A 251,265-nucleotide genomic window follows, 5' to 3' on the forward strand; every position below is an offset into this window, starting at 1 on the left:
ATACTGGACCAAGTGGACCCGTTGGGCCCAAACATCTCCTGTATTGGTGCAGCACCCTCTCCTCCCCCCTCCCCTCTTCCCCCACCTCCCCCCTCTCCTCCTCCCCTCCCCCTCCCCCTCCCTCCTCTCCTTCCCCCTCCACCCCCTCCCCGTCCCCTCCCCCTCCACCGTCTTCCGCTCCCCTTCCCCTTCTCCATTCCCCTCCCCCCCACTCTATCCCCCTCAACTCCCCTTATCCTCCCTCCTCCTCCCTCCCTCCCCCTTCCCTCCACCCCCTCCCTCTCTCCCTCCCTCCCTAGGAGATAGATTTAAACATTAAAATGTGAATAACTTTAAAAATATAACACCGATTGCTTGCACCACCCTATCACTGGATTCTCGACCTGTAACATTGGTTCACCTTTCCTCTTCCCGCGGATGCTGCCTGATCTTCTGAGTATACCTAACATGCTCTTTCATTTCATATTTCCATCTATTGGTTACGCCTCTCACAAATCTATGATGATTTTAATCTCCTTTGCAACCGATTTTGAAGGTTAATCTGAGCAAGTAAGAAGTGTGCCACTTTGGAAGGTCAAATGTAAGGAAGAAGCATATAGTTAATGGCAAGTCCCTTAACACTGTTGATGTACAGAGAGATCTTAGCATCCAAGTTTCCACCTCCCTGAAAGTGGCAACATAAGTATATGGAATGGTTAAGCAATTTGTATGGCATCTTGTCTTTATTGGTTAGAGCATTGAGTATAAGAGTCAGGAAGTCATGGTATCGTTTCATAGGACTTTGGAGTATTGTGCGCAGTTCTGTTACACCTGTTACAGGAGGATGCAGAAGCTTTGGAGAGGGTGATGAAAACGTCTACTAGAAAGCCATATGGAATAGAAGGTATTAGCTATAAAGAGAGGTTGCACAGTTTATGGATTGGTGTTCGCTTCCCAATGAGTTCAGAATTTAGATCCAGTAATATGTGCTTATGCACATTAAAATCGTTATTTTCCTGTCCCTGATTCCTGCTGTATCCAGCAGTTCTTTTTTGAAACTGAAATCTTGCAAAAAAATGTAGTGATAGTGCACTGTCTGCAAATTTCTTTAGTGTTAATTTTTTCAAGATTTTTATTATCCATGAAGTATAGTCTAACTCAACCATTTGCATGACTACCAATGCAATATGCATTCCTTCAATAATACTGAATATGCTTATGCAATAATTGTAATGAAAAGTCTTTGTGTTGAATATCTGAAATATCTACAGTATTTAAACTGATTCACCTAAAACCGCTATGTATGTTGCTAGGCTTCATTGCTGTTAATTTAAAGCATATTGAATCTCATGATTGTGGCAGTGTGCAACATCATAAAATAAAGTCTACAAATAAAATTCAGATGTCACTTATATTTTATTACCCATTGATACTGGACTGTATAATTGATTATAGATGCATTTTGGTATAACATAGATGAATATGCATCTTCAATTCACTTTTAAACAACATTCAGCAACACCTACAAAGCATTTACACAGATTTTACATATATTGTTGCAATCGGCATTAAATCCAGAATATTTCCAATTTACCTTGAACTTCATGGCAAAAATCAGTATATTAGGTATTTTCTTCAATATAGAAATAGCATTTCATTCGAAATACTGGTTTAAAAATTCTCCAAAACCAGATTATGTGGTAATCTGTTGAAGTGAAAACACTCAATGCCAGAAATGATTTGTAAATGCTTGATCCTTGCTTTCAATCCATTTTAAATTGATGTGCAAGTCCTGAATCATTTAGACAGCTCACACAAATGAGCAGTTTTTAAGCAAAGTTAACATATAAACATGATGCCAATCAAATATTTGAGAGTACAAGACACATGAGGATTACACGTGGATCAAGTAAAGCTCTGCTTTCATTTCTGCGAAGCACATTTCAAAAGGTAAGGAGGATAACATATTGATTTAAGACTTCTGCAAGTGTAACTTGAAGGCTAAAGGGGGGTATTAGTTTCAGGTAAAATAGATATTTACTAAATAATGAAATATTTGAAATGCCAGGTGACCTTTAAGTATTTGGAATACCAAGTGACTAAGTAAAGAAAAGTTCAGAAAACACATTTCCTATTTTAACCAAGGCAATATTATTTCAAATGTTACGAAGCAGTGAGAATACTGAAGCAATATTATTAGTATAAATTAGACTGTAGACTTTAGAGATAAAGTGCGGAAATAGGCCCACCATAGGCCCACCAAGTCTGCGCTGGCCAGAAATCACCCCGTACACAAACACTATTCTACACACAAGGGACAATTGTTTCAACTTATCAAAACCAATTAAACTATAACCCTGTACGTCTTTGAAATGTGGGAGGAAAACCGGAACACCTGGAGGAAACCCATGCAGTCACAAGGTGAACGTACAAACTCCATACAGGCAGCACTCTAGTCAGGATCAAAATCCGGGTCTTTGGCGCTGAGACTCTACAGCTGCGCCACTGTGCCTCCCCGCTGCACCACCGTGCCTCTCTTATTATTAATAATGAAGGACAATCCAGTTAATTAAGTTATTCAATTTGTTTCGGTAGGTCAGAATTGTATACTGTTCAGAAAGTCTGCATCATATCTATGTTTACTTATTAGAAATATATTATACCAAACTGCCCATGGCACAGCCGTGATCAGTTAATGGATGTCAGAAGTTGTAAGACTGAACAAACTCAACCTTCAAAGACATCTAATGCAGTTGTGCAGGGCATTGGTGAGACCACACCTGGAGTATTGCGTACAGTTTTGGTCTCCTAATCTGAGAAAAGACATTCTTGCCATAGAGGGAGTACAGAGAAGGTTCACCAGATTGATTCCTGGGATGGCAGGACTTTCATATGAAGAAAGACTGGATAGACTCGGCTTGTACTCGCTGGAATTTAGAAGATTGAGGGGGGATCTTATAGAAACTTACAAAATTCTTAAGGGGTTGGACAGGCCAGATGCAGGAAGATTGTTCCCAATGTTGGGGAAGTCCAGAACAAGGGGTCACAGTTTAAGGATAAGGGGGAAGTCTTTTAGGACCGAGATGAGAAAGTGGTGAATCTCTGGAATTCTCTGCCACAGAAGGTAGTTGAGGCCAGTTCATTGGCTATATTTAAGAGGGAGTTAGATGTGGCCCTTGTGGCTAAAGGGATCAGGGGGTATGGAGAGAAGGCAGGTACAGGATACTGAGTTGGATGATCAGCCATGATCATATTGAATGGCGGTGCAGGCTTGAAGGGTCGAATGGCCTACTCCTGCACCTATTTTCTATGTTTCTATGTTTCTAATGGTCAGGATCTGCTACCAAATTGTGGAAGATAGCATTGCAAAATTGAATTAGGTGGAACTCGCAGAAGATATAAGTTCTTATAAGGCCCAGAATTATATTTTGCAGGCATACTAGCCATTCAGGCAGTGCATTTATAAAGATCCTCCGACTATTAACCAAAATAGTCTGTGAAACACAAGACTTCTCATAGGAGCAGAGCACTACATAGAAAATGTTATTCGATATGTTCTAAACATGAGAACATCACAAAATAGACATGTTATTTTTTTAAGATTGCATTTTCTACCTCTTTATAAATCATGCTTTCCTGGACCTGATGCTCTACATGTTCAATGAATAAGATGTTGCAAATAATAAAACAAATGGTACATCAATGGTACATGGATAGGACAGGTTTGGCCAAACGCGGGCAGGTGGGACTAGTGTAGCTGGGATATGTTGGCCGGTGTGGGCAAGTTGACCTGTTTCAATGATGTATGACTATGACTCTATGACTCTAAATAAGGTATTTAAGTCAGTGGTCAAACTCAAGGACAAACAGTAGAACACGGTGGTGTGTTCAGACTGCACCATGAGTAGTCATTTAGATTTTGTGATGAAGGAACTGTTCCACTGCTGGAATTAAGTGCAAGGATGGACTGGAGAAAAACATTCACTCTTGGATGAAAGATTTGATTGAGAAGAGTGTAGGCATATGTGCTATTTTCCCCTGGATATTACTTATTGAGCCAACCACGGAGAGTTATATAAGAGAATGCAATTCATGAGAAAGATAAATTAGAGCATTACTTTAAACGACATTGCAAAATATGATCAAGCAACAAGGTTATTGAGTGGGCAACTATTTGTAATTTATAAACATTTGGTAAGACATAGCCAATTTACTCAAGAGTTTTATTTAATTCTGGTGAGATATCACCAAAGACAATAGACAATAGACAATAGACAATAGGTGCAGGAGTAGGCCATTCAGCCCTTCGAGCCAGCACCGCCATTCAATGCGATCATGGCTGATCACTCTCAATCAGTACCCCGTTCCTGCCTTCTCCCCATACCCCCTCACTCCGCTATCCTTAAGAGCTCTATCCAGCTCTCTCTTGAAAGCATCCAACGAACTGGCCTCCACTGCCTTCTGAGGCAGAGAATTCCACACCTTCACCACCCTCTGACTGAAAAAGTTCTTCCTCATCTCCGTTCTAAATGGCCTACCCCTTATTCTCAAACTGTGGCCCCTTGTTCTGGACTCCCCCAACATTGGGAACATGTTATCTGCCTCTAATGTGTCCAATCCCCTAATTATCTTATATGTTTCAATAAGATCCCCCCTCATCCTTCTAAATTCCAGTGTATACAAGCCCAATCGCTCCAGCCTTTCAACATACGACAGTCCCGCCATTCTGCGATTACTGTTAATCTATGTTTATATAAGACCCAGCAATTAATGCCTACCTTCAACTGGGATCAATGAGATTGATCCATGCAATGGCAACTAATTTGGCATACTGGGCTCTTGGCATTCTGGCTAATTCATTTGCCTACGTTTGGCCCAGAACCCTCTGATAAATCATTCCTGTCCATATATCTGTTACATAGAAAAATAGGTGCACCGCCATTCAATATGATCATGGCTGATCATCCAACTCAGTATCCCCTACCTGCCTTCTCTCCATACCCCCTGATCCCTTTAGCCACAAGGGCCACATACAAATGATTTTTAAATGTTTTTTTAGTTTTAAAATCCTCTATCCTGGGAAAACGATTGTGAGTGTTCACTTTATTCATGCCCCTCCTGATATTATATATTTCAATTTGTATAGGATCTAAGACATTACAAATTCTATGCTACAATACCTTAGCTTCCATGATTTTCTCCTCCGTAAAAATGGATAACAAATATTAATTTAATATCTCCCCCATCTCTTGTGGCTCCACATAAAGATGGCCACGCTGATCTTTGAGGGGATCTATTTTTTTTCCAGCCACCCTTTTACTCTTAATATACTTGTAGAATCGCAGGATTTTCCTTTACCTTGGCTTCCAAATCCATTTCATGTCCTTTTTTGTCCTGCTGATTGCCTTCTTAAGTGTTCTTCCACACGTCTTACACTCGTGGAGGGATTTGGTTGATCCCGACTGCCTAAAGAATGATGTGAAGAAGGATCTGGACCCTAATTGTCACCTATCCATGTTCTCCAGAGATGCTGCCTAGTCCGCTGAGTTACTCCAGCAATTTGTATGGTGTTTGTTCTAGATTCCATCACATGCAGTTCCTTTGGCCACCTAACTAATTTTTTTCCTGTCCAGAGACTCAATTTCCCTCATCAATCAGGGTTGCATTAAACTTGCCAGCCTTGCCCCTCCCCCTACAGAAACATCGTACTCTTGCCATCTCACTTTTGAAAGCTTCGCATTTGCGAGCAGTCCGTTTATCTGTAAATAAACTCTTCCAATTGGCCTCTGCAAGCTCCCGTCTAATGCCTCCAAAATTGGACGCCCCAATTTTGAACCTTAACTCGTGGGCCAGTCCTATCCTTTTCGAAAACTACTTTAAAACTAATAGAATTATGGTGACTGGTTCCGAAGTGCTTCGCCCACTAAAGGTTTAGTCACTTGCCCAACCTTTTCCCTATGAGGAAGTCCTCTGCTTGAGCCTCACTGGACGACCTCCCAAGAATATCCTCTCTAAGCATTGTAGTCTTCCCTGATCAAAAAGGCAACCCTCTACCTCTCTGACCTGCATCTCTATCATATCTGTGTCCAGTTAATTACAACTTTCAAAAGACATTTGGACAGATGTATGGTTAGAAAGGGTTTACAGGGCTATGGGCCAAATGCAGGCAAATCCCATTATGCCAACCTGGTTAGAATAGACAAGGTGGGCCGACTGGCCTGTTTCTGAACTTTACAGCTCTATGACTCTTTGACTCCATGGCACTCCCAGTGAATGCCTCAACTTTAGCAGCTGATTGTACAGATATCCATTATTTCTCTGAAGAATCAGTCTGAAGAAGGGTCTCGACCCGAAATGTCACCCATTCCCTCTCTCCAGAGATGTTGCCTGACCCACTGTGTTACTCCAGCATTTTGTGTCTACCTTTGATTTAAACCAGCATCTTCAGTTATTTCCTATACATTATGTCTCATAACTAGTTTCACAGTTGAAGTTGATAAATACCACAATACTCTTCATATTTTGTTTCTTCCCTGTTTCATATCACACAGAAGAAATGCATTTAGTCAGAGCAATTTAATGACAAGAAGTTCCCATTAGAAACCTCGTCATGGTGACCAAGCCAATTCATTATTTTCTCCATTGTCCCTTTACCTGGCCTGAGTGCAGTTTATCGCTGCTATAATTGAGAGCAATACTTTGCTGAGAACAATTACGTCTCAGAGATTTTTTTAAATTTGCCAATATGTTTTTAATAGTGAGTTGAAATGCCAACCTTGGGGAAATCATTTAGATAGGGGCCCCCTTCTGAGAATTTATTGTCACTGATGTGCAATGACATTTACTCTCTTAAATAAAATAATGGCCTTTTGAAAGTAACTTTCAAAATCAAGTGTTTGGTAGCAATGTATTGCATATCTTATATGTTATAAACTGGCATTGATACTCTGATCAACTTTTCTTGAGACCTGAATACAAAGTTGTATTGTCAAGCCTGGTACTTAACACAGTACACCTTGTCCAAAATGTACCAAATCTCATTTAGCCTAAGAAGTAGGACAGGGGGATAAAAAGGAAACTAAAACCTCTAGCCGTACGTTAAATGGCAAGAAACATATCTGGTATTTTTGGCCATGTTACTTATAGTGGAAGATAACAGTGAAATCTATTCAGGAAACACCAAGAATTTAAGTTCATAAGTCCAAAGGGTGGCACAGCGGTAGAATTGCTGTCTTACAGCATCAGAGACCCAGGTTCGATCCTGATTACGGGTGCTGTCTGTATGGAGTTTGTACATTCTCCTCGTGACCTGCTCGGGTTTTCTCCAGGTGCTCTGGTTTCCTCCCACACTCCAAAGACATATAGGTTTGTAAGCGAATTGGCTTGGTAAAATTGTAAATTGTCCCTAATGTGTGTAGGATAGTGTTCGTGTGTGGGGATCGCTGGTTGGCGCTGACTCGATGGGCCTGTTTCCATGCTGTACCTCTAAACTAAACGAAAGTAATAGGAGCGGAATTAGGCCATTCGGCCCATCAAGTTCATTCCTCCATTCAATCATGGCTTCTAATTAAAGTGAAGGTATAAACTTGATCTGCACGGTTACGGGGGCCAAAGTCATGGTGTGGGAAAGGGGAAGACAACGCGGATGCAAGTGCTGCCTCTAGCTGCACGGAGCAGCGGCGGCAGCTGTGAACGGAACCAATATGTTTATGCTGTGCCAGATCAATCTTTACATCAATTTCTCCACAATGACCAAGTGCCACCAGGACACTGGGCTTCAAAGTGAGAAAATAAGAAATTCATATCTCAAGACTTAATATTTTCAAAGGCTTGGGACTCGGTAGATGCAACATGGCGCATGGGGTCTCTATGTGTGCTGTCCCAGAAGAGGATCTACTATTACTCACTGTATTCGTTGCACTCTTTTACTTGTGTATTATTCTATTTATGATATGATTTACTGGATAGCACACAAAACAAAGCTTTTCACAGTATCTCGCTCGGTACACGTGACAAGAATAAACTAAACTGAACTAAAGCACTTTAACTTCTTTTCGGAGATTCTTCAAGTAATTGTGGGTGCAATTTTGCACAGATTTCTGCCAATTCAGGATATCTATACAATTGTAAAGTTGATTGTTAAAGAAGTAACTGCAGATGATGAAGGGTCTTGACCCAAAACGTTGCCAATTCCTTTTCTCCAGAGATGCTGCCTAACCTGCTGAGTTACTCCAATATTTTGTATAAAATTGATTGGTTAAGTTCCTGTTTCTGTGCAACAACAGCTACAAGAATCTCAAGAGCCCACTGCACCGACTGTGAGGATGATAGTCTCTGAGCAGATGACTCAAACGCCATTTATTGTCACAGCAGAAGTAACTTGGATTTAAATTGCACCTCCGAATAGGAAAATGTCTTAAGGAATTTCTCAGGTGTAAATACAGAACAAAATGTTCTCACTAATGGATGGGATAAGAAAAAACATTGATCTTTGAACAAAGAGGAAGCACAGGTTGTGTTAGAAAAGTTTCAGGGAGGGAATTCCAGAATTTAGGCTCTGGGCAAATGAAAGGAATGTGATCCGCTACTCTGCTACAAGTTCAGAATTGAATCTTCTGTTTTATTCATCACAGCAAGCATCACAGGCAAGGCAAGCATGTAATGTCTATCCCTAAATCACAATGGGGGGAGCTGTTTTCTTGAACTGCTGAATTCTTGTGATGATGTTATTTTCATATTGGTTCTACGTTGGGAGTTTTAGGATTTTTACCCTGTAATGATCAGGGGATGGTGTTATACTTTTGGAGAAAGGATAAGGGCAGAGAAATGGCAGATAGACTTTAATCCGAGTAAGTGTGCAGCAGTGCACTTTGGGACGTCGAATGTAAGGGGATAGCATGCAGTTAATAGCAAGACTCTTAACAATCGTGCTGAACCGAGATATTGTGGTACACGACCATAGCTCAATGAAAGTGGCAGGAAGAGAGGTAAAGACGGTGTGTGATATGCTTGCCATCATTGGTTGGGCCATGAAGTATAAGTGTCAGGAAGTCATAATGCAGCTCTATGAGACAGTGGTTGGGCCACATTTGGAGTATTGCATACAGTTCTAGTCACCCCATTACAGGAAGGATGTGGAGCCTTTGGAGAGGGTGCACAAGAGGTTCACCAGACTGATGTCTGGATTAAAGAGTATTAGCTACAAGGAAAGGCGGGACGGACTTAGATTGCTTTCTCTGAAGCGCTGGAGATTGATGGGAGACCTGATAGAAATATATAACATTATGAGAGACATGGAGAGGGTAGACAGTCAGAATGTTTTTCACAGGGTGGAAATGTCAAAGATTAGAGGGCATAGCTTTAATGTGAGAGGACCATAAAGCTTCCCCAGAGCATAGAGCACAAAACAGAACATAAAACTGACTGGTCTCTTCAGTTAAAGGCAGCACAAGGGCACAGCTGGTCGGGCTGCAGCCTCACAGTGCTGGATACCCAAATTTGATCCTGGCTTTGGGTACTGTCTGTGTGGAGTTTGCATGTTCTCCCTGTGATCTGGTAGGTTGCCTCCGAGTGCTCCGGTTTCCTCCCACATCCCAAAACATGCGGGTTTGCAGTTTAATTGGCCTACATTGTAAGTATTAACTTGTGTGGGGAGAATACATGAGAAATTGGGACAACAGAACTAGTCTGAACGGGTGACGTTTTGGGTCGAGATTCCTTCTCTCCAGAGATGCTGCCTGTCCCGCTGAGTTACTCCAGCTTTTTGTGTCTATCTTTGGTTTAAAGCAGCATCTGCAGTTCCTTCTTACACATAGTCTGAACGGGTGATCAATGGTCGGCATGAACACGGTTGGGTGAAGGGCCTATTTCCATGTGGTGACTCTAAACTAAACTAAATACATGAAAGGTCTAAGATGCTTGTGCACTGAGGATAAAATAACCGCATTGTGTAAATACATTGGACTCTCCACACATTGCACTGTCTGGCAACAGAAAGCTGATGGAAGAGGGGCCTCTGCCTCTTGAAGAATGAGCATATTCAGTCTATAATTGGTTAACTAGATCTGTTTTCATTCCAATTGAGATTAAATGCAGACCGCTTGCATTAAAATCTCCTTTCTGTACAGGAGCCCAGTATTAACAATCACATCCGGATTCAGAACATTCAAGACCATTTATTACTTCAGCCCTTGACTTAACTTAATTTTGAATATAGAACATTAAACAGTACAGTGCAGGTTCAGGCCCTTGGGCCCATGATGTCTGTGCCGAACATGATGCCAAGAAACACTAATCTCATCTGCCTGCACATGATCCACATCCCTCCATTCCCTGCATATCAATGTGCCGAGCTAAAAGCATCCCAAATGTCACTGTTATATCTGCCTTCATCATCAATCCTGGCACCCTGTTCCAGGCTCCCACCAGTGAAACATTTGCCCTGTCTATCTCCCTTAAACTTTGCCCATTCACCTTAAAGCTATGCCGTGAAGCCTTTGACATTTTCACCCAAGGAAAAAGGTTCTGGCTGTACATTATCTATGTCTCTCGTTATCTCATTATCTTCTATCAGGTCTCCCCTCAACCTCCGGTGTTCTGGAGAAATCAATCCACGTTTGTCCAACTTCTTGTAACTAATATTGCTTATTTCAGGCATCATTCTCGTAAGCCTCTTTTGCACCTCTCCAATGCCTCCACATCCTCCCTGTTAAGAGACGACTAGAACTGCACACAATATTCCAAATGCGGCCTAACCAAAATCTTATAGACCTGCATCATGATTATTCACTCTTATAGTCAATATCCTGACCAATGAAGGCAAACATACCTTATTTAGTCTGAAGAAGGGTCTCGACACGAAAAGTCACCCATTCTTTCTCTTCAGAGTTACTCCAGCATTTTGTGTTTATTGTCGATTTAAACCAGCATCTGTGGTTCTTTCCTAGACCTTATTTACCATTCTATCCAGCCACTTTCAGGGAGCTATGGACTTGGACTCCAAGATCCCTCTGCACATCATGCTGTTAAGGGTATTCTCATCAACCATATATCTTCCCCTAACATTCAATCTCCCAAAGTGCAACTTGTCAACACATTCTGAGGCATTTCAGAATTCTAGGGACAGTAAAAGTTTAGGGTATTTTCTCTTTAGAAAAGCTAAGAATTTGAAATGATCTGATAGATATCTGTGTACTTATAAATGTGCTGGACAAAGCAGATAGGTTAAGAGACCCTTCTTCAGACTGAAGTCACAGGAAAGGGAAATGAGAGCTATTGACGATGATGTAGCGAGATAAAGAACAATGAGTGAAAGATATGCAAAAAAGTAACAATGATAATGGAAACAGGCCATTGTAAGCTGTTTGTTGGGTGAAAATGAGAAGCTGGTGTGACTTAGGGCAGGAGGGTGACCTGCAGAAGTTCCTCCCCCACCCAAGTCGCATCAGCTTTCATTGTTCTTTATCTCTCTACATCAGCTTCTATTTTTCTCATTTCCCTTTCCCGTGACTTCAGTCTGAAGCAGGGTCTTGACCTGAAACGGCACCCATTCCTTCTGTCCAGAGATGCTTCCTGTCCCGCTGAGTTACTCTAGCTTTTTGTGTCTATCTTCGGTTTAAACCAGCATCTGCAGTTCCTTGCTACACAAAGAATATTTCCACTGGTGACATGTTTTTAACCTGTGCCCATTTTTTGAATTGTAGTCTGGTTTGAATAAACCTCAGCTGTCCTCTGCGTGTTGAATTCGGTAGCCGACTGTTTTCAAGTATGTTCACTACTTTCTTCGTAGGAGCTCAGTTTGTTTTACTCATCTGCCTTTGCTGACAGAATCACTTCATGCTGTCTGGGAATTGCAATTCCCCCTTCACATATCAACCAGCTGAAGGTCATTGGATTCTTGCATTATATGGTTCTCACATGGAGAGAGAAACTCAAAATCTTTCAGGAATTGATAATTCTTTAGATACTTCATATCCGTTGAAAAGTAACATGTGTTAAATGATCAACACAAAAAGCCGGTGAAACCTCTTCCAATATTTTCCTCTATTTAGCAGATGGAGCTTTATAAATAAAATCATTGTTTTAATGCTCATTTTATTTCACACGGATTACAAATAAAATTCCAAATGCTCTTCGTGGTGTTACATTTATTACAGTGGATAGATTGTCTTAGATCATTCAATATCCCGTTGATTGAGCCTGTTGTATCTTTTCTTTGATTTTGCACAACTAGCACTCAAGTCAGATGTTTGGAATCTGTATTTCAATGTCAATTTAATTGAAAAATTTAACTGCTTTTGATCTCCTTACTGTTGATGCATTTTCACACTTTCACAGAGGTTCAGATGTTGTTGGAAATTCTTCTTTCCTTTCATCAATCCAATCATTGCATGTGGAATGAAATACGAGTGGCCTTAATGTGCACAATCTTTCTTTCATTTTTTATTCTGAGGTCTGAAAAAGTGAATGGTGATGGGCTATTTTTTCGCACTAGGGACCCCAGAACTAGAAGGCATGGCAAGTAAGAATTTGTCATTTAGAACAGAGGTGGCGAGAAATGTTTTTGACTTTTCAACACCCAGGCAGTCAGAAGATGTGGGGATTGGATAGGAAAGTAGACTTAAGGCTCAGAATCAGCTAGAGTATTTTTTCAATGGTGAAGCAGACTAGAAGGGTCACATGGCTTCCACCTGCTTCTATTTCTTGTACTTTTGTGATCTCCTGTGACCTCCCTTCGCAACATAGGGTGGCACAGTGGTGCAGCACCGGAGACCCGGGCTTGATCCTGACTACGGGTGCTGTCTGTATAGAGTTTGTATGTTCTCCCTGTGACAGCGTGGGTTTTCTCCGGGTGCTCCGGTTTCCTCCTTATTCCAAAGGCGTACAGGTTTGTAGGTTAATTGGCTTCGGTAAAGTTGTTAATTATCCCGAATGTGTAGGGTAGTGCTGGTGTACGGGGTGATTGCTGGTTAACGTGGACTCGGTGGGCCGAAGGGCCTATTTCCATTCAATATCCCTAAAGGATATTTTGATTGGAGGTCCTGCAGCAGCCTGGGATCCGGCTGGTCCGGGCGCTGCTCCAAGAGGCCGAGTACATGCGGCCTACAGTGGTGGAGCAGCGGCAGAGGACACCCTGACTACGCATGGCTAGGCCGACCCTACAACTCCACTTGGACAACAGTCCTTCATAGTCAGATCAAGATCTCTGAACTTACAACAATTGGGACTTGAAAATGGTGCCAAAATGGCGACGTTGTATATTGTATTATTGTACTACTGCTTTACATTTGAACTGTACCTGACGTGCTTAAATAATATGTATCTAAGTGCTTATGTTTAGTGAAACATGTACTGCACTGTATACAAAAATGAATTTCACTGTATCTCGGTACATGTGACAAATTATGTACCATACCATAGCAAAGTCTAAAATCTAAACATCTCAGCTCTTACATTATGAGCCACTATCTATGAAGGCAAGCATGCTATTTGCCTTATTTGCTCAAAATTCCAGCATCTGCAGTATCCTGTCTTTCTATTCCTTTAAGATTGTGTTTATATTCTAGCTCTTTCACCAAATTGCTCTGCTTCTGTCCTAATGTGTGTGTCACATTGAATTCTGTTTGAAAACCTTACCAGTATTGTTGCGGACAGCCAGGGAGATTGTCTAAGGCTGCAGCAAGATAATGATCAGGTGAAATGTTTGGCAGAGTGTATGCAGGTGGAATTTAATCCCAACGAGTATGAGGTATTTATTTTGAGAAGTCAAGTAGGGGTAGGACATGGATGGTAGGACACTGAGGAATGTCGATGAACAGGGAAACACAGGTGGCAAAAGTCCATTGGGGCATGAAAATAGCAACAAAGGTAACAAAGGTGAAGAAGGCAAATGGTCCCAGGGAGAACCTACAAACTCCGTACAGGCAGCACCCATCGTCGGGATTGAACCCGGGTCTCGGGCACTGTAAGGCAGCAACTCTACCACTCAGCTACTGTGCTACATGTTATGTGATAACTTGACAAGGTACTGATTAGGCTGCACTTGGAGTATTGTGCACAGTTCTGATCTCGCCTTAGGAAGGATATGATTATGCTGGAGAGAGTTCAGAGGAAATTCACCAGAACGTTGCATGGATTGATGGGCTTTAGGTATGGGGAGACAATGGATTGGCTTGGCTTCTTTTCCCTGGAGACTGAGGGGAAACCTGAGTGACGTATACAGATTATGAGATGCACATATAGCATTGACAGACAAAACCTTTTTCCAATGGTCAAGGTATCAAATCAAGAAGGCATTGGTTTATCATGAGAGGAAAGAGTTTTTAAAAAGATCTGAACAGTATGTTTTTTTACACAGAGAGTGGCTAATATTGGGAACACAATGTCAGAAGGTTTGGTGGAATCAGATGAAATTATTATGTTTAATTTAGATAGACACTTTAATAGGCTTTAATGGAAGGATACAGATCCAATGTGGATAAGTAGGATTAGTGTAGATGGACAAGAAGGTCAGTATGGATATGGTGGGCCAAAGGCCTGTTTATGTGCTGGATTACTCCATGACTCCATGACTCTATGATAACCTTCTTATCAAGCGCATCTGCTACACTGAAGTTGATTTTGTTGTTGATTAAAGATGCCCATCTGGATACCTTGTTGAGTCAAAGGAGGCCACTCGAATGACCTGAATTTAGGTAAGAGGTTGGGGAAATGTTGGGAGAGAGTTGAATTACATGGTGGCAGTGGAAGCTGAGACGGAGGCAGGGAGATCTCAACTGTCCCAGTGATCCCCAGGACAAATATGTTTCTCCTAAGGGGCAGCATATTGATGTATCCAGTAGAGATGCTGCCTCAGTGCCAGAGATCTTGGTTCGATCCTGACCTTGGGTGCTATCTGTGTGGAGTTTGCATGTTCTCCCTGTGGCTGCATGGGTATCCTCCGGGTGCTCCGGTTTCGTCCCACATCTCAAAGACATGTGGGTTTGTAGGTTAATAGGCCTCTGTAAAATTGGCCCTAATGTGTAGACTGTGGGATAACATAGAACCAGTGATCGATAGGTAAGATTGAAGGTCAGCGTGGACTAAGTGGGCCGAAGGGCCTGTTTCCATGCTATATATCTATCTAAATTAAACTAAAATAAGAATAGGAAAAAAGAAAAATTATTTCAGCCTATTATCTCGACTTCTTATAAAGTAAGAGTGGAGGGAAATCAGCAATCAACCTTCCTGCCAACCTGATATATTAATGTTTCTCTGTAATGTAAAAAGGCATGCAAAACAATATAAATCACAACCAACCTCAAAACATCCTACAGCTAATACGTTTATTGCATCTGATCTGAGACAGAATGTAAAAAAAATACAAATCACCACCAACTCTATCATTTGAAACCTCATCACCTATAGCCAACCCCTATTCCTTCTCTCCAGAGATGCTGCCTGTCCCGTTGAGTTACTCCAACATTTTGTGTCCATCCTTGGTTATAACCTACCATTCACTCCCTGGATTATTTTACCACTAAGCCTCATTCCTATATCCTATCACTCATTTCTCTTTGACTTACCCTCCTTATTTCATTATTCATGGCGTATCTCCTCTTATCTCAAGTCTACTCTTTAGATGGTCAGAATACTGAAGGAGATTTGCCGTTATTAATGAAATGAAAGTTATCTGTTGAAATGGAAGTACTCGTGTTTATCGATCAATTTGAAGGCATTTTTCAACCACTGCAATACAATTGAATTGCAGTCTTTGAAAAGTGCCTTCATGTTGATCTGTAAACATAAGCACTTTCGTTTCAGATAACTTTCATTTCATTAATAATGGCATATCTCCTTCAGTATTACTTATCACCTGAAGAGTAGACTTTTGAATTGCAGTCATTGTGTAAAAAAAAGACATCCTGTCAACTAATTTGCACAATGGATGATCACATAAACATTTCTTTGAAATTTTTACTTTATATATTGCCAATTTCTTCACTAAAATTTTAGAAATGATTAGAGATTATGATCTTATGGTGGTGTACAAAATCATGAGAAGAATAGATCCAGTAGACACACATAGGTTCTTGCCCAGAGTAGGAGAATCAAGAACCAGAGGACATAGGCTTAAGGTGAGAGGGGAAAGATTTAATAGGAATCTGAGGGGTAACTTTTCACGCAAATGGTGGTAGGCGTATGGAATGAGGTGCCGGAAGAGGTAGTTGAGGCGAGTAGTATCGCAACGTTTAAGAAAGATTTAGATAAATACATGGTAGGACAGGTTTAGAAGGATATGGGCCAAATACAGGACGGTGGGTCTAGTGTAGATGGGACATGTTGGCTGGTGAGGGCCGAAGGGCCTGTTTCCATGCTGTAAGACTCAGTGACTCCATTATTCTACAGAATATTTAATTTGATTCTATTGTTTTGTTCATTTTTTCACTTATTGTAAAGAGATACACATAGAAATTCTTCCCCATTGGATCAGGGTAAGTGTGCAAAGCATTACCAAGGACATGTGCGCTGTTCCGCCCTCCCCACCCCCCTCCCCCCCTCCCCCCCCCCCCTCCCCCTCCCCCCCTTCCCTCCTCCCTGAAATTTATACAGTTAACTTTAAAACATCCGACTGCTAATGTATAGCATGCTTAATGTAACTGATCTGGGACAGATGTCTAGCCAGTATTTCGTGCAAGATTTCAAAGTGACTTCCAGTCGTTTATGTCCACTCACTCTCTCCCTCTTGTGACATGCAGCCTCATTACAACAGCGCAAAGTAACCCTGGCAACTGTGGGTAATGAATACATCAGCCATGATTTTGAATAATGGAATGATTTTGAATAAGGAATCAGGCATCTTAATAAAGGATAAAGAGTTGTTCCTCTGTGTAAGATCCAGGCTCAAGACTTTTTATTCATTCTGCTACATTGCATGTCTCTGACAATTGCTTTCCGAAATTCTTGGCATCAAACCATTGATGCAGAACGCAGGCTTGAACAAAAGATCCAGAACTGGTGGAATGACACAGCATTGTTCATCAAGGTGGGCATCAGAGCTGTCAGTTTGCTGCCAAGGTTTCCCACTACAAATGATGCTTTTTTTAAAAAACAGAAGGATCGCTGGAAGGACTGACCATAACAATGACACAACATGAGGAAATATCCCCAGGACTCACCACACACCAAGCAAAGCCACCACCCCCCACCTGACCAATGCAACATCTCAAGCCTGTGCAGCATTTCTACGAGAGGCAGCAGAATGAGCAGGGCAAGCAGCTGGTGAATGCTCAACAACTCCATTTCCTCACTTATACTCAAATCCTCTTATGATTTTGTTTTTGCTTTAATAAGTTGGAAAGGGTACAGAGAAGATGTTCGAGGATGTTGCCAGGACTCAAGGGTCTGGTCTACAGGGAGAGGTTGAGGAGGCTGGGACTCTACTCCTTGGAATGCAGGGGGATGAGGGGTGATCTTGCAGAGATGTACAAAATCATGAGGGGAATATATTGGATAGACGTACAGAGTTTCTTGCCCAGAGTAGGGGAATCGAGAACCAAAGGGCATAGGATTAAGCTGAGGGGGGGAAAGATTTAAAGGAACCTGAGGGGTAACTTTTTCATACAGAAGGTGGGTGTATGGAATGACCTGCTGGGATAGGTAGTTGAGGCGGGTAGTATCGCAATTTTAAGAAGCATTTGGACAGGTTTGTGGATAGGGCAGGTTTAGAGGGATATGGGCAAAACACAGGCAGGTGGGACTAGATGGCATATGTTGGTCGGTGTGGGCAAGTTGGACCGAAGGGCCCGTTTCCACACTATGACTCTATGACTCTAGGAGATAGTTGAGGCAAGTACATGGATAGGAAAGGTTTAAAGTGAGGTGAGCCAAACATGAGCAAATGAGAATAGCTTAAATGGGGTACCTCAGTCAGTATGGACGAGTTGGGCCAAATGCTGTAAGATTCTATGACTCTATCAGACTGAAGTAATGTACTAATGTGTTAGACGAGTTTTGGTTTATATTTCTTCCCTTTGTAATATCACCTGTTATGTCTTGGTTAGCAAAATTCCAAGTGATAAACAGGAATACATGTCCTCTGATGCTGATAATCAGGTAAAGTAGCAAAAAGATATGTCAGAATCTGCATTAGGATTCAGTAGTGATGAATATATTTTTCAAATTCTGGCAAGAGAAATTTGAGAACAAATGTACTCACTGTTGCACGGGACGGTGGTACCATCTCCCAAAATGCCCCACCTCCTCCCGCCCCTGTCACCCTCCCCCAGCCTTGTCCAATCATCTCCCGTCTCTGAGTCCTCCCTTTCCCTTTTGTCCCAAATCTTTCCCTTCCCTCCTTGCTCCTTCCAAACACCCGACCTCTCCAGCTTTACATTTCACTCTACAATCAAGAGCCTAAAGTGTTCAATTGTCATATGTGCTAAAAAAAATAGAACAATTAAATTGTAACTTGCAACAGCATAACCACTGCACGCAAACACAGAACTCATAGATAACATAATAAACAAAGAACGTCCCTAGTGCAACCAAGATAGTTCGTAGTTCGCAGTTTAGTTCACCTCCTCTCCTTTTCTAATCTGACACACTTTTGTCTCTTTTTTACATCTAACCTTTCTCACTTACTCCACTCATCTACTGAAAACCTCCTCCCCCCCTCCCACTTATATCCATGTCAGTTGCAAGGGTTTGCTCTGCCACCACCACTCTTTTCCAGCTCCCCCCATCAGTAATTGTATTGTAATTAATTTTAATTGTAATTAATTTATTAGCTAAGTATGTAAAAACGTACAAGGAATTTGATTTGCCATAATCATACCAAAAAAGTGAGTGGGGTTGAGGGGTGGGGGAGGGAGGAATAGGGGTGGGGAGGGGGGAATGGGGGTGGAGGCAGGGCTGGGGGAGTGGGGGTGGGGGCAGGGGAGGGGCAAGTGGGGGTGGGGTAGGGGGGATGGGGTGGGTCAGTGGGGGGAGGAGTGGGGGTGGGGGCAGGGAAGGGACAAGTGGGGGTGGGGGTGGGGTAGGGGGGATGGAGTGGGTCAGTGGGGGGAGGAGGGGGGGATAAGGGTGATTGAGTGGGGGGGTTGAGGGTGCTACACCAATACAGGAGAGGCTTTGGGTCCACGGCTCACTCAGTCGCACCCTCTCCCCTTCCCTGTTCCCCCTCTACGAGGAATGGACCCAACGGGTCCACTTGGTCTAGTACAAAACTAAAGATACACTAAAACATACATTTAACAACAGACTAAAAACAACAAAATAAGAAAAGGACGAGACAGACCGTTGGCGAGGCTGCCATAGTACGGCGCCACCTGGTGGAATCAGTTTGAAGAAGTGTCCCAACAATCTGTCTGTCCCTTCCTTTGATGTGTTTTAATAGTATGTGTTAAATGTATGTTTTTAGTGTTCTTTAGCTTGTTTTATGTGGAGGGTTGGGGGAAACATTTTCTAATCTCTTACCTCGACGGAGATGCCATTTTTTTCTGCAGTTAATTTTGAGCATCATCGTGTTTTATTGCCGAATGCTCTGAATGGATGAGTATTAGAACACAATGAGATTATTTTCTCTTTTGAGCCTTTTCTGCCATTTGTTGTGATTGTCCCTGATCCACACTCAAACTTCGTGAGCTCAACTTCTCATCATATTGCCCAACACCTTCGGTTAATAGCAATATATTGAAAAGTGTGAAGCGTAATGGAGAGAAGCTCCATGATGAAAATAATTTACAACAAATCTCTTTTGAGACCTTTGTAGTGACATCACATGCTCTGTACTCAAGATGAACATCGTGTTGCTAGGATACCATTACAATGAAATTTTTTTTGAGCAGAGCTGAATCTGCCAAAAACTGTACGCAGCTCCAGTGGCCTACATAACTAAGAGGGCACTGTTATCTCTGTAGCAACAAATCACAATAATATAGAGTAGTTATTACCATTAAAATTTATGTTGATAATATTACCAAACGAGTACTCTGCTATAAACATTATTAAACTGACGTTTTTTTGTCTCTTGTTAACCTTGGAAAATTTAGCATGGGTATTAACTACATCCATGCTCGTGCTTTCCATATCCCGATACTTTTTCTTTTTAAACTTTTTGGTAGGGCAGACAGTTGTGAATGACAGAACAATACAGCAAGTTATTGGAGCCTTCTGGTTATACCTTGAATACGCATCAGTGTAAAATGGACGATAAAGGTTCAGTTACATTTTATACAGTGCTCTGGATTTCTCTGGCCTTAATGCTGATTGAAAATACAAGCCCACATGTTAGTGACTGGGTGATGTTCATTTTCACGCCGTCACACAAAGTTAAAATCTACTCCTGGGGATCTCTCAATTGTCTGGAAATTTCACTTAATTCAATGAAAAGATTTGTTGCTGTTCATGTTGATATTCTGCACATCAAACTGATGTCTGCAAGCGCCGAAAGAAACTCAGTAGCTTTTGTGTACTTTTTCATCCTAATTTGTTCAATTCTTTACGGCATTGCTTGCAAACGTCGTCACATTACGTAAATCTGTGCATGATTTCTGAGCGAATAATGCTCCAGTCCTTCGATGAATAGCTTGACGGTAGCTTCTCAGTCATGGTCTTATCGCTTTTCCTCGTGTGCTGCTCTGTATTTTTGGTGCTATTCACGAAGCAGTTGACTTTTTGACCTTAAATATCGAGCTGCTCCAACTGCTTCTCATTTGGTTTCACAGACGGATTCCCTGTAGAAGAAACATATGTACATTTAAATAGCCCATGAGATTCACTGTCCTTTAAACCCCCACCCCCCTTCTTCATCCACTAAATGTCCATTAGCCAGTTCCACACTTTGTAACTAGTATCCCTCTTGGGCTACCATCGGTCTCTTTCCAACAATCGGCCTATCAGATAAGCTCCCTGCTTGAGGTCATCTGTTACCACCCCTGATTTGTCCTTTTTTTTTGCTTCCATTTTTTTTCCCCACTCGCCCTGCTACAATCTGTCCAAAGAAGGGTCCCGACTCGAGACGTCACTTGTCCATTTTCTCCAGAGATGCTGCCTGGCCCGTCGAGTTACTCCAGCATTTTGTGTCTATCTCTGAAAGCACCATTTTTATTCCTACTGATGACTGTGACCCAACTGATATTTGTATTTTCCCTCCAGGAAGGCCACTTCCCCACTCCGACCCACATGCTAACTCTGCCACAGAGTGCAAGGATCAACCAAAGGAGATAGAATCATAGAGTCATACAGCACGGAAACAGGCCCTTTGATCCAACTCATCCAAGCCCACCAAGATCCCATCTAAGCTAGTCCCAAAAGATAGACACAAAATGCTGGAGTAACTCAGCGGGTCAGGCAGCATCTCTGGAGAGGAGTGGGTGACGTTTTGGGTCGAGACCCTTCTTCAGCGATTTCTTTTTGCCTGTGTTTGGCCCATATTGTTCTAAATCTTTCCAGTCCGTGTATCTGTTCAAGTGTCATTTAAATGCTGTTACAAAACCTGCCTCAACTATCTCCTCTGGTAGCTCCTCCCATATACCTACCACCATCTGAGTGCAAATTTACCCCTTAGGTTCATATTGACGTTTATCCCTCTTACCTTAAACATGGGTCCTCCGGTTTTTGATTCAACTATCCTGGGTAAAAGACTCCGTGCATTCACCTCATCTATTCCCCTCATGATTTCATACACCCCTTTCAGATAACCTCTCAACCTCCTGTGCTCCAAGGAATAAAGTCCCAGCCTGCCTAAACTCTCCCTTGAGCTCAGCCCCTCCAATCCTGACAACAGTCTCGTAAATCTTCCCTGCACTCGATTCTGCTTTATGACATCCTTCCTACACCAGGGTCACCAAAACTTAGCACAGTACTCCAATGTGGCCTTACCAATTCTTGTACAAAGTGCATGTTCCTTAGTGATAATAGGCGCCCACTCAGGCATTTGAATTAGCTGATGTTCTCATAACACCTAATGCTTAATTTTCAAAATAAATCTAATGTACCCAAATGAACCACTGAAGCCAATTTAAAATCCAACGACCATTTATACCCACTTTCACATTGAAGCCATTACATTACAAATATGACATTATTACAGTTAAATTGTAACTACAATTTCAGATTTACTATCTGGTTTCATTCAGTAAATTTGCCATCTGGACAAAAGTCTATTCATGTTTTACCTTTTACCTCAATTTATTGAATTTTCAAAGCCAATTTTCACATCAGGCAGTATTTATTTCCCTTGATCCATCTGTTGAAACTTTCCTCCGCAGTTGCAGGTGTGAATTGCTTTTGCCTTATGTGCACTGGGAATTTTGTAAATGCTACATCAATTGATTAAATGAACATAAGTAAGATCATTATGCAGCTTGAGAAGCAGGCAATGTATAACAATAGTTGCTGTACATTATTTGGAATTGGACATTAATATATACCCCCAAAATGGTCATTGCATCACTTGCTCCCTTTCAACTGTTAAGATGGAGAAAGATCACCGTAGGTTCACTTTAACGTGTAGGAAGGAACTGCAGATGCTGATTTGCACCGAAGATAGACACAAAATGCTGGAGTAACTAAGCGGGGTCAGTTGATGTTGGAGTTGATGTTGGATGTAGTAACATGTCCTTCTCAGTAGACCTTTGCTCTATCTGTCAAATCGGTTGCATCGTTGATGGCACTGGGCTTCTACTCGCTGGTTTAGAAGGTTGAAGGGGGACCTCATTGAAATTTACAGAATGATGAAAGGCATAGATGGAGTGGATAGGGAGAGGATGTTTCCACTGGTGGGAGAGTCTAGGACCATAGGTCATAGCCTCAGAATTAAAGGGCGTTATTTTAGAAAGGAGGTGAGGAGGAACTTCTTTAGTCAGAGAGTAGTTAATCTGTGGAACTCATTGCCGCAGAGGGCTGTGGAGGCCAAGTCAGTGGATATTTTTAAGGCAGAGATAGACAAATTCTTGATTAGAATGGGTGTCAAGGGTTATGGGGAGAATGCAGGAAAATGGGTTCAGGAGGCAGAGATCAGCCATGATTGAATGGGGAAGTGGCCTAATGGCCTAATGGCCTAATTCTACTCCTATAACTTGTGAACTTGTGAATCATCATGTGTTGCAAGTGAAAGATGCGGACAGCCCAATGGGGCTTCAGGCAAGCAGGGGATTCATGAATGGCTGCATTACCAATGTAGTTTCTTTATCCAAAGACATTGAAGGATCCAATTAAGCTGGATTTGAGACAAATTAGATAAAAGATAAGTAAATATAGGGCACAACCTTACAACCCAGCAGTATGAATGTTGAATTCTCTCATTTTAAGCAATTTATACAAACACTGATCATCAAACTACTGATTTTTGATGATCAGTCATGATCACATTGAACGGCGGCGCTGGCTCGCCGGGCTGAATGGCCTAATCCTGCACCTATTTTCTCTGTTTCTATGTTTCTACCCATGTTCTCTAGAGATGTTGCCTGATCAGCTGAGTCACTCCAGCAGTTTGTGTCTATCGCAGAGCACAAAATGTTGAATAAAAAAATAGAGAAGAGAATTAAAATAAAGGAAAGGTAGGAAAAACAATAGATATCAATAACATTCCATAATTTAAATTTATTTCTCTGTGGGCTGGAATGATTCATCGGCACTAACAACTACTATGTTGTTAAAAAGGAGCTTGTCCTCTTAAATTTTATCTTGAATCTTCTGTGTTTTATTTTACATTAACATTCAAATCCAGAGATGTTTCATGAATACCAGGGAGAGTAAATTGAAGAGCTTGTTTATGTGAATTTTAGTTTAGTTTAGTTTAGAGATACAGCATCGAAACTGGCCCCACAGCCTAAGTCCACACTAGCACTATCCTACACACTAGGAACTATTTTCAAATGTTACCGAAGCCAATTAACCTACAACCTGTACGTCTTTGGTGTGCGGGAGGAAACTGGAGCACCTGGGGAAAACCCATGCGGTAACAGGGATAATGTACAAACTCCGTACAAACAGCACCTGTAGTCAGGATCGAACCCGGATCACTGGCGCTGTGAGGCAGCAACTCTACGCCACGCCACTGTGAGGCAAAATGGGAAATGGTGTAAATCAACCTGTAGGTTTTAGAGATGAGAATCATTAAATACTAAGGCAAGTCTGGAGGCTTGTACTTTGTTAAATAAGTTTATTGCGGCAGCAATATTCAATTACAAAGGATAACAAACGAGATTACAGACAACCATTAACTCAAACTGTTCACATCGAAGTTCTCTTCCCACTGCCTGGATTTTGGGCCCCAAAACCACCACCTGACCTAGTTGGCCAATCAGCGGGTTCGACTCTCAGGACCAATCCCTATGGTTGCACCACCATGTGACCTTGCTGGCCAATCCGAGGGTTCGACTCTCAGGACCAATCCCTATGGTCGCTACAATATGCAGTTATTGATATATTTTCTCAGCATGTGTCATGAACTGCTGTACATGAATCAGGGGTACTGATTGAGAGTGATCAGTCAATCAGTGATTGAGAGTGATCGCATTGAATGGCGGTGCTGGCTCGAAGGGCTGAATGGCCTACTCCTGCACCTATTGTCTATTGTCTATTGTCTGCCTATCATTTTTCTTTTGTTGCAATTTTTATAAATCTCACTCCAAAAAATGACCGAATAACCAGACATGCACAGTTGTGGGCCACATATGCTGGAGCTCAAGTCAAAAGTCATACTATTAACTGTGTGGAGCCAAATTTTGCCAAGTCACCCAACCCCGCATAGAAGGCAAGATAATCTTTCTATGTTATATTAAACTAGTGGATCATTATGAAGTCAAGATGAATGTGCTGAAGAGCATCTCTAGCATATTTAATTAGAGGAACAACCAGTGCTTATTATGTGAAGGAGGAGATTGCAAGGAAGGGGAACATTGTTCCATTTTCCATCCATTGCAATTTGAAGAGCTGGATCGAATGTGATATCTGTTAGATGAAAAGATATTGTAAGAGCCATTTACGCTTAAATTAGTTAATGTCATTATATTATGGCTATGTTTAATATTTCTAGTTTCTGTCTTTTTTGCATGCTTGTGGGTGTGATTTGTTACGTAATGGGGAGTGTCTACACCTGAGGAGGCTAGCATAGCCACAGAGATGGGGGGGGGGTCAGTTTAGTCTCGGAGGATGGAGAGAATACAGTTTTTAACCACAACCACGCCAGCCACATCCACAACCACACCGACCATGACCACACGGTAATGACTATACGATCTTTACCGTACTTTTTGAAGAAGAAGCAGTTGATAAGAACGAAAAGTTATAAATTACTCTTTTGATTTGCGCTACTTTAGTAAAGACCAATTAATCAAGAAACAGCGTTTGGAAGATTCGTTTTTGTTATCTCAGAGTGTGGTGTGTGCGTAGGCTAGACTTCCATTCCATCCCCGAGCAGTAATGGCTATCGAAGTTGGACTTTGAGAAGGTATAGAAACTGCCATTACAGATATTGTACTGACAACAGTTGAGTACTAAGCACAGAAGAGAATCCTTAATGCCATCAATGTGACAGTCTTCCTTTTCCATATTCACTAAGTTGCTGCCCTGAAGGAGGGAAGCAGAATCACTGGAATTGTTCTGTTTTCCTTCATTAAATTTCAATTCGAACTGGGTTGAAAGTATTAAAAGTACTTGAAATTGTAATTAAAAGTGATTGAAAGTATCTGTATTAATTATAATACAGATTTTAATACAATTCAGCGAGAGTAATGTCCCAAGACTTGTAATTTATTAAAAATTCGTAAGGCCAATTATCGTGAATCCTGGATCTATAAAAGTATTTATTCCTCATGTCAAATTCCAAGATCCAAACTCTCTGATCTCTAGCACATTAAGGTGATCTTGACACATCTTAATTGTTCTAGGAGACAATTGTATGGAACTTGACAAGACATCTACGCAAATGGGACACTCCTGATGTAGCTGAGCTGTTTGAGGTAGAGTTGAATGTGCTCCGAGGTCAGAATGGGGAAAGAAATGGTAATCATAGAATATCTTGATCAGCAAATAACAAGTGACATTCCCCTGTATCCTGAACACATATCATCATATCATATATATACAGCCGGAAACAGGCCTTTTCGTCCCTCCAAGTCCGTGCCGCCCAGTGATCCCCGTACATTAACACTATCCTACACCCCACTAGGGACAATTTTTACATTTACCCAGCCAATTAACCTACATACCTGTACGTCTTTGGAGTGTGGGAGGAAACCGAAGATCTCGGAGAAAACCCACGCAGGTCACGGGGAGAACGTACAAACTCCTTACAGTGCAGCACCCGTAGTCAGGATCGAACCTGAGTCTCCGGCGCTGCATTCGCTGTAAAGCAGCAACTCTACCGCTGCGGTAGATCTCTGGTGGAAAGGTTGCAGTGTCCCTGTGACCAAACTCCCTGGGTTTTTTGTGGATGCTCCGGTTTCCTCCCACATCCTAAAAATGTGTGTGTTCACAGACGAATTGGCCACTGTAAATTATGCTTAATATGCAGATGAGTGGTAGAATCTTGTGGGAATTGAGGGGGAAATATGGAGACTAAAATGGGATCTAAATATTAAAGTCAAATGACATGAAAACAGACCATTCAGCCCACCAAATCCACAATGATTATCAAGCATTCATTATGGATTCTTGGCAATGATTGTAGATTTGGTGGCTGAATGGTGAGCAAAGATACTCGAGGAACAAGATGGACCACTCCATTGAAATCGCCTATACTGAAGTGTAGTGCGCAAAGGAGCGGAACATCCACCATTTTAGTAGGCAAAACACGCTGTTCGCTATGCCTCTCGCAGTGTAATCAGTGTTTTGGGGGAACAGTGTGTGTGATGATACCATTAAAATGCAGAAAATATCTCATCTATCAACTCACAGATTTTTGTTATTTTTCTTTTTAAATGTTTCTGCAAATTTCTGTCTACTAAAATGGCGCCATGACGTACTATGGTTTTTAGGGTTGAGTGGTCTATCTTGCTCTGCTCTAATTTTCTTTGATGGGGAGTAAATGTGACATAAAATTATGTTGGTTTCACGGCAACAAAATAAGCCATTTGGCACAATCAGTTTGTTCCAGTGCTGTTAAAACAAATGAGGTTCCTTTTACTCCAACTTATCTGACCTTAACAACATCATTATCTGCATTGTTCTCCCTCATATGTTTAAAGGCAGCTATTGTATTATTTTCAACTACTTGTAATGGTAGGATCCCTTGTCTGAAGAAAGGTCTCGACCCACCCTGACCTGCAGCACTTTATACCCCATTTTGTTACTATTTTCTGAAGTATATTGTTCCATGTTGTCTATTAGAATTACTAATAGCTACATCACATTTAAAGCTTAAAAAATAAAGATTAAAAAATAGCTGTATCACATATCACATGTTCACTTGCACCTCCTCCAACCTCATCTGCTGTATCCGCTGTTCCAGGTATGGGCTCGTGCATATCGGCGAGAACAAGCGCAGGCTCGGCGATCATTTCGCTGATCACCTCCATTCAGTCTGTCTAAACCTACCTGATCTCCCGATTGCTCAACACTTTAACTTCCCCTCCCATTCCCACACTGACCTTTCTGTCCTGGGCCTCGTCCACTGTCAGAGTGAGGCCCAGCGCAAATTGGAGGAACAGCACCTCATATTTTGCTTGGGTAGCTTGAACATTGACTCTCTAACTTCAAGTAGCCCTTGCTTTCCCTCTCTCCATCCCCTCCCCCTTCCCAGTTCTCTGACCAGTCTTACTGTCTCCGACTACATTTTATCTCTGTCCCGCCCACTTCCCTGACATCAGTATGAAGAAGGGTCTCGACCTGAAACGTCACCCATTCCTTCTCTCCAGAGATGCTGCCTGTCCTGCTGAGTTACTCCAGCATTTTGTGTCTATCTGCACATTTAAAGCTTCAACCCAGATTTAGATTTTATATTTTTGCAGTGATAAACACCAACTTGCTATTGCAACATGTAATGTTCACTGTACATTTTGGATTTAGTAAATGGCTTTCAAAGTACAGATATCATTCCTAAATCCCCACCTATAGTATTTATATGTGGGCATTTAATAAAATAGACTCGTTGGTGACAATGTTGGGTAGCGCAAGGAAGAAACATGAGATTAACAAAATAGCAGGTGGTGAAGTATGACTTTGAATGTACAGCTATTATAGAACATAGAACATAAAACAGTACAGCACAGGAACAGGACCTTCATCCACAAGGTCTGTGCCAAACATGATACTAAGTTAAACTAATCTCCTCTGTCTGCACGCGATCCATCTCCCTCTATTCCCTGCATATCCACGTATCAATCTAATAGCTTCTTAAATGCGCTATCGTGTCAGCATCCCCAAGCAGCGCATTCAAGGAACCCACTACTCTTTGTGTAGAAAGTTTCCACCCTGGAAAAAATGTTCTGAATGTCTACCCTATCTATGCCTATCTACCCTATCATTTATTGTCATTAGCAATTTACTTGCAATTTATCATAGAAATTGAAAGTTATTGCATTATTCTGACCATTGATCAGTTCTTCACACTAGTTCTATGTCATCCCATATTTGCATCCACTCACTACCCACTAAGGGCAATTTACAAAGGCCAATTAACCTACCAACCCGCACATCTTTGCAAAATGGGAGGAAGCCAGAGCATCTGGAGGAAAATACTCTGCGCATTCATCCTATCAACTTCCTTCATGATTTTATGCACCTCCATAAGATCATCCCCTACTACGCTCCAAAGAATAATGTCCAATCTAGTCCAATTTCTCCCTATAGCTCAGGCCCCTGAGTCCTGGCAATATCCTTGTAAATCCTCTCTTCACTCTTTTAAGCATAATTATATTCTTCCTAGAGTAGTGGCACGGTAGCGCAGCGGTAGAGTTGCTGCTTTACAGCGAATGCAGCGCCGGAAACTCAGGTTCGATCCTGACTACGGGTGCTGCACTGTAAGGAGTTTGTACGTTCTCCCCGTGACCTGCGTGGGTTTTCTCCGAGATCTTCGGTTTCCTCCCACACTCCAAAGACGTACAGGTATGTAGGTTAATTGGCCGGGTAAATGTAAAAATTGTCCTTAGTGGGTGTAGGATAGTGTTAATGTACGGGGATCACTGGGCAGCACGGACTTGGTGGGCCGAAAAGGCCTGTTTCCGGCTGTATATATATGATATGATGATATGATATGATAGTGTGACCAAACCTGCATGCATACCCCAAACCTCCTCAACGTCTTTTTAACTGTAACATAACATCTCAACTTCTACACTCAGTACTCTGAATGATGAAGGGCAATGGGGCAATGTACCAATAGCCATCTTTACCACCTTCCTGTGCTGCCACTTTCTGGGATCTGTGCACATGAGCAAGATCCCTTTGCTCTGCAACACTCCCCAGGGCTTTATAATTCACCATGAAGATCCTGCCTTGTTTTGACTTTCTAAATGCGACATCTCACACTTACCTGCACTGAAGTTCATTCATCATTCTTCAGCCCACTTGCCCTGCTGATCAAGAGCCTGGTGCAATTTTTGATAAGCCTCTTCACTATCTATAATACATTGGTGTCACTTGCAAACTTACTAATCACGCCTTTCACATTCTCGTCTAAACAGCAATGGGCCCAGCACCAATCCCTGAGGCACACCACTAGCCACAGGCCTCCAGTCTAAATAAAGAACCTTCCACCATCACCCTCTGCTTCCTTCAATTAATCCAGTTCTATATCCAGGCAGCTAGCTTTCCCTGGATACCATGTGCTCTAAGCTTCCAGAGCAATCCACCATGCGGGACCTTATCAAAGGCCTTATCCACTTTCTACTTTCAAAGGGAGCCCAGGAGATATCTCTTCATCTATGCTTTAGTCTTTCCTTTAACATTGCAAATGAGTTATTTATTCTGATGAAATAAAGCATTCTGCAACATTCATGCAGAGTATATTGCTGCCGTATTCAAGGAATTGTTAACTAATCGCTGACAGACTGTCAACACTGTTCAGCCCCATAAGTCTCTGACAACTGTGAAGGATATCCATTAGGCCTCAAAGACTCACTTATTCCCTTTAGATTAAAAATTATTTTTCACCATGTCTATAAAGCCCTGACGGACTCTGGCTCCACCACCTCACATGCATGTGTCCAGAGTAAATTGATTGTTTTCCTAAAAAATGTTGCTTTCTGGAACTCTCTTTCTTTGCCCATAACTGTGAATCAGCATCCCTGGCATTTCAACAAGTGCTTTTGGTTCTATGGGTGTTATTAAAAATGAACTGAAAGGTTGAGTTTGCCTCTGTTTGCATGATGCAATGGATAATAGAAAATCAGATATACACGCAAATGAGGCCTGACAAATTTTCCATCCATTTATATGAATACGCAACTAATTAGTGAGTTTCATTATAATATAATATAAATAATCCTCCCCAAGTACCTTGCCTTGATGTTCCGACGTATTCAAAGCACAGTAGGAGTGAATTCTTCAGGCAAACCTGATCGTGGGAATAAAGAATTGTCTGAGCTGTTATTAGTCAAGTAATTATAACTATGTATATGCACATTACACAACAAAAATATGAGGTAGAATCTACAATATTGTTTTAATGTTTTCAGGTTCACATTTGTAGTAGATCCACTGATGCCATTTGACTCCCAAATGAGTCAGACTATCAGAAGTGAGTTTCACAAACTCCATTTTAGTTTAGTTTGGAGGTCCAGCATGGAAACAGGCCCTTCGGCCCACCGAGCCCATGCCGACCGCCAATCACTCGTCCACACAAGTTCTACATCATCCCGTGTTCTTATCCACTTCCTACACACTAGGGATCATTTACAACGGCTAATTGACCTACAAATCTGCACAGCTTTGGGATGTGTGTGGAAAGCGGAGCACCCGGAGGAAACCCACGCAGTCACAGGGAGAACGTGCAAACTCCACACAGACAGCACCTGTTCCTTTTGAAAAGAGCATTTGGCACATTCATTTTCAGCAGGTTCGGCACTTATGACACTAAGAAGATGGTGGTGAGTAATATTGAACTGCTGTTGGCCTTCCGACAAAGGAGCTCCCTAAATGCCCTTGGGAGCGTGTGGTGGGGGATCTTCAATGACTTGGGGACTTAGACTGAAAGTAGCAATGAAAGAATGTCAAAATGTGTCTAAGACAGTTGTTGATGGCGTTCCCATGTGCTCGCTCTTCTTGCCCATCCATTTAGGAATGGACAAAAGGAACTGTGGATGCTGGAATCTTGAGTAAACCACAACATGCTGGAACAGCTTAGCAGGTCTGGCAGCATCTCTGGTGGCCATGAATAGGTGTTGTTTCAGACTGAAGAAAAAATATCTGTTCATGCCCTCCACAGATGCTGTCTGCCACTGAGTTACACCAACATTTACCTTTTTACACATTTACCCATTTAGGTGGCCTCAGTGAGAAAAATTAGGAACATAACATAAATTAGGAACATTTTGCAGATGGTATGCACTGCAACTAGTGGGCACTGGCAGTGGAAGGAAAGAATGTTTAGGATGGTGGATTGGGTATCATATGACAGTTGCTTTGCCTGGATGATGTAACCTCTAACCTCAAAAAGGTTGCTTTGCCTGGATGATGTGAGCTTCTGGAGTAAACAGCAAAAAAAAGAAATTGCGGATGCTGGAAATCTGAACCGAAAACAGAAAATGTTAGGAAAACTCAGCAATGGCAGGCAGCAGCCATGGAAAGAGAAACAGTCAATGTTTTAGTTCTGCAAATCTTTGTCAGGATTTGGAAAGAGAGATGCAATTTAATGTTTAGTAGGGCAGAAGATGGAGGGTGGGGGGAATGTCTAGAAACAAAGGGAGTGCCTCTAATGGCTAGAGCGATTTTGGCTATTCTTGCATTTCCATTCTTGCTATTGAGGGAGTGCAGCATAGGTTCACAAGGTTAATTCCCGGGATGGCTGGACTGTCATATGTTGAAAGAATGGATTGACTGGGCTTGTATACACTGGAATTTAGAAGGATGAGAGGGGATCTTATTGAAACATATAAGATTATTAATGTATTGGACGCGCTAGAGGCAGAAAACATGTCCTGGTGTTGAGGGAGTGTAGAACCAGGGGCCAGAGATAAAGAATAAAGGGTCGGACATTTAGAACGGAGATGAGGAAAAACTTTTTCACCCAGAGAGTTGTGAATATGTGGAATTCTCTGCCTCAGAAGGCTGTGGAGGCCAATTCTCTGGATGCTTTCAAGAGCGAGTTAGATCGAGTTCTTAAAGATAGCGGAGTCAAGGGATATGGGGAAAAGGCAGGGACTGGGTACTGATTGTGGATGACAGCCATGATCAGAGTGAATGGCAGTGCTGACTCAAAGGGCCGAATGGCCTAATCCTGCACCTATTGTCTGTTGTCTATTGTCATAGTAGAATACAGCACAGAAACAGGTCCTTCATCCCAGCTCATCCATACGGATCAAGATGCCCAGATAGATCCATTTACCTGTGCTTGGCCCATATCCTGTAATTTTCCTACCTGTCCAAATGACTTTTAAATATTGTTATTGTGCCTGTCTCAATCACTTTCTCTGGCGGCTTAATCCATGTATGTACCACTCTCTGTGCGAATAACGTTGCTTCTCACTTTCCGATTAAATCTTTTCCCTAGTATCTTATATCCTATGCCCTCTTGTTCTTGATTTCCCAACCTGGGGAGAAAGACTGTGTGCATTCACCCTATCTACATCCCTCATAACTTTATACAACTCGATAAGATCAGCTCTTAATCCTCGAGGAGTGAAGTCACAGCCTGCCCAAACTCTCCCTATAACACGCCCTCGAGTCCTGGCAATGTCCTTGTACATCTTTCCTGCACCCGTTCCATCATCGTGGCACCATTCCCTTCAGCAAGGCAACCATAACTGAACACAATACTGCAAGCACAACCTCACCAATGTCTTGTACAAATGCTTTTGCTTACTTAATGCTTGTGTGTTTGTGACACTGGCGCTGATGACACTCCGTGTAGAGTTGCTGAGCACTGCAGGTAAGCTGAATGTACCGATGGCAATGACATTTAAAGCACTGTCACCTGATAGCAATATGAATGCTGCTGCCTGAAACAAAGCCAACCTTTCCTGGTCCCTACTGAACTGACAAATCCATACTCACTTGCTAGCATAAGCCAAAGGTGCAGGTCCTTTCTCTCGGGCACGTCTGCAGTTATTCTCTGTGGATTTCTACAAGGATTTCAACTGCACCTTGTGACATTCTACATGTGGAGCTTTAGCTTTAGATAAAGGCAATTGGGGCAAACTCCATTCCAAGAAGAAATCAGAACAGGTTTGCTGCATAAATAATACACTAAACTGAATTCATGCCAGCATACTGACTGTAATTATGAATTATGGATAATTATAGAGATTTAGATGGCATATTTAAACATTTAAACGGACCATGGTGCCACACCTCAGCCCTGGCAGCAGACCTGGTTCATGCGACCCATGCCAAAGAGGCAGGTTGCCGAGCCCAACCCTACTCGTCCCCAAGGGCCGGAGAGATTCCAGATAGCATCCCTTCCAGATGCAAGGGAACAAAGGGATGGTAAGCAGAACCGGGGTCATACCTGGTCACAAAATGCAGGACATGCAGCATCTCTGGATAGAAAGAACGGGTGACGTTTCGGGTAGAGACCCTTCTTCAGTCTGACCCGAAACGCCACCCGTTCCTTCTGTGCAGAGATGCTGCCTCTCACACTGAGTTACCTCAGCATTTTGTGTCTATCTTTGGTTTTAACCAGCATCTGCAGTTCCTTCCTACATGGGGTCTTACCTCCCAAACTCTCAAAGTGCTCTGAATGCTACGATGTCCGATGTGTGGGTCCGTATCGAGGCAACGGTGGAGTAGGCCGCTGGAGGCCCTGTAGAAGCCTGGGGCTCGACTGGATCGGGCATCTCTCCAAGAGACCGAGTGCATGGACAGGACGTGACCTGCAGCGGCACAGAGCAGTGGAGCAGCAGTGGAGAACACCAATGGCTTTGCTTGGCCAGGCCACCTTGCAATGCCACAGGGCCTTTATGGCCAGGTTAAGAAACATAGAAACATTGACATAAACAATAGGTGCAGGAGTAGGCCATTCGGCCCTTCGAGCCAGCACCACCATTCAATATGATCATGGCTGATCATCCAAAATCAATACCGCATTCTTGCTTTCTCACCATATCCCTTGATTCCATTCATTATTGAAAAGAGAGTTAAGGGCCTGTCCCACTTTAGGTGATTTTAAGGCGACTGCCGGCGACTAGGCTGTCGCCGACAGTTCGCGGGCATGATTGTGAGGAGTCTTCCAAGAATCGTTGTGGATCTCAGCGCGTTGCTGAGAAATCATCCGGAGTGAAATTTCTCGGCCGCAGCTGGCTTGTCGCCGGGTATCGTTGCTTATTGCGGGCGCTGTCGCATGCTGTCTCCAGGTTTGCTAGGTTCTCTTAGATGCATTTAGAAGTACATTATATTAAAATAAGTAAAGTCATTTCAAAATACCATAAAATGCTTGTGTTTAACCAATTTATTTACCGCCAGGACATTTGACAGGTAGATTGGAGGCAACAGTTTGACGGTCAGTAAACATGGGAATTTTCGCGATGTTTATGGCCGTCAGCCATTACATTTAAAGTGGGCCCCAAACCCAGATATGCAACCCAGAAACCAGATATGTATCTCCCGTACATATTCAAAGAATGCCCACACACTTTTCACATAAATCCACTTAACCACTTTTAAAATCAATTTTTTTAATACAGCTATTAGTAAACTAGACGTCAATCCAGTATATGCCTTGTTACAGTGATGCTTGGTTTTTAAGTAACACATACAAGATGTTATAATTCAAAACTCTCAAGTACTTACCGACTTTGTCAGTGATTTCAGCGAAAATTAGGACGCCGGAGAAGCATTGACAGCGTGGGAATTTTGCGATGTTTCCGAAGACGGTTTAATCTCGACCTGACTCGGCATTATCGTGGTCATTGTCGTCGAGTAAAAGAAAAGTTCGGCGATCTGCTACGACTTTGACAGTCGCCGGCAGTCGCCTAAAGTGGGACAGGCCCTTAGCTCTTGGGGCTAGTGGAATCAAGGGATATGGGGAGAAGGCAGTCACAGGTTACTGATTGTGGATGATCAGCCACGATCACAATGTATGGCGGTGCTGGCTCGAAGGGCCTAATGGCCTCCTCCTGCACCTATTTTCCATGTTTCTATGTTTCTATGTTTTTATGCCCTAAAAGCTATATCGAACTCTCTCTTGAATACATCCAGTGAATTGGTCTCCTCTGCCTTCTTCGGCAGAGAATTCCACAGATTCACAACTCTCTGGGTAAAAAAGTTTCTCCTCATCTTAGTCCTAAATGGTCTACCCCTTATTTTTAAACTGTGACCCCTGGTTCTGGACTCCACTAACATTGGGAACATTTTTCCTGCATCTAACCTGTCCAATCCCTTAAGAACTTTATATGTTTCTATAACTCTGCACTGAAAGCAATTTGGATTTGATAATGGCACCAAAACCTGACGATTTGCATGCTGCCTCAGAGTACTATTCCTATATACTTGTACTTAATCTAAGATTGTGCTCATGTACAGTAATACTTTTACTGAACTGTCTGCAAAAAAAAAGAATTTCACTGTATCCCTGCATATGTGACAATAAAGTACCATTGAACCATTTATGTTTGTTGTGGAAGGTGAAAAGGTTCTCCAAGCAACAAGATCCGTTGCTTGTGAGGCTGTTTTGGTGCTCCAACCAGTAGTTTCCATGAGGCAGAATCATGGGACATTGGAACAGGCAAAGAGCTGGATCATTTGTCACAATGAAGATCATTTGTTTTGCACGATCACAGCCCTTGGGTCAAAAGTGCAGTGTCCTATTTTTTTTAAACAAAGGAAGCTTTTTAATTTGCAAGCCTAACTTTGCGAGGACCTTAAGTCTTTCATGCGGATTTATTATGCATTTGAAGGTTGACTTTGTTAATCACAATCACAGGAAAGAATTGTGCAGCCATTTGAGGCAATGGGTAAATGCAACTGTCTGTCAGATCTCAATTAGATGTACTTTGTGTACTGCCTTATCATGCTTATAACATCAGATTAGTAATTCTAAAATAAGCTAATGTCGCTGTAGGCAACACCACCATTACTTTCTGATTGAGTGAAATTACAGTGCCACAATTACATTTTTGCAAAATTGTGTGGTAAAATTGTTCGTTGGCACGATATCAAAAGTGAGAAACCTTCTGGTCTCTTGTAACGCTGCACATGACCCAGGTGGACAACCATTCATCAAGAACCAGAAGGCATAGGGTTACGGTGACAGGGGAATGATTTAATTGGAACCCGAGAGAAAATTAAATCAATTTACTTGTATTTCTTTCAATTTAGCACGATATTTGCACATCACGATGTCGATTTTTCCACTTTGAGGAGACTTGGAGACCTTTGTCGGGGCAGTGCAGAGGCACCTTTGCTAGAGGCCCATGTTTGATCATGACTGTGGGTGCTGTCTCTACAGAATTTGTACATTCTCCCTGTGACCATGTTTCTCCGGGTGCTCCGGTTTCATCCACACTCCAAAGACGTACAGGTTTGTAGGTTAATTGGGTTTGGTAAAACTGTAAATTGTCCCTAGCGTGTAGGATAATGTAGGATAATGCCAGTGTACAGAGTGATCAATGGTCGTCATACACGTGATGGGCCAAAAGGCCTGTTTCTACACTGTATCTCTAAAGTCTAAAGTAAAGTGAGAGGGGCAGGTTGAGTGACCCTTTTGCACAACATGAACCCAGCGTGTCCTAATCTTCTTGTCATGATATTTCTCTGAAAAGAAAACAGAATATTCTGAAAATACTCAGTTAGATAAAATTTGTGGAGAGAGAAACAAAGTTAACATTTTAGGCAATGATCTTTCTTCTGATAACTGTTCCAAAGTGAACCATCTTAACTTTATAAACACATCTTAACTTTATGACTAGTCCCTGTAACTGAAGCTCCCTCATCTCTGGGAATTTCTTGGTTTAGAGACTCAACCTCCTTTCTCAGACCTTCACATCTTGCCTGAATTATTGTCTCCAAGTATGTCACAAAATACCAAGATCATTGTCTACACAGTCATGGATGCAGGGAGAATAGAGAAGGGCCATTGCCAATTCGTAATATATGGCAAGGTGGTGGCAGATAGAAATGAATCCTGATAAATGTGATGTAATACACTTTGAGAAATTAAATTTTGGTTGGGCAGATAGAGTAAATGACAATGATTCTTAAAAATGCCGATACACAGAAAGACCTTGGGTTTCCTGTAAGTGATGACAAAGACGGATAGAGTATTGTGAAAGGACTTTGATATACAGTACTTGCATTAATAGGCTGAGACACTGAGTATAAGAGTCGGGATGGCATGTTGCAGCTGTATAAATATAGTTTTAACCATATTTGGAATATTGTCCACAGTTGCTGGTTGCCATATTTATGTTGTTATAAGGAGTGATTGGATAGATTCGATTTACTCGAGGCTGAGAGGTGACTTTCCAGAGGTTTATAAGATTAAGTGGAGCACAGATAGAACAGATGGTATCTTTTTCTTTGTCCCCGCAGATGCTTCCAGACTTACGATGTATTTCCAGTTTAATCTATTTTTACTTTTAAGTTCCAGGAATTATTTTGCTATTCAGTGATTAATAAGGTTTAATTCAGAATTGCAAAACTGAATGGAACTGAACTACGGAGACAGGGTGCAACGTCACCCCACTCCCCACCCCCTCCCCCATGCCAGGTGGCATGCTTAATGCTACTTAATAAGGATGACTGTCTTTCCATATTTGTTCTTCCAAGGTTCAGCAGTACACTTCACTTCAAAATACACTTCACATTTGTGTGTACAGTCATCCATCTGCCATAATTCTGACCATTTTGCCAGCCTGTCAATATATACTTGAAGTCAATAATTATCTTTGTCAGCTTGTACCAAGATGGCAACTTTAAGACCATCTGAAATAATGTAGTACAATCCCACAGCTTGGATAGAGTGGATGGTGAGAGGATGTTTCCACTAGTGGGAGAGTCTAGGACTGGAGGTCATAACCTCAAAATTAAAGGACCTTCTTTTAGGAAGGAGATGAGGAAGAATTTCTTTAGTCCGAGGGTGGTGAATCTGTGGAATTCTTTGCCACAGAAGGCTGTGGAGGATATACAGTATTTAAAGCAGAGATAGATTCTTGATTAGTACAGGTGTCAGAGGTTATAGGGAGAAGGCAGGAGAATGGGGTTAAGAGAGAGAGATAGATCAACCATGATTGAATGATGGAGTAGACTTGATGGGCCGAATGGCCTAATTCTGCTTCTATCACTTAATCTTATGATCTAGATGCAAGGCTGGGTCATTGATAAAGATTGGTCAGAATAAGTATTATTAGGATCTCCAGACACACCTTTGAAATCAGTTGGAGTTGAAGATAAAAATAGAAACTGAAAAACCGCAGCAGATTTATCAGTGATTAAGGCTGCAAATGAAGACCATTCATCATTACAAGAACGATGTATACGTGAAAAACATGGGGAGCTATAATTGAATCATGCTCCAAGAATTAAAGTATATTCATTTGTTTGATCTCTAAAACAACCTGCTAAAGTGTACACTGTTGAAATACCACCAAGACATAAGAAACATCTAACATAGCTGCAATGCTATATTTTTGTCAGACGCATTAAAAAAAATTATAATAGGCAATTTTAGTGGAAATTACGGAATATTTTTAATGGTTTTTTAACAAGTATCCTTGCAGAAATGAGAGCATAGGGAAATAGATGTTTAAAATGTAATTCTGCGTTTTTCTTAAAAATGTGTCTGTTTCCATCTCTCTGGGCTTGCAAATGTTGCAGTTACCATGCGGTGTCCTACTTACAGTACGCACTGCTGCATTTGACAGGAGCTTTCAAATTAGTAATGTTGGTGCTGTCAGTGCATATTAATCTGTATCGGATAGGTCAAAGGGAAATGTTCTCAACATACATTTTCTCTATAATAAGCAGTATATGAAACTTTCAGTTTTAAGAGAAGCATATTTTTGAATATTTAGTTTCAGTTTTAGTTTTAGCGGAACAGCATGGAAATGGGCTCTTTGGCCCAACAAGACCATTGATCACCCATTCACAATAGACAATAGACAATAGACAATAGGTGCAGGAGGAGGCCAGTCGGCCCTTCAAGCCAGCACCGCCATTCAATGTGATCATGGCTGATCATTCTCAATCAGTACCCCGTTCCTGCCTTCTCCCCATAACCCCTGACTCCGCTAACCTTAAAAGCTCTATCTAGTTTTTTCTTGAATGTATTCAGTGAATTGGCCTCCACTGCCTTCTGAGGCAGAGAATTCCACAGATTCACAACTCTCTGACTGAAAAAGTTTTTCCTCATCTCAGTTCTAAATGGCCTACCCCTTAATCTTAAACTGTGGCCCCTTGTTCTGAACTCCCCCAACATTGGGAATATGTTTCCTGCCTCTAACGTGTCCAACCCCTTAATAATCTTATACGTTTTCGATAAGATCTCCTCTCATCCTTCTAAATTCCAGTGTATACAAGCCTTGTCGATCCAGTCTTTCAACATACGACAGTCCCGCCATTCCGGGAATTAACCTAGTATTAACCCGGGAATTAGCACTAGTTCTATGTTATCCCACTTTCTCATACACTCCCACACACTGGGGGCAATTTATCACCTGGAGGAGACCTACGCAGTCACATGGAAAGTTGGAAAATCCACACATTTAGCGTTATTAGTCTGAATCAAATCTGGATCTTTGATGCTGTGAGGTAGCAGCTGTGCCACTGTGTTACTGTATTATTTTATTTTAAAGTTAATTTTTTTTGTTATGTATTGTTTCCACAGTTGAGCGACCTGCTAGCACAATCATGGAGTGGTTAAAAAATTACATTGGAGTGAACCTGGATAAAGGTATAAAAGAACAAATTAATTAGCTTTATAAATACTTACAGTGCCCTCCATAATGTTTGGGACAAAGACCCATCATTTATTTATTTGCCTCTGTGCTCCACAATTTGAGATTTGTAATAGAACAAATCACATGTGGTTAAAGTGCACTGTCAAATTTTAATAAACGCCATTTTTATACATTTTGGTTTCACCATGTAGAAATTACAGCAGTGTTTATATATCGTCCCCCCATTTCAGGGCACCATCATGTTTGGGACACAGCAATGTCATGTAAATGAAAGTAGTTATGTTTAGTATTTTGTTGCATATCCTTTACATGCAATGACTGCTTGGATTCATGGACATCACCAGTTGCTGGGTGTCTTCTCTGGTGATGCTCTGCCAGGCCTGTTTTGCAGCTATCTTTAGCTTATGCTTGTTTTGGGGGCTAGTCCCCTTTAGTTTTCTCTTCAGCATATAAAAGGCATGCTCAATTGGGTTCAGATCGGGTGATTGACTTGCCACTCAAGAATTTACCATTTTTTAGCTTTGAAAAACTCCTTTGTTGCTTTAGCAGTATGTTTGGGATCATTAGCTTGTTGCAAAATGAACCACTGGCCAATGAGTTTTGAGGCATTTGTTTGAACTTGAACAGATAGGATGTGTCTATACACTTCAGAATTCATTATGCTACTACCATCAGCAGTTGTATCATCAATGAAGATAAGTGAGCCAGTACCTTAAGTAGCCATACATGTCCAGGCCATAACACCCCCACCACCGTGTTTCACAGATGAGTTGGTATGCTTCAGATTTGGGCAGTTCCTTCCCTCCTCCATACTTTGCTCTTGCCATCACTCTGAGAAAAGTTAATCTTTGTCTCATCTGTCCACAAGACCTTTTTCCAGAACTGTGGTTGTTCTTTTAAATACTTCTTGGCAAACTGTAACCTGGCCATCGTATTTTTGCGGCTCACCGGTGGTTTGCATCTTGCAGTGTAGCCTCTGTATTTCTGTTCATGAAGTCTTCTGTGGACAGTGGTCATTGACAAATCCATATCTGACTCCTGAAGAGTGTTTCTGATGTTGGACAGGTGTTTGGGGATTTTTCTTTATTATAGAGAGAATTCTTCTGCCATCAGCTTTGGAGGTCTTCCTTGGCCTGCCAGTCCCTTTGCAATTAGTAAGCTCACCAGTGCTCTCTTCTTAATGTTGTTCCAAACCGTTGAATTTGGTAAGCCTAAGGTTTGGCTGATGTCTATAACAGTTTTCTTCCTGTTTCTCAGTCTTATAAAGGCTTATTTGACTTTCATCATGTTGATAAACTGCAATAAAAGTATCCCAAGGTGATTGAAAGCCTGGAGGAAAGACTAGGTGCTGAGAACTCTCTGGTACCTGCATGAAGGAGGCAATTAAACACAGCTGAGCAATTACAAACACCTGTGAAGTCATGTGTCCCAAACATTATGGTGCCCTGAAATGGGGGGACTATGTATAAACACAGCTGTAATTTCTACATGGTGAAACCAAAATGTATAAAAATACCCTTTAATAAAATCTGATAATGTGCAGTTTAACCACATGTGATTTTTTCTATTTGCAAATCTTAAATTGTGGAGTACAGAGGCAAATAAAGAAATGATGGGCCTTTGTCCCAACATTATGGAGGGCACTTTTCTACATCCAGATATTGTAAGATGAATTTAATTCTGCAAACCACTGTGTTTTTGGACATGAAATCGTTCTCAACCAGTTAACCTAACTTCTAGTAGACATAGGGAACTGCAGGTGCTGGAATCATGAGCAAAAAACACAAAATGCTGGAGTAACTCAACAGGTCAGACAGTATCTCCGAAGAACGTGGATAGGTGACGTTGCGGGTCAGAACCCTTCCTCACACTGAAGTAGGATTCCGACCTGAAACGGCACCTATCCATATTCTCCAGAGATTCTCCAGAGAAGCTTCAAAGATGACTTCAGCTCTTTGCATTTTTGTATGCCTGACCTAACCCCTACATCACTGAATCCATTGTTATGTAGAGAACAGTGATTCCTTTTCAAATTTATAATTATCTAGTACTTTACAATCTAGCAGGCTGCAGTAACTGGTAATTCTGAGGAATGGACCAGATGATGAATGTACTAGAATATATTTTATCAATAGAACCCAAGCAACTACACATGCAGTAATCTTAAGCAAACCTTAAGCAGTGTTGAAGGACCCTTTCAACTTGAAACACTATCTGTCCATTTGCCACCAAAGCCACTGACTGGCCTGTTGAGTATCTCCAGCACTTTGTTTTTAACTGATTGCTTAATAGGCACCAACCAATCCCTACATTAATCCTATTAGTTTTTCTCTCTCCACATTCACATCAACTACCACTAGTGGAAATTACAGTGGAAAAGAAACTTCCCAATCTTCAGGTAGACATAAAATGCTGGAGTAACTCAACGGGTCAGGCAGCATCTCTGAGAGAAGGAATGCATGACATTCCGGGTCGAGACCTTTCTTCAGACTCTGAAAAAGTATCTTGACCTGAAACGTCACCCATTCGTTCTCTCCAGAGACGCTGCCTGACCTGCCGAGTTACTCCAACATTTTATGTCTGCCTTCGATTTATACCAGCATCTGCAGTTTTTTCCTACACATCCTTCCCAATCTGCACCTCTTTTGAAAATTTGGAAGAAACCAGAGAACATTGGAGGGAATTAAATTGTCACAGCAACTAGTCAAGTCAAGTCAAAGTCAAAGTCAATTTTATTGTCAATCCTCAGCCAGTTTACACAGACAGAAAATCGAAATACCGTTTCCCACAATCCCGAGGAACAAAGTGCATAAAACAAAAGGCACAGCAAACAACAATCAACATAAAATATAAAATATAAAATATAGTCACTTCAAATTTTTTTTTAAAAAGTGTCTGGTGCTGGATGTGCGTGTGTGTGGGGTGTTAAAGTCCAGGTCCCATAGGGGCAGGGGAGAGAGGAGGAAGGGAGGGGAGAGAGTTCAGCATCCTGACAGCCTGGTGGAAAAAACTGTTCTTTAGTCGGGTGGTGCTTGACCTCAGGCTGCGAAACCTTCTCCCTGAAGGCAGGAGGGTGAAGAGGCTGTTGGAGGGGTGGGAGGGGTCACCCACAATGCTCAATGCTTTGCGGGTGAGGCGGGTGGTGTAAAGGACCAGGAGTGTTGGGAGTGAGGCGCCAGTGATCCTCTCAGCAGTGTTCACTATGCGCTGCAGGGTCTTACGGCTGGAGGCTGTGCAGCTTCCGAACCACACAGTGATGCAGCTGCTGAGGATGCTCTCGATGGCACCTCGGTAAAAAGTGTACATGATGGGTGTGGGGGCTCCCGCTCTCTTCGTTTGCGGAGGAAGTAGAGGCGCTGCTGGGCTTTCTTGGCGATGGACGTGATGTTGTTGCTCCAGGAGAGATCCTCGGTGATGTTCACCCCCAGAAATTTGGTGCTGCTCACCTGCTCCACAGCAGCACCATTGATGGTCAGTGGGTGGGGGTGTTGGGTGTGCGTTCTCCTGAAGTCGACAACAATCTCCTTTGTTTTCTCCACATTCAGGAAGAGATTGTTGTCTGTGCACCACGCGGCCAGCTGGTCCACCTCCTTCCTGTAGTGGGTCTCGTCGTTGTTGCTGATGAGACCCACCACTGTTGTGTCATCCGCAAACTTGACGAAGTGGTTGGAGCTGTAGGTGGGTGTGCAGTCGTGGGTCAGCAAGGTGAAGAGCAGGGGGCTTAGCACACATCCTTGTGGGGCACCCGTACTCAGCGTGATGGTGTCCGATGTGTTGCTGCCGACCCGTACGGACTGGGGTCTGGCAGTGAGGAAGTCCAGCAGCCAGTTGCAGAGAAGGGGGCTGAGGCCCAGATTTGTTAGTTTACAAACCAGCTGCTGGGGGATGATGGTGTTAAATGCTGAGCTAAAGTCTATGAACAGCATCCTAACATATGAGTTTTTAGTGTCCAAGTGGGTGAGGGCTGGGTGTAGAGCAGAGGAGATGGCATCCTCAGTGGACCGCTTAGCTCGATATGCAAACTGAAACGGGTCCAGGGAGGGGGGGAGGTTGGATCTGATCTGCTTCATGACCAGCCTCTCGAAGCACTTCATGATGGTTGAAGTCAGCGCTACAGGGCGGTAGTCATTGAAGCAGGATGGAGAAGACTTCTTGGGCACAGGTATGATGGTGGTTTCTTTGAAGCACAAGGGAACAACAGCCTGGCTCAGGGAGATGTTGAAGATGTCTGTGAGGACATCTGTGAGCTCAGCTGCGCAGTCTTTTAGCACACGACCAGGAATGTTGTCAGGTCCAGAAGCTTTCCGGGTGTTAATCCTTAACAGTGTGCTCCTCACACTGCCTGGAGACAGACAAATAGCCTGGTCGTTGGGGGGGGGAGTTGTTTTCTGCGCAGGTGTGTTGCTCTGTGCTTCAAAGCGTGCGAAGAAGCCGTTGAGGTCGTTCAAGAGAGAGGTGTCACTGTCACAGGTCTGTGGTAAGGGTTTGTAGTCCGTGATAGTCCTAATACCCTTCCACAGGCTCCGTGTGTCTCTGCTGTCACTGAAGTGGGCTGTGATGCGCCGGGTGTAGTGTTGTTTGGCTTTCCTGATGCCACTGGAAAGGTTGGCCCTGGCTGCTCTGAGACCGGCTGGATTGCCCTCTCTGAAGGCAGCGTTGCGGACCCTCAGCAGCCCATGGACCTCCCCTGTCAGCCATGGCTTCTGGTTAGCCCGGATGGTGATGGCTCTGGTGTGGGTCACATCGTCAATGCATTTGGTGATGTAGCCTGTAACTGTCTCTGTGTATTCCTGAATGTTGGTTGTGTTGTTGTATGTTGCTGCCTGCTTGAACATGTCCCAGTCTGTAGTCTCAAAGCAGTTTTGGAGTGCAGCTGTGCTGTCCTCTGACCACACACGTACCTCTTTTGAAACCGGTTTGGTGACTTTCACCCGGGGTCTGTATGCCGGTTTCAGCAGAACGGTGAGGTGATCAGAGAGGCCGATGTGGGGGAGGGGGGAAGCCTTGTATGCTCCTTTGATGGTCGTGTAGACAAGGTCCAAGGTGTTGTTTTCTCGTGTTGGGAAATCAACATGCTGGTATACTTTGGGCATGACAGTTTTTAGGTTAGCATGGTTGAAGTCCCCAGCTACGATGAGAAAGCCATCTGGGTGTGCTGTCTGCTGCTCAGAGATGGCCCGGTACAGTTCGCAGAGTGCCTCCTCTCTGTCCTTGTTGTTGGAACTGGGAGGGATGTAAACAGCGACTAACAGGATAGCTGTTAGCTCCCTCGGGAGGTAGAAAGGTCGGCACTTCACAACCATAAACTCCGCCAGCGGTGAACAGTGTTTGTAGACCAACACAGCGTCCCGACACCAAGCATCACTGATGTAAACAATCACACCGCCGCCGCGAGTCTTCCCCCCGCTAACCGTAGCTCTGTCCGATCGGTAGCATGTTAGCCGGTCGAGCTGAACAGCGGAGTCCGGGATGTTGTCATTAAGCCATGTTTCCATAAAAACGTAAACACAGCATTCCCTCACCTCACGCTGGGTCGACCGGAGAAGTCTTATAGTGTCCATTTTAGCCATTAGCATGCTCGGAATAGCCGGTCTGTGTGGGCTAGCCGCTAGCCTAGCCCGGATGCCTCCGCGCTTACCCCTCTTCTGCTTCCTCTCACACCGCCTGCGGCGTCTCCTTTCCAGCCGGGGGGCAGCACTCGAGGCCAAGGTCGAGGTCAGGCAGAGTATTCTGAGGCCGCTAAGTTCCTCTGCAAGCATAGCGTCCAGTGTTGATGATGTTGTTTTCTTGTCCAGCAAGAACTCACGACTATACTGTCTACTGCTGACTGTCCAGAGTTGTTGAAGTGACAAACATGACGAACTTGATAAAACATTAAAAACACTCGAAAAATCGGGAGAGTGTGGGGCCGCTGCGTCTGCACGCGCTGCCAACTATATACAAACTTCACAGAGGATCCAAGGGCAGGATTGAACCCAGGTCTCTGGTACTGTTAGGCAATGGCTCTACAGGCTGCACAAATGTATCATGCTATCTGAAAGAAAAAAACATTGAATCTTGAACGCTTACTCACACTCAAAAAGGTGTTTGTTTTGACAGCATAAACATGTGGCCTAATTTATGTCATGTTGCATTCAAAATATTTCAGAATACCGCAACCAGGGTTAAAATTAGAAACAAGGAACTACAGATGCTGGTTTGCAAAGAATGACATAAAGTGCTGGTGGTAAATCTACTTTATCTATTTATCTTGGGCCTTTGTTCAACCATCTGCCTATCAAAAATATCATTCACCTGTACCCACTTATTTCATGCCAGGATTTGTCCCCCCCAGCTCTCTTCCGGGACATTGTTGGCCGGTGTGGGACAAGTATCACTCTATCACTCTATGACTCTATGGCTCTATGACTCTATAATTAAATTACTGTGAATCTTGATTCTGTGATTTAATGAGAAAGAATTTACCGAGTAACTGGGGATGGGGGACACCTGGGATTGTAGTACGAAATGATCCTTATGAACACAAGTCTGGACAAACTGAACTCAATGGGATGAATAGCTCGTGATCTCTTGCGTTTGTCTGGAATCCTTCCTAAGCCCACACACTGCAGGTTCTTTAAAGAGAAAAGGAATGATGGCTCTGTTAAAGCAGTGCACAGTTGCATTTTTAAGAAGGAGAACAAGCTTATTAATGTGCACTGGAGGAAAATAAACTCCTGAAGAATTGAAAAAGATGAAATAGAGTCATCGAGTCTGTAATGGCAGTTTCTATACCATCTGAAAGTCCAACTTCAATGACCATTACTGCTCGGGGATGTGGTGGAGATATAACGTACGCACACACCGCACTGAGATAGCAAAGATGAATCCTCCAAATGCTGTTTCTTGATTAATTTTGTCTTTATTAAAGTAGCACAAATCAAAAGAATAATTCATAGCTTATTGTTCTTATCAACTGTTTCCTCTTCAAACAACACTGTCATTACCGTGTGGTTGTTACCGTGTGGTAAAAAACTGTTTTCTCTTCATCGTCCGACACTAAACTGACCCCCAATCTCTGTGCCTATGCTAGCCACCTCAGATGTAGACACGCTCCTCTATGTATCAAATCCCACCTTCCAAAGTACAGACAAGTAGAAACTAGAAATATTAAACGGCCATAATATAATAACAGTAAAACTAATTTAAGCGTAAATGGCTCCTACAGAGTCATAGAGAGTCATAGAGTGATACAGTGTGGAAACAGGCCCTTCGACCCAACTTGCCCACACCGGCCAACATGTCCCAACTACACTAGTCCCACCTGCCAGCATTTGGTCCATATCTCTCCAAACTTGTCCTATCCATGTACCTGTCTAACTATTTCTTAAATGTTGGGATAGTTCCTGCCTCAACTTCCTCCTCTGGCAGCTTGTTCCTACACCCACCACCCTTGGGTGAAAAGAGTCCTCCAGGAGATGGGAATTTTCAGGACACTTCAGGACAAAAGTTGTGCTGAAAGCTGAGGATTTAAAGGTTCAAGAGTTATTAGAGTTTACTGAAACAGCAGCGCAGAAAACAATTGTTGCCTAGTGACAGACGCATGATATAATAACTTGCAGGAAAAAGGCCTTTTAGGATCCATTAGACTGAAAGAAATATATCACAAACGGTACTTGGATCCTTCAAAATGTACAATAAACTATTAATTTGTGGTTTACTGCGCAGGATGGGATAATAATAGTGATAAAAGCATTTCTATGTTTTAACAGTTTAGTATATTTAAAGTCACCGCCGCATGAGATGAGTGTTACATGTTACAATTGTAAAGTGCTTCTATGATGCAGCTTTCACTTTAACACCTAGTCAAGTGTGCTGCAGGTGGGGGCTGAGGCAAACAGCAAACCCATGGGATCTGGTCTTACCTGAACCCCAGGGGAAGAGGTGGGTGGCTGGCAGCTGAGAGCAGGAGCCTGAGCCATGTCTCACTAACGTAACGCTGTTGCTAGGGACCCAAAGGAACATTTGTCAGCCTCTCACTGAGAATTTGGCAGGAACGGTTGGGTGAATATCATGGTCAGGGAGGGTGATAGAAGCCCATGGCAAGAGAGGGTCGATGTCTTTGTTATGGAGCTGGAGGAGAACAATTCATTTGGATTCACTGTGGCCAAAAACTAAATGACAGAACCAGCCGTTCATCAGTCCCACTCGTGGCCATTTAATTTTTCCTGGCATTTGAACCAGTGGATGCAGCAAGTTGGCATTACAAATACACCATGCTCCCAATGAGTAGTTGGGGCTTTGATTTGGTTTGGTTTATTATTGCCATATGTGCCGAGATACCATGAAAACCTTTTGTCTGTATGCTATCCAATTTAAATCAGATAATACTATACATGAATAGGTTTAGGTTTAAGTTCAGTTTATTAATTCTCACGCGAACCAAGGTACAACGACAAGCTTTGTTGTGCATGCTACCCAGTCAAATTTAATATTATACAGAAATACAATCAAGTCAAACTCAAGTACAATCGCTACAGTGAAGGAAAAATATACTGTTGAAAGACTGGAGCGACTAGGCTTGTATACACTGGAATTTAGAAGGATGAGAGGAGATCTTATCGAAACGTATAAGATTATTAAGGGGTTGGACACGTTAGAGGCAGGAAACATGTTCCCAATGTTGGGGGAGTCCAGAACAAGGGGCCACAGTTTAAGAATAAGGGGTAGGCCATTTAGAACTGAGATGAGGAAAAACTTTTTCAGTCAGAGAGTTGTGAATCTGTGGAATTCTCTGCCTCAGAAGGCAGTGGAGGCCAATTCTCTGAATGCATTCAAGAGAGAGCTGGATAGAGCTCTTAAGGATAGCGGAGTCAGGGGGTATGGGGAGAAAGCAGGAACGGGGTACTAATTGAGAATGATCAGCCATGATCACATTGAATGGCGGTGCTGGCTCGAATGGCCGAATGACCTCCTCCTGCACCTATTGTCTATTGTCTATTGTCTATACTGAACACAGAATATAGTTCTCAGCATTATATTGCCATAGTTCCAGAAACAAAGTCCAATGTCTGCAATGAGGCATAGGGAAATCGGACTGAGCCCTGCTTTATGGAAAGTCAATTCAGAAGCCTGATAACAGAGGGAAAGATGCTGTTCCTGACTCTGGTGGCATGCTCTTTCAAGCCACTATATCCTCTTCCCGATGGGAGCGGAGAGTAGAAGAAAAGACTGTAGTGGGAAATGTCCTTGATTTTGTTGTCTGCTTTCCTGAGGCTGCGTGAAGTATAGATTGAGTCGATGGTTGGGTGTCTGGTCTGTGTAACGGGCTGGGCTACATCCACACCTCACTGCAATTTATTGTGATGTTGGCCAGAGCTGTTCCCCAACCAAGCCGCGATGTTACCCGACAGTGTAGACTCAAGTCATACACAAGTACAATGGGTAGACAAAAAAAAGAAAAATATCAGATGCAGAATATAGTTTTCAATTTTGTAGTATTTCAGTTCTGAGAAAAAAATGCAACATCCACAATGAGGTAGCATGGAAGATTGAGACAGCATCAGTGAATAGGTTGCAACAGCAGTGCACCTCTTCAATTAATGACATCGGTGAGAATGCTGATATTTATTGCTTTATGAAATTATTCCACAGTGTTATTTCGGATATGGAATTCCAAGATTTGAGGGGGTTTTGGTCGAATACTTTTAAAACAGGATGGATGTAACTTGGAGAGTAAAATAACGATGATGCTGTTTTCTCGCTCTACTGTCTCTAGACAGTAGAGAACACTGGTTTGGGAAGCGATGGAAAGTAGGTAAGGTGTATGGGTTGTGTAGGAACAAATGGAAAGGCCATACAGAGTTGGCATTCACAGTAACGGGTGATTGATTAAAACCAGTGCTCACCAAGAGACTAGTCAAAGCTGATCTCCTGAGTATGACTTTGGTACAGCTTTTACATTCTCAGGTGACAAGATTACACATAAACTTGATTAACAGTAAAACTAGGACTGGATTACAGAATGGAGGTTACAAAAATACTTAATTGGGTAACAAACTAGGTCTTGATTACAGAAAGAAAGTTATAGAAAGACTTAATTAGATTACAGAATAAAATGATTATCACAAATCTAACATAGTTGACAGTAGATCTAATTTTCTGTTACAACAATGGGTGATGCTATAACATAATCAATTAAGTTCCTGAAATTGGGTGTCGTCAATATTGCATTCTATGTCTCTACTTTTAGGCTTCGTCTGCGGTTCCTTTCACCCCATTAGCACAATCCACATCCCTGTTTACTAGTTATTAACCTCACTGTTATTTCCCTTTCAACAGTTGTAAAGAGTACACATTGCAACCATATGCAGAGTGGTGGAAGGAATGAATGTTTAAAGTGGTAGATGGACTGTCAAACAAGTGGATAATGTTGAGCTTCCTTAGTCCTGTTGGAATAGCACAAGTCCATATTACTGTCCTGGGAGTTATGGATTAATTGGCTCTGAGGAGTCAGCGATGAGTCGCTCCCGATTGGATACCCAGCCTCTGATCTGTTCTTTTAGCCTCAAGGATACTCAGACTAATATCGAGAAGCTTGTTTGTTTAATAGAATCCATCTATTAAACAAAAAAGCTTCTCTATATTAGAGAGAATATTAGAGAGAATGCTGGTCAGCATTATCAGCAATTATTGCCTACTCTAATTCCCCTTGAGATGATGGTGAAAAGTGCTGCTTTGAACTGCTGCAGTCTTACAATTACTCCACCAGTACTGATCTAGGTTTAGGTTTAGGTTTATTATTGTCACGTGTACCGAGATACAGTGAAGCGTTTTGTTGTGCCTGCTATCCAATCAGATCAGATTATACTATTCATAAATACAATCGTCAAACTCAAGTACAATAGGCAGAGCAAAGGGGAAGATAGATTACGCAGGATATAGTTCTCGTCATTGTAGCGCATCAATTCCATAGACTAAATCCAATGTCCACATTGGAGTAGAGGTGAATTGGACAGTACCCTAGTTTATGAAAGGACTGATAACAGAGGGTCAAAAGCTCTTCCTGAGTCTGGTGGTGCACTCGTTCAGGCCTCTGTACCTTCTGCCAGACAGGAGCAGAGAGAAAAATGGAATGACTGGGGTGGGACAAGTCTTTAATTATGTTGGTTGCTTTTCCGAGGCAGTATGAGGTGTCGATGGAGTCAATGGTGGGAAGTCTGATCTGTGTCATCTGACTTCCCAGTTCCCAGTTCTAGAACCATTGACAACAAACAAACAAACAGCATTATGTTTTAAAGGCCGTGTGCTACTTGGAGAGGTACATGCAGATGGAATGATCCTATGTGCTTGAAACTGTTATCCCCTTTGATGGTGGAGTTTGGAGGTTTGGGATACCTGTGAGGGGAGCCTAAGAGAGTAAATAAAGTGACTTTTGTGGGTGGTATGAACTGCAGCCACTGGGGACTTGGTGTTGGATGGTGTAAATATTTAGAATAGTGTATACACTGGAATTTAGAAGGATGAGAGGGGATCTTATCGAAACATATAAGATTATTAAGGGGTTGGACACGTTAGAGGCAGGAAACATGTTCCCAATGTTGGGGGAGTCCAGAACCAGGGGCCACAGTTTAAGAATAAGGGGTAGGCCATTTAGAACGGAGATGAGGAAAAACTTTTTCAGTCAGAGAGTTGTAAATCTGTGGAATTCTGTGCCTCAGAAAGCAGTGGAGGCCAATTCTCTGAATGCATTCAAGAGAGAACTAGATAGAGCTCTTAAGGATAGCGGAGTCAGGGGGTATGGGGAGAAGGCAGGAACAGGGTACTGATTGAGAATGATCAGCCATGATCACATTGAATGGCGGTGCTGGCTCGAAGGGCCGGATGGCCTACTCCTACACCTATTTTCTATGTTTCTATGTCAATAGTCAATAGTCGTTTATTTGTCACATACACATAAATGTGTAGTGAAATGAAACATTACCCGCAGTTGAACAATAAGACCAATAAGATTAATCAATAAAAATGCAATAACACATACAATCACAACTAACACCAAACAAAAAGAAACATCCATCACAGTGAGTCTCCTCCAGTCCCTCCTCACTGTGATGGAAGGCCAGAATGTCTTTTTCTCTTCCCTGCCGTCTTGTCCCGCGGTCAGGCTGTTGGAGTTGCCACGTCGGGGCGGTCGGGGCTCCCGATATTGAAGCCCCCACTGGGCGGTGAAAAATCCCGCGGCCTATTCCAGGCCGCGCCGGATGGTGAAAGGTCCGTGGCGGGCCGACCCAAGCCCCGCGATTCGGGGCGGGCGAACACGCTGCCTCTGCCGCTGCCGGAGCTCCCGATGTCGGCCCCCATCCAGGGGCCTGCGGGCTTCCGACATCCACGCGGCCCGCGCCGGAGCCTCCGGAGACGAATCGCAGCCGTTCCCGCAGCATCCGCAGGCAGCCAGCGCCGCAGGTGGTGAGTCCGGGCCGCGGGCTCTGCGAACCAGAGCCCCAGGTGGTCCCAGGTGCATGGCCGGTGGTAGGCCGCAACGGGAACGGAGACACGACACAGAACAAAGGTCGCGTCTCCGTTCGGGAGAGAGAATGTTACAGTTCCCGTTCCCTCCCACCCCCCCCCCCCCAAAACATAACATACAACACTACATCATATTAAAACTACAATTCAGACAAAAACAACAAAAAACACAAAAGACAGACGGACTGCAGGCAAGCCGCAGCTGCGACGGCAGCGCTGGCTCCTACCACTATGTTTCTATGTTTCTACTCATGCACCTATTGTCTATTGTCTATTGTCTATTGTGTGGGGTACAAAGCAAACACTTTGCTCTGCCCTGGATTGTGCCAAGCTTCTGAAGTTTTGCTGAAACTACATGTGTCCAGGCAAATGGAGATTGCTGCATTATGCTACTTGTAGATGTTGGAAATATTTTGAGGTGAAAGAAGGTGAATCACTCACGACAGCATCTGAGCTGCTTCTGTTACCATGATATCTATATGGCTGGTCCAATTAAGTTTATGACCAATAAAGATGGATGGGATTATGATGGTGGGACTTAACATTTGGAGGGGAGCCTAGAACTTGGTGTTCTTCTGCATCTGCTACTCTTGTCCTTTTTATTATGGTCGATATTTGAGAAGTGAAATCAACATAACCTGGACAAGTAGCTGCAGTCCATTTTGTAGATGGTGCATTCAACAGCCATTGTGATACAGGTAATGAATGTGTTGGATGATGGATCAGGTACCAGTGAAGTCAGATGTCTTGTCCTGGGTAGTGTTCAGCTTTTGTTTTTATCTGCATAGTGCTTCTGATGAATATATCGCTCCTCCAAATGCACAGGTTGCGTAACTGTTAACTGGTGTTCCTCAGGAGGGCAGGAATGCTTTGAGGTGTGCAGTCGCGAGGCCACATTGGAAGTAGTGAGATTTGGCAGAGGCAGCAGTTAAACGGGGAAAAAAAACTCTGACCAGATTTTCCTGAGGTTGGACAAGAGGACAGCTAAGTGCTCCCAGGCAAAGAGTAGGCATTTAACAAAAACATTAATGAAGCTGGCAGTGTCTGAATTAAGCTGTTGCTTTTGGCAAAGTTTTCCAAGCCGCTGAGAACACAATGGTCAGTATCAGGAGAGGACAGTTTTGGGGAGAATAAGCCTCCCAGCACAGCTGTACTTCCACTTGGTTTTCAGCTCCTTTACAATTAACCCTCCCATGCAGAAGCCCCACTCTCAGGGTTCCAAGGTTCACACAATCCCGCCCAAATCTCCCCAGATACCCACAATCTGAGTTCCAGCTTCTCAGTGGCGTCAGGTATTGGAATACAGTGAAGATTAAACCCTGCACCAGATGCACCAGAATTTCCCCTGGACCTCTGGATGGGACCTATATGGTCCTGTGGCCTCTTCAGGAGCACTCAGGAGCACTGAGCTGTCACATAGGCAGGCATCTCAGTGGATCAATTGGCATCTCAACAGGTTCAATTGAAGTACGTTGCTAAATATCCATAGCACATTCTGTTTCATTTTTAGATTCAGTTTAGTTTATTATTATATACACCAGGGTCAATGAAATTCCTTGTTTGCGTGAAACTGATAGAATAAATGGCAACCCTACAGTCAGGGCCGTCTTAACGCATGGGCCTGATGGGCACTTGCCCGGGGGCCCACGAGCATAGGGGCCCCATGCTGATCTGTGTATGTTAAGTGACTTGCAATAAATAAATACTACTTTAAAAATGTAGGTTCAATAAGTGCTTTTTTCGCAACATTTTCGGTCACTAAATGCTTCTCACAGCGATCTGTAAGTGCTTTTCACAACAATGTAGCACCCTAAGTCCATCGCTAAGTGCTTTTCGGTAAGTGCTTTTCGCCGGCACGACAGGGGGGGGCTGGTAGGGAAAGGGGGGTGGGGGAGAGTAACGGTAGGGGCCCCAGTACACTGCTTTGCCCGGGGGCCCATAATGCTGTAAAAACGGCCCTGCCTACAGTGCTATGTTCCGTTTTGGTCTCCCTACCTAGGGAAGAATGGAGGGAAGGCAACAAATGTTCACCAGATTGATTCCTGGGACAACAAAATTGTACAGGCGGATAGATGGGGTCAATGAGGTCTGTATTCACAAATGTTCAGAAGAATAGGAGGAGACCTCATTGGAAAGTACAGATGTCTGACAGGCTAGATAGAAGGGATGCAGGGAAGATGTTTCACTGGCTGGAAAGAGGATATAGAAAGGGGCACAATCTCAAAGTATGGGGGTAAGCAATTTTAGACTGAGATGAGAAGAAATGACTTCACTCAGAAGTTAAAATAACTTGTGAAATTGTCTACCAGTGAAAGCTTTGGAAATCAACATACTAAATATATTTAAGAACAAGTATGGTTTTGTTCGTGGAAGATCCTATCTCACAAATTTAATTGAGTTTTTTGAAGAAATAATCAAATACATTGATGAGGGCAGAGCCATAGATGTTGTCTATATGGATTTCAGCAAGGCATTTGATAAGGTTCTGTATAGTAGGCTGCTCTGGAAGGTTAGATTGTAATGGATTCAGAGAGAGCCAGTTGACTGGATAGAAAATTGGCTCTATGAAAGGAAGCAGTGGGTGATGGTAGACGGTTGTTTCTCGGAGTGGAGGACTGTGACTAGTGGTGTGCCTCAGGGATCGGTGCTAGGCCCATTGCTGTTTGCCGTTTATACTCGATGAAAATGTACAAGGTTTGATTATTAAGTTTGCAGATGATACTAAATTGGGTGATATTGTAGACAATGAAGATGGTTATCACAAATTACAGCAGGATCTTTATCAGTTGGGCAAGTGGGCTGAGGAATGGTCAATAGAGTTTAAGGCAGATTAATACAAGGTGTTGCATTTTGTGAGGTCAAACCAGGGCAGGACCTTCACAGTGAATGGGGAGTGTTGCGGAGCAGAGGGATCTAGAAGTGTAGGTACATTGTTCCTTGAAAGCAGTGTCATGGGTAGATATGGTGGTAAAGAAGGTTTTTGGGTACATTGGCTTTTATCAGTCAGGGTAGTGAGCATAAAAGTTAAGATGTTAATTTACAGTTGTACAAGACATTGGTGGGGCCACATTTGCAACAATGGAGTAGGAAAGATGTTGTGAAGCTAGAAAAAGTGCAGAGAAGATTTATGAGGATGTTGCCAAGGCTGATGGTCTGAGATATAGGGAAAAATGGGCAGGCTAAGACTCGATGACACTATGACTCCAAGGAGACGATTAAGAGTTCTGCACACTAAAGAGACCAACAGCTTATGGAGAAACAGAAAAAAATATGCATTGAGATAGAGGATCGACCACATTTATTTTGAAGGCACAAGAGGCTGTAGATGCTGGAATAATAGCCTCTTAAATGCCACCAGCGTATCTACTTCCATCAGCACACCTGACATGTTCCAGTCATCCACTACCCTCTGTGTAAACTTGCCCTGTGTATCACCTTTAAACTTTGCCCCTCTCACCTTCAAGCTATGCCCTCTACGGAGTGCAAGGATTTTAGAAAATCACATATTTAGGAACAGTCAATGTATCGATTAGGGCGACAGCAGGATGTGATAGGCAGTCTAATACTGTCCTGGTTGTGATCATATGTCATATTCTATGCCATTAAAAAGATAATCAATAAACTCAATTTCATTAGTGTATGCCCGTAAGCAAAATGTAACAAAAAACAGTCTTTTTTTTTTCATTTACCAAATCTATTTATTGAAGCTTGACTTTGTATAATGCATTACGTAATTATAATTAAAACATTGAAGAGAACATTTGAAACAGTTGGCCTCATTGCATATGCAAAAGCATATGCTGCGATGCTGTGCACAACGACAGGGAAAGTACCAATTTTAGACATCTCAAGAAGTAGGACAACTATTGAGGTCAGCCCTCCTACTTGTAATAAGAAGGATATAAACAACTGTGTTTAGAGTGCTACTTACCATAGAAAGTATACTGTTGGGTTGTATCACAGCTTGGTTTGGGAACAGCTCTGACAAAAGACCGCAAAAAATTGCAGAGAGTACTTGATGTAGCCCAGTCCATCACACAGACCAGACTTCTCACCATTGACTCCACCTACACTTGATGCTGCCTCAGAAAAGCAGCCAAATAACCAAAGATTTGTCCCACCCAGGCCATTCGTTTCTCTTCCTGCTTTCGTCCGGCAGAAGGTACAGGAGCTTGAATGTGTACACCACCAGACTCAGGAACAGCTTCTTCCCCTCTGTTTTCAGTATTATGAACGGTCCTTCCAGAAGCTGAGATACGGTCCAAATCACCTCGACCCTGTTGCCAACATTGGACTTTCTTTATGAAACCGATGATCTACAATGCTGAGAACTATTCTCGGCACTCTGCATCTTCTCCTTTGTTCTATCTATTGTACAGGTACTTGGGCTTGACAATTGTATTTATTTAAAGTACTATCTCATCTAATTGGATGGCATGCATAACAAAGCTTATCAATGTACCTTGGTACATGTAACAATAATATACCTAAACCTAAACCTAGACAAATGTAGTTTGAAAAGACAGTAAATAAAGCGTGACAGTGCTGGGATCATTTATCAGATCGGATAGGTTCTGTGGAGAAAGTTGTCATGTTGGGTTGGGTTGGATTGTTAGTCCTCTTACCGCTGTCTCGTGAAGTAGTTTCCAGTTACTGTAGAAGCTTACTGATGGCTAAGCCAGCCACATAGAAACATAGAAACATAGAAAATAGGTGCAGGAGTAGGCCATTCGGCCCTTCGAGCCTGCACCGCCATTCAATATGATCATGGCTGATCATCCAACTCAGTATCCCGTACCTGCCTTCTCTCCATACCCCCTGATCCCTTTAGCCACAAGGGCCACATCTAACTCCCTCTTAAATATAGCCAATGAACTGGCCTCAACTACCTTCTGTAGCAGAGAATTCCACAGATTCACCACTCTCTGTGTGAAAAACCACCTTGGCTGCTCTCTGAAAAAAGCTGTCCTTCTCTGGGTTGCTGGAGGTGGATATTCCCAGCCTTTCCATGCAAACCGCTGGAGAAACTCAGCAGTTTGACCAGCACTGTTGGGGGGAGAAAATTGTCCATGTTTTGGGATGAGATCCTGTGTCAGGATTCTTTCCCCATCATTCCTTTCCCTCTCGACATTCCTATCTCCCCCACCCCTCATAGATGCTGCTTCATCTGCGGTGGCACATTGGTAGAGTTGCTGCCTTACAGCGGTTACAGCGCCAGAGACCTAGGTTCGATTCTGGCTACGGGTGCTGTCTGTACGGAGTTCGTACGTTCTCCCCGTGGCCTGCGTGGGTTTTCTCAGAGAACTTCGGCTTCCTCCCACACTCCAAAGACATACAGATTTGTAGGTTAATTGGCATGGTGTAAATGTAAAAATTGCTCCTAGTGTAGGATAGTGATAGTGTTAATGTGCGGGGATCGCTGGTTGGTGATCGCTGGCGCACCGCTGAGATGCGGTGCCACTCGATGGCACGAAGGGCCTGTTTCTGCTTTTTATCTCTAAACTAAACTAAACTAAACTAAACTAAACTAAACTAAACTAAACTAAACTAAACTAAATTAAACTAAACTAAGATTCTCCAGCAGTTTGCTTTCTTCTGCAGATTCCAGCAACTGAAGTCTCTTGTTTCTTTCTATTAGCAGCGTGCCTCACCTTTCAGTTATCCAGCTCCGTGGAGATTTTCCAGGGGAAGTGTTAGGTTATCTCTGGCTCAGGCGTCTACCTGCATTCAATAGACAATAGACAACAGACAATAGGTGCAGGAGTGGGCCAGTCAGCCCTTCGAGCCAGCACCACCATTCAATGTGATCATGGCTGATCATTCTGAATCAGTACCCCTTTCCTGCCTTCTCCCCATACCCCCTGACTCCGCTAACTTTAAGAGCTCTATCTAGTTCTCTCTTGAATGCATTCAGAGACTTGGCCTCCACTGCCTTCTGAGGCACAGAATTCCACAGATTTACAACTCTCTGACTGAAAAAGTTTTTCCTCATCTCCGTTCTAAATGGCCTACCCCTTATTCTTAAAGTGTGGCCCCTGGTTCTGGACTCCCCCAACATTGGGAACATGTTTCCTGCCTCTAACGGGTCCAACCCCTTAATAATCTTATATGTTTCGATAAGATCCCCTCTCATCCTTCTAAATTCCAGTGTATACAAGCCTAGCCGCTCCAGTCTTTCAACATACGACAGTCCCGCCATTCAGAGAATTAACCTAGTAAACCTACGCTGCACGCCCTCAATAGCAAGAATATCCTTCCTCAAATTTGGAGACCAAAACTGCACACAGTACTCCAGGGCCCTGTACAACTGCAGAAGGACCTCTTTGGTCCTATACTCAACTCCTCTTGTTATGAAGGCCAACATTCGTAAGATCATTGACTCAGTCTTGCACTCTGGGCATTGTTGGGGAGGAGGCAATGGAAGTATATTTGCTTGAAAATTCTCATCAGTTTAGAGATCCAAAATAAAAGCTAACAAGGCTGTTTTAAGTAAACAATTAAATGAAGGCAGAAGCTGGCCCAGTAAACATTTTCTGTGATATCTTTAAAATCTTTTGCACAATCAAACCATATACAACAGTTAGTGCTAAGGGGAAAAAAAAAGATACAGGAAAAGTCAGGTACAATTACACTGTTTAAAATACATTTATACAGATACATGAATAAAAGTTTAGAGAAATATGAGCCAAATACAGGCAGATGAGACTAGTTCAGATAGACATCATGGTCAGCATGATGATTTGGGATGAAGTGCTTGTTTCCTTGCTGTGTAACTCCATGACTCTATGACATACCAACCAATCGTCCTCTGATTTCCTCCACAGGCACTCTCCTTTTGTAGCTCAGTGGCATTCAGAACAGTGACAGTGAAAATGTAATTATTACCCACAGTTGACACTAATTGTTTAACATTTTGAAGTAAATTACAGCTGGTCAACCATAATTACTGAGCGGATAGAGAGTTTGAATTGGTACCAGACGGAGGGTACCAAATGAGCGGTGAAAGTCAAAGGTTGCGGAGAAAGAGCACACGGTAAGTGTAAAAGGAAATAATATGTAGGTTGAACCCTGATGATGTCAATGAGGCTTGGCTGCAATCTTAACCTTAGCTTGGTAATTGTTTATCAGAAGATTTCCTTGCCAAGCTATGTGTCAGGTGGTCCATCTCTGGTCACAGGAGGGACAACAAAATTAGTTTAGTTTAGAGAGATACAGCATGGAAACAGGCTCTTTGACCTGTTGAGTCCATACTAACCATCTATCATCAGTTCAAACTAGTTCTATGTTATCCCACTTTCTCATCGACTAGGGGCAATTTACAGAGGCCAATTAACCTGCAAACCCGCATGTCTTTGGGATGTGGGAGGAAACCAGAGCATCCAGGGGAAACCTGTGGAGTCGCACGGAGAAAGTGCAAACTCCACACAGTCAGTACGCAAGGTCAGGATCGAACTTGCGTCTCTGGCACTGTGAGACAGCAGCTCTAGCTCTAGCAGCTGCACCACTGTGCCACCTTTAAGAAAGTTTTGTTTTGTATTTCAATTATAGTCCAAGTGTAATACAAGCTCAGATATGCTGAGGTAAAAAATTAGCCTTTTAATGGCAGAGGAAGCACAAGGAGCTAAATGGCCTGGTCTTTCCTCTATTTCTCCTGTTCTTATACCACACGGAAAATTATCTGGCCTTCCCTGTCTTTGGTCGGAGGGTGGTGGGTCTCATAAGGTCATAAGGATTAGGAGTAGAATTAGACCATTCGGCCCATCGAGTCTACTCCGTCATTCGATCATGACCGATCTATCTCTCCCTCCTAACCCCATTCTCCTGCCTTCTCCCCATAACCTCTGACACCTGTACTAATCAAGAATCCATCTGTCTCTGCCTTTAAAATATCCACTGACGGCCTCCACAGCTTTCTGTGGCAAAGAATTCCACAGATTCACCGCCCTCTGACTAAATAAATTTCTCCTCATCTCCTTTCTAAAAGAAAGTCCTTTAATTCTGAAAGAACGTCCTTTAATTCTGATGGGTCTGTGGGGATTGCTGCCGTGGAGGGTTGTGGAGGCAGTCAATGGATATTTTTAAAGCAAGAGATAGATAGATTCTTGATTAGTATGGGTGTCAGGGGTTATGGGGAGAAGGCAGGAAAATGGGATTAGGAGGGAGAGATATATCATAATCATCACCATAATCATAATCATACTTTATTAGCCAAGTATGTTTTGCAACATACGAGGAATTTGTTTTGCCTTACAGTCATACCAATAAAAAGCAACAGAACACACAAAATACGTTTTGATATAAACATCGGAGTAGACTTGATGGGCCAAATGGCCAAATTCTGCTCCTATCACTTACTAACTTACGACATATGTAAAGAGGATGCCACTGGATCAGGATTGCTTCCACATTACCTGCATGATGACCATTCAGAAAAGATTTGATAATTCTGCCATTTCAATTTAACTAGCTCCCTGACAGCTTTCAGCATGCTTGAAAATGAAATAATGGAACGCCTAGAGTGGATGTGGAGAGAATGTTTCCAGTAGTGTGAGAGTCTAGGACCAGAGGGCACAGCCTCAGAATAAAAGGACCTATCTTTAGAATGGAAATGAGGAGGAATTTCTTTAGCCAGGGGGTGGTGAACCTGTGGAATTTATCGCCATAGGCCAAGTCATTGTGTATTTTTACACTGGAGATTGATAGGTTTTTGATTAATAAGGGTGTTTAAGATCATGGGGAGAAGACAGGAGAATGGGGTTGAGAGGGAAAAATAGATCAGCCATAATCGATAAGATACGATACGATAAAACTTTATTTATCCCAGGAGAGAAATTGATCTGCCAACAGTCATAAAAACACAAAATAAATGATACATGAAATTAAAGTGATGAGCGGAAAGGATTGGGGATGTGCAATCATTGGGGGGGGGGGGGGGGGGGGGGGGGAGGATCACTTGGTCTACCCCATGATAGAAGGGGGAGGAGTTGTATAGTTTGATAACCACGGGGAAGAAGAATCTTCTGTGGCGTTCTGTCCTTCATCTTGGTGGAACTACTCTTTTGCCGAAGGTACTCCTCAGGTTGACCAGTGTGTCATGGAGGGGGTGAGCTGCATTGTCCAGGATGCTCTGCAGTTTGAGGAGCATCCTCCCCTCCAAGACCACATCCCATGAATCCAACTCCGTCCCCAGGATGGAGCCAGCCTTCCTGATGAGTTTGTTAATCCTATTGGCGATCCTGTTGATCGAATGGCGGACAGACCCGATGGGGCCCAGTGATTTAATTCTTCATCTATGACATGAGCTTTTGCAGCAGATTTTTCTGATCTTTGCCTTGGCCCAGCAAGCACACACCACAAAATGGCAAGGAATACAGCCTAGACACAAAATGCTGGAGTTACTCAGCGGGACAGGCAGAAACTCTGGAGAGGAATGGGTGACGTTTTGGGTCGAGACCCTTCTGCAGCTCATTCCGACACAAGGAATACAGCCTTCCAAGAACAGCAGACAGATACACTGTTGAGAGCTCTCTAATGCACATTGATATATATGAGATTATCCACTGCCAACAGATATTTGCAAAAAATTATCAGGAGCCTCTTGAAGTAAGGAGGTAAGGGCATTTATTTAATTCCAGAAAATTAAAAAAACTCACCTTAGATAAATATATTTTATTATGTTCTACACCAAAAGAATTATATTTTAAAAACATTATTTGGCATGACCGATCAAACAGAATAATTTGATGACTACTGAAATTAGAAATTAATATGAGACTTTATTCTTAAGAAATAGCCAAATATATTAATATTGTACTCGCTGTTATTTTTTTGCAACATACTAATTCTTACCACAGTTATTTTGTTTCAAATATGACAAATCAAGTTTAGCAAATGAAACAATTTATGAGTGAAGTTATCACAAATGCTGCTAAGTATTCAGTAAAACTGTTTCAAATTCTTGTGATTAAAATTGTTTGTGAGAAACAATTGCGAAATAATTGTTACATGTTAGTGATCATTTCCACGCTTTGTATTATTATACTTCCCAGTCGCTCTAACATTTGCCTTTAGATTCATTTGAAATTGGTGGCTTATTTGAAATTTTAGCCATTTATTCTTGCTAATGGAGAGCACTTGAGATAAAATTACAGAATCAGTTTGTGTTCAAAAAGAGCAAGAAGCAGAAGGCAAGACCATCCTAGAATCAATCCAACGTTCTGAAAGATGAACAGCAACCAGGGCTGTGTTGTTTGTACATGTGTCATCTCAGGAAGCTGTTGGAAATGAAAAAAAAACATAGTTGCAGTTAACTTCTAAATGTCATTAATATGATAATGCAAAGGGTTTTTCTTTGCATTCAAAAAAACATAGTAGTGCATGCTTGAAATATGAAATGAAAACAAAGAAATCCTGGATAGACTCAGCAGGTCAGGCAGAAACTGCAGAGAGAGAAAGTGAGTTATCAAGTCAGTTTATTGACCTTGTTACTGCAATCTTTTCAGTTTGATTTCTACTCGGTACATTACCGCTCAGCCAAAACTACAAAAGTGGTGAATGCCAGTCTCTGGCAGTCTGCAATCAACTCAGGAGTGGTTTCTTGCCTTCCAAAAGGCCACACATGTGTTCTATTATACCAATGTCGATCTTTGGACAATTCAAGAAGCTGTTTCACTGTAATAACATTTTAAACGAGCAATAATAATAATAATAATAATACATTTTATTTATATAGCGCTTTTCATATACTCAAAGACGCTTTACAGAGATTTTGAGAACATAGGGGAAATGAATAAATAGATAAATAAGTAAATAAATAAATGAACAGAGAAAGGAGACAGAAAGTGAGGTGACCTTCAGTGGTTGAAGGCAGTACTGAACAGGTGAGACTTCAGCGATGTTTTGAATGTGGTGAGTGTGGGGGAGTCTCTAACGGTTTGGGGTAGTGAGTTCCATAGGGTGGGAGCAGCGATGGAGAAAGCCCTGTCCCCCCAGGATCTGAGTTTAGTCCGGATGTGGGGGGATAGGAGATTGGCAGCGGCAGAGCGGAGGGTGCAGGTGGGAGTGTGCCTGTGGAGGAGGTCGGTCAGGTAGGATGGGGCCAGGTTATGGAGGGCTTTGTAGGTTATGAGGAGGATTTTGTACTGGATTTTGTACTGCAATCTAATTTCTTCATAGATAACATCTTTTACATATTGCTAGAAGGCACCAATTGCAATTGCTTAACATCAGAAATTTGGGGAAATCCAGGAATGCTTGTTTCTCATAGAGTACAGTATTTTAGTGATACTCTACATGTACTATTTCTACCACTGCTATAGATTAGTACCACGAGACCGCAAATGACAATAGTTAGATTATTTTGTGCAGGTTCTGAGGTAGGAATCTCTGTTTTTGCTCTAACAGGGACATGCACTTCAGCCCGCACTATCAGTGCCGAACGTGATGCCAAGATGTACATGTCTCGTCTACCTACAAAGATCCAAACCCCTCTATTCCGAGCATATCCATGTGTCTATCTGAAGGTGACGATGAGACGGATGACAAGCTGAATCACGAATGGCCCGTTAATCTCTACTAACTTCAGGGTTAATGACCAAAGACAAATTTCAATCCCATACGAAGCAAAATTTCAATTAAGAATCAAGTCAAGGGTGTTTTATTGTCATACAGTATGTCACATCGTCATTACAGCATCATGAGCAAAACACAACATGGTGCAGGAACTCAGCAGATCAGGCAGCACCTGTGGAGGGAATGGGCAGATTATATGTTTGGGTCGGGACGCTTCTTCAGACTGGGAGAAGGGGATCATGGTTGGCTTTAATGAAATTTAGGAGAAAAGTGCCATTGTTCAGATGTTGTTTGAGGCAGTATAGTTATGAGGGAGCTAATATTGCATTTCCATAACGTGTCTTTTGAGACTGAATAACAAAAATATCTTCTTGCCAGAATTGCTATTGAACATGGATTAGTACTGCACTCAGACTGTATTTCTGTTACATTTACAATTCATTATTCATGTCAGGCCAAACACTGTTACAAACCTTAGGGAAGGAACTGCAGATGCTGGGTTAAACTGAAGATAAGACATAAAAAGCTGGAGTAACTCAGCAGGACAGGTAGTCTCTCTGGAGAGAAGGAAGGGGTGACGTTTCGGGTCTCGACCTGAGTTACTCCAGCTTTTTGTGTCTATCTCCTGTTACAAACCTGTTGTGCTGCTGCAACTTCAGACTCAAACCCAAAAAACGGAAACTATCCGTGTTCTCCTAGGATGCTGTCTGACCCATTGTGTTACTCCAGCATTTTGTGTCTTTCCTTGGTAAACCTCATCTGTAGTTCCTTGTTTCTCAAATTTCATCATCCCATTTTGGTACACCTGACAATAAAGCACTCCTGACTCTCCCTTGAACAGATGTCATCAACACGTGGTCGGTACATTATGTTATAAGGTGAGTAAATGTAAACGTAATGTAAAATGTAAAGGAAATGCAAAATGAGTCCAGGAAACCCACTGAACAGTCTGAAGAAGGGTCTCGACCCGAAACGTCACCCATTCCTTCTCTCCTGAGATGCTGCCTGACCTGCTGAGTTACTCCAGCATTTTGTGAATAAATACCTTCGATTTGTACCAGCATCTGCAGTTATTTTCTTAATATACTTTCATAAATGAGTAGCAGGCTCCCGTGCGGTTAAATAAAAAATAAATAATCCCCCCTGCCCAGTTTTCACCGCTAGGGTTTCCCTGGAGACAAGCTGGGTAAGGATGTTGGAAATGGAACATAATGTGGGAAAACGTGAGATTATTCATGGTTGCTAGGGAGAGATAATAAAACTGAGTCTTTTTCATAATTGAGCATACAAAGATCCTCTGCTGCAGTGGCTCACAGCATGCAGAAAGCTAACATGCAATTATCATAAGCAACTTTGAATGCAGCAAGCACATTCGTCTTCATCAAAGGAGGCTTAAACATTAGAATAAAGCAATTGTGTTCTGGGTGTGCTCTCACGACAGCATATAGGCTTCATGTCCTTCCAAGGAAGGACATACCTGGCCTAGAGTCTTTGATTCATTAAATTGATTTCTGGAATGAGGAATGAGTCCCAATTGAGAATGAGTAGGGTACTTCCTTACGAAATAGGGAATGGCCCATCACGTTTATGCCGACTTTCAAGACAATTCCGTCAATCTCATTCCCCCACTTATTTCCCAGTAACATGTTCTCTCTCAAACTATTAAACTCCCCCTTAAATCTCCTACCATCCATAAATACACACGAGTAAGTATTTACCGTGTAGGAAGGAACTGCAGATGCTGGTTTACACCGAAGATAGACACAAAATGCTGGAGTAACTCAGTGGGACAGGCAGCATCTCTGGAGCGAAGGAATAGGTGATCTTTCATGTCAAGACCCTTCTTCAGACCCACAAATCAGATTGGGAGATGATCACATTGAAATATTCTGAGAGGGAATAAGGGGCAAGAGGTTGTTTCTTCATACTGCAGAACATAGAATTAGGGGGCATATCTTCAGAATAATGAATGAAATATAGATACGTGTCATTGCCCTGAGAGTTTGGAAATGTCTGGAATTGGAAAGTATATGTTCAATAACAGAGCGACGCGGTGGCGCAGCGGTAGAGTTGCTGCCTTACAGCACTTGCAGCGCCGGAGACCTGGGTTCAATCCCAATTACAGGTGCTGTCTTTTCGGAGTTTGTATGTTCTCCCCGTGACCAATGTGGGTTTTCTCCGAGATCTCCGGTTTCCTCCCACACTCCAAAGACATGCAGATTTGTAGGTTAATTGGCTTGGTGTATGTGTAAATTGTCCCTCGTGTGTGTAGGGTAGTGTTAATGTGCTGGGATTGCTGCCGGAGCGGACTCGGTGGGCTGAAGGGCCTGTTTTAGATTTAGATTTAGAGATACACCGCGGAAACAGGCCCTTCGGCCCACCGAGTCCGCGCCGCCCAGCGATCCCGCACATTAACACTATCCTACACACACTAGGGGCAATTTTTACATTTACCCAGTCAATTAACCTACATACCTGTGCGTCTTTGGAGTGTGGGAGGAAACCGAAGATCTCGGAGAAAACCCACGCAGGTCACGGGGAGAACGTACAAACTCCGTACAGACGGCACCCATAGTCAGGATCGAACCTGAGTCTCTGGCGCTGCATTCGCTGTAAGGCAGCAACTCTACCGCTGCGCCACCGTGCTGCTTTTCTCGCTGTATCTCTAAACTAAACTAAACTAAACAAAAAAATAACTCAATATATTTAAGACCAAGACTGAGAGACTTTTGGGGACTGAATAAATCAAATAAAGTAAAGACAATGCTTTTGCAGTGGACTCGTAAGAGAAATAAAACTCAGGCTGCTATGAGTAGCATTGAAACGGATCCTGGCAAGCTGAAAGAAAAGGTTGACAAAGAGATCTTTAAGGCATCATACCGGGGATAGTGTCTATGTCCTGATGATCTTTTTAAGGCAGAAATTGCAGTTATCTCTTTCTGTCAAAGACAAGGATACAAGGAAGAGCTATCAACATTAGAAGCTGGTGAGCATGGTGTTAAAATAAGTAGTCATTTATACAGGCTTGATTCGATACTGGATAAAGGACTTCTGAGAGTAGGTGGTCCCCTGAATAAACTAGCGATGCCTGAAGAGGCTAAGCACCCTATTATTCTCTCGAAGGACTTTCATATTTCAACATTGCTGTTACGACATATTCATGAACAGATTGGACATGGAGGAAGAAATTATATCCTGTCGAAACCGTAAAAAATACTGGATTGTTAATGCTAACTCCGCTGCAAGAGAGGTCATAAGGAATTGTGTTGTGTGTAGACGACAGCGTGGAAAAGTTGGAGAACAAAAAATGGCTGACTTGCCTCTGGAAAGGATTCAACCTGATAACCAAGATGTGTCTGCTTCTAGAAGGTGAAGGTGAAGGAAAAGATTGAAGAATCGCTAAAGAAGTCTGAATGCCAACATGTAATGCATATTACTTTTGTTTTTGATATATGTTAAGCTTTTATAGCTCCTTTTAATGTCTATTGATAATTGCTTCGTTATATACATAGAACAATTAGGGGCCGGTGTGTAGGAGCCATTTACGCTTAAAATAGTTACTGTCATTATATTATGGCCATGCTTAATATTTCCAGTTTTTGACTTTTTTGCATGCTTGTGGGTGTGATTTGATACGTAATGGGGAATGTCTACATCTGAGGAGGCTAGCGTAGCCACAGAGATTGGGGTCAGTTTAGTCTCGGAGGATGGAGAGAATACAGTTTTTTACCACACGGTAACGACCACACGGTAACGGCCACACGGTAACGGCCACACGGTCTCGACTGTATTGTTTGAAGAAGAAACCGTTTATAAGAACGAAAAGTTATGAATTACTCTTTTGATTTGTGCTACTTTAATGCAGACTAATTAATCAAGAGACAGCGTTTGGAAGATTCGTTTTTGTTATCTCAGAGTGTGATGTGTGCGTAAGTTATATCTCCACCACATCCCCGAGCAGTAATGGCTATCGAAGTTGGACTTTGAGAAGATATAGAAACTGCCATTAAACTTAATAAACAACACATTTTCTAAAATATTTCTTTACAAGAAAATATACAATTTTAAAGAAAAGAATGCCTATAATATGAAATGAATGTATCTTTGACTAAAATATGTTTTCTTGCTTATAACGATCAAGCAAAGATTAAAATTATCCTTTTGCAATTTGAGGTCAAGGCATTTCAAATTGAATTGTGTGTTAATAGCATGAACAGTGTGTTCATTCCATTAAAGACATAATGTGATTTTTAAATTCCTTTATCTTATCACTGGATATCCTAGCTTGATCAACAATGGCTGACTCCAGCCCTCTTCACCATTTGTCATGACAGATTGCATTCCCAAAGCCTGCACGGGCTGGAGCTGTTTGTGCTGATGTGTAAGAACTAATCTGAGACAGACTGTTCTGTGATCACCATCAGGAACAGTCTGCAGGTAAATGGTCAGATCCAGAAAATTTATAATTGTGAATAGTTGCCAACAGGGTGAAAGACTGAGCAGTTTTAAAGCAATGTTTCTTTGACTGGATTTTGTCTTACAAATTAATTTGTTTTGCTGTGTAAGCTTCCTTGTATGACCTTTATGAGTTTTCCCTTCTCCGATATTTTAATTATTTTCCTCGTTTTTTGTTTGCTTTGAAATGGCAGTTAAAATAGATGAGGGATGTATATATAGATATATTTAGTTTAGTATCTTTGGACATTCCAATCTTGCTAAATTAATTGAAATGGGTAAGATGTTGCTGATGTCCTCACATAGGTGATGCAATGACTTGCATGTTTTTACAACATGCCTGGGATCTGCATCTGGGCATGTTAAAGGAATGCTACATTCACATTCTCCACCATGGAACTTCCCTATTATAGTGAACTGCAGCATTTTACAGCTATCTGTGTGTGTAGTGTTGTAAACTCCAAAGAAGAATGCTGCACCGAACATATCCTGTAGACTAATCAAAATGGTACTGCAGATTCCATGAGAAAGTTGGCAACTAACTGCCTCCTTCTCCATGTCCACACCCAGCTGCACAGCACAATGATTTTTTTATTGGAAATCACATCTGCTGTATCAATGAGAAGTACTTGCATTTATAAAATGCATAACATGCTGTGGTAGAGTTGCTGCCTAACAGTGCCAGAGACCCGGGTTCGATCCTGACTGCGGGTGCTGTCTGTACGGAATATGTATGTTCTCCCCATGACCTGCATGGGTTTTCTCCGAGATCTCCGGTTTCCCCCCACACATAGAAACATAGAAAATAGGTGCAGGAGGAGGCCATTCAGCCCTTTGAGCCAACACCACCATTCATTGTGATACAATCAATAACCCGTGCCTGCCTTCTCCCCATATCCCTTGATTCCACTAGCCCCTAGAGCTCTATCTAACTCTCTCTTAAATCCATCCAGTGATTTGGCCTCCACTGCCCTCTGTGGCAGAGAATTCCACAAATTCACTTCTTTCTAGGTGAAAAAGTTCCTTCTCACCTCAGTTTTAAATGGCCTCCCCTTTATTCTAAGACTGTGGCCCCTGGTTCTGGATTCGCCCAACATTGGGAACATTTTTCCTGCATCTAGCTTGCCCAGTCCTTTTATAATTTTATATGTCTCTATAAGATCCCCTCTCATCCTTCTAAACTTCAGTGAATACAAGTATAGTCTTTTCAATCTTTCCTTATATGACAGTCCCGCCATCCCAGGGATCAATCTCGTGAACCTACGCTGCACTGCCTCAATTACAAGGATGTCCTTCCTCAAATTAGGAGACCAAAACTGTACACAAGCTCCAGATGTGGTCTTACCAGGGCCCTATACAACTGCAGAAGAACCTCTTTACTCCTATACTGAAATCCTCTCGTTATGAAGGCCAACATGCCATTAGTTTTCTTCACTGCCTGCTGTACCTGCACGCCAACTTTCAGTTTGAACATTTCTTAACTCATGGATGATGAACCTAGAATTCTCTACCCCAAAGGGCAGTGGAGGCTCAATCATTGATGGTAAGAAGAAGAAAATAGTGCTAAAAGAGTAGAGCAGCCATGATGTTATAGAATGGCCGTTCAGGCTTGTGAAGCCAAATACTCTACAACTGCTTCTATTACTTATGTTCATATGCTAAATTGATTGAACTCTTTCAGATGAATTGCATATGAATGAATAGGAATATGCATATGAATTGCATATGAATGAAGCTCCTCTGTAGAAATAAGGAATTGCAGATGCTGGTTTACAAAAGAAGACACAAAGTGCTGGCAGCATCTCTGGAGAACATGGATAGGTAGGTTTTGGTTGGGACCCTTCTTCAGACTGATGCTACCTAACCCGTTGAGTTATTCCAGCACTTTAAAACTCCTCTGTAGATTGATATATTCTGAAACATTTCATACAAAGGGAATATTTGTTTGATTAAACCTGTGTCCTCTGGTCCTCGATTCCCCTACTCTGGGCAAGAGTTTCTGTGCATCTACCTGATCTATTCCTCATACTTTTATACACCTGTATAAGATCACCCCTCATCCTCCTGTGCTCCAAGAAATAAAGACCCAGCCTACTCAACCTCTCCCTACAGCTCACTCTGTATGACCACATGGGTTTCCTCCGGATGCCTGATTTTATCACAAATCGCGGGGACATGCTGGTGGCCAGGTTAAATGGCTGCTGTAAACAGCCCCAGAGTGTATTGGTGAGTGATAGAATCTGGGGAGAGTTGATGGGAATATGAGAATATAATGAGATTAGGGTAAATGAGTGCTTGATGGTCATTGCGGACGCGATATGCCAAAAGACTTGTACCCATGCTGTATGAACGGGGTACTGATTGAGAATGATCAGCCATGATCACATTGAATGGTGGTGCTGGCTCGAAGGGCCGAATGGCCTACTCCTGCACCTATTGTCTATTGTCTACGCTCTTTTTGCATTCCTAGCTATTTTGAGCACCAATGAATATTTTGCTTCCGGTTGATTGATAAGAACAATGCACTATTCTTCATCTATCGGCATTGCTATGCAGACATATTGCGCGAGAATGTAACCAACTCACCATTTCTACCAACGAGAGATAGAGGAACATCCCCGCTGTCACTGTGAAAATCCACTGCTGAACATTGAGATCAGCCGACAGAGAAAGGCCAATGTAGAGTCCGATAAAGGCAGTTAGTGCACTAAATAAATTCATCAGAAGTGCCATCTTTACTGATAAACCAGAGTTCAGAAGTACAGCAAAGTCCCCTGAATCAAAAGAAAAAAATGGTGCCATTATTTTAAGATACATGCGAAGTAGTACATGAAATACACAAGACATTTCCTCACTAACAAAAACAGATGATTCGATTATTTAAACCCGCTGAACTGCAGATGCTGGTTTAAACCGAAGATAGACAAAAAAAGCTGGAGTAACTCAGTGGGACAGACAGTATCTCTGGAGAGAAGGAATGGGTGACGTTTCGGGTCAATAACCTTCTTCAGACTGGTGCCACTGGTGATGGTGAGACTGGTATCTGACCAGAGTGTTGCTCTGGTAGTGTCTTTACAATTTTTAAAGGATATACTACTCATGGTGTACACATTTACTATTTATCGCATGGAGAATCTCACTGCTGAGGATGAATGCACCATGGTAAATATACTGTACAGCCAAAGGATTATTTCCATTGGGTCAATATTGAATATTCAACATGTGTATCCCTTTCTAATAAGATGGTAGAAGTGTTAATGGTAGCAATATTCACTTGTACCCAAGTCTTAGCTAGTGCAAAGGAAACCTGTTCTAAGTACTTGAGCAGCATTTCTGCTCATATTATAAGAACATGCTTTCAATAATACAAAAGCTTTTCACTATAACTCAGTATACTTGACAACAATAAATTAAACTAAACTAAACTAAACTAAGCTAACGGGACCAATGGAAGACCTTGGGTTGAGTTTCAAATAACAGTCGAGTGATCATGGTGTAATAACCCATTGAAGGATTGTTACAAGAAAGATTGAAAGATTACTCCAAGAACTCTGGTGCATTTTTTAAGGCTGTTAGTTAACAAAAGGAGCAAGTTCAGAATTCCCAAAAAGAGCAAATTCCCAATCTGACCTTACTGTCCTGGGCCTCCTCCATTGTCAGAGTGAGGTCCAGTGCAAATTGGAGGAACAGCACCTCATATTTCGCTTGGGAGGTTTACACCCCAGCGGTATGAACATTGAATTCTCCCACTTCAGGTAGTCCCTGCTTCCCCTCTTTATCCCCTCCCCCTTCCCAGTTCTCCCACCATTTTTCCTGTCTCTGACTACATCCTATCTTTGTCCTGCCCCCTCCCCTGACATCAGTCTGAAGAAGAGTCTCGACCCGAAAAGGCACCCATTCCTTCTCTCCCGAAATGCTGCCTGACCTGCTGAGTTACTCCAGCATTATGTGGATACCTTCGAGCAAGTTCAGGATCTTCATTGTTATCAGTTCTGGAATTTGATAAGGGAGCAAGATCTTACAAAGTTTGACAGTTTTGCAATAATTTACAACGTCGAGTACGTAACAGTATTAATCATCATTGCATGCAGATAGCTGATTCATAAATGCGAATTTCAAGAAATCGGTGGATGAAATATTTGATAGGAACTCACCCATTTCATGGGGAATTTCATGAAACAATATGGCAATAGTCGTGGTGATCCCAGTCTCAATTGATGATGAGAAAGCTGCACCTATGGCCAATCCATCTGCAAAGTTATGCATGCTGTCTCCAACCACAATCATAACTGCTAACACATTAAGTGTTTTCTCTGGAAAGAATGAAACTCTCTCAGGTTAGACAACAAAAATAGAATTTGGATATCCTTATATTGGATTTCTCTCTCTAATTTGAATGAGTGATATTGATACTTAAAATTGATTTCTATTTGTCTTGGATTAAGAAAGCATTTCAACTGTAAAAATAGGCTGGAAGCTCCACCATACCCAAACATATCCTCATCCACTTACTTTAGTTGTACAGTAGGTATGAAGTTTCTGTTAAAATATTAAACAACAAAATTTAATTTGAATTCAGAATTTGGTCAGACCCATAACCCAATCCATTCTGCCAATCTCCCAAATGTTTATTCATGTGTACGGGGTGTCCATCACTATGGCATTCATAACCCAGGAATGCATATGTGGAAGATTAGCACTGAGTGAACATAACGAGGTGATTAAATTAAACATCTGTGTAATTCGCCATGCTTTAGTTTATAAATTCGGTTAATTGTGAGCTGCTAATTGTTTTATTGTGTCCAAGTTAGCACTATAATGGTGACCAACAGAGGGCTGATCTTTTTACTGGTATTGTAGTCAGATAAGGGCAGAGATTGTTCTTTTAGTTTAGCTTAGTTTAGTTTAGAGAGATACAGCATGGAAACAGGTCCTTCGGCCCACCGATTCCATGCTGACCAGCGATCCCCACATTAAGTTCACACTTGGGACAATTTGCAATTATACCAAGCCAATTAGCCTACAAATCTTTATGTCTTTGGAGTGTGGGAGGAAACTGGAGATCCTGGAGAAAACCCATGCAGGTTGTGGGGAGAACGGATTGAACCCGGGTCTCTGGCGCTGTAAGGCAGCAATTCTACCGCTGTGCACCATTCTCTAAACCCGTTGAGTAGATCTGGTCTACCGCTGAGTTCCCCATTCTCAATCTTTCTTCTTTATTCTTCCTTCTTTTGCGGATTTGCGGATGACACGAAGCTGGGTGGCAGTGTTAGCTGCGAGGAAGATGCTAGGAGGCTGCAGAGTGACTTGGATAGATAGGCGAGTGGGCAAATGCATGGCAGATGTAATATAATGTGGATAAATGTGAGGTTATCCACTTTGGCGGCAAGAACAGGAAAGCAGAGTATTACCTGAATGGTGGCCAATTAGGAAAAGGGGAGATGCAACGTGACCTGGGTGTTATGGTGCACCAGTCATTGAAAGCAAGCGTGCAGGTGCAGCAGGCAGTGAAGAAAGCGAATGGTATGTTAGCATTCATAGCAAAAGGATTTGAGTATAGGAGCAGGGAGGTTCTGCTGCAGTTGTACAGGGCCTTGGTGAGACCGCACCTGGAGTATTGTGTACAGTTTTGGTCTCCTAATCTGAGGAAAGACATTCTAGCCTTAGAGGGAGTACAGAGAAGGTTCACCAGATTGATCCCTGGGATGGCGGGACTTTCATATGGAGAAAGACTGGATAGACTAGGCTTATACTCGCTGGAATTTAGAAGACTGAGGGGGGATCTTATAGAAACATATAAAATTCTTAAGGGGTTGGAGAGGCTAGATGCGGGAAGATTGTTCCCGATGTTGGGGAAGTCCAGAACCAGGGGTCACAACTTAAGGATAAGGGGGAAGTCTTTTAGGACCGAGATGAGAAAACATTTCTTCACACAGAGAGTGGTGAGTCTGTGGAATTCTCTGCCGCAGAAGGTAGTTGAGGCCAGTTCATTGGCTATATTTAAGAGGGAGTTAGATGTGGCCCTTGTGGCTAAAGGGATCAGGGGGTATGGAGAGAAGGCAGGTACAGGCTACTGAGCTGGATGATCAGCCATGATCATATTGAATGGCGGTGCAGGCTCGAAGGGCCAAATGGCCTACTCCTGCAACTATTTTCTATGTTTCTATGTTTTTCTATGTTTCTTCCTCTTCCTGCGGTTTGTTTGCCCTTTGCCTTGGCTCATTCTCCCAGTAATGTGGGGCTAGAACACTTATACCAATAAAAGCACCACGGCCAGCCATAATTGGCTTGTGCAGTAGACAAGACAAATCCCTTCAGCATCTGCTTTTTCCCCATATCCCTTGATTCCTTTAGCCTTAAGAGCTAAATCTAACTCTCTCTTGAAAACATCCAGTGAATTGGACTCCACTGCCTTCTGAGGCAGAGAATTTCACAGATTCACAACTCTCTCGATGAAAACGTTTTTCCTCATCTCAGTCCTAAATGGCCTACCACTTATTCTTAAACTGTGACCTCTGGTTCTGGACTCCCCCAACATTGGGAACATTTTTCCTGCCTCTAGCTTGTCCAATCCTTTAAGAATTTCATATATTTCGATAAGATTCCCTCTCATCCTTCTAAATTCCAGTGAATACAAGCCCAGTCGACCCATTCTTTCATCATATGTCAGTCCTGCCATTCTGGGAATTAACCTGGTGAACCTTCTGTCAATAGCAATAATGTCCTTCCTCAAATTAGGAGACCAAAATTGCACACAATACTCCAGGTGCGGTCTCACCAGGGCCCTGTACAACTGCAGTAGGACCTCCTTGCTCTTAAACTCAACTCCTCTTGTTATGAAGGCCAACATGCCATTAGCTTTCTTCACTGCCTGCTGTACCTGCATGCTTACTTTCAGTGACTGATGAACAAGCACACCCAGGTCTCCCTTTTTCCTAACCTGACACCTTTCAGATAATAATCTGCCTTCCCGTTCTTGCCACCAAAGTGGATAACCTCATATTTATCCTCATTATAATGCATCTGCCCACTCACCCAACCTATCCAAGTCACCCTGTAGCCTCATAGCATCCTCCTCTCAGCTCAGACTGCTACCCAGCTTTGTGTCATCCGCAAACTTGGAGATGTCACGTTTAATTCCGTTGGTTTCTACATTCACCTTATCTATTCCCCTTAAGTTCCATTTTGGTGGCTTTGTTATCAAATTGATGTGGTTCCTACTCTGCTGCCTCCTGGCAGGCATTGGACCAAATCAAGATGGCTGCCGCCATCAATCAACCACACAAGCTTCAAGAAATCTCCTATTCCCACGTGATTTTGGCTGTATGAAAGGCAGACAAGTCCTGAAGGTTAGAAACTGGAATATCTGACCATTTGGTCCATTTTGCTGGACTTACCATTAGTTCCATTTAAAAATTGCTAAAATCATTTTACAGCTGTCAGGCTGATTGGACCTTCCAGATTGGTCTTGCACCAAATAATGAATGAGGCCCATTTGCCACTCACGGGTCATTCCACAGCAGCAGATACCTGGGCAACACAGTGCAGCGGAAGACCTGTTGCCTTATAGTGCCAGAGACCCACTTTCGATTCTGACTACGGGTTTAGTTTAGTTTAGTTTATTGTCTCGTGTACCGAGGGACAGTGAAAAGCTTTACAGTGAAGTGGTGTACAGAGTTTGTACCTTCTCTCCCTGACAGTGTGGGTTTTCTCCAGTTGCTCCGGTTTCCTCCTACACTCCAAAGACGTGCAGCTTGGTAGGTTAATTGACTTTGGTAATAATTGTAAATTGTCCCTAGTGTGTAGGGTAGTGTTAATGTACGGGGTGATCGCTGGTCGGCGCGGACTTGGTGGGCTGTTTCCGTGCTGTATCTCGCTAGAACTAAAAACCTAAAACTAAGATGCCAATCAGGTTGGAGGATCAGCTGGCTCCGGCCCTCTGTACAAGGAAAGTGTGGCTGAATTTTATAACCAAGCTCATCTGTGCTGAGTCATAAGTTGATAAACACATCATCCTGAGGACTTCACTATAACATTCCGACTATGTAACAATATAATGAAAGCAGAAATATGCATGGGTTCCTCAGAACTTCTCTACATAAGTTCCACTTCCCTGTCCTAATCCATTCCCCATATGGATGCCCCCATCTTGGTGCCCACTTGGTGCAGTACAGTGGTGCAGTGATAGAGTTGCTGCTTTACAGCGCCAGAGACCCGGGTTCGATCCTGTCTGTGCGGAGTTTGTATGTTCTCCCTGTGACCACGTGGGTTTTCTCCGAGTGCTCCGGTTTCCTCCCACAATCCAAAGCTGTGCAGGATTGGACACGACAATCTCTTGGGGTATGTATATATCTCCGTGTAATGAACAGACCCGAGTGGCAATCATGTTGCAAGTGGTGGCAAGCTCCCGCAAGGTGCAAGCTGATCAAGGGGCCAGTGATCAGAGCTTATAACTCACAACTGATTTTAAAATAAAGGGTTAGCGCAAAGAAGGCAGAGACACATTAAACAGGACTTTGAAGTGACACCTATGTGCATGTTCTTTACTTGCCACCTCAATCCTGAATTTAGTATGATGCTTTTAGCATGAATTAAAAATTAGGTTGTCATGTTTCCTGGAAGACCTGATTTCTGTTGGCAATGGAAGAAACTTGCACTACATGTCATGACCTGTGTCAACATGCTAAGGAAATGGAGCACTATTTACTGTTTGTTGCTATTTGATCAAGAAATGATTGCTAGCATGATCTAATGTAAACAAAACAGTGTCTACACACCATTTATGCATCCAAATCTTATACAAATAACTCATAAGGTCATAAGGGATAAGAGCAGAATTAGGCCATTCGGCTATGACCTCTGGTCCTAGACTCTCCCACTATTGGAAACATCCTCTCCACATCCAACTCGTTTCTAAACTCCATGCGCGTGCCCTGAAATCATTGAAAATGATGTACTTACTTGGGTCATTTTCAGAATTACTGTCTATTGCATTGTCTGTAGGGTTTTCAACATTTTCTGAATCTTCTGGATTTCGCTGTTTTCAAAATGGGATAAAGTTAAAAATATATAACCAAGACTAGCTTGACAATCCTTTTAATGTCTTCCCTGCTAAACATACACAATCGATGTTATGGTGTTAGTTTGGATTAAATGATTGAATGACATTTTTATTCAGAGTGAAACAAGATAAATTTAAACATACCAAATGTAATTTTAATGGGGACACAAGAAAGTGCAGATCTTGGGCAAAACAGAAGGTGCCAGGTTAACTCAACGGGTCGGCCAGCACCCATGGAGAGAATGGATAAGCGATGTTTCGGATCGAGACCCTTCTTCAGACTGACTTTCCTGCTGAGTTACTCCAACACTTTGTGTTTTGTAATTTTAATGAAACTATTTGTACATAAAAAAAAACAATTTTACAAATATTCAGAAATAAAGGTGTGTCATATCGAAGTTTAAAAAAACTGGACGTAAACCTAACCATACCTTGAATAAATCAATGGGATTTGCAAGGAAGAGTTTTGATTCTATTAACATTTGTAAGTTAACAAATAAAATCTCAAATATACCTTTAGCAGAATATTTTTAAAATTGGGTATAACTCTGGAGTTTTGCAAATATAATTGGGATCTGATTGTAAATAAAGAGTTGATTTAACAGCAGTCACAAAATTCTGCAGTGAAGCAAAGGATAGATGCCTCTGTCAACACTTCCTGTGGGTCAGGAGGAGAGGGACCTCATTCCTGGTGGTTGACCCATGAAAGTCTTTGGTTAACTTTTCAGTAATTGCAGCCCCTTTCTATTTGCCCTTGCTGCAATCTTCGCCCTTCTTCGACCCTAATCTTTCCAACTTCCATCAGGTGCCGGGAACTCAGGGCAACTCAGTACAGCACAGGAGTGCAGCGGTAGTTGCTGCCTGACAGCACCAGAGACCTGGGTTTGACCTTGGATACATGTGCTGTCTATACAGAGCTTAGATGCTCTGGTTTAGGGCTTCATCCATGTAGCATCTTACCAGTTGCAGAGTAGAAATAGATTTGCCTCTCTCTGAGTGCTATTGAGGGCGTGCAGCATAGGTTTACTAGGTTAATTCCCGGAATGGCGGGACAGTCATATGTTGAAAGACTTAAGCGACTAGGCTTGAATACACTGGAATTTAGAAGGATGAGAGGGGATCTTATCGAAACTTATAAGATTATTAAGGGGTTGAACACGTTAGAGGCAGGAAACGTGTTCCCAATGTTGGGGGAGACCAGAACAAGGGGCCACAGTTTAAGAATAAGGGGTAGTCCATTTAAAACTGAGATGAGGAAAAACTTTTTCAGTCTGAGAGTTGTGAATCTGTGGAATTCTCTGCCTCAGAAGGCAGTGGAGGCCAATTCTCTGAATGCATTCAAGAGAGAGCTAGATAGAGCTCTTAAGGATAGCGGAGTCAGGGGGTATGGGGAGAAGGCAGGAACGGGGTACTGATTGAGAATGATCAGCCATGGTCACATTGAATGGGGAGAAGGGCCGAATGGCCTACTCCTGCACCTATTGACTATTGTACATTCTCTCTGTGACTGTGGGGTATTCTCCAGGTACTCTGGTGCTCCAGTTTCCTCCCACATTCCAAAGATGCTCTGGTTTGTAGGTTAATTGGCTTCTGTAAATTGTCCCTAGTGTGTAAGATAGAATTAAAGTACGGGTGATCGTGGCCAGCACAGATTCGATGGGTTGAAGGCCCTGTTTCCACGCTGTATCTCTAAAAAAACTCCTTACCCAAGGGTTGCTCCATTGGCCAGTTGCCAGGGCATTATTTTATTTTAAATACTCACTGACTGCATGACCTTAAAAATAAATTGTCATTTGTACCATAGAACTGACCTCAGTAAAAGTGTAGATCGGAACATGCTTGTTTTGCTATATCTTTGTCTTTCTGGTTAGTAAAGTTTACTTTTTTGGAAAATCAGGAGCACTGTAAATTAGGTCGAAGACAGTTTATATCCATTCTCCAATCTTTGGTCTGCTTGCATCACACTCCATTGATGGATACTAGTAAAATGTATTTTATCATGTTTACTGGCTTTATCCTACTGCTTGATCAAACTTAGGATAAGCTTCATCCATGTAGCATCTTACCAGTTGCAGAGTAGAAATAGATTTGCCTCTCTCTGATTGACTGTTCAGGTTGGACTCCATTGGAACATCATGCGAATGTGCCAAATGTCCTTTTCCAAATGTCTAAGTTGGGAGAAGGAAAGTATTGTTAAATTCCACCAGTATTTCACAGAGGCAAAATATTTGTGCATTTTCTTTAACTCGTTGATTGACAAGAATCACAGAGTGATGTTGCCCCTGCTGCTTACCCAGTTGGGGCTCAGATATGAAGTGGTATGAAATTAAAATCAGAATAGCCCAGAGTCTTCACTTGCCATTGATTCCAGAGCCCAGTTTTGAGACCTGCCTTCTGGCAGTAGGACTACCAGCTGAAACTAAGTGGAACAGCTTGCATAAGTACAAATGAGAGCATACGGTATCAGTGCTGTCATTGTTTTAGTCTGCCTTGCAACTGTTAAATGTGTAGGAAGGAACATCAGATGCTGGATTATACCAAAGCTAGACACAAAATGCTGGAGTAACGCAGCGGGTCAGGCAGCCTCCGGAGATAAAGAATAGGTGATGTTTCGGGTGGGAACCTTTCTTCAGACTGCAACTGTTAAATCCCACTGTCACTGAGGAATAATTAGTGATGCAAATGAAAATATCTTCAATGTTCTGCCTTTTCATCTATTAGTGAAGACGTAGATGAAATATATTCATCAGCTCCTGTCACTTATAGCTGGAAGGGCTTTTTGGAAAGCTTCCTCACAGCTGTTGAGTCATAGAGTCATAGAATTGTGCAGCATGGAATCAGGCCCGTCAGACAAGCGTGCCCACGCTGACCAACATGCCCTATCTACACTGTCAGCTTCACTGTCTGAACCCATCTGAGATATTATGCAGATGCTGCTACACATTCTGTAATTTTACAGCATGGGTCTACTTTAAGCAGTTGCCCCGAGTGATTCTACCTCTCTTGTAGGTTGCAATTGCAGGCTCTCGACAGGTGGTCACTACAGTGAGATTTCCAACTGGAACCACAGGTGCATGCTGACAGCAGTCAGACTGCATTAGAAGGGGCTGTGTGTGACAGTCTCACTGAGATTTCCATCATTTTCCTACACAGGAGAAGCACTGCAATGTGTCTGTTCCCCCGATCTCTAACAGTTAGTCTTTGGGAAGGACTTTAAGCAACCAAATCAACTGGGATCTTCTGTGAAAATTGGCATTGAGTCACTTTACAATTAATCAGCTGTACATCTCAACAGCACGGTGGCGCAGCAGTGTAGTTGCTGCCTTACAGCGCCAGAGACCCGGGTTCGATCCTGACTACTGGTGCTTGTCTGTACGGAGTTTGTACGTTCTCCCTGTGACCTGCGTGGGTTTTCTCCGGGAACTCTGGTATCCTCCCACACAACAAAGACGTACAGGTTTGTAGGCTAATTGGCGTGGTATAATTGTAAATTGTCCCTTGTGTGCAGGATAGCGTTAGTGTACGAGGATTGCTGGTCGGCGCGGACATGGTGGCCTGAAGGGCCTGTTTCTGTGCTGTATCTCTAAAAACTAAAATTAATTTCCCTTAGAATAAATGAAAATGAAGATCGACACATACAATGCATATCCAATTTAACACTTAAATGCTTTTCTCTTTTTTTCCCCAATTCTGACGAGGTGCCTTTGTTGCCAATGATGCTGTCTGAATTGCTGAGTATTTTTGCTGTTATTACCCTTAAAGTAAGTTACATTCACATAGAATGACTGTTTGCTTGGTTTGTGAAGTGAGACATAGATGTACGTAAAAAAATGGTTTGCTCACATTTCCAGTCTTGGAAATATGTGCTCAAGTTGGCACTAATGTCAAAACTGAAGTTGACCAAAAAAAAAATCATGATTCCAAGACATCCGTGCTTTGAGAAAACATTTACAAGCATTTGGAGATTTTGCGCGGGATGTTGTTTGTTAGGCAGGCAACAGCAACAACAATCCCATTATTTCATGGGCTTTATTTTACTAACTGATCAAACATAGGATAAGCTTAATCCATGTAGCACCTTACCAGATGCAGAGTAGGCATAGATTTGACTCTCGCTGATTGACTGTTCGTGTAGATTCATGGGAAGTAGGTCTAACTACCCTATGCATGCCTCTTATTATTTTCTGAACCTCTACAAAGTCGTCCCTCAGTCTCCTTCACTCCAAGGAAAATAAATGCAGCCTGATCAATCTGCCTCCATGCCTAATGTTCTCCAGTCAAGGCACCATTCTGGTTAATTAATTTCCTTGGCACTCTCTCCAGAGCAACCATATTCTTCTTGTACCATGGTGACAAGAACTGCACACAATAATCCAAGCGTGGTCGACCAATATTTTGTAATGTTGCGAAATACCCTCCCACATATTATATTCTCTGTGCTGACCTATAAATGCAATCATGCCATATGTCTTCACCCATCTATCAACCTGTATTGCCACTTTTGGGGAACAATGGATTGATTGATTGATACCTTATTGTCACATGTACTTGGTACAGTGAATTTCTTTGTTTTGCATACGATACACAAGTATACAAAGAGTCTACAAGAGTTTGTATAGGGCGCCTACAAAGTTATAAAAGTAACTTTCATCAATAGTCCTCAGTGACTTCCAACTCACTAGATATGTAAATATATAGTTACTATATATACCTATATTTCACTATATATTTTCAAAGAGCATAGTGGTTGTAGGTAGATATGTTTGGAGGTTCCTGACGAGTAGACTTCCGCAGGGATCTGTGCTGGGACCTCTGGTGTTTGTGATATATAAATGACTTAGACATAAATATATATTGGTTGGTGAGCAGGTTTGCTGACAACACCAAATTGGGAGGAGTTGCAGACAGTGAGGAATGCTGCCAGAGGAAACAACGGGATATGGACCAGCTGCAGAAATGGGTGGAGGAATGGCAGATGGAGTTTAACCCGAGCAAGTCTGAGGTGTTGCACTTAGGGAGGTTGAATGTAAGGAGAGAGTATACAGTTAATGGCAATTCCCTTAATAGCATTGATGTGCAGAGGGACCTTGGAGTCCACATTCATTGCTCACTAAAGGCGGCACCACAAGTAAACCACAAGTACTCCTTAAAGAAGGAGCATGGTATGCTTGCCTTCATTGCGAGGGTCATTGAATATAAGAGTCAGTAAGTTATGATTCAGTTCTACAGCACTGGTTAGGCTGGATTTGGAGGTTGCATAAACATTGTGGGCCAAGGGCCCATTCCTGTACTGTACTGTTATATGTTCTATGTTCTATATACTCTGAATGGACTTCCCAAAGTGCATCACCTCACACTTTCAAGAATTATCTTCCACTTGCCAATGGTATGGCTATCTCTCCATCTGATTCCGCGCTGTCTTTCGGCAAACTTCCTCGCTACAACGCCACTGACTTTCATGTTGTCTGTAGATTTATTCATCAGTCTTCCTACATTCTTATTCAAGTTGCTAATTTGGATCACTGACAGCACTGTTCATCACAGGCCACAGATTTCCATTGAAAAACCTTCTTTCCACGTCTAAGTTCTGCCTCCTATCACCAATCCAAATTTGGATCCAATTCTAGACACGTAATGCTGGAGTAACTCAGCGGGACAGGTAGCATCTCTGGAGAGAAGTAATGGGTGACATTGCGGGTCGAGACCCTTCTTCAGACGGTCCAATTCGCCAATTCTCCTTTGATTGCCTGTGTCTTTAACGTTCTGGAACAGGCCATCGAGTGCGGCCTTCTCAAAGTCTAATATATAGGCAACAGATACACAAGAGAATGCAGAATCCAGAACAAAAAAGAAAACTGATGGAGAAACGCAGTGGATGAAGCCGCATCTGTGGAGGCAAAGAGATGGTCAACGATCCCTTTGCTTCCATTGTTGCTACTTAACTCACTGAGTTCCTCCAACAGTTTTTATTTTGCTCCTTATGGATAACATCTTGCCTTCATCCATCTTTTGAGCTACCTAGTTGCTCAGAGGAATACCCAGATTTAACATAAATATTGAGTGAGCATTTCTTTCAATAACAATCTCAAGTCATGCAGAATTCATTTTTTTCAGAAAGCTTTCCTCTTTGATCTTACCTGACCTCTAACGGTTAAGATGAGTGAAAAAAGCTTTTCAATTAGGAAAAATACATATATTCCACCGAGTACAGTAAACATTTTCCAAATATATCCTTTGTTTTCATGAGAATGGCTGGTGGCTCCTTGCTCGTGTGTATGTAGACCAAGGACCTAAGATAAGAGAGAGAAGCAAAAATGAGATTTTAGTTTAGTTTAGAGATACACCATGGAACCAGGCCCTTCGGCTCACCAAGTCGGCACTGACCTTGGATCGCCAGTTCACACTATGTTATCCCACTTCTCATTTGCTCCCTGCACACTAGGGGCAATTTACAGAAGCCAATTAACCTACAAACCTACTTTGCATTCAAGAGAGAGCTCGATAGAGCTCTTAAGGATAGCGGAGTCAGGGAGTATGGGGAGAAGGCAGGAATGGGGTACTGATTGAGAATGATCAGCCATGATCACATTGAATGGTGGTGCTGGCTCAAAGGGCCAAATGGCCTACTCCTGCACCTATTGTCTATTGTCTATAAACCTGCATGTCTTTGGAATGTGGAAGGAAACTGAAGCACCCAGGGAAAACCCATACAGTCACAGGGTGAATGTACAAACTCCACACAGACAGCACCCGTAGTCAGGATTGGGTATCTGGTGCTTTGTGGAAGCAGCTCTACAGCTGTGCCACTGTGCCATCCTGAATTATTATTATTATTATTATTATTATGCTTAATTATTTGTGTCACTTTTTGAATTTAATCTCTGTTGGAATATATGCTAGGGAATATTAGTGAATCATTTTCATCTACAATATTTGGTATTGCCTTATCAATTCAAATATGTAGTCGAAGATTATCGAATAAGCCTAAAGCACATCCAAAATTGGTTCCTGGGCTGTTTCCAATGGAGGGGCTTTCCTGGCTGTTTGCTGACATAGCATTTTATGCAGATGAGTTCAAGTAGGTCTTGGAAAGAAGGTGGTGGGATGTTATGGATCCTTCGTGTCCTAGTTGAGCTCAGACCACTCTGCCTCGACTATGATTGTGTAGCCATCAATATTAATTCCATTTACTAGCACTTGGTCCTCAGCTTTGATCATCCATAGGCTGCTGCAAATATTTCTCAAATGTTGTGGGAGTCCACCACACTTTCAGGCAGGGTATTCCCAACCCCAAGCAGCCTCTGAATGAAAAAAATCCTTCCTTATGTCCATTCTAAAACACTTATACCTTACATAAACCAATGTCCTCTGGTTATAGAAAAAATTGTAATGGAAAAAAATTGCTGTTCTCCACCCAATTTATGGCCGTCATAATTTGTTACATCCCCATCCGATCTCCCATAACCTTTTCCAAGTCTATCCAGTCTCTCCTCATAACTGGGACAATAATCAGACTAGCTTTGTGGGAAAAGAAATGCAGTGAAAACCACCACCACGAAAAGCTGCCAATCCCAACCAAGGAACAGCTACCGCCTGGTCACAGGTGTGACTGGAAGACCTGGAAGTCCCTCAATAGGCTTCGTACAGGGATGGGCCAATGCAAGACCAATATGCGCAAATGGGGCTATGCAGATGTGGCAGACAGAATGTGAATGTGGAACATCTGTACAATCCATGCCACATCTACTAAGATGCCCATTTGGTGAACAATGCTGCCTGGAAGATCTAGCGGTGACAAACAAAAGAAGACCTGGCTCGAAGGGCCAAATGGCCTCCTCCTGAACCTATTTTCTATGTTTCTATGTTTAAGACTGGGACAATCCATCCCAGGCAAAATTCCAATAAATCTACAGAGGGTGTGGGAGTTGACGTTGGGGAATGGGGTGGGCTGTAATGGTGACAAGACGTTACAGCAGTGTGAGTGAGTGACCAATCATGAGGATACATCAAATGGCCTCAGTGCAACAATAAAATTTCCAAAATTGTCTCAGGCTTCTCATTGGACACACAAAGGTAATTCGTAAGGTCTTCATTAATTTTGGTCTTGGTTTATTGCCCAAATGGATTGGAAGCATTTTAGGACATTCTGAGGCTGTGAATAACATTTATGCAAGACCTCAGATTTTTCCCTTTTTATCCCTTAATTAACAAGGCAATTAATACAACATGAATGCAAGGTAGCTTTTGACATATTTAAGAGTCAAGAATTTTTAATTGTTAGATGTACTGAAACAGAGCAATGAAATTCTGACATGCAGCAGCACAACAGGTTTAAAAACACAATACTCATAACAACATAACAAACAAACAAAAATAATGTTCAATAAATAAAACACCTAATATAGTGCCAAATAAAACAAAGCCCGGTTAGGTTTATGTTTAGGTTTATTACTGTCACATGTACCCTCTTCAGGCTGACGTCCCTGCTGAGTTACTCCAGCACTTTGTGTCTTGTAATTTTAATGAAACTATTTTTACATTAAAAACTAATAAACTAAACTAAACTAAGAAGTAGAAACAGAAAGCCACTTCCAAGCCATGGTCATTTACCTGCAAAAATCTAGTCTTTAATACCAATTCACTCTCTGCCTTTTTGTACAATATATTTAATGAGTGCCATTTTTCTAACATACTGATTTTCCAAATGGGAACCAATTTTCCCAGCGTGTACTGTCATCTGAGATTGCTGGTTACAGTGATGTGCACACAGGAAATCTGTTGTAAATTTGAACTAAAGTAAAATTATTTTCGACCCGAAGGCCTATAAGATATTTTATTTTCTTTAAACCATCTTTGACCTTGATAATTCATGCTGCCTTGGAAAAGCAGTCAATGTAATTAGAGAACATTTGCATCCCCCGTCATTCTCGTTTCTCCCCTCTCCCGTTGGACAGAAGATATAAAAGCTTGAAAGCACAGAATATCATATTCATGAATCGCTTTATTTACGTTGTTATCAGACTACTGAATGGCCCTCTCATTGGCGAAGGCCATAGAGGCAAGGAAATGCAGATGCTGGTTTACCATAGAAGACACGATGTGCAGAAGCAACTCAGTGGGTCAGACAGCATCTGTGAGAACATGGATAGGTGACGTTTCAGGTCAGGACTCTGCTTCAGACTCCATGGGTGTAGTCCAATTTCCCAACCTACGTTATTGTGGCCCGTGCACTTTTTTCACTTATCTGCATTTTCTCTGTAATTGTAATGCAAAAATGCTAGAGCACTATATTCTGCACTTTGGTATTTTACTCCTTGCACAACCTCTTGTACTTGCGTAATGGTTTGATTGTACTCATGTACAGTATAATTTAACTGAATAGTAGACAAAATGATTTGCACTGTATCTCGATACACGTGACAATAATAAACCAATACCAATAATTAAATGTACTTGCTATCTCTCAGCAGTCATGGCTTCTTGTCACATGCATTTTAATTTAGTTTAGAGTTTAGTTTAGAGATACAGCGTGGAAACAGGCCCTTCGGCCCACCGAGGCTGCACGGAGTAGCAATCCCCATTCATTAACGCTATCCTACACATTAGAGACAATTTACAATCTTTGCCGAAGCCAATTAACCAATGTACATCTTTGGAGTGTGGGAGGAAACCTGAGAACCCAGGGGAAACCCACGCAGTCATAGAGAGAATGTACAAACGCTACAGACAGCACCCGTAGTCAGAATCGAAACCGGGTCTCTGGCACTATAAGTCAGTAGCTCTACCAGTACGCCACCATAACACAATTTCTTATGTCTAAACAAATATAACATTACTCACCTGTGGCAAGAGATGTAACAATGCATCACCTGACATAGTTCCGACTGCTATCCCAACAAACAGCTGCAGGATGAGCTGGTATGTCTGTTTGCAAGAGTTGAAAATCAGTAGGGTGATGCCACACATGGAGCTCACTGTAATTATCAAGACAGCCACTGTACTGTATCCATATTCTGGAAGCAGAAAGCAACAATTGGTGCTTTTGGAACATGAATATAGTCAAGAAACAAAGACAATTTTTTCCCCAAAATCTGAAACCTAATTTATTAAATACAGAGGTTAATCCTATCAAAAATTAGCAACATGAGACACAATGGTTGAGACTCAAAATAAAGTTGGGTTTTAATAGATATTCGTTGTTCAAGTTGGAAGAACTGTGTGATGTAGCTGACTGCAAGAAGATTTCTAAAAGTAATGGAATCTCATTATACTGTGTGATACAGATCAAGAAGTTTCCAATTTTATCCCCATTTGATGCAATGGTAGTGGGAAAGGTTCCCACAACAGGCAACTTTTTTACAAAAATACCAGCATTTCAACCTCTTTTCTTAATGAGGCAGTGATTCCAAGTAAAACAAGAACTGTCACCTTTCCTGCACTTCTGCCTCTCATTTCTTCTTCATTCACCGACAATAATCGCACATATGTATCTGAATTTAAAAGTGATGAGGAATTTCAGCATTTTTTAATAGCAAATAAGGATTAATAAATATGTTGACAAAACAATAAAATTTGACCGTCAATGGAATCAGTGAAAGTTTCTTTTGTGAATGTCAGATAATGAAAATATTTCATAATGCAAAAAATGAAATTCTCCACTGAGATTCACTGTTTGTGCTTGAATGCAAATATTGTTTTTCTTTCTGCTACCACCATTGTAATCCCTTCAGGCTCAGAGGCCAACGGTTTGAATGTTATAATAAGAAAAACATAAGAGCCTTTTGTAAATAAGGTAATTCCCAATCCCTGCTCTTCACGGATACAAATGCTGTTGGATTCTGTAAGAAGTATGTGCCTGTGGTTACCTAGAGATATCCCATCCTCCTGCATATCACTTCTCAATACACTTCAAATCGTGAAACTTTCAAGTACAACTTATAAAACACAAAATAGCCTCGGGACAGGACTGGGGAGCTTAGCTTCTTCTGAAACTAGGGTAGAACTTGGTTCCCTAGTGCCAGTTCTACTTACAGTGAGGTTATGTGTAAAGGCTTGCTCTGATGGAAACTAGGTAAACAAACAGAATTAATCTCCAAATAAATGGAAGTTATAACTGAACAACCATGCACAAGTCAGCCCCTCTGGGAACCAATCGGGATGGTGCCAAGATTTATTATGGGCAGCAGGATGTAAGGGATGGGCTGGCTGTGATACAGTCTAATAATACAAGGGTCTACATTTAACATCCCCATACGTGGAATTAAAATAGTTAGATGGAATCATTTATGGCCTGCTGTAAATAAAAACCACAGATACTGTCAATTTATTGTGAAAACCCACTTGGTTCAGCAATGCTCACTTAGTCTGGTCTACATATGGTTCCAGTTCTACACTGCAGGATGGCTCCAAAATTTCTCAGGGAAAACTAGGAAGGGTAATAATTGCCTTTTCAGTACCCTTCATGCGCCAAGTAGAAAAACACTCTTGAGAATTTCAAAACTATTATTGCTAAATAATATTTAGAATAGTATTTACCCCACACTAGGATTAGCTCACATGTAGCAATATTACATTTCTTTTATAAAGGGACTTGGGAGTGCTGGTGCAGGATTCCCAAAAAGTTAATTTGCAAGTTGAATGGGGAGTAAGGAACACAAACACAATGCACTTATTTCGAGAGGACTAGAATATTAAAACAGGGATGTAATGCTGAGGCTTTATCAGGCACTGCTCTGACTGTATTTGGAGTATTGTGAGCAGTTTTGCGCCCCAAATAGAGTCATAGATTCTTAAAGCGTGGAAACAACCCTTCGGCCCAACTTGCCCATACCGGCAACAGGTCCCATCTACACTAATCCCACCTGTCTGCATTTGGCCCATACAGTTGTACCGGGCCCTGGTGAGACCGCACCTGGAGTACTGTGTGCAGTTTTGGTCTCCAAATTTGAGGAAGGATATTCTTGCTATGGAGGGCGTGCAGCGTAGGTTCACTAGGTTAATTCCCGGAATGGCGGGACTGTCGTATGTTGAAAGGCTGGAGCGATTGGGCTTGTATACACTGGAATTTAGAAGGATGAGGGGGGATCTTATTGAAACATATAAGATAATTAGGGGATTGGACACATTAGAGGCAGATAACATGTTCCCAATGTTGGGGGAGTCCAGAACAAGGGGCCACAGTTTAAGAATAAGGGGTAGGCCATTTAGAACGGAGATGAGGAAGAACTTTTTCAGTCAGAGGGTGGTGAAGGTATGGAATTCTCTGCCTCAGAAGGCAGTGGAGGCCAGTTCGTTGGATGCTTTCAAGAGAGAGCTGGATAGAGCTCTTAAGGATAGCGGAGTGAGGGGGTATGGGGAGAAGGCAGGAACGGGGTACTGATTGAGAGTGATCAGCCATGATCGCATTGAATGGCGGTGCTGGCTCGAAGGGCTGAATGGCCTACTCCTGCACCTATTGTCTATTGTCTATTGTCTATTGTCTATTGTCTATCCCTCTGAACCTGTCCTATCCATGTACCTGTCTACATTTTTCTTAAACGTTGCGATAGTACTTGCCTCAACTACTTCCTCTGGCAGCTCATTCCATACACCTTCCACCCTTTGCTGAAAAAATGATCCCTCAGGTTCCTATTAAATCTTTCCTCCCTCACGTTAAACCTATGTCCTCTGGTTTTTGATTCCCCTACTCTGGACATAAGACTCTGTGGGTCTACCCAATCTATTTCTCTCATGATTTTGTACACCCCCTCATCCTCCTGCACTCTGAGGAACAGAGTTCTAGCCTGCTCAACCTCTCCCTACAGCTTAGGCCTTCGAGTCCTGGCAACATCCTCGTAAATCCTCTCTGCACCCTCTCCAGCTTGACAACATCTTTCCTATAACATGGTGCCAAAACTCACAGTACTCTAAATGTGACCTCACCAACATCTTAAACAACTGTAACATGACTTCCCAACTTCTATACTCAATGCTCTGCTTGATGAAGGCCAATGTGCCAAAAGCCTTTTTGACCACCCTATCTACCTGTAATGCCACTATTAATGAACTATATACCTGTACTCCTAGATCCTTCTGCTCTACAACACTCCCCTACTGTTCACTCTGTAGGTTCTCCCCATGATAGTGCTCCCAAAATGCAACACCTCACATTTCTCTGTATTAAATATCTTTTTTTTTTTTTTGAATAAATTTTTTTTTTTGAATAAATTTTTTATTGGAGATAGGTACATCACCTGTTTACATCTTTACAGTCATACATTTTTAAATTGATAATATTGTCAATTATTATTATATTGTATTAAATATCTGAGGAAGGATGTGCTGGCTTTGGTGAGGGTCCAGAGGTTTATGAGAATGATCTCAGGAATGATTGGGCTGACATATGATGAGAGGATACTTTCACAAGTGGGAGAGTCTAGGACCAGAGACTCATGGACTCAGAATAAAAGGAAGTTCCTGTGGAAAGGAGATGAGGAGGAAATTATTTAGTCAGAAGGTGGCGAATCTGTGTAATTCATTGCCATAGACGGCTGTTTTTTTAAAGCAGATTTTTTTAAAGGCGGAGATTAACAAATTCTTGATTAGTAAGGGGGTCAGGGGTTATGGGGAGAAGGCTGGAGAATGGAGTTGAGAGGGAAAGATAGATCAGCTATGATTGAATGGTGGAGTAGACTTGATGGGCCAAATGGCATAATTCTACTCCTATAACTTCTGAATTTAAGAACTTAAATTTGCATGTGCAAAATATTGGGAATATGGAACAGGTTCATCAGCATCTGTGAAGAAAAAAAGCCTGTTCACAATTTAAATGGTAACATTTCATTTCTATAAAGTGGCTTTGCAGACAATGCTAACGTGTTTTCCCTTTATGGATGCTGATGGATATGCTGTTAATTAACTGAATTTTCTGTTTTACTATCACTTTTTTGTTTCTAATCTCACCTTCCTTCTCAGTTCTGTGCTTTCTTCGACCAGAGATGAAAAATCTGTGCATTAACTTTTGGCAGCTTTTTAACAATTATTTTTGGACTTGCTGACTAAACAGATATTTATTACCTATCCCTAGTTGGCCTAAGAATAGTGTAACCCTATCGGTGAATGTGTGGAGTTATATATACTCTCAGATGGTAAGTTTCATACTGTGAAGGATAAATATTTAAGAGGTACAATATTCAAGTCCTGATTCTGTATTTCAGTCCACTTACAGGATTTTCAACTGATTTGTTGATTACAAAGCTTTGCTTATATCAGCAGAGTCATGACTAGAGAAGAGGAATAATTAATTTATTTTATAATAACAAGGAAATGCAGATGCAGTTTATACCAAAGATAGACACAAAGTGCTGGAGTAACTCAGCTGAGCTACTCCAGCACTTTGTGTCTATCTTTAGTTTATTTTGTTGACTTATAAATAGAAAAGGAATTATTAGATTAATGCTTTGTTTCTTTAAATCACGTAATTTATATTTTCTGGTTAGAAATAATTTTTAACTTGAATCATAGTTTCTTAGATATAGGCATGGTTCTGAAATCTTCATTTTTTGAACAATTTGTATTTTTCATTTTTCATTTTCGGCAGCTGGTAGAGATGCTGCCTCACAGCACCAGAGACCTGGGTTCAATCATGACTCCAAGTCCTGCCTGTGTGCAGTTAGCACATTTTTTCTGTGACCGCATGGGTTTCCTCTCGGTGCTCCGTGTTTCCTCCCACATCACAAAGATGTGTAGGTTTGTAAGTTAATTGACCTCTGTAAACCCTAATGTGTGGGAAGTTGATGAGAAAGTGTGATAACATAGAACTAGTGTGAAGGGATGATCGATGGTCGGCACGGACTCGGTGGGCTGAAGGACCTGTTTCCATGCTGTATCTAACAAACTATCAATCAAAACCAAGTTCTTTTATGAAGCAGGGTGGTTTATTTCATATTGGTCTGCTTATATGTATGTGATCCAAAGTGCTCTTCATTGCTCATCGTTGCTCTTCTTCAAATTTAGTACCAGTGTAGATGGGCCATCTTAGACGGCACAGATGAGTTAAGCTGAAAGGCCTGTTTCCATGTAATAACAAGGAACTGCAGATGCTGGTTTATACCAAAGATGGACACAAGATGCTGGAGTAACTCAGCGGGTCAGGCAGCATCGTTGGAAAAATTGGATAGGTGACATTTCGGGTTGAGGGTTGGACCCAAAACGTCACTTATCCATTTTCTCCAGAGATGATGAGTTACTGGACCTGTAACCTGGACCTGTATTTTGGACCTGTTTCCATGCTGTATGACTCTATGACTGTAATGAGGAAGGCCAGCATGGCAAATATCTTATTTCACCATCCTGTCTACCTGTGGTGCGATTTTCAGAGAACCATGTTCTTGTACTCCTCAGTCCCTCTGCTTTACAACACTTCCCAGGTTGAAATGCTGGCATTTTATAGAACAGTTGACTGTTGAGGTTGGCATTTCTACTCTTGTCATTTCACTAGTTTTTACTGCTACTTTATTAGAGCATGAATCCAATAGAGTCTGATTCCAATTACTTGCAACAATTCAAATAGAGTTTCTATTGCTGAACTGTGCAGAAGGACAACTTGCAACAAGCAGAGTAATACGTTGATTAATTAATCCCAAATGTTATAGCTATAACCTGCAGCAGTTTCAGCAGTTACATTTGAAGTAAATTGCATGTTTTGAAATATTGCTTTGTTATTTTCATTGCTGGCTTCTTTATTGACAAAATTGTAGAAATTAATTTTCAGATCTAGCTACGAAATTTCACAGAATTATTCCTTCCTACATGCGAGAAAGATTTGAAGGAATTATTTCAAATAAATCTGCCAGAGTCTGGCTTTGAGCGTAATTGAAAAGAATGTGACAAACATGTGGCTGGTTAACCCTACTACAGACAGAAGAAATTGATGTGTACATTGATTTTACCATTGCATTCTGCCAGAACATCAAAACCACGTTATTCTGCATAACTTACTCTCAGTATTAGTTGGAAGGACCATGGATTGTGCATATTCCCAGCCACCATGTTGACAAGCTCCACTCAGCAGTTGTTGAACAATAGCTGGGCTGATCTGATCAAAGTGGTCTTTTGATATTACAGATTCACTCCCATTTAAGAAGATTCCAACGAGCTGGTCCGCAGAAAAGCAAACCTAATTGAGGGAACATGACAATCAATTCCTCTGACATTGAAGATTTTAAAAAAATTGCTTAAATCACAAATTTCAGAAAGCTACATCAGACATGGACATTTCACATAACACCAATAACATTTTCCTGCAAAGCAGACAAACAGAGTTAGTGCAGCTCAGGTTCTTGATAATCCTTGTAATGCTGGGCGACCTCAATAACCCTTTCATTCTGGTGGCAACCACAGTGATTAGGACCGGGTTACATAGAGCTGGAAAATTATCCATATCCAACGCTTCATTATTTTGGTGGGTTCTTCCGTTGAGTTGAGTAGAGTGAAATATGAATCCAATCTGTCTCATTGACACCAATCCAGGCATGGGAAGGTACCGAGTGAGGTGGGGCAGTGCGCTTCTCAGTCAGAGGATGTGATGCCTCTTGTTTAATTGTTTTCTAATTACTTTGCATTTTTAATGTTTCCTGATTAATGAAAACAATATTAATTGTGGAATCATTTAACCATTGCAGCACAATGCATTAAGTGGCATCATAGCAGAAGAGCACAGGAGTCACTGAGATATAATTAACGTAGACATAGAAAAGTACAGCACAGGAAAAGTCCCTTCAGCCCCCTATGTCTGTGCTGAACATGATGCCAAACTAAACCAAGCTCATCTGCCTGCATATGATTCATATACGTCAATTCCCTGCATGTCTAAGATGTGCCAATCTGAAAGCCTCTTTGATGCCACTGTCGTGCCTGCTTCCACCACCATCCCTGACAGCATGTTCCGGGACCCTTTTATACACCCTCTGTGTATAAAAACCTCGTCCTGCATATCTCCTTTGAACATTACCCCTGTGGAATAGTGTGGGGGAATTTGGGGGGAGAGTATTGTTACTGCTTGTTCAGACCTGTTCTATGGTATGTTGGGAGCCTCCATTTATAATGGCCCTGGAATAGTGAGATGCAGTATGGACTGCCATCCAGCTAAATTGCTAATCCTATTTTTGCTGCTCTATATTGTGTAAAAAAGTGGATTTTAACGGAATTCAAGGAATTGCAAATAGGCCTAAATTGGATATCAGCTTGCAAGACGTTGATAGATTAAGAATGACCTGCTATTTGAAGACAATTTGTTATTAAGATTTTGCAGTGGATGGCATTCCCCAATGTTTCTTATGTAGGAAGGAACTGCAGATGCTGGTTTACAACGAAGATAGACAAGTTTCCCAAGGAGAAAAGGAATAGGTGACGTTTTGGGTCGAGACCCTTAATCTGACTTGTCTAAAACGTCTCCAGAGATGCTGCCTGAACCGCTGAGTTACTCCAGCATTTTGTGTCTATCCCCAATGTTCCTTCCTCTTCACTGTAGGACTGGAAAGAAGAATGTGAAACTTTGAACAGTAATTAGAATCACAGGCTCATACAGTATGGAATCAGGTCCTTCGGCCCAACTCACCCATGTCAACCAAGTTGCGTATCTGAGCAAGTCCTATTTACCTGTGTTTAACCCACATCCCTCGAAACCATTCCTAATCATGTGCCTGTCCAAATATATTTAGAACATTATAATTGCACCTGCCTGTACCATGGTATGTATCCACTGCCATCTGTGCGGAAAAAAACCTGCCCTTCAGATCCCCATTAAATCTTTTGCCTCTTACCTTAAATCTCTACCCTCACATTTTAGTCACATTCCCACTCTGAAAAAAAAAACTGTGGCCATCCACATTATCTCTGCCTCTCATGATTTTATATACATTTATTTAGGAATTCCAATTGTTGAAGACATTTGTTAGTGAATTTCCAGTGAGATCCCAAGGCAAGAAATCTTGCAGAAAATGTAGAAACAAAAGACTGCAGATGCTGGTTAATACACAAAAGGACACAAAAGTGCTGTAGTATCTCAGCAGGTCAAGCAGCTTCTCTGGGAAGCATGGATAGGTGACATTTTAGGTTGAGACCTTTCTTCTGATAATTGTCAGGCGGTGGGGGAAAGAAAAAAGCTGGAAATGGGGAGAGGCAGGATAAAATATGACATGTAATAGGCCGGCACAGGCAAAGGGGATTTTTGTAGGAAGGAACTGCAGATGCTGGTTTAAACCGAAGACAGACACAAAAAGCTGGAGTAACTCAGCGGGACAGGCAGCATCTCTGGAGAGAAGGAATGCGCGATGATTCGGGTCAAGACCCTTCTGCAGGCTGAAAGCCGCGGTAAAGGGAAACGAGAGATATAGACGATAATGTAGAAAGATATAAAACAATGAATGAAAGATATGCAAAAAAGTAACGATAATAAAGGAAACAGGCCATTGATAGCTGTTTGTTGGGTGAGAATGAGAAGCTGGTGCGACTTGGGTGGGGGAACGATGTAGAGAGAGGGAATGCAGCGGTTATTTGAACTTAGAGAAATCAAGATTCATACCACTGGGTTTTAAGATGCCCAAGCGAAATATAAGGTGCTGTTCCTCCAATGTGCGTTTAGCCTCACTCTGACAATGGAGGAGCCACAGGCAGAAAGGTCTGTGTGGGAATGATAAGGTGGATTAAATTGTTTAGCAATCGGGAGATCAGATAGGTCCAGGCGGACTGAGTGAAGGTGTTCAGCGAAACGGGATCTTTTGACAGGCAGATGGTTTGAGTGGGGGGGGGGGGTGGGTGTTGAGGCGTTGAAGGGAGAAACGGGTGGGAGTCCAGAAAAGGACAAAGGGTGGGAAGGGGGGTGAGGAGAAGAGGGGGGGGGGGGTGAAGGAAAAGAGGGGGTGGATCTGTTAAAGGTTATTTAAAATTGGAGAATTTAACGTTCATACCTTCGGGTTGTAAGCTATGCAATCGGAGTATGAGGTGCTGTTCCTGCAGTTTGTGTGTAGCTTCACTCTGACAATGGAGGAGGCCTAGGCCAGAAAGGTCAGCGTGGGAATGGGAGGGAAGTTAAAATGGTTAGCAACTGGGAGATCTAGCAGGTTTTGGTGGACCGAGCATAAGTGTTCAGCGAAACAGTTATCGAGTCTATGCTTGGTCTTGTCTATGTACAAGAAGCCATATCAGAAACACAGGATTCAATAGGAGGTGCACGTGAACCTCTGTCTCACCTGGAAGGGCTGCTGGGGTCCGTGGATGGAGGTGAGGTAGCAGACATGGGAACAGGTGTTACAACTACTGTGGTTGCAGTGGAAAGTACCTGAGAAGGGGGTGGTTTGGATGGGAAGGGATGAGTGAACCAAGGAATTGCGGAGGGAGCGGTATCTGTAGAAGGTGGAAAACAGTGGAGATGGGAAGACGTGACTATTGGTGGAATCACATTGGAGATGACAGAAATGTCAGAGTATGATGCGTTGGATGCGGAGGCTGGTGGGGTGAATGTATTTACCATAAGCACATTGCATTTGGTTCATTTCAAATATTTGAATATTCCATAGTTCATATATTTTTAAACTAAAAGTGAAAAAGATGAACATTTTGAATTATCAGTAGTTACAACAAAGCATTTACGAAGTCAAAAGACATATTTTATGAGTGCAGAAGTCAGGAAGCATTGATCCAATTATTTGGAGCCCTGGTGATACAGCAAAGACTGCTGGCATGTGGCATCAACAAAGAGCTATCTGTTGACCTAAGGAAGCGAGACGATGAAAACAACCCTCAGCTCATTAGCAGAGCTGCTGTGGAAATGGTTGACAGCTTCTTATTCATCCATATCACCGGCAACCTAGCCTTGTCTCTTCACACTGAAGTAATGATCAAGAAAGTACAGCAGCGTATTTACTTGCTCCTGAGAAGACCTAATAGGTCCAGGAGGACTCTCTGAAATGTCTACAGATGCAGTGTAGAATATATTCTGATGGGTTACACATCAGCCTGGTATGGTAACTTCCCTGTCCTTGGTCACCTGAACCTACAGAAAGTATTTCTGCTGACTGGATTGTATTGTCTTTCTGCTGACTTTTGTCTTAGGGGGAGAGACCTGATTCAGATTAAGAATCAGTCAGATTCAAATTTGTTTATTGTTATCTGCACCAGGAGGCAATGGATTTCCTTGTTTACATGAAGCATATCTCTCTCTCTTTCTCTATATACACCGATCAGCCAAAACATTATGACCTGATGAGCCAAAACATTATGACCACCTGCATAATATGCTGTTGGTCCTCCGTGTGCAGCCCCATACGCAGCAGGCTTTTACAGTAACTGCCTCAACTACTTCTTCTGGCAGCTCATTCCATATCCCCACCGCCCTCTGAGTGAAAATGTTGCCCCTTAGGTTCCTATTAAATCTTTCCCCCTCACCTTAAACCTATGTCTTCTGATTTCCGATTTGCCTACCTTGGGTAAAAGGTACTGTGCATTCACGTTATCAATTCTCCTCAAAATCTGACACACATCTATAAGATCATCCTTCAACATCCTGCGCTCCAAGGAATAAAGTCTTGGCCTGCCTAACTTTTCCCTATAGCTCAGTCCCTCAAGTCCTGGCAACATCATAATGAGATGAGATCTTATGGATACATATTCAATACTAATGGGAGGTAGACACAAAATGCTGGAGTAACTCAGTGGGCCAGGCAGCATCTGTAGAGAAAAGGAATGGGTGATGTATCGGGTCGAAACCCTTCTTCAGACTGAATGAGATGCTGCCTGTCCCGCTGAGTTACTCCAGCATTTTGTGTCTATCTTCGATTTAAACCAGCATCTGCAGTTCTTCCCAAAACATAAATACGAATGGGGTTCCACTGGGTAGATATGGGGATTATGTTTACCATGGATATGAAGTCCTGAACCAGGGGCAGTGCAGTCTTTTAAAAAAAAGGGTTGTCCATTCAGAATTGAGATTGCAATTGTGAGCAATTTTGGGCACCACACCTGGGGAAGGATGTACTGGCACTGGAGAGGGTCCAGAGGAGGTTGACAATAATGACTATAAGAATGAGTGGGTTAACATATGATGAGCATTTGACGGCACTGGGCCTGTACTCACTAGAGTTTAGAAGGATGAGGGGGGACCTCATGAAACATACAGATTAGAGAAAGGCTTGGATAGAGTGGAGTGGAAAGGATGTTTTCACTAGTGGGTCTAGGACCAGCGATCATTGCTGCAGAATTAAAGGACGTTCCTTTAGAAAGGAATTTCTTTAGTCAGAGGGTGGTGAATCTGTGGATTTCTTTGCCACAGAAGGCTGTGGAGGCCAAGTCAATTGATATTTTTAAGGCAGAGATAGGTAGATTCTTGATTAATATGGGTGTCAGGGGTTATGGGGAGAAGGCAGGAGAATGGGGTTAGGAGAGAGAGATAGATCAGCCATGATTGAATGGCGGAGTACATTTGATGGGGTGAATGGTCTAATTCTGCTCTTATCACTTATGACCTTATGACCTTATGAGATAAGAAACAATATGTTCAACCAGCAGGTAATGAATCTTTGGGAACCTCCACCTTAAAGCACTGCAGGGAGACTCAGTCTATGAGTACGTTGAAGGCAGAGATTGATAAAAGAGTTTTGGATTTTAAAGGAAAAGATATTGATACAAGAAAGTATTGCTGAGGTAAGAGATCCACTATGCTCTTATTGAATGGCTGAGCAGACACGGGGAGTCATGGACCCATTCCGGTTTCTTATGTAATGGTGTTTAAGAGGCTTTTAGATAGACACATGAATATGCAGGGAATGGAAGGATATGGATCATGTGCAGGCAGATGTGATTAGCTTATCTTGGCATCATGATCAGAGAACAATGTGGGCCGAAGGGTCTATCCCTGTTCTGTACTCTTTTATGTTTTACGTAATAAAACTCGCATCCGGACTGTCAAAGCTGCCACAGCCAGACATAAAAACAGCTTTTTTTCACGAGCAATAGCTCTACTCAACAACCAAAAGTCTGTAGCCTCCTTGTGTTCTGGTATTTTATTTCATTCTTCACATGTTCAAATTATAATGTTTTATTTTTAATTGTCTACTGTATATCGTGTTGTTTCTTGTGAGCAAAACACCAAGGCAAATTCCTTGTACTTATACATAATTGGCTAATAAAATGTATTCAATTCAATTCAAAATTCATTCAATTCAATTATAATTCAGGTCTTCACCTGGATGAAAAGATTAACATATTTAACTCTACCACATTCACTCTCACTGGTCAATTCTCAAAGTCACTATAATAAGCCGAATGATGCATTCCCTTCCCTTTGAACCCAGATTACAACTGCACTGTCGCTACCCAATTTCTAATGTTTCCATCACCATCCATTTCATTCCCTTTTCACTCCTGTATTTCAATACTGATTACTATCCCTCCCTTTTCCACTGCTCCCCATTCCACAGGCATCTTTTTTTCCCCCACTGCTCCATTTTACTTCTCACTCAGAGAGGTATCCGGTGTCCAATGTACTAAACTAGTTACCGTCTGTTGTTAACCACCCTGGACTGAGTTTGTGCTTCTGTTTCTGTTTCTATGTGTTTGTTAACCCCAGGTAGCAATTTCAGCAAACACAGGGCAGTGATCTGGAATATTGAGTGCCTCAAATGTGCTGCCATGGGTGGTGGTGGAGGCAGATATGATAGTGGCATTTAAGAGACTTTGAGATGGGTATCCAGGGACATGGATATGCAGGGAATGGAGAATATGGACCATGAGCAGGCAGAAGAGATTAGTTTATTTTGGCATCATTTTGGGATAATTCGGTACAGAGATTGTGAACCGAAGGGTCTGGTCCTTTGCTGTACTTTTCTATGTTTTATGTTCTAGTGAATAGAGTGTGCCACAGCAGTAAAGAAACATGTGTGAATTCAGGGAGAGTGGGACAGGAGAAATCCCAGATGATAACAACTCTGTGCAAAAATGTACAGGCATGTATTTAAATAATGTTTTTCCTACCTCAGGAGATTTCAACACTTCAAACGAGGTACATTGCATTATAGCCACAGTTGCAATGTGGGAGAGTAGACCACTGTTAGTCTATAGAATTTTAATCATCATGCTAAATCAAGGATATCCAGGAATTAAATTCAATGCAGTCATCGCAGCCAAACTGATGTATAGCTTAAGGCATCTAAGCTATGAAGAAAGGTTGAAGAGCCTGGGATTGTTTACGCTTGAGAAGTAAGGGCTCAGGGGAGATCTTATTCAAGCATTAAGGATTCTTAAGGGAATTGATATATGAAATATGTTTGTGTTGCCAAAACGCTCAAACATAGATAGGCATGGAGGCTCAATAGTTCAAGATGAAGAACAAATTGGATGAACAAATTTACATAGAAATGTGGCATTTGGACAACCTACAAGAATCATGGAGAAAGACGCAATGCCAAAATTCAAGGGACATTTGGATAAGGAACTGAAGGAGTGGGAATTTCATCAAGATTATTTTTTGACGCCAGTTGCATAGTTTTACCAAATGCATGTTATCCAACTATTGTTCAGAATATATTGTTGCAAGCTAAAATCAATTAATGTTGTAATTTCAACAGCTAATTATATGTAATGACAGAAAAACAAGGTCAAGTGAAATGTAGAGTGCTGCCATCTAGCCCAGGAAAAATACTTTACTCAATTATTATGTTTTATTTACCTTTGCACATGAAAAGCTATAATCAGGTAAGAGATTACAATCACGATGATCCTGGTTTTGCTGCTTCATAAAATGTGTTTCTCTAGAGCTTTCAATCTGCTTCGTTCCAGTTCTGACATTTTCAGGACCATGCGAAGGTGATTCAAAATATCTTCCCAACCTTAGCTGGTGAAGGAGCTGTTTCAAATCTGAATGAACAAAGAAGACAGTGAATGCCAACAAGACATTGAACCCACCACCGAGCCAATGCAGTTTTCCGGTCAGGAACAGTACTCATTCAATTCCATCAGCAGGCAAAATATGCCAACTGGTGGAATCATCTGCTGTATCTTAAGATTTGAACATGCAATCAGCTGCAGAACACTGGTTAGTTGCATATAACTAAACAATTTAGAGGGAAGCCCCCTCTAAATTTAAATGCTGTCGGAGAGCTATGGATGGGCAACTAAAGCACTACCATTATGAGGCTGGGGTGGACAGATGAATGGGGATCATAGGTCATAATGTCGTAATGAATAGGAGTAGAAGTAGGCCATTCGGCCCATCAAGTTTACTCCGCCATTCAATCATGGCTGATCTATCTCCATCCTAACCTCATTCTCTTGCCTTCTCTCCATAACCTCTGACACCTGTATCCTGTATCTGGATCCTAGGTTGTGATAGCTCTGAATATTTTGGGATAGCTACACACTTAAAAGATTTAAGATAATAGCTAAGATTTAAGATTATTGTTTTGCTCAATGGATATCAATTTCCATGTAACGTCCCATTCAGAATCACACTGCCCACATCACAGGTGTCAGTGGATGGGTATCAAACTTTTCTCATGTGTTACCAGAGGAAAATTTTCTAAATTAACTCCTAAGTAATGTCCTTTATTGACACTTATTAGTTTAGTTTTAGAGATACAGTTTGGAAACAGGCCCTTTGGCCCACCAGGTCCGTGCCACCAAGCGATCACCCATACACTGTTTTATCCAACACATTAATGACAATTTTACAGAAGCCAATTAACCTACAAACCTGTACTACCTTGGAGTGTGAGAGGAAACTGGAGCACCATGCGGTCACAGGGAGAACGCATAAAATCCGTACAGACAGCACTCATAGTTAGGATCAAACCCAGGTCTCTGGCGCTGTAAGGCAGCAACTCTACTGCTGCGCCACAGTGTCACCTTCAGACCTCAAGATTAAATTTATGCTATGTGTTGATATAATACTTCAAGAGTTATGAACAATTAAATTTGAGAATTCATAAGCTCAATGCAGCGGTTTGCGAAATTGAATTTAATAATAGTGTTAAACTATAGGATAAAGAATGACCTTTAAAAGCAATGAAGTGGCAAAGTCTTACTTCAAAGTAACTATGAATATGTGATTTGTGAACACAGGTAGAATTGGGGAACATATCCAAAACGATGGGAATTCATTTTTATATCTACCTTAAAAATTGTGACTGATTCACACACCCTCCAACAACATTAGTCTTTTCACTTTCTTTGAGAATAATATTTCTTCAACTTACTTTTACTGTTACTGTTACTTTTTTCAAACGAAAAATATTGCAAAGGCTGGGAATCTGATATAAAACACGTAAGGCTGAAAATGTGGAAATGCACTTTGTCTTGTTTTGTTTTTCATTTCTAATGACATGTTGCTAAATTGAAATGTTAATTCTGTTTCTGTCTCCACAGATGGTGCCTGATCTACAGAGCATTTGAGGCGAGGCACTGTAGTGGAGCTAGTAGTGTTGCTATCTTACAGCTCCAAGGGGCACAGGAGATTGCAAGTGCTGCCGTCTGGAGCATAAAACAAACTGGAGGAACTCAGCAGGTCAGGCAGCATCTGTGCAGCATCAAGACCTTGGAACTAAGAATGGAGGGGTAAGATAGCCTGTATAAAGAGACGAGGAAGTGAGGGGTGAGGCAGGATGGGAGAATGGTAGCGTTCCTTTGCTTAGTTTGCATACCTGATAACTTTATACTTTTAGTACTGTTTAGTGATCTGAAAATAAATTCAGTGAAAAAGCTTGGGTTGGGCAAACTTTGGCTTCCAATACAGCGACCTTGCAGAATGGAGGTAATGATTGCAGCAGCCAGTCGAGGAAGAGATTCTTCATCAGCACCCAGCGGACTCACTATACCAGTCTGATCCTCCAGCCAGCCAGCATTGAAACACTAAAACATAAAATGTTGCAGTTATGCCTTCATAACCAGGAAAACTCAAAAATACATTGCAACTTTAAATAGCTGCATTTTACCAGTACCATTGTTTCCCCCAAAATGTTTATTTTTAACAAGAACACTTGTTGCAGGTGATACAATCAATTAGCAAATTGTTCTGTATTTATGGGAAGTTTGTAAGTTCATAAGTTATAGGAGCAGAATTACGCCATTTGGCCCATCAAGTTTACTCCGCCATTCGCTGATCTATCTTTCCCTCAACCCCATTCTCCTGCCTTTTCCCCATAACCCCTGACACCCAAATCAATCAAAAATCTCTGCCTTAAAAACATCCATTAACGGCCTCACCAGCCTTTGTGGCAATGAATTCCACAGATTCACCACCCTGTGACTAAATAAATTCCTCCTCATCTCCTTCCTAAAGGTACATCCTTTTATTCTGAGGCCTCTGGTCCTAGGCGTTTCCACAAGTGGAAACATCCTCTCCACATTCACTCTATCTAGACCTTTGGCTATTCGGTAAGTTTCAATGAGGTCCTCGTAAGCAAGTGTCTTAAGGTTAAACAGAACAAAGGGGTGGAAGCTGCTTTACGTCCTCATCGTCCACCCTGGGTAGTTCTACGGAACTGGCAAAATTTGCAGCAAAGCGTCAACTACGGTACTCTGAAGCACCAATTGCCACTTTTGATTGTTGTAGTTGACACACGAAAGAAGAAGTACAAAGACGGAGACTCCACTTTGACTGCAATGCTATCATTTGAAATTATTATATGGTTTCTCTGATTATTTTTTGGATATTGTTCCACAGTATGAATCTGTCCCTATTGACACCAGATTGGAAGTCTTGGAGAAGTCACTTATGTGTGAAATGGGAAAACATAACATTGTCTCAACAAGGGATTGTTTCCTGAGGCATGATGTTGATATGTTATCTTTGAGCAAAGTTAATACTGCATGGACATTACACAGATATTTTACAATAGCACAAAATCGGCAATATTTTACATCTGAACTCATTTTCTTTCCATTGACATTTACAGTAAAGAAAATCAGGTGTTGTGGTCAACAGTTTGTCAATTTACTATGGTTCATTTTCCATGTCTGCTAAAGATTAATTAAAATCCCCAAATGAGAAGCAATCTATTTATTAGCACCAACATGTTTCATCTAGATGACGGCAAAACTCATAACAGAAGCACATTATTCAAAAGATTTCATGTGAAGTAATCTTACTCACTTGACGCCAGGAGGAAACTGTGTAATGCTCTTGAATGGTTTCCAAAAGGTTGCCAAGTTCATCATGTGACAGATGATTTAAATCTTGATCGGACTTAAAACTTAAAATTGCATCGAGATAAAATCTGAAGTCCTTCGCTGTTTGTGGTGTGTCTAATGTACACACATCTTGCATGTAAATAATATAATAAAGAAGAATAACTGAAAGTCTATGAAATGCTTCTCCCTGCTGGCGAGGCTTCTTGTCATCTCTTTCTATTATTGAGAAAATAACATCTAGCGCAAGGCACTGTAATTAAAGTGCAATTGAATTTGAATAATTGTACATTTTGAAGCCATTAATTGAACATAATTATACAGGTTGTTGGAATATGTAATACAGCAGAATGCAAAGATTAAGTGCAAGCAATGCTGTCAATTTAAAACAAATTAAAGCAAGTTTTGAGAAATGATATTATGCAGAGTATTTGAATATTTTTAGCGAAATATATTACATAATAACAACAAAACTACAAAATATTGATTAAAATCAACATAAACGCTAACATAAATAACCCTTTAAGGAGGTTAAAAAAGAAATAGATTTGATCATCTCATCTACCATTGTTATTTGCTTCATAATTTTCTGATACTTATCTTGTCATCATTGCAAAGAGATAGGACAAATGTGGAAATAATAATCGGCAGAAAATACTGTATATGATCTATTAATTATAGATATATCCAAAGACACCCAAGTTTAAAACAATAATTGTAATAACAATTTATAAAAAATGTTGGACTATTTATTTGTTTATTCCATTTTTTAAACATTACAGCAAACTTGTGTTTAATGCATCTGAAATTCTCAACCAACATGCAAATATTGCTGAGACTATTAAGCCTTCATCTTTGACTCGTGATAGTTTGGTTGAACCTGATGAAATGCTATTAAAATATACAGAACAGAGCAAATAAATTGTCCTTTTGACACTAATTAAGTGTTTTAATTTAAGTGATAGGTTATGCCCAAAACTCTATGCATAGCTGATATAAGATTGTTTTGCTTTGATGAAAATAAACTCAGCAAACTTTATTTCAAGGGTTTTGCGAAATAAAGGTGAAAAAAATGTTCTTAGTGCATTTAAATTTGTACATAAGGACAGTGCAAATGCAGTCTGATTAGCAGCAAACATTCTCTTTGAAGATTTAGCATTTCATGTGATGGTGAGCACAGTCATTCATTTGATTTATTTTTTGCTCTATTTAACATCAGTATGGTTCAGTTTTAAGAAATAGAATTTCAGTGCAAAATATTGCTATTTAAAAGAGGAAGGAGATGATATAAAGTTTGGCAATTTATTTAAAGGTTTGTGCATTGGGTGATCTGTAGCAATGTTTTCTTGAGCAATTCCCATGCACCCAGATGCTTAATGGCTGAGAATAAAATGCAAATAAAAATACATGAAACACAAAATATAGAGTGGATCTTATGGGTTTATCTATGAGGTATTTCCTAGCTTATATGTCTGGACAATTTTAATTGGTTATACAAGTTTACAAAATGTAGCCAGCCCTAGGTGTCAAACTTAATAACACATTTTGATGTGTGGGCAGTACATGGAAGCACAGACAGAATTTGAGACGGGACTTTTTTACAAAATAAGCCAATGCAACAAGAAATGATGAATGGAATTTAATGGAAAGTGTGAGCTATTGCACTATGGTATGTCAAACCAAGGCAGAACTTAGACAGAAAGTGGTAAAGTCCTGGAGAATGTTGGGAGTAAATGTGCATGGTTCTCTAAAAGTGGCGAGTCAGGTGGGGACTGTGAGCAACTTTGGGCCCCATATCTGAGGAAGGTATGCCCAGCCTCTGGAGAGGGTCCAGAGGAGGTTTACAAGAATGATTCCAGGAATGGGTGGGTTAGCATAAGATGAGCGTTTGACAGCACTGGGCCTCTACTCACTGAAGTTTAGAAGGTTGAGGGGGGACCTCATTGAAACTTACAGAATAATGAAAGGCATAGATAGAGTGGGTGTGGAAAGGATGTTTCCACTAGTGGGAGAGTCTAGGACCAGAGGTCATAGCCTCAGAATTAAAGGGCGCTCTTTTAGAAAAGAGGTGAGGAGGACCTTCTTTAGTCAGAGGGTAGATCATCTGTGGAACTCATTGTCACAGAGGGCTGTGCAGACCAAGTCAGTGGATATTTTTAAGGCAGAGATAGACAAATTCTTGATTAGAACGGGTGTCAAGGGCTCTGGGGAGAAGGCAAGAAAATGGGATTAGGAGACAGAGATCAGCCATGATTGAATGGTGGAGTAGACTCGATGGGCCGAATGGCTTAGTTCTACTCCTATAACTTGTGAACATGTGGACAGTGCATGAAGAAGTGTTTGATATGCTTCCCTTCATTGGGCAGGATATTAAGCACAAAAGTCAGGGCTTCATGATGCAGCTGTTCAAAATGTTGGTGAGACCACACTTGGAATATCGTGTGGAGTTCTGATCACCCAGCTATTGGAAGGCAACTTACCTAGCCACATGTTAGACATGGAGGACTGGATGTTTAGTTTAGTTTAGTTTAGATATACAGTGCAGAAACAGGCTGTTCGGCCCACCGAGTCCACGCCGACTAGCGATCCCTGCACACTTACAATATCCTATGCACACTAGGGACAATTTACAATTATATCAAGCCAATTAACCTACAATCCTGTACATACGTGGAGTGTGGGAGGAAACCAGAGATCCCAGAGAAACCCTATGGAGGTCACGGGGAGAACATACAAACAACACCCGTGGTCAGGATCCAACCCGGGTCTCAGGCGCTGTAAGGCAGTGTCTCTATCACTGCACCACCGTGCCACCAAAGTTAGCCAATGTTGTTCCTTGGTTAAGAAGGGAAGTAGAGATAATCCATGGAATTATCGGCAATGAGCCTCGCATCAAGGAAGCTATTGAGGAGCATTCTTTGGAATAGTATTTACTCCCATTTGGAAGAGAATGGGCTAATTAGAGACAGTCAGCCTGGCTTTATATGTGGGAGGTCATATCTTATTAACTTGATTGATTTTTTGAGGAGGTGACAAAGGTGAGCGATGAAGGTACGGTGGTGGATGGTGTTTATATGGATTTTAGTAAGGGATTTGATAGAGTCACTGAAATCCAGGTAATTAAAATGCAATGGATTCATGGTGACTTGGTGCATGGATTCAGAGCTGGTTTACTCATAGATGACAGAGGGATATGGTGGAAGGGCTTTATTGTGGCTGGAGGTCTGTGACCAGTAGAGTTCCACACAGATCTGTGCTGGGACCTCTGTTGTTTGTGATGTATATAAATGACTTGGAAGTAAATATAGATGGGTTATTTGGTAAGTTTGCAGTCAACACCACGGTTTCTGGTGTTATAGACAGCGATGAAGGTTGTCAAAGCATACAGGGAATAATAGATCAACTGCAGAAATGGGCAGACAAAGGGCAGATGGAGTTTAATCTGAGCAATTCTGAGGTGTTTCACTTTTGGAGATCGAATGTAAAGGGTATATAGTCAATGGCAAGATCCTTAACAGCAATGATGAGCAGATGCATCTTGGGGTCTGGAGGTGGAGGGGAGACCTGATAGAAGTATATAAAATTATTTGAGGCATTGATAGGGCAGACATTCAGAACCATTTTCCCAGCATGAAAGTGTGAAAGATTAACACACACATGTTTAAGGTGAGAGGAGCAAAGTTTAAAGGAGACTAGACCAAGTGGACCCATTGGGCCCAAACCTCTCCTATATTGGTGCAGCACTCTCTCCTCCCCCACTCACTCACTCTCCCTCCCTCCCTCCCTCCCTCCCTCTCCCTCCCTCCCTCCCTCCCTCCCTCCCTCCCTCCCTCCCTCCCTCCCTCCCTCCCTCCCTCCCTCCCTCCCTCCCTCCCTCCCTCCCTCCCTCCCTCCCTCCCTCCCTCCCTCCCTCCCTCCCTCTCCCTCCCTCCCTCCCTCCCTCCCTCCCTCCCCTCCTACCCCCTCCCCTTTCCCTCCCCCTCCCCTCCCCCCCTACCCCTCCATCCCCCTCAACCCCCTTTATCCTACCTCCTCCCCCTCCCTCCTTTAGAGATAGATTTAAACTTTAAAATGTGAATAACTTTAAAGATATAACACTGATTTCAATGAAACTTCTTCCATTAGCACCAAAGGGATGATGGTGAGTAAAGTGGGCCTAAAATTGTCACGCTATCGTGTACTGTTTTGGCTGCAGTTCAGAAACAAACAAACAAACGAGAGTTTTAGTATACAGAAGTGTGAGACCATTTTTTTTATAGAGAGGGCGGTGTGTGTCTAGAATGTGCTGCCAGGGCTGGCGCTGGAGGCAGATACAATAGTGGAGTTTAAGAAACCTTTAGACAGGCACATCCTTATGCAGAGAATAGAGGTATATGGATCATGAGATTAGTTTATCTTCGCATCATGTTCAGCTTGGACATTGTGGGCTGAACATCTTGTTCCTGTGCTGTACCTTTCTATGTTTTATATTTGATATTCTAGATGCATGCACATCAGTGCTGGGTGTGTGCAAGGGAGAGGGAAGTTGAGGTATTACTTGAAATTGGCGAATTCAATGTCCATATCCGAGACACAAATTATTGATGTATCTCAGTGGGTTAGGCAGCATCTGTGGAGGAAATGAACTGGTGACATTTCCGTGTCTGGACCTTTCTTGATTGTAATGGGGGAGGGAAAGGAAGCTGGAAAGGAGGTGGGGTCGGGCCAAAACCTGGCAAGTGATAGGTCGGTGCTGGTGAGGGGGATTTGAATGGCAGATGGACAGTAATACACATCGGTGTCAGATAAGGAGAGAAGAGTGAAAGAGTACAGCCAAGGAAATGGGATACCAGTGATAGGGTTAAAGAAATGGGCGAAGGCAGGATAGTGGAAGAAATGGGTGCGCACCAGGATCGGGCACAGGTAAGTGAGAGGTGGTGGGGGGATGGGGAGCTGTTACTTCGGATTGGAGAATTCAATGTTCATACTGTTGGGTTATAAACTATCCAAGAGGAAGATGAGGTGCTGTTCCACGAGAAACAAAATGGAGGATGTTGCCCGGACTTTAGGACCCGAGCTCTGAGGAAAGGTTGGGCAGGCTCGGTCTTTATTCCTTGGAGCGCGGGAGGATGAGGGGTGACCTAATGGAAATGTAAAAGATCTGAGAGGAATTACCCAGAGTAGGGGAATCAAAAACCAGGAGACATAGGTTTAAGGTGAGGGGGGAGAGATTTAACAGGAATCTAATTTTTCACAGCGAGGGTGGTAGGTATCTGGAATGGACTGCCAGCAGAGGTAGTTGAGGCAGGTACAATAACAGCATTTAACAGACATTTGGACTGGTACATGGATAGGAAAGGTTTATACACTTCCATAAGATCACCCCTCACCCTCCCTCAGCAGCAGCGTGGGCCTCGACGGCAACAGGGTCCTCGGTGGTGGTGGGGCCTCGCGGTCGATGAGCATGAGGGGGGAGGGGAAGACAATGGGGACCAGTCGTGGGGGGGCCGCCGTGAAGAACAATGGGGTCTTGGCATGGCGGGACCGCTGTGAGGGACGGTGGGAGAACAGAGGGGGACCCGGTGTGGGGAGTGGGGGGGGGGGGGGGGGGCACTCTAGTTTAGAATCCTCTGCCCAGGGGATAAGTCTGTATTTGTTTGTTAGTTTGTCATTTGTGCTGGTGAAGGCGCTGTGCACATGGCAGCCAGCCAACAGTCGCTTGTCTTTTTCTTTTTGTTTTCACTTTTAATTTCAAGTTTTTATGTACCTTGTGTGTTGTGACTGTCGGCAGACCAATTTCCCTCCGGGGATGAATAAAGTTTTATCGTATCGTATCATATCGTAGAAGGATAAGGACCAAACGAGGGCAGGTGAAACTAGAGTAGTATGGGTCAGTATGGGCAAGTTGGGATGAAGGGCCTGTTTCCATGCTGTATGACTCTGTGCTCTGTGACTTTATTGAGAATTATAATAGAAAATACAAAATGTTGGAAATACCCAACTGGCAAGGCAACGTCAGTGGAGCAAGAAACAGTTAATGCTTCATCATCATCCTTCATCAGTATCGCCTGAATGTTTCCAACATTTTTTCTTTAACTTATTTTCAATATCTAGCTTCTACAGTGCTTTGCTTTTGGCAATGGATAAGACCTTGCTGTGGTCATTCAGATTGATTAGCACTAGAATAAGCGCACATTGTTTTCCATTTCATAAGTACAAAGCACAGGAGCCAATTTAACGGTGTTGCGAATGAAAGATCTCATTGTTTCTTACAACTCAATTTATTTGGTACGGGTGTCAAGGGTTATGGGAGAAGGCAGGAGAATAGGGTTAGGAGGGTGAGATAGATCAGCCATGATTGCATGGGTGGAGTGGACGATGGGCCGAATGGCCTAATTCTTCTCCTATCACTTCTGACCTTAATTTAATCTGGTCCACAAGAAGTGGCATGGTGGATGCAAATGTATTCTATCCTTACTTCAAGACTTTGGTCGTAACACAGCTGCATTGAATGCTGTGTGTCTTAGACAAGGAGCAGCAGTAAAACTTTAGTCCGAGGATGGTCAACCTGTGGAATTCATCGCCACAAAGGCTGTGGAGACTGTCAATGGATATTTTTAAGGCGGAGATTGACAGATTCTTGATTAGCGTGGGTGTCAGGGGTTATGGGCAGGAGAATGGGGTTGAGAGGGAAGGATAGATCAGCCATGACTGAACGATGGTGTAGGCTTGAAGGACTGAATGGCCTTACTCTGCTCCTTTAACTTATGAGCTTATGAGCACAGAGCACAGTCTGCATTTCTCGTTGTTCAGAAGAATGAGGGGTGGCCTTATTCAGACATATCTGATCTTAAGTGAACCTGACAGGGTGGACGTTGAAGGTAGACACAAAATGCTGGAGTAACTCAGTGGGACAGGCAGCATCTCTGGAGAGAAGGAATGGGTGACGTTTCGGGTCGACACCTAACTTCAGACTGGATGTTGATACATTTTCTCTAATGGGCCAGGAAAGAACAAGTGGGCGTGGTTACAATATAAGAGGTTGTACATTTAAAACTGAGGCATGTAGAAATTTCTTCTTTCCGAAAGTAGTGAATCACTGGAATTCACTTCCCCAATGGGTCGTGGAGGCCAGTTCAATGGATATAGTTAATATGGAGATTGGTAAATATTGGAGAGATCGAGAAAATGAAAAGCTATTCACTGTGCCTCAGTACACATGACATTAAAATAAACTCAATTCAACGCGACTCAACTCAAAACAGGACTCAACTCAAAACGGCAAGAACAGGAAAGCAGAGTATTACCTGAATGGTGACCGATTGGGAGAAGGGGAGATGCAACGTGACCTGGGTGTCATGGTGCACCAGTCATTGAAAGCAAGCATGCACGTGCAGCAGGCAGTGAAGAAAGCGAATGGTATGTTGGCATTCATAGCAAGAGGATTTGAGTTTAGGAGCAGGGAGGTTCTGCTGCAGTTGTACAGGGCCTTGGTGAGACCGCACCTGGAGTATTGTGTGCAGTTTTGGTCTCCTAACCTGAGGAAAGACGTTCTTGCCTTAGAGGGAGTACAGAGAAGGTTCACCAGATTAATCCCTGGGATGGCGGGACTTGCATATGAGGAAAGACTGGATAGACTGGGCTTGTACTCGCTGGAATTTAGAAGACTGAGGGGGGATCTTATAGAAACATATAAAATTCTTAAGGGGTTGGAGAGGCTAGATGCGGGAAGATTGTTCCCGATGTTGGGGGAGTCCAGAACCAGGGGTCACAGCTTAAGGATAAGGGGGAAGTCTTTTAGGACCGAGATGAGAAAACATTTCTTCACATAGAGAGTGGTGAGTCTGTGGAATTCTCTGCCACAGAAGGTAGTTGAGGCCAGTTCATTGGCTATATTTAAGAGGGAGTTAGATGTGGCCCTTTTTGCTAAAGGGATCAGGGGGTATGGAGAGAAGGCAGGTACAGGTTACTGAGCTGGATGATCAGCCATGATCATATTGAATGGCGGTGCAGGCTCAAAGGGCCGAATGGCCTACTCCTGCACCTATTTTCTATGTTTCTATGTAAAATGAAGGTATCGGGATCTGGCATAACAGAGGAGTTTAAGCCATGGTCATATCGAATGGCAGGTTGACTAGAGGGGTCTAGTGGGCTACTCCTATTGTGATGTTCTTGTGGTCCACATGCACCAAGAACTATTTGTTTTGTTCATTCAAGCTGAGTCATCATTTCATTTTCCATCCCTGATTGTCCTTGTGAAGGTGGTGGTGAGCTGCTATCTTGAGCCACTGCAGTTGTGGCATGGTGGTGCAGCAGTAGAGTTACTGCCTTACAGCGCCAGAGACCCGGGTTCAATCCTGACTATGTATATAGGACGTTTGTACGCCTTCCTTGGGACCGTGTGGGTTTTCTCCAAGATCCAAGATCTTCAGATCAACTCGCACACTCCAAAGACGTCTGGCTTTGTAGGTTAATAAAAAGGTTAGTAAAAATCGTCCTTAATGTGTATAGGATAGTGTTAATCTGCGATGCGGACTTGGTGGGCCAAAGGGCCTATTTCCACGCTGTATCTCTAAACTAAACTAAACTAAACAGTCCTTGAGGTGTGGAAAGACCCACAATGCTGTTAGTAAGGGACTTCCAGGGTTATGACCCAATGAAGGAATGGTGATATATTTCTGAGTCCGGATGGTGTGTGGCATGGAGGGCAACTTCCAGGTGGTGGTGTTCCCATGCTTTTGATGGTCTTATCCTTGCTGGTCAAGGTCATAGGTTTAGAAGGTGCCATCTAAGGAGTCTTGGTGATGGAATCATGGATTTCCACAGCATGGAAATAGGCCCTTTAGCTCACCTTGTCTATACTGTCCAAGGTGGCATACAGGAATACTCCCATTTGCTTATTTGTGGCCCATTTTCCACTCAACCCTTCTAATCCATATATCTGTCCAAATGTCTTTCAAAAGTCATTAGTGTGTTTGTTTATTCAGCCTCCTCTGGCAGCTCATTCCAAAAATGAACTGCCCTCTGAGTGAAAAAAGTTGCCTCTGAGATTCCTCTTAACTCCCTCTCCTCTCACCTTAAGCCTGTAGTTTTAGAGCCCTCTACTTAGTCAAAACAACTTTGAGCATTGACTTTGTCCATGCCCCTTGTGATCTTGTACAACTGCACTCAAGATTAAGATCAAAAGAACAGGGCAGAAATGTTGTCTCAATGGTATTTAGCAAAACCTTTAACAAAGTCCTGCATGGTATGTTAGTTTGGAAGGTTAGATCTCATGGCTTCTCGCTAAAGCCCAGAAAATCAGATAATATTTTGGTGAATCTCTTTTTAACCCTTTCCAATTTAATAAACCTCCTTCCTAAAAGCCGGGTGACCAGAACTGCACACAGTACTCCACCAACAACTTGTACAGCTTTTATACTCAATACCCTTCCCAATGGTCTCATTCTGGTAAACGTCCTCTGCCACCCATCCAAAGCCTCCTCATCCTTCCTGTAACGGGGCAATCAGAACTGCACACAACATTCCAAATGTGGCCTAACCAATGTCCTGCAACATGGAGCTCTGAGATATGAACATCCCAGAAAATGGGGGCTCTTTGCTGGCATATGGATTGCTTTACTTATACTGGAATAGTCACACAGAATGTGGCCATGTCAGCTTCAAGCATTTGACTGCAGCTTTCCCTCATGGCTGAGAATATTGGAAATTTGGCACTGGAACACCACAACAACAATACATCACATGTAGTTGAACACCATGTTCACTGACAGGCCAGAACCTGACCTATCAATTGGAGTGGAATCTCAGACACAATGGAAGCTCACAATTACTAAGATCCCACCAATGCCACCAGTATACTGGAGCTTACACACCCTGGATCACCACTTGTACTGGAACATCACAGAGACTGGATTCTGACGGAGCATGGAACATCATGTGCTGTCAACCTGATAACCACTCATTCAACAAACAAACTTATGGTACTTGAAGTCTACGCTGTATGCTATTATTCTTTCACTCACCATTAGTTTCAAAAGACAGCAACTGCCCAGCGGCAGTTGGAAGACATGGATAAACTTGATAAGCAATTAGCTGGAGGAGACCTGGATGGTTCCCTAAAATTACAATGCAGAGGTTCCTCACTGTGAAACCCTCCCACACAGGTGTCACTGGATGTTTGCGTTCACATGCTGCTGATGGTTGCTAATGAGCTAATTCTGTGCTGATAAAGAGTCTGTTGCACTCTTTGCTTCTGTCAGTGCTCTGCAGAAATGCTGTCATCTTGCTGAACTTTTTCATCAACTTGCCCACTGGTGGGAGTGTGAGTATGCAGCCAATTATGACTTTATTACTCAGAATATTATTAGCCCAGCTGCGTAATCCTGGAATTTATTTGCAATGTGGCATTTAACGAGCCCTCAACAACTCTGAACAAACAAGTACATTGATATTTTTGGCTCACTTCTACCAAAAAAAAAATGGGCTAGAAATAAATGTACCAGAACTTGAACCAGAACCAGAAAGAAATGTACCTTGTTCACCTGTTGCCTCGTGCTCATCTCTATCAGAAATTTACATTGCAAAGAAAATTTAACTACTTCCTCATTCAAACTTGTAACCTCAGTTGTAAATCTTTAGAATAGTTCATTGTTGTTTGTAGCTAATAAATATGTTTAATGCCAGTCTAAGAATGTTTAAAATCAAAACTGAGTTTTAAGAACATTCAGCTTTCTGCTTGCTTTTGAGTTACACATAGCTGACAGTCATAATTGCTCTAAGCAATAGAAAAGTTAAAAACATAGACCTACCTTCTCACATTGGTCCTTGGTACCATCTATTCTTTTTGTACATTGCACTCGATCCCACAACTTTTGAATCAGATTCCTTGTTAGATTCTTGGATAATCCACTGTGATTACTCAGAGACAAAGTTTGTAGAAATTCCTTTAGGTCATCATGCGTTTGCTCATGAGTTTGGCTGTGCTTGTTAGTGTGGCCTTTGGTGTAAATGCACACTGAGCTGACATAGATAATCCAGATGGCAAAGGACAAGTTGCAAACCAGCATATTTTTTACTTTTCTTTTTTTTGCTTTCTAAGATACTTTTTTTTCGCTTCCAGTTCTCAGATCTAGAGAAAGGCAAAGTTCCAGAGAAGCAGTTAAGTACGATTCATAATGAAGTGTAGCAACATTGATGGCCAAGCTGTTGTCCACCTGTTTTGCCTATAAAAGTTATTTTCAAAACTATTTAATTGCACAGTAAGAAAATACTTTTTTCTTGATAGTTTTGGATCTCTAAATGATTTGAGTGTGTTCTCTTTTCCAATGAAGACTTTTTGACTGAGATTTCACACCTCATCTCATTACATTTACTTTTTACAAATGTTAAATAGTTGTATTTCAAGTTTTAATAAATCCAATTAAGTTGAATAATATCTTATATAATGGTTGACTCATGTTAGTTATTAATTTTGATGGCCCTTAGCTTTTATCATAATTTTATTGTAACTGAAAATGCCAAATATTCCACATGGAACTTATTAGATCCTAATTTCTATGTGTAATTCAGGTCAAGGACTTTTGCTAAATCAGTGATATAGACAGTTGATGGCTGTTGACTTTCTTCGCTGCCTAATTACTATTGAGGGCAAACAGTTCCATTGCACTGATGAAAGACCATCCTGATGTTCAATACTGCAGGTAATTTTAGGTCAAGGGTCTGAATGAAGACAAACCAAAATTAAAAAGGAATCCTTCCTGGCCCCTTTCTTCTGTATCTTCTATTCATTTGCTTTTTTTTTTTTTGCGTTTCTTTTCCGTTTCTTTGCTTTTCCCTTCTCAGAATAGCTGGGCACTAATGATATGCCTGCAATTGTGTAATCACAAATTGAAAGACAACAAACTGTTTCAGTTTCCATACAGAAAACCAAAATTCCTTTCAAACAGCAACAAACTACCATACGAGTTTGATTTTGTATCTTTGCAACAATTTCAGTTGTACAACATCAAAGCCCAGTGCTTAGGAACCACAAAAAAAACGCGAGGGAGACAAGCAAAGTGAAACTCAATCAATCACGTTCGAGAAAGAAAATATGAGGATAGGGAACCAAGGCAAACAGAAAATGAAGGGCACCAGTCAAATGAATATAAATAGGAAAGATGGATGGAAGAAACAAAAATTAGGGACAGGGAAAAAGAGACCACGTTGTGAGACAATGATTTGTTCCCCTTGAAGCTTTGACCTAAATACACCACTGTAAACATTGCAAGTAATCTCTCGAGCATTTGATGGAACTTTATAAGATCTTTTTACCTTTCAACTCAATGCACAGATTTCTTCCTCCGATCTAAGACCTCTAATGTCTTCCTTAGCCTCCGTTCTTATTAGTAAGAATTGGCTAACAATTGAGAGATTAGCAGCTACTACTCAAAGTGTTCTGGTTGCCGTGGAGACGCTTGGATTTATTTCTGTATTGAGTGTACCAGTATATGGATGTGAGAGGGGGAGGGGATGTGGGAGGGAGAAATAGTCACAGTGGGGTTCTGATGACCAGTTATTTCCTTATTAATATCTTCTTAATTCACTTCAGTAACTTTTAATCATCTGCAACTTAGTACGCATGCAGTGCACAAACATATTAACTGTTAACTCACTGTTCTATTTGTCCGGTTCTTAAATATGAAGCATCTAAATCCAACATTTGTTCTGTGCTTTGCAAGTTGAAAAGTTTAAAATAAAATCTTTGTGGTTTAGGGCTATAACACTGGTGATTATTTCAGATGAAATGAAGGACCAATTTTAATATTTCTCACCGGCAAATATGAGGCATTGGCTATTAAAAACATAATTTACAATCTTGTTAGGGCTGGCACTTGGTCAACAGTCCATCTTGAGTGGGTTTCCCATCCCGACAACTTGCCTGTTTTAGACAGGAGATCACACGATTTTATTTTGCCATGTTTTGGACATTGTTTATACCTCAATATTGTCATTAATCTACAGATTAATCCTCAAAGTCACTGGAATCCATTTAAAACTTAGTAAGAATGGAAGTTGTGAAACAGAAAATGCTAGAAATATTCTGCAGGTAATGATACTTGACTCTGACTCTGTCTCAGCTTGTCTGTTCCTGAAACTAATGTTACCTCCATATGGCTCTTGGCTGGCATTCATTGTTGCACTCCCCATACATCTGATGCCATCCAAAGCATTGCTGTTCATGTTCTAAATTGCACTGTCCTAATCACCCCTTGCCACACATACAGTCTCCCTCCAATCTTTCTTGAAGAATGCATTGATTATTTCTTATCTTCCAACATAGCCCTTTAAATAGAAGCTGCAACATTGGGCTGGCATTACCTCTTGAGAGCCTGAGCTATAGGGAGAGGTTGAGCAGGCTATGACTTTATTCCCTGGAGTGCAGGAGGATCAGAGGTGGTGTTAAGATCATGTATAAGATCATGAGTGGAATAGATAGGGTAAATGGAGTCTGAAAAAGGGTCTCGACCCTAAACATCACCGATCCATGTTCTCCCAAGATGTTGCCTGGCCTGTAAAGGACAGAGTCTGTCCTTTTGGGTAAATGCACACAGTCTTATAAATTTCCCCTAGCTTACTTTTATCGGTGTAAATATCCAAGTTGTTGCCCATTTACATTACAAATGTGCCAATGAAAAACTGTTTATACCTGTCTGAAAGTTCATCTGTATGCATCTTGATTAATTCTATGATGATTTTATGATCACCAAATTACAAACGCAGCAAATTGGATGGAAGGTAACAACAGATTGCAAAATGCAAGTCATTTTGTGTCTGTAAGTTTGCAAAAGTAATTATTATTTATATATGCCTATCTATTTTATATAGATATCTATTTTTAAAAAGAAAAATATGCAGATTATGGTAGACTTTTGAGCTAACGTTATCATTTTCCCCAAAATATAGGTCATTAACAGTAACTTTACTTTTCTGCATTTTGCTTTATTGGAACAAATAACCAGAAAATTACAACAATACATTTTTGGAGTAGGGCTAACCCCTAAAAACCCCTAAAAATATCATTCCAGTATTATCTTTGTCCTGAAGCAATAAGATTTAACTCTCTCCTATTTACAGAAACAAATTATCGTATTGAAATAGTAATATTACTAAAACACTGAGCATTAATTCTAAAAGGTTATACCTGATAATTAACCTTTAACAAACAAAGTAATCAATATATATATAATTCTCAAAAAATGACAGTAAACAGTTCAGAAGAATAATCATAGACTCCAGTGCAAAATATTGCAGTAAAAGCATAGATCAGCCAAATACACTACTAAAATTGATATCCAGTCTAACTGCTTGCAGTTTCTGGTACATTTATTTCAATATATTTCAAAAACTTTAGTAAATTACATGAATTCTATTCATTTGATTCTATATTTGGCACAAGAGATTTCAAGTCACAGGGTCCAGATGTAGCCTCTCTGTTGAAGTAAAGAGTATTGTCAAAATGTGTGTGTCCATCTGTGGTCTTCCTGCTGTACTTTTGAAAGAAGTAGCCTCCAAGAACCACAATTAAAATGGCGATGATAACCAGCAACACCATAATTCCCGTCATGTTGTAAACTGGAGTCTCTTTTGGCTGGGAAACTGATGAAAAAAATAACAATAAGTAATGATATCAAAGATAATACTCAAGAGCACATAACTCAGTCTGTCAGCACAGTTGCAAGCTATTAAGTTGGAGCTTCCTACCCAAGATATTTTCTCTATCCGAAGCATTAAAATATAGGAAAACAGAGCAGGAGTCAGCTAAAGGGCCCCATTAAGTCTACTAAGGAAAATTAGTCAATAGCTTTAATAGCTATCAGTGCTGAATTCCTCACCATCAATATCGAGGAGGTCAAGCCGAAAGATTAAAGGACATTATATAAATACTAGGGGGCGGCTCAGTGATGCAGTTGGTAAAGCTGCTGTATCACAGTACTGGAGACCCAGGTTTGATCCTGAGGTGCTGTTTGTGTGGAGCATGCACGTTGTACCTGTGACTACATGGATTTCCATTGAGTTCTTCAGTTTCAGATGTCCGGATTTATAGATTAATTGGCCTTTGTGGCCATTGTGTGCAGGAAATGGATGCAAAAGTAGAATAACATGGAACTAATGTGAGCTGGTATAAGAAAATAACTGCAGATGCTGGTACAAATCAAAGGTATTTATTCACAAAATGCTGGAGTAACTCAGCAGGTCAGGCAGCATCTCGGGAGAGAAGGAATGTCTGTTTTTAGTCTGAAGAAGGGACTCGACCCGAGACCCTTCTTCAGACTAAAAACAGAGCAGGAGTTGTGAGCTGGTGATCGATGATCAGCACGGACTCGGTGGACTGAAGGACCTGTTTCCATGCTGAACTATCTCTGAACTGAATCATGTCAAGAAGAATAGGCCAGAGCCTGAGTTCTTTCTCATAAATGATTTGCATCATCTGCAAAGCACAACCAGCAGGTGTGCATGAATATTTACGACTTGCATTGATGAATGCAGCTCTAAGACAAAGCAGCCCACTTGATATGCACCCTGTCTGACGTTTATTCCTTCTGCTATATATGGTCTACGGCTACAATGTCCACAAGGTGCACTGCAGCAACTCGCCAAGACCTCAGACAATACGGCCTGGTCTTGTGACCATGGCTGCCCAGAAAGACAATGGCGAGAGGAACTTGGGGAAATCACCACTTCCTAATCACACGACAGTTGAATTTGACAACATTGCATTTGGTAAATAGTTGAGGCCGAAACACCGATACCTGTGTAACTTTCCTGATTATATCCTGTAGTCCCGAAAACAACATTCCTTATTCTGTTATTAGTCACCTCCAAACAGCAAGCATGGCGCATCCACCGTGGAACCAGGAACCCACCCGGAGGGGGAAGTCTGGCGACCCCTGCCCCTGAAGACCGGGAATCACGGAAGAAGAGGGAGGGAGTTGGTGACAGTGGTGGGCGCAGGTCAAAAGACCCAGTAAGAAGAACTGGGCGTCTTACCTTCCACGCCCCCAAGGTCATTGTGGGTGCCCCCCGGGGAACAAGGACTGAAGAGGGCCGTGAAAGGGGAGGGATGACGGTTCGCGGGACGATCGGAATGGAGGCGATGGTTGCAATGGGCCTTTGTGGCCAGCTGCAGCTGGGACAGTAAAACGGCCCTAAAATGGCAACTCTTGCACATAGACTCAGTGGTAGACACAAAATGCTGGAGTGATTCAGTGGGTCAGGGAGCATCTCTGGAGAGAAGGAATGGGTGACGTTTCGGGTCGAGACCCTTCTTCAGACTGAGGTCGAGACCCTTCCCATTCCTTCTCTCCAGAGATGCTGCCCCCCATTTCTTCTCGCCAGAGATGCTGCTTGACCCACTGAGTTATTCCAGCATTTTGTGTCTACCTTCGATTTAAACCAGCATCTGCAATTTTTTCCTATAGACTCAATGGGCTGTTCTATATATTCTATATATTATACATACATTCTGTATTAACTGGGGGATTGTGCTTATATATGGCGATAGTCTTGCTGATATGTATGCAAACAACAAAAAAATCACTGCACCTTGGTACACTTGATAATAAAGAAACTATTGAACCATTGAATCATTGTGTTATTGCGTCTTGACTGCCAAAAGTAAGAGTATCAGTGAAAATTCTCCACATACAGTATAATGTTACTTTGTGTTAATGACACTTGTCATATCCTTCAGAACTTTCCTCAACAAGCTACAACCGAAAGCCACTTTTGCAGCTGGATCAGCAAGTACCAATTTTGGGTAAGTATAAATTTATCAAACAGGGATAATGCTAGCAATTTCTAGAGTGCAAATAATTCTTACCTTCCTGTTCTAGTGGTGCCTCAGTTACTTCCACAACTGCAAAGAAGAAATGTTAATTATTACTGAGTAAATACCACAAAGGAAAAGAGACAGTGGCACGGTGGCGCAGCTGTAGAGTTGCTGCCTTACAGCGCCAGAGACCTGGGTTCACTCCTGACTACAGGTGCTATCTGCACAGAGTTTGTACGTTCTCTCTGCGAACACGTAGGTTTTCTCCGGTTGCTCTGGTTTCCTCCCACATTCCAAAGACATACAGGTTTGTAGGTTAATTGACTTTGGTAAAGATTGTAAATTGTCCCTAGTGCGTAGGATCATGCTAATGTACGGGGATCGCTGGTCGGCGCGGACTCAGTGGCCGAAGGGGCGGTTTCATGCTGTATCTCTAAACTAAACTAAATAAACTAAAGATTACCTGGAAGTCAGTTAACTTACTTTTTGGCATTTTACATATGTAGTTTTTATAACCTGAACATGGAGCATTATTCCAAGTACTCAGGTGTGAATACATTTCAACACAATCTTCCTGCTTGTGATCTGAAGGCTCGCCTTTATTCCAATTTACAAAATCCACCACACTTTTATCTAACCATAACCAGGCACCTGCAATGAGAAAAAAAAAATAGCTTAAGGGTGGCACAGTGGTAGAGTTGCTGCCTTACAGCGCCAGATACCCGGGTTCGATCCTGACTACGGCTGCCATCTGTACGGAGTTTGTACTTTCTCCCTGTGACCTGCGTGGGTTTTCTTTAGGATCTCCGGTTTCGTCCCACGTTTCAAAAACGTACAGAAGGTTAATTGGTTTGGTATAATTGTAAATTGTCCCTAGTGTGTGTAGGATAGTGCTAGCGTATGGGGTGATCGCCGGTCGGCGTGGACTCGGTGTGCCAAAGGGCCAGTTTGGCGGTGGCGGTGCAGGCTCGAAGGGCCGAATGGCCTACTCCTGCACCTATTTTCTATGTTTCTATGTTTCTACGCTGTATCTCTAAACTAAACAAAACTTAAATGCTTTATACAACTGCAATTTTAGTTGGGGAAGGAGTACGTCTCATGTGTCTCCTCCATCCATCCTCCCTGGCCACAATCAACACAAATAATCCACCCAATAGCACCCTGCTTGGGGTGCCTCAGTGCCAACAGTGGAACAATGATGGCACATTTGATTTTGCCCTACGTCGACGTCCCTGCCTGCCCCTCATCATTTTGTCTCCCCTAAGAACCATAAATAAGGTCATAAGGTCATAAATGATAGGAGTAGAATTAGGTCATTCGGCCCATCAAGTCTACTCCACGCCAATCATGGCTGATCTATCTCTCACTCCGAACCCCATGCTCCTGCCTTCTTGCCAAAACCTCTGACACCTGTTCTAACCAAGAATCTATCTATCCCTGCCTTAAAAAATATCCACTGACGGACTCTACAGCCTTCTGTGGCAAAGAATTCCACATATTCACTACCCTCGGACTAACAAAATTTCTCCTTATTTTCCTAAAAGAACATCCTTTAATTCTGAGGCTATGACCTCTAGTCCTAGACTCTCCCACTGGTGGAAACATCCTCTCCACATCCACTCTATCCAAGCCTTTCACTATTCTGTACGTTTCCATGAGGTTCCCCCTCATTCTTCTAAACTCCAGCGTTTAGCATTCCAGCATTCTTCTAAAATCAGTCTACATAGTCCTTATATTTTATGGACTATGCATTTCTGGGATAGGGAGTTCCAGAGAATTACAGTCCTCCAGGAGAAGAAACACCTCCTCATGTCAGAGAACATAGATCAGTGCCGCACAGGAGCAGTCCCATAATGTCTGTGCTGAACATGATGCCAATATAATCTCATCTCCTCTGCCTGCACATTATCCATATCCCTCCATTCCCTGCATATCCATGTGCCTATCTAAAAACCTCATAAACGCCACTATCATATCTGTCCAAGGGAAGAAATATCATTTCAGCCTCCATCCCCACATAATTTTGTACTTCAGTAAAATCCACGGTAATGCTCTTGAACACCATTGAGTTTTGTCCAATCTACTCGACCTTTCATTTCACAGCAACCCCATCATTTTTGGATAAAGAACTGATTTTATTTCATGAGGATGCTATTTTGAATTCAACAGCAATATGCTTTTATGGAGTGCGTGCTTTGCTGCAACATTTCAGAGTGAACTATCCCACAAATTGACAATCTGCCACATATCAGAACAATTGGCCAAAATGATCAATGAGATCGATTCTCAGAACTGCGTTTGGTTGAGGGGTTAGACATACACAGGTTTGACGCAAGACCAATTCATCACAGGGAACCAATAAGTGAGCAAGGAGGTCAGAAGTCTACTCTCCCAGCTTTGACAAAGAATTTAATGTGCTGATTTCATCCTGTTGATTGCTGCAATTGCCTTCTACCATCAGTAGTCCAAGGAAATGCTGAGGTAAAGGCTTTTCCTCATATGGGCACAGCTAACATTGCATTTAGGCACAATGCACTTTTTTTACTCGATAATCACAACCAAAACAACCAAACAGTGGGTAGCAAAGGTCTGCTAGCACTAGTGGAACTAAATCAAATTTAATAATATGTAATTACTTATGAGAGTCCTAGGGTCATGCAGTACAGAAACAGTCCCTTTGGCCCAGCTCGTCCAAGCGGACCAAGATGCCCCATCTAATCTAGTCCCATTTGCAGAGGTTTAGCCTTTATTCCTCCAAACCTTTCCTACCCATTCACCTGTCCAATAGGCTTTCAAATGCTCTTACAGTACCTGCTTCAGCTACCTCCTCTGGCAGCTCATTCCATATACCCATAAACCTTTGAATGAAAAGGTTGCCCCTCAGGTTACGCCCCCTGGTTCTTGATTCCCCTGCCCTGGGTAAAATACTCTGTGCATTCACACTACGTATTCCCCTTAGCCTCTTCAGCCTCCTCCACTCCACGGAATAAAGTCCTAGCCTGCTCAACCTCTCCATAATGCTCAAGCCCTCGGGTCCTGGCAACGTCCTTGTACATCTTATCTGCACTCATTCCAGCTTAATGACATAAGCATAAATTATTCTGAGTGCTGGTAGTATATGCGGGAAAGTGGAAAGGAGAGAATAAAAACAAGGGCAAAACATTGCACTTTTGCTTTTTCAATATCATACATGTTGTTATATTTAAAATATGTTTATATATGTTCATGATTACTTTCACAATAGTTTTGAAAAGCATTAGACAAATTAACATTTTCTCGTGCACTTGTTATTTGGAAACGGGTGTAAGAATTGCATGGCATAAAGATAAACAGAACTCATAGGTTGTCCTGCACATTCTAATTTTGAGACAGGGTAAAATGAGGACACTGTGAACTTTTTTTTTTTTACCTTCAATATTCCTGTACATTCCTATCCAGAAGGTTGGCGACTTGTCAGCCATGATTTCTGTTGTATGCAGCAAAAAGGTGCTTTCTGGAGTATCATCAATGCTTACTAATGAAGCCCCTGGTAATGAAGAACAATATGTTTTATTGATTCAATGGTTCAATAGTTCATTATTGTCACAGCCCTGTGAAATTCTTTTGCACAGCCCACAAATGCACAGTCACTATATTTTGGTGCCCTTTAAAAAGAAAAAGTCTTTGTGCAAAATGGAAAAATAACAGCAAAGTTCAAACCAAAGCCAATTACTTCACATTTTGTGATCGACTAACAATTATTGAGTGAAGAAGCCGACAGCAAATATGCAAACAAAATTAATGCATCTGATCAAAAGTTTTTGAGCTGAAATATCTTGTTTCTCTCTCCACAAGTGCTGCTGAATATTTCCAGCAATTGGGTTATTTTTTATTATCAGGACAGGACATGTGCCACATCTCATGGGTTTGAAGTATTTGCATTTACAGAATGATGTGGGAATTACTATAATATTTGGTATTTAGTTATATGAAGCAGTTTGCTGGTGAGATGTGGATTCATTTAAAAATATATAATCATTTGACCCTTCTAGTCAATCACAGTGTCTTTAAAAATGATGTATTTTCACGCCTACCACAAAGGAAAGTTCTTACCATAACGAATGCAGTCGAGGCTGGCAGAGGCCCAAGCTTTTTTAATTGCTGTTTCAAAGAAGTAGCAGTGGCCATGGAAAGGGATCCAGGCTTGGTTCACCTTTTCTGGACATTTTCCAGGGAGTTGAGGTCGCTCGGTAACCACGGGCTCTGATAAAATAAATCAGGGATAAAATTGATCATTCTTCCTTACTCTTCAGTTAATTCGAATGCTTTTATTCACAGGAAAACACATGACAATGCAGGTGCTGGAATCTTGAGGGTGGCACGGTGGCGCAGCGGTAGAGTTGCTGCCTCACAGCGAATGCAGTGTCGTCGACTCAGGTTCGATCCTGACTACGGGCGCCGTCTGTACGGAGTTTGTACGTTCTCCTCCCCGTGACCTGCGTGGGTTTTCTCCGAGATCTTCGGTTTCCTCCCACACTCCAACGACGTACAGGTATGTAGGCTAATTGACTGGGTAAATGTAAAAATTGTCCCTAGTGTGTGTAGGATAGTGCACGGACTCGGTGGGCCGAAGGGCTGTATCTCTGTATCTCTAAAAAAATCTAAATCTAAAAAATAGAAAGTGCTGGAGGAATTCAGCAGGTCAGGCACCATCTGTGATGGTGCAGGTCAGGGCCCTTCCTGAGACTGATCCCGTCCCAACCCAAAACATCACCTCTCCATTCGCTCCCTAGATGCTGCCTGAGCTGCTGAGTTCCTCCAGCACTTGTGCTTTGCACTTTTATTCACACTTCTGAAGGGGAGATTCTCTGAACACACACAATTTCCATTTGAATAAATGAACTATTTTTCTGCAAGATGCTTTTCCATGATGTACTTGACTTGGCCTGTCAAAATACCTTTTAAATGTTGTAATTTTAAATGTTGTAAATGACAACTAATTATGTACTGAATTTTGGAATAATTTACTTTGCATTTTCCTCTATTGAATTGGAATTATTTCCTTTGCAGAATCTATAATTGATGACACTTTCTGCAAAGTAAATTCGCTGTCACTTTGCAATTTTAAAAATTGCAACATTCACAACGTTTAAAATAGAGCAGCAAGATTTGTGGGGGTTTCTTTCATCTTGAATGCAGTCTGTTTCCAATGAAATCTACCTAAATTTATAAATTTTCAATGAATGATTTTCTCATAGATTCATGACGTTATACAGCATGGAAACAGGCTCTTTGGCCTAACACATTCATGCTGATCTAGATGCCTATCTCAGCTAATCCCAGTTAGAACATAGAACAGAATAGCATAGGAATAGGCCCTTCAGCCCACAATGACTATGCCCAAATTAAACTAGTCTCCTCTGCCTACATGTGATCAATATCCACGCAATTGTCTGTGTTTGGCAAAAACCTGAAAACTTTCGAATCTGTGTCCCTGTCCAACTGCTTTTTAAATTGTACTTGCCTCTACCACCTCCTCTGGCAGCTCGATTTGTTATAAAGCAATGGACACGTACTCGATTCATGAATTTTTCTTTGCCAGTACAAACAATCTTTCAATAGCAATTGAATATCTGAGGCAGGTGGAGATGCGTCAACAAAGCTTGCCATCACATTGACTGGCAGTAGCTCTGCCATACATTGTTGTTTGTACAGACCATTGCCTTAAATACGGACTGATATAACTCACAGTTTATTGACATAATTTACTGTTGACACAATTAGCTATTGCAAATGATCTCTTTTGGATGTAACAGAAATTGGACGTGGACAAGCTGAGGTGGGGCATTTCGGTCGCAAGGACGAGTCGGGCCGAAGGGTCTGTTTCAATGCTGTATGAATCTATGAGAAGTTAATCAAAGCCAATAATGTGGCAACCTAAATAAAAATCCCCATTGACAGCATTGCTTTTTCATGATTATGTCATGATATTTTTTTTACCCTTTATCAAAAGATAATGCGTCAAGAATATCAATGGAGCTTTGTTCATTGTCGGCAATGCCTCTGGAATTCAAGTTAACATTGGAATTTGCCTGGCAACAACTGCGATCCTGACGCTGAGTGCTGTCTGTACAAAGTTTGTATCCCCATGACCATATGGGTTTTCTCCAAGATCTTCAGTTTCCCTCCACACTCCAAAGATGTACAGGCTTGGAGGTTAATTGGCTTGGTATAATTGGAAATTGTCCCGGGTGTGTGTAGGGTAGTGTTAGTGTGTGGGGATCGCTGATTGGCATGGATTCAGTGAGCCGAAGGGCCTGTTTCTGCACTGTATCTCTAAATTAAACTAAACTAATTCATTTATCATACTGTCTTAAAATATGGACCTTAAGTCCAAATATCTGATCATTTTTTGGCGACGGATGAAAAGGTTTGGAAGCTCTGGTCCAAACATTTAAAGCGGCATCAGATTTATTATTTTATCAGTAAAAGCTTTATCTGACCTTCTTACATCCTTCTTCTGCCGGAATTTCGAGCTCCTCCCAGGTTTATTCAGAAGTGTATTGCGTTTACAAACTAAACTAAACTAAACCATTGACATCAGTGCCTCTTCATATGACATAACACATGTAATAATGAATGGTGTCAGGGAAAAAATTATAATCAGTGAGACAAAGTGTAAACTCAGCAACTGTTTTGCCAAACGCTTGCACTCTGTCCACCAAGGCCTGTTGGATCTCCCTGTTTCTACCAATTTAAACCCCCTTCGCATTCCCAGGCCAACCTTTCTGACCTTGGCCTCCTCCATTGCCAGAGTAAGGTCAATGCAAATTGAAATAACAAAAACTCATATTCCACTGGGGTAGCCCACAAACCCTTCTCTTCAAAACCCTCAGGCCGCCAGTCCTCCACACATTTCACTCATCACCCCCCTCTCCCTGCTCCTTTCCACTGCTCCTTATGCTCATCTCCCACCCTTCTCATCTCCAAGTCCTTTCCCCATTTCCCCATTTCTTTCTCCTGCCCCCTATCTCCATCCATCCATGTGCCTCCCTCCAGCTTGCATTTCACTCCTCCGTCTTTTCTTATCTGACACTTTTTTGTCTTCTTTTCACCTTCAGCTTTTGTTACTTACTCGACCGATCTGCCAACTACCCTCCCCCACCTCACCTGTATCCACCTATTACCTGCCAGGCTTTGCCCCATCCTCAGCTGTCTTTTGCAGCTTTCTTCTATCTACTCCATCAGTCTGAAGACCTTATGTCTCTATACCCATGGTGCGTGTATATCCCCCATGGATTTGAAAACGTAAAGAATCTCCTTGGTCATGTTGGTAAGTGAGGCTGGTTTGATGAAGTAGATCGGGGTGACGCAGGAGCGCAAGATGAAGAGCTCACAAATGAGGAACTGTTGGCACCTTTGCAGTAAGTGTAATCAAGAAGCCTTCAACATAGCAGCACAACCAACAAACCATCTTCCCACAAATAAATATATGGCGTTGTGCTGCTGCATGGAAAAGGCGTTCGTCATCTTCAGAGATGGTGATAGCAACATGGAGCTTAGCATTAGATGTGGCAATATAATGGAAAGTGTCCTATTTGATCTAGACATCAGTTGACACCTTCTTTAAGTCTCGCTCATCAGCCATCCTTACAACATTCATCAGTTGAACCTTGGCCATCAACTCCATCCAGCTCAGATTCACCGGCTTCACCAGCATCTGCAAATCCATGATGTTTACTTCCCACCTGCCAACATCACATGCAAAGCCACCGCAAGGGAGAGGGGGAGAGGGGGAGAGAGATAAAGAAAACATAGAAACATAGAAAATAGGTGCAGGAGGAGGCCATTCGGCCCTTCGAGCCAGCACTACCATTCATTGTGATCATGGCTGATCGTCCCCAATCAATAACCCGTGCCTGCCTTCTCCCCATATCCCTTGATTCCACTAGCCCCTAGAGCTCTATCTAACTCTCTCTTAAATCCATCCAGTGATTTGGCTTCTACTGCCCTCTGTGGCAGAGAATTCCACAAATTCACAACTCTTTGGTGAAAAAGTTTTTTCTCACCTCAGTTTTAAATGGCCTCCCCTTTATTCTAAGACTGTTGTCCCTGGTTCTGGACTCACCCAACATTGGGAACATTTTTCCTGCATCTGGCTTGTCCAGTCCTTTTATAATTTTATATGTTTCTATAAGATCCCCTCTCATCCTTCTAAACTCCAGTGAATACAAGCCTAGTCTTTTCAATCTTTCCTCACATGACAGTCCCTCCATCCCAGGGATCAATCTCGTGAACCTACGCTGCACTGCCTCAATTACAAGGATGTCCTTCCTCAAATTAGTAGACCAAAACTGTACACAATACTCCAGATGTGTATTGCCAGGGCCCTATACAACTGCAGAAGAACCTCTTTCCTCCTATACTGAAATCCTCTTGTAATGAAGGCCAACATTCCATTAGCTTTCTTCACTGCCTGCTGTACCTGCACGCCAACTTTCAGTGACTGGTGTACAAGGACACCCAGGTCTCGCTGCACCTCCCCCTTACCTAATCTGCCTCCTTGTTTTTGCCGCCAAAGTGGATAACCTCACATTTATCTATATTATACTGCATCTGCCACGCATCTGCCCACTCACTCAACCTGTCCATGTCACCCTGCAACCTCCTAACATCCTCTTCACAGATTACACTGCCACCCAGCTTTGTGTCATCCGCAAACTTGCTAGTGTTGCTTTTAATTCCCTCTTCCAAATCATTAATATATATGGTAAACTGTTGCGGCCCCAACACCGAGCCTTGTGGCATTCCACTCGCCACTGCCTGCCATTCTGAAAAGATCCCGTTTACTCCTACTCTTTGCTTCCTGTCTGCCAACCAATTTTCTATCCATGTCAACATTCTACCCCCAATACTATGTGCTCTAATTTTAGTCACCAATCTCCCGTACGGGACCTTATCAAAGGCTTTCTGAAAGTCTAGATACTGTACATCCACTGGCTCCCCTTCATCAATTTTACCTGTCACATCCTCAAAAAATTCCAGAAGATTAGTCAAGCATGATTTCCCTTTCATAAATCCATGCTGACTTGGACATTCTTTTACTGCTACCCAAATGCATCGTTATTACCTCTTTAATAATTGACTCCAGCATCTTTCCCACCACCGAAGTCAGGCTAACTAGTCTGTAATTCCCCGTTTTCTCTCTCCCCCTTTTTCTCTATCGAAATATAGAGAAAGAAAGGAAGAGAGAAGTACAAAAAGAAGATAGAGAAAGAAAGAGGGAGAGAAATAGAGAGAGAAATGGAAAGGGAGAGATCCCATATGTTTCTCTTGATGAGTACCCTTGATTTATTTTTGTGTTATGTTTTTATAAACAAAATTCTTAAGCTGTGAAATATAACCAGTTGTTATTATATTGAATCTGGTGGAGAATTATTCACTTAGTGAATTGCGTTTCTCAGAATGTAACTCCTTTGTAAAATGAGGAATACCTTTATCGGAATGCAAATTAATGTTATAAAAATGTTAAAACAAGTTTATGTTCATTTGCAGTTTTGATGTAAATTGATATTCAACGACGTCCATTTTGTACAAACACCATTGAAGTGCATAGTGGACTAATTAATTCTTACCAGAAGATATTTTACAACTGGCATAAGTCTCATTGTTGCAGTTTGAAGTTTTCCAATATCCATTCTGATCAATGAAGACACACTCTTTATTGTTCTTGGGCTCTCCAACATCCCAATTAGAATAGCGCAGTTTCCACCCATCAATCCATCTGTATTGTCCTTCAGTCTGAAATAAATTTTATTTTAAAATACTGCAACAGTACCCTCGCCCATTTGAATTCACGAGTCCCTGCACTGAGCTGTTTGCTACTTAAAGTGGCAGGAACTGGCTTTCTTTTGAGACCCCTGTACCTAGCTAACATCTCTTTCCATTTTAACTCAAACACTCAAAATAATCCAAAGGGTTGCTTCATATTTGCAGATTCTGATGCCTGTTGCTATACTAAATGCATATCAAAATTATAGGAATGAATTAAAGACATTCATCTGCAATTACCTTTTCCTTTCAAGTGTCTGACCTAATTGGAATAAATGAGGCTGTGCGTGATACACAAGCCATAAAGCTGAGGGACCGGATACAACTACACGTGGCTCCAGGCTCGGCACCACTGTGCTGTGCCTCTGCACCCATTGCTGAGCCCGGCTGAAGAGTGGGAGGTAGGAATCGCTGGCACTCAACTCTGGGACATTCAGGAACTTGCTATTGCAGTGGCCAGGCCTGGAAGTCAGGGATGAACTGACCCGTGCTTCACAGGCGGCCGACCTTTCTCTACAGAAGTATTAGCTGATGCTCCGCACAATCTACCAAACACCATCTCATTACCCTGTCTATATTCTCAGAACCACTCTCCCCTCTTCCCTTTGCAGCTAATGTGAGGTCATGTTGCAATTGTATAAGATGTTGGTGAGACCGCATTTAGAATGAATGCGGTCAGTTCTGGGCACCATGTTACAGGAAAGATATTGTCAACCTTGAAAGGGTTCAGAGAAGATTTACAAGGATGTTGCCAGGACTAGAGGGAGAGGTTGAGTAAGTTGGGTCTCTATTCCTTGGAGCGCGGGAGAATGGGAGGTGATCATATTGAGGTGTATAAAATCATGAGAGGAATAGATCGGGTAGATGCACAGAATCTCTTGCCCAGAGTAGGTTAATCGAGGACCAGAGGACATAGGCTCAAGGTGAAGGGGAAAAGATTTAATAGGAATCTGAGGGGTAACTTTTTCACAGAAAGGGTGGTGGGTATATGGAACAAGCTGCCAGAGGAGGTCATTGAGGCTGGGATGACCCCAACGTTTAAGAAACAGTTAGATAGGTGCATGGATAGGACAAGTTTGGAGGGATATGGACCAAGCGCAAGTAGGTGGGATTAGTGCAGCTGGGACATGTTGGCCGGTGGAAGCAAGGTGGGCCGAAGGGACTGTTTCCACACTGTATCACTCTGATTTGATGATTCTATGCTCATGAACCCCAATTACAGTAATAAAGTCATAGAATCTTGAAGCCATACAGCTCGGAAATAAGCCCTGCAGCCCAACTCATCCATGCCGAAAATGATGTCCCACTAGTCCCATTCCACTAGACTACATTGTTGGAGTGTAACTAGAAAAGTGCTGTGAAGGTCAGCCAGCAAACTTGGTATTGGACATTTGTGCTTGACTCCCAAACCTGCTGGAACTCACACGGTCTAATTGGAGACGTTACAGCTCAACATTGACTGCACGGTCCGGCCAAAATTCTTACGTAATTTGCCTGATCCCGTGTTATTTTTGTCCAGCTCAGTTTAATTTCTGAGATCTTCCCGCTCCAGTTTGGTGTGATTACCTGGCTTTGGAGCTTTGTGCCCATGCCATTTACAGAAACATAGAAAGCAAAGGCCCAGATCATGAGGGTCCCAGGCACTGACCAGACTCCCAATCCCACTGCCCACCTCTTTGCTGTTGTCTCTACTGGACACAGGGAGCTGAATGAGTTGACCATCTGTGCAGAAAACAGGCCTGGGGCTACATATTCCTCTGTTTTTAGTTCAGAATGCCATCATTTCACTTCTTTTGACTTTTCTCATATTTGTGTTTATCCTCTTTTATGAACAGAGTTGTTATCTATACATCTGCCAGCCCCCATGTGAAGCTGCTTCACCAGCGGGCTCAATGTTAAGTCAAGTGGAAAAGCAACTTGAGCAGATTCTGCATCTGACTAGCCTGTTTCCATCTTCTGCTTTTGCCTGAGGATGTACAGAAGTCTGAATCAAAATTTTGAAGGGCTGAGAGCTAACAGTTTCCCACAAAAGATTTACCCGAAGATATTTCTCCAGGTCATCTTTAATCCTGTAGCAATTGCTCACTTTTCTCATCTTGCAGTCAAATGCCCATCCATTCCCAGCATTGGCTATGAATACTCACATCTAAATTTAATTCATACAAAGTGCTCATAGTGTTTTCGAGTCATACAGCACGGAAACAGGCCTTTTGGCCCAACTTGCCCATGCTGGCCAAGATACCCCATCTATACTCATCCCACCTGCCTGCATTTAGCTCATATCCCTCTAAACCTTTCCTATCCATGTACCTGTCCAGATGTCTATTAAATGTTGTTGTATCTGCCTCAACTACTTCGTCTGGCAGCTTGTTCCATATACCTGCCATCCTCTGCGTGAAGAAATTGCCCCTCGGGATCCTATTAGATCTTTCCCCTCTCACCTCTGAATATTGAACCCCTATCTGGGTTTAAAAAAACTGTGCATTCGTTCCAAAGTGTACCATTAGAAGTCTGTTTAATTTATTCTTTGGTTTACACTGTTTCTTTGTTTCAAGATTCAAGAGATTCAAGATATCTTTATTTCTCATCCAAAAAACAAGTTTTTTGGACGAAATTTAGTCACCCACAGTCCAACAATAAAAGCAATAAAACAAGCAAATTACACAACCCCAACCAACACACAAAAAAAGAAACATCCATCACAGTGAGTCTCCTCCAGTCCCCTCCTCACTGTGATGGAAGGCCAGAATGGCATTCTTACCTCAGCGGCATTTAATCCAATCCAAAGTTTCTCGCCGAATTTGTTTGCATCTAACATCATGAAGGCATTTTCAAAGGCATTCCTAATGCTGACAAGCTGGGCACCTTCCGCTTCACACACTTTACGAGCATCTTGCCATTTCAACTTGACTGTGATTGTTTTGTAGGAACTGTTGGCATATTGAAAGTAATCTAGTGCAGGGATAGTTGTGGGCTCTGCGCTTAATGCGGGGTCTGTGGAAAGAATTATATCTCGTTTCTTAGTGTAGGAAAATAACTGCAGATGCTGGTACAAATCGAAGGTATCACAAAATGCTGGAATAATTCAGCAGGTCAGGCAGCATCTCAGGAGAGAAGGAATGGGTGACGTTTCGGTTCGAGAAGAGGGTCTGAAGAAGGGTCTCGACCCGAAACGTCACTCATTCCTTCTCTCGTGAGATGCTGCCTGACCTGCTGAGTTACTCCAGCATCTTTTGATATCTCGTTTCTTTATTCCCATTGAAATTTCTATGCATATTGCACTTTCTAAATGATGACAGGAGAACACTCAATTTTTCAATCTAAGCCAAAGATGTTTTAGTAAAGTTAATGAGCAGTAACCTAACAGGTACCTGAGATCATCGTGCAGATTTCCAAAGCGAACACTGTCATCAGAAACCTTTGTCTCATCCCAGTGGAAATTAGGAAACATCAGATATAACACAATTTCAATGACTAGGAATTAGAGGGAAAGACACAAAGTGCCAGTGTATGAGGCTCAGGGCCAAGGTTATGTGATGTCAGTAATGTCTTTAAACTGACTATGCTCTAATTTGTGATCACCTGTGGCTTCAAACCAATGTTCAGAGCATTCCTTGAAACAATACTTTCTTTCTCATGTAAATGAAAATCATAAAAACTGCAGATGCCTGGAATCTAAATTGAAAAATACAAAAATACTAGAAACACTCAGCTGGTCAGGCAGCATCCATGGACAGAATAATAGAGTCAGAGTCATACAGCATGGAAACAGGACCTTCAGCTCAACTTGTCCATGCCAATCAAGATGCCCCGTCTAAGATAGTCCCATTTGGCCATGTTTGCCCTATATCCAATATATTAATGATTTGGACGAGGGAATTGAATGCAACATCTCTAAGTTTGCGGATGACACGAAGCTGGGTGGCAGTGTTAGCTGCGAGGAGGATGCTAGGAGGCTGCAGAGTGACTTGGATAGATTAGGCGAGTGGGCAAATGCATGGCAGATGCAATATAATGTGGATAAATGTGAGGTTATCCACTTTGGCGGCAAGAACAGGAAAGCAGAGTATTACCTGAATGGTGACCAATTAGGAAAAGGGGAGATGCAGCATGACCTGGGTGTCATGGTGCACCAGTCATTGAAAGCAAGCATGCAGGTGAAGCAGGCAGTGAAGAAAGCGAATGGTATGTTGGCATTCATAGCAAGAGGATTTGAGTTTAGGAGCAGGGAGGTTCTGCTGCAGTTGTACAGGGCCTTGGTGAGACCGCACCTGGAGTATTGTGTGCAGTTTTGGTCTCCTAACCTGAGGAAAGACGTTCTTGCCTTAGAGGGAGTACAGAGAAGGTTCACCAGATTAATCCCTGGGATGGCGGGACTTGCATATGAGGAAAGACTGGATAGACTGGGCTTGTACTCGCTGGAATTTAGAAGACTGAGGGGGGATCTTATAGAAACATATAAAATTCTTAAGGGGTTGGAGAGGCTAGATGCGGGAAGATTGTTCCCGATGTTGGGGGAGTCCAGAACCAGGGGTCACAGCTTAAGGATAAGGGGGAAGTCTTTTAGGACCGAGATGAGAAAACATTTCTTCACACAGAGAGTGGTGAGTCTGTGGAATTCTCTGCCACAGAAGGTAGTTGAGGCCAGTTCATTGGCTATATTTAAGAGGGAGTTAGATGTGGCCCTTTTTGCTAAAGGGATCAGGGGGTATGGAGAGAAGGCAGGTACAGGCTACTGAGCTGGATGATCAGCCATGATCATATTGAATGGCGGTGCAGGCTCGAAGGGCCGAATGGCCTACTCCTGCACCTATTTTCTATGTTTCTATGTTTCTAACCCTCTAAACCTTTTATATCCATGTAATCATCCAAATGTCTTTTAAATTCCGTTATTGTACATACCTCAACTATCTCCTCTAGGAGCTCTTCCATATACCTACATTCCTCTGAGTAAAAAAGTTGCCCCTCAATTTCCTATTTAATCTTGCTCCTCTCACCTTAAACCTCTGCCCTTTGATTCTTAGTTACCTACCCTGGGTATAAGACTTCAATGCATTCACACTATTTATTCTCCTCATGATTTTATACACCTCTTTTAGATCACCTCTCGGCCTCCTGTGCTCCAAGGAATAAAATCCTAGTCTGCCCAACATTTCTTTATAGTTCCGGCTTGCAAGTCCTGGCAACATCCATGTAAATCTCCTCCGCACCGTTAATATTTCCAGTCAGAGACTCCTCATCACAACCTTCAAAGCTGAAGCATTAACTCTGTTTCTTTTTCCGCGCATGCTGCCCGACCTGTTGCGTGTTTCAAAATGTACTGTTTCCTATCTCACTCCTTGAGCATGTTCATTGCAGATTACATTCTAAAAACCCGACCTTTGAAAAGAATTGTTCCTATCCCAACCACTCCTCTTCTTCCTGCTTCACGTAATTATCAGGAACTTTCTTTAAAGGCTTTTAAAGTTGAAAATATTCTTGAACATTCAATAATGGGAAATAGGCATAAAAAAATAAAATGTAGTGAAATAGAGAATAACAGTAGGGGTAACAACAGATGGGGGGCACAGTGGCCCAGCTGGTAGAGTGTTACCAGAGACGCAGGTTCGATCCCAACTTTGGCTGCAGTCTGTGTGGAGTTTGCATATTCTGGAAATTGCCCGTAAAGTGTAGGGATGAGAAAGTGGGATATCATAGAACTAGTGTTAATGTATGATCGATAGCCAGCATGGACTCAGTGGACCTAAAGGCCTGTTTCTATGCTGTATCTCTAAACGCTAAACTAAACTGAAACTGATGAGTTGCAGACTTGGTGAGACCACAACACAGAACTAGTTGCTAGCTCAGCAGCAGAACCAGGATGCTATAACTAAGCAATGACCAGCTGGTTAGATCAAAGTTCTACTATCTATTCATGTGTGTCTGCTCACTGTACCTTGCTGTCAACAGTAAATCTACACTTTTTCCCATCCCTCTGCTACATTAATGTAAAACCTCCCCTAAAACACGAACAAGCATTCCAGATTGGCTCTGGGGCCCAACTGAACAAATTCCCCATCAATAATTTGGATGAGAGGACCCAGAGTAATATACCAAAGTTTGCCAACGATATAAATCTAAATGGCAATGTAGGCTATGAAGAGGATACACTAAGCCTTAGTGGTTATCTCCGGTTTGCTTCCAGTTCCTTGTGCTGGTGAGGGCAGGAACAGGGAGATAGGGGATATGAATTTGTGGCTGAGGAGCTGGTGCAGGGGGCAGGGATTTAGATTCTTTGACCACTGGGATCTGTTTTGGGGTAAGGGTGAATTGTACAAAAGGGACGGGTTCCACCTTAACAGGCGGGGGACCAGCATTCTGGCAGGCAGGCTTGCCACTGCTACATGGGTGGGTTTAAACTAAATAGTGGGGGGGGGAGGGAGACAAATTGGAAAGACAAGAATGGAGTTAAAGGGAAAGAGAGTATAGGAAAAGTTAAGAAAGACACCAGAATTCACGGAGCAGAAAGTTCACAAAGCGACAGGAGAGTATGGCCAAGTGAAACGGGAATCGATGTTAAAGGTGAGGTGAGCAATGGATTAAAAGTATTATATATGAATGTGAAAAGTATAAGAAGTAAAGTGGATGCGCTTGAGGCTCAGTTCGAGATTTTGTAGATATGACATTGTGGAGATTACAGAGACGTGGCTGCAGGTGGATCGGGAGTGGGAACTGAATATTCAAGGTTATACGTCCTGTAGGCAGGTGGGCAGAGGAGGTAGGCAGAAGAGGTGGGGAAGCTCTGTTGGTGAGGGATGAAATTCAGTCCCTTGCGAGGGGTGACATAGGGACTGAAGAGGTAGAGTCACTGTGGATAGAATTGAGGAATTTTAAAGGTAAGAAGACGCTAATGGGAGTTATCTACAGGCCCCAAACAGTCGCCTGGATATAGGGTGCAAGTTGCAGCAAGAGTTAAAATTGGCATGTAACAAAGGTAATGCCACTGTGGTTATGGGAGATTTCAATATTCAGGTAAACTGGGAAAATCAGGTTGGTTCTGGACCCCAAGAAAGGGAGTTTGTAGAGTGCCTCTGAGATGGATTCTTAGAGCAGCTTGTACTGGATCCTACCAGAGAGAAGGCAATTCTGGATTTAGTGTTGTCTAATGAACCAGATTTAATAAGGGAACTCAAGGTAAAGGAACCGCTGCGAGGTAGTGACCATAATATGATTAGTTTTAATCTGCAATTTGAGAGGGAGAAGGTTAAATTAGAAGTGTCAGTGTTGCAGATGAACAAAGGGGACTATGAAGGCATGAGAGAGTAGCTGGCCAAGGTCAACTGGAAAGGGATCCTAGCAGGAATGACGGTGGAACAGCAATGGCAGGAATTTCTGGGCATAATCCAGAAGATGCAGGATCATTTCATTCCAAAGCCGAAGAAAGATTCCAAGGGGAGCAAGAGGCAACCGTGGCTGACAAGGGAAGTTCGGGATGGAATAAAACTAAAAGAAAAGATGTATAACAGCAAAGAGTAGCGGTTAGCCAGAGGATTGGGAAACTTTCAAAGGACAACAGAACGTAACAAAAAGAGCAATACGGGGTGAAACCATGAAGTACGAGGGTAAGCTGGCTAAGAATATAAAGAAGCATTGTAAAAGCTTCTTTAGGTATGTTAAGCGAAAAAGTATAGTAAAGACAAATGTGGGTTCCTTGAAGGCAGAAACAAGTGAAATTATTATAGGGAACAAGGAAATGGCAAAAGAGTTGAACAGGTACTTTGGTTCTGTCTTCACTAAGGAAGACACAAACAATCTCCAAGATGTACTAGAGGACAGGGGATCTAGGGAGACAGAGGAACTGAAGGAAATTTGAATTCAGCGAGAAATAGTATTGGGTAGACTGATGGGACTTAAGGTTGATAAATCCCCAGGGCCTGATGGTCTGCATCCCAGGGTACTCAAGAAGGTGGCTCTAGAAATCGTGGACACATTGGTGAACATTTTCCAATGTTCTTTAGATACAGGATCAGCTCCTGTGGATTGGAGGGTAGCTAATATTATCCCACTTTTCAAGAAATAAGTGAGAGAGAAAACAGGGAATTATAGACCAGTTAGACTGACATAGGTGGTGGAGAAGATGCTGGAGTCAATTATTAAAGAAGTAATAATGGCACATTTGGATAGCAGTAAAAGGATTGGTCCAAATCAGCATGGATTTATGAAGGGGAAATCCTGCTTGACTAATCTTCTGGAATTTTTTGAGGATGTGACAAGTAAAATGGATGAAGGGGAGCCAGCGGATGTAGTGTATCTGGACTTTCAGAAAGCCTTTGATAAGGTCCCACACAGGAGATTAGTGGACAAAATTAGAGTACATGGTATTGGGGGTAGGGTATTGGGAAGCGGCCCTGTTGAGGGAAGTACCTTGTGAGTAAAGTGCGAGTCCTTGGCTCAAGAGTCTTCAGCGAGGAGGCTACACCTGATTTGAAACTTGTGATTTTTTTGTCCACTGAAGAAATGGCGGGCAGGTTGGTGCAGCTTGTTTCCTGCAGGATGTGGGCAGTTGGGGATGCCGATGGAGCTTCTGGAGACACAACCTGCAGGAATTGTGTCCAGGTGCAGCTCCTGAGTGAACGTGTTGGGGAACTGGAGAAGCAACTGGATGTCCTCAGGGCCATCCGGGGAAACAAGAGCTTCCTGGACAGTACCTACAGTGAGGTTGTCACGCCAAGGATGCAGGAAGAGAGAAGGTGGGTGACTGGGAGAAAAGGGAACAAACGTGGAGAGCAGGAGACCTCGGTGGCTGTGCCCTCTTGGGAGCTGTCGGGGCAGAAGACACTTCCAGTCTGAGCGGCGGACAGGTCGGTGGCTCCAATCCTGGCAATGAGACTAGACCGGGGAGACTGACGTCGGGCAGAGCCATAGTAGTGGGTGACTCCATTGTCCGAGGTGTGGGCAGGAGATTCTGTGGTGGCAGGCGAGACATGAGGATGGTCTGTTGCCTCCCTGGTGCCAGGGTTCAAGATGTCATGGATCGACTTCAGAACATCCTTGAGAGGGAAGGTGAGCAGCCAGAAGCAGTTGTGCATGTGGGCACAAACGACGTCGGGAAGAAGAGGAAGGAGGTTCTGCAAAGTGAGTTTGGAGAGTTAGGAAGACGACTGAAAAGCAGGTCTTCCCTAGATGGTTATCTCTGGACTGCTTCCTGTACCTCGTGCTAGTGAGGGCAGGAACAGGGAGATAAGGGATGCGAATGTATGGCTGTGGGGCTGGTGCAGGCAGCAGGGATTTAGATTTATAGACCTATAGTAATATATTGTAGAAAAAGCAGCTCATTGCTCACCTTTATACTTTTGACATATGAAGCCTCTCTTGACGTTACAATAGTTATCCTTCCAGAGGCCAGCAATTTTGTTTGGAGTTACACTCACAGTCGCGCAGTCAGATTGCCATATGAAGAAAGCAAAAAATAGTTAACACCCTAAACCAACAGAAAGGGCGGTACGGTGGCGCAGCTGGTAGAGGTGCTGCCTCATGGCACCAGAGACACGGGATCGATCCTGCCCGCGAGGAGTTTGCACATTCTCACTGTGACCATGTGGGTTCTCTCCAGGTGCTCTGGTTTCCTCTCACGTCCCAAAGGTTGTCTCTGTAAAATTGCCCTTGATGTGTAGGGAGTGGATGAGAAAGTGTAATAGCATAGAACTAGGGCGATCAATCGTCGTGTGGATTCGGCAGGCCAAAGGTTCTGAACCGGTGATCAAAAGTGTTAACACCTGAAGCAGGAGACATATTTGGGGAGCACATTCCTGAATTTAGCTTGATTAAATTTGCCAGTAATGATAAGTGGGGCATCAGGGTTGGATGTCTAAAGAGAGTCGATGACCAAATCTAATTCCTCCAGTGCTATCTTGGCATTTGTTTGATTTGTGGTATGTAGATTGCTGACAAGATTGAAGTTCCCTCAGTGGTTTAAGATGGCGTTTGATGATCAGGTATGATGCAGAATTGAGCTAAGACACTGGGTGTTTGTGGATTTTACTGTCCGGTGATCTTTTTGTTTCCTGATTTACTTTTGAATTTCATTACACATTCCATAGGCTTTCTGTAATACCAGGATCTCAGATGGAAACTTCCCCTTTTTCCCTTTCAAAACCTATGTCTTCCAGGGCTGCGTCCTTAGCCCCCTACTGTACTCCCTGTACACACATGACTGTAGGGCCAGGTTCAGCTCAAACTCCATCATCAAGTTTGCTGATGACACTGTGGTGGTGGGCCGGATCTCCAACAACGATGAGAAGGCCTACCGGGAGGAGGTGGCTGATCTGGCACTCTGGTGTCAGGACAATAGCCTCCTCTTGAATGTCACTAAAACAAAGGAGCTGATTGTGGACTTCAGAAGGGCTAAACATCCAAGGACGTACACGCCACTGGAGATAAATGGGTCTATTGTGGATAGGGTGAGCAGTTTCAAATACTTGGGAGTCCGCATCGCAGAGGATCTGACGTGGGCAACGCACATTGCCGCACTGGTGGGTAAGGCTAAGCAGCGCCTTTACCACCTTAGACAACTGAGGAAATTCAGAGTGTCGCTGAGGATCCTTCATTGCTTCTACTCTGGGGCTGTAGAGAGCATCCTGTCCGGCAACATTACAGTCTGGTTTGGGAACAGCTCTGCCCAGGACAGGATGGCCCTGCAGAGAGTAGTGCGTTCGGCAGAACGCACCATGGGAACTACACTCGTCCCCCTGCAGGACCTATACATCAGGAGGTGCAGATCCAGAGCAAGCAAGATCATGAGGGACCCCTGCCACCCCAGTAACGGACTGTTCCAGATGCTACGGTCAGGCAAACGCCTCCGCTGTCACGCTGTGAAAACGGAGAGGATGAGACGGAGCTTCTTCCCACAGGCCATCAGGACTGTCAACTTTGATAACCCCAGAGACTAAATTTTTGTCGACACTTTTTGTGCTATGTTTAGTAACTTATTAACTTTATTTATATGCTGTAACTGTAATTATTTTTGTGCACAACCCGCAGGCATTGCCACTTTCATTTCACTGCACATCGAGTATGTGTATGTGACAAATAAATTGACTTGACTTGACTTGACTTGACTCAAGAGTTTCTGGATCTGGATGTCCCAACTTTTTTTTGTGGGGACATATTTACTTTAAAAAAAAGGGTTAATTTTCCAACTTTGTACTTCCAATGATCCATTCACTTGCCAAGACCATTCACTTAATATGCAGTCTGCAAATAGGTAGTCACCCTCCAAGGGTAAGGTTAATGCCTTATGAAATAATTCCCATATGCACCATTAAGAGACTGTCCCTAAATAGCCCGTGCTCTTCCATTACACTGCAGTGTGTAGGAAGGAAATGCTGACGCTGGTTTAAACCAATGATAGACACAAAATGCTGGAGTCACTTAGCGGGAAAGGCAGCATCTCTGGAGAGAAGGAATGGGTGATATTTCGGGTCTGAAAAAGGGTCTCAAACCAAAACCTATGTATCACTGATCCACGCAAATGGACAAGCAGGCCGTTACTGCCATCCTTGCAGTCCTCTCAACCCCAATTCCACTCTTAGGCTTCCTGAGGAAACATGACCCTCCAAAATTAATTCATAATTTTGTTGTCAGGTAAGCTTTTATTGAGATTTTAAAAGTTCCAGCTAAGATTATTTTATACTGTGACTGTTCCCATTGTCCCAATGGAGTTATTGACCAGTTTTCCTCTTGAAGCTGGAGAATTCATGAAGACAAATGTTACGAAAAACAACTCTACTGCACGACTGCTGAAGCCCATCAGCAGAAATTGATACTTACCGGGTTATCATAGGTGCGTCTTTTTGCAGTTGGGAAACCTTTGGCCCAGTTGGTATAGAACACTCCCTTTCCTTCAGTCCAGAGATATTTACCCTCAATATTAATATCATTTAGTCCAATCCAGACATCCATAGCAAACCCAGTTAGGGACAAGGTAATAAATGCTGCAGGAAGAAAATTCAGGATAATGGTTAAATTCAAAGCTGGGGAAAAAAAATCATCGTATTAATATAGTGGTTCAATATGTAGTTATTGTTTGTACTGGGATCGAATTGTAACCATTATAACCTTTAATATGTGCTTTTTAAATACTTCATAGCTGTGCACAAGGTAATAAAAAAGTATAATAATGTGTTAATTAGAGAAATCCCATTGAAATTACATATGCAATTACATTATACTTTGGTTTGCACCATTGTAGTGTGGTTTACCAAGAATAACTGATAATTTATCGCAAATTATTTGTTCTGTAGTTGATTGAACGTAAAGCTGCAGCAAGTAACAATTTCATTGTTTTGATCTCAGTGCATATAACGATTAAATAGTTTTGACTTTTGACTAAAATTAAATTATTTCTAACATACATTAAATAAGTCTACCACTTTTCAGAAAGAGTTATGCGCATAATTTGGCAGCACGGTCACACAGCAATAGAGTTACTGCCCTAACGTGCCAGAGACCCGGGTTCGATCCTGACTATGGGTGCTGTCTGTATAGAGTTTGTACGTTCTTCCCATGATCTGTGTGGGATTTCTCCAGGAGCTCCAGTTACCTGCCACACTTCAAAGACGTACAGTTTTGTAGCTTAATTGACTTGGTATAATTGTAAATTGTCCCTAATGTATGTAGGATAGTGTTCGTGTGCGGGGATCATTGGCGGTGTGGACTCTTGAGGGGCCGAAGGGCCTGTTTCCACACTGTATCTCTAAACTAAACTATAATCTGAAGAAGTTGTCTTGACCCAAAACATCACCCATTCCTTCTCTCCAGAGATGCTGCCTGTCCTGCTGAGTTCCTCCAGCATTTTGTGTCTATGTACTAAACTAGTATATTTAGTGATATAGGTGACTTGGAATCGAAATTTGAGGTATCTAATTACTGATGGAAATACAATTTTTACTGCAGAGGAGATCATTCAATCCTTCGTGCTATTTAAAAGTGCTGTTTCTTTAACCTATTTTCCTACAATTTCCTATAATTGTTTCAATATCATTTTCATCAAACATTTATATCCAACGGTTTTTAAATGTAAAATATATCCATTTAGTTTGCTGAAAGTAGCATCACAGATAGATAAGAAGGCTTTTGGCATGCTGGTTAATGATTAGGAAACTGAATATAGAATTTGGAATATTATGTCACAGTTGTACACGACGTTGGTGAGGCCACACTGGGAATATTGTGTTCAGTTTTGGTCACCCTGCTATAGGAAAGATGCCATTAAGTTTAAAAGAATGCCAGATGCAGTAACTGAGACGGATACAATAACAACATCTAAAAAACATTAGGTCAGGTGTTTTTAAGGATATAGGCCAGGCATTGGCAAATGGGGTTAGCTTAGATGGAATATAATAATAATATATTCCTTTATTCATCCCACACCAGGGAAATCTACAGTGTTACAGCAGCAAAGTGGATAGCAAGAGAGCAAGAGATCATTCATTATAAATAAATAAAATACATAAATTGCCATCAGTTTTCTGTGTGTTCTTAGCTGTTATTGTTGACTCGTCTGCTGGGAGCAGTGCTGGTTGTGCAGTCTCACACCAGCGGGAAGGAAGGACCTCCTATATCTCTCCTTCACGCACTTGGGGTGAAGGAGTCTGTCACTGAAGGAGCTCCTCAGTGCAGTGACAGTGTCCTGCATGGGGTGGGAGTCGTTGTCCAGCAGCGATGTTAGCTTTGCTATCATCTTCCTCTCTCCCACCACCTGCATTGAGTCGAGGGGGCAACCTAGGACTGAGCTGGCCTTCATGACCAGTTTGTTGAGTCTCTTCCCTTCCGCCACTGAAATGCTGCTGCTCCAGCAGACCACTTCATAGAAAATGGCCGATGCAACCACCGTGTTGTAGAAGGTCCTTAGGAGTGCCCCCTGCACTCCAAAGGACCCGAGTCTCCTTAGCAGATAAAGTCTGCTCTGGCCCTTTCGGTATAGCGCATCGGTGTTTTCAGTCCAGTGCAGTTTATTGTTGAGGTACACACCCAGGTACCTATAAGAATCTACCCTCTCGATGTCCATTCCCTGGATGTTCACCGGTGTCGGGGGGACCTGGCTGCGCCTGCGGAAATCCACCACCATCTCCCTGGTTTTCCCCGCGTTGATCCGGAGGCGGTTCCGCTGGCACCAGTCCACAAACTCCTTGATCAGTTCTCTGTACGCCCTGTCCTCGTCGCCCGTGATGAGGCCAACGGTGGCAGAGTCGTCAGAGAACTTCTGTAGATAGGAGTTTGCAGAGCTGTGCCTGAAGTCCGCAGTGTACAGGGTGAGCAAGAATGGAGCTAGCACTGTTTCCTGCGGAACCCCTGTGCTGCAGACCACCCTGTCCGAGACATAGTCCTTTGTCCTCACATACTGTGGTCGGTTGGTGAGGTATCCAGGATGTGAGGTGGTGATCCACTCCTGTGCGCTCCAGCTTGCCCCCCAGAAGCCCCGGCTGGATGGTGTTGAATGCACTGGAGAAATCAAAGAACATGATTCTCACAGTGCTATCCGGCTTCTCCACGTGTGAAAGAGCTCTGTTCCGTCGGTAGATGATGGTATCCTCCACCCCGATGCGAGTCTGGTAGGCGAAATGCAGCGGATCCATTGATGGTCTCACCAGGGGGCGGAGATGGGCGAGGACCAGACGCTCCAGTGTCTTTATCAGGTGTGATGTCAGTGCCACTGGCCTGTAGCTGTTGAGTTCCTTCGGGTGATGCGTCTTTGGTACCGGTACCACGCAGGATGTGGAACTCTCCCCAGTTTCAGGCTCAGATTGAAGACATGCTCCACTATTCTGCACAGCTGGTCTGCACAGGACTTGAGGAGCCTCAAGCTGATACCGTCCGGACCAGCCGCCTTCCTCGCATTGATCTTCCTGAGCTCATTTCTCACCTGGTCTGTGGATAAAGACAGATTGGAGCACAGGGGCTGGGTGCTCAAGAGTGTGAGAGGAGTGGGGGGGGGGGGTGTGGGGGGGGGGGGGGATGGTGTGGGGGGAGGAGGTGGTGGGGTTGGGGCAGGAGAAGCAGAAGCAATGGGTGGTGGCTGTGACCCAGGTGTTGTGGGAGGGGAGGTGGGGCAGTGTACTGGACGTGCAGACAAGGGGGGCTGCAGCAGGGGTGACTGGACCGGGGGAGGGGTAGGTGACTGATCGAACCTGTTGAAGAAAAGGTTCAGATCGTTCACCCAATTCTGGTCCCCCACGGCCCGGGAGTCCGGTTCCTTGTACCCAGAGATGGTTTTGAGGCCTCTCCAGACTCCACTGATGTTGTTCCTCTGCAGCTGGTCCTCCATCTTCCTCCTGTAGCTGTTCTTCCCCTCTCTGATCTTCCTCCTCAGCTCCTTTTGCACAGCCTTCAGTTCCTCCTTATTTCCTGACTTAAAGGCCCTTTTTTTCTCCTTAAGGAGATCCTTTATGTCAGGGTTGACCCAGGGTTTGTTGTTGGAGAAACACTGTACAGTCCTGGTGGGTACAGTGTTCTCCACACCGAAGTTAATATAGTCCGTGGTGCGGCAGGTGACATACTGGGTGAACGTGGGCAGAGTGGATGATGGGGGTGCGTGGTTGAAGTCCCCGGAGATTAGAAAGAGGGCATGTGGGTGCTGTGTTTGCAACCTGCTCACAGCTGAGTGCAGAACATCACACGTCGTGTCGCCATTAGCAGAGGGGGGAATATATGTTGCTATCACAACAACATGTGAGAATTCCCTCGGTAGATAGTATGGCCTCATGCTAACAGCTAACAACTTGATTATCTTTGTCGGCATGAACGAGTTGGGCCAAATGGCCTGTTTCCATGCTGTATGGCTCAGATCCCTATGACTCAATGTTACCTTTCTGATGGGAGATTTTATGATGTGTAATTTATAAACTATTCTCCTTTAATTTTTATATTCTTTTCAGTCAGTCATAAATCAATATCTTCATGTTTCTATCTCACTAACAATGGGAAGCTTTTCCCTCCAGATACCAATTCACTCACCAACTGAAATAACTGTTCCCCGTGTACCCAATGAAAGCTATAATTTAAAAGCTAGCTGATGGATTGGCATGGACTTCATCATGGACTCCCCTCTCCATCCCCTCCCCCTTCCCAGTTCTCCCACGAGTCTTCCTGTCTCTGACTGCATCCTGTCTTTTTCCCGCCCCCTCCCCTGACATCAATCTGAAGAAGGGTCTCGACCCAAAACGTCATCCATTCCTTCTCTCCCGAGATGCTGCCTGACCCGCTGAGTTGCTCCAGCATTTTGTGTCTACCTTTGATGGATTGCCATTATCTGCTGCTCTATTTTAGTGTCATGCAATCAGGTTCCATGCTGTTACTTTCCCTTTAGACTTGATTTTTACCTTAATTTCATTGCACAATTTTTTGCAAAAATTCTTCTCACAGATATAGATCAAGAGAAACAAAGAACCAAATTACACTATACACCTGACCAATTAAAATTGTGTATTAGAATAGAACAGGAAAAAAATCATTTAATAGCGGTTGTAGAACACCAAGTCATAAATAAAACACCTAATGTGTAACTGCAATGCATTTAATATAGGCATGATATTTCTAAATCAAAAACCGAAATGTTCTCACTAAAAAATGAGGTTCCAAATCGCATCCTGAATTTCTAATATCCTTTGAATTATTAAAAATAGAATACAATCATATTTATCTGCAATTGCTATCTCTACTGTTTTAGCTGAAATAAGATGTTATATTTGAATATGTTAATAAATTTAAGCTAGCAATCGTTCATATCTTCATATGCAATTACGTAAAACATTATTTTTTATCCCCGACAAAATTAGATGGATTTAACTCTATATATCAACTATTTTCCATCATCCCGAAATCAATTTTGATATTGGTGTTCCATTAGCTTTTCTTCACTAAAGAAAGATGTAGAGCTTATAGGACTTGGTATTACAATCCCTACTGTAATCGGCACCTTCTTAATCTCAAACAAGACACTTATCTACTATTTTGGAATATTGAACATGCCCAATTTTGTATCTACGTAATCTCCTGCATATTGATTGGCATTAATTTGTTGAATTACCTCCTGCTTCCAGCAGGGAAAAAAAGATAGACTGTCCATGCTGAAACCAAACCGTTAAAAACAAATTAGTGAGTGCAAAGGCACACTGGACATGAATAATAAATAACATCATTACATACCTTGTTCTTTAGCATTTTGAATTGTTGCAAGGTTTCCTCCATCCTTTATGCAGACACCTCTTGCAGAGTCCCAGTTCTGATATTTTCCTGTTTTACCATAAAACTTGAAGCACTGGGGGACAGAATTTCCAAATTGTTAGAGCACAGTAGTGCAAGAACTGACTAATTTATAAGAGTTCAGCATAAGCCAAGGTAGCTGCAAATGTACACCAAAATGTATGTAATTTGTCAATCATTATTATGGTATTGGGTATGCTATGCTCTTAAGAAAAGTAATAATATATTTTAATAGAAAATGTAAAAAATGATCAATGATGTAGACGAATATTTTAAGTCTGTGGAAGCAAGGAGTAAAAAAAACAATAAATTCATTGGCACAGTGAGAGCTGGAGATTGTCAGCATTACCCTAAGTAAGAGTAACCTCAGGACTTCCACGCTAATGAATTACTCGGTTAAGTCAGCTGTTTGTAGATGTTTTCATGATTGTATTCTGAAGCTGAGCTTCTCATGGTTCAGAATCAGCTTGAAAGACTTGCACCAGGCCAGAGTCTCTCCTTCAACTTCAATGGACAGGAACAACACTGACAAACAAAGCTATTTATTGTGCCAGCAGCCAGAATTCTGCTGCCTGAAATGCTTTTCGATCCAAGCTAACCTTCTCTGGAAATGAAGGGCCAATTAATCTGAACTTCCAGATCTTAGACATAAAGTGCTGGAGTTGATCCGACAGTCCCACCAGATCCATTGAGTTACCCCCTCACTTTGTGTTCCACAACAGTTTTCAGTATCTGCAGTTCCTTGTGTTTCCTTATTTTAAAAATGTTCCAGGAGAGGGAGGAAGTCATGAGCAGTAACTAGGCTTCAGGGGAAGAAAAAGTGAGCAAAAATAATCTCCAGTCCAGGGGAATCAAGAACCAAAGGACATAGGTTTAAGGTGAGGGGGGGAAAGATTTAATAGGAACCTGCGGGCCAACGTTTTGGACACAAAGGATGGTAGGGATATGGAACGAGCTGCCAGATGAGGTAGTTGAGGCAGGTACTATCACATGCTTAAAAAACATTTGGACAGGTACATGGATAGGATAGGTTTAGAAGGGTATGGGCCAAACGCAGGCAGGTGGGATTAGGTTAGATGGGGCATGTTGGTTGGCATGGGCAAGTTGGGACAGAGGGTCTGGTTCCATGCTCTATTGTCCCTGAGAAGATGATGGAATGGTTTAATTTTGTAAATTGAAAACTAAAAATTGTTTTTTACTAGGCCAGTACTAAACAAAACACAGTAGTTTGAGTTGCACTTGTTGAATCATGTACCTTCTTTTCAAATGGTTTCCAGTCCTTGAGACATCCTCCTGGACTGGCACTCTCTGTGGGAGCTTGTGTAGTATTTATTGAGCTGTTACTTCTTTCACATATAAAGGGGAATGGGTGGCCACAGTTAACGTCATTCCAAAATCCTTGGAAAAATAAAGCAAAGACAAAAATCATTCTTAACTGAAAAACATATTTTCATCAGCATATGTGGATGTTGTGTTTAATTTTTTTTAAATAGGCATATTAAAACCAAGAATGAAAAGACTTAAGATTTTCTTTATCATGTATGGTGATAAAGATCACTTATTATTAAAGATTAACTTTTGAGAATAGTTTCAAATGATAAGCATGAATTTTCATTTACATATAATCTCAGAATTCAGAGTATATTAAATATTTTCTAACATATTTTAAAGTGTAGCGATTCATACTTCTGTGGGTGAATGGTGTGACCATATTATGCATTGCAAGTGATAATTCAATTAATAGCTGTGGGATGAAATGCTCAGAGATTTCCTGCAATACTTCAAAATGATGGCATGATGTCTTTTATATTGCTCCCTTAGTAAAAGATCTGTGTGTTAAATAAATATATATTCCTTTATTCGTCCCACACCGGGGAAATTTACAGTGTTACAGCAGTTTCAGTTTTACTTGAAAAACAGTTCAAGTAAAAGCAAGTTAATCTAGGTTCATAATTATACAACGAGGAAACAGGTCCTTTGGCCCACCTCTTCCATGCCATTCACGATGCTTAAACAAGCTAGTCCCATTCCCTGCAATTGCCTCGTATCACTCTGAACTTTCACATCTATTTACTTGTCCAAATGTTTTTAACATTGCAATTGTGCCTGCCTCTATCATTTCCTCTGGCAGCTCGTTCCGTATACCCACCTGTGTCAAAAACATGTCCCTCAGATCGCCTTTAAACCTTTCCCCTCTCACATTAACATGTGCCCTCTACTGCTGGAACTTATCATTAAGGACATGGTAACTGAATACTTGAAAAATAATAATTGTATTGGGCCTAGTCCACATGGATTAATGACATTGAAATCATATTTGATAAATCTGCTGGGATTTTTTTGAGGTTGTAACCAGCAGAGTAGTTAAGGAAAATTAAACCATATGGTTTTCGCTAGGTTTTTGTAATCGGGCTAATATATTGGTGCTTTCATGTAGAGAGGAAGTGGAGTGCCCTAGGGATCAGTTCCGTGATCCTCAGCTGCGCACAATAAAAGATTTGGATGTAAGGATCTCTTGTACTACATCCATGTTTACTGATAACACAAAGCTAGGTGGCAGTGTGGTCTATGAAGAGGATCCAGAGACACATCGGAGATGAAATATACTATGTAAAAATAATGAAGTCATTCAATTTAAAACATAAAACATGGAACAGTACCGGCACAGGAAAGTTGTAAAGGGTCGTTATTCAGTGACTTTTTCATCCATGTACGAAAATCATCAAAAGTTAATCAAAATCAGAAATCTGTAAATTCTGTAACTTATTTCCAGTGTCTTCAATCCTGAAGTGCTACTTCTGTTTAACTTTTCATAGATACTGCCTGGCCTGCTGAGCAATTCCAACATTTTCTAATTGAATTGCTAAAAGTTAAAATGCAGGCTCATCAAGCAATTAGAAAGGCAAACAATGTTGTAAGAAGATTAGAGTGCAAAAGTAGAGACATCTCGTTGCATTAATATCGGGGCTTTGTGAGACTTCATGAGGAATATTGTGTACAGGAAGAACATTGTCTACATAATGTTTGAGATCAAGGGAGTGTAGCAAAGGTTCACTGGATTGATTTCTTGGCTAGCGGGATTGATGTGTGAGGAATAAGTCTGCAGACTGGCCTGTACTCTTGAGTTTGGCAGAATGAACAGAAATTGTATTTCACCGAGATTATGATGTAACAAGTAGCATATTGTTGTGGACAGATAATTGCCCACCGAGCAGGAAACAGAAAATAAATGGGTCTTTTCTGGTTGGTAAAAAGTAATGAGTGGAATCAATGCTGGAGCCTCAGCTTTTATGATTTATATTGACGAAGATTGAAAAGTATGCTTCATCAGTTTGGTTTTGATACAAAGCTTGCAGGTATGTTGGAAAGTAAAATATCAAGATGACATTGAGATTAGAGAGGTCAATAGATAAGTTAAGTGAGCAGGCAAAGATTTGGCAAATGGAGTATAAATAGGGGAAATATAAAAATGTCTATTTTGATAGGATTTTTTTTAAAAAGGGGGTTTATTATTTAAATGGTGAGAGACTGTAAAACCCTGAGATGCAGAAGAAACTGGATGTTCCAAAGTATGATTTACAAAAAGATACTTTGCAGTTACAGCAAGTAATTCGAAAAACAAAGGCTGGGGGGCACGGGGTTGAAGATGGAGTAGGGAGATTCTGCTTCAGTTGTATGGAGCATTGATGAGACTACACCTGGAATATTGTGTGATGTTGCTCATCCTTTCTCATCCACTCCCATCACACAAGGGGCAATTTACAGAGGCCAATTAATCTACAAACCCGCACATCTTTGGGATTTGGGTGGAAACCCATGCAGTCACAGGGAAAACATGCAATCTCCACACGGAGAGCACCTGAGGTCAGGATCGAACCAGGGTCTCTGGTTTGAGAGCCAGCAGCTCTACCAGCTGCGACACTGTGCTGCCCAAGATGATGGCACAATCTCCCGCAGTGTTTCCAATTAACCAATGTCACTATTAACGTAGTTTGCTTTCTTTAAGGGGTTTTTGATCACTTCGCCCTTGATGCCCATCTCTGACAGCATTGGGAGACACATGGGTGCCTGCTTGCCTCTTAAACCCACTAATCATAGCCAAACCTGCGCAAAACTGGCTGCACAATTTGAAGCACCGGTTTCAGCTGAGAAAAGCTGCCTTGGGAGTCTTGTGAGAAATTGTTCTTTTAAGTTTGGGCTTTGCATGACCAGAGAACATAAGTGTGCGTTTGTAGGTTGATTGGCTTCTGGTAATTGCCCCTAGTGTGTCGGGACTGGATGCAAAAGTGGGATAACATAAAACTAGGGTGAACGGGTGAACACTTTTGCGTGACTTTTGCGTAAGGTGAAGGGCAAAAGGCTTAATAGGAATCTGATGTGTAACATTTTCGGACAAAGGGTGGTGGATGTATGGAGCAAGGTAATTGAGGCTGGGACTATCCTAACGTTTAAGAAACAGTTAAACAGGTGCATGGATAGGACAGGTATGGAGGGATATGGGCCAAATGTGGGCAGGTGGGACTAGTGTAGCTGGGACATGTTAGCCAGTGTGGGCAAGTTGGGCCGAAGGGCCTGTTTCCACGCTGTGTGACTCTATGACCCTGTGACTCTATGACACATGCTTGGTCATTGCATTTAATTGTACGCAAGAACACCGATTTGCAGGATTAAGGGGATTGAAGAATCGCATACCATGTTTGTACTGAAGTCAGCTCACCCCATGCATATGAGGTATTGAAACATGCACCCTGCGCCATTTTAGCAAATGTTTCCAAGCATTAGCAAAGATTATTAAGATTATGAGCAAAGTAAATTCTTACCCATGTTTGTGTACATGGTGACACAATTTTCATCATTATTTGCAAAATTCGGTTCATTCTGGGCCCAGGCAACGTAAATAACTGGAGAATTGTCTATCCACCTGAGAAATCATGGCAAAAAATGTCGGTCTCAATAGAATAATAGAGGTTAGTGATGTTCCAATACAGACACAGTTTGGGGAACACGTTGCTCTGGGGTATCCAAAAATGCACAAAATAGAAACTCCACCCACTTTTAGTTCTCTATTCTCCACCACCTATCCTTTCACTAACTACATATTGAGTTAACAACTGTATATTTGATACCATTGAAATGCCTTTTAAAAGTCTGTAGCTATTTTAACTTCGTTTAGCTTAGTTTAATTTTGAGATACAGCATGGAAGCAGGCCCTTCAGCCCACCAAGTCCACACTGACCATCGATCATTCGTTCACCCTAGATTTGTGTTATCCCACTTTTGCATCCAGTCCTTGCGTGAGGGCGATTACCAGAGGCCAATGCATACCTGGAAGCACCCTTGTGGACTTTACACAGACAGCACCCGAGGTCAGGATCAAACCCAGGTCTCTGGCACCATGTGGCAGCAACTCTACCAGCTGGACTATCGTACCACCCTATTTATATTAGCTATTATATTAATTTCATTGTCCATCACTGTTACTTCATGAAATAACTAAGTCAGGATGGTCAAACAAGTTTCCTTTACCAAACTCCATGTTATTCACCCATTCTTTTCAAAGTAAGAATTAGTTTTATTTTTGACAATGTTATCCTATAATGTTCTCACCGTTGATGTTAGTCTGATTGGCCAGGATTCAATGAAAATAATTCCGCACATGACGATTGAATCTGATACCATCTCTACCTCAGAAGGCAGTGGAGGCCAATTCTCTGAATGCATTCAAGAGAGAGCTGGATAGAGCTCTTAAGGATAGCGGAGTCAGGGGGTATGGGGAGAAGGCAGGAACGGGGTACTGATTGAGAATGATCAGCCATGATCACGTTGAATGGCGGTGCTGGCTCGAAGGACCGAATGGCCTCCTCCTGCACCTATTGTCTATTGTCTATTGTCATCCTAGTCTGAGCGACTAGTGGTGCAGCTAATGATGTATTTAATCCCTGACACCATCATTTAGGGCAACGGTTAGTGATCAACAGTGCAAGCAAAGGCTCTTCAGGATCCCTTCCCAGCCTGAAAGCATTGATGCCAATTTCATTACCCACAACGGTTACCTGGTTGTATTTCCCAACTTTGAGACATCGTGAAGTCCCAGGTTAGAAGCTGAAGCAACTAATTGTGCAGGCGAATATAACTGATTTTAATTTAATTTAACCAGCCATCGACCAACACTCTCCTCCGCCTACCAGAGCTGGTTCTTACCCTCAACAACTTCTCCTTTGACTCCTCCCACTTCCTCCAAACCAGAGGCGTAGCTATGGGCACTCGCATGGGCCCTAGCTACGCCTGCCTCTTTGTCGGGTACGTCGAACAATCCCTGTTCCAGACGTACACTGGCCCCATCCCCGAACTCTACCTCCGCTACATTGATGACTGCATTGGTGCTACCTCTTACACCCATGCAGAACTCACTGACTTCATACACTTCACCTCCAATTTCCATCCTGCCCTTAAATATACCTGGACTATCTCTGACATCTCCCTCCCGTTTCTGGACCTCACCATCTCCATCACAGGAGACAAACTAGTGACTGACATCTACTGTAAACCCACTGACTCGCACAGCTATCTGGACTACACTTCTTCCCACCCGGTCCCCTGCAAAAAGTCTATCCCCTACTCCCAATTCCTCCGTCTACGCCGCATCTGCGCCCGGGATGAGATGTTTCACACTAGGGCTTCCGAGATGTCCTCGTTCTTCAGGAAACGGGGCTTCCCCTCCTCCATTATAGATGAGGCTCTCACTAGGGTCTCTCCTACATCCCGCAGCTCCGCTCTTGCTCCCCCTCCCCCCCACTCGCAACAAGGACAGAATCCCCCTCGTTCTCACCTTCCACCCCACCAGCCAGTGGATCCAACATATCATCCACCAACATTTCCGTCACCTACAACGGGATCCCACCACTGGCCATATCTTCCCATCCCCTCCCCTCTCTGCGTTCCGCAGAGACCGTTCCCTCCGTAACTCCCTGGTCCACTCGTCCCTTCCTACCCAAACCACCCCAACCCCGGGCACTTTCCCTGCAACCGTACGAGATGCAACACCTGTCCCTTCACCTCCCCCCTCAACTCCATCCAAGGACCCAAACAGTCTTTCCAGGTGAGACAAAGGTTCACCTGCACCTCTTCCAACCTCATCTATTGCATCCGCTGCTCTAGATGTCAACTTATTTACATCGGCGAAACCAAGCGCAGGCTCGGCGATCGCTTCGCTGAACACCTGCGCTCGGTCCGCATTAACAAAACTGATCTCCCGGTGGCCGAGCACTTCAACTTCCCCTCCCATTCCCAGTTTGACCTTTCTGTCATGGGCCTCCTCCAGTGCCATAGTGAGGCCCACCGGAAGTTGGAGGAGCAGCACCTCATATTTCGCCTGGGAAGTTTGCAGCCCAGTGGTATGAACGTCGACTTCTCCAACTTTAGATAGTTCCTCTGTCCCTCCCTTCCCCTCCTCCTTCCCAGATCTCCCTCTATCTTCCTGTCTCCACCTATATCCTTCCTTTGTCCCGCCCCCCTGACATCAGTCTGAAGAAGGGTCTCGACCCGAAACGTCACCCATTCCTTCTCTCCCGAGATGCTGCCTGACCCGCTGAGTTACTCCAGCATTTTGTGAATAAATCGATTTGTACCAGCATCTGCAGTTATTTTCTTATATTAATTTAATTTAATTTGGTTTAGAGATACAGCGCCAAAACATAATCCTCAGCCCACCGAATCCTCACCAACCAATGATCCCCGCACATTGACACCATTCTACACACACCAGGGACAATTTTACATTTGTACCAAGCCAATTAACCTACAAACCTGTCTTTGGAGTGTGGGAGGAAACCGGAGCTTCCTGGAGAAAACCCACGCAGGTCTCGAGGAGAACGTACAAATTCCGTACAGACAAGCATCCATAGTCAGGATCGAACCCGGGTCTCTGGCGCTGTAAGGCAGCAACTCTACCGCTGCGCCACCGTGCTGCCCTTCCCCACTATAAATATCCCATTTATATGGCAATATGAATAAAGTTCCTTTTAATGCCACCATGGAGAAAATCCAATTCCAAAAACAAGGAAAAGTGAATCTAAGTCACAAAATGCTGGAGTAACTCAGCGGGACAGGCAGCATCTCTGGAGAGAAGGAATGGGTGATGTTTCAGGTTCAAACGAAGGGTTACTCCAGCTTTTTGTGTCTATCTTCAGTTTAACCCAGCATCTGCAGTTCCTTCCCACACAAAAGTGAATCCAAGTCAGATTTTTTGGATGCATAAATCTTTCAGAATATTTGGCCAAACAAAGAAGTATGTTAAGTGGCATGGGGAACAAAATATTTTAAAATCCAAAGAATGATATGTAAGATATTCAAGGTAATTATCAAAACATTTACTTACTTTATCGTTTTGTCAAGGCCCACAACCAAGCCTATAAAGTATTGATTGTTGTGACTTTTCAAAATCTGCAAGGATATTTAGGTTATTTCCAAAATATGCAACAATATTAAAAATATGATTCTGACCAATAACTTAAAGAGAACTCCTCCAAGACCAAGTTTATGTTACCTCTTTCCATAAGAACACTCTTTCAGAAGAACTGCTGATTATAGCAAGGTCACCAAACCCTTTCTTGCAGAATTCCCTTGCTTCATCCCACGCAACTACATCTTCACCAATATAATACTGAGATTCGCCATGTATGATCCAGCCATCTTCGCTTTTTGCAGCTGTTGTTCACCGTTCACAAAGAAAAGTATTAGTTTAGAAAAGAATGCACATTCTTACTCATTCAAAAAACTATGCAACTTTACATTTACACAATCTATGGATGACCATTAACAAAGGGCAACATTCAGGGAGCAAACACAAACTGCTGGAGGAACTCAGCAGGTCAGGTGGTATCTGTGGAGGGAATGGATAGGAGACGTTTCAGGTCGGGACCCTTTTATAGATTGATTGTAGTAGGGAAATGAAAGACAGAAATAATTGTATTTAAATCATTAACTCAGGGAACTAAATAACGATTGAAATATTGCATTCGGATGAGAATAAAATAAAATAAAAATAATGAATCAACTTTTGACAATTTCAACAATAATCTTCTAAGGGCACAAGCAATACATTTCCCTTTACTAGATCTATTATTTCTGAATGTATAAGCTTTAAATTTTCCAACAATTTTAAGTGCGAGGCAGCTGGTTATTTTTTTCTTACAATGATTACAGAACATTTGGAGAATGTGGATTGGAAAAGATTACAGGGATATGGGCTAAACACAAGCAAATGGGACCAGCTCAGTTTGGCACCTTGGGCAGTATGGATGAGTTGGGCCGAAGGGCCTGTTATTGTTCTGTCGAACTCTTTGACTCCAACATAACAATTTGAGAGTGCAAAGGATTACGTGAAAAAAAAATCACTATAAAACAGCGATGAGGCCACAAACAGAGGACTGAGCAGAGTTCTGGTCACCACATTATAAAGGGAAGTTGGGGAATAACTGCAGATGCTGGTACAAATCGAAGGTATCACAAAATGCTGGAGTAACTCAGCGGGTCAGGCAGCATCTCTGGAGAGAAGGAATGGGTGACGTTTCAGGTCGAGACCCTTCTTCAGACCTCTTCAGACTGTTCAGACCATTTCGGGTCGAGACCCTTCTTTAGACATCAGTCTGAAGAAGGGTCTCGACCTGAAACATCACCCTTTCCTTCTCTCCAGAGATGCTGCCTGACCCACTGAGTTACTCCAGCATTTTGTGATACCTTCTTCAGACTGATATCAGGGGAGGCGGCAGGACAAAGATAGGATGTAGTTGGAGACAGGAAGACAGTGGGAGAACTGGGAATGGGGAGGGGAAAGAGAGGGACAGAGGAACTATCTGAAGTTAGAGAAATCAATGTTCATACCGCTGGGGTGTAAGCTGCCCAAGCAAAATATGAGATGTTGTTCCTCCAATTTGCGGTAGGCCTCACTATGACAATGGAAAGGGAGGTGATTTCTCTGTAGCAGAGGCTGAGCAGATTCACCAGTATGATACCTGAGATGGAGTGCCTTACTTCCGAAGAGAGACTAGATAGGCCGGGTGTGTTGTCCTTGTGACAGAATTGGTCCTAGAGCTACGTGACAGAGCAATGCAAACTACAAAAGTTATAGAACAGATGGACACCAGGATTTTCTTTTCCCTGTGGCAAAGTTATCTAAAACCTGAAGGCAGAGGTTTAAGGTAAGGGGGGAACAGTTTTAGAGAAATAAATCTAGTCATAGTTGGAAACTGGAAGACGAGGCCCAAAGAGGTGATGGAGGCAGGGCACTCGCACAACACGGAAGGCTATGGACCAAAAGTTGATAAATGGGACACAAAGTGCTGGAGTAACTCAGCTGGTCAGGCAGCATCTCCAGAGAACATGGATAGGTGACATTTTGGATCAGGATCCTTCTTCAGACCCTTGCTAAATGGGATTAGCAGAGAAAGGTACTTTCTGATTGGTTTATACATGGTGGGCCAAAGGACCAGTTCTGTGCTGAATGACTGTTTCATCCTACAACAATAAAATGACAATTTTACTCACCTTCAACATTTTCAGTTTTAGATTCAGGAATCACAGTTTTTCCTGGGGAATCAAAAGATTAAATTATTAACAGATAATAGCTGATAATATGGATAGGAAAGATGTAGAGTGATATGAGTCAGGTACAGGGAAAAAGGACGGCTTGGATGGGCATGTTGGTTGGCATGGACATGTTAGACAGAAGGATCTGCTTCCATGCTATGACTCTAATAGGTAATTAACCTTGGGAATGTGATAGAGACTCTTATCTTTATTTTCTGGGATTTGGCACATTTATCGTTTAGATTTTACAGGTCATAAAACCATAAGACATAGAAGCAAAATTAGACTATTCGGCTCATTGAGTCTGCTCTGCTATTCGATCATGGCTGATCTATTTTTCCATCTTAACCGTCGTCTCCATCTTCTCCCTGCAACCTTTGACCCCCTTGGAATTTAGAAGGATGAGAGGGGATCTTATCGAAACGTATAAGATTATTAAGGGGTTGGACACATTAGAGGCAGGAAACATGTTCCCAATGTTGGGGGAGTCCAGAACCAGGGGCCACAGTTTAAGAATAAGGGCCATTTAGAACAGAGATGAGGAAAAACTTTTTCAGTCAGAGAGTTGTGAATCTGTGGAATTCTCTGCCTCAGAGGGCAGTGGAGGCCAATTCTCTGAATACATTCAAGAGAGAGCTAGATGGAGCTCTTAAGGATAGCGGAGTCAGGGGGTATGGGGAGAAAGCAGGAACGGGGTACTGATTGAGAATGATCAGCCATGATCACATTGAATGGCGGCGCTGGCTCGAAGGGCCGAATGGCCTACTCCTGCACCTATTGTCTATGGTCTATAACCTATCAATCCCTGCTTTAAAAAAAACCAATAACTTGGCCTCCACAACATGGCTGTAGCAATGAATTCCACAGATTCACTACCATCTGGCCAAAGAAATTCCTCCTCATCTCCATTTTAAAGATATGTCCTTTTATTCCAAGCATGTGCCATTTGATCCTAGACTCTCCCACTACTGAAAACATCCTCTCCACATCCACTCTATCTAGGTCTATTACTATTCGGCATGTTTCAATGAGGTCCTCCCTCATCCTTCTAAACTCCAGTGAATGCAGGTCCCGTGCAGTCAAACGTTCATCATATGTTAACCCAATCATTCCTGGGATAATTCTCGTAAACCTCCTCTGGACCCGCTCCAAATGTGACCTGCCAGTACCTTAAAAAACCTCAGGATTATCTCCCTGCTTTTATATTCTAGTCCTCTCGAAATCAATGGTAGCATTGCATTTGCTTTTCTTACTACTGATTTGACTTGCAAATTAACTTTTTGAGAATCCAGCACCAGCACCCCCAAGTCCCTTTGCACCTCCGATTTCTGAATTCTCTCTCCATTTAGAAAATAGCCTATGCCTTTATCCCTATTACCAAAATGCATGACTCCACACTTTGCTACGCTGTATTCCAACTGTCATTTCTTAACCCACTCTCCCAAACTGTCCAAGTCCTTCTGTAGAGTTTTTCTACACTGCTTTTTCTACACTACCTGCCCCTCCACCTTTATTCGTATTGCAGCATCTTTTTCTTTTTAACGTCTTGTATAATGTTACAGTTTTGTTGTCGTGTGCTGTCTGTGTCCATGTGCCCACCCATGATTATGCTGCAAGCAAGGTTTTCATTGCACCTGCACCTCATTGTGCCAACAATAAACTTGAGTTGATTTTTGCCTCAGTCATGTCTACAACATTTTATCACCTCCGCCTTAGTTCCGGTTGGTACTCCTTCCTTCTTTCCCCATTCCTTTGTTCAGCCTGGCATCCATGTTGCACTGTTGTAGCAAACACTTTTAGAAACAGGCCCTTCGCCCAACTTGCCCACGCCGATCAACATGTCCCATCCACACTAGTCCCCACTTTCACTTAGCCCATGTCCCTCTAAACCTATCCTATCCATGTACCTATCTAAATGTTTCTTAAACCTTACAAACATGATTATACGTTAATCTATTCCCTCTCCTTTAAAAACAGCCATCTTTTTTCTCTTTCCCCACTACCCTCACCGTCTTTCCAGAAAGCGTCTTCAAACATATCCTTATCCAATACGGGTTCCCCTATGACTGCACTGTTCAGATACACATTAAGTATCAACAGGTTTGGGTTAGTAATAGAAGTAAGGGCACAGAAACTTTTTCTCGGAGTGATTTTCATCAGCAAATGGTGACCGTCATTGGGTTACTGTGTGTGTTCAGGATTTGGTCAAGTTCCTCCGATGGCTGCCAATCTATATTTGCTGCAGGATGCAGCTGCTGTAACCGTAGCAAAATGACCAGTAATAATTAGAACTTCCTGGTGCACCAGTACCTCAGTAACATTTACACACGATTAATATAGTATAAAGCACAGATACCATTGAGGACAATGGAATTGAATTTTAGCTACTCTACTTCTACCATGCAGCATTTTTTGGACCAAAGACCAAGAAAGACCAAAGACCAGCATCTCAGAGATACTGTTTTTTAGAAGAAAATAACAAAAACTCATCAGCATGGGAAGGATCACTGTGTTATTTGTCTAGTTAATGCCTTGCAGTCTGGGGTTAGAGCAGGTTAACATAGAAACATAGAAAATAAGTGCAGGAGGAGGCCTTTTGGCCCTTCGAGCCAGCACCACCATTCATTGTGATCATGGCTGATCATCCACAATCAGTAACCTGTGCCTGCCTTCTCCCCATATCCCTTGATTCCACTTGCCTCGAGAGCTCTATCTAACTCTCTTTTAAATTAATCCAGTGAATTGGCCTCCACTGCATTCTGTGGCAGAGAATTCCACAAATTCACAACTCTCCGGGTGACAACGTTTTTTCTCACCTCAGTTTTAAATGGCCTCCCCTTTATTCTTAGACTGTGGGCCCTGGTTCTTGACTCCCCCAACATTGGGAACATTTTTCCTGCATCCAGCTTGTCCAGTCCTTTCATAATTTGATACGTCTCTCTAAGATTCCCTCTCATCCTTCTAAACTCCAGTGAATACAAGCCCATTCATTCCAATCTTTCCTCATATGATAGTCCCGCCATCCCAGGGATTAACCTCATGAACCTACGCTGCACTGCCTCAATAGCAAGGACATCCTTCCTCAAATTAGGAGACCAAAACTGCACACAATACTCCAGATGTGGTCTCACCAGGGCCCTATACAACTGCAGAAGGACCTCTTTACTCCTATACTCAAATCCTCTTGTTATGAAGGCCAACATGCCATTAGCTTTCTTGACTGCCTGCTGTACCTGCACACATACTTTCAGTGACTGGTATGCGAGGACACCCAGGTTTAATTGTACTTCCCCTTTACCTAATCTGACACCATTGAGATAACAACCTGCCTCCTTGTTTTTGGCGCCAAATTGGATAACCTCACATTTCTCTACATTATATTTCATCTGCCATGCATCTGCCCACTCATTCAACCTGTCCAAGTCACCCTGCAACCTCCTAGCATCCTTGTCGCAGTTCACACTGCCACCCAGCTTTGTGCCATCTGCAAACTTGCTAGTGTTACTACTAGTTCCATCATTCAAATCATTAATATATATTGTGAATAGTTGCGGCCTCAGCACCGAGCCTTGCGGCACTCCACTCGCCACTGTCTGCCATTCTGAAAAGGACCTGTTTATTCCTACTCTTTGATTCCTGTCTGCCAACCAATTCTCTAGGTTGTAATGGGATAAGACCGAGCAGGGATCAGCTCCTCCAGTAATCAGTCAGTACTTTAGGGACATGCACAGCAACATAAAATATGCATATTTTCAGATTGTCTTCCAAAAGCAGCCAAGTTTAGATTTCTGCATTTTGATTTTGTACAGAGCTGTCTTTTCTCATCTTAGTCTTTTCTCTTAATTTTGGAAACATAGTATTGCTACAACATAGGAGGTCTTATAACTTGACTTGAATTAACTTGGGTCTTTCACATCTGTGCCAGTTCCAAGTACAGCTATCCCATCAGTCTCATTTCACTGCTCTTTCCTCATAGCTCTCCTAGTTCGTTTTTCCTAAAAATGGAATAAGCTGGAACTCATCATGAATGAGTTTAGTTTAAGAATTCATAAGAAATATTTATGTTCAGAGCATAATGCAAAATGCTGGATGAACTCAGCAAATCAAGCACATCTGTGGATGGAATGGATTCGCAACACTTCGGATTGGGAACTTTTAAAAACCGAAACCTCACCGGTCCATTCCCTCCATATTTGCTGTCTGTCCCATTGTGTTCCTCCAGTTGTGTTTTGCTCAAGATTCCAGCATCTACTGTTCCTTGTGTCTCTATTTATTTTCAGTTTTCTATTTGTGATAGAAGCATGTAAAATAAGAGCAGAAGTGGGCAATTTGGTTCATTGAGCCTGTTCTGCCATTTAATGCGACCTTGGCTAGTAAGTCATAAGATCATAAGATATAGGAGAAACAGGACAGTTGGCCCATCAATTCTGCTCTGCTATTCAATCATGGCAGATCTATTTTTCCCTCTCAACCTTATTCTCCAACCTTCTCTCCATAATCTTTGACACCCTTCCTAATCAAGAACCTATCAATCTCCGTTTTAACAATAATCAATGACTTGGCCTCCACAGACATTTGTGGCAATGAAATTCACCACCCTCTGACTAAAGAAATGAATCCTCCGGACTTTCTCCAATGCCAACACATCCTTCCTCTGATATGGGGCCCAAAACTGCTCACAATATTCCAAACCTGGTCTGACCAGTGCCTTATACAGCCTCAGCATTATATCCTTGCTTTTATAGTCTAGTCCTCTTGAAATAAATGCTAACATTGTATTTGCCTTCCAAGTAAACAACATCCACTAACTCTCCTTTGTCTATCCTGCTCAACGAATTTCAATAGATTTATCAGGCAAGATATCCCCTTAACAAAACCATGCTGACTTTGGCCTATTTCAGCATGTGCTTCCAAATACCCCAAAACCTCATCCTTATCAATGGACTCCAAAATCTAACCAACAACTGAAGTCAGGCTAACCAGCCTTTAATTTCCTCCCTTTTGCTTCACTCCCTTCTTAAACAATGGAGTAAGTAACTTTTGTGATTATTCAGTCCTCTGGGAAGCATTCCTGTCTCATAAAAGATCACTTCTAATGCCTCCACAATCTGTATGCCTACCTCTTTCAGAACACTGTGGTATAGTCCATTTGGTCCATGTGACCTATCCAGCTTTAGACCTTTAGGTTTCCCAAGCACCTTCTCCTTTGTAATAGCAACTCCACTAACTTCACCCCCTGACTCTTGAATTTCTGGCATGTTGCTGGTGTCTTGCACTATGAAGTCTGACGCAAAAAACTTATTCAGTTCATCTGCCATTTCTCTGTTCTCCATTACTACTTTACAGCGTCATTCTCCAAAGGTGCAATGTCCACTCTTTCCTCTCTATTATGGAAGTGGAGGGAATAGAGGGATATGGATCTTGTATAGGCAGATGAGATCAATTTAACCTGGCATCATGTTCAGCACAAACACTGTAGGCTGAATGGCCTGTTGCTGTGCTGTACTGTTCTATATTCTATGTTACCCACCCAAGCCAGAGGAAATATGCTATTGATGTCCTGCTTGTTAATCTTTGTCGGAATTTTGAACCTTCCAAGCAGATTGCCTCTTCCTTCTCTGAACGCTCTGGAATACAGGCCTTATTGACCTAACTCTCCTCATAAAACAAACCCATCATTCCATGAGCAGCTGGCACAACCTTGCACTTCCTTTTTGGCAGTGTATCGCCTCTTAGTTAAAGAGACCAAAACTACTCCAGGTGGCCTAGAAGAATGTGAAAACTTTCTAAATCTTTCTCCTATTTTAATGGAAATGTTCATCTGAAAAGATGGTACATCTTCATTAAAACCAACGGGAAATGGGGAGGTGGGAGTAAGAGGATACGATACATCATAGATTTTGGGTTTGCCAACTTCGAAGTTATAACTGTGAGCATCTTTTTCGTTTTCGCATTTGTAAGTTTTGGCATACATCAAATTTTACATTTCATTCTGTATTTCCCGATGAAAGTTGAGAATGCATTCTTTTATACTTGCCTTTTTTAATTTTGCATATCCAGTCACGTAAGGCTTCACAGTGTATGTCGTTCCATTGCAAATTATCTGTTTTTGCTTCACCACAGTTCTCAATGCCACGATGATTGTTCGGTTCACCAGCATTCCAGTTCTCGTACGTTACCTATAACAAACATAAAAACAACTACAGTTTAACTGTCTGAATATATCGCAACAAAACAGGCTCTGTGCTGGGACCTCTGCTGTATGCTGATGTGTTGGTTTGTAAGTTTGCAGATGACACCAAGATGGCTGGGGTCATAGATTGTGAGGAAAGCTGTCAAAGTATACAGTGGGATATAGACCAGTTACAGAAATGGGCAGAGAACTGGCAGGTGGAGTTTAATCCGAGCAAGTGTGAGGTGTTGCCCTTTCAGAGGTGAAGCATGTGTGGTAAATATACATTTAAAGGCATGACCCGTAACAGCATTGTCGTACAGAGGCTCTTGGGGTCCAAGTCCATAACTTCCTGAAAGTGGCATACAATTAGACAAAGGAGGCTTAAGGTATGCTTGGTCGGGTCATTGAGTATAAGAGTCAGAAAGTCATGATGTATCTTTATAGGACTTTGAACTTATGATCAGAACCTGAAGAAACCTGATTGCCATGTGATTATTATTGGTGTAAAGCCAGTTAAAGAGCTTTCTCTGGCAGTTAGATCACGGTGTAAATACCCCATTAGAAACTATGCTGTTCCATAATACTAAAAGCGATGTGGCATGGAAACAGGGCCTTCGGCCCTCTCTGTCCATGCTACTTCAATGTCTTTTAAGTAGAACTGTGGTGTATGGAAATCATAATGTGAATAGGTAAGTAAAATTCAAAATTCTCCAAATCATCTTTATTAATGAACTTTTTTAAAGCCTTAAATTTCTGAAACTGATAAATGCGACCTAAGATATACAGAAAATATCGCCTAAATACAATGACATAATGTAGTGCAGTCCAAGGCATAATGATCATAAGATGGCACGGTGACATAGCTGTAGAGCTACTGCCTTACAGCGCCAGAGACCTGGGTTTGATCCTGACTATGGGTGCTTATCTGTACGGAGTTTGTACGTTCTCCCCGTTACCTGCGTATGTTTTCTCCGAGATCTTTGGTTTCCTCCCACACTCCAATGACGTACAGGCTTGTAGGTTAATTGGCTTAGTGTAAATGCAAAATTTTCCCTAGTGTGTGTAGGGTGGTGTTAATGTGCGGGGATCGCTGGTCAGTGTGGACTCGGTGGGCCGAAGGGCTTGTTTCTACACTGTATCTCTAAACCTGCTGCCTCACAGTGCTGGAGACCCAGGTTCAATCCTGAACTCAGCAGCTGACTGCGTGGTATGTGCATGTTCTCCGCGTAATGCAAGAGTTTCCATAGGTGCTCGGATTTCCACCCATATCAGAAAGACATGTGGCTTCATAGGTTATTTGACTGCTGCACACTGCACCCCAGTGTGTGGGTGAGGGGTGGAAGGGATCAAGTCAAGTCAAGTCAAGTCAAGTCAATTTTATTTGTATAGCACATTTAAAAACAACCCACGTTGACCAAAGTGCTGTACATTAGTCCAGGTACTAAGAACGAACAAACAATGGCACACAAACATAACAGCACATAAACAGTTCACAGCGCCCCCTCAGAGGGCCTCAAACGCGAGGGAGTAGAAATAGGTTTTGAGCCTGGACTTAAAGGAGTCGATGGAGGGGGCAGTTCTGATGGGGAGAGGGATGCTGTTCCACAGTCTAGGAGCTGCAACCGCAAAAGCGCGGTCACCCCTGAGCTTAAGCCTAGACCGCGGGATATTGAGGAGCCCCAAGTTGGCTGACCTGAGGGTCCTGGAGATAGAGTGGTGGGTTAGAAGATTTTTTATAAAGGGGGGGCAAGCCAGTTTACGGCTTTGTATGTGAATAGGAGGAGCTTGAAGTTGATTCTGTACTGGGAGCCAGTGGAGAGAAGCCAGAATCGGGGCGATGTGGTCCCTTTTACGGGTACCCATCAGGAGTCTCGCTGCGGCATTTTGGACCAATTGCAGGCGGGACAGGGATGATTGGCTGATCCCAGTGTATAGGGAGTTGCAGTAGTCTAGGCGGGAGGAAATGAATGCGTGGATGATTTTTTCAATGTCGTCAAATTGGAGAAATGGTTTGATTTTAGGTATGGTACGAAGCTGGAAGAAACTGGCTTTTACCACAGCGTTGACTTGCTTGTCAAACTTTAATGCAGAGTCAAATATCACGCCAAGGTTTTTGATATGCGGTTTGACTAGGGAGGATAGGCTTCCAAGGCTGCCTGTTATCGTTTTGATGGAGTCAGGGGGGGGGGGGGGGGGGGGGGGGGGTGAATAGGATGACCTCAGACTTGCTCTCGTTTAGTTGAAGGAAGTTCTGTGCCATCCAACATTTTATGTCCTCAAGGCAGTGCATGAGGCTGATTAAATTTGACCGGTTGTTGGGTTTCAGGGGCAGATAAAGCTGTGTGTCATCCGCATAGCAGTGGAAAGAAATGCCGTGCCTTTGAATGATTTGGCCGAGGGGGAGCATGTACAGAGAGAAGAGAATGGGGCCGAGGATGGAGCCTTGTGGAACCCCGCAGGAGAGGCTAGCTGGAGCAGAGGAATAATTGCCTATGTTGATGGAGAAACTCCTATTAGCGGGGTAGTGGGGTTATGGGGAGAAGGCAGGAGAATGGGATTAGTAAGGAGAGATAAATCAACCATGATTGAACAGCGGAATAGGCTTGATGAGCCGAATGGCCAAATTCTACTCCAAATACTTATGAACTTATGAATCTGAGGGGAGATGATGAGAATGTAGAAAACATAAAATGTAGGATTGGTGTAGGTGGGTGCTTGATGGTCAGCACAGACTCAGTGGGGGCGGATGGCTTGTTTCTGTGCTACCACTAACTTCAGGTGGCTTGTTTCTGTGCTACCACTAACCCCTTTGCCAGCTGTAATGTGAATAGTTAACTGTTTTAGAATTCTGAGATAGAAAATAACTTCAAATCATACACATTTATTCACATGAGAACAAAACTCTTACTGGACTGCCATCACTCCAAATAAATCCAGAAGTTGGGCCAGGCTTACTTAGTCCGATCCACAAAGGGAAAGAAGCGAAAATTGACCTGCGTGTATTAAAAAGAGCAGTTCAATAATATTATGCAATCAATTTGAATTTGATTAATTTACTTGGCTTAGACTAGAGGCTTTTGGATAGGCACATGGTTTTGTAGGGAATGGAGGGAATATGGATCACATGCAGGCAGAGGAGATTAGTTTAACTTAGCATCATGTTCGGCACAGACATTGTGGGCCAAAGGGCCTGTTCCTGTTCAATGTGCTGTGTTTTGATTGGATAGAAACTCAGAACCATTTGTCCACAAAAAATTGTGAAGCTACCCATGAGTTTGCATGCAAAGGGTTCAGAGGGATGATGAAGCTACCTTTGGGGCCCTGTCCAGAAAAAACGCTTTTATAAGCTTTTTGACTTTTTTTAATCTATTAACATCACCACCTAGTTGTTAAGCGAGTTCCATGAGGGAGATATGACCCTGGATGTGATGGGGAGCACTAGGCTATTCCACTCAAGATATTTTTGAAGAAGTGAATAATTCTATCTCATTCTTCCCCTCCCCTAACCCAACTCCCAAGCACAGTGTTCTCCGTTGGATCAAATATTTACCCCTGAAAGATGCTCAGGCATTCGAGACTCTAACAATCTCCATGTGAATAAAAAGTTTAGTTTGGAGATAAAGCATGGAAACAGGCCCTCCGGCCTACCGAGTCCATACCGACCATCGATCACCTATTCACAATAGTTCTATGTTATCCCACTTTTGCATATACTCCCTGCATACTGGTGGCAATTTACTGAGCCAAATTAACCTAGAAACACACACGTCTTTCGGAAGTGGGTGGAAAATGGTGGACCTGGAGGAAACCAACACAGTCATATATATATACAGCCGGAAACAGGCCTTTTCGGCCCTCCAAGTCCGTGCCGCCCAGTGATCCCCGCACATTAACACTATCCTACACCCACTAGGGACAATTTTTTTTAACCTTTATCCAGCCAATTAACCTACATACCTGTACGTCTTTGGAGTGTGGGAGGAAACCGAAGATCTCGGAGAAAACCCAAGCAGGTCACGGGGAGAACGTACAAACTCCTTACAGTGCAGCACCCGTAGTCAGGATCGAACCTGAGTCTCCGGCGCTGCATTCGCTGTAAAGCAGCAACCTGCACACCACACACAAACAGTACCCGAAGTCTGGATCGAACCCAGATCTTTGGCACTGTGAGGCAGCAGTTGTAACACTGTGCTGCCTTTCTCTGAACCTTAATCTTTATTTTTTAAATTGCAACAATAAATCCATGCCTCTCACTGCAGGTTCCCCAATCATTATAAGGTCATAAGGAATAGGAGCAGAATTGGGCCATTCGGCCCATTAAGTCTACTCCGCCCTTCAATCATGGCTGATCTATCTCTCCTTCCGAACCCCATTATTCTTGATTAGTTACATCAGCAAAACTAATAGTAGTTTTAATTTTATTTGCTATTAAATCTCTACTTCACCTTCTTTGCCATAGTTGAGTACATTTGAAAGTTATGTTTAAAGTAAAATGTTGAATTCCAACACAATCAAATAACTTTGGAACACTTAATAAGTTACTGGTAAAACATTTGGGAGGTGTGGTAAATACGTACACAAGTTGATTCCAAATGAAATCAGTTTCAACGCGATCCTGGATGCTAATTAGATCTGCTCCTCTGCTTTGACAGTAATCACGTGCTTCAAACCATGATTTCCTGAATTGTGGTGCTTTTATGAAAATCTGAATAGGAAAAGGTGCATCATATTATTTGTCAGATACCAGGCAGTTAAAGGCTAACAATAAAACTCAGCAAAAGGTTCAAAGTTGAAAAGTGGTTTAAATGAATCCTGCAGATAGGCTGAAGCAAGTTAAAGCAAGCCTGAAGATGGGTCCTGACCCAAAACATCGCTTATCCATGTTCTCCAGAGATACTGCATGGCCTGGTGAATTAGCAAAACCAAATCTTTTTGCTCAAGATTCCAGCTTTCTGCAGTTCCTTGTGCCTAAGTTAAACGACTTTTGGTTGGATGTTTCACATGCCCAATTATTATGGTGCTTTTGCTTTCTCCAACTGTCTTACAGAACCTGTAGTGTGCTGGCTGTGGCAAATCACCACCCCACTGTAGGCATTGCACACCTTGCAATGTATCCCTTATCATTATACCCAGTAAATGGCTCGATTGTAATCATGTATTGTCTTTCCGCTGACTGGTTAGCACGCAACAAAAGCTTTTCACTGTACCTCGGTACAGATGACACTAAACTAAACTGAACTAAACTGAGAATGAGCAGTTTCCCCATCACCATCCTGTGGTGGATGTAGCTTGCTGGAGCATGACTCCTCTTGTATACATCATTAGTTAAAGAAACATTTCAGCAAAAAAAGCGGTGGGTTAATTAGAGTCAAATAAAGAACAGCAAGAGAAATAATAGATTTAATAGAGAAAAAAAGAAAGGGAGATTAACATAAAATAAACTAACATTTCTGGAATAATTTGCTGTCTGCAGGAAAGAGACAGAGCATTTTGAACTTTTTCTTTTCTGAGTTAGTGGTTAATTGATAATGCATTACCAATTTTTGTTAAAATTATACCAAAACTCTTCACTATCTCATGTTACCTGCGCGGCAAGTTTAAGTGGGCAATTAATGTGCAAATTCTGGGGATTTAAAAAATAACAGTAAACTAATGGTGAGATTTGTGTGAACCAAGATTTGGAGTGAAGTAAATCCAGTGTGAAGCAGATCATACAGCTAGAGCCATACAGTAAGGAAAAAGGCCCCACAGCCCAACTCATCCATGCCGACCAATATGCCCCATCTAAGCTAGTCCCATTTTCCCGCATTTAGCCCATAACCCTCTGAACCTTTCTTATCCATGAACCTGTCCAAATGTCTTTTAAGTGCTGTTTTAGGACCTGCCTCAACTACCTCCTCTGCCAGGTCGTTGCATGTAACCACCATCTGAGTGAAAACGTGATGGAGTGGCGGTAAGTTAACCAGCTCTCAGCATATTTTTCAGGCCTCTTAATCTACTGTCTGATATAGACATGATTAATGGAGGAAATATAGATAAAAATGACGTTGTCACAAGACAGATACTAAACAGATAGCTGCAAAGTGGCATCAAGATGCGGACAGTCAGCTGTCACATTGTAAAATCCTTCCCCGAGATGCAGAGAGCATCCATTGGGACTATTTCAAAGGGATGAATGAAAGCCCTTATCCTAATTCTGACATAAACATTACTGTGGGATTCAGACACTGAGATGAATGCTGGAAGATCAGGCAAATACCTGATACAGATTTCAGAAAGAGATTAGGCTGTCTGAAAGGCGGGAGGAGGAGAAACAAGGATGAGATGGTAGAGAAGAGGTTATAAATTTGGTCAAAAGGAGAAAGGAATCACACGTAAAGCTTAGGAAGGTGAAATAGACAGGGACTTGGATGAATGCCTTGGCCCTTCGGCCCACACTGTTTGTGCTGAACATGATGCCACATTAAACTGATCTAATCTGTCTGTACATGTTCCATATCCCAGTAATTCTTGCACTTCCATGTGCCTATCTAACTGCCTCTTAAAGGCCGCTATTGCATCTGCCTCTACTATCACCACTGGCACTGCGTTCCAAATCCATAACTCCCTGGAAGTAGCAATACAAGATGACAGAATGGTAAAGAAAGTGCATGGTAAGCTTGCCTTTATTGGTCGGGCTATGAGTATAAGAGTCAGGAAGTCATGATGCAGCTTCATAAAATGTTAGCTGGACCGCATTTGGAATATTGAGTGCATAATTGGTCACCCAATTATAGGAAGGATGTGGAGACTTTGGAGAGGAATCAGAAGAGGTTTAGCAGAATGCTGCCTGGATTAGAGGGTAGTAGTTAAAAGGAGGGGTTGAACAATCTTGCATTATTTTCTCTGGAGCGTCAGAGACTGAGGGTTGATCTGAAAGAAGCTTATAAAGTTGTGGAAACCATAGACAGGGTAGACAGTTGGAATCTTTCTTGCGGGTGAAAAGCCAAATAGCGGGCAAAAGTTCAAATGAGATGTGTAAGGCAGGTATATGCTGCCAGAGGAGGTGGTGGAAGCAGGTAAGATAGTATAACATTGAAGAGGTTTTTAGATAGGCACATTAATATGCAGGAAATTGAAGGATATGCATCACATGCATGCAAAAACATTTGATTTTGTTGACATCTTCGTAAAGGCAAAAACCCAAAGAGGAGTGGAAATAAAGCTTGACATCTCTCAAGGAGGTTCTCAGCTGCTGGTTTACATTTTAAATGTAGTCACTTTTATTTTGTAGGATGTCAAGGCCACAAAGCTTCAATTAAGTCATGAATGCAAAATCTTAACCCAGTGCAAAGAATTTAACAGGGTGGCACAGTGCACATCAGTAGAGTTGCTGCCTTACAGCATCAGGGAGCCGGTTTCGATCCTGACTACGGGTGCTGTCTGTATGAAGTTTGTACATTTTCCCCGTGACCACACGGGTGCTCCCATAGGTTCCCATAGCAACCAGGTGCTCCGGTTTCCTCGCATCCTTCAAAAACGTACAGGTTTGTAGGTTAATTGGCTTCAATAAAATGTGTAAATTGTCCCTAGTGTGTAGGATTGTGCTAGTGTACAGGTGATCACTGGTTGGCGTGGACTCCGTGGGCTGAAGGACCTGTTCCTGCACTGTATACCGAAACTAAACTGAACTAAACTAAACTAAACTAAACTCAACAATTCCTCTTGACTCAAGTAGGGCCATCACCCGAAAACTCAGCAAATTCAAATGCATCAAAGTGAGGGAAAGGTCTCCATTTGAATTGCAGCCTACTTTTCCAATAGCAGCACAGACAAGCAGGACTGTACCAAGCTGAGTTTAACAAGACGGCACACAGATCTCCATTCATTAGATAAAAAAATCCATTAAAGGGCAAGATTTAAACCGTGTCTGACTCACTTGGTAGCAGTATTTGGAGTTTTTATACGTTTTCCACCCGGACGAACAAGTTGCTGGAACAGTTGTTGGAATGACTGGAGGAGATGTGGCCCCAGCTGCCCAGGACCTGCAGATATATTTGGCTTTGCTATTACAATCATGAACATCCCATAACCCAGCAGCACGTCCAGTTACCATGCCAACACATCCAACGGCTCTCCCTGCAAATGATAGATCGTATTTCATATTTGCAAGAAAATAACTGTTCCAATATGTAAAAAAAGATACTCTCCAAACAAATTATACCAATGGATTACGCTGAAAATAATTGATAATTTAGTGAAGGCCATTATATCTAAATGGTCCAATTTTAATCCATGTAGATGTGTCCGCCTGGAGATATGATCATTCACACCAGATCTGGAATACTTTATGTTTACGTTAAAAAATTATCCTACTGGTACCAGTCAGAGCACTGGAAGAAGTCAGTGGGTCAATTTGCATCAATGGAGGATAAATCAATGGAGGGTAAATCAATGTTTCGTGTCAAGACCCTGCATTAGGACTAAACCCTCATTGAGTTCTTCCGGCAATCTGTTTATGTTTGAGAATGAAAGAACAAGTTATCTAAAATAGGTGAATTTGCTATTGACACCAGAATGCTGCAACATGTCCAAATGAAAGTTTGTGTTGTTTATTGAGGTTGTATCGAGCCTCGTGGTAAAACTGCAAGAGGCCACAAAAAGAGAGATCTGAGTGGTAGTGGGATAAAGAATTATAGGCAACCGAAGCTCATGGTCATTACTGCTCCACTAAGTGATCAACCAATCTGTGTTTGGTTTCTTTGGTGCAGAGGAGTCCAATCCTTGTAAACACTTGGACTTCCTCCAGATACTCAAATTTGGCTTGGCAGGTCAATTGGCTTCTTGTGTTGGTAAGTGGTGGCATTGGTAGGAAAATGGGAAAAATAAGCTACAGGGAAACGACGTGGGGAGTTGGCAATAATCTGTGAGTGAGCATGAAGCAAATGGGCTGAATGGCCTCATTCTATTCTGCAACTTGGGTCTTCATAGGGAGTCAGTTGTGTGCATTGTCTGCCACTTTTTGTACTTTACAATCGTAACCATAACTCAAAAACATACCATGGCTTGCATTATTATTTCCTGCCTTATAATGGTAATACATAAATTGTCCAACAGGATGCCATTGGTTCTTATTGCCCACCTGGCAAGTTAATGTTCCAGTGCGTAAATGATAGTGGCTTCATGTTCACTGATGTGAAGGTCCCTTTATTATTTGTATCTGATTTTATTCCAATCCAAAAATATGCTTCAGGACGCAGACCAATTAAGCTAGTCAGGAAAGCTTGCTCAAATCTGGAAAGGAGAAAGATTATTAAACAATAAAGAATATAGTTGCCATGCAATAAGCAAGAAAGGGTTTTCCAAAAGCAGGAATGCCACGTCAAATCTTAAGACTTCATGGAATTAAACATCACGGAATAATTAGTATTGGTATATTATTGCCACTCATATCATATCATATCATATCATATATATACAGCCGGAAACAGGCCTTTTCGGCCCACCAAGTCCGTGCCGCCCAGTGATCCCCGTACATTAACACTATCCTACACCCACTAGGGACAATTTTTTACATTTACCCAGCCAATTAACCTACATACCTGTACCATACGTACAGGTATGTAGGTTAATTGGCTGGGTAAATGTAAAAATTGTCCCTAGTGGGTGTAGGATAGTGTTAATGTACGGGGATCGCTGGGCGGCACGGACTTGGTGGGCCGAAAAGGCCTGTTTCCGGCTGTATATATATGATATGATGATACCAAGATACAGTGAAAAGCTTTTGCTTGTGTGCGAAACAATTAAATCAGATAATGGTATACATGAACACAATCAAGTCACACACAAATAGATAAAGATAAATATAACAGATCGATCAAAGAGAAAAATACCAGGGTGCAGAATATAGTTCTCAACATTACAACGCCACAGTTCCAAAGAGAAAGTCCAACCAATGCAATGAAGTAGGTTAGAAGAATGGCAATACAATAGGCAATAGACAATAGACAATAAGTGCAGGAGTAGGTCATTCGGCCCTTCGAGCCAGCACCACCATTCAATGTGATCATGGCTGATCATTCTCAATCAGTACCTCGTTCCTGCCTTCTCCCCATACCCCCTGATTCCGCTATCCTTAAGAGCACTATCTAGCTCTCTCCTGAATGCATTCAGAGAATTGGTCTCCACTGCCTTCTGAGGCAGAGAATTCCACAGATTTACAACTCTCTGAGTGAAAAAGTTTTTCTTCATCTCCATTCTAAATGGCCTACCCCTTATTCGTAAACTGTGGCCCCTGGTTCTGGACTCCCCCAACATTGGGAACATGTTTCCTGCCTCTAATGTGTCCAACCCCTTAATAATCTTATATGTTTCGATAAGATCCCCTCTCATCCTTCTAAATTCCAGTGTATACAAGCCTAGTCGCTCCAGTCTTTCAACCTACGACAGTCCCGCCATTCCGGGAATAGTCCCTAAGTTATGGGAGAACCGGTCAGAAGTTTGATAACAGATGGGGAGAAGGTGTTCCTGAATCTGGCGGTACATGCTCTCATAGAAACATAGAAACATAGAAAATAGGTGCAGGAGTAGGCCATTCGGCCCTTCGAGCCTGCATCGCCATTCAATATGATCATGGCTGATCATCCAGCTCAGTAACCTGTACCTGCCTTCTCTCCATAACCCCTGATCCCTTTAGCCACAAGGGCCACAGCTAACTCCCTCTTAAATATAGCCAATGAACTGGCCTCAACTACCTTCTGTGGCAGAGAATTCCACAGACTCAACACTCTCTGTGTGAAGAAATGTTTTCTCATCTCGGTCCTAAAAGACTTCCCCCTTATCCTTAAGCTGTGACCCCTGGTTCTGGACTTCCCCAACATCGGGAACAATCTTCCCGCATCTAGCCTCTCCAACCCCTTAAGAATTTTATATGTTTCTATAAGATCCCCCCTCAGTCTTCTAAATTCCAGCGAGTACAAGCCTAGTCTATCCAGTCTTTCTTCATATGAAAGTCCTGCCATTCCAGGGATCAATCTGGTGAACCTTCTCTGTACTCCCTCTAAGGCTAGAATGTCTTTCCTCAGATTAGGGGACCAAAACTGTACACAATACTCCAGATGCGGTCTCACCAAGGCCCTGTACAACTGCAGCAGAACCTCCCTGCTCCTATACTCAAATCCTCTTGCTATGAATGCTAACATACCATTCACTTTCTTCACTGCCTGCTGGACCTGCACGCTTGCTTTCAATGACTGGTGCACCATGACACCCAGGTCATGTTGCATCTCCCCTTTTCCTAATTGGCCACCATTCAGGTAATACTCTGCTTTCCTGTTCTTGCCACCAAAGTGGATAACCTCACATTTATCCACATTATATTGCATCTGCCATGCATTTGCCCACTCTCCTAATCTATCCAAGAAGTCACTCTGCAGCCTCCTAGCATCCTCCTCGCAGCTAACACTGCCACCCAGCTTCGTGTCATCCGCAAACTTAGAGATATTGCATTCAATTCCCTCGTCCAAATCATTAATATATATTGTAAATAACTGGGGTCCCAGCACTGAGCCTTGCGGTACCCCACTAGTCACTGCCTGCCATTCCGAAAAGGACCCGTTTATTCCTACTCTTTGCTTCCTGTCCGCCAACCAATTCTCTATCCACCTCAACACTGAACCCCCAATACCGTGTGCTTTAAGTTTGTACCCCAATCTCCTATGTGGGACCTTGTCGAAGGCCTTCTGAAAGTCCAGATATAACACATCGACTGGTTCTCCCTTATCCACTCTACTAGTTACATCCTCGAAAAATTCTATAAGATTCGTCAGGCATGATTTGCCTTTCATAAATCCATGCTGACTTTGTCCGATGATTTCACCACTTTCCAAATGTGATGCTATCACATCTTTAATAACTGACTCTAGCATTTTCCCCACTACCGATGTTAGGCAAACTGGTCTATAATTCCCCGTTTTCTCTCTCCCTCCCTTTTTAAAAAGTGGGGTTACATTAGCTACCCTCCAATCCTCAGGAACTACTCCAGAATCTAAAGAGTTTTGAAAAATTATCACTAATGCATCCACTATTTCTGAGGCTACTTCCTTAAGCACTCTGGAATGCAGCCCTATCTGGCCCTGGGGATTTATCGGCCTTTAATCCATTTAATTTACCTAACACCATTTCCCGACTAACCTGGATTACCCTCAGTTCCTCCATCTCGTTAGACCCCCGGTCCCCTGCTATTTCCAGCAGATTGTTTATGTCTTCCCTAGTGAAGACAGAACCAAAGTAGTTGTTCAATTGGTCTGCCATCTCCTTGTTTCTAATGATCAATTCACCTGTTTCCGACTGCAAGGGACCTACATTTGTCTTAACTAGTCTTTTTCTCTTCACATATCTATAAAAGCTTTTGCAGTCAGTTTTTATGTTCCCTGCCAGTTTTCTCTCATAATCTATTTTCCCTTTCCTAATTAAGCCCTTTGTCCTCCTCTGCTGGACTCTGAATTTCTCCCAGTCCTCTGGTATGATCCTTTTTCTGGCTAATTTATATGCTTCATCTTTTGTTTTAATACTATCCTTGATTTCTCTTGTTAGCCACGGATGCACTACCTTTCCTGGTTTGTTCTTTTGCCAAACTGGGATGAACAATTGTTGTAGTTCATTCATGCAATCTTTAAATGCCTTCCATTACATGTCCACCGTCAACCCTTTAAGTATAAATTGCCAGTCTATCTTGGACAATTCACGTCTCATACCCTCAAAGTTACCTTTCTTTAAGTTCAGAACACTTGTTTCTGAATTGACTTTGTCACTCTCCATCCTAATGAAGAACTCTACCATATTATGGTCACTTTTGCCCAAGGGGCTCGCACAACAAGACTGCTAACTAACCCTTCCTCATTATTCAATACCCAGTCTAGAATGGCCTGCTCTCTCGTTGGTTCCTCGACATGTTGGTTTAGAAAACCATCTCGCAAACATTCCAAGAAATCCTCTTCCTCAGCACCCCTGCCAATTTGGTTCACCCAATCTATATGTAGATTGAAGTCACCCATTATAACTGCTGCACCTTTAGTGCACGCATTTCTAATTTCCTATTTGATGCCATCCCCAACCTCACTACTGCTGTTAGGTGGCCTGTACACAACTCCCACTAGCTTTTTCTGCCCCTTAGTGTTTCGCAGCTCTATCCATATCGATTCCACATCCTCCAAGCTAATGTCCTTCCTTTCCACTGCTTTAATCTCCTCTCTAACCAGCAACGCTACCCCACCTCCTTTTCCTTTCTGTCTATCCCGCCTGAATATAGAATATCCCTGGATGTTGAGCTCCCAGCCTTGGTCACCCTGGAGCCATGTCTCCGTAATCCCAACTATATCACAATCATTAATAACTATCTCCACATTTAATTCATCCACCTTATTACATATACTCCTTGCATTGAGACACAAAGCCTTCAGGCTTGTTTTTACAACACTCTTACCCCTTATACAATTATGTTGAAAAGTGGCCCTTTTTGATTTTTGCCCTGGATTTGTCTGCCTGCCACTTTCAAGCTTTTGTATCTTCGGCCCAATGGAAGCATGGAGAAGAGAGAGTGACAGGGATGAAAAATATCCTTAATTACATTAGGTGCTTTCCCAAGGCAGTGTGAGGTATAAATTGAGTTAACGATGAGGAGTCTATAATGGGAATAAATTAATTTGGTTTTTCTTTGCCTATACTAGTTTAACATTAGGTTTACTCCACTGTTGAAGCACTACTGGCTTCAGTGAAACCAGACTTCACCAGTGGAGCATAACACACAGCAGATGCCAGATAGTATTATGAGTCTAGCGGTTAAATAATTGGATTCGCATCCAGAAATCTGCACTGGAGACTTGAGTTCAAAATAGCATTTGAAGAATTTAAATAAATTTGGAATAAAAATATTTTCTCTGCAACAGATTTAAAGCTGTGGTCTGTCACAGCAACGCATCTAGTTCACCAATGTCCTTCCAGGAAGGAAATCAGACATCTCTTCCTGTTCTGGCCTATACATGTCCCGAGTCCCACCACTGTAACTCTTAATTGTCCCCTGAGTTCAGTGACATTTAGTAATGCACAATAAATGCCAGAGACAGCAGATGCTGGAATCTGAAGATAGAGTCAAAAGTTTTTTATTGTCACATTGTCATATGTCCCGAAACAGAACAATGAAATTTGTATATTATAACAATTTAATTGTTTTATATATAAATGTGGCAGAGACAGAGACACGGAGAAAGGGATGGCATCCTTATGAGAGATAAGATGGCGAAGGTAGATGTGGGAGTCAGTAGGTTCAGAGTAAATGTCAGTGGACAATTTATCTCCTGATTGGATAGCTAATCTCCTGAGATGGAGAAAGAGAGACCAGAAAAGGTAGAGAGGTGACAGAAATAGTCTAAGCAAATTTGAGTGAGGGATGAAGGTTAATGGCGAAGGTGATAAAATTGATGAGATCTGCATGAGTGCAGGAGGCATCAACACCTTGGAGAATGAGTTTTAGTTTCGCTTAGTTTAGAAATTCAGCCCACCAAATCCACTCAGACCAGCGTTCCCCGCACATTAACACTATCCTACACATACTAGGAACAATTTACACTTATACCAAGTATATACAAATCAAAGCCAATTAACCTACAAACCTGTATGTCTTTGGAGTGTGGGAGGAAACCGAAGATCTCTGAGAAAATCCACACAAGATTTTCTCGTTCTCAGGGAGAACATACAGAGTCTGTAGTCGGGATCGAACCCCTTAATTCTCTGGCGCTGTAAGAGTTGTAAGACACAAACTCTACCACTGCGCCACTATGCCGCCCTGTTAATGAGTGGCACGAGGAGGTTTGGAACAAGGACTGTTACACATAGCCATCAAAAAGACATACATAGCTGTGGGCCATACAAGTGTATACAAGTATACAAGTATATATACAATATACATTAATGACTTGGATGAAGGGATTAAAATACCATTAGCAAATTTGCAGATGATACAAAGCTGGGTGGTAGTTTGAGCTCTGAGGAAGATGCTATGAGGTTGCAGGGTGACTTGGACAGGTTGTGTTAGTGGGCGGATGCATGGCAGATGCAGTTTAATGTGGATAAGTGTGAGGTTATCCACTTTGGTGGTAAGAATAAGAAGGCAGATTATTATCTGAATGGTGTCAAGTTAGGAAAAGGGGACATATAATGAGATCTGGGTGTCCTAGTGCATCAGTCACTGAAAGGAAGCATGCAGGTACAGCAGGCAGTGAAGAAAGCCAATGGAATGTTATAATAATAATAATAATAATAATGCATTACATTTATATAGCGCTTTTCAAACACTCAAAGATGCTTTACAGGGATTTCTAGAACATAGAGAAGTGAATAAATAGATAAATAAGTAAACGAACAGAGAAAGGAGACAGAAGGTGAGGTGATGGTCAGTGGTTGAAGGCAGTGCTGAAGAGGTGAGACTTCAGTGATGTTTTGAATGTGGTGAGTGAGGAGGAGTCTCTGACGGTTTGGGGTAGTGAGTTCCATAGGGTGGGAGCAGCTATGGAGAAAGCCCTGTCCCCCCAGGATCTGAGTTTGGTCCGGATGGGGGGGGACAGGAGATTGGCAGCAGCAGAGCGGAGGGTGCAGGTGGGAGTGTGCCTGTGGAGGAGGTCAGTCAGGTAGGATGGGGCCAGGTTATGGAGGGCTTTGTAGGTCATGAGGCCTTCATAACAAGAGGAGTTGAGTATAGGAGCAAAGAGGTCCTTCTGCAGTTGTTTAGGGCCCAAGTGAGACCACACCTGGCGTACTGTGTGCAGTTTTGGTCTCCAAATTTGAGGTAGGATATTCTTGCTATTGAGGGCATGCAGTGTAGGTTTACTAGGTTAATTCCCGGAATGGCGGGACTGTCATATGTTGAAAGACTGGAGCGGGTAGGCTTGTATATACTGGAATTTAGAAGGATGAGAGGAGATCTTATCAAAACATATAAGATTATTAAGGGGTTGGACACGTTAGAGGCAGGAAACGTGTTCCCAATGTTAGGGGAGTCCAGAACCATCGGCCACAGTTTAAGAATAAGGGGTAGGCCATTTAGACCGGAGATGAGGAAAACCTTTTTCACTCAGAGAGTTGTAAATCTGTGGAATTCACTGCCTCAGAAGGCAGTGGAGGCCAATTCTCTGAATGCATTCAAGAGAGAGCTAGATAGAGCTCTTAAGGATACTGGAGTCAGGGGGTATAGGGAGAAGGCAGGAATGGGGTACTGATTGAGAATGATCAGCCATGATTACATTGAATGGTGGTGCTGGCTCGAAGGGCCGAATGGCCTACTCCTGCACCTATTGTCTATTGTCTATTGCCCCAGGCTAGACCTTTGATTTGTAGAAAATGAGAGGAATCAAAAGAAAAGATTTTCAGGGGAAGGAGTTCTGCCCGGCATAGTTGTTTATCTTTTTTAAAATATTTTACCTTGTATGTATCGTTAGCTTTTAGAAATGTTTGAATGGTGCACTGACTGGCTGACATTTTACAATTTCGTTGTACATGGCTCATGTTACAATGACAATAAAGGAACTATTCTATTCTATTCTAAGAGGTTGGTGGAGGGATCTTCGTTTCAGAAAAAAACAGAAGGACTTTAGACCATCCTGATGGGAATTGTCCCAATACACCAAAGAAGGTATATAAAGACAATAACTGTCACCACTGCTAACAATACCCAGAACCTATTAATGAATAAATAATCAGAAAAAATATTGATGGATGGATACCATTAGCTGTGATAAATTGATATTCATCCACTATTAAAATTTCTTGACATTATTGTATATTCGATAATGATTTTAAAAAAATGTAACCGTTACGTGCAATATGTTTCTTTGGAGTTTTGACATTAATTTACCTACCTCCCTTGAACATTAACAAGAACTGCATTGTCATTTTGACACTGCCTATTTGCATCATAGAACGTCTTTGTAGATGATCCAATCAGATAACAAAATGTCTGGTACCTCTTCCAACCCTGCAAATAAAAACACATATAGTCCTTTATATGGAATTTAACGCACAGGAGACATTCAGCAACAGGGGCTGTGAATTTTAAAAGGCACAGTTTTATTTTTGCCAATTAGTTTGCTGCTGACACTAAGGAATAAGAGCCAGGCAGTGAGCCCACTGAATATGACTAGCTGGCCAAAAGAAAATAATAGCAGGAAACTTGATCTGTTCTGGTCCAGCTGTATTACTATGTTACCAAAGTTGCACACTTGACACCTCACAGATTTTCTTCATTGGCTTAGAGTGGTAGAGGCTTCCTTCAATCAGCTTTCTTGTTGTTGATTGCTAACCAGTGATACCCTCTGGAGACATGTGGTACGAAGTGGGTAATTATATGGTGTTCCTGCAAGATTGTGAATGATTGAATAACTTGTAACTCCATACACAAAGATGGAGTATTGCAAAGACAACTGGCCCCATTGAAATAACAAAATGGGCAATTCCATTTGCTAGTTCTGCTGAAGGCGCATTGATCTAAATCATAAACTATTGCTCTCACCAAAGATGCTGTTTGACCCATTGAGTATTCCTCGCATTTTCTATTCTTATTTCAGATTTGCAGCATGTGCAGTATATCACCTTTTGACTTCTGTTGAATCTTTATGTTATATATATATTCTTGCGTATATATATAGCATTTTTGTACGTGCCCCAAATACAGACAAAATGGTTCACGATAGAGAATCAATGTTAGGACCATCTTACTCACCATTGTCCTGTGGTTCAAATTTGGACAAAACCAACTTATAAATACAAAATTTGGAGATCAATTTTAGAACATGGCATGAATTCAATTATATGTTAAGGAACTATCTTAATGTTATTGTAATTTTAAACTAAAGTTTCAAGAGTGAAATACTAAAAATAGCTTTACTTCAAACCTGAAAGCAGAGATTATAGTAAGTAGATGAAGTGCTGACTTGATTCTTCCTGTTAGGGTCAATTAATTTTGATGTACAATAAAACCAAACAACATCTACAACAGCATTTCTATAAAAGGTAAATATGATTTGAAGTCTAAGTGGCCCGTTGGCAATCTTATCAGCGGCAATATGGTAAACATGTCAAATTTTTTGGCAGTTCAAACTCTTTCGTTTCTAAGTTACTTCAGTCTTTCAACACTTTGCTAATAATCCTAAATACATTCCTGTAAATTTGCTGATATCTGGTACATTTGAGTTGAGGTGTTTCAGTTAATGGTTTATCCCCATTCCAGAGACAATAAATCCTCAGTTAGTTCAACAGTGGGTCCTTTTGAGCTCTTTGGTCATGGGAAGTATGTATAAGAAATGTAAAAGTCCTGCTGATAAAAGATCATATTTTTTAAGGTGCTGAAACTTCAGCTCTGATTATTGTGATAGTTAAAATTCAGTTTCCAATATTTCATTTATCACATAATAAATAAGATTACACAGTAATATAAAGAGCTCAAATTATCCACCTTCCATCTATTATATATTGCTTATTCACTTTTCTATAAAGTTGGTCAATATGTTCAGTTAATGAAAGATACTTTTAAAATTACCAACCTCCAGCTTCGCCCCAAAAGATTGAAAATGGGCCAGGAGGTGGAGTCCAAAATTATTATTTTTAATTATGGAAAATTCCGACGCAAGTTGTTGAAACGATTGATGTGCAAGTTTCAGCACTCAAGGGGCAGGCGGGTTGACCAGTAGGAGCATTCAATGTTATCATTGTGAGACTTTTAGTTCACATTTTTGATTTTGTTTTCAATGATTACATTTGATTTTATTTAAAGCTTTCATTTTGTGATTAATAATCTACGAAGCCAAAACAAAATGTTTCGAAATCTTGAATCACATTGACGGAACAATTAGGGTAGCATGGTAGCGCAGCGGTAGAGTTGCTGCCTTACAGCGCCAGAGACCCGGGTTCGATCCTGACTAGGGGTGCTGCCTGCATAGGGTTGGTATGTTCTCCCAATGACCTGCATGAGTTTTCTCCGGCATCTCGGGTTTCCTCCCACACTCCAAAGACGAACAGATTTGTAGGCTAATTTTCTTGGTATAATTGTAAATTGTCCCCAGTATGTGTAGGGTAGTGTGCAGGGATCGCTGATCGGCGCAGATTCGGTGGGTCAAAGGGCCAGTTTCCACGCTGTATCTCTAAATTAAACTAAACTAATTCATTTATCATGCTATCTTAAAATATGGGCCTTAAGTCCAAATATTTGGTAAATTTTTGGCTACGGATGAAAAGGTTTGGGAGCCACTGGTCCAAACATTTAAAGTGGCATCAGCTTTATAATTTTATCAGTAAAAGCTTTATCTGACCTTCTTACATCCTTCTTCTGCTGGAATTTCGAGCTTCTTCCCTGGTTTATTCGGAAGTGGTTTGCATTTACAAATATATCCATATTCCATTTCACACAGCTGATCTGCCCAATAGCCATTCTGTAAAATACATAAATATGTTATGAAATGTGTTATTAATAATCATTCTATCAAAAGGCAAATTTTGTGTGTGTGTGTGTGTGTGTGTGTGTGTGTGTGTGTGTGTGTGTGTGTGTGTGTGTGTGTGTGTGTGTGTGTGTGTGTGTGTTATGTTAGACATAAGAAGAAATTAAATTAGACATATATGGAAATAAATGTGGGGGTGAGGTCACAGCAGGAATATCTATATCACTGGCCCAACTAGTCCATCAACACCTTTCACAAGTACATGTAGAAACATGGAACTGCAGTTGCTGGTTTATACCAAAGATAGACACAAAATTCTGCAGTAACAGAGCGGGTCAGGCAGCATCTCTGGAGAAAAAGGATGGGTGACGTTTGGAGTCGGGACCCTTCTTCTATCTGAAGAAAAGTCCCAACCCAAAACGTTGTCCATCCATTTTTATCCAGAGATGCTGCCTGACGCGCTTAGTTACTCCAGAACTTTGTTCTCTAAATGTCATAAATATATGAATAGTAGTGTGTGTAAGAGAGACAGATATTCAGGATGAGATAGAGACACACACACACATACACATACACACACACACACACACACACATGCACACAAAGAAAAAAATAGAGAGTGAGAAAGAGGAAGACAAACAGTACGACAAATAATCCGACAGAGTAAAACGCACCGTGTTTACAGGAAAATGGCAAGGGGGACTTGTGCCAGACAGAGTAATGCAAAGGTTTGAGAAAGAGGTAAGATTGAATGACCGAATTGACTTTTCCCATTTTTCACAAGAACATCCTTCTCCTCTGGGCTTCCCCAATCAAGATCTGCAGCAATGCACCCAATAAACTAGGTGAGAACTCTCTCAGCCCCAAGATATCTCTCCATGTTGGCTTCTCTTGTAGTCTCCAGGGAAACGGGACTTAATCAGGCCTTGCTGTTGTCAGGTTCAGCAGCTGCATTGACATTTAAATCATGATACACATCAATTAGCCTAAAAGCTGCCCACCAAACTTTGACCTTAGGTTCAGACATTTCAGAACAACAAAGCATCCATTCTGCATCTGTTTTAACAATTTGGTTAAAGTAACCGCTCGCTCCCACCCCCCTTCCCACCCACCTCAAGTAAATGAGGCACCTTCCCTTTTATGTAAACCAATCATTTTCATATTTAACTTTCACCAAAACACAGACATTTCTCTTCCGTTGCCTCATTCTCTTTTTCACTTTGGAATATCCATTGCATTGGAAATTTATTTCTGTATCTTGAAAAGTCTTTGCTTATTATATATCAGCTTCTGAGAAGGAGTACATAATACAATTTGAAAACTGAACAGATTGTATTGCCATCCTCACCGTTGTATTCATCATGACACAGTTCTCATCCCTATTAGTAAAATGGCTTGGTTCTTGATAGCTCCAAAAAGTATAGGCCACAGGGGATCCATCTGACCATGAAAACAACATTGATGTCTTAAGATCATTCAATCCAAGCCACACCTCATCAACGGAAGCTGTAACAGAGCAGAAAAAATAACATGGTTCAACTGATGCAAATCGATTCCATTCATGGAGATTATCCTGAAATATGTTCTCCTTTGTCATACACCTATGACACTCATGTTGCCCTGAAAATGTATGCATGAGTTACATCATGTTTTCTTTCCACCTCCAGCTCATACTAAGCTGCCTGTGTATCTGCTCCTGCATTTGTATAAGAGTGAAGTTCTAGCACATAATTTAAGCATTTTAAGCTACTAATTTATGGGTGCTCAGTGAGAGACCAAGCAAAAAGAGTAGTGAATCTTTAGAATGCTCAATTCTGCAGAGTTGTGGACACTAAGATCATCAAGGGTATTTAACATGCAAGTAGATACATTTCTGAAGGATTAGCAATTTGAGGGCCATAGGGAACTGACAAAGAGATGAGGCCTGGGGTAATCAGCCTTCATTGTTTTAAGTGAAAGGGCGGGATTCGGAGGTCAAGTGGTCTACTTCCGTTCCTGTTCTATGTTCGTATATCACTTAAAAAACATTGTGTAGTTTAATTTAGTTTAGAGATACAGCGCGGAAACAGGCCCTTCGGCCCACCGAGTCCATGCCGACCAGCGATCCCCACACAGTAACAGTATCTTACACACACTAAGGACAATTTACACTTATACCAAGACAACTAACCTATAAACTTGTACGTCTTTGGAGTGTGGGAAGAAACTGAAGATCTCAGAGAAAACCCACACAGTCATGGGGAGAACGTACAAACTCCAAACAGACAGCACCCATAGTCGAGATCGAACCCGGGTCTCTGGCACTGTAGGGCAGCAACTCTACCACTGTGCCGCCCTGAGATAGATGTCTTTTTCTAGTCCTTGGGGACATAGCAGTTCACATAGTTGCCTCACAGATATATGTGACCATGAGCATTTCCCCTAGGTGTTCCAGTTTCCTCACACATCCCTAAGACATCCTGGTTGGAACGATATCTGGATATTACACATTGTCCTTGGTGTAAGTGGGTCAAAAGATGTCAAGAGTGTTTATTTGTTGCATGCACTGGATATGAGCAAGAACAATGAAATGCTTACTTACTGCAGCTTCACAGGCACATTAGATGCAACAAAAAAAAAGTAAGGGACTCGGGGAAGGTTGATGGTCATGTGCAAGACAACAGGTGATTAGGAAAATGGTAGAGGAATGGAATTGGTGGGATTGTTCTGAGAGTCAGCATGGACTTGATGGACCCTATGGCCTCCTTTATGTTAAGAAAAATGGGATGGAACAGAGGTCTGCAGTGACTCCAGGAGACGATTAAAAATGAAGTGAAGATTTAATTTTTAATAGATGGCACCTCCCTCCACCCAGCCGGAGATGTTCAAGGACTTAAAGCCTTCGGCAATCACACTTCTCCCTATCTTGGTAGCCCAAAGCGTACGCTGCATACCACCTGGGGAGAAAGCCAGCGTCTGCAGTTCCATCATTCCTGAAAATAAGCTTGTAAAGTCATGTTTTTTGGAGCAGAATTAGGCCCCATTGGATTCAGGGCAGGTGCCAGATCATTAACGCGAGATCATTGTTGCACTGTTTTGGACAGAGCACCAAGGAGCACTGGGGGAAAACCCACGCGGTCACAGGGAGAACAAGCAAACTGCATACAGACAGCGCACGTGGTCAGGATCGAATCCGGAGCTCTGTCGCTGTAAGGCAGCAACTCTACCGCTGTGCCACTGTGCCACTTGATTTGCATTCAAGCACGGTGGAGTGATTTGTAGATGTGGGAAATCATTAAGCGTTTCTTCTCAAACATTCATATCTTGCAGAAATCATTTGGTACTTACAAATTCCAAGCTGAGTTATGATAAAGCTCTGGTCTTCAATATTGCGAATGCTAACTAGATCTCCTTCCTCCTTTCGACAGGCTCTTAAAGACTGCTGCCATGTTTTGCGATTTCTGTGTAGAATATAGCAATAACCTTCATACGATTGCCATCCATTTGGGCAAGCAATGGGTACATTGATCACTGAAAAAGATTTATGTGACATTTGATTTCATCGTTCTTAGATTCGACACATATTCAAATTCTACGCCATCTATGAAATTCAAACTTAAGGAAAATACATGTTGCAACTCAGATGCCTGATTGCTATTTGTAATTCTCAGTTTTATTGTACAACATATCACATTGATTTATTTGATAATAATAATGTTGCATGAGATGTATAAATGTGCCAATCTTTGTCAACCATATTTCTCAGTAATAGCCATCATAGAAATAAAATATAAGGTACACTTGAATTCGGTATCAGACTGGATTACTTATAAATTGGATGGTGTAGAAAATGTTTATTTCAATGTAAAGTGTACTTATCCCAGAGTGAAACATAATAATAAACAATTATGGATAGATGATCTCTTCTCTAGAAATTTGACCAGGCAATTTCAGAGTGAATCACACATCCATATCCTACTTAATTTGCACATAAGACATACATCGAGAGCCCAAATTAATGGCACTTAATAGTCAGCATGGACATGTTTTAAAAAATGTCTATATTTTTCTTGATATAGAGACCATAATGGTAAACTATATTCCAGAATTGGTGTCTCCCTCTGGAAGGCGACTCCGGATTGTCAAAGCAGCCACAGCCAGACACACAAACAGCTTTTTTCCACGTGTGATAGCTCTACTCAATAACCAAAGTCTGTAGTCTCTTTTTTGCTCTGGTTTATTTTCGCCCACATGTTTAGACTGTAATGGAGTATCCTTATAGTTTTGATGTGTTTATGTTTTATTCTTAATTGTTAACGGTATGTTTGTATTGTCATTTGTGAGCGGAACACCAAGGCACATTCCTTGTATATGCATACTTGGCCAATAAACCCATTCATTCATTCATTCATTCATTCATTCATTCATTCATTCATTCATTCATTCACAATTGATCCACCCACCCACCCATCAGGAGATTCCTGCCCCCATCTATGAAAGAGTCTGCAGCTCCCATATTGGCCTTAACCACTAGCTCAGAAACCACCAAACCAGAGCGGCAACAAAACCCCCTCGATCCTGAGGGACTGCACAAGACAAAGACCCAAGGTCTGTTTGAAATGTTCAAGAACAACTTTCAACCAAGAGCAGAATTCTGTGGATGAAGTACCAAAAGAACTTAGTCGTTTAAGAAACTGTGGGATGGAACTTGGGTGCGATTCAAATCCTTTATGGATTGGTGCCAAGGTTTAGCAGTTTTTTCTGGAGTCAGCATTGACATTTTTTTGCTTTGAAAAGCAGGCTTCCCTCTGACACAGATCCCATGCTCTAAGATAAATCTTTTTCCTGTTTCCTTCCTATTTTCTTAGCAAGCACTGCTAATCTAGATAGGGCCACTATTGATTGATCTGCCGAAAATGGTAGGACTTTGTTCAGCTACAATTAGAATGCTTATGCAATGTCATGGGTAACCCATTTTTGAAAGGATATTGAAGTTTTAAAATAAAATATTGCACAGAACTTTTGTTCTCTGTATCTGGACTTCTGAACAGTACTAAGCTTTTTGCAAGTGCATGTTGTTGCCGTACAATGAGACTGCAGTTTGAGATAGCAATCCGCCGGCAAAGGCTCAGGCACGTTTCTCTGGGTCAGCACTTTTAATGGAAGGGATGCAGCTCAGTTGTAGCCAATATTTTTTGTCCCAGAATAAGCATCCCACAAACTATATAAGAAAATACTGCTGTTAATGCCCATGTTTAATTCAACTACACACGGCAGGCATATTGACGGGGTTGTTTGTTGGTCATTGGGCACCCAGCCTCTGGCTGCTCCATCTCCAGCACCGCAATTGTTCCAGTGTTGTTTATTATCACATGTACTGAGGTACAGAGGTATATATATATATATATATTTTTTTTTCATACAGTTCAGTAAATTATTAAGGTACATAAGTACAATCCCATATTAAGTACAAAGTGTATAGAAACAGCCCACTGAGACCATGTCCAAGAGTCGCCAGGTTTTGCAACCGTCACCTCAATCCAGATTGTCCAGCGAAGGGTCGTCCTTGGCCTCGCCCGGCCACCATTCTGCCTTCATGCTCTGGGCCTGTCTCCCGCAGCTGGCCTTGAGAGCGCAGAAGGTAAGGACCCTGGCTCTTCCTACCACCCTTTCTGGTCTTGTGTCTGCCATTGCCGACTCCTTCCACCCTCCTCTCCGGATCTCCGGTCCTCGGCAACAAGCAGGGGCGCACTTGGCGGCTTCCCTCCACAGGCGGGTTTCCTAACTCTGTGGTGGGCAAGCCAGGCCTGCTGCCAGGGAATGGCCACAGCCCGACGGTCTCTTGTGTCACCTTTGATCCCTCACCAACCCCATGTCATGAGAACTGAATCTCCTGGCCTTTACGCCAGTGGATCACCCCCACTCCCAGCGTCCCAGCTCTACTGCAAATTTCAAGCACTATCCAACTGTAGTGGTGAACGTAGGCCCCTAACGGGGAAAGATTCTGGAACAAACAGGGTCTTAAGCTCAATCCAGGATGGGGAAATGGAACAATTCAAGTTTCAGCACTTTTGCAATTACTTTACAAGCCTGTGATCCCTTAGACAAAAATATCCACATCCATCATTAAATCTAATTAACAGTACAATCCTGTGCTCACTGTTATATCTTGGAAGAGGCAGAAAACACTGCAGTTAATTTGGAAAAATAAACACGAAGATTTATCTCTGATTTCTTAAGGTAATCAAGGCATGCGTTGAGGTTGTCCATGACTAATAACCACTCTAACCAGCAAGTGACCCTCAATAATTGCAAATTATTTTTTGTTTTAGCAACTTTGAAGTTCCTTTCCAACCGCCTCCCTGCTTTGATGATAAAATTAACTTAAAGTAAGTGCTTTGCGTCACCTTTTCTAAATCTGTACCAGAAGCTATTTAGTCCTGCCATTACCATCTGTTTCACATAACCTATCTAATCAATTATACAGAAAGGGAATCATAGAGTCATAGAGTCACAGAGTCAAACAGCGTGGAAACAGGCCCTTCAGCCCAATTTGCCCATGTCGACCAACATGCCCCATCTACAGTAGTCCCACCCGTCTGCATTTTGACATATTCTTCTAAACCTATCTTATCCATGCACCTGTCCAAATGTTTTAAACAGTCACTCCCCACCCTCTATCTAAAAAACGTGCCCCCGCATCACCTTTATGTCGCAACATTATTTGTGCATTCTTATCTGCAATCATGCTTAAATATCTTATAGGTGTTTCATATTGTTCACAGGTCCTTTATGCCGTGCCAGGATACAGTACCGATATCCTGTCTTCAAGAGTTACCAGTCTCGGTGACAAAGTTGCTTAAATCCTGACTGTTGCCATTTAGGACCCACTGCCACACTCATGTAAGTTAACTAAATCAATCTGGAATCAATTGATTTTTGTATAAATTACAAAACCATAAATAACATTCTGGAATTCAAGAATGGTTCTGCTTTATCACCAATTAAAATATTGTACAAATGTCATCCCAGTACAGTAACCCACTTAATCCATTCTTAAATACTAAAATGGAATCCTTACTTCAAGCCAACTCAGCTAATGAACAATCCGATAGTTAAGAGTAAAGTGTCTCTCCTGCCTCCATTCATCTGTGCATTCAAACTCAAAGTTAAAATGTACATTTCAGTTTGATATTCATATTCTCAATGGCAAACTTCCCCGTAATATTTTAGTAGCATTAACAATCATTGTGGAAATAATGGTTTAAAAACATAACACATCAAAAAGGCGGGTTGATTTAATGTCTTGTTCTGATATAGTCTTTATGTACAATGAAATGTCTGCCAGTATTTTGAAGATAGTTAACTGATATCAAATATATAGATTGAATCCCATTCACATTTTCTGCTGGGACAGATCTATAAAAAATATATGTAGGCTTGTAAAATTTGGCAAAGAGCAGGGTGAGGCTTCAGTACTAATATCATTAATAACTTCGCTGATGGTTGAGAGAAGACTAAGTGGGCAGTAGCTGGCTGGATTGGATTTGACCTCCTCACCCTGGATATTGGGACAATCTAAACCTGTGCAACAGGTGTCAGAGGTTATGGGGAGAAGGTAGGAGAATGCTGTAAGGAAGGAGAGGTAGATCAGCCATGATTGAATGGCGGAGTAGACTTGATGGGCCGAATGGCCTAATTCTACTCCTATCCAAGTCTGAGGAAATTCAGAATACCCCTGATATGCAATGACCTTATAGTCTTCAGTCCCTCCCCTCCACACGAATGTTGGCCATTTTCAAAAATAACCTCAAACGCACAGTTTGGCTGTGCTCTTCTTGTGCCTTTACTATTGAAGGCTCTCCGTAAAAAAAGCTCTTGCAACAAAAAAGCTTTTCACTGTACCCTGGGGTACACCTGACAATAAACTAAACTAAACTCAACTAATCTGTAGCACATCCCCCAACGGTCCAACCTTGAAATGCTAGTGTCCACAGGAGGATGATGATGAGGAAGTGGAAGATCAAACTTTGTTGTTGCACTTGGCACCATTAAGCACTAGATACTAACACCATATGGGATCAAAATAGTGAAAAAAGGATGCATGGACTATGTGAGGGGAGAGGCCTGGCAACAATGAGCTAAAAGCAAAGGGAAGCCGGTTTGCCAGATCAACTGTACAAGAAGGTCCTGCTGCAGTTGTACAGGGCCCTGGTGAAACCGCACCTGGAGTATCGTGTGCAATTTTGGTCTCCTAATTTGAGGAAGGACATTATTGCTTTTGAGGGAGTGCAGCGTAGGTTCACCAGGTTAATTCCCGGGATGGCAGGACAGACATATGATGAAAGAATGGGTCGACTGGGCTTGTGTTCACTGGAATTTAGAAGGATTAAAGGGGATATTATAGAAACATATAAAATTCTTAAAGGATTGGACTTGCTAGATGCAGAAAAAATGTTCCCGATGTTGGGGGAGTCCAGAACCAAGGGTCACAGTTTAAGAATAAGGGGTAGGCCATTTAGGACTGAGATGAGGAAAAACTTCTTCACCCAGAGAGTTGGGAATCTGTGGAATTCTCTGCCACAGAAGGCTGTGAAGGCCAATTCACTGGATGTTTTCAAGGGAGAGTTCGACTTAGCTCTTAGGGCTAGCGGATTCAAGGAATATGGGGAAAAAGTCGGAACAGGGTACTGATTTTAGATGATCAGCCATGATCATATTGAATGGCGGTGCTGGCTCGAAGGGCCGAAAGGCCTACTCCTGCACCTATTTTTCTATGTTTTTGTTTCTATGCCCCTCAGCCCAACCTGCCCACTACGACCAACATGTTCCATCTATACGAGTCCCTCCTGCCTGCATTTGGCCATATCCCTCTAAACCTATCATGTCCATGTACGTCTGTGTGAAAGGTGACTCGTCAGGTAACTTCTCATTTCATCTTTTCCCCTCCTTCACCTTAAACCTTTGTCCTCTGGTTCTTGAGTCCCCTACTCTGGGCAAGAAACTCTTTGCACCTACCTGAGCTCTTCCTCTCATGATTTTATACACCTCAAAAGGATGACTCCTCATCCTCCTGCACTCCAAAGGATAGGGTCCTAGCCTGCTTAACCTCTCCCTGTAGCTAAGTCCCTTGAGACCTGGCAGCATCCTCGTAAATCTTCCCTGCACCCTTTCCAGCAATACTTTAGTGTTAAGAGCTATAAATTCTCAGATTTTATATGCACAGTTCAACATACCTTGTGTTGGAAGGGTCGTCGATACCTTGGTGTCACCTTGACAAATGTATCCCAATTTCAGATGGCAAGCTTGGCTCTCCCATTTCGATGCCCGCGATGGATTCATAGCCACACATGTATCCTCTCTGGCATATGACGGATGACCTGCGACACAAAAAGAAATATAAAACTGGTGATGTTGGCACATGATGAATTAAAACCCAAAATATAATACTCCAATTATTGCACAGAATAAACTGGGACAATATCATTGCAGTACAGTTTGAACTTCAGTGCAAAATATTGTGTCAGGTTGTTATGGAAGTGGTCAGCTCAGCCAAAGAACATTCAGTTCTACAAGCAAATCGGCATCTGTGAAGACAACAGGTAAGTTTCAGGTATATGCTCTTCAGTGCATTGATTTATTAACAATGCCCTCACTGCAAGTATGATTCATCCTAATTGGAATTTGAGACAAAATGCACAAGGCGTAGAATCCTATTGGAGCTAGTTATCAAGGCAACAGACTTACGGGGAGAAGGCCGGAGAATGGGGTTAGGGGGGGAGAGATAGATCAGCTGTGATTGAATGGCAGAATAGATTTGATGGGCCGAATGGCCTAATTCTGCTCCTATCATTTATGACCTAAACCTTCATCTTCATGGACTCCAGGGATCATTAAAGCAGTTCAAGAAGTGCTATATCTTCCATTTCTTCTAAGACTGAAACATATATTTCACAAATACTTACCAGGAGCCCAGTTCAAGTATCTGAAGGGGCTTTGGTCACTCCATTGCCACCCACTCTCGTAATCTTGAGTACTGAGTCCAATCCAGTGTGATGTTTTTACTGTATTCAACAGGCCTGAAGCAAAGAAAGATGCGTTTCTTAGAACTAAATGTTACTCGCAACATGAAAAACACAAAGTTCTGGAGGAACTCAACAGGTCAGGCAGCGTCTATGGAGGGAATGGACAGGTAACATTTCGGGTCGGTACCCTTTTTCAGACGCAAGGTGTTTCTGGAAGCATGCATGCATAAATTTGCTTTCCTTTTTTGTACAATTATGGTCCTTCAAAAGCATTTTACTGATGGAACAAAGAAATTACCTTGAAGGGTTCTAGTGCTGAGTTGTAACTCCATTACCCAATATAACACAACATTGGCATTTCAACATGCCTTACAGCAAATGCCACATGACAGAATAGTTAGTATTTTCATTATTCCACAGGTTCAGGTTGTAATGTCACTTATGTCCACTAATGAACCAAATAGCAGCTTCTGCGCAGAAACCATTAACTATCTGTCTGGAAATCGATTCATTGATAGGATCATTTTGATTTGGGCAGGTAAACAATAGAAACCTGCAGCAGTGATTGAAAACCTGATAGAGATTCAGCAGTAAGCCATGCATTGTAGAATGGGTCAGTTAAAAACATCATGATTATGAAGCATGAATCAGCATGCTGTGATATTTACAAGACGTTCCTTTGTTTCACTACTTGCACATGGTTAGAAGTGAGAGAACCCAGCTTCCACTTTGGCAAGCACAATTGACTCTCTGGGGCAATGATGAAAACTAGCTTTTTGATCTATGCAGACTTCAGAAGAGTTTGACAGATTACAATGGGATTTACTTCAGTTAACTCATGGCCTTCCTCTTCGACATTTGGCCCATGTCCCTCTTTTCTGTTCCTAACCATGCAACTTTCGAAATGTGGTGATTGTACCTGCCTGTACACCTCCAATCTCCTGCATTCCAGTGAGAACAATCTCCCTTTACAACCATAGCCTTTCATTCCAAGCAACATCCTGGTGAAACTCTTCTGCACTCTTTCTAGTGCCGCAAGATCCTTTCTTTAAATAGACACAAAATGCTGGAGTAACTCAGGGGGACAGGCAGTATCTCTGGAAAGAAAGAATGGGTGATGTTTCAGGTCCTTCTTCAGATCCGAAACATCACCTATTCCTTCTCTCTAGAGATGCTGCCTGTCCCGCTGAGTTACTCCAGCATTTTGTGTCTATCTTTGGTTTTAACCAGCATTTGCAGTTCCTTCCTGCACAGATCCTTTCTTTCGTGTGGTGGCCAGAACTGTACATAGTATTCCAAGTGTGGCCTAACCAATGTCTTGCATTTAACTGCAGCATTATTGGTCAACTCTTACACTCAATACCCTGCTGATGAAGAATGCCTTCTTCACTGTCCCTGTGTCAACATTTTCAAAGAGCTATGAACCTGCATCCCTCTGTACATTAACATCAACGTCATTTATTCACGTGTCACAAATAGCAGAGGTCCCAGCACAGATCCCTGTGGATCAAAATGTCCAGCCTGAATATTGTCCTTCCACCGTAACCCTTTGCTTTCGATCAGTAAAGCTGTTCTAAATCCATACGATCAAGTCACTGTTAATCCCATGCATGTTAATCTCCCGACATGAGGTTGACTGTCTTATAATTCTATGGGTAGGAAAGAACTGCAGATTCTGGTTTTACTGTGAAGAGGATGTTCGGAGGTTGCAGGGTGACCTGGACGTGGAGTGAGTGGGCAGATGCGTGGCAGATGCAGGATAATATAGATAAATGTGAGGTTATCCACTTTGGCGGCAAAAACAAGGAAGCAGATTATTATCTCAATGGAGTTAGGTTAGGTAAGGGGGAGGTACAGCGAGACCTTGTACACCAGCCACTGAAAGTTGGCATGCAGGTACAGCAGGCAGTGTAGAAAGCTAATGGAATGTTGGCCTTCATAACAAGAGGATTCCAGTATTGTAGTAAAGAGGTTCTTCTGCAGTTGTATAGGGCCCTGGTAAGACCACATTTGCAGTATTGTGTACAGTTTTGGCCTCCTAATTTGAGGAAGGACATCCTTGTAACTGAGGCAGTGCAGCGTAGGTTCACAAGATTGATCCCTGGGATGGCGGGACTGACATATGAGGAAAGATTGAAAAGACTGGGCTTGTATTCACTGGAGTTTAGAAGGAAGAGAGGGGATCTTATAGAAACATATAAAATTATAAAAGGACTGGACAAGCTAGATGCAGGAAAAATGTTCCCAATGTTGGGCGAGTCCAGAACCAGAGGCCACAGTCTTAGAATAAAGGGGAGGACATTTAAAACCGAGGTGAGAAGGAACTTTTTCACCCAGAGAGTTGTGAATTTGTGGAATTCTCTGCCACAGAGGGCAGTGGAGGCCAAATCACTGGAAGGATTTAAGAGAGAGTTAGATAGAGCTCTAGGGGCTAGTGGAATCAAGGGACATGGGGAGAAGGCAGGCAGGGGTTATTGATTGGGGACGATCAGCCATGATCACAATGAATGGTGGTGCTGGCTCGACGGGTCGAATGGCCTCTTCCTGCACCTAATTTCTATGTTTCTATGTTTCTAAATCGAAGATAGACATAAAATGCGTGTAACTCAGCATGACAGGCAGCATCTCTGGAGAGAAGGAATGGGTGACGTTTCGGGTCAAGACCCTTCTTCAAACTGATGCCAGAGGAGTGGGCGATACAGAAATAAAATGTAGTCAGAGACAGTAAGACTGGTCGGAGAACTAGGGAGGGGGAGGGGATGGAGAGAGAGGGAAAGCAAGGGCTACTTGATGGATTCTCTCTACTTCTTTTCTTAAATAAAGGAACAACATTAGCTACTTTCCAGTCCTCGCGGACCTTGCCTGCAGCTAGACAAGACACAAAGATTTCCGTCAAGGCTCTTGTAATCTCCTCAATTGCCTCCCTAAATAACTTGGGATAGGCCCCATCGGATCTGGGGGTTTATCCATTTTAACACCTTTCAAGAGACCCAGCACCTTAATCTCAAACTGGCCTTGCATATTAGTACCTTCTGCATTCACTGATAAATTTGCAAGTATAAGTAATAGCATATGTTGATTAAATCATGTGCTGATTGTCATGGAGTAAGAATGCCATATTATATGCCTTCTCTCCTGAGATGCTGCCTGACCTGCTGAGTTACTCCAGCATTTTGTGCACCTTCGATTTGTACCAGCATCTGCAGTTATTTTCTGATACAACTTAAGTGGATGTCATTTTGAAATGAAATACATTTTCCAAGCATTCCACAGCTTTGCGAAATGAATGTTAAAAAAACCCCAGAGTAAACCATTTTGCAGCAACATTGGAAGGACCAGAAGAGTTGTGATAGATTTTTGTCTTTCTGTGTAACAACTGCAGGTTGCAGAAGAACAGAGTTCATGAGGCATTTCCCCCTGAAATAGCATGTGCAATATAGAGTCTGCAATGAAATCATTTACATGGAAGCTACAAGAAAGGACAACTCCCAAGTAAAGGCTTTCAAAAACCTTCAGTCAATACTAAGTCTGCAGCAATTCTACCCAAATTAGAGTTCATTTCAGAAAATGATGGAATAATTCATCAAGTCAGCCAGCATCTGCAGAGGAAATGCATAGGTTTCTGAAGAATGATCCTGACCCGAAATGCTGCCTATCCATTCCCTCCATAAATGCTGCCTGCCACACCGAGTTACTCCAGCACTTTGTAATTCGCTGAAGGTTCCAGCATTTGCAGTTCCTTGTATTTCTATTCAGGACAGGGTTCATTGTTCGTGTGAGTGTAAGTTTGGTGATCTATTCCAGAGCCCGTGTGTGGCTTTAGCTGCTACTCCTGAGATCTTGGAACCACTGATTTCTCCTGGGAGTCCAGGGATGATAAGACGGGTCTGCATGATCACACAAGCGTCCATCATTCTCACTACAATCTCTCTGTTGCATTGAGATTTAGAATTAGAAACAATGAAGCTGAAAAATCTGACCAACATAAATTAAATAAAATTATGAATGGCAGATAAAGAGCCTGGCCCCCAGATCTCAGCAGTTTAGTCTTTATACAGACGATAACACCAAGGCCTATAAGTCAAATAGAAGGAGTGGAATTAATTTCCATGAATTAATCGGAGTTAGTGGCTGTTGGAACAAAGGGTTTCTCAGGGCATTCTAGTGCACGTAATGGAATGCGTTTGTTTGATGATTTTAACATAACATCTCTCGGCAACTGCCAGAATTTCCTACCTGCCAAAAATGTCTGTGTGTGCAACTCTGTCACGCTCAACAAGTCCGAATTTTGCTGCTGACAGCTTCTTCTTGCCTCATGCCATGTTAGAGCTGATTCACTGTTGATCTGGTAACATTTGGTCGATGAAGGATCTTTATTCCACAAATAATTGCAGAGGTCAGCTGTAAAACAAGCAGATTTTATGATTAAATATGTGTCCCTCTGGACAAACTTTAAATAAATGGATAGCAAATACCTACAGCACTGACTAATGTGCATCAAATGGAAAGGTATACACAAAACTACTAATAATTTTCAAAATCGTTATTTATATTTGGAAAAGCATGGTCTGGACTCATTGACATAATAAACCTTGCTGGTAAATGGCAGCAGTTCCGCAGCGAAATTATGCCATTTAAGTTTAGGTTTAGGTTTAGATGAAAAGCATGCTGTCCAAATCAAATCAGATAATCCTCGTTATAATGGACCATTGGGTTGGTGCCTATTATTGCCGATTATCCGCTATAACCAAGTAAGGTATTCGCTCCAACCACCTGGCGGTCACTTTGTTTTCCAATACAAATTATTTTTAACAATTAAAAATGTTTTTTGTTACTGCAAGCTAAAATGACTAAAGGCTGTTTGTTACCTTGTTTAATAGAGTCTCATTGCACAAGTGTTGATCAAAGCAATTGCTGGTCGATTTCAATATGAATCTTAATTTGATAGTTTGCAACTAGCAGCCTGTGTTCTCAAAGGGACAGTGGCGTCTGATTATGTGGGTACTCTCCATCCGCTATTACAAAATCCGTTATAAAGAGGTCCGTAATAACAAGGGTAGACTGTACTGTGCCTAAATACAATCACGTTTCTTCCCAGTTGTTATCAGGCAACTGAGTCATCCTACCACAACCAGAGAGCAGTCCCGAACTACTATCTATCTCTTTGGTGGCCCTCGGACTAACTTTGATCGGACTTTAATGGCTTTACCTTGAACTAAATGTTATTCCCCTACAATGTATCTATAGAAGGGCAATATCAGGATGTTAAGTGCGTTGGCGGGAGGGGAGGGGGCAGCAGGGGGAAGGAGGAAGGGGGCAATAGGGTTCCTGACAGGCCCACTACTTGAGGAGTCTGAAGGAGTGGCTGTAGTGGTTTCCTCTACCCACCCACCGCACAATGGAACAATGCTGAGATAAACATTCCAACCTCACCACATATGTCAAGGTGAACTGCACATCACTGCTTAGACCTGCAGGGTGAAGGTTCACAGAGAAAACCTTCCTTTATGCAGTAGTCCGAGATCTTGAAGTACAGATCCCTTGCTTAAGTACAGAGAAATGTATGTTTTGCAATTATATGTTATGAGCCAGTAGATCTGCAAAGCAGGATGCGAGGGAGGTTTAAGATCATCTATTCTTCAATCGTTACCACTGGAATAGAACATCCATAACCCAGTGGAAGGGGGTGATTGGTTTAGTTTCGTTTAGTTTAGTTTAGTTTATTGTCACATGTACCGAGGTACAGTGAAAAGCTTTTTTGTTGCGTGCTATCCAGTCAATAGATGATTACAATCAAGCCGTCCACAGTGTAACAGATGCAAGATAAAGGGTATAACATTTAGTACAAGATAAAGTCTAGTAAAGTCGTTTGAAGATTGTCTGAGGGTCTCCAATGAGGGTGTTGGTAGGCTAGGACCACTCTCTAGTTGGTGATGCGCAACAGAACCATCCTATCATTAGTGGGCATAGCTATATGGTGAGAGAGGGAAATGTAGTGATGTGCAGGGTACGTATTTTGACACAGGGTGTGGTGGGGGCCTGGAACGCAGGATGGTGGTGGTAGCAGAAACAATAGAGGCGTTTAAGAAGCTTTTAGATAGGCACATGGATTTGCATGGAATAGAGGGATATGGATCTCTTTCAGGAAGATGAGATTAGTTCAGCTTGGCTTCATGTTCAACACAAACAATGTGGGCCGAAGGGCCCGTTCCAGTGCTGTACTGTTCTATGTTCTAGGCAACCCACAATGACAATGCTTCTCCACTCATCTGGGAATTAAGGCTGTGGATCTGTGTTAGGACATCCCTCCCATCACCTGCATCTTCCTTCTTCTGATGCTCTAGAACATCACCATCAAAAGCATTTTTTTGATTGTGCTGCCTCAGGCATCTATCATCAAGGAATCTTACCATCTGAAACATGACCTTTTCATGCTGTTGCTGTTAGGCAGGAGATACTGAACCCTGAAGTCCCATACCATTAGGTTCAGGAACAGCTACTTCCCTACAACTATCAGCTTCTTGAACCAACCTGCACATCCCTCATCCTACCTCGGACCTTTGCAACTGAATAGTACAGACCACCTTTTGCATTACCATGGACTTGTTTTTTAATTGCACTTCACAATAATGTCATGTTACTATTTGAAAAGTATTTTTCTTTGAATGTATTGTAAGATTTATACACAAAATGCTGGAGTAACTCAGCAGGTCAGGCAGCATCTCAGGAGAGAAGGAACGGGTGACGTTTCGGGTCGAGACCCTTCTTCAGACTGATTTATATGTCATTGATATATAATTTATGTATAATTTATGTTTTCGTGGTTTGTCTGAGTCTATATGCCAGGGATGTGGTTGTAAACAAGATTTTCATTGTACCTGTACCTCCCCGTAGTTGTGCATATCAAAATAAACTCCATTTGACTTGATTTTGGTAACTTGAAAACATGTAATGAACAAAAATGGTGACAAAATAAACACTAACATTGTGGATTCAAATTTTGTAAAATATGTCAAAGTCAAAACAGATTTTGTAAAATATCATTAAACATTGTGGGCACTGAAAATGGGGTGAGGTGGAGGAGTAGGTAAGGATGGGGATTCATAGAAGTTTACAACACAATACCCGAGGTTTTCTGGCAGGTTGACCCTGGAGTGAATATAGCATTGATTTACCAGAATGCTCCTTAGGCTGAAGGATAAAATAGATCTGGCAACGACAACGGAACAAACGAGCTTACATTTCATGGCCTGATCATTGATCAAATATTCCATTTGTTCTAACTATCACTCCACCACCTTCTCTGTTGCTGAAAACGAACTTGTTTTCTCACTTTTAAAAAAAAGACACAAAGTGCTGGAGTAACTCAGTGGGTCAGCCTTATCTCTGGAGAAAATGGATAGGTGATGTTTTGGGTCGGGTCCTTTCTTCAGACAGGACCCTTCTTTAGACGTCACCTATACATGTTCTGCAGAGATGCAGTTAATTGTGCCAACCAGCATCTTCAGTGCATTGTGCTGTGTTCTTCAGAGATGCTGCCTGACCCATTGAGTTACTCCAGCATTTTTTGCCTTTTATTGTAAACCAGCATCTGCAATTCCTCATGTCTGTTGTGATATTGCAGGGACTACTTTGTTGTATCACAAGGACTATTTTGTTTGCCTGTGTAGTAATGTCTATATAAGAGAATGAGGTGATTAGGTGGCCACTCTGGTTCCAGGTGGCCACGGAATAAACAGCCTAGAGTTAAGCTCCACCATGATAACATTTTAAATATGTGTACTCGTGGTCCGTCCAGAGTCTCAACAAAAGTACAGCGTGGCCACGAAGTACAACAATGTCTACATTTTTGTTTTTGTTTTTCCACTTTCCCAGTTCTGTTAAGGAGTCCTGAACCTGATGTTAACTGTTTCTCTATCCACAGACACTGCCTGGCCTTCTGAGTGTTTCAGGCATTATCTTGTAGAATGACACCATGGAAACAGGCCCCTCAGCCTACTGAGTCCATACTGACTATCACCACCAATTTACACCAATCCAAAATAATCCAAATTTTCAGCATTTTCATAAATTCACTCCAGATTCTACCACTCTTGTCCATATCAAGGGCAATTTACAGTGACCAATTAACCTTTTGACCCGCACTTCTTCGGGATGTGAGAGAAAACCACAGCGCCTGGAGGAAACCCATGCGGTCACAGGAGAAGATGCAAATGCCACACAGATAGCACTGAAGATCAAGGTCAGGACCAAAGTCTTTCTTTCTCTGTTTAGTTCCTCTTTCCAAGAATGGTACTGTTCCCCATGTAGAAAGTTCCTACCTCATCTTCTGCCTACATCAGTCAACAAAATACATAATGCCTGAGATGAATGTTATTGTATTTGATTACACAACCTTAGTTGCTTCTTAAACAAGTGTAAGAGTTAGACCAAACAGATGGCAGATATTATTTTAAGTTTAATCAAAAGGTTATATTAAAAATCAGTGGCAGAGAAAATAGGACCTTTTAGCTACATGACAAAGGTGAGAAATAGATAAGGGTCTATATATACAAATCAAATAGAGTCCCTTCCTTTTCCTGCTTCCAAACAACAAAAACTTTCTGAACCTAAAAAAAGGGAAAAACTGTGAAATTGATTAAGAAAGGAAGGAAACCAGGGTCACTGATGGGAACTTGCAAAGTGGCAATTGTTTTCAACAGGAAAATAAAGTTTTTGCAATACACAAGTAATAATCTGCACGAAATGTCAGAGTAAAAAAGAATGCCATACGTTTAGAGATTTGAAGTTAATAATACCCTAACCAATGTAACCTAATGATATTAAAATATGTTTGTGAGTGTTTAAGTTTCAGAAAGAACTTTACAGGCCTCACCACTTGCAGCCTTTGTATGATTTACTCTTACGCTGTGTGACAAATACTATCAAACTGGCGATACTTGCCTAATGGAAAACCTATGTTAAACAGGGGAACTTGGATCTGTTTTGTGTGAGATGCGCTGAAATGAAATTTTACCACACAAGGTCCATGGTATTATGTCCAGTCAAATTGTCTTTACACACCATACCTGGTATAAAAGTCTCCTCATATTGCTCTGCTATTGTGCAATTGGTGGAACTCAAAGATGAAAAAGAATTTTGCACACATGAAATTAAAACATGCACTTTGTACCATTTTACATCACTCCACAGGCCTGCCAACCTTAATTTGTGCATGTGTGATTTGCTTGGAAATCCTGGATAGAGCTTCTGGCAGTAGACTATACAGGCAAAAAGGACTTGACTGAGTTAAGCAATCAAGTTTTAGATAACTTTCTATTGATTAGCACTTAAAAATGTTGCTACGTGCAAATGAATGTAATCATATAGTCTGAAATTTTAAACTAAAGGGTTTTTGATGGCTGAGAACCAAAGAGCCTGTTTCCATGCTGTATGACTCTGTGACCATAACACTCTAAAAAGCTTGTGGAACAAGAACCATAAAAACACCAGATTGGCATCAGGTTCGCTGAAATGCTACAGGAAAGGAGATCTGCCATTCTTCTTTGATCTGGATCGTTTGCGACCCCAGGCTTACTAGAGAGGTTGTCTCTCAACTGCCTCCTCGCTTCATGGTCAACTAGTTCGAAATTTTGGCTTTGCCAACAACATTTACGTTCATGTTCCAAAAAAAAGTAAAAAAGAAATAAAATAATTTCTAATTTTGTTTAGTTTAATTTAGTTTAGTTTATTGTCATGTATACCGATTGTCATGTACATATTTTAATGGAACTGCCTGCCTTTGCTATAAAAAAGTGCTTGTCCGTCAGATTTCAGTGAGGTCCAAATTGTCAGTCTGTCGGTCTGGGGATTTTGGCATGCACTTTGTATTGGATGGTACTAAGATCAGAGTAGAAACAAGGAACTACAGATGCTGGTTAATACACAAAAGGACACAAAGTGCTGGAGTAACTTAGCAGGTCACGCAGCATCTCTGAAGAACATGGATAGGTAATGTTTTGGGTCGAGACCCTTCTTCAGATTCTGAAGTCTGAAGAAAGGTCTTGACCCAAAACTTTACCAATCCATGTACTCCAGAGATGCTTCCGTACCTGCTGAAATTATACTTGCACTTTGTGTACTGATTATAATCTATTTCACAAGAATCACTTCACAATGTAACAAAAACATGTAGCTCAACCAATAATGCACGGAGCTTGCAAATTCATATGATATAAGATGGAACAGCTCATTTCAAACTTGATATCAATACCATTATCACCTCATGACAAATATATTGTTAATTGTTAAACGCTAGTGCTTACTTATAGACAGTAGACAATAGACAATAGGTGCAGGAGTAGGCCATTCGGCCCTTCGAGCCAGCACCACCATTCAATGTGATCATGGCTGATCATTCTCAATCTGTACCCCACATTCATCACATTCATTGCCTTCTGAGGCAGTGAATTCCATAGATTTACAACTCTCTGACTGAAAATGTTTTTCCTCATCTCAATAGACAATAGACAATAGACAATAGGTGCAGGAGTAGGCCATTCAGCCCTTCGAGCCAGCACCGCCATTCAATGCGATCATGGCTGATCACTCTCAATCAGTACCCCGTTCCTGCCTTCTCCCCATACCCCCTCACTCCGCTATCCTTAAGAGCTCTATCCAGCTCTCTCTTGAAAGCATCCAACGAACTGGCCTCCACTGCCTTCTGAGGCAGAGAATTCCACACCTTCACCACTCGCTGACTGAAAAAGTTCTTCCTCATCTCCGTTCTAAATGGCCTACCCCTTATTCTTAAACTGTGGCCCCTTGTTCTGGACTCCCCCAACATTGGGAACATGTTTCCTGCCTCTAATGTGTCCAATCCCCTAATTATCTTATATGTTTCAATAAGATCCCCCCTCATCCTTCTAAATTCCAGTGTATACAAGCCTAATTGCTCCAGCCTTTCAACATACGACAGTCCCGCCATTCCGGGAATTAACCTAGTGAACCTACGCTGCACGCCCTCAATAGCAAGAATATCCTTCCTCAAATTTGGAGACCAAAACTGCACACAGTACTCCAGGTGCGGTCTCACCAGGGCCCGGTACAACTGTAGAAGGACCTCTTTGCTCCTATACTCAACTCCTCTTGTTATGAAGGCCAACATTCCATTGGCTTTCTTCACTGCCTGCTGTACCTGCATGCTTCCTTTCAGTGACTGATGCACTAGGACACCCAGATCTCGTTGAACATCCCCTCTTCCTAACTTGACACCATTCAGATAATAATTTGCCTTTCTATTCTTACTTCCAAAGTGAATAACCTCACACTTATCTACATTAAACTGCATCTGCCATGTATCCGCCCACTCACACAACCTGTCCAAGTCACCCTGCAGCTTTATTGCATCTTCCTCACAATTCACACTACCCCCCAGCTTAGTATCATCTGCAAATTTACTAATGGTACTTTTAATCCCTTCATCTAAGTCATTAATGTATATCGTAAATAGCTGGGGTCCCAGCACCGAACCTTGCGGTACCCCACTGGTCACTGCCTGCCATTCCGAAAGGGACCCATTTATCCCCACTCTTTGCTTTCTGTCTGTCAACCAATTTTCTATCCATGTCAGTACCCTACCCCCAATACCATGTGCTCTAATTTTGCCCACTAATCTCCTATGTGGGACCTTGTCGAAGGCTTTCTGAAAGTCAAGGTACATCTCCGTTCTAAATGGCCTACCCCTTATTCTTAAACTGTGGCCCCTGGTTCTGGACTCCCCCAACATTGGGAACATGTTTCCTGCCTCTAACGTGACAACCCCTTAATAATCTTATATATTTCGATAAGATCCCCTCTCATCCTTCTAAATTCCTTATGAGTCATTAATGCAAGATGACAAGTGGGTTCGATAAACAGGAATCTTATCAATGGCTATTTAAGAACAATAATCCCGGTTGGGTGGAAAAAAACATCCATCAGCAATTTAACTTCCTGAAATTGCCAATTAAAAAGCAGATTTGCAAAACACAATTTTGTTTGGACAAAATAAATGATTCAAAGTAGCAAACCTTAACAAAATAAATTTGCTTACTTCTCTCAATGTCAATATTGAGAGAACACTACAATCAATCAGCGAAATGATTTCTTAGAACATAGAACAGTACAACACAGGAACAGACCCCTCTGGACCAGTGTCGGTGCCAAACTTGATGCCAAATTTAATTAATCTCTTCAGCCTGCACATTATCCATATCCCTTTGTTCCCTGCATTTTCATGCGCCTATCTAAAAACCTCTTAATTTACACATAATGATATACAATAATAAATCTATAACTGATCAAAGTCAGTGTTGATCTATAAGATTTAATCCAGTGTTAATTTCTGAGGTTATCAATGTCATGAGTGATGGGGTTTAAAAAAAAATCAGAAATGTTGTTTTCCTTATCAACAAATTCTTAAGCAGATCCTCTGGTTTTGCTTCCACTCTGGTTTGGTGTGTTCTGAGCTGGTGGATGGCTTCAATATTGAAACAACAGACTCTTCCACGTGAACTACAAAATTGGGAAATAACTTCTTCCTTAAATTGGTATGGGTTTTTGAATGTGCCTATTGCCCAGAAGTTGCACCTCATTATATTGGGAAGGCAGAGGTCAATTAAATGATAGTATTCATAAAGATACAAGGGCATTGCTATAACACACAGGAATAAGTTTTATTTTATAACCTAGTAAAGTTTGGTGTATTAAACTCCGGGAAGATCCTAGAGGGCCGCAGGCCACTGCCACACCCCGGCAGAAGCCTGGCCCACCTGCCACAGAACCAGGAACCCACCTGGAGTGGGAGCCTCGTCTGAGGTTCATCTCCTGCGCGCCGCTGAAGACCAAGATCCAGAGAGAAAAGTGGAGGACATCAGCAATAGCATTGAACACTGGACACAGGGCTAGTATGAAGAACCAAGGGTTTTACCTTCCACACCCTGAAGTTCGGCTGTGGGAAGAGCCCCCAAGGCATGAAGGCTGAAGGTGGCCAGGCGAGGAGAGCGACGACAGTCCGCTGGACATTCCGAATCGAGCCAACGGCTGCAAAGGGCCTTTACGGCCAGCTGCAGCTGGGACTTTAAAAATGGTTCCAAAACCTGGCGACTCTTGATTATGGACTCAGTGGGCTGTTTCTGTACATAATGTACCTAACCGGTGAATTTACGATAATTCTGCACTCTTTCCAGCTTAATGGCATCTTCCCTCAGGAAGAATAACAAAAACGGGACATAATACTCTCAGTGTGGCCTCACCACCATCCTGTACAACCATAACATAATGTTCCAATTTCTTCATTTCCAGTGCATTCAGAAAGTATTCAGACCCCTTTACTTTTTCCACATTTTGCTATGTTACAGCCTTATTTTAAAATGGATTAAATTCATTTTTTTTTATCATCAATCTACGCACAATACCCCATGATAAAAAAGCAAAAAAAACATGTTCAGAAATTTTTGCAAAGTAATTAAAAATAAATAACTGAAATATCACATTTAAGTAAGTATTCAGACCCTTTACTCAGTACGTTGTTGAGGCACCTTTGGCAGTGATTACAGCCTCAAGTCTTCTTGGGTAAGGCACACCTGTGTTTGGGTAATTTCTCCCATTCTTCTCTGCAGATCCTCTCAAGCTCTGTCAGGTTGGATGGGGAGCGTCGATGCACAGCTATTTTCAGGTCCCGCCAGAGATGTTCAACCGGGTTCAAGTCCGGGCTCTGACTGGGCCATTCAAGGACATTTACAGAATTGTCACAAAGTCACTCCTGCGTTGTCTTGGCTGTGTGCTTAGGGTCATTGTCCTGTTGGAAGGTGAACCTCCGCCCCAGTCTGAGGTCCAGAACGCTCTGGAGCAGGTTTTCTTCAAGGATCTCTCTGTACTTTGCTCCATTCATCTTTCCCTCGATCCTGACTAGTCTCCCAGTTTCTGCCGCTGAAAAACATCCCCACAGCATGATGCTGCCACCACCATGCTTCACCGTAGGTATGGTATTGAATTATATTAGAATCTTGTTTCTCATGGTCTGAGAGTCCTTTAGGTGCCTTTTGCCAAACACCAAGCGGGCTTTCATGTGCCTTTTACTGAGGAGTGTCTTCCGTCTGGCCACTCTACCATAAAGGCCTGATTGGTGGAGTGCTGCAGATATAGTTGTCCTTCTGAAAAATTCTCCTATCTTCACAGAGGTTCTTGTTCCACGAGCTTCTTGTTCTTGGTCACCTCCCTAACCAAGGCCCTTCTCCCCCGATTGCTCAGTTTGGCCGGGCGGCCAGCTCTATGAAGAGTCCTGATGGTTCCAAAGTTCTTCCATTTAAGAATGACGGAGGCCACTGTGCTCTTTGGGACCTGCAATGCTGCAGAAATTGTTTTATACCCTTCCTCAGATCTGTGTCTCGACACAATCCTGTCTCGGAGGTCTACGGACAATTCCTTCATCTTCATGGCTTGGTGTTTGCTCTGACATGCACTGTTAGCTGTGGGACCTTATATAGACAGGTGTGTGCCTTTCCAAATCATGTCCAATTAATTTAATTTACCACTGGTGGACTCCAGTCAAGTTCTGGAAACATCTCAAGGATAATCAATGGAAACAGGATGAACATAAACTCAATTTTGAGTGTCATAGCAAAGGGTCTGAATACTTATGTAAATGTGATATTTCAGTTATTTCTTTTTAATTACTTTGCAAAAATTTCTAAACACCTGTTGTCGATTTTTTATTATGGGGTATTGTGTGTAGATTGATGATTAAAAAAATGAATTTAATCCATTTAAAAATAAGGCTGTAACGGAGCAAAATGTGGAAAAAGTGAAGGGGTCTGAATACTTTCTGAATGCACTGTAGATGACAAACAGCATTGGGCCCAGCATCGATCCCTAACCACTAGTCACAGGCTTCCAGTATGTCAAACAACCTTCCAATACCATCCTCTGCTTGTTACTGTTAAGCCAATTACATATCCAGTTGCCTACCTCTTCTTGAACCCCATGTGATCTAACCTCCCAAAGCAGACTACCATGCGGAAACATATCAAAGGCCTTGCTGAAATCCATGCAGACTAGGACTATGTAGTCTATGCTATACCCTTCCCTCATTAACCTTCTTGATTAACTTTTCCAAAAACTCTATCAAATTCATGAGACAAGATCTCCATGCATAAAACTATGCTCTTCTGTATGTATCTTCAAAATCCTCTCAGGTAACATCACTTTCACACATACTAAGCATACTAGTTGTTAGTCCTCGGATTTTTCTTTGCAGCTCTTCTTAAATAGAGGACAAAATTAGCCACCCTCCAGTCTTCTGGGACCTCATGCACGTCTAACGATGATTCATGTATCCAACAAGTCATCCTCGAACTCAAGGGACTGCCTTAGAAGGATAATGGTCGGTGAGGGGCAGCATGTTGATATGATTTAGGAGAAATATTTGCAGGTGATGTTGCAAATAGGATGAGATGACTGAAGTCCACCTAGTGGAATGTCAATGAAGGGAAATCGGAAGTGAATAATATGGTCAACCTTGTCAGAGATTGCTGAATGGTGAAGCATGATAAATTGCCTCAGAACTTTTTGTAGAACATAGGTTCAATGCTGAACTCCTGGTGCATGCCTTTGTGTAATTCCATCAACTATACTGAACTACGTTCATCCCTTCCACTGCTGTCACTGGCACACAGTAACTATCTACAAAATGTATTGCAGTTACCTGACCAGGCTTCTCCAACAACTCTTACAAAAACCTCAATCACTACAACCAAGAAGGACATGGGCAGGCAGCAGGTATACAAACATCACCACTTCCAGGTGTCCTTCCAATACATACAGAAATATATTTGGTCTTTCTTCATCACTGGATCAACATCGTATAATTCCTTGCTCAGGAGCACTGTTCATAAGTTCATAGGTTATAGGAGCAGAATTAGGCCATTCACATCATCACGTATACTCCACCATTCAAATATGGCTGATCAATTTTCCCCTCTCAACTCCATTCTCCTGCCTTCTCCCCATAATCCCTGACACCCATATTAATCAAGTATCTGTCAATCTCTGCCTTTAAAATATGCACTGACTTAGCCTCCACAGTCTTCTGTGGCAATGAATTCCACAGATTCACGACCCTCTGGCTAAGTAAATTCCTCCTCATCTGTCTAAAGGTACATCCTCTTATTCTGAGGCTGTGACCTCTGGTCCTAGACTCTCCCACTAGTGGAAACATCTTCTCCTCATCCACGCTATCCAGGCCTTTCACTATTCAGTAAGTTTCAATGAGGTCCCCCATCATCCTTCTGAAGAGTAGCACTGTGGGAGTAAACATCTGCAGAACGACTACAGTGATTCAAGTTGGCTACTTGCAGTAGGGGTAGGCAATAAATCCTGGCTGTGCAAACAAAGCCACAGATTCCAAAAGTGAATGCAAAAAAGGAATATCAGCAAGTTCAGGATTTCTACACTTGCTTGTGTGAAGACAGAGGTCTGTGATTTCCTGATGGTTGTTTTTCCAACTGCACATCATTGCTTCATAGATTACAGCAAGCAGCAGCAAACTTCCTGTAATTGTCCAGCACTGATGCTGGGGAATCTACCCACTGAATCTTGACTAGGTTAGTCTTGGCTCTAGAACAATGGTTTCTTTACAGTGGAGAGGCAATAGCTGTGAAGGATCTAGGATCTAGGTTATTTACTTTTGTTTGGACTTGATTGCATTTATTTAACTTTTTAAGAAGCAACTTTTAATTGGTTTTAAACTTTAAATAAAAACTTGTTCAAATGTTTTAATTGCCTTATTAATTTTGCACAGATTCGATAGCTTAGGGAAATGAACACTGGAAAGCCCGCACAATGGAACTGGAAGAGAAGTGTACAAGTGAGCACTGCCAGGAAATTCTGGGACATTAATTTTGACGCAATCACGTAAGATATTATTATTAATCACCGCTGAGAGCTGGCTTGCTGCTATGGAAACATGGTAACCCAATCAAAGGGATTGTGAAAGAAAGGAATACATTTTGGGAAGTTAAATCACTTTTATGCACATTGATGGAGGGTTTGGAGAAGAGGTAACAGTGGAATAGAAAGAAAGATCCAAATGTTTTTGGAGGAATGGAGTGATTATAAAATATTTGAAAGAGTGCAGAACAGTACCCGAGGAGAAACAACTATTAAAAATGTCCACTAACAGTGGACTGGTAGAGGTAGCTGGCTGATCACCGGTAACATGTGAATAGGATCCAGCAAGGAGGAGGTGAACTGAGGCAGACAACTGGTCTACTCTAAACTAGTCCAATGGAAGATTGATAGGTTTTGCTTTTATTTTAAATCTAAAAGACAACCATGAGCAAAGGAAACACGGGGAACTGCAGATGCTGAAATCTTAAGTAAAACACAAAGTGTTGGAGTAACTCAGTGGGCAAGGCAGCGTCTTGGAATTTTCTATTCCAAAATGTTGCCTAGCTGTTCCTTTTACTGATGCTGCCTAACCCATTGGGTTTGTACTTTGTGTTTTACCTCAAACAAAGGATATCTCTTTGGTGGCTGAAAGACTCTGTATGAGTTGTGAATCTGTGGAAATCTCTGCCACTGAAGGCAGTGGAGGCCAAATCGCTGGATGTATTCAAGAGAGAGTTAGATATAGCTCTTTGGACTAACGGGATCAAGGGATATGGGGAGAAAGCAGGAACGGGGTTCTGATTTTGGATGATCAGCCATGATCATATTGAATGGTGGAGCTAGCCCGAAGGGCCGAATGGCCTATTTCTGCACCTATTTTCTATGTTTCTATATTGATGGCAATTTCTCACTCCCTCCCTTCCTCCATCTCCCACAATTAAAAAGCCTAGACCATGAAGAATTATCCATCAACTTAGACAATAGACAATAGATGCAGGAGTAGGCCATTCAGCCCTTCAAGCCAGCACTGCCATTCAATGTGATAATGGCTGATCATCCACAATCAGTACCCCGTTCTTGCCCTCTCCCCATACCCCCTGACTCCGCTATCATTAAGAGCTCTATCTAACTCTCTCTTGAAAGAATCCAGAGAATTGGCCTCCGCTGCCTTCTGAGGCAGAGAATTCCACAGATTTACAACTCTCTGAGTGAAAAAGCTTTTCCTCATCTCCTTTACAAAATGGCCTACCCCTTACTCTAAACTGTGGCCCCTGGTTCTGGACTCCCCCAACATTGGGAACACGTTTCCTGCCTCTAGCGTATGCAATCCCTTAATAATTTTGTATGTTTCAATACGATCCCCTCTCATCCTTCTAAATTCCAAACTTCTGTAAGAACAGTTATAGGTGAATCTACTTGACTCTGGCTGTGTAGTTTGTGAACTTGGTTTGACTGTCCAGCAACTGCAGGTACAAAGTATGGCACTAGGACAGACTTGGTGACATCGAAAGAAAAATACTTTTTAGGTTTATACATGACGTCCATTTCAATGGGCATTAAGATTCTATCAGAAGCATTGCTGCTCAAGAGTAACAGATCTGCTTTCAACAGGAAATTCTACCAAGTAGAATTGCATTCTTGCAATTTAGACTCTGCAGATATGATATACTTCTGCAGAACAATGAAAGGAAAAGGTCTTGGATGCCACTGACCTTTTCTGGCTGCCAAGGTCAGTGGCTGCCGGTGATGGATAAAGGATGTGCTATCATTTCTTCAGTCTATTATGACTTCCAGGCTGATTACTTTGCAGCTGCCTTTCACTAAGGAAACAGAAGCTCTCCTGGATGATTAAACATTTCTTATGGATTTATATTAGTGGTTTAACTTTCTTTCTAATTTTCCTTTTGGGCACTTTTAATGATCGATTGTTTGTATTTTTCTCAGTGCCCTTGAATCACTTTTCTATCTTTACCAATGAGCAGCTTTGAAGCCCAGTTCATGTTTAACTTGATTATAGTTATATCGTCAAACATCTCACCTAGTACAGTCTCGTTTGGAGATACAGCATGGAAACAGGTTTTCAGCCCATGCTGACAAGTGATCACCCATACACTAGTTCTATCCTACACACCAGGGAAAAATTACAGAGCTAATAAACCTACAAACCTACACATCTTTGGAATGTGGAAGGGAACCGGAGCACCTGGAGAAAACCCACACGGTCACAGGGAGAATTTGCAAGTTCCATACAGACAGCACCTGTACTCGATCTTGAACCAAAGTCGTTAGCACCGTAAAGCAGCAACTCTACCGCTGCACCACTGTGTCACCTAGTTTCTGCAGTAATGTTAGACCATAAGACCGTAAGACATAAGAGCAGAATTTGATCATTCAGCCCATCGAGTCTGCTCTGCCATTCAATCATGGCTGATCTATTTTTCCCTCTCAAACCCATTCTGCTGCCTTCTCCCCATAACCTTTGATGCCCTTCCAAATCAAGAGCCTATTAATCTCTGCTTTAAAAATACACAATGTCTTGGCCTCCATTACCATCTGTAGCAATAAATTCAATAGGCTCACCACCCTCTGGCTAAATAAATTCTAAAGGGATGTCCTTTTATTCTGAGGCTGTACTCTCTATTCCTAGACTCTCCCATTAACAGAAACATCCTTTCCATGTCCACTCTGTGTTGGCCTTTCATTATCCGGTAGGTTTCAATAAGATTCCCCCTTCATCTCATTGTTGACATGTAATGTAAATGAATGGAATCAATATATCAATAATTTATCAATAGAACAACATAATCAGAATATTGCTGCAATGGGAACTATGGGCTTGAAATTGTATTGGTCATAAATACTATATTAATGTGATGTGGGAACCTGGGTCTGCTGAACACAATGCCATCATACTTAGTTTACATGTAGTGTTTCAGGGAAGATTATTCACACTTTGAAATCAAGACCTGAGTGCATTTAAACGTGAGTGGTCATATGAGGATCACACATCTGCTGGAATCAATCAATGTCCTTCCTCCAACTCTTAAAGGGGACTAGCCGTCGAGTCCAAGCACATTCCAACCACTGCTGAGAGCAAAATCTAAGAGACAACCAGCAGCAAGCATGACAGCTTCAGGAGAGGTGGTGCACATTTGGAAATGCAACTATTTCTGCTTCCCCCATTAGCCAGTGCTGGAGTAACTCAGTTGGAGCCAGTGGAGATGGTAACCTGGGAGATAAATACAAGGAGTGAGGCCCTACAGACCTGATCCCAAAACCATACATTTAATTACCCCAGTATCACAATTCTAACCTGCCACCACATTATCACCATGATAACACACTTTCTTTTACCTCAGCACTCACACATACACATCTCACTCCACACTCACAATTACAACCTCTCAACCATTGAAACTATTTGCCCACATAGAGAAACACTCACTACAGTCTTCATTACTTGATGAGGTATACAAAATCATAAGAGCGATAAAGATAAGGGAAGTGGTTGTTGCTAAACATCAGTCTGAAGAAGGGTCTCGACCCAAAACGCCACCCATTCCTTCTCTCCTGAGATGCTGCCTGACCTGCTGAGTTACTCCAACATTTCGTGTCTACCCAAGATAAGGGAAGTGTTCATGGTCTTCTTCCAAGGGTAGAGGAGCCCAGAACTAAAGGGCATAGGCATAACATGAAATGGCAAGGGAAGTGGTCATGGTCTTCTTCCAAGGGTAGAGGAGCCCAGAACTAAAGGGCATAGGCATAACATGAAATGGCAAAGCTTTAAAAGAGGACAGAGGCACAATTCCTTCACCCAGAGGGTAGTGCATATAACATATAACATATAACAACTACAGCACGGAAACAGGCCTGTCTGGCCCTACCAGTCCACGCCGACCATTTTCCCTGACCTAGTCTCATCTACCTGCACTCAGACCATAACCCTCTAATCCCCTCTTATCCATATATCTATCCAATTTACTCTTAAATAATAAAATCGAGCCAGCCTCCACCACTTCCACCGGAAGCCCATTCCATACTGCCACAACCCTCTGAGTAAAGAAGTTCCCCCTCATGTTACCCCTAAACCTTTGTCCCTCAATTCTGAAGCTATGTCCCCTTGTTGGAATCTTCCCCACTCTCAAAGGGAAAAGCCTACCCACGTCAACTCTGTCCGTCCCTCTCAAAATTTTAAAAACCTCTATCAAGTCCCCCCTCAACCTTCTACGCTCCAAAGAATAAAGACCCAACCTGTTCAACCTCTCTCTGTAGCCTAAGTGCTGAAACCCAGGCAACATTCTAGTAAATCTCCTCTGTACCCTCTCCATTTTGTCGACATCCTTCCTATAATTTGGCGACCAGAACTGCACACCATACTCCAGATTCGGCCTCACCAATGCCCTGTACAATTTCAACATTACATCCCAACTTCTATACTCGATGCTCTGATTTATAAAGGCAAGCATACCAAACGCCTTCTTCACCACCCTATCCACGTGCGATTCCACCTTCAGGGAACAATGCACAGTTATTCCCAGATCCCTCTGTTCCACTGCATTCCTCAATTCCCTACCATTTACCCTGTACGTCCTATTTTGATTTGTCCTACCAAAATGCAGCACCTCACACTTATCAGCATTAAACTCCATCTGCCATCTTTCAGCCCACCCTTCCAAAAGGCCCAAGTCTCTCTGTAGACTTTGAAAATCTACCTCACTATCAACTACTCCACCTATCTTAGTATCATCTGCATATTTACTAATCCAATTTGCCACACCATCATCCAGATCATTAATGTAAATGACAAACAACAGTGGACCCAACACAGATCCTTGGGGCACTCCACTAGACACTGGCCTCCAACCTGACATACAATTGTCAACCGTTACCCTCTGGTATCTCCCATTCAGCCATTGTTGAATCCATCTTGCAACCTCACTATTAATACCCAACGATTTAACCTTCTTAATCAACCTTCCATGTGGAACCTTGTCAAATGCCTTACTGAAGTCCATATAGACAACATCCACAGCCTTGCCCTTATCAATTTCCCTGGTAACCTCTTCAAAAAATTCAAGAAGATTAGTCAAACATGACCTTCCAGGCACAAATCCATGTTGACTGTTTCTAATCAGGCCTTGATTATCCAAATAATTATATATATTGTCCCGAAGTATCTTTTCCATTAATTTTCCCACCACAGACGTCAAACTAATAGGTCTATAATTGCTAGGTTTACTTTTAGAACCTTTTTTAAACAAAGGCACAACATGCGCAATGCGCCAATCTTCCGGCACCATCCCCGTTTCTAATGACGTTTGAAATATTTCCGTCATAGCCCCTGCTATTTCTGCACTAACTTCCCTCAATGTCCTAGGGAATATCCTATCAGGACCTGGAGACTTATCCACTTTTATATTTTTCAAAAGTGTCCGTACCTCCTCTTCTTTAATCCTCCTAATTTCCATCACTACTCTACTTGTTTCGCTTACCTCACATAATTCAATATCCTTCTCCTCGGTAAATACTGAAGAAAAGAAATTGTTTAATATCTCCCCCATTTCTTCCGGCTCAGCACATAGCTGTCCACTCTGACTCTCTAATGGACCAATTTTATCCCTCACTATCCTTTTGCTATTGACATATCTGTAGAACCCCTTGGGGTTTACTTTTACATTACTTGCCAAAGCAGCCTCATATCTTTTTTTCGCTTTTCTAATTTCCTTTTTAAGATTCCTTTTACATTCTTTATATTCCTCAAGAACCTCATTTACTCCCTGCCGCTTATATTTATTGTATATCTCCCTCTTTTTCCGAACCAAGTGTCCAATTTCCCTGGAAAACCACGGCTCTTTCAAATTATTATTCTTTCCTTTCCACCGAACAGGGACATAAAGACTCTGTACTCTCAAAATTTCACCTTTAAATATCCTCCATTTCTCTATTATATCCTTTTCATAAAACAACAATTTCCATTTCACTCCTTTTAAATCCTTTCTCATCTCCTCAAAATTAGCCTTTCTCCAATCCAAAATCTCAACCCTTGGTCCAGATTTGACCTTCTCCATAATGATATTGAAACTAATGGCATTATGATCACTAGACCCAAAGTGCTCCTCAACACATACCTCCGTCACCTGACCCATCTCATTTCCTAACAGGAGGTCCAACACTGCCCCTTCTCTGGTAGGCACCTCTACGTATTGCTGCAAAAAACTATCCTGCACACATTTTACAAACTCCAAACCATCCAGCCCTTTAACAGAATGTGATTCCCAGTCTATATACGGAAAATTGAAATCACCCACAATCACCACTCTGTGCTTACTACTAATATCTGCTATCTCCTTACATATTTGCTCTTCCAATTCTCGTTCCCTATTTGGCGGTCTATAATACACCCCTATAAGTGTTGCTAAACCTTTCTCATTTCTGAGTTCCACCCAAACAGCCTCCTTAATCGAGCCTTCTAGTCTGTCCTGCCAAAGCACTGCTGTGATATCCTCCCTGACAAGCAATGCAACACCCCCACCTCTTGCCCCTCCGATTCTATCACATCTGAAACAATGAAATCCTGGAATATTTAATTGCCAATCGCAACCCTCCTGCAACCATGTTTCACTGATCGCCACAACATCATACTTCCAGATGTCAATCCAGGCTCTAAGCTCATCCACCTTTCTTACAATGCTCCTAGCATTAAAATATACACATTTAAGGGACCCATCATTTCTTATTCTCAGTTTATTTCTTTTCCCTTCTTTCTCTCCTACATATTGGGTCTGAGTGTTTCCCTTTTCTGCCTCCTGCCTCACACACTGCCTATTAGCTATACACACTGCCTATTAGGGTTAGGGTTAGGGTTAGGGTTAGGGTTAAGGAACAAGCTGCCAGAGAAAGCTCTAGAGACAGGAACAATAGTAACATTGAAAATAAATTTGAGCAGGTACGTGAATAGGAAAGGTTGAGAAGGATATGGGCCAAATGGAGGCAAATGGTACAAGCTCAGTTATAACAACTAGCTATAGATTTATAAAATCATACTGCACAGGGCAGCACAACGGCACATTAGTAGAGCTGTTGACATACGGCGCCAGAGACCCAGATTTGATCCTGACTATGGATACTGTTTGTATGGAGTTTGTACATTCTCCCTGTTACCATGTGGGTTTTCTCCAGATGCTCCAATTTCCTCCCACACTCCAAAGATCTTGCTGCATGTGACAATAAACTACACTAAAACTAAAACTAGTGTGTTGGATAGTGTTAGTGTACGGGGTGATCGCTGGTTGGCCTGGACTTGGTGGGCCAAAGGGCCTATTTCTGTACTGTATCTCTAAAGTCTAAAACACAGAAACAGGCCATTCAGCCCATCTTGCCAATGCTGATCAAGATGTCCTACCTAGTTCCCCCTGCCCATGTTAGGCTCATGTCCCTCTAAACCTTTCCTATCCATGTACCTGAACAAATATCTTTTAAATGTTGTTTAAATATTGTTATAGCCCGGCCAAATTGGGCCAAAGGACCAGTTTCTGTGCTGTCTGACAATGACTCTTCACTCTCACAATCAAAGGTTGTTTCATTCAGAGGGCTGAACCAATAGTAAGGGATCCTAGGTTCTGTGGGCTCAGTTGGATGAGAGAAAATAGTAGATGGAGAAGTTGCTTGTGGTCCCTTCAGACCACAATGCCCATGCCTAACATGATGCCAAATTAAACCAATCTCATTCTGCGTATTGGTAACACGTATCCCTCGAATCCCTGCAAATAAAGTGCCGATCTAAAAGCCTCATAAGTGTCACTATCATATCTGCCTCCACCACCACCCCTGGCAGCACGTTCCAGGCATCTACCACTTTCTGTGAAAAAAACATGCCCCACACATCTCCTTTAAACGTCAACCCTCTCACCTTAAAACTACGCCCCCTAGGCTTGCTTATCCCCCTCCCCAAAAGATTCTGAGCATCTGTAACAGTGGCTGTGATGATGGGGAAGTGGACATGGTGAGGATCAAGATGCTATGTGTATGTCAAAGATATATAGCACGGATCTGAATTTTGAAAGAACTGACTTGTGACTTCAACTAGGATGTAACTAGGAGAGTGGATAAGGGAGAACCAGTCGATGTGTTATATCTGGACTTTCAGAAGGCCTTCGACAAGGTCCCACATAGGAGATTGGTGTACAAACTTAAAACACACGGTATTGAGGGTTCAGTGTTGAGGTGGATAGAAAATTGGTTGGCGGACAGGAAGCAAAGTGTAGGAATAAACGAGTCCTTTTCGGAATGGCAGGCAGTGACTAGTGGGGTACCGCAAGGCTCAGTGCTGGGACCCCAGTTATTTACAGTGTATATTAATGATTTGGACGAGGGAATTGAATGCAACATCTCTAAGTTTGCGGATGACACGAAGCTGGGTGGCAGCGTTAGCTGCGAGGAGGATGCTAGGAGGCTGCAGAGAGACTTGGATAGATTAGGCGAGTGGGCAAATGCATGGCAGATGCAATATAATGTGGATAAATGTGAGGTTATCCACTTTGGCGGCAAGAACAGGAAAGCAGAGTATTACCTGAATGGTGACCGATTAGGAGAAAGGGAGATGCAACGTGACCTGGGTGTCATGGTGCACCAGTCATTGAAAGCAAGCGTGCAGGTGCAGCAGGCAGTGAAGAAAGCGAATGGTATGTTGGCATTCATAGCAAGAGGATTTGAGTTTAGGAGCAGGGAGGATCTACTGCAGTTGTACAGGGCATTGGTGAGACCGCACCTGGAGTATTGTGTGCAGTTTTGGTCTCCTAATCTGAGGAAAGACGTTCTTGCCTTAGAGGGAGTACAGAGAAGGTTCACCAGATTGATCCCTGGGATGGCAGGACTTTCATATGAAGAAAGACTGGATAGACTAGGCTTGTACTCACTGGAATTTAGAAGACTGAGGGGGGATCTTATAGAAACATATAAAATTCTTAAGGGGTTGGAGAGGCTAGATGCGGGAAGATTGTTCCCGATGTTGGGGGAGTCCAGAACCAGGGGTCACTGCTTAAGGATAAGGGGGAAGTCTTTTAGGACCGAGATGAGAAAACATTTCTTCACACAGAGAGTGGTGAGTCTGTGGAAGGGCCGAATGGCCTACTCCTGCACCTATTTTCTATGTTTAACCAGTCACCCTGTCTGTAGAAGCTGAGATTGATTAGTCCTGTTATTGTCTTAGATGGCATCGCGTTGCAAAGATTACAGAGAAGATTTACAAGGATGTTGCCAGGACTCGAGGATCTGAGCTACAGGGAGTGGTTGAGAAGACTCTATTCCTTGGAGCACAGCAGGATGAGGGGCAATCTTATAGAGGTGCATAAAAGCACGAGAGGAATTTATTGGGTAGATTCACAGTGCCTCTTGCCCAGAGTAAGAGAATCAAGAACCAGAGGACATAGGTTTACAGTGAAGGGGGAAAGATTTAATAGGAATCTGAGGGGTAACTTTTTCACACAATGGGTGGTCGGTGAACGGAACGAGGTGCCAGAGGAGATAGTTGAGGCAGGGAATATTGCAACATTTAAGAAACAATTAGACATGCACATGGATCAGACGTTTAAAGGGATATGGGCCAAATGCGGGCGGGTGGGACGACTGTGGATGTGACATGTTGGTCAATGTTGTCCGAAGGGCCTGTTTCCACGCTGTATCACTCTATGATTCTAGGCACACAAAGTCAATGGCCATCAACAGCTAAACCAGAAGCACCAGCAATTATATTTACTTTAATGTTGGCATCAAATGAAAAACATTAGATAACATTAGACCGTCGTGGACAGGTTAGTTTTACCCTACTGATGATGTGTTGCAATAGTAATCCTGCTCAGTATGCGAGGAACCACAGGTTTGGTCATTTAGTGTATGTGCTTGGCTGAGGAGCCAATGGTGCAAAGCTACCATCCACATAATTATGACTTGTTTCTATCTAGAGAGAGTTAGATTTAGCTCTTAGGGCTAAATGAATCAAGGGATATGGGGAAAAAGCAGGATAGGGGTACTGATTTTGGATGATCAGCCATGATTATATTGAATGTCTGGCTGGATCAACAGAGTTTACTTGTGTACCATTGTATGAGTGGAATCTCGCTAACTCAATCCCCAAATATACACCCAGTACCCATTTGCAACTGGTCCTCCCTTCTCTGGGGTATCCAAAATTGCCTTTGTATCAATAAGGGTGCCCAGAATGGCTGAGAAAGAGAAGTGACATCTCGTATTCCTTATATTTAAAGTACAAAAAGCTAAACTTGAGACCATTACTAAAAAAAAGTGAGGGGAATGAATTAGAAAAATTGTTGACACAAGCGACTGCAGATGCTGGAATTTGAAGAATGTTCCTGACCCAAAATGTTGCCTGTCCATTCCTCCCCAGATGTTGGCTGAACCACTTAGTGTTTTGGAGAAATTGTTCCTGCAAAAAATTGATAGGACACTGCTCAAACAAGTGACAGGTGTATATTCTAAACAAAAAGAATAACATTTGAAAAATAAAATGGAAAAAGGTACTAGGCATAAGTTTCTGGATAACCTTACTTTCGCTGTATCATGAGTACAATGGGCTAGAAAGCCCCGATCTCTGCATAGAACTTCCTGTGGTCTCATGATACTGCTTCCATTTTAGTTAAGTTTATCTACTCCAGTTGTTCAGTTGTTGCTTCCTGTTTTGTTATTTTGTTGATGATGGATTCAATAAATACCATATGATGTTAAAATGTGGTACCTTATCTCATCTACTCCAGCAGGCAAAGTCCGGGCATCATTTGCAACTGCTTTCACTGACACGTCAGATATTGTCTAAGATCGTTTCAGATGCCATTGCTATCATGGGGTTCAATCTGTATTGTGGCTGTGAGTCAGCGCATGAGAGAATTGCTGACATCAAAAAAGAAGCCATGGTCCTATTATGTGTGAAAGGGACCCTTTGCAAATCATCAACAAATTTGAGTGGTGTACAGCTCTTGACTCGTTCATTTTTTGCACTCATTCATGAGATTAAATTAGGGTTAATAGCTCATGCTATTATTGCTAAATGCACAATTCCAGTCCCAGAATGATTCTTGGTCATTTGCTAAATGTATAAGGTTCCTTTGTCAAACATTGGAAATATTAAATATGTCAATTTAGAGAGATTTAGAGATACAGCGCAGAAACAGGCCCTTCGGCCCACCGGCTCCGCGCCGCCCAGCGATCCCTGCACATTAACACGATCCTACTAGGGACAATTTTTACATTTGCCCAGCCAATTAACCTACAAACCTGTACGTCTTTGGAGTGTGGGAGGAAACCGAAGATCTCGGAGAAAACCCACGCAGCTCACGGGGAGAACGTACAAACTCCGTACAGTACAGCACCCGTAGTCAGGATCGAACCTGAGTCGACGGCGCTGCATTCGCTGTAAGGCAGCAACTCTATCGCTGCACCCAATGATTTGAAAAAGTAGTGAACAAGGGAAATTTAGCCAAACACACTCAGAAGTCCTTAACAATATTGCAGGAATAATTTTTATTAAGCTCATGTGAATAAAAATTCAAAGAATTTGTGGTGTTTCTTTTTTTTTTTTTAAGTACTTTAACATTAGATTGCATTCCCAGGAAAGATACCTATCACTTTTGGCCATTAAAGCTACAAATCCAGCTTTCCAGAGTCAGCTATTCCAATGAACCCAAACCAATAAAGCAAATTTAAAATAAATTGATGAAATAAATCTGTAATAATAAATTCTAATCAGTAATGGTGAACATGAAACCATTGGATTGCTGTAAAGGCTCAGCCATTTTTGCAAATGTTCTACAGGACTTGAAATCTTTGGACAAACATAAATGTGGTTCCAGATCCATTATACCGTAGCTAAATGCCCTCAAAATTGTTGAATAAACTCCCGAGCTGCGACAATAACTAATATTGAGAAGAAAACCATTTGTCTTTGAATAAAGCATTTAGACATGAGAAATGTATAAGCATCCCTGTCTGCCCTATAATGTCCCCCTCATCAATATCTGCCTACATGCCAATATTAAGGGAAGCTCTCGAACAGATGGGAACCAATGGTTTGGTTTCTCGTAATATCATACTTAAAGAATCTAACTTTTCAGCCAGTCCAAACTTCTGCATCACCATTGTTGGATATATTACCATGGTATGCAGTGGGAATTAATGGCCTTGGAAACAGCACTGCCTGCAATATCCAGGTTGCACAATATCTTGACAGGATTATGTATTGTAATTTTGATATTGATGTTAGGTGGAAATCTTGGAATTAATTAAATAATAGTAATGAGTCACCTTGCTGCAGTGATTCAATGTAACTCACCAAACCTACTCAGGGGCCAAACAATAAATTCTAGACCTGTCAGCAATGCTCATATTCTACAAACAAATAAACAGAAATTGCTTGATTTGTATTACTACTCATTCCCAGCGCAAGTTGTATTTTTAATTCCTCATTTGTAGGCAACAACATTATTCCCATAACATGCACTTCTGGACAATTCTCTCTTCCAGGATTTATGGTAGATTAAAACTGAATTTTTGTCCTCTGAATTAATCTGGGCACATTGGTCTCTTTAATTTCTCCCAGAAGTCGGGATATGTTTCTGGCTGTCATGGGTAATGATAATTGAAGTTGATTCAGTCAATGTACAATTGGCATGAGTGCTTTAATTCACTTATGCTCATTCATTCTTATGAGAGCTTCATCAAGATTACCAGAGAAGAAGAAGACCAATGGACAGCAAAGGTCTCCAAAGGAATATCAGCACAATACAATACAATACAATATATCTTTATTGTCATTGTACCCAGGGGTACAACGAGATTGGGAATGCGCCTCCCATACGATGCACTAATTTAGGTAATTTAGACAGCAGCAACCCAACGAAACGAACAGTTGTAACAGTTTTGGACAGGGTAAAGTGCAAGTTGATCTATGCGTTGTGGCCATCCGGCTCAGCAGGACCGGTTCATAGCAGCTATGGCCCTGGGGATGAAGCTGTTCCTGAGTCTGGAGGTGCGGGCATAGAAGGCCTTGTATCGTCTGCCCGATGGAAGGAGTTCGAACAGACTGTTGCAGGGGTGTGAAGAGTCTTTGTGGATGCTGGTGGCTTTTCTGAGGCATCGTGTGTTGTAGATGCCCTCCAAGTCTGGTAGCTGTGTTCCGATGGCCCTCTGAGCTCTATGGACTACCCGCTGTAGAGCTTTCCTTTCTGCCTCCGTGCAGCTGAGGTACCACACAGGGATTCCATGCGTTAGGATGCTCTCTATGGTGCAGCGGTAGAAGGTCTTCAGCAGCTGTTGGGGTAGACCAGACTTTTTCAGTGTTCTTAAGTAGAACAGTCTTTGTTGTGCCTTCTTGACCAGCGCAGCAGTGTTATTGGACCATGTTAGGTCCTCCGAAATGTGAGTGCCCAGAAACTTGAAGCTGGACACTCTCTCCACACTGACCCCATTGATAGAGATCGGGGCATATTCCCCGTTATGTGACCTACGGAAGTTGATGATCAGCTCCTTGGTCTTGGTGGTATTTAGGGACAGGTTGTTGGAAGGATTGCCAGGGACTGTGCAATACCTCCCATCTCATTGTCCCTTGACATCCACACTTAAACATTGCAGCAAGTCTACTCCATGTTACGAAGTAATAGAGTTATATAGCATACAATCCGGCCCTTTGGCCCAACTTGTCCATACTGTTCAATATGCCTTCCTGGGCTAACCCCGTTTTACTGCATTTGGCCCAAATCCCTTAAACCTTTCCTATCCATGAACTTATCAAATGGATTTTTAAACATTGTAATTGTACCTGGCACTATCACTTCCTCATTTCATATACCCATTACCTTCCTTGTTGAAAAACATGCCTCTCACATCTCCTTAAAATCTCTCCCCTCTCACCTTAAATCTATTCCTTCCAGTTTTAGACTCCCTCACCCGGGGAATTAAATTGCGACCATCCCCCGTTTTAGGCTCCTCTTGATTTCATAACCCTCGTTATGATCACCCCTCAACCTTCTTTGCTCCAGGAAAAACAGTCCCAGTCTCTCCTATTAAATCAAGCCTTCCAGTTCCAGCAACATCGCTGTGAATCTCTTCTTCTCCTCATCTAGCTTAATCATATATAGAAACACCAGAACCGCAAAAAAACAGTACAATAGGAAGGATGTGAATTAGCTAGAGAGGATGCGGCTTCACCAGTGCTCTACACAACTGTAACATGATGTCCCATGTTTTTAACTTTCCCTATATAAATCATGACCTTGTTTAAGGCAGTCTTATAGAAACATAGAAACAGAAAATAGGTGCAGGAGTAGGCAAATTCAGCCCTTCCAGACAGCTAAACTTAACAAAAATGGAAGCAGTATCATGAGACCACAGGAGGTTCTATGCAGAGATCGGGGCTTTTTAGCCCATTGTACTCATGATACAGCAAAAGTAAGGTTATCCAGAAACTTATGCCAGGTACCTTTTGCCATTTTATTTTTCAAATGTTATTCTTTTTGTTTAGAATATATACCTGTCACTTGTTTGAGCAGTGTCCTATCAATTTTTTGCAGGAACAATTTCTTCAAAACACTAAGTGGTTCAGCCAACATCTGGGGAGGAATGGACAGGCAACATTTTGGGTCAGGAACATTCTTCAAATTCCAGCATCTGCAGTCGTTTGTGTCAACAATGTTTCTAAGTTATTCCCCTCACTTTTTTTTAGTAATGGTCTCAAGTTTAACTTTTTGTACTTTAAATATAAGGAATACGAGATGTCACTTCTGTTTCTCAGCCATTCTGGACACACTTATTGATACAAAGGCAATTTTGGATACCCCAGAGAAGGGAAGACCAGTTGCAAATGGGTACTGGGTGCACTATTGTTTCACAGCTATTTGAATCCAGAAGCTCCTCTCCTGGCCCTAACACTAGCACAGTACATTTGTGTGCGATTAATTAACTATTATTGAGAATCCTGAAATCCTAGAACATTTATAACACAGGAGTCACTCATATCTGTGCTGTCACAATTCTTCCATTACACACTCAAGTGTTCTTTAAATGTACTGAGGATGTCTGCCTCGACCAATCCTTCAGGCAGCAAGTTCCAGACTTCCATCATTGCTAAACTCCATAGTAATCCATCTCTCAATTACTTTGTGTCTTTGACGCCTAACTTTTAATCCTTTTGCTATCTAGCCCTTTCATAACTTTGTACATCTCATTTAAATCTCTCTTTTGCCTTGTGCCCTCCAAAGGAAACAACTGCAGTCTTATCATTTTTTCCTCTCGGCAAAAATGTTCCAGTTCCAGCAAATCTCTTCCATGTTCTCTGCAGCGTAAGCACATTTTCCTGAAATGCCGTGGTCAGAACTGTGCACAGGAATCAAGCTGTGGTGCAACTAGATTTAGAGTAATTGAAGCATGGAAAGTTTCAGGACTCCTGTGGTGGAGGGGCAGGTAATACCGAGGAAGCAGGGACTTGGACAGGTGGGAGAGTGGGGAAAGGAGTGGCAGATGGAATAATGCGTGGCAAAGTGTGCAGCCATACACTTTGAGAGTAAGAATAAAGGCATAGACTATTTTCTAAATGTGGAGCGGATTCAGAAATCAGAGATGCAAAGGGACTTGGGGGAGCTGGTGCAGGATTCCCAAACAGTTCATTTGCTAGTTGAATTGGTAGTAAGGAAGACAAAAGCGATGTTAACATTCATTTTGAGGGAACTGGATTATAAAAGCAGCGATGTAATTAAGAACCATTTGCTATCTCCTTTTATATTATTGGTTAGCTTAGCAGCATATTTCATCTTTTCTCCTATTATTGCCTTTTTAGTTACCTTCTGTTGGTAATGTCTGTTAAATTGTACCACTGTACCTGCCTCAACTACCTCTTCGAATAAAATGCCTGTCACTAAAAGTCTTGCCTGCTTCACATGTTGTTATATAAAATCCCATGGCATGATGTCAAGGAGCAAAATGTTGCACAGATGTCTTTGCAAATGCCTATCCTTCAATCAGCATCATTTAAGCAGGGTTGTCATTTTCTAAAGTAGTTGAGAAGAAATTGGAAAGAATCAGAGATCAAACTAGGAATTTTGTAAAGAAGTGCACCAGATGGTGGATTCCAGAGGAGGTAGTTGAGGCAGGGACTACCCCAACATTTAAGAAGTAGTTAGACAGGTACATGGATAGGAGAGGTTTGGAGGGATATGGACCAAATGCTGGCAGGTGAGACTAGTGTAGCTGAGACATGTTGGCCAGTGTGAGCAAATTGGGCCAAAGGGCCTCTTTCCGCACTGTATCCCTCTATGACTTTGATCAGAAATGATTTACAAACTTCTCCAGTGAATGTAACTTCTAGATTCTGTAAGTACTCCAGAGAAATGCTGAATGCAATGATGACATGGACAGGTAAAGAACACAACACAAAGTATAAATAAGGCACAAAATAGCTCAATGTAATTTATGCCTCTCTTGCGTGGAATTACTGAAAAATGGCAGCCACTGGATGTGTGACCGTTATTTAGTATTGACTGGCATCTTTAGAAAGGGAAACAAGCATGTCTAAGTTATATAATTATGGAATCATTGTCAAACTTACATTTTTGGGGACAAATCCCCCACTTGCGATCCGCATAGTCCGAGGTAGTTGAACACCAAAGATGCCCGTCATTTCTGCCGTCTGTTGTACACTCTGTATACCACTTCTTTGAATATTTGAAAGGAATAACACAGGGTTGTCCATTTGAATTTCCGTATATTGTAAATAAATCTGAAAGGGAAAGAAGATTTTCCAGAACTGATTTAGTTCAATCTTTGAGTTAAATCATATGATGGTAGAATCAATCCCATGCTCTTTCTACACAAGGTCCAGATGAGAAGAACCTACCTTCCCACTCAAAGCATCACCAGAGTCTCGACGGCAGTGCAAAGGGAATGTTACCTCCCCCAAAATCTCCCTGTTAGATTTAACAGCTGGAAAGCCTTACACTGAATCTTGCCAACTGTCTGAGGTGGGATTCACTTAACAATTTTTTAATGTCTGTGGCATACAGATATATTTAAGCACAACAAAAGATTGGGTAAGTAATTTTAAAAATGAGATCATTAAAAATGTAACACAAAGTAGTGAAATAGAACATAGAAAAGCACCACACTAAAACAATGCAATACAATACAATACAATATATCTTTATTGTCATTGTACAGGGGTACAACGAGATTGGGAATGCGCCTCCCGTACGATGTAATAAATTAATTAGCTAATCAGTATAAATTTATAAATTTAGACAACCAAGTGAAACAAAATTAGAAACAGTTTTAAAACAGAATAAAGTTCAAGTAGGTCTGTCATGCACCCATGCAGCCCACAATATCTGTGCCAAATGTTGCCAATGTAAACTAATCTTCTCTGTCTGCACAAGATCCATACCCCTTCCATTCCCTGCATATCCATGTGCCTATTTAAAAGCCACTTAAATCCCACTATTGTTTCAGCCTCCACCATCACCCCTGGCAGCAACTTCCAGGCACTCACTATCCTCTATGTAAAAAAAATAGCGCAGCATATCTCCTTTAAACTTTGCCTGTCTCACCTTAACCCATTGCCCTCTCACCCCAAACCTTTGCCATTTTGTCTTTGACATTTGTACCCTGGTAAAAGGGTTCTGACCATCTACCCTACTCTATTCTATCTACCCGATCTGTGCCTCTCATAATTTTATATATTTCCATTGGGTACTTTATCAAGGAATTAAAAACATGTAACTGCTCTTCAATTTGTCTTAAAATAACTTCATATCCCACAGCCCTACACTTCAAATTGGAATTTTGGGGTCTCAGGTCCCACATCAGATTTTATCTGCCGCAGGACCTAAAAGTCAATTTCCTGGTGCAAATGTTCAGACTTCTCAACAGGGTTGGGCTTCACCATTGGAATTCCCTCGGTAGATCTGGGATTTCTGAATCTCACAGAGTTCGTGCTGGGAAGGTGTGCAATTTACAAACACACCTTCCCTTTAAAGAGCATCGACTCTGCCAATATGATTCACCTGTACCCGTCTGCCCGTTATTAACACACACTTTGGTCAATGGAATGGAAATATTTATAAGGACTGGCAGCTTCTGTGGAGAGAGAAACTGAATAAATGTTTCAGGCTGATCCAAAAAGTAAACTATGTTTCTCTCTCCCGTCTTGTTGCCTAACACAAATATTTCTAGCGCTTCACTTTTTTGTCAAATTTGCTGGATCTGCAGTTTTTTTAACTTTTGAACTCTCTAATATCTTTTACTTTCAGCTAGAATTTTATATCATGGACTGGGAAGCATAGGAGAGATATGGGCCAGGCACAAAGCAGTGAGACGAGCTCTGTTAATATTCATTAACCCTTGCTTATCAAGTACCTATACATTAAAGATATTAAAAGACTCTGCCTCCACCACCCTTTGAGGAAGAGGTTTTCAAAGACTCATCAATTAAAACACCCATCTTTAGTTTAGTTCAGAGATACAGCATGGATACAAGCCTTTTGTCCCACCAGGACTGCACCGACCAAGAATTACCTGTACACTAGTCCTATCCTGCACACGAGGGACAATCTACAGTAGCTAATCCACTTACAAACCTACAGGTCTTGTTCCCAGCGGCTCAGTCTTTACCAGATGGTCGCAATTGTGGTCTCGGATTTGTCCCAGTGGCTCAGCCTTCCTCAAACCTGTGACAGGGGAACACAGCTAGCAGGGATCCTCTCCTCTCCACATAAGAAATCCACTGATTCTAAGTTTTTGCCTTGAACAGCTCACTAGAAATTAATATTGTTCCTCAAGTAAGGATACGGGAATTACACACAGTACTCTCGACGTATGCTCAACAATGCCTTAAATAATTGAAGAATATTCTCCCAACATTTGTATTTGCCTAGCAATAAATGTTAACAGACTCTGAAGACGAGTCCTGGCCCAAAGCATTGTTTATCCATGTTCTCCTGAGATGCTGCCTGGCCCGTTGAACTACTCCAGCACACTGTGTCTTCTTTTGTAAAGCAGTATCTGCAGTTCATAGAAACATAGAAACATAGAAAATAGATGCAGGAGTAGGCCATTCGGCCCTTCGAGCCTGCACCGCCATTCAATATGATCATGGCTGATCATCCAGCTCAGTAACCTGTACCTGCCTTCTCTCCATACCCCTTGATCCCTTTAGCCATAAGGGCCACATCTAACTCCCTCTTAAATGTAGCCAATGAACTGGCCTCAACTACCTTCTGCGGCAGAGAATTCCACAGATTCACCACTCTCTGTGTGAAGAAATGTTTTCTCATCTCGGTCCTAAAAGACTTCCCCCTTATCCTTAAGCTGTGACCCCTGGTTCTGAACTTCCCCAACATCGGGAACAATCTTCTACAATATTAACAGTCTGTCAGCTTTCCAAACTAATTGCAGCATCCGAACATTAACTTTTTATGAATCATGCTGTAATCTTTGCAAGCATCTATGAAAGTAACAAACCACAACACAAAAAAATGCTTTGTCAGCAATGGGAGTATTTTGCAACGGGATGCATGGTTAAACAATGAGAGGGGATGGGGAGAGGGACACAACGGAATCAGGGGAGAAGAGGACATGCAGGAGAAGTAATCTGCCTGTATGAAACATTTCCTTTTTGATGCATTGGTGCTGTACAGATCCTCTATTTCTGCAGCTGGACACTTAAAGCAGGAGATTGCCAGGGAGGTCACTGTAGATATTAAGGGAATCAAGGTGTACAGAGCTAGCACAGGAAAGTGGCAGAGTTACAACATAGAACATAGAACAATACAGCAGAGGAGCAGGTCCTTCGACCCTGCAATGTCCACACCGAACATGATGCCAAGTTAATCTAATCTCCTCTGCCTGCATATCCCTCCATTCCCTGCATATGCACGTGTCTATATAAAAGCCTCTTAAGTGCCACAATCATATCCGACTCCATCACATTCCAAGCAATGTTAAAAACCTATGCTATGATATTATTGAATGGCAAAGCAAACTCACTTCTGCCTTATTTTCTATGCTTTATGTGAGTGCCAGAGAGATGTCCCTGAATGCCTGCTGTTAGAAAAATGCTGCACCATTGTCAAACTCTCAGGACTCCTGCTGTGCCGAAGGAAAAGTGGATGATATCTTCTCTCTGTCAATGTGAAGCTTCTCGCATTTCCCTAATGCAGCAGTGAGAGCAGATATCGGCAGCGGCCTGAAATGAACCTCAGGCTTGGAAAGCTGAGAGTGTGAGGGGAAAGATTTAAAAGGGAACTGGAGGGCAACTTTGTAACACAGAGAATCATAGATAGACAAAGGCACATAGAGACAGGTACCATCACAACATTTAAAAAACATTTGGATAGGTACATGGATAAGATAGGATTCGAGGGATATGGGCAAAGATTGGCAGGTGGGACTAATTTGGATGGCACATGTTGGGTGGCGTAGGTAAGTTGGGCCAAAAAGCCTGTTTCCACATTGTATGATTCTATGATTCTCTGTAAGAGTTATGAAGGCATGGAACGAACAGTCAGATGAAATGATAGCGGCAAGTACAATTATGTCATTTAAAAGACACTTGGACAGGTTCATGGATTGGGAAGCATACGAGAGATATGGGCCAGGCGCAAGCCAGTGCAACTAGCTCTGTTCGTCAACTTGGTTAGCATGGATGAGTTGGACTGAAGGGCCTGTTTCCATGCTGTAAAACTCTATGACTCAATTATCTTGACCCCGACATCCCTGGTAAAACAGACAAGGCACATGAGTTTTATTTGAAGTCACAGCAGGTGATAGATTTCTGTGAGAACAAGAAAAATGTTGACCCTTTAAACAGAACAGCTTCAGGAGAAATAGGTTGTTCCATGAACAGATAAGAACTGCTGTTTATCAGAACAATGGTGGTGCAAATCTCACTGCAGATGAGTTTTGCATGTTACTGATGTCATTGCAGATGTTTATTACTGGAACTGACATTCTTGGAACACGAATTACACAGAAAAAATGTGGAGACAAATTTCCCAGTGCACCCAAAAGCACCTGGAAAAATGCCTAAAGCTCTTCTATTCCTGAATTCAATAGCATAGCATGAGCAGACGAAATATTGGTCAGAGCTGGCGGACTGTGTTCACTTCAAGTCAACACTCTGTAGGAAAGATGTGAAAGCATTGGATGTCGTGCGAAGGAGATTCGCCAGAATGTTGCCTGGGATGGCGTACTTCAGAAGTATGAGGAGAGAATAAAGAGGCTCGGTCTGTTTTTCCTGAAGCAGAGGAAGTTGAGGGGAAATGATTAAGGTATATAAAATTATGAGGGTTATAAACAGGCTGAACTGCAGGAATCCTTTCCTCTACCAGAGGTGAATAAAACTAGAGAACATTGATTTAGGGTAAGGGATAGAGATTTGGAGGGGTACTGAGAGGGACCTTATTCAACCAAAGAGTGGTGAGTACATAAAATACACTGCCTACATTTGGGAACAGCTCCATCCAAGACCACAAGAAATTGCTGAGAGTGGTGGATGTAGCCCAGACCATCACACAAACCAATTTCCTTTCCATTGACTCAGTCTGCACTTCACGCTGCCTCGGCAAGACAGCCAGCATAATCAAGGATAAATCTAACCCCGTCCACTCCCACTTCTCTCCTCTCCCATTAGGCAATAGGTTTAGAAGTGTGAAAACATATACCTCCAGATTCAGGGACAGTTTCTTCCCAGCTGTTACCAAGCAACACCATCCTATCACCAACTAGAGAGCAGCTGTGAGTTACTATCTACCTCATTGGAGACCCTCGGACTATCTCTAATTGGATTTAACTGGACTTTATCTTGTACTAAACGTTTTACCCTTCATCCTGTATCTTTATACTGTGGACGGCTTGATTGTAATCTTGTTTTGTCTTTTCACTGACTGGATAGCATGCAACAAAAGCTTTTCCCTTTGCCTCAGTACATGTGGCAATAATAAACTAAATTAAGCTAAAGAGAGTTTTAGAAACAAAATCGCCGATAACATTTAAGAAGTGTCTAGATGAGCAGTTAAATCACCTAGGCATGAAGAGTATGGGCCAAGTGCTGCAAGATAGGATTAATGCAGATGCGCGCCAACTAGTTGGCATGAAGGTTGTGGGCCGAATGGCCAGTTTCCATGTTGTATGAATGTCTGAGCATCGCCCCGTTAACAATAATTTTCCCTTTTCCCACATCCCCATGGTTTAATAATAGAATGTGCATCGTAAGGTTGTGCCACCTCTATTGCAATTCCTTATCTTCATTGATATGGATTTTTCCTTAATGCAACAGCTGAGCTACCCTTATGTGTGAGCACGATGATAGAAGCCCCTCTCTCCTATTCTCATTCATGATCTTCCTATTCCCTACTGAAAAGTGTTAGAATTAGCAACATAAAAGCCTGTCATTTTCTGTTTACTCAAAGTACTTCCAATTAGATTTACACTTCAAATTCAGCAATTATTGGAAGGCAGATGTTCGCTTCAGTTAACTTTGAATATAATTTTAAATGGATTACACAATTGCTGACATGCACTTTGAACATTAATGTAGTCAGCTGTGTTACTTCAGAGGCATTTAGTTATTACTTTCATTAATTAAACGAAAATGGTTTATACATGTTGCAAAGCACTAAATTCCAATAATTATAGGAATAAAAGACTGAGGTAACCTCCAAATAAAAACTAGGCTTATTTGTGTTAAAACAAATGAAAGAGGTTTCTAGATAGACATATGGATATGCAAGGAATGGAGGGATATGGATCATGTGCAAGCTGATGATATTAGTTTATCTTGACATCATGTTTGATGCAGACATTGTGGGCCAAAGAGCATGTTCCTGTGCTATTCTTTTCTATGTTCTATGAATTTATAAATTGGTAATCATAGGAAGTGAGCCCTGCACAATGTTTAAAAATGCTACGTAAAGTTCCTCCTGAATTCACCAGTCCAAAAGTATTTTAGAGATATAGCATGGAAACAGGCTCTTTGGCCCACCAAGTCCATACCCACCATCGACCTATACAAACAAGGTTTATGTCATCCCACTTTCACATCCACTCCCTGAACACTAGGGGACAATTTACAGTTCTTAGAACATAGAAGAGTATAGCACAGGAATAGGTCCTTCGGTTCGTAATGCCAACATGGTGTCACGTCAAACTGATCTCATCAGTCTGTGCATTATCTATATCCCTCTATTCTCTGACTTCCATGTGCCTATCCAAAAGCCTCTTAAACACGACTATCGTACCTGCTCCACCACTGGCAATACATTCCAGGCCCCCACTACTGTGTAAAAACATGGCCCGCACATCTTCATTAAATTTCCCCCTCTCACCTTACAGCTCTAGCCTCCAGTGTTGGACATGTCCACCATGGGAAAAGGTTCTGACCGCCTTATGAAACCGAAACGTCAAATAAGCCCATTCCTCCTTTCCTTCTCTCCTGAGATGCTGCCTGACCTACTGAGTTACTCCAGCATTTTGTGAATAAATACCTTCGATTTGTACCAGCATCTGCAGTTATTTTCTTATACTACGCCTTATGAAATGTTATCATCCTACAACGTTAAATAATTTTTTCTCTTACTACAAAGCCTCCTGACCTGATGGACATTTCCAGTAGCTCCCGGACCCAGATCCTTGCAGAGGACTCTAAGTGCTCTTGGCAAGAGTTTAAACAGGAAGAACAGGGGTGCAGGACCCAGAGAGGAGAGTCAGGATAGAGACAAACAAAGCAGAAAGTGGAAGTTAAAACCAATGCACGCAAAGTTAATAGATAGTGGAAGCAAAAGCAAACAGAAAAAAGGATTAAAGTATCGGAAAATATGATAAGGCCAAATCTATAGGCACCCTATCTAAATGCACACTGCATCACAACAAACAAAACAATTAAGGGTATAAATAGCTGAAGATACCCGTGAGGTAATTGTTAATAGATAAACATAGGAATAAAAGGGGAACTAAATAATCAAAAGTATGTGATATTTAGAAAAGAGATGCAAAAAAGAGGAGGTGGAGTGACATCAGTGCCATAGTTAGAAAGGAGCTTATCTTACCAGACCATGCTGCATAATTAGAATCTGTTTGGGTGGAGCCGAGGATTAGTAGGTGATGGGTAGCTTTGGTTAGAGTTATTTATATCTCTAAATGATGTCAGGCCTGATGCAAGTATGAAAATTGGAGAAGCATATTACAAGGCCAATAGGTTAATCATAAACACTTTAATCTTTGCATAAATGAGCAAATCAAATTGGTATTAACAAAATAAAGTGTTAATTCCTGGAATATTTATGAGATGGCTTTCCAGTACATTGAGGAGCAAACGAGAGAACGAGTAATTTTAGATGTGTAGGAAGGAACTGCAAAAGCTGGTTTCCGCCAAAGATAGACATAAAATACTAGAGTAACTCAGCGTGTCAGGCAGTATCTCAGGAGAGAAGCAATGGGTGACGTTTCGGGTCGAGACCCTTCTTCGGTCTTTTCTCCGGAGATGCTGCCTGAGTCGCTGAGTTACTCCAGTATTTTGTGTCTATATTAAGTCATTTTAGATGTAGAGCAGTGCACCAAGAAAGGATAGCCTAATAACCTTGTAATTGTATTCCTAGGAAAGATTGACCATGAGAGAATTTTACACTAAATTTAAAAGTGATGGACTTTTGTTAAGGTTTGGTTAAAGTTAAGGTTTTAGAGATAATCAAAGGCATGTGGAGCAATTTGACTATGGTAGGCTGAGGGAGGTGTGATAATGCAAAGGCAATTCGTTGCAGTTAAAGAAACAATGGACGATATGCAGATTACTTGAAGAAGAACAAAGAAAGTGGTCCAGAGGCACAGGACACACATACTCCATACCACAACACTATTTCTCAACTCGTTCTGCATTACGTACTCCTTCGCTATTTCCCAACTTTCTCCCCACACCCTCAACAATTTCTCTTTTGCTTCACTCACTTTTTTCAAATCAAAGGTGTCATCATCTGCACTCATGGCCCCCAGTTAAGCCTGACTTTTTGTCGTTTACGTTGAACACTCCTTGTTCCAAATCATTCCGCAATTTTTTCTCCGCTGATCCAAAGAAGGGTCCAAACCGAAAATATCATGTGATATTTACTCCACATATGCTGCCTGACCCATTGAGTTCCTCCAGCATTTTATGTTTTGCTCAGGAAAAGTAGTCCAAACATGGGTGACAGGAGATATTAAAGACAGTGTTAAATTTAAGGAAGAAGTTAACAATGTTTCAGCAAAAGCATTCCAAGTGAAGTTTGGGAATGTTTTAGAGCTCAGTGAAGGATTACCAGTGAGAAACACACAAGAGGTTTAACAGCTTCCTTACTTATGTTAAAAGGGAAACAACTAGCAAGAACAAATGGCAATCCCATATGGAGAGAGAAATGCTAAAACATTTAAATGGGGATAAGGAGTTGGCAGAAAAATTAAACAAATTGTGTTTGGCTTCATTGACAAACACAAAAACACTCCCAAAATATAGGAGATTCAAGGGTTATGTGCATTTGAGGAAGAAAAAGAAATGAGTACAAATAAAGAAATACCACTAGAGAGGTAATGTGCCAGAAAACTGATAAATTATATGGATCAGATGGCAGATATAGAGTTAATTGATCTCTGGTTTTCATGTTCCAAAATTTTACAACTTCTGGAATGGTTCCTTCATTTGGGAAGTTGACAAATATTACCCACTACTTAAGAAGTGAGGGAGAGAGGAAACAAGGGACTACAGATCTGTTGAACTTGCACTGGCACAGTGATACAGCAGTATTGCTGCCTTACAGCTCCAGAGACTCAGGATTGATCCTGACTACAATTGCTCTCTGTACAGAGTTTCTACGTTCTCCCTGTGGGTGGGTTTTCTCCAGATGCTTTGGTTTCCTCCCTCATTCCAAAGACGTGCATGTTTGTAGGTTAAATGGCTTCTGTAAACTATCCCTGGTATGTCGGATCAAACTAGTGTACGGGTGATTATTAACTTGGTGGGCCGAAGGGCCTGTTTCCACACTAAATCTCTAAACTAAACAAAAAAACTCTGAAATATACCATAAAGAAGTTATATCAAAATATATAGAATATAACAATGTGATTGTGCCAAGGTGGATTTATGGAAAGCATATAAAATTTGACTTATCTATCAGAATTCTTTGTGGAGGTATCTAGTAAACTACATGAGGGAGAGCAAATGGATGTGGAGTATTTGGATTTTCAGAAAGCTTTCAAAAATATCCCACATTGAGATTGGCAAGCAAAGTTAGATCATATACCTGTAGATTTGGGCTAATCTATATATGAGCATGGATTAGGAATTGGGACTCAGATAGAAAGCAGAGTAGGAATTCTGGAACTTTGTTTGATTGTCTTGGTAAATCAGGAAGTAAATTCCCATACTTTTCTCGAAATAATTTATAAGGCATTCTTTTCTTTTCCTCTCCACCTGAGTTGCATTGTTAAGATTTTTGTCAATGATAATAGATGTTACAGCTTGATGAACATTCTGCCATCCTATTGTATATTCCATTATCAAATATATATTTTTACATCCTCATGTGTAACATCACCCACATTTTACAGATAATCCACCCATCCCCACGACAGGCATTCATTATGCTTCCTAGGATAATTTGGGTTAAACTGAGGATGATGATGCAACCATAGGGTTTTGCACGGATTAGATAACAAATTTCAATAAGATTTGGGGTATTTGCAGAGGAGGATCATTTCAGTCAAAATTACTTAATATTACAGATATCTATTAGATTGAAAACTAAAAGCAAATCTTTAGATTTTATGTTACATTATGTGTACTCATCCACAATGCTCAAGGCTAAGGTGTACCGATTTTTCGATCGTAAGGATAGGAGAATTGAATAGTGATGTGGTCTTGAGGTAAAAGATTAGCCATGACTTTTTTCATTGGCAGAGCAAAAACTAACAGGTTGTTCAGCCTACTGCAGGTCTAGCACCGATTTTCCGGCATCCTTGATTCCAGAGCCTTTCTGGATCATCTGTTTTGTCAGACCAACACTAGGTCACGGCCTCCGAGAGGGGTCCAACTGTACCGGGACGGTCCCCTAGGCAACCGAGAAGTCGAGGTATCGGCCTGCAAAGTCAGCCTCAGAAGCTGGCAATGGGAACGGATCTGCCGGCTCCCAACTGGCCGGAGTTCCAGAGTCGCGGCCACACGGGGGGCAAATTCAACCAGCCGATCGGTGTGGAAGTCTCGATGAGGTCGAGCTCGGCCGCCTCACCCAACCTAGGTACCATATTTTCAGGGTTGACTTCCAAGGGGCATTGGGGGGGGGGTCCAAGTTCACCCTCACCATACATTTTTTGCCGGAAAATCAGTGGAGGACCTGTACCATTTAATTTTTAATTCTTATCCACAAGGAATAACATCACATTTGTACATTATATTGCATTAATACAGCAAATATTCTCTTTAATGGCAAATATTAGATATTTCAACATACCGTCATAGAGTTTTGAGCAAAGATCATCTTTGGTGCCATGAACTTTCCACCTGCTCCAAATCCCCGATCCTTTGTACAGCATTATATTTTTCTCGTTTTTGTTGCCATAGTTGAAGTAGAGATCAGCCCCGTCGATACTCAGCAGGGTGTCGTTCCTGCATATCCAGCTCTGCAGATTGCTGGTGTCATTGCATTGGTGCAGAGTTACAGGTACCCAGTTTACTTTGCTGAGGACTCCAAGGCACAGTGTGAACTTGACGCTCATGAGCCTCTGACCAGAAACCCACCTAAACTGTTGTGACTTTGCATTGACATCACAATCACTTGTTTCCACAGTTTGTTCACTTTTCGCGTCGACACACTTCTCATGATTTTCATTATGTATCAGAAAGACTTCGGGATCTGAAAACAAAAGCAGAATTGATGATTATCTTTCTCTTCTTATCTTTGTCATTTGGTTGCTCTTACCTAATTCCAATACACAATAATTCATTCTTGATATGTGTCAGATAGGGCAAGATGAAAAATGTTCATGTTTCAATTACCGCCTCAAAGCAAAAATCGGTTCTTGCACTGTGCAATGCTCACTGTGCCATGCTTCTAAATTGGAATATCATACCTAGACATCTCTTTATCAATATAATTTAACTGCAACTGTTTTATCATTTCTCTGCCTTAAAATTTCAGAAATATTCACAACTCTGAAGGGAATCTCATAAGTTTGTTGGACTAGATGTATATTAATAATTTAGGACACAAAGTGCTGGAGTAATTCAGCGGATCAGGCAGCATCTCTGGAGGACATGAATTGGCGATAGTTTGGGTTGGGAATCTTCTTCTGTCTTAGAAGGACACTTTGTATTCTCTACAAGATTTCAGCATTGGCGGTTCCTTGTGTCTAATATTAGTAGTGTGTTTTTGGTAAAATGCCACTTCATGGCCTCCATATGAGCTGAGCTTGATGCCAAATCTATGGGTGAATATTTTTCAAACACTTTTTGCCATTTAATTCAAAGCTTTTGTCTAGTTTAGTCTTTAGATAGTATTGAAACATGAATAATAATAATAATAATAATAATAATAATAATAATAATAATAATAATAATAATAATAATAATAATAATAATAATAATAATAATAATAATAATAATAATAATAATAATAATAATAATAATAATAATAATAATAATAATAATAATAATAATAATAATAATAATAATAGGAAGCATTGTCATCTTGTAAGCTAAACCATACATATATAAAACATTCTTTAAAGTCCCATTTATCACTTTCTATTATAATGGTGTATTTTTCCCTAAAGATTTCCAGAGAGTGAGTGATGAATGGGCCAGTCATACAGTATTACTATATTAATATTTATATACATCACAACGCATTGTAATCTTAAATCTTCAGATATTATCTTCATTATTAGATAAAAGTGTGGTTTAGTTAAGTATGTTCTGTGAAGTCAATCATCCTGCAGTCCATTTTCATATCAACTTAGCTCTAAGCAGTAAAAACAACTAATGCAAAACATCACCCACAGTCAAGAGGAGGCAGTTGAACTAAAGCAACGTCCAATGAATAAATACTTTTTGGTTCTGTTAAATCACAGAAAAGTACTAAAAGTCTAAGATGTTCAGATGGACTGAGCAAGACTCGTGAACAACGAGTCTTTCTGCTGAAGTAGGTAAAGCATTGTTACACACAGAATAATAGTAGAAGTTTACAGCATAAGAGACCCTTCTGCACAGTAAACCTCAGTACTTGAGTAAACTCTCTCAATTAACTATCCAATTAGTAAGAATTTTAATATTATTATATGTGATGCCTAATTTGGGTTGAAGTAGATACCCGCCTCATGTTTTCTGTTAAAAATATATTTGAATGTTTCAATAAGATTTATAAACACCACCACAAGTCAGTAAAAGTCAGTAAAAAGCATACCTGCACATTTCACGGTTTGCATAAAACAAACAAAAGCAGCAAACAGAATTCCAGACTTCATAATTTCATTTTTTGTTGCAATAATAGCTTTTAAATGACCTTACTTTCTCTAGAAAAAAAAGTAGTTGGTGATAAAGGAAAATCCAAATTAAAAGTGCTCCTCCTTGCTGTGACCGCACTGTTAAGTACAGATAACCAGCCAGAATATCCTGTCATGTGACAAGCAAGCAATAACAGGAATCCAGGCGAGAGAATTTGCTTTCATCAGCTTTGTTTAATACTTACATCTCTCTTTCTTTACCCTGATACGGGGCATAAGACATTCTGACAACAAAATTGGAGAGTCTTTTTGAACTCGGTGCATACGAGTCATCTTTACAAAGGCCTTTGGGACATTTTGCTGATTTAGAATCATAGTCATACAACATGGATTCTTCTTCTTTTCTGGTTCTGTATAAAGCTCAGAAGGACCAAAGTAAATTGAACTAAAAAAAAACAATTTTTATTCCACGACAGTGGTAAATATGGCAGAGCAATGGGCTGACTTGACTCCAAGATGCATTTGCATTTGGGAATGGAAGGGATGTTAAATGCACAATAAAAGCGCATCAGGAAACAGTTCATAAATCCATTGACCTCCACTTAACTGTAGAGTAGAAAGCTGCATGTGAGCAATCTCCGTGCAAAAGGCCAGTGGCCCATTTCAATTTGGTATCAACTCATTATTAACAAGAGCTGTAAACATTTACTGAGTGTGCATGGGTTTCCTGGAATCCAATTCAAAGTAAGCAAGAAACCACAGCCATTAGGCAGAACTGTTGTGAGGAATGCAACTTAGCTGTTGTGAGCAATGCAATCTAGTTCTGCTTTCCTGAGTAATTCTGTGAATGCCTTTGTTTATTGGTGACCTATACAAAAGGGACGGGTTGCACCTTAATTGGAGGGGGACCGAAATCCTAGCAGGCAGGTTTGCTCGTGCTACACGGGTGGGTTTAAACTAAACAATTGGGGTGGAGTCAACAACGTGGAAGCGTACGCATGCAGTTAAGGGGAAAGAGAGTGTAGCAAAGGTCACATTTAAACCATCAGAGCAGGGGGATAGGGACCAATGCAAGGAGACAGAGGGACACAAAAGGAGAACAGAAGCAAAAGGTAGAAGGGAGATAAGAAAAACATACCTGAAAGCTTTGTGCCTTAATGCGAGGAGCATTCGTAATAAGGTGGATGAATTGAATGTGCAGTTAGTAGTTAAGGAATATGATATGTGGTATGTTAAGAGAAAAAGATTAGTAAAGACAAATGTGGGTCCTTTGAAGGCAGAAACAGGTGAAATTATTATGGGTAACAAGGAAATGGCAGAAGAGTTCAACAGGTACTTTGGTTCTGTCTTCACGAAGGAAGACACAAACAATCTCCCAGATGTACTAGAGGACAGAGGATCGAGGGAGACGGAAGAATTGAGAGAAATTTGCATTAGGCGAGGAATAGTATTGGGTCGACTAATGGGACTGAAGGGTGATAAATCCTGAGGGCCTGATGGACTGCATCCCTGGGTACTCAAGGAGATGGCTCTAGAAATCGTGGATGCATTGGTGATCATTTTCCAATGTTCTATAGATTCAGGATCAGTTCCTGTGGATTGGAGGGTAGCTAATAATATCCCACTTTTCAAGAAAGGAGCGAGAGAGAAAACGGGGAATTATAGACCAGTTAGCCTGACATCAGTGGTGGGGAAGTTGCTGGGCTCAACCGTGGCTAACGAGGGAAATCAAGGATATTGTTAAATCCAAGGATAAGGCATATAAATTGGCCAGAGGAAGCAGCAAATTTGAGGAAGGATATTCTTACTATTGAGGGCGTGCAGCGTAGGTTTACTAGGTTAATTCCCGGAATGGCGGGACTGTCATATTTTGAAAGACTGGAGCGACTAGGCTTGTATACACTGGAATTTAGAAAGATGAGAGGAGATCTTATCGAAACGTATAAGATTATTAAGGGGTTGGACATGTTAGAGGCAGGAAACATGTTCCCAATGTTGGGGGAGTCCAGAACAAGGGGCCACAGTTTAAGAATAAGGGGTAGGCCATTTAGAACTGAGATGAGGAAAAACCTTTTCAGTCAGAGAGTTGTGAATCTGTGGAATTCGCTGCCTCAGAAGGCAGTGGAGGCCAATTCTCTGAATGCATTCAAGAGAGCTAGATAGAGCTCTTAAGGATAGCGGAGTCAGGGAGTATGGGGAGAAGGCAGGAACGGGGTACTGATTGAGAATGATCAGCCATGATCACATTGAATGGCGGTGCTGGCTCGAAGGGCCGAATGGCCTCCTCCTGCACCTATTGTCTATTGTCAAACTGTAGGACTGGGAGAAATTTAGAACTCAACAGAGGAGGACAAAGGGTTTAATTAAGAGGGGGGAAAAAGAGCATGAAAGAAAGCTTGCGGGGAATATAAAAGCTGACTCTAAAATCTTCTTTAGGTATGTAAAAACGAAAAGATTAGTGAAGACAAATGTAGGTCCCTTACAATCAGAGACAGGTGAATCTACAATGGGAAACAAAGAAATGGCAGAACAGTTAAATTAGTACTTTGATTTTATTTTCACCAAAGAAGACACAAACAATCTCCCATAAATACTAGGGGACTGAGGATCTTGTGTGAGGGAGGAACCGAAGGGAGTCCACATTAGTCAAGAAATGGTGTTTAGTAAACTGGTGGGACCAAAGTCAGATAAATCCCCAGGGCCTGATGATCTGCATCCCAGAGTACTCAAAAAGGTGGTCCTAGAAATCGTGGATGCATTGGTGATCATTTTCCAATGTTCTCTTGATTCTGGATCAGTTTCTGTGGACTGGAGGGTAGACAATGTAACTCCATTTTTTAAGAAAGGAGCGAGAGAGAAAACGGGGAATTATAGACCAGTTAGCCTTACACCGGCTAACCAATGTCCGGTAGTGGGGAAGATGCTTGAGTCGACTATTAAAGATGTTATAAGCAGCGCATTTGGAAAGCAGTGACAGGATCGGTCAAAGTCAGCACAGATTTATGAAGAGGAAATCATGCTTAACTCATCTTATAGACAATAGACAATAGACAATAGGTGCAGGAGTAGGCCATTCAGCCCTTCGAGCCAGCACCGCCATTCAATGCGATCATGGCTGATCACTCTCAATCAGTACCCCGTTCCTGCCTTCTCCCCATACCCCCTCACTCCGCTATCCTTAAGAGCTCTATCCAGCTCTCTCTTGAAAGCATCCAACGAACTGGCCTCCACTGCCTTCTGAGGCAGAGAATTCCACACCTTCACCACTCTTTGACTGAAAAAGTTCTTCCTCATCTCCGTTCTAAATGGCCTACCCCTTATTCTTAAACTGTGGCCCCTTGTTCTGGACTCCCCCAACATTGGGAACATGTTTCCTGCCTCTAATGTGTCCAATCCCCTAATTATCTTATATGTTTCAATAAGATCCCCCCTCATCCTTCTAAATTCCAGTGTATACTTCTGGAATATTTTGAGGATGTAACACGTAAAATGGATAAGGGAGAGCCAGTGGATGTAGTGTATCTGGACTTTCAGAAAGCTTTTGACAAGGTGCCACACAAGAGATTGGTGTGCAAAATTAGAGCGCATGGTATTGGGGGTAGGGTATTGACATGGATAGAGAACTGCTTGGCAAAAAAGGAAGCAAAAAGTAGGATTAACGGGTCCTTTTCAGAATGGCAAGCAGTGACTAGTGGGGTGCCGCAAGGCTCGATGCAGGGACTCCAGTTATTTACAATATATATTAACGATTTAGACGAGGGAATTAAATGTGACATCTCCAAGTTTGCGGATTACACAAAGCTGGGTGGCAGTGCGAGTTGCAATGAGGATGCTATGCTGAAGGGTGACTTGGATAGGTTGGGTGAGTGGGCAGATGCATGGCAGATGCATTATATTGAGGATAAATGTGAGGTTGGTGGCAAGAACAGGAAGGCAGATTATTATCTGAATGGTGTCAGATCAGGAAAAGGGGAGGTGCAACGAGACCTGGGTGTGCTTGTACATCAGTCGCTGAAAGTATGAACATACAGCAGGCAGTGAAGAAAGCTAATGGCATGTTGGCCTTCATTGCGAGAGGATTTGAGTTTAGGAGCAAGGAGGTCCTGCTGCAGTTGTACAGGGCCCTGGTGAGACCGCACCTGTAGTATTGTGTACAATTTTGGTCTCCTAATTTGCGGAAGGACATTATTGCTATTGATGGTGTGCAGCATAGGTTCACCAGGTTAATTCTCGTGATGGCGGGACTGACATATAATGAAAGAATGGGTCGACTGGGCTTGTATTCACTGGAATTTAGAAGGATGACAGGGAATCTTATAGAAATATATAACATTCTTAAAGAATTGGACAGGCTAGATGCATGAAAAATGTTCCCGAAGTTGGGGGTGTCCAAAACCAGGGGTCACAGTTTAAGAATAAGGGGTAAGCCATTTAGGACTGAGATGAGGAAAATCATCTTCACCCAGAGAGTTGTGAATCTGTGGAATTCTCTGCCACAGAAGGCAGTGGAGGCCAATTCACTCGATGTTTTCAAAAGAGAGTTAGATTTAGTTCTTAGGGCTAAAGGAATCAAAGGATATGGGGAAAAAGCAGGAACAGAGTATTGATTTTAGATGATCAGCCATGATCATATTGAATGGCGGTGCTGGCTCGAAGGGCCGAATGCACCTTTTTTCTATGTTTCTATGTTTCTATTGCATAAGTTTATATCACTGACAAACTTAATGGCAGCTCCTACATTTATGCCTATTAGTTTAACACTATAGTCTGCATTATTTGTTTGTATGTATGTTTTGTATGATCTCAACTGTACAACACACAAAATAAAATCACTAACTTAGTTTACGTAAAAAAAATAAACCAATACCAATAAATTATCCATATTATGAACAAAATGTCAGATGACCATTCAGACCGGTAGAACTCCATTACAGACCAACCTGTAACCACTAAAACTCTGGTTGACATGCCCATTTGCTTTCTACTGCTGAGCTATTCATTGAACTATGAAATATGAATTAAACGGGTGTCTTGAATGCATTTCAAACATTGGTTTCCTCTAATATTAACTATGTCCCAGGAGCAGTTGAAATCTCTTTCTACTACTACCTTATAATGTAGGAAAATAACTGCAGATGCTAGTACAAATCGAAGGTATCACAAAATGCTGGAGTAACTCAGTCTGAAGGGTCTCGACCCGAAACTTCACCCATTCCTTCTCTCCTGAGATACTACCTTATAATGTATGCATTTCTTTGAAATATGCCACATAATTGCTTGTTTGCCTCTCTCTTCTGTCTAGAGGAGGTAGGACAGTGTCTGTGCAGTTCCATTAATGTGATGACCCCATTTTTGTTCTTCAATTCTACTCAATAGGCTTAATTTGTTGATTTTCCTATGTGACATCTTCACTTATATTATTATGCCTCATTCTATTTTACTCTGGCTTGTGGAAGGACCATTCAGAAGCCTGATAACAGAGGGAAAGAAGCTGTCCCTGAGTCTGGTGATGTGCACTTTCAAATTTCTCTACCTTCTGCTGGATGGGAACAGGGAGAAGGAGGATTGACCGGATGGGACAAGCATTTGATTATGTTGGCCGCTTTTCTGAGGCAGTATGAAGTGCAGATGGAATCAATGGTGGAAGGTCTGGTCTGTGTGATGAAATAGACTATGTCTATGACCCTCTGCAATTTCTTGCAGTATTGGGCAGAGGTGTACCCAGAACAAGTCCATGCCGACCATCACTCACCTGTACACTAGTTCAATGTATCCCATTTGTTTATCCCACTCTGAGGCTGTGAGGCAGCAGCTCGACCGCTGTTCTACTGTGCCACCTAATTGAAGCATAAATGATTTCTGATAACATGAATCATGGCAACATTCACAAGGGGCGGCACGGTGGCGCAGAGGGACGGCACAGTGGCACAGACGTGCGGCACGGTGGCGCAGTGTTAGAGTTGCTGCCTTACAACGAATGCAGCGCCGGAGACTCGGGTTCGATCCTGACTGCGGGCGCTGTCTGTACGGAGTTTGTACGTTCTCCCCGTGACCTGCTTGGGTTTTCTCCGAGATCTTCGGTTTCCTCCCACACTCCAAAGACGTACAGGTATGTAGGTTAATTGGCTGGGCAAATGTAAAAATTGTCCCTAGTGTGTGTAGGATAGTGTTAATGTGCGGGGATTGCTGGGCGGCGCGGACCCGGTGGGCCGAAGGGCCTGTTTCTGCGCTGTATCTCTAAATCTAAAAATCTAAATCTAAAGCAGATGCAATGATGTATTTGCATCAATACATGGCCCTTTGCTTGAGGAGTTTAGATAATAGACCTCAACATCCAATAGTTGTGTAGAAAGGAACTGCAGATGCTGCTTTATAATGAGGATAGAAATCAAAGTGTTGGACCAACACTTGGGTCAGGCAGCACCTCTGGAGAAATGGAAAAGGTGATATTTAGGGTTGGAATTCTTTTTCAGACTGAATAGTTGTACAACCCTGTTCATGTTCTATTCATTTAACACTAAAGCATGTTGTTTCTGGACACCAGTGAACATTTCTCTAATTCCCCTTGCAATCACACAGCAGAAAGACAGGCATAGTTTAACACTAGTAATGAATGTTCCTTTAACTAATTGAAAATACAGTATCATTGACAAGGCCAACATTTATTGCCCATCACGAATAGAGTGAGGTGGAGGATAAATACGTGGCTGAGGAACTGGTGCAGGGAGCAGGGTTTCAAGTTTCTGGATCATTGGGACCTCTTCTGGGGGAAGTATGACCTGTACAAAAAGGACGGGTTGCATCTGAACCCGAGGGGAACCAATATCCTGGCGGGGAGATTTGCTAAAATAACTGCGGAGACTTTAAACTAGTACGGTTGGGGGGAGGGACTCAAACACAGATAGCTAATAGGCAGTGTGTGAGGCAGGAGGCAGAAAAGGGAAACACTCAGACCCAATATGTAGGAGAGAAAGAAGGGAAAAGAAATAAACTGAGAATAAGAAATGATGGGTCCCTTAAATGTGTATATTTTAATGCTAGGAGCATTGTAAGAAAGGTGGATGAGCTTAGAGCCTGGATTGACATCTGGAAGTATGATGTTGTGGCGATCAGTGAAACATGGTTGCAGGAGGGTTGCGATTGGCAATTAAATATTCCAGGATTTCATTGTTTCAGATGTGATAGAATCGGAGGGGCAAGAGGTGGGGGTGTTGCATTGCTTGTCAGGGAGGATATCACAGCAGTGCTTTGGCAGGACAGACTAGAAGGCTCGATTAAGGAGGCTGTTTGGGTGGAACTCAGAAATGAGAAAGGTTTAGCGACACTTATAGGGGTGTATTATAGACCGCCAAATAGGGAACGAGAATTGGAAGAGCAAATATGTAAGGAGATAGCAGATATTAGTAGTAAGCACAGAGTGGTGATTGTGGGTGATTTCAATTTTCCGTATATAGACTGGGAATCACATTCTGTTAAAGGGCTGGATGGTTTGGAGTTTGTAAAATGTGTGCAGGATAGTTTTTTGCAGCAATACGTAGAGGTGCCTACCAGAGAAGGGGCAGTGTTGGACCTCCTGTTAGGAAATGAGATGGGTCAGGTGACGGAGGTATGTGTTGAGAAGCACTTTGGGTCTAGTGATCATAATGCCATTAGTTTCAATATCATTATGGAGAAGGTCAAATCTGGACCAAGGGTTGAGATTTTGGATTGGAGAAAGGCTAATTTTGAGGAGATGAGAAAGGATTTAAAAGGAGTGAAATGGAAATTGTTGTTTTATGAAAAGGATATAATAGAGAAATGGAGGATATTTAAAGGTGAAATTTTGAGAGTACAGAGTCTTTATGTCCCTGTTCGGTGGAAAGGAAAGAATAATAATTTGAAAGAGCCGTGGTTTTCCAGGGAAATTGGACACTTGGTTCGGAAAAAGAGGGAGATATACAATAAATATAAGTGGCAGGGAGTAAATGAGGTTCTTGAGGAATATAAAGAATGTAAAAGGAATCTTAAAAAGGAAATTAGAAAAGCGAAAAAAAGATATGAGGCTGCTTTGGCAAGTAATGTAAAAGTAAACCCCAAGGGGTTCTACAGATATGTCAATAGCAAAAGGATAGTGAGGGATAAAATTGGTCCATTAGAGAGTCAGAGTGGACAGCTATGTGCTGAGCCGGAAGAAATGGGGGAGATATTAAACAATTTCTTTTCTTCGGTATTTACCGAGGAGAAGGATATTGAATTATGTGAGGTAAGCGAAACAAGTAGAGTAGTGATGGAAATTAGGAGGATTAAAGAAGAGGAGGTACGGACACTTTTGAAGAATATAAAAGTGGATAAGTCTCCAGGTCCTGATAGGATATTCCCTAGGACATTGAGGGAAGTTAGTGCAGAAATAGCAGGGGCTATGACGGAAATATTTCAAACGTCATTAGAAACAGGGATGGTGCCGGAAGATTGGCGCATTGCGCATGTTGTGCCTTTGTTTAAAAAAGGTTCTAAAAGTAAACCTAGCAATTATAGACCTATTAGTTTGACGTCTGTGGTGGGAAAATTAATGGAAAAGATACTTAGGGACAATATATATAATTATTTGGATAATCAAGGCCTGATTAGAAACAGTCAACATGGATTTGTGCCTGGAAGGTCATGTTTGACTAATCTTCTTGAATTTTTTGAAGAGGTTACCAGGGAAATTGATAAGGGCAAGGCTGTGGATGTTGTCTATATGGACTTCAGTAAGGCATTTGACAATGTTCCACATGGAAGGTTGATTAAGAAGGTTAAATCGTTGGGTATTAATAGTGAGGTTGCAAGATGGATTCAACAATGGCTGAATGGGAGATACCAGAGGGTAACGGTTGACAATTGTATGTCAGGTTGAAGGCCAGTGTCTAGTGGAGTGCCCCAAGGATCTGTGTTGGGTCCACTGTTGTTTGTCATTTACATTAATGATCTGGATGATGGTGTGGCAAATTGGATTAGTAAATATGCAGATGATACTAAGATAGGTGGAGTAGTTGATAGTGAGGTAGATTTTCAAAGTCTACAGAGAGACTTGGGCCTTTTGGAAGGGTGGGCTGAAAGATGGCAGATGGAGTTTAATGCTGATAAGTGTGAGGTGCTGCATTTTGGTAGGACAAATCAAAATAGGACGTACAGGGTAAATGGTAGGGAATTGAGGAATGCAGTGGAACAGAGGGATCTGGGAATAACTGTGCATTGTTCCCTGAAGGTGGAATCTCATGTGGATAGGGTGGTGAAGAAGACGTTTGGTATGCTTGCCTTTATAAATCAGAGCATCGAGTATAGAAGTTGGGATGTAATGTTGAAATTGTACAGGGCATTGGTGAGGCCGAATCTGGAGTATGGTGTGCAGTTCTGGTCGCCAAATTATAGGAAGGATGTCGACAAAATGGAGAGGGTACAGAGGAGATTTACTAGAATGTTGCCTGGGTTTCAGCACTTAGGCTACAGAGAGAGGTTGAACAGGTTGGGTCTTTATTCTTTGGAGCGTAGAAGGTTGAGGGGGGACTTGATAGAGGTTTTTAAAATTTTGAGAGGGACGGACAGAGTTGACGTGGGTAGGCTTTTCCCTTTGAGAGTGGGGAAGATTCCAACAAGGGGACATAGCTTCAGAATTGAGGGACAAAGGTTTAGGGGTAACATGAGGGGGAACTTCTTTACTCAGAGGGTTGTGGCTGTATGGAATGGGCTTCCGGTGGAAGTGGTGGAGGCTGGCTCGATTTTATTATTTAAGAGTAAATTGGATAGGTATATGGATAGGACGGGATTGGAGGGTTATGGTCTGAGTGCAGGTAGATGAGACTAGGTCAGGGAGAATGGTCGGCGTGGACTGGTAGGGCCGGACAGGCCTGTTTCCATGCTGTAGTTGTTATATGTTATATATGTTATATATGTCTTCTGGATGGCCTGTTAGGCTAATTCAGGGGATATTTAAAGTCAGTCTTGCTGTTGGTTCTGTCAGATGGACCAGACCAGCTAAAGACAGCACATTTGCACACAAGAAAAAATACTGTTAGTATACCCACATCTCAAGGGATGCAGTGGTTCACGAAAGCA

The 251,265-nt window shown here is 42.1% G+C and overlaps 2 protein-coding genes across 3 annotated transcripts; both read right to left on the bottom strand.

Annotated features, from left to right (window-relative positions):
- Nucleotides 1-61,397: 61,397 nt before the first annotated feature.
- On the bottom strand, nt 61,398-117,154 carry LOC144603376 (zinc transporter ZIP12-like). 2 transcript variants are annotated; one of them, XM_078416536.1, is made up of 13 exons: nt 116,998-117,154; nt 115,494-115,813; nt 104,669-104,956; nt 103,218-103,425; nt 101,249-101,436; nt 93,526-93,703; nt 87,388-87,560; nt 83,685-83,837; nt 79,614-79,715; nt 77,448-77,523; nt 72,641-72,799; nt 71,073-71,260; nt 61,405-62,734 (listed from the first exon to the last, which is right to left on the bottom strand). In XM_078416536.1, exons 2-13 carry the CDS (start codon nt 115,749-115,751, stop codon nt 62,606-62,608), a joined length of 2,100 nt encoding a protein of 699 aa, XP_078272662.1. In that variant the 5' UTR covers nt 115,752-115,813; nt 116,998-117,154; the 3' UTR covers nt 61,405-62,605. The 2 variants fall into 2 exon arrangements, with proteins under 2 accessions (XP_078272669.1, XP_078272662.1); XM_078416543.1 differs by lacking the exons at nt 79,614-79,715; nt 83,685-83,837; nt 87,388-87,560; ... (4 more) ...; nt 115,494-115,813; nt 116,998-117,154 and adding an exon at nt 78,508-78,537 and having other exon boundaries at nt 61,398-62,734.
- Nucleotides 117,155-119,092: 1,938 nt separating this feature from the next.
- mrc1a (mannose receptor, C type 1a) lies at nt 119,093-241,212 on the bottom strand. Its single transcript, XM_078427731.1, has 30 exons — nt 241,152-241,212; nt 239,202-239,603; nt 228,287-228,457; nt 199,009-199,173; nt 194,713-194,826; nt 193,984-194,127; nt 188,096-188,278; nt 186,117-186,274; nt 184,643-184,762; nt 182,198-182,313; nt 174,430-174,581; nt 173,227-173,426; nt 169,886-170,013; nt 168,217-168,301; nt 165,171-165,312; nt 159,092-159,133; nt 157,092-157,252; nt 156,924-156,988; nt 153,367-153,467; nt 149,802-149,944; nt 148,490-148,601; nt 143,115-143,277; nt 140,628-140,734; nt 134,067-134,299; nt 131,110-131,275; nt 125,588-125,737; nt 124,905-125,021; nt 121,979-122,146; nt 121,547-121,582; nt 119,093-119,322 (listed from the first exon to the last, which is right to left on the bottom strand). The coding sequence occupies exons 1-30, from the start codon at nt 241,210-241,212 to the stop codon at nt 119,093-119,095; spliced, it is 4,335 nt and encodes a 1,444-aa protein (XP_078283857.1).
- Nucleotides 241,213-251,265: the final 10,053 nt, after the last annotated feature.

The sequence above is a fragment of the Rhinoraja longicauda genome, chromosome 2, assembly GCF_053455715.1.
Source record: "Rhinoraja longicauda isolate Sanriku21f chromosome 2, sRhiLon1.1, whole genome shotgun sequence".
Taxonomy (NCBI): domain Eukaryota; kingdom Metazoa; phylum Chordata; class Chondrichthyes; order Rajiformes; family Arhynchobatidae; genus Rhinoraja; species Rhinoraja longicauda.

Bases quoted from the DNA above. Each gene is read 5' to 3' on its own strand.
- mrc1a (XM_078427731.1), bottom strand. From the start codon at position 241,212: ATGAAGTCTGGAATTCTGTTTGCTGCTTTTGTTTGTTTTATGCAAACC. The intron at 188,279-193,983 runs GTATGTTGAACT...AATCTTTTTCAG, and splicing joins GACGACCCTTCCAACACAAG to TGATCAATGTACCCATTGCT. The intron at 182,314-184,642 runs GTCAGATAAAGC...TTTTATTTGCAG, and splicing joins CAGAAGAAGGATGTAAGAAG to GGTTGGAAGAGGTACCAGAC.
- LOC144603376 (XM_078416536.1), bottom strand. From the start codon at position 115,751: ATGCTGGTTTGCAACTTGTCCTTTGCCATCTGGATTATCTATGTCAGC. The intron at 79,716-83,684 runs GTAAGATCAAAG...CTCCCAACTTAG, and splicing joins TCTTAACCGTTAGAGGTCAG to ACATTTGGAAAAGGACATTT. The intron at 62,735-71,072 runs GTGAGTTGGTTA...CATTTCCAACAG, and splicing joins ATCTCTCGTTGGTAGAAATG to CTTCCTGAGATGACACATGT.